This window comes from Lutjanus erythropterus, chromosome 21 (genome assembly GCF_056507025.1).
Source record: "Lutjanus erythropterus isolate fLutEry1 chromosome 21, fLutEry1.hap2, whole genome shotgun sequence".
NCBI lineage: Eukaryota > Metazoa > Chordata > Actinopteri > Lutjaniformes > Lutjanidae > Lutjanus > Lutjanus erythropterus.
The window spans coordinates 22,835,768-23,104,274 of NC_139337.1; the positions used below are offsets into that span (position 1 = coordinate 22,835,768).

Genomic DNA, 268,507 nt, shown 5'->3' on the forward strand with positions numbered 1-268,507 from the left:
ATCTAATTATGTCATATATTTGTTCAATGGCATCGTCAAGTGCCACAGTGACTTACAGAGACTCACAAAAGAGACGTTTTTTTAGACAGATGACCACATTGTAGAAGAGATAGTGGTGTAAGCGCTAAAACTGGCTTGTCTGATGTTGCCTGGAGAGTCCATCTTCTAATATATATAGTCCAATGTATTAAAAATAGAAATTAAGAAAGCAGCATAATAATGTAGCATTTGTTTCTACCAACCAGTCACTGGTTAGCATTAGCTAAGCAAAGTTAGCATTTAGTGAATGCCTTGAAGGGTACAGCCTTTTGGCAGCCATAGCTTATAGAGACTCAAGAAGACGAGCCACCATCACACTTTAGAGGAAAAGACACCAAGCCATAGACACAGTCTTTGATATTTTAGTTGATGAAATATTAACACTTTTTTGAAATTTGGTGTACAACATACTGCAATAGATTTTTGAGTTTTGTGCCCAACTCAAACTTTCTGCTGACCTTTTGTTGGGATTATTTACTATTCTTCCTTAGATAAATTTACAGTAAAAGTTAAAAGTTAGAGAAATTCAATAAAATTGTTTTTCAAAATTTGGTCACAGTTAATTGTGACCCTGATATGTTACTATTTTGTTGCCTTAAAATTAAATAGGCTAGGCACATAGGCTAATATATGTTGCTATTACAGGTCCCGCAGCGACATATTTTAACCATCTTCAAAATTTCTTCTTCTGTTCAACATAGATGAGTCTAGCACAGGGCACATCTCAGACAGGAAACAGAAAGGAGAAAGTTGACCAAGCTTGGTTAACTGTTATCGAAGCAAGAAGCAACAAGGGATGAGACTTAGGAAGGCCCAGTCTCTGTAGGAGCTTACACTGTCCTAGAATTTACTAAAGTGAATGTTGTTGGCATTAAACTTTTGGCTGAACTACAACGTGACAAATTGAATCCTACAACCAGTTCAGCGTGTCCGTTTTTATCCAGTCCAGTGTGAATGACGAGGCTGATAACATCTGCTCGGAATCACTATGGCAAATCGCAATTGCTCCTCTGAAAACACCTGACCATTAAATCTAATTTGTACATCAGATTTATCAACATGTCAGTTTGTGTAATGCACTCTGGCCTCATCTTCTCTCTCTCTCTTTTTTTTTTTCACATGCTGAGACATGTAGCATTCACTGAGAAATACACACTTTACATGTCAGTTTACCAAACTATCATTTATTTCTCACCAGTGACTCCTTTATATATTTCACCACAGCAGATATTGATATTGGTCACACAGCTGCTAAAATATGTTTCCAGTGGTGCCCACAGCTCATCACTACTTTATGACTTTACTCTGAATTCATACAAACATTAAACATGACTCAAACATTATTCACAGTGAAGTGAGTTGGAGACCCTTGAGACCTGATCCTCTGCGGCCTCACATTCAAGGATATTCCCCATGTTCTATACAGTATATACTCTATGCTGTATATATTTTCATGTGGATGCTTTACATGTTGGTGTTTCATACACTGAGCCTGCAAAACATTTAGATGCATCGACAAATTTCACCAGCAGTCGTCTTCTACATATTTGTTTGTCATCATACGGTGGACTTTCTTTGGCTCCCCTCCACCGTTACAGATTTGAATCCAATCCAGATAGCAGCATGGTTCTACGGACGGCAACTTTGGTCTGTGTGTTGGTCTGTCCATCACTTTGGTCCAGACTGAAATATCCCAACAACTACTGAGTGGATTGCATTTCTACAGACACTTATTGTTCCCTGAGGATGAATTCTGACTCTGCCAGAGGAGTGCTGACTGAGATCACAGCATGCATGGGAATAAATTATAATATAATAGATTTGTGCATATTTCTGGTCTGAATGCTTTGATAGATTTGTCACTTGTCACTTAATTCATGTATTAAACAGTGGCAGTCAAAAGTGACCTGTGGCGGTGGACCAAACCACTGTAGGGAATTTGAAAAACACGTTGTTTCGCATAATAATCACAGATACTTTGCCACAATATCGAATCTCACTAATATTGACAAGATGAAGGTCTATTCTGGCACAGAAAGAATTAAGCACATTTCATAAATTTCATATTTTCCACGTATAAATCCTTAAAGAAATTGAATTAAAGTGTAGTAAACCACCTCAAAAGTCTTATTTATAAGAGGGACATGAGACGATGTTAACTGACACCAAACGTCACTTCATTTCCAAATAGAAATTGACTCCATTTAACTGAAGCTGTGTTGTAATTTTCTACAAACAATTATCACGTACAGTCAAAGTTCATACCAGAATGTAACCCTGAGGTGAATTTCCATGATCCGAGGAGTGGATGTGTTATTAATAGTGTTCCTCATGTCCTGTGTGTTCTTGGGGAGACATTTTCATTTGTGCACAGTGATGCCCCTCTAATGACGGTGAGGGCACGGCGCCCTCACCTCACCCTGGATTTCATCAGCTCATACACCCTCGAGGGTATCCGGTCAAACAAAAATATACCTGAAGGATAAGAAAAGATTCCCCCACACAGCTTTATTTTATTTATTTTTTTACCACCAGCTGAAAAATACCACTGAAAGGCTATAAGAAACGTCTGTGAGCTTGGTGTAATAATGACAAAAATCTTTCTTCATGTTTAATTGAGAGGATGCATCACCAGGATGAGTGTTTTTCCTCTTTTCTCTCCTCTCTGCTTTGTAGCGACGAGGACTTGCTCATTATTGGTCCATTCAATGCAAGGGTGTTATAGTGTCAAATGAGATTTGTCTCACCATTACAAGAAGTAATTGGTCAAGGCTCTCTCTGTAATTTACTCTCAGCCGGCGCTACGTTGCTTTATGGTGAATAATTGCTGCTGTCTGGCTCACTACTGTTATGGGCAACATGAGTGTGGAGCCCCTGCAGCTGAGGGGACGATGATCCACAATCCACACGGCTCCGACGCTCATCTGTTCTAATCTGGGCTGATGTCTTGTTGAGGCTAAATATCTTTTTAAAATTCTGTTATTTTGTTGATGTATGAGAAGACTGCGTGGAAATGAGTAAATATTTGATGAAGTTATGAAAGGATTTATGCTTCTTTCTAATGCTTTCTGCCAGGTTATTACCTCCCCATGAAAGTTTGGCAAGTTAGAAACTCTGTAAACCACATTGGTGATAAACAATGAAGGTGAATGATCCCGCAGTCTCATTTAATGGCCATAATGTGTTCATGAGACAAGCTCACAGCACTATGGGTAATGCATGCGCGCAGACGTTTTAATAATCTAGCACTGTGGTACTATTTCCCCCCACAGAGCCTACTTGAATCACCTCACTGTATACTGATGAGCTGATGGGAGTCTTTCCATTCATAGGAAGAATATTAAGGGCTGAAACCCTGAGTGCTTTACGCAGTTTTTCTTTGTCTGGTGGATCATCATTAATCACCGTTTGGGTTTATTACAGTCCATCATGAAGTCATATAATATCTGAACCCAAAAATAAAATGACATTTTTCCTCCTAATGTCTACAAAAACTGCCAAAGCTTCGAGTTTCTTAATGTGACTGGGTTAAATTATTACGTAATCTGATATATTTAACTTTTCATTTTTCTGTTCATTTGCTATATTTCAAGAAAACATTTACATATGCTGTATTATGTATAAATTCAAGTCAAGGTCCAAATAAAAGATAAGACGATTTGCAGAATAAATTACATACACAATATGCACAGTAAAGGATCATGTTTTAAAAAGTTTGGTTGGGTACCAAACTCTACTTTTAGCAGTACTGATCAAGTTAAGGTAACACCAAGTACCAATTCAGATTAAATCAAACTCTGCAAAATTTTGGTACCAGAGAGCGCACCTGAGTGAGAGAGCAGGTTAGAGTAGTGGTTCCCAAATAGTGCGTGAGGCAAGTCCAGTTGTGATTTTGTGACAACCATACATTATTAAGGCAATATACAACTAAATAAAAATTTCTGAGAGAATTTTGAATTTACTTTATCAGTACATGCTCAGTTTTCACTGTTTGCACAGTTGCAGGATAGTGGGGATTATTAGAGCGTGACATGTCAAAGGCCTTATATGTTACCCACCTGCACTCTGGGAACTCTACCTCTGATTGGCTAGTGTTTGTTGCTACCATTGATTAGGTTGGTTACAGATGCTGTTTTGCACAGATATGAATGCAGGCGTGCCTTGAGGTTCTGGCTCGTCCTTTGGTGTGCCTTGGGCAGAAAAAGTTTGAAAGCCACTGACGTAGAGTGTAGAGAGAAAGACAGATAGTGAGAGACTCAGGGTGAGCTAAAAGCAGTCGCAAGGGTGGTTACAATTGTCAGAACGACATGCAGACAACACTCTGAGGAAAACATAAAATATATGAAAGCCAAGTCTCCAAAAGCAGCCACAGCTGACATTTGGACGCTTGCAGGTAGCTCTGGAGTTTAACCCTCCATGGACAACAAAAACTGAGTGAGGTATCAACAGCTTCACAGCATAATTCTGAAAAAGGCTAAAAAGTGTGCAATGAGCTGAGAGAGTGAGGCCGGCTGTTGGCTATTCCACCACTCAATGCAGCCATTCATATGGAAACATGTTTAAGTGTCCAGTATCCTTTTAATTAGCTACTGGGATTTAGCATAAGGGTACCTAATTCCAGGTACTGGTACTAGTACCAAATGCGAACGGCTTCCAACCCTAGTAATACCTGTAAAGCAATGATTTCCTCCTTTATTTTCTCTCAGTGTTCAGGCAAATATATACAGCTAGTGTGCCAACACTTGCCTTTTAGTTAAGCAATTTTGGGACCAGCCTTCTGTTTCTGGTGCCTAATTATACATGCAGACAAATCCCATTTAATACAATCCATCTGAGACATTCAAAAAGGCCAAGAGATTTGTTAATTATTTGTGCACCAGCATGCTACAGGTGTTTATTATAAACAAATTGTATACTTACAGATAGAAATGGTTGCAAAATAAGATATAATTTGCGACACAGCACTTTTCTTTATCACCAGTTAATGTTAGAGGCTACAAATGAACTTGGAGTAAAAGTGGCTAATGTTTCCTCAGGGATAGTTTCCTCCAACAGACTGTTGTTAGACTTAATTGGACTTTAGCATAAATAGACAGGATATGCTCTATATGCAGTGTAGTCCACTTGCTGCAAAATACTTTCTTGATATTTAGAAAGCTCCTTTGTTCCGAGTAGAGGAGCAGAATTTTCTGACCAAGTTCCTTAAAAATGTCAGTCCTGTCCAGATGGCGATTTCACTCATCTGACAATCAGTGGGTCTGCAGAACTGAGGGAGTTAAATAGTGAAACTGAGGGTGTGATCACACTGTTTTATTATTTTCTTAAAACCACTGTCAGTTGTTGTTTTTTGGACACTTAGTTGTTGTTTTGGACAGTTATGTAAGCCTCTCAGATGAGAGATTTTGAAATTTGTTGATTTCACAAATCTTTCCAAGCACTTTCACACAATGTTCGTCTCCTTATACTGACAATTCTGGTGGTTTAGAATTATTCCAACAAAATCCCCCCAAATTAACAAAATATGTTGTTTGTCCATGACCTCTGAAATGACCCAAAAAAAAGCATTTTCTGATTTGTGCAGGTCAAAATTGTTTGTCTGTGCCTTCTAAATTAAATCTGTTTAATGATGTGTGGGGAAGACTGGCAGTTGGGGTTAAAATTTCTACGATCTAAGATCCTGCCTCTCATTGGACAGATAGCCTTCACACCTGTCGTTTTTCTTGGACGGTCTCAATCATTTCCAGTTGGGATCGTCCTCTCATTAGTAATAAATTAAATTGCAGACTGCTTGCCAGAGAACGTACACCTACATTTCAGGGTAATGTAAACAGTAAGGTGCTCAGATTTGAACAAACAACTCCAAACACTTCAAGTATTCAGCCTAATATCACTGACTCATTAAAATCACTTCTGTAGGTATTATTGCAGGAGCTTCTATAAAGCAGGACAGGAAACTGTAGCTCACCTGGCTACGGTCCACAGAGGAAACAGGCCCTCATGGTATATTGATGGACTTGGCTCAGAACAGAGTCCTTCACTGTCTGCTAGCGGTGTCCTGGTTATACATGCCTCACAAATTTTTAGCTTAGGGCTAGGATTTGAATAAAAATGTCATAAATGATTTAGCGATAAAAATGTTCCTGTCCTTATGACGTGCGCCCTTCTCTGTGTGAAATAATTTGGCAGGCTTTTCACAACAGCTTCACCTTTGATATGACCTTGCTGCATCTCAGAAAACAGCACAGTAAAGCTTCATCTGGAGACGTCAGTGTTGGAGCTGACTTATTTTTATTTAGACTCAAAAACACGTAAAAGGTGACAATAACTTGCTAAACGGAACTGACATATTAATCATGGATTCTGTACCACCGGCCGAGTGATATTCATGACTTTTTTTTTTCCTGTCCTGCAAATTTTAAGGCACTGGATTTAATTCCACTTTCAATGGAAGTAAACTACAAGCATCCATGCCATTTTACAGGCTTCCAATCAGTTCCTGTGGCTGTATTACAGAAATTTCCGAACCTCTTAACTGTTTGGTAACCATGAAAATTAGTGTTATGATCTGATTTAGGAAAAAAAAAACTAACTAACTAACTAACTAACAGTAGTAATGTATGTTTACTACAGTTACAAAGTTGTTTAGCTTATATAGGATGAAGAAAGATAAGTTAGGTTTCCCACTGTTACATATGATTTGCTTCTGGAATACCATGGTGGGAAAAATCCTAACTTAGACTTCCTATCTTAACTTAAGACTTGAGAGAGGACGTTTCTATAATACAACTTTGTCAAATCAGAAGGTTAAATGTGAAGGCCACAAACGGTTTGCATGGCGAGAGTTCATTTCTTTGTTTGACAGCTTTGACGGACAGTTTTGGCAGGCTCCGTAGTGCCGAAAAAGTTATTTTTGCAATGCAAACCACAGGCAGCAGGCACACGCCTGAGACATGGCATTCAGTGTCAAGAGGAAGCACTGATCCTGCCCCTCAGCTCATTAGTTTGTGTCTCATTGTTAAATGTCCGAAACCTCGCTTAAAATGTTTGAATCTGAAGAGGTCAAAGAATTTGCAAATAGCAGATTTGCTAATTGTCTAAATGTGACATCAAATTATGCTGCAGTGTTGTTCTCAGGGGTAATTAGCTGAAATTATGCAAATAGAGGCCTTCCTCTGATTTTCAAGAGATTTAATTAAAGATACAGCTAATTGGGCAAAGATTGAGGCTTATTAGTGTTGGACAATTCCTGTAACTGTGGAAGAGTAACAGGTTAAACATATTCTTCTTCTTCCTATGATTAGAAATTAAAATATAATAACATATAAGATGCTTAAACGAGCAGCTTTTTGAGATTGTGGGCTATCTGTAGCAAAAACAGAAGTGGTGTTTTTAAATAAACAATGTGAGAATCATGTATATTGCATGTTGAAAATGTAAATCCTGAAAGGCAGAGCTGTACATCTCCGCATGTATGTTAATCTCTGTGACACCTTGACGCTTTTATGGGCAACATATCTGTTCACACGCTCGATGCGTTCATGGTTGCCCGTGGCGATGCCTTGATATCACTTACTGTGCGGATCAGGTGCTCGCGGAGCCGGACGAGCTACGGTGAATTTCCCTGATGGAGATGGAGGAGGGCGGCGGGAGGAGGCAGGGCGGTGAGTGTGTGAGGAGGGCCATGACAGCGAGAGAGGCAGGGTAATTTGCTCATGTCCATTCATTACCTTCATTAAAGTTTGAGGAGAAGACACATGCTCACTGTCTGATTTATTCTGTCAATCACGGCAATGATAGGACAGTCAGTCACTCTCCCTCCTCCAATCAGATTCTTGTGTGAACATCAAAATGCAGAGGAGATGCAGCGTGAACGGCATGCCGCACTGTAGATGATGTATACATGACTCATCTGTATTTCATTTCTGCTATGTAAAATTTGAAGAACGTTAATATTGCCATCCAAAAAGGTACTTTAATCAGGTACTTAGGGCCAGTATCTAACTTTATCAGTGTCTGCAGTGTCTGCAGTATCTGGATTAACGTGTTACTGTACTGTAGTAAATTAGCCATTACTTTTGGAGTACAAGAATAGTCTTTTTACTAATTACTATTGTCTCACCTAAAAACAGTGGACAACTGTATGTTGATGATGATGTATGATGTATGATGTATGATGTATGATCCAATGTCACCCGACTTTATGGTGGGAAAAAAACAGTTAAGGTAATGTGAGCTTGCTTTTCATTAGAATAATATAAATTGCACACTGTAATAATTTACTGTAACGGTTAACATTCAGCTGTTTAAACCATAGGCTTATAAAAGCCCTGCCATCTAGTGGATAACGCAACAAAAAATCACTAAAAATAATGCAGCTGCACTAAAAAATATAGCTATGCGTGCATTAATAAGAGAAACAGATGATGAAAAGGAATAGAAAAGTTACTTTGCATAACTAATTACTTTTATGTGCAATAAGTGGTCCTTATTATACTGATTTTATAAAGTGTGGTGGTGATTTTTCATTTGCACTCTGTGTGCCTTTGTCCAGTTGTAAGGGGTATGTGGTCATTGTTTGGGGTGGTGGGACGACCGAGGCAGGGGAGAATTTCCCCTATTGTTAAATCCCATTGTTGACAGGACTGCAGATACCAAAAGCTGCTTAATAAGACCAAGCATACATGTACAGGTCCAACTAATAGCACTGATTTGAATGTATGTAAATATTGCCTTCTCTCATGCTGTTCTCTGCTCTTTTCATGCAAACCTGTGAGTCAAAACACATGGGGAAATGTGTCCACTCACGTCGAAGGACAATGTGCTAAATGACAAAGACCATTTAGCCTCCTGTGGCCGTCACTGCGGGGGCTTCCACCAACAGGGCCTTAATTCCAATCAAGCACCTCGGCCTGACATCCAGCTCAGCCTCAAGGCCAGCAGACCTCAGCGGCACTATTGTTTATTAATGTTGGATGATATAACATTAATAAAACATTTTTCCTTGTGTTGTGTTGCTGTGTATTCTTGTGTGACATTGGTGGAAGCAACATTAGGCAAACAGACACACAACCATCCATTACCAAACCTAAACTGACCCCTTCATCATGTTTTTGGACCGATCACGGTTGAAATTGCACCGTGACTTCTAATTAGCTGGTTTCCGTTTGACACTGAGCAAAACTGAGAACTCTTTCATTGCCTATGAATATCCATCAAACAGGAGGAGGACAAAATGAGACTCAGACAGTCACAGAGGTGTTGATTCACTGTGGTGCTAAATTTTGAGCTGGTAGTTTGTGTCCTCTTGCGTTGATTTGCAACTATTAAATCACTTTTCTGTTGAGAATCTTGCACTGTATTCTTTATTGAGCTTTTAGATTTACAGTTAGATATGATTTTGCTTCCTCAGTTTGATGCATTTGTTTCCAAAACAGTGGGATGAAGCAGAATATAACCCCAGGATTGTATTATTAAAAAGCTTAAAGCAGTGTCTGTTTGGCAGAAGAGGTCTGTGATATTTTATGTTGGGATGGAATTAATTAACCATCACGGAAGGAGTACTGGATTTAAAGTGGAACAATACCGCCAATTAAAAAAAATAAGAAAGAAAAATGTATTTGTTGCGTCCATTGTTTGGTTATTGGCATGTTCTCTATTAGTTATTCACTCTATCAATGTTTTCTGGGGAGGAAAAGGCCCGCTGGTTGGTCCAAACCTAAAATATCTCGACAATTACTGGATGTATCATCATGAAATTTAGTACATACAACCAGTCTCTTCTGCAATCTGCTCTTGCACCATCATGAGGTTGACATTTGTAATTTTGCCCTGAAACTCGGTACAGACGTCATGCTCCCCTCAGGATGATTCGTGGGGGGGTGGAGGTTGAAATGGTATTTTGTCCAATTCTTTGTTACCAAATAGCCTCAAAACTAATAGCATTGCCATCATCTGTAGGCCAGCTTTGTGTTTAGTGCTAATTAGCAAATAATAGCACACTAATACCCTAAACTAAGATGCACATGATAAACAATGTACTTGCTAAATATCAGCACCACTGTATTTAAGTATAGTGGCACAGAGCCTTTGATTTTCACGTGATCCAGTATTTTAAGACGTATCCTCTGGTGTTGAACACTGCTTTGTTTTTTCATTGTTTCGTTTCAACTCTTTTCCCAATAAACTAAATTAGAATCCATCATCTTTTTCTCACCAAACAACCAGTGTCCACTGCGTATTACTGCAGTTTGTACTAATCTCTGTGTTGTCACTACAAGTACAATGTACATTCTTTCACATTGCACATACAACACATGAGATTTCAGAGCTGTTCGGCTTTGACCTGCTGGCATTTCTGGAGGCAAAGCAGAGAACAGATCAACTCGCCGTGCATCTTCCCTGCTGGGCAACAAGGATCTCACTGAGTGTGTGTGTGTGTGTGTGTGTGTGTGTGTGTGTGTGTGTGTGTGTGTGTGTGTGTGTGTGTTCTTTAGTTTCCCTCATTGTCACCAGCTTCCACAGAGCCTGTCATCCTCCATCAGCTCACTGTGACTGAGATCATTAAATGCTTAGTAACTGCGAGAAACCAAAGATCAGGAAACAAACTGTCTGTAAAGACGTTACTGCACATGTCAAATTATTAAGGGAAAATATCACATATTACCTTTGGCAATGAATAGGTTGTCTATGCAAGCAGTTTATTATGACACATATTTAAGTTTATTGTTATTGCACAACCTCTAGTGACAGAAATAGTTATGAGGGAGCAGAATAAAGAGGGAGAAAGTCTGCATGGAGAGGAGGACAGGATGGATAAATGGGACAAACACAGGGCTTTCATCCAGGAGACTGGGATTCGTGTCCTGTGCAAAACCAAAAGGCAAAGCTAACTTTAAGTTTTTAGTTAATTCAGTTATGTACGTCACTTATGCAACACAGTGCAACGCAATGCACCTGGATGGTCGCTAAAGTTGACTTTAAGTTTTAAGTTAAATAAATTACATTATGTGCATCTCTTACGCCACGCGTCACGCAACACAAGGCAACACAATGCAACGCAACGCAACATAATACACTTTCATCCAGGAGATCTGGATTTGTGTCCCGTGTGAAGTTGGCATTAAGTTTTAAGTTATTTAAGTGGCATCAGGTACTTACATCATGTACTTACATAAGGCAACATAAAATAACTTATTTGAACTCAAACCAGGATATTTTCTTAAACCTAACAAAGTAGTTTTGGTGCTTTGACTGGTTCATGTTAACCACGTGTTTAATTATAGCGTAAACTTGTGTCATGTGACTGACATAATGTATTTATATTTACCCAAACACGAACGTTTCTTAAACATAAGTAGTTTATGTGCCTTTAAATCTAACTCTGTTTATTGGTGGCAGGTAGCTCAGTAAATTAAAGGTATAACAGCCCAAAAAATATATTTTAAAAAATCACATCACATACGTCTGGTGCTGCCTATCGCTGGTCCGTATAAGTTGTTTTGGGAATCATTGGCCATTGACCTATTTAGATATCAGGACGTTCAATAAGAAATGTAATATATGAAACAAAACCAGTATGATAACATTATTATGTCTTCTGCACATGTGCAATTGTTATGCCGTGCATAGCTTCTCACACTGTAGGAAGACAACCATGGATGTGTTATTCTCAAGTCTTGCATCACGTATGCACTGTTACCCCGTATGGAGAGTGTGGGGTTGTAATGTGTTATTCTTTAATGCGTCATACATTTTCCATGAAATAAGCTCGGTTTTCTTTTGCTGTTTAAACCCGAGTCAATGCAGCAAAGAAGTACTGATTCTTGAATATTAATATATGATGTTACTTCAATCTTCGGACAGTATTTCAGCTACTGTCGGCTTATTTCATCACAGAACGTGCCGATAAATGAGTTAAAGCTGTTTCTTTTCATCATTTTCATCATTTTCTCCCAACACATTCAATCACTAAGAGACAGGATTGCTAGTTTAGACTCTAAATTCAATGATGCCAGTACATTTTATTTGCAGCTTTTTCATGCAGTGATATAATTATTAACGAAGAAGGATTGAAGAAGGACTGCAAAATTATCTTTGTTCTATTTTTATATGACAAAAGGCAAATATCACAAAGAATAAAACCACTTTCTATATGAAAAGTACTTACTGTGTGATGCTGACATAAATCTTGATGATAAAACATATCTTTTCTTGAGGTACAAATGATTTAATTTGTTTGTTTTTTTTAAAAGGCTGTATTGAAAGATGCATCTCATTATGTGCGAGGAGGAAAAGTTGTTGGATGTCAGCCTGTTCTCTCAAGAGACAGAAGTTCAAACGTCACTATTTTTAATTAATGAATCATGGTTTTTTGGATTCTAACACTAAAATTAGGAGATAAATGCTTGTTTACAAAAACTGCCATGCATCACACAACCACAGCTAAAAAAAAAAAAAGGTAGTGAAAAAAATCATTCAGCCTCCTATAAACAGATAAATACCAGATATAAACAAGAGATGATTTTAGACTGAAACTTTAGGATTCATTGTGGTATTGTAGCACCTGTCTACTTTGGATTAGTGTTACATTAACAGTAATAGAGTTTATAGATAGATCATAGATCATATATAGATCATAGATCACACAGAAGTGGTTCAAACATTTGATACTAAATGAGTTTCTATCCCTTTAATATATATTTTAACTTCAGTCAGTTTTCTGAAAAGCTACACATTAAAGTGAGTGGTAACACTTTCTCTTAAGGTCATGTCTATGATGCATTATAAGCACATACATAAGTATTATAATGTATTTGTAAGGCTTCAAAAAGCTGTGTATAAATCATGCATGACAACGTATAACAACGGTTATAAGTGGTGAATATAATGTATTGTAAGTTCTGCATTCATAATGCTTTATATCTCCATGTCAAACAAAGTTATGAAGACTTATGAGCAGTATTTGATGACTGCAAGTAAGATATTTAAGTGTAGGACCAAAAAAACTTCACAATGATTACCAAAGCCATGTCATGTCTTTATTTTCCGGGACATACAACTTCACATTTTAATTTGAACAGACAAGACCCAGATTCTTCTTTCAACACTTTATAAGTTCGTTAAAATGTCTTTTTCCCCCACAAAATTATGTTACCTCGATTTATTTACTTTATTTTATTTATTTATATTGCACTTTTTTTTAGAAAGTGCTTCACAGATACAATAAAAAACAGCAAATAAAGAGGGACCAAATAGAAAGGATCACAAAGATTTTAGGGATAGAAACAGTTAACAATATAAAAAGGCCAGGAGCAGAACGATAAAACCCAACGCCTTCCTATAAAAGAAGTTTTGAAGGATTTATAAGATGCTGGTGATGTAGCCTATCTGATCTCAAACTTTCAATAAAGCCAAACACTGATATCAATCAAAAATGTACTTTTATTGGAATATTTTAAATATAAACTGACAGAACCACACTCATTAGCAGTTATATTAAAATGTATCGAGAACATTTCCCGTCTGATCATTAATGCTTTCCTTGGTAAAGCATTTTGTTTCATTAAGCCGTGTCCACCTGCCACATTTTCCAGCTCATTAGCAGCTCGCTCCTTCAACCTGCTACTTAAGTTTGCAGCGAGCGTAGCACAATGGCCTCATGGGAGAATAGGTGACCAGTCCGACTCTGCAAAGGAGGTGTTGTTGCTTACAGATGAATACCAATTAGTATATAGGCACATTCTTTCCACTGTAAACCTATAAACATGGTAATGAACCACAAAACACACTATGAAAAGACACATGCTGTTAAATAACTGGAGTATAAATATTAATTTAACTAATTAATTTGTGTTAAAGAGCAGTTCTCCAGAGTTTAGAAGTAAACCTACCTCCATGCATATTTAATATTCATAATTACTATTCCTGCCTTCTTCAAGGCTGGCTAACCTCCTCACAGCCATCAGATTCAACACGTCACACCTCGCAGAGAAAACATTAGAAGCAAGCAATTAGTAAAGACTGCAATGATTTCCATCAAGACTGGGCTTTAAAAGAAAAGGAGGCACGGCACAGTCAATTAACGTTCATTTACTGATGTAATGACAGCATCATCCCACTAAACCCACACACGCTCATCCATTCAGTCAAGGCCGACCGCTCTGTATTGATCTGACCGCTGAAGAATGTTGTGCATTATAGGACTGCGCTTTCACTATTATTCATCTCAGCTGAATGGATGTATTGCAGCAACAAACTACAGAAACACACTGTGGGGAAATAAGTGAAAAGGAGTGTGTAGGAGGTGAGGCGGAGGTCTGTCTATTCAAGTCCGCACAGGAATAAAGAAACTTACACCAAAAGTGTAGAAACTATTTGGACAAATGGACGAAAATGTAACGCTGGAATCGTGTTTGGTTTGTTTTTGTTTGTTTTACCATATGAAAAATGAGTATGCCAAAAAACTGTAATGATGCAGTGTGTGAAATGTCCTGTAACTACAAAACAGAGCAAGAAACTAAGCCGGACAACATTAACTGAAGTTAAGAGAGCTAACTTAAAGCTAGCTAGTGAGACAGCCACACTTTGCTTTAGCTAATGCACATGCTTTAGCTGTAATATATAAAAGAATAATATCCATTAGTTTGTGACTCCATATGAAAAGGAAGTTAACTAATTCCATGCAAAAAAAAAAATTTAAAAAAAATCCAGCTGTACTGCAGAGGTGCGGGGGTTCACAAACTTTTCAAACTCGAGACCCAAAAGAGAGATTTCTTTTTTTCTTTGTAATCTCTACATTGAGTGATATACAAAATAATACATTACAGAAAAATATTAAAACATACATAAATTAAAAGTTTTCATAGCCTTTTTGCTCACAGAAAAGAAAAGAAGGTTCATATTGTTTCCTTCAAGAAAACAAAAAAAGGTTTCTTATTTCTGAATGAAATATTTTACATTTAATAGATTTATTAAGGAGAAAAAAAAGTCATTTTGGGGGGTGTTTAAAGAAACCAAACACAACATTCTCCCATAATAAAACAATGTCTTTGAAAATATGATCAGTGACAAATATGCCAGAGTTTCTTTGTGTGAGAAGAATGTCAAAGTAAGAGTAACACACTTTCTGGATGTTCATCACAGAAAGAACAGTTCGAGTTCACGCTTCTCTTAAATTTCTGCAGGTAGTGATTGACAGATTAATATTCATGAATTATATTTAAAGGACCCAATGCTTAATCTTATTTGTAATTATCTTTATTTCCTGGGTCTAACAGACCATTGAAGAGACCACTCTAACCCTTGGCAAAAGATTGATTAATATGATTGAGATGATCAATTCTGTAAAATTTCCCATTTTTTTCAAAAATAATTGACTTTTTTCTTTCTCCAAGTGTTTCATTAGATCCCTCGAAAGATTTAAATGTGTTGGTGCTTAACAGAGACATTTCTTCATGAATTAACAGAACAAATGTCGACAGCCTGATAAAAATGTAAAAATGAAACAGCTTAAGTCAACTTTACACCTGCCAAACCATGCAGGAGAAAATTAGATGGCAGAAAACGATGTGAGGAGACGTTGGAGTGGAAGTAATTAAAGTGAGCAGGAGGGACTGATTATAAACAAACTGGTGGCACCCAGAGCCTTTAAATTAAGTTGGGCGATCAGCGAGATGGAGCTCAGGTTTGTTCAGCGATGATTAAAAAGCAACAGCTGAGCTCTCTGATCAAGGCTGGAGCTGCAGTGAATTCCCACGTCGTTCTGTTCCCAATCTGATCAACAACAACACAGAGTGCATCTGCCTGCCAGGTTAATAACACCTGATATTTCCACAGGAGAGGATTCATAATTAAATAACAAGGAAAAAGTACAAGCTTGACTGCTGATATCACACCCTAGACTTATTGGGAAAAGTCTGAACTTCTGGTTTCTATGGCTACTACTATTCATCCTCCTGATAATAAAACATTGATTGTTAAACGATGGGTCTGAATACCAACAGTCGGCACCGAAAGAATCAAGAAGAACTGCATGGAAATCATATAAAGGTGGGTAAACATGATTCAGCCCGAATCAATAGAAGCTCAAGGTCAGCCTTTTGTTCAGTATTGTTCTGAATGAAAAAAAAAACCAGTCGATGTGCACAGACCGTGGTATTCAGAAACAAGCCCCCCCAGCAGGTTTGAATGGATCATTGAAGTACATCACACAGTGACAGACCTGCGGGTCGAACTGAGCAGGATGTTCCAGGTGTTACTGCGGCGAGATGGACGGGAGGACCTCAGATGTGGACAGGTGGCTCCAAAGCGGCGTCTCTCCGAGGGGGCTTTGATGCTTCCTGCACCATAGCTGACGTCACTGCATTTTAGTGACAAAATAACGGCTCCGGATCAAAAGGCTGAGATGTAGCGCAGCACGGACGGGATGCAGTTTGTGAGTGGTGTATCCCCTCTGGAAATGACAACAAAAAATCTAAACCTAAAGACATCTACAGATTTTGGGACAGAGTTATTAGCATGTTCTGAGACACAGAAGTAGTGTAGTTCATGGGGAGTTGGAGGATGATTTACTGGAAAGGCAATACTTTAGTTCTTCATTTCATCTAAAGAAAAATGATGTAACTTTTACACTTAACCATCTGATGGCAAGAGAAAGAGGCAAATTTAATGTTATTATCATTTTGGTTTAGCTTGATCCTTATTAGATTTACTAATAAGTCAGCTAACCTTCAAAAGATACTAGAGCACCAAAAAGTTGTTGTAAAGTTGACAAAACAAAAATTTGCAGGTCATAATTGCACACCATAACACTGCATGAACAGTGTTGAAACAATGTTGACGTTAGAAACAGGGTCCATTAGTGAGTAAGCTCCAGAAAAGTAATATTGACCTTGCGGCGAAGTTGTTTAATGGTTCAGTCTAAAGTTTTAAGCCAGCATGGATGTGAAGTACTTAAACAAATCGGATCATATTTTATGGGGAAAATTATTTTCCGATTGTCTTTCTGATGTCGTCTGGCTGCTCTGCCTCTGACAGATTTCCTTGTTGCTAAAGTAAATGCCAGCCATTGCTACTTCCAGCTGCCATTAGCGAGTTAACTCAGTTAGCCTTGCAGCAAGTTGGCTCAATTCAACCGGACGTGGAGCTCGGAGCACCGGGGGAGTGTTGGAGTTTACACCACTGGGAGGAGGAGGTTTTCAGGCCCGGGGCAGTGGGAGTCCTGCAGTGAATGCTGGTGGGGAGCAACACTGAAACTGGTACCAATGTATTGAGGAACTGGGATCAGCAGCTTCTACTGACATGGCAGAGGCGAAGACACCATAGATGACATCGGTGGAGGCAGCAAAGAAGAGACAAAGAGAGCGACTGAGCAAGAGATGAGTAAATGTCAGACTCAACGGTCAAGGTGCTTTTTAGTTCCCATATTGTTGTCGGTTTTGTTGCAGATGTCTGAAAGGAGGCTGAATTTTTAAGGGAAAAATGGAGCAGATTCTGTGATAACTACGCAATTAAGCGGTCAGTTCATCCGAATGGCAAAAATGTCAACCGAAATACAGTGAAGGTAAATAGAATTTTATTTCTGCTTGGAGGATATCCAGAAACAACAACACAAATTGCAAATTGCTAGATTTTCCCCTCTCCGTACCTATAATTATTGATAATTTAAAAAAAGAGGATTTCTCATTTCATATCTGAGCTCTTTTAATCAGAATAGGTGATAATGAAGAGGCTGCTTGTTAGTTCTTGTCACAAGAAACCTGTTGTGTACTGAGAGGAATGTCTCCAAGAATCACACAGCCTCCCTCAGCATCATCTGGAAGTATTGACGTGTTTCCATAGAAACTCTGAGCTACTTTCCATTGAAATGAAAAAAAATTCTGAGACCAGACACACAACATTAACGCGTCTTTATAGATTTAGCACAAAGACAATTATTATAGTGCTCACAAAGGTTCAAGGACTCTTCCTCTTGTGCTTGACTGTGGAGATGAATTCAGACAGGCTGGTCAGCATCATCGCTGCTGCTGCCATCATCACCATCATCATCATCAAGACTAAGACTAATCACCTGGATTTCTCCCACATACTTAAAACAAAATATGCCTGTCAAACTTATCACTTAATCACATGCTGTTAATGAAAACATAACACACTTTATTTTTTTCACCTCACCTTTTTATTGCCTCAGTTGGATTTTCATTTTCATCTTGGCTCAAAAAACAGGAGCGGTGCCTGCAGGAAGTGGTTTAACTCCAGACTCATAGACTCGTTACTGCTAGCTTAGTTATAGTTTTGCTTTGATATAAAGTTTTGATGAGAATAAGAAAAAGTGGCAACAAAGAGCTATTTATTTATTTATTTTGCTAGAATCAAAGGGTGAATGCACCTCACTGGAGGCTCATTGGTTCAAGTTCCTTGGATAAAGTGGGAGATGATCCAGTGGTCTCTCTTTTGAATGGCCAGTGTTTTTTTTCTCCAGCATATCAATAAGCGTTAATGCACCAGGAGCTCTCTTCTTATTCTGCAGGACAATCATTCTGAAACAAAAATGCCAGCCTGTGCTAGAAGAAAAACACGTCCAAACTAATATTATCCAGTGAGAAAATACAAAGATGCAAATGTTGTTACTATGACAACTTTAAATGGAAAGGATCTGTAAAAAAAAAAAAAACAACAACAACAAAACATCGCTTTTCTTTCAAATTCAAAGCACAGTCCTCAAGTTGACCCCAGCAATTTAAACCCACAGAAAATTATAATAAATGGGAATCACTGGGGCCCCTGATTTTAAGAAAATTGTGAAAACTCGTTGCATGTTTACAAAATCTGCATTATAACATCTGACAAAATGACAGATGCTGCATTTACCTCCAAATTATTATTTTAAATGTTAGGAACAAATTTGTGATAAATAATACTGGATAGTAATTACATGATATATGGCAAAAATATATCCCAGCTAGCTGCTCGCATTCTTGCAAACTGTGTTCATGTGAGTGACGTACAGTCCAAAAATCACAAGATGTTTTTATCGAATGACATATTCAGCTTCAGTCTGTATCTGTTGGCGTTTAGCCTTTGAAAAAAAACATTTTCACTGAGGTTAAAAGAAAGTTTGCTCTCAGCTTTCGCACATACTGTAAATGGATGCACACACTTAGCAGGGTGGTCTAACAGCTACCTAACAGCACCATAAATAACATTTATATAGCCACAATACTTATAATTAATCTCGGTACCACTGCAGATAAACTGCTCAGACGAGTGTATTCTTTTGAATAACAAAAGGAAGGATAATATTTATGATATGGTAGCCTGATAATCATTAAATATGCTCTGTTTGGGAGGCACACTCCCTCATCAAATATGCCTATGATTACAGTAATAACAGGCACAGTAAACAGCTTCAGCTTCCACACTCGCTGCTCCTCCTGGTGGATAGACAGACCACTGCAACCGGTTTCTTTAAATTGAACCGATCCCTGACCAGGTCACAGCCGGGACCTGTCAGGGATTTTCCGGGGCACTACCAGGGAGGAACGGGAAATCTGAGGTGGCTGCATCTGCAGTGACGTGGCGTGTGTTTTGTGATACAACCACTGGCAGCACCAAAGTCAGAAATGCTGAATGTGAATAAGGGGGTGGGGGTGATGTTGAAGATGTCCCCCACCATTTTTAGACCCCACTTTGTCTGATGTACTGATTATATCTTCAGCCCAGTGATGGAGGGAGAGACACCTGGTCATTCACTACTGAAGGTCTTAACAGCTCAGGTAACACTCTTAACTGGGATCAAGAACATATTTGATCTTATTGTCATCACAGACATGCAATGCATGTATCCTCACTCACACACGTCCAGCCAAGTTAGTCATACCATTAAAAAAGGAAGAAAAATATGGTAGAGTTGGAGGCGTACTTCATAATTTTGCCTTGAACCGAACAGAAAGAAGAAAATGTCCTTATTCAGTTAAATTGTGTTATTTTTTCAGTTTGTGCTGCCTTGAAGTGATGAGTGCCCACATCACGATCACCTACAGCATGTAAATCTTGATGTCCTTGTACCAATCGCTTCTCTGATTCATACACGTGATCAAAGGCCAATAATATGACCTCCACCTGCATATTTTACACTTGTTTGTGCTTCCTCTGCGAGGGCTTTGAAGGGAGTTGTTGGGAGAACGCCCCTCATAAATTATTCATGAGGCCAGCTCCCCATTGATTCAGCTGCTGTTTAATCTCAGCGGTGGCACGATATTTTCCCACGTCAAAGTCACCGTCACTACTCCCTCAGCCTCCACTGTCACACAGAATTACCTGCTCCACCCTCCGCCATCTGAGGTGAGTTCAGGGGTACGGTGGGAAGATTAGACACTTTTCTGAGCCGGCGACGACTGGGACTTTCAGGGCCTCGAGCGACTTGAGCATCTATGGAATTAGTTTGAGAAGGACGTTGTTACTTCTTATAGCGACGTCTGGGCATGTGAGTCCTCACTGTGAGGGCAGGGAGGCATAAAAACCTGTGGCTTCACACACCTTTTCTGTTTGGGAAATATTGTGTGTATTATATCATTTTGTATTTGGTTTTATGAAACCCCAATGTCCGTTATATTCTTTGCATAAATTTACCTAAAACCTTGATATTTCTGGACTCAAGGCTAACAGGGCAAAATGGGAAACTGCCCAGGGGCCTCAGACCCTCAGGGCAGAAAGCTTGTCTGTGTGTTGCAGTAATTGCTGTAATTAATTACATTTGCTTTTTTAATATGCACCACTAAAACACAATAAAACCTCAAATGGTAACAGCCCTGAGGTGGTTGTTGTACTTTAAGCTATTCTTGAAGGACTATCAATAGTATGTGCACATTACCACAATACCACAGCCATGGTTGTTTTTTTGTTTTTTTTGTTGGGTCAATCTCACGTTATTCCATTGTGTGTTTGAGATCAGAGCTGTCACACACATAACTGTTTTCAACATGGAAAAATGGATAACTGGATAACTTACAGCTCAACCAGTGCCACATAATATAAGATGCTTTTTCACCGTGGAAAGAAAAGAAAAAATCCATACCATCCCAACCCTAATCAATATCTAAATTTAATCTCTTTAATATCTTGGCTGATATATGATGCTTACATGGTGCGCAATGTTCCACATTTCCACACAAAGTACCTGAAACATCCCTGGAAAACACTTTTCAAGGAACTAAAAAGCTCCTTGAGCCTGTTGTTGTTGTTGTGTATGAAAAAGCAACATCATCTATAAAGCAACGATGACGCCACATAAAGCGACAGACGGCATCATCGAAGGCCGCTGTTTCCATTGCAAGTTTGAAAGTCCTGCCCTCTCAGCAGGGCCTATATGGGGGTAAAATTATATTTCTGGAAGCTTATTTAGACCCTGGTCAGTGCTGTGGGGATGGACTGGGTCCCTCCAAAGGTTCCTAGTCCATAGGGAAAGTTCCTGCAATGGAAACGTGGCTACAGTGAGGTGTTCAGCTGCTCAAGAACCAGATATTTCCCTTTGGAGGTGGTGGAGACCAAAAACAGCTAAAGAGAGTGAATATTGGACTTACTTTCAGCTCTTTTGTCCCTTATTATTATTGTTTATTTATAGTATTGTAAGCCTAAAACAATTCTTATATTTTTTTTTTGTCATATCATTCACAAAAGTGATATGAAAGTGTTGTGTTCAGAGCTTGTTTCCTGCCCCCAAAAGATCAAATAATCAGTTTATGCATGTTTTGACTGTTTTATTTTATTTAACAAAACTAAAATCTCTGAGGTGAGATAGTTTTCTCAGCTGCTAAGGTCTTCTTTTGGCAGCATATCATACTGGACTGTGTCTAGAAGAAAATAAAAATGTTATTTTATGACCCTAAAACCTTGTTAGATCCTGCAGTTCCATGCAACTAAATTGAACCATTGTGTTGTGGAGTGAAGTGAATCAAAGCACCTTTGAGAAATGTACTTTTTGTCTGCTCCCTCCCACCCAGACACTGACAACAGCCCTGCAAGTTGGCCATGACAGTACGGTGGTCAGACCTCCAGTCACAGTGAATGCAGTCAGAGCAGCATCATCGACCGCCTACAGCTCAGCTAATTGGCAAAGGCTCGGGTCCTTGAATATTTCATATCAGACATTAGTTATAAGATCAAAATGAGTCTCTATTTGCCTATAATGACCCCCAAAAGGTTAAGGATGGGCTCACTACTGAGGCACTCTCTGTGCAGCAAGGGAGTGCTCACACAGCTAATGACATTCACAGGTCCATCAGCGGCTCGGTGCAGTGGTCACTGTCAGACCACGGCGGTTAGAAGAAGAAACTCAGAGGAGAATATCGATTCTTTTCAGACTAAATCAGCCAAGTGAGTGAAACATGTTCGCTGTAATTTATCTTATTTAAGATTCAGCGTCACATTATTTATGCAGTCAGATGATGGACAGAAGATACTCAGAGTCATTAAGCAATACCACAATGTAAATATATTCTATTGTAAGTAAAATTCTGCATTTAAAATTTACCACAGTAATAAAACTTGAAAACACTTGTAAGATAGAACGTCTTTTGTCTGAGTGTTATATTATTGGGTACAGTGTTGGGTAATGATTGGGTAATTAATATTGATTACTGTATATGGAGCATTTGATGCTAGTTCAAATGGAGCTAAATTTAATATTTATGTACCACTGGGTGGTTTAATCTATAAAATTGATCATATCTTATAAGCTTGTCATATGTTTTCTTCAATCTGCAAGCTAGCTGTCAGATAAATGTTGTGGACTGAACAGCAGAATATTTTAATGTAATGTAGTCAAGTTTTAAAACTATTTCTTAATATTTTTTGGGCACTTGGGCATTATTGTCACTTTATATAACAGGTGCTTTTTCAGAAGTAAGAAAACCGTGTTCAAAATTACATTAATGATTGTATTAACACAAATAACAAAGAAATTTGGCCTTGGAATGTATAATTTTCCAATAGTGTGTTGTTTGGTTCACTTCATTTGTCTATGGGTGAGTGGAACGTTTGTGTCTAGGTCAGACAGGACAGGATGGTGGGGTATGTTTCAAACAGCAGAGGTTACAGATAAAAAGTTTAAAATTTTATTTTGCATTGGTGAATTTCATTGATACGGATGACACAATGTTATGATGACATAAGTACCTGTGCTGCTGTGCTGGTAAATTTTATATAAAGATGACATTGTGGATTTTTAAATTGCTTTTCCCAGCTCAAGGAAAGGGTTTCAATCATAAAAAGCCCATGGATGCAAATTCATAATAGAAAGAGTCATAATTGACCTTGTTTGCAGTGTGAGGTGTCCTATCAGCAGTTTTGCAGACATCTCTTTTATAATGGTGGCTTATGGGGAAAATCCTTTATGGGCTGCAGGGGAATTTTATGCCGTGATACAGTGAGTGACCACTGGAAAAAATTAAAAGCACAGCTGAAAAACAATGGCCTATCTAAGTTTTCCTAATACACCTACAGGGCCTGTCCTACAAAGCAAGTCCATAATGCTGAGGTTATCTTTTCATGATCTGGCTCACCTAAGCTTAACTAACTAAATATCAACTCTGGCCTTTGCATAGAGCTCCAGGGAATCTTCTGTAAATGGCAATGCCATTTTCCAAGAGTATTGATTGGACTGTTGTGCTGGACCACCGTCACAACCCCAAAAACCCAGGGTTAAACTTGAAGTTACCTTGCAAACCCCAAATCCTGCTTCCCGCTCTATAAAGCTGTTTATATCCGCTGCTTATTTACACATCCACTATGCTCTGTACTGGAACCAGAGAGTCGCTGCTATGATCCCTCTGACATTACACAGTCATTACATCCATTAAACTTACTTTCCACGACCGATAAAGTCGGATGCTCATCCAGGTGATCAAATAAGCAAACATATGCTCAAAGTTTTATTGGGTTTTCAACGACTCTCAAACAAGCCACACATGCTGCATGTTGTTCATTTATTACAAACAGGAAATTTGAAGTGTTATCATGTTCGCTTAATATTCTGTTGAACTTAATTAGGCAAACAATTGCTCTGTAATATAAATGTAATTGCTGCAATGAGTGTCACAATGAAATATAAACGCAGGTCATGCTGAGGGCTTCAACATCGGAAATCGTGGCGGGCACAGGTGAAATTTATTTCTCTTTGTTGTCGGGCTTTGTCTGACATTTCTGACCGGAAGCCACACTCATCCTCACGTCTCTTCTTTCAAGATTCAGACACCGTCTCTGATCCACAAGTTTAAGACAAGTCCAAACTCTTCATGCGTCATTCATATCCAAATATAGTTTAGACAAATACTCAGTAATATAAAAAGAGTATCCTGTCAGTGTTGCCTCTGGTGTTTCAAAGGGAGATGAAAGAGTTTCTGGACAGAAATGTCAATGTTTACTAAATATTTCATCTATTCGACGTGACCACTGAATAGTCATGTACTAGCGGGTATAATCTCTCAGGAGCAAAATGTACGCCCAAATTAGCAGTTCGATTTCCATATCAAAAGCCGTCATCGTTTCTCTGCTCAGGACGTGGGTGGGGTTGGAAACAGTAGAAAACAGTGCAGGGAAACGGGGGGAATCGCAAGTCCTTGTGTTGATTCTGATATGTTATAATATGCAGTGTGATGACATGAACTGAAACCCTGTTGTTGTCACTTCACCTGCAACATGTGACATCCTGTCAAAATGTGCTGTGAAGCACTGAAACAGGTTTTATATTAAACTTAATGCATTAGGGATAACACCTGTCTCTGTGTCTACATCAGCACAAATCTCTTTACTCGCTTTTTTATGACATCTGAAGTACGACCCCAGTGTAGACAGTCAGCGGGAGGTGACCGGTGTGAGAAGCTGAGAAATGTACCGCTGTGCACAGGGTCAGCAGCATCACATTCAATATCAGTTTAAGGATCCTAGTGACCCCCTGAAAGTTGGAAAGACTCGAATCATCAGTTGGAAGCCCCTCAGATTGCAGCTTGTTCTGTTCCCTGCTGATTATGATCTTCAAGAAGTCGTCCAACAGATAGTAACTGTTGCCATTAGATACCCATTCAATAGAGAATTTAATATCTGTCACTGGAAATGGTTATCAACCGAGCTCAGCTCAATATAATGGCCTGCGGTCAGTCAGCGAAAGCTTTATAAATGCTTAATAAGTGGGGTGAGTGACTTATTTACCGCGGGTCATGAAACGTCAGCGTCACAGCATCGATTTCTTCTGGTCCTGTTGGCTGAGTGATGTTCAGACGCTGTCAAAATAGTAATTGTTTTATTCGACACTTCTTGCTAAAAGTCACTGGGAATCCAATAAGTATTGACTCATATTAAAGTGTATAATAAGTTCCAAATGTGTCATTGAGAGTGGATGCTAACTTACACACTGTCAGTCCATAAAAGCACAGCTTTAGTCGTTTTTTTATCTGTCTTTATTAAAGTAATTCTCTCTGTAAAACCTTTATTGGATTTCCTCTCAGATTTATTTGGAATAGGTGAAACATTAAATATATAAAACACTTTTATTGATTAAAATATCCAAGATGTCTTTCTTTGGTTTAGTGTTCTAATGAAATCATATAGTTGTGTCTCAGTCAATGCAGTTCCATTCATTCATTTTCTTTGTGTCAATGCTTGTGCTTTTCTCTCCTTTTGTCTTTTGTGTTCCTTCTTTTCTTCTTTAGACTTTGCTTTTTTGGTCTTAATGTTAAAAGTAATTGATGGGTGGCTAGCATACGGTGGACGAAGTTTTTCACTTAGGGGCACGACACCGATGAAAGTGGTGAAAGTGAATCAGTGAAGTTCCCAGAGCCAGAAAATCTAAAAAATAAGCTAAAAGATGTTAAAATGCTCTGTAGCGCTGAGAGAAACTGCAGAGAACTGCAGAGAAACTGCAGATGATTGGTCGGTCTGTTACTGTAAGCAAGAGCAGCTTTAATAAAATGGTAAATACACTTTTATTTTTATCGCCCACTGTCTCCCAGTCTCTTCTGCTACATGCCAGATGACGTTTCCATCAGATCCGTAACACTCCTGCAACATCACTTCTCACCTTTCAGCTAAACACATCGTAATCAGTTCATGGATTTTTCAAATATTGCCGTTGGTGTTTTGTAACAAGGGAGAAAGGTTTCGATTCTCTGGGCACGCTGCAGCCATAATGAGAGTGTGAATGTGTGCAGAGTATCAGAGCTGTCATTGATTGCTGACACATTGTGGAAGCAGAGGACAGAGTCGGGCCAAAGGATAAGAAGCTGAGCTATAGTCTGAGCACAGGCTGTCAGCGAACACAGCTGACCTTATAGCAGAGAGACCTGCAGAGAAAGTGAAGCAGCCTCGCTTTGTTCAACAACTTGAAAGTAGCTGGGAGGCTGGGGGAGTTTGTTTTTGTTTGTTACTCATGTCAGGAACCACCCAGGGACGCGACTGAGCCTGGTTGTTGTTAACTGCTCTAACCACCTTGGTTAAGCTTTAATTACTTTACCGTGAAGCTCATTCTGCAGGTTTGCTCCTTCATTTTTTAGCAAGTTGTTGGATTCAAAGATATGCTAATGCTTTCGTGTTGTTCAAGGCCTAGTTATCCCTATGACTTAAGTCAACAGTGATGCATTTTAAGGCAGCGTGTTCAAGTTCAAGTTACAGCCTCCCTAACAGCGTTAATTTTGTCCATGGAAATTTTGACGATGATGCCTTTTTATTTTATTAATGACGTAAATAACAGGAATATCGACAACGGAAATTACAACAAAATTAACCTAACACACCAGATGGTTTGTTACACAGAACCATCTGGGAAGCCGTCCATTAGAAACTGTTTTTGAAAAGGGGAGGCGCTTTCAAAAAAAAAAAAAAAACACTTGGCAGGTGATTAATTCGATTAATCAATCAGATCAACTCACTGGCTGGAAGACGAGAGAGAACATTTTTTCCATTGATAAAAGCCGTTCTTTTCTCTTCCTTCAATACTCTCCAGTTCTGATATAACTGATGCTATCACAGCATCTACACTGACCTCTTCAGGAGCCGCTGTTGTTTGTTTGAGACGATGGATGCTTCTTGCTGTCATCGCACCTAAAACCACGCCCGCAGCTGCCAGTAGTCCCGCCTAAGATGCTGATTTGGTTGCACCACCTCTGGTGAGGAGACAAACGGATAGCTTGGAGCCTGGCAAGATGGATTCTTGCATGATCTTGTGATCTTGCGAATCCAGCTGCCTCACAAGTTAAGTTCATTATGTCCTGACAAGTAAAAACGAGACAAAATAGTTGGCTATGTTCCACCTACATTAGAACTAATCAGCCGTCTCAAAACGCTAATAAACTTAGCTTGTTTAAAAATTGTGTGCCTTATTTTCACCAGTGAAAAAAAAGAGGAGACACTCTCTGGACACTTGTCTAAGAAAGGCTTGTATTGCAGGGTTGTCAAGATAACAACATTTTAAACTTTGGTATAATACCAGTATAAAAAAGTCTTATATATACTTTATAGAAAAAGTAACTAAACACTGTCTGGTTTTGCTGCAAACCAAATTTCAGGCAGGACAATAAAGACTGAACTGGGGTCTTGAAGGAGTTCTTACAGCAGATAACTTCTTTTAAATAGCTTTGATTCTTTGAATAAACTCAGGACTCTGACTCACATACATCGATACTGAGACATACGTGGCGGCCTGCGCATATGTGTGTGAGTATCCCTCTTAGCAACCTCTCCACTTCGTTCTCCAAAGACGGACCATCTCAAATTTCATAATCCCGCTGTTTGCATGTATGAGCATGATCCCCGCCGGTCAAGCATGAGAGAGCCGGTGCTCGCCAGGCCTCGTTGATTGTCCACGGGTCTCTCAGAGAAAAAGCAATTTAGCTTTTTGATACTATGGAACATGATGACTGGAGTGTTTTGAAAAATAAGAAATACGAGGCTTTGATTAAAAGAGGTGGAATTATGATTCATGAACGAGTGTCGGTTGGTATTAAAAAAAATTGTAGATAATTGCAGTTCAGTGAGATTTCCATCACATCCTGTTATTATTCATTCATCTCAACTTGGTTTCATTCTGAACCAAAGTTGGCATATATCTTTTCTTTTTTGCTTTTTAAAACATTTTAATGTCATCTTTTTAAATGCAGCTACAAGTTGCAGAAGAAGAAAAAGCTGCTGATGTCATTATGCAACACTTTACTATCAGAGTTTTGTAGATACAAAGATTCTCATTCCACCATCTGCAATTAGTGGCAGATAACAACTTTGTTGTTGTTGTCTTCTTGTCGGCCTGAACAAGGAGAGGAGTTCATGCAGATTGACCTCAACACGTGTTGCATCCGTCCAGTCAGACATAAAAATCTGAAGCTAAATTAGTCTGATGTGCAGGTCTATTTTCCATTACAGGTTTTTCTAGGACATTTCTAAAATGTCTTTATTATTAAAAAAAAATGTGTGTGGGGGACAATAGAGCACAACGGCAGGTATCTGGTTATTCTTATCATTTCATATAGATTATTATGAAATGTAGGTGATGTGATTTGAGTCTTTGAAAACCTCAGGCTCTTTGTAATGAAGTTCTGTAGGTGATTTTTATATTTACTGTAAGTGATTTCAGATCTGAAGAATCTGCTGTATATTTCCCCTCCATATGGGTGGAATTATACACATTTACCTTTTCAAATAACTCAGTTTGCCTACTGATCCTGTTCAAATATCTACTCGAACTTTACAGTCCCGAATCTCCAGACAGAGAATCCATTCATATTTACAATTTAATTCCCATTCATACTGTTTGATGAAGCTGTTCAGCACTTTAGCTTAACATGGTTTAATTGCTCATATCACATTCACACTCCTGCATGCATTTGTTTGCTCTCTCTCCATGTGGTGGTGAGTAGGTGGAAAATGCAAATGTCACAACCAATATGGTGTGGCTGATATAGCACTACACACACGCACACACACACACACACACACACACACAGGCTTATACATGTGCTGTGGTATAAGGCTGTTTCCACTGGATGGTACAGCACAGCTGAACTCGACTTCCTTACCTTTTCTTGATTTCGTTTTTCACTGCAGCCTGCACCTCCTCGATGTAGATGGGATTCTTTAGCTGATCGTCATAGCGACAGCGGGTCATTTCATCAGCAGCCAAACAGAGAAATTGTCTGGACTTCATCAATTGACCACACACTGGTGAAATTTGCAGTCAGCGAGCAGGATATCTGTATTGCGCAAGTGATGATCCTACTGATAAATCTCTCTGACCAATCAGTGCCCTAAAGACTTTCAGTTGGTTCTGCCATGCAGGTTTTTTCAAACTTTCCAGGTGTTTCCACCCAGTTTTAGCAACAAAAACTAGAAGATTGTCATCAGTCTATGCTGAGTGACACTGATTTGTGAGTCTAAGTATGTAGAAGAAACTACGCTGGCCACAAAACTCAAGGAAAATGCAGTAGGTTGTATCTAGAGTCAGTGTTTTGTTTGTTTGTCTGTAGAAACATGGTGGTACAACATGTCAGCCTGCATGGAAGAGGACCCAGTCCCTCTGCAGATATGTACATATGTATGTATGTATGTAAAAATGCAAATTATTTTCTTTAGGTAATTATAAACCAATGAAAATATTCATATGAATATTATATTCCATTTCTGCCATACTCTGCTGAAACCCCTTAACTCTTACGCGCTGAAACTTTTACATGCTGCTCTTTGTATCGTAGTGTGATTGAAAAAAAAAGAACCAGAATGATGTATTTTTGTGCAGCTCCACACACCTTTTCACCTGCCAATTTCTTTTCTGGTTTTCTGGTGTTGGGCTGTTAACACACACAGGAGCAGGGATGCACCTGAGGGAGCAGAGAGGAGATGGGATTAATAAGGCTTCGAGCCCGGCGTTGACCTCAAAGCGAGGGATTCAGAACATGTGAAATGAGAAAGGAAGCCCGATCACTCGTGGGTGAAAGCAGGGGTGCAAGAGCGAAAAATGAGGAAACATTACTCAGACAAAATGCATCTTTTTCTCTTTGGCCTTCTGTTTTTACTAAAGGTGTCGGGCATGTTTGAGACTAACTAGTTCCGACAACATGCCGTCCTACACAAAGGTGGGGTGAAAAGCCTGCTGAGGTATTATCATCATTAAAATGGGGATAATGGCACACGCATTCAGACAGTTTCTCAAATGCATCCACTGTGATGGATTCAGTTATATATACACAACTGTGCAAGAAGACGTTATGAAAGTAATTGCGTAAGAAGAAAAACGAGATTGAGAAAAGTTCAAGCCCTGAATACTTTCTCACCTTTGCACACCTAGCCAATTGCCGCGTGCAGAGGGTGCGAAAGTTGGATTGCCGGTTTTGAAAAGTTCCAGAAAAGTTCAGACGCAGCCCCTGTGACACTCACACTGGAAAGATGAAGTGAGGAGGGTTTCAGATGCTGTCTGACAACCATTTTCACTGATGCACACTGAACCCTTATATCAGCTTTTTTTTTTTGCACACAAAAATTGAACTTTTTAGATATCATCCTCAGATTCAACCCAGAAAATTAAATTTGCCTTAATATTTGCCTTATTATTACTTTGCCTACAAAGTTAATACAGCTTTTACGATTTATGTGAATAGCATGTAGAGAAAAGATAGGGGATAACGTGCAACAAAGGTCAAAGGTTCTTATTTTCAGGTGATTAAACACTAAAGAAAACATACTTATGAATATAATATTCCATTTCTACCATATTCTTCCAATAGATCCCTCTAAATCTTACACACTGGACAAGTGTGATAGGACAACAGCTGGCTCTGTCTGTCTCCCTCCTGACCAGATGTTTCTTGTGATGCACGATGATGCTGTTTTTAAACTAAACGCAAAAAAATAGTGTACAAACTGAAATAATTCAGTGTGGACAGAGATCTTGCTGGTGTAAACATCTTGAATTATCCATCCGTGGAGAGCATCTCTCTCTTTGTAGTGGCTCAGTCACCAGGCTGCGTCTCTCCTCTCTCTTGGGCATGATGACTGTTTTCTCTGTCTCTCCACCTAATCCTCCAGATGCCACAACAGGACACGGACAGCTGTCCTTGTCCGTACAATGATGGAAAAAAGGTTAACGTGCCGTGAATCAACGCCGTTTTGTCGAAGTAGCGCTGTTTTTGATGCACACGTTCTTTTTGTTCACTTCTTCATTGAGCTTACGGTTCATTGACATCATTTGAGCATTCATAATGTTGCTGACAATTGCATTGTGTGAGCTGAAGCTAAATTTAGAGTGTTAATTAGCCAAGCTCTCACTCCTACTCTGGTTGTTCTTGCAGTTTGATTTGTTTATGTCACCCAGCGTAGACGCCTCCCTCGTGCTCTGCCTCGATGTTGTGCATTTAAATATCTGAATATCTGTAATGCAGATTTATCAAGTTCAGTATAGATCTTTCAAGTCTTGCTTTTATTATCTTCTACTGATTAAATGTAAGACTCTTGCACATTGTCATACCTTTTAATTGAATAACTGACGATAAACTCACCATTACGGTTTTTTTTCCTGTTCTGTAGGAAATTCTATCAGTTTTTAAGGTTTTAAAGGTTTTAAAAAAGCTCTTAAAGCCCACTGTGCACTACCTGCTCAACTCCACAGAACAGACAGACAAGTTAGCTTATAGCTGGTGAACACAGTGGAGCATTTAGCGGCTAAAGAGCCAGATATTTCGCTCAGGAGTTGGTGGAGACCAAAGCAGAGCTAAAAATAGAGCGAATGTCAGGAAACATGACTCCAAATGAATCTTAATGTTGCGCCATGCCTGCTGGATGAACTTAATAAAGTGTGTTTATGTTGACCCCCTGTGAAAATATAGCAGGTTAAACTGTTATTTCACTTGTTTCTTCAAGTTAGAATCCGTCTCAGAGAATGGTACTGTGTTTTGTATTGTATCATTGTATAGTGAAAAGTTGTACTGCTGCAGTTCAACACTAGACAGATGCAGTTTGGATGCTTTGTTAAATTAATACTGTCACACCTTTGCCCCGTGCTCTCTAATTATTTTTCAGTAAAACTCCCTCACAGTGGGTCTCCCTCCATTTCTTTCCCTTTTTTTTTTATAACTTCCACGAAGTTGCAAGATGTGCTTTGTCACCACTTGATCCCTTTTTCCTCCCAGGATACGCCGAGCAGATCAAGTAATGTCTGTCTCCATCTCTGTGTGCATGTTAGCAGCATCTGTTCCATCTCTGCCGGTTTATTGGTTGATGAATAAACAAACAGTCACCAGATTTGTCTTGGCTGTGCGGTATCGATGACAAATCTGCCAACCCCCCCGAGATGCTTATCAACTGTCAACAGTGAATTGTTATCGAGACCATTCGTCCAAACCCCCCGTCCTTACTGTAACGTTTTTAGGTTAACCACAGCGTTCATAAAAGGAGCTCGTCATGAAAACTCTGCAGAGGCCTGATAACAACCTGATCATTTGAATCAGGTGTGTCGGAGCAGGGAAACATCTGCAACGTGCAGGGCAGGGGTCCCTGAGGACCAGGGTTGGGAAACACTGATTTAAAGCATTGAGTGACAAAATCAGAGTAACAGCCAATTTTAAAATAATACTGAAATAATAGCTTGATGCAGACTGAAATATCGTAATTTACTTGACATCTAGTGGCGGTGATACACAACAGGAGGTAATTTGGGTCAAAATTCTCCAGGATTATTCTTTTCTGTCAACAAAATGGTAGTAATTGAAATTTTTACCAGATTTTCTTTACAAATAGTCTTATATTATAGGACATATAATCATATGTACATCAATAAAACAGGGTGATATCATGGGACCCAAAATCCCTGGTGGCTCCCCTATTCTTAATGCTAATGATGCCGATATCTCTAAAATAAACAAGATTCAAATTCCAAAAATATCAGAAAAAGCTTTGAAATATCTGCCTCAATCTATGTTTCTGCTCAGGGTCATTACATCAACTATTTAGCACAGGTACAGTGCGCAGGTAGTGGGTGTCAATTTAGGATGTTTTGTAACAAAGGTCTCAAAGGAGTTTTACTGTCATCCAAGTCAAGTAAACATCTATTCCCCTCCCAGCCTACACGCACACACACACACACATACACACACACACACACGTACTGGTGTTATTGATGGACAAAGCAGACACACTTCCACTCGCCTCTTCGTCCTCCTTTGGATCCTCTGGAGACCGGGGGTGTTTCACTGTTCTGGCAGTTTTGTCCTGTTAATAGATGTTCATTAAAATCCAATTGCTATGTTTTGATGTGTTTTTGTTTCTTGCATTTAACGAGCACAATTAAAATGGATTCCGTGATTCAATGCTATTGTCTCTGTGGACCTTTAAAGTGTTTTGGCCAAAAATACTAATTAGTGTCAGATTTCCACTGTAGATTAATTTACTCCTTTTTTTCCCCACACACAGACAGGCTCTGGTCTCTCTAATGAGGCCTGTCTGAGCTGGAGGAGGAGAGAGGAGAGGAAGTACAGGTGGCAGCTCTCTAATTATGTCCCCAGTGCATGACTACATTACCCAGGTACCCCAGGCCTCTGACAGGTGGGTGGGTGGATTGGAGATGGACCATCAGTGGGATAAATGACAATATTAATTAATCATTTCCTCACTTATACCATTAGGGAAGGGTGTGGACCAGTGTTTTTTCCACTGTTAATGAAAGTTGAATTTTCATCAGCACAGTATCAGATTCACTGGCGTCCAGGAAAACTTTTTTGTCCCTCTTTTGTTTCTGTATGACCTGGCTAAAGTTGCCTGCCATGATAACACCTCCTACATTAGTTGTGAAGTTTTGGTTCTACCTGACACTGATTGGTCCACTATCCATGTGGGCAATCACTGTAATGGTTAATATCAGTTCCAGCGCAGACATTGTTAGCTGTGATTTCAGCACTCCTTACATTACTTTGTGAATCACAGAGTAACATACCAAGTACTGAGGTAAAATGACTTCCCGTTGCTCTGAGTTTTTACTGTCTGGTAATTTGCTGTCGCCACAAAGCACTGGTGGAGAGAAGCGTTATTTTTTTCCTCAAACTTGTTGCTCCTAATCCTGCTTTTCTGTGCTGCTAGCACACTGTGCATCCATAACGGAATTAAAGCAAACATTTTAAAGTAACCCAGAAGTTACTTTTCATAGTAACTATATACTTTTATGTGCAGTAATTGGTAAACCAATTTAATTACTTTTGAGAGAAGCAACAAGCTGTAACTAATTAGTGAATTTTAGTAACTTGCCCAACACTGGTCTTTACACGGTTTGGCTACCATATGGCTTTTCATGTTACATATTCTTAGCCCAAGGCTAAGCTAAGCTACGCCCAGGGCTATGTGACTCACACTGCCCTTCTTCTAGCTCTGGATTTAAATGCAGTGTGAAAAGCCCATATGACAAAGTTGTTTCAAAGCACAGCGTACCTGTGGGCTTGTTTGAAAATCATTAGAGTTTTTACAGTCATTGAAAGTGAAGAGAAAACTATTTTCATTCAGAATGGGAACAACTGTGATTAATATTTTGTTGGCTGTGTCAGCTTTATATTTCTCCACTCCTGGTTTGCGATCTCTCAATATTCCCTTCACCCCCACCATCCCTGGACTCTCCTCTTTTTTGAGTCAACAGTCGCTGTCATTTCGAAACGGTCACAGGAGCAGGCCAAAGCTTCTTTGGCAGTGATTTGTGTGGAGGGAGTCTGGTCCCATCTGTTCCCTGTCCACGGGGGATGTTGGGTTAGCCAGCCAGTCTCCACCATCACCACCTTCCCTCCTCCCATCTCCACTCCTCCTTAACACCCAGAGAGAGGATAATGAGAACAGGGAGCGGGTGCACCGCACATCACCGGGCAGCATGCGTTGTCTGAACTCCAGCCTCGTCACGTCTCGCCCCCTCACCCCATCGTATAGACTCACAGCTGGTTGTATGCGAGCAGAGAAGAGGTATTCTTCAAATGCAGATGAGCTGTTTGACATAATGTCCCACTAACTGTTGCTGATACTGGTGCTCTTCCATCACATAATGTAGCATTTAAAGGGTCTGTGCACCTGAATTACAAAAAAATCTTTGCTGTGCCTAGACCTAACCAAACCTCAAGTTGGCACCCAATTTTATACATAAAGGTCAGTTATCTTGTGACTGAACGTACTAATAAATCTAGAAAACGTATCTTGAGGTAGGTTTGCCTCTTCTAATATCTGACAGAAACCTTTACGTTATAAACGGGGCATAAGCTCAACAAAACCTGACGAGTGTGTGTTGCTTTTTTTTTTTTTTAATGTTTGAGCCTTACTGTCAGCGCCAGCACGTCAAAAACACTTTGGTGAGCGTGTAGTTGATTGTGAAAACTGCCAGTTTCAGAGCAAACAGATTGAGTACAGTGTTGAGGTAACTGAGAAGATACACCATTTAGGAAATTGGGTGTACTGACCTTTTAATCAGCCTGTTTAGAAATGCGAAGCAGCAACCTCCGAGGCTGAAAAATTAACATGCAAGTGCCAAAAACTGCAGTTCTTCAAATAGCCACCTGATGACTGTAAAGCAGAAATAAACATTTGTACAGTCTGCAGTTTTGGTCTCTTTGGCTTGTTTTCCCGTTAATTCAAAATAATAATTCCCCTGCTTAAATAATAGTAAAGCTTAAAGTTATGCATAATTAAAGGTGAGCCCACTTTGAGTGACACATGACTACCATCACAGATGGCTAGCTGCTAGGTAACTGCTCCATTCGAGTGCCTCAGCTCACCCACGCTCCACCTCTGCCCATTTTTGGATCAGCTGGGATTCAGCCAAGTCGGGCACTGCCAGGATGGCGATGGCCAGAGCCACCGCCCTCTCCGTCCACTCTTTATTATACAGTCTACACAGATGGTATAATTCATTCTGCTGCAACACTGTTTTTCTTTGTTCATGCTGCACCCCTTAGCTATTATTAAGTAGGGTGGTCACAAAAATTATTTTAGTTTAAGAGACAGTTTGCAAAGAGTGAACCTAAATATCTTGCAGCTTACTTGTGTACTTACTTGCTTACTAGTATATGCATTATGGATTGCTTCCTCCTTTCACTGTAAAACATTCAGTGTACAAATACATGCAGGTCAAAACACAGCTTGAAATACTTAAATATTTAATTAAAAGGGAATCTGGCAAAGGATGCAGCTATTAAATTTAGTATATTGTTATTTTCATCCACTTCATCAGAAGCAGTGACTCGGAGCAAGATGTCAAACTCACTTTTCTGTAAGTGTTATCATTTTTCTCTGTAATAGAGAATCAATCAATTGTTTCTCCCCTGACAGCAGCCTGGACGAGCCTATCTGTAAACACTGTCTGAGCTGTGACTAAGAGGCCACCAGGATTTGTGTTTGGCCCCTCCCAGATGACGTATTTCATTACCTCCCTGCTCCTCTCGGCCCGTGGAGCTCTGACAAATGTTCGGTCTTTGTTCTTTAGTTAGACGGAGCATTAAGTCATTTATTTCAGCGTGTTCAAACCAACACGCTCTCATTGTCTGGCACGGCCGCAGCACGCAGCGGTGCAGCAAGAGACCGGCGGCTCAAAACTTCACGACTTAACAGTGTGACCAGATGTTCCGGTCACTGTCTCACGTTTGCAGTGTAACAGATGAGCTCTGGCATCACACTCTCTGCCGGCCGGAAGACGCCGGGACACACTCGGGGACACACCCACACATAGCAGAGGAAAGCTCCTGATGGGCTCTCACTGCCTTGAAAATGAAATTCCCTTCACTACCGCCTGCAGAACACAATGTGCACAGATTTGCATGTGTCAATGAAAATGTGTTTCCTTCCTCGTATGCCATCTGAATGCGCAATAATATTTCTATTCTCATTCTTTTCACCCTCTGTGAGATTAGTGTGAGTTTTCAATATCTCGTCCTAGTGTGCTCCATGTTCATGTTTGCAGTGTTTGGTTGATTACTCACCCTCCCATAATCACATTAAACAAAAGGCAAAATATCCTGAAAACACCTCGGCTTGTTCCTTGACAGCAGACTGAAATTAGAGAGGGTGAAAATGGTCCTTTTGGGACCCGGGTCAGACTATCATTAGAATATTGATTCAGATAGAAAATGGACTGGCCTGGCACCAAGACTTTCTGCAGGATATTATTTCAGTGTGTGAGAGTTTTATGGAAGATTTTCGTTTATTATTCTAGTCTAAAACTTTTTGCTTTGAAAAAAACTCAACAGAGATGGTGGAGACATGGGTTCCGCTTCCTCTTAATTTTCACATTTTCTGCACATTATTCATGACGGTACAAACACCTCCTCTTCAGCAGTGGTGCTCAGCCCTCCCTCATGTTCCCCAGTGACCTGACATCACCTGTCTTCACACCTGTCCCTCTTTACCTCTAATTAATCACTTTATATATGCCAGTCCACCAGCTCACACTCTGTCCTATGTGAAATCCAGTGAAATCTTTGCCTGTTTCTGGCTTTTGTCCACCTACCTGCTCTTTTTTCTGTATTTGCTTGCTTTTGCTTCCTGCAACAGTTACCAAGCCTGATTGCACAAAGACCAAACTGAGTGTTTTTACCTTTTGTACTGTGCTTCTGCGTCCTGTTTTTGGGTTCACACCATGACTTAAAACAGAACTGACACATTAATGGACTCACGATGAACAGTCTTTTTTCTTATATCAGGAAGATAAAAATTGATGCAGCAGAATCAGAGAGGTCATCTTTTTTATTCCATGCATTCTTCTTCCTTGTTCAAATTTGGTGCTTACATTACCCACAATGTAATCTCAATAAACATATGTCTGCATATGAATGCATAATCTATAGAAAAAAGGACAAGACCTCGACACTGGAAATGTTCTGGTTTCCATTTCTACAGTCTGGTCAGTGCTACTTGGACTACAAACAGTAACATTTGAGTGGGCTCTGGTGCATGCAGGCAAATACTCTATGTGGAAAGCAAAAAAAGGTGGAGAGCGTTGGCTAAAATGCAATCTCTGAACCCATCGGTAATCATCTGATGATGAGTTTGCCTTTTTTATTTTTATACTGATATCTTTTTTTAAATAGATATTTGCCTCCTGGCTACACCAGAAGACGTTTGCCTTGAATCATTGGCCACTGCCCCTCAGGCTAAATCATCATCTGGCGATAACTGTTCGGTTCCAAGATTGCCCACGGTGCAACTTGACCGCTGACAGTTTGGTTGGAGGAACTGAAAAAGACAATATTCCTACTAAGCTGTTTACATGGCTAACAAAAATAAATAGTCCACATGCAGCCGTGCATATTCCGATTAATGTAGTGATGTAAATCTACAGCTTATATGTCATATCCAAAGCACGCCAAAGCATATCCAAAAACCTGTCGATATTCAAGTTTTTCATAACGTTTTGAAAGTAGGTGTGTTTCTCCTTTTTGACGAAAGATGCAGGCTTTTATTTTGTGCGTGCATCTCTCGTTTTACAACAAAGGCTGTGCGCGCAAACTCCAAGAAAACCGCAAATTGATTTATTCTAAATGTGCTGTAAACATATTCAAAGAATATCGTGAATAATGTTGCCATGCCTTAATTGGACTTTGGTACATTTATAACAAGGAAATAGGAGTACTAGTCGACACTGCTTCCCTTACTAAGTAGTTTGTTTTAGACGAGCCCTATGTCTTCACACACAGATGCAATTGTATTAGTATAGACACCATCTTTTATGTTAGGTTTAATACCGTCACTGGAATATCCTTTTTAGCATATTCATGTCCACAGCTGATTGCAAGTTCCTACATGATTTTCTCTAATGACTTTGTATTTGCTGAAAACTCAACATTAAGTGGTGTGTTGCTGTTTTTGAATGAGATTCTTTTCATTGTGTAACAGTGTGTTCTTTACAGTATTTAATAAGACACGTAAAAGCCTTCTGTGCTCAGTTTAATTATGCTTCATGAGTCTCGCCTGTGTTATTAATAGTACGTTCTGTAGAAAGTGTCTGGAGGTATGTAAATTGCAGCATTAACAGTGCTGTTAAAGTCTCGTACGTTCACCATCCCTTTGCTTTTCTTTTACGTGAGAAGTTCATGAATTATGGAAGCGGGTCAGTGTGAAAGAGGTGTAAATTTGTTTTTTGTGTTAGTGTGAGAGCTGCTCAGGGTTAATTCATTTTTCACCACCACCTCCCTCTGGTTGTCACACACACCTGCATCTGCCTACACGCCTACTCACCTACACACACACAGAGTATAGGACGTAAACAAGCCCAGAGGTCAGAGGGGCAAAGAAGACACAGGAGAAATGGAGGAGTGAAGCTTTGAGTCACTCTCCACCTCCAGTCTCACTGCGTCCTGCTGCTCCTTCGTACCTGATGGAGACACCTGACTGTTTGATGTGTGTGACAGCGGTACAGAGAACACCACACCCTGCAGCTCTGATCTGGTCTAATCATGGACCCACCGCCGCGCTCTCCCACCGATCCGCATCCTGTCACCTGCGGGGGAAAAGGTCAATCCAGGTAACATCACGGCTCGCAAGGCAGGTAAACTCACGATTATTTGTACCTTCCCAAGCAAACATGGCTGCAGCGACACTCCGCCCACTTCAAATCCACGCCTGCACACGAAGCAGACTGCCGCGGGCTTGAAGCCAAGAGGCAGCCACAGCAGTTGAGTGCAGCACCTCAGATACAGTCCCAGTAATGACATAGGAAAGCCTATGTAGCTCAGCACTGGCTAGGAAAGGGTGTTAAAAGGGGAGTTGATGCAAGGAGGGACTGTTTGATAATAGAGCATCACATGGTAAGAGAGAAACTGCACTCAGTAGAAAACTAAGCCAATTCAAAATGCCTTCTTTTTTTGCAGAAATATATTAAACCATTAAAAAGTACAAATTCTCCCAAATAAAAAAAACTTAACTGATCTTTTGCAACAACAATATATATATACATACATTTTTTTTTTAATCAATGCTCACATTAAGTACATTAGTAAGCAACTATTTCGCAGAAGGCAAATATATTTTGAGGCAAAGTGTGCTTGTGAGAATCGTCATATGGGGCTGTCCTCTACTAAAGATTTCACTTGTTGATTTGGTCTTTGCAATATTTATTTAATTCTATATTTCTGGGGCATGAAGTCAGCCAACTGTTAAACAAAAGTAGTAGTGATCCTCTGTCTGAACAACCAGCAAGAAGACTGAACATTTTGTTAATTTATTCCCTGAAGCCGCCATGTCCTCGTCATCTCCAGGGTGAAAGTCCTGGCCGCAGCCACTGTAAATCACCTCAGTGCTGTATTCCCTGTCATCAACCTGTCCTAAGAGGACCACAAACTGAGCTAACTAGCCCAGGTTGTGTCTAGAAGGGAACTTTTTATTTGCACAAAAAAAATCATAAGATTTGTTCATGTTCTTTTGCACCTTGTATGAACTAACTATGTTTTATAATGTGATAATGTTGTGGTTAAGATCTGGGACAAATAACACTTGGTTAGGGTTGGAGGAAGATCATGGTTTGGGTTAAAATGATTGCTTTTGCAAGATCTTTCTTGGGTCTGGGGTCACTTGCCCTTTCAACTGGCTCCAGTTCTAGTGTTCATTCCAGTAAGGTTCCCCACCAGCATTCCCTGCTGGCTTCCACCACTCAGTGGTCCAAAGCTCCTGTAAGATAATGGTACCATCAGCCACCCTGGCCTCTATATTCCTCCTTTTCTGTACTTAACTTATGCATTGAGAACAAATTACTATTGCAGAACAGTCACATAAGAATTCTGTCCATCTATCCATCCACCCTTTAGCCAGTCAGTGAAAACAGATACTGCATAGGTCCCTTTTCTCTGCAGCTCCACTCAGCTCTTATTGGTGATGTCTTGGGGACATGTGCTGAGTCTGGTCACAGTGTGTCATTGAGTTCCTTTCAAACTGCTGAACCTTGTCATGCAGACTTGGGTAAACAGTTGAGGGCTGGCACGAACATCTCCCCGTACACTGAGACGAACTCTTACAGCATCACTGTCTGAAAATCCAGCTGCACCTAACCAGCACTCAGTGTCATCCTTATTTCAGTAAGAAGAAAGCAGCTTTGATATCAAAGAATAAATATGTGATATCTGATATCTTTATATTCAGTTGACCAGCCAGGTGCTTCTCAACATAAAATGACCACATGAAGTGCTTTATTCACACCATATCACCAATACACAAATACACTCACACTGCTTTTATCTTCCTCTCTGACACACTGTAATCATTTGCTATTCTACTCCATTGTCATTATAAATGTCCTCATAATCAGAGTTAATAGCACAATTGTGGCTCTGATCAAGGAGGTGCTTGTGTTTTTAATCCACTTTTTAATGAAGGTACTATTATTAAATGAATGAAATGTCTTATTCTTCCTTTTGCCCTCTTTTATGACAAAAGAAATCCAAGTTAAGCCTTCTGATGCCATATAATCACTCTAAAATGTTTGCTTTCTCCAGTAGCATCTTTTCTTTGTATTTGTTCGAGTGAAAAGAGTTTTAAATCACACTCATCTCAGAAGTTTTTATTCAATCAAATTGCGAAAAAAAACAAACCTCTTGTAAGAGTACTTCTGTATCTTGAAGTAGCAGGGTGTAAGGTTGCTGCCGGCTACCTCAGATCCCACCGACCCGTACACCACAGGCTCGGTTTAATGAGAAAGTACTAATACGTAACTGGACCCAAACAATCTCTCAAATAAACCCATAATGAGGGTTCAATGCAACACCTAACGTTGCTAATATTTGGATGAAATGTCACAAGGTTGTATGAAAGGCAATATACCTCTCCTTCAACCAGGTGAGAGGTGACCAAATGAAAAAAAGTGAGAAAATAATGTAGCGAGAAACATTTTTTAGATTTTAGGCTATTGAAAAAGGGAGAAGGTGTTTTTAATGATAAAAGGACAATCATGGCTAAATCCCTGAGCTCTCAAAGAGGGGAGTGTGAAGACATCCAGATGAGACTGAGGTGGTAAAATGGTCTACGGACAGATGGGGCAGCCGGGTTGAGGCTATTGATACCATGGCTCTCCCCGAGGAAATGGTATGAGGGGTTTAATTCACAGAGGCTTCTCACGATAGAGATGGGGATCAGAGTTATAAGAGCCAGAGAAAATGAGACACCTCGAATAAATGGCCTGCGCTCAGAGGAACAGTTTTACACAGAGATACGGTTCTCTGCTGTTACATAGTGTTAATTTGTATTGATTGTGACGTTGTTTCTGTTTGAATAACTATAATACATTTTTTCTGATTAGTCTAAAGAGATTGAACACCTCTTAACAAAACAGTCGATAACAATAAGCTTTGTCTTGTCTTTTTCTCCCTCAAGAAAAATCTTGAAATACGACTCGAAACCACATCTGAGTCATAAAAGTCTGTTGCTGGATGACTTTATAATGAACACAACACATGAGCAAACATATTTGCTGTATAATAAAGTCATATAATGTGTTTTATTGCCATCCAACAGCCAAGCTTATCAATGTTTGTCTGATGATCTCCACTGAGGTCTGTTTAATGATCTCCACCGCTCTCCTATTGCTATGAGCCGTCTGTCAAAATTCAATTAATTTGTCAGAGGTTATTCAGCTGTCAGCGCACTGCATTTTAATAAAGCTGGAGGGCTTTGATAAGACCTCGCTTTAATTGACAGCGAACAGGCGATAAAGCCGGCATTATTTATTTCCTCCTTTTATTTTGTCTCCTACAGTCGAGGATTCTCCCGTGCAGATTGATCAGTGAATTAAAGATGTGTCATTCAAGCCCCACTTAAATTGAAAGTTTCCACCAACTGCTCTTATGTGAACTTCCCTCCGGGTTTCGTAAAAGGACAGCGGCATCCCAACACTGGGGCTGGTCTTCCCTCGGATGTGCCGTCTCTGTCACGCTGGTATTCTGAGCTGACACGTCTCTTTTCCATCAAAGCGGCGCATCTGGCCCTCCTGGAGCTGCGCTCAAATGTCACCCAGAGCCCCCAACAGAGCTATGCCAGCCCTGTGTCGGGTTACACCACCAGATATTGAAGCATTTCAGTGTCAGTCTTGTGTCGCTGCCCACGGGTTACTCCCTCGTCGTCCCCTTTTAGGGATTGTTATATAACGGTTAAACAGGTTGTCATGATTCAAACAGGTTTCCTCCAGTGATTATCATCTCTTTTGTGAATACGTGTCAGTTCTGAGGTGTAATATTTTCTGCATTAAGATTGTGTGTTTGTGAGGTACGTGAGCATGAAGTGCACACATATTACTGCTGAAACATCACTGTGCACGATCATCCTGATAGCTAATTAGAAGGTAGCACATCTCACACGATTTCATTGGCTTTCAAGTAGATGTTACACAACACTAAACCTGTCGCCACCCTCCCCATACACCGGTTGAGGCTGCACACAATCAATTATCAGAATTTATAGATTTATGACCGTGCACTGCTGAATATATCAATGCAGACCCCAATGAAAACATTGTGAGAAAAGGTGAAACACTGAACCGAAACAAAACCAAACTTGTGACCAGTAATTACTCATTTCTGTTGGTATACCACTGTTTATTATGTACTTAATTCTACTAATGAGTTCTTGTCTTTTTATGTCATGATCTTTTAAGCAGAAAAGCCTAACCAGGGACAGGAGTTGCAAATTAGCCTTGCTAGAAACCCTACATGCAACACATCTGAATCTTGTTCTTGTAACCTGCTATGATGTTTCAAGTGTTAATTTTTCCAATAACTTTGATTTTAATTAGTTATCTGATGTTATAAAAAGGGGTTTTCATGTCTTGATTGACAGCTGAGCCTTGTTCCCGACTGAGTCGTCGGGTGTGTGGGCGAGAACACGAAAGCATGGCTCCAACCCCAATGAAGTCACAAGTGCAAGATTACATTTTGGCTTTATTTTTGTATAGTAAGAACAGAAACTAACTGAACTATTGTTAAGTTTGATCAAGTCCACCTCTTTTGGTCGGACAAAGGTTTGGCCGTTTGGTGCAGACTGTCGTTATGTGAAAGTCCTGAAAAAAAACAGAAGCAGGTGTGAATGCATAGATCAAATGTTTTGTTTTCTTGTGTTAATTTCCTTCCTCAATGTTTTAGAGAGAAGAAATGAGCTGTATTCAGCTCCATCAAATGTTATTAGAGTTGCATGTTGCAGGTCGGTGTTGCTGTTTTCCAGGGATTCTTGTCATCAAAGGGATACCCCTCAAACATATGAAAAGCTTTCCATAAATAAGCACTTAGCAGTCAAGCACAAACATCACCCACACAGTTTCCCATGGGTGCAGCTATTCTGAGAAGCCTTTCTTCCTTTTTTTTTTTTTTAACATCTTCTCATCCGCCACAACCGTCATTTCTGCTGGTCTCCAGGTAGCTAATTCCTCTGAAGCTCTGAAGAAATGGTCCACATGAAGAGCTTTTACACCCAGATGGATAGAGAGCTACGTGCTCTCAAGCAGGACTGGTGAATGCCTCGGGATAAAAATACACACAAACCCCTTGATCTCCTCAGTGTTTCATTCACCTTTGCACTCTGTCTTTTTTTCTCGCCCATAGAGACTTGATCGAGTAGTTTACAGACCGGCCTTGACAGGTTAAGTAGGGCACGAGACGCGGCTCTCTGCAGGTCTCGGCCCGCTGCTAGCTCACATTACCAGATACATCTGTTTGAAGACTTTTCTTTAAAGGCCGATAAGTCAAGTTGACACGGGCGCTTTTCCCCAGGTAGAGTCTCATTTTGTACACGAAAGATCAAGGAGGACTTCCGGTCCGGCTGCGGCGTCTGCAAATGGTTTTTCAGCTAGAAACAGCTTGTTCTTCCTTGTCCAAATCGAATTTGGCATATTTGCTTTTTAACCGCCACATTTTTAGATTCATGATAATCTAACATATTATGAAGTCCCACGCAGGGCTGTGGTGTTTCCTCTGGGCTAATCATCTCATTATTTGATGCAGGAAGCTCTTGTCTGGTTCAGACATCTACTGAATAAAACACTGTAATGTGCTATATTTTGAAAGAACTAAAGAATATACAGTAATGCTGCATAAACTGTGTATAACCTGTGTGATTATGTAATTTAGAACATGATATTTTTTAGACTTTCTGTGACTAGAAGCAAACACTTTTATTAGCAACATTAATTTTGTACAATAAAGAGGTCTTATTCAACAACTCGCTCAAGATAATGAGAGGGATAATTCAGATCTCCACTAACATTTTAGTTGATTAAAGTGGTCTAATCAGGAGAAAGAAACCAAGAAGAACTGGCATTATTATCCCAGAAAATGAGAATATCTACTGTAGTACACAATTACTTTAAATGCATTTACTCCAAAAATACACCAATGTACATTAATTCCCTGCAAAATGCAATGAAATAGTGCACTGTGTCATCTGTGATCCAGACCTGCCACATCTCTGATTTCTTGAGCAATTTCTTTGAGGTAACACAAACAGTAAATATTGAAGTATATTACCTCAGAATTGTACTTGAGCACAGTACTTCAGCAAGTATGCATTTATTTTTCACCCCTGCCAAACAGACACACACAAAATGCATTCATTAGTGCTTACAAGATTCCTGCTGAGGAAATTAAAATCATCACCGAGGTGCAGTGAGGCCAGAAATTTCTGTTATAAATTTGCAAATTAAAATAAAATACCCACGACTGATCCCAAACTAGTCTCGAGGTCATTAGTGATCTCCCTACCGTAGCCATGGCGGTAATAATAATAACTTGCTCAGGGTCACAGGCAGCGAGCACAAAGTCACTGACTGATGGAGGAATTAGTTAAGCATTAATGCGGGGACACTACACCCAGATCCCTTACTGGTCTGAGGGGAGAGGAAGAGCTCCTTCCCATCAGCTTGCATAATCAAGGCGGAGTGAGTCTGAACCTGGCTGTCTGGAGGATAAAAAACAGACAGGTGTTGGAGATGTGTGTCTGTGTGTGTGTAGGGGTTTAGCGGCAGTTGTTCCTGCTGGACAAGACTTTATTTAAGGTGAGAGTAAATGCCAAAGTGGCCCAAAAGGTGCCTAATTAAGCCGTTTCCTGTCTGTGAAGACAAACCATTATGTCTTCACTCTTCACTTCATCTCCTCCTCAGCGAGGGAGCAGGCCTGTAATCATTAACGAAACATTATGGATGAGTCCTTGAGGGAATCCTTTGCATGAGCATCAATCATGTATTGACTGAGTTTGTCCAGAGAGGGGAAGCTCCGGCATGTGAGCTGAATATCAGAAGTTTGGGGCCACACCGGCTGCCCCTGTCCTCTAACTTTATAACAAGCTGTCCATGTGTCTGCGCCATTAAAGGCTTTCCGTTTGAGGCTGTACCTGTCACTTTTCTCTACGTATCAAACTGAACCAATGACATAAAAAAATAAAGGCTCACCTTGTAAAAACTGACAGCAGACATACCTTTAGTGCAACATCTCCACATGAAGCTCATTTATTACTTATGTGAATGACAGATGTCAGAATTACCTCTTGTCTCCCTCTAGCTTTCAGGGACGTGGATGTAAGTTGATACAGTTTGAATCCCTCGTTTATGTCTCAGTTATGCCTCCTTTATGGACTCTTAAGCCAAGTGAAATACAAGTGGACAAATTCATTTGTAGCTCAGTTGATTGTTGAAGACAATGACCTGTTTTTTTTGGGGGGGTTTTTTTTTGGTTTGTTTTGTTAACTTTTAATTTTGCTGCATTTCAGGGATATTCTTACAAAAAAGAAATCTTGCAAAATCTGTTATCATCTACTTATAATGGCTATAATAATATAATTTGAAACTGAAAAACTGAACTTTTAGGAAAAAGTTGATACTGCAGCTACAGTGACTTTGTTCAGAACTCCTACTTTAAAGTTACTTTAAAAATGTATTCGGATACAGTTACTAATTTCCTGTTAAAATGTAATATTTTATGTTCTTATTAATTGCTTGTCTAACTATTCTGTCCTTGTCATATATGAATGCATGTTTAGATTAATAACTGTAATCATTCACACTCTAATTATGTAATCCTGTTAGTCTGACTATGAGTCAGCGTGCGCAGCTCTTTATGTACGTGTTTGTTTGAAAGTATAATCCAGGTGCCACTCCTGCCTGCACCCATCGCAGACTTCTTCACTGAGCGGATAGGACGACTTGACGTGGTAAAAAGACCCCAGAGAGCAGCATGAAAGTGAAGAGCGCTTAGTCTGCGCCTGCATCTGGGGACTGACAAAAAGTTTCTGGCAGTTATATTGTGTCTAATGTGCTTCCAGGATGTCAGGTTTTTAGCACTGGATTTAGACACTTACTGATGAAATCCTCATATTCTTCTGTTTGATGTGGTTTCATGCAACAGGTTCTGGCCCTCCAACCTTCGCTCGCACCTTTAGAGTCACTCCTGGCGATGTGAATCACCACATCAAAGGAAATATAATAAGCTCTCCAAAAATGATGGCAAGCAATTAATCCTCAGTGGGAAAGTCAGATCGCAAAATAGGAGCTGAATACGAAATGAAAATAGTTCATACAAGAGACTGAACTTGTTACCTGTTTTCAAAATCAGACAAGGACCCACGAAGAGGAGGCGATACGTAAGGTCAGGCTCGCCTCAGTGGGCTGGAGTGTGTGTCTTATGAATGTGTGTGTCTGCCTGTGTGTGCATGCCATTGTTCAACTAGTACTCTACAGATACACAGGACACACATAGAAAATGTATATTACATTTAGTAATTAGAATATAGTGTAGAAAAGAGCGAGAGTAAGAGAATAACACTTTATTTGAAGGTGTAGTATCATGCAGTAAGTAATGTCACTTTTAATGCAAAGTTGTCATCATTTAATCTCTTTGTTATGACAACTGAACACTAACCAAGACAATTTACTTGAAGTCAAGGAAAATATTCATGACACACTTATAAAACTTAGAAATAGTATTCATGACACACTTATAATGGTCTCATGAAGGCCAGCCAACAGTTTGATAATGTCAAGTTGTAATGACATTTCAGACAATGTCAACTTTGCTTTGACAGCAGTCAAGCATTCATAAAGACCGCTCATGACAGATTTCTATGTGCTTTCACAGTGAATTTAAACGGCTATTAAACTACCTTGGAGTTATCACGAGCTCAAATGGTCTCGTCTCTTTACGCAGACGGGACTTGTAAGCTTCACAGAATGAAACTGAACTCGATTAGGTGATACCAAACATGTCCCGGTGTAATGAGGAGTTCTGCCACTGAGCAAATTCAGTTCCTGTTTATTCACACAAGCCTGGCTCCGAGCCGACTCCTGTCTGACTCATCTAATTATTTCTGTAAACTAGTTAGCACAAACCAAGTCATTCATTAATGTGAGATCGCCACCTGCTTTGATTGTTCAGAACTCCTGTTGATAGATTTGTTTCATGTAAATTAGTTCTTGTGTTATTCAAGTTGCCTGTAACCATCTGGTGTAATGTCATTACATTTTCAGAATTAATTGCTTCTGGCAATTTATAAACCGATGTGTTGCTCTGTTGTAGAGAAGTGAAGAGGCCAAAAGAGAAAAGGCAGTCTACATGACAACTACAGTACCTTCATAACTGATTTATTTTTAATTTAATTTTCAAATTCCCAATGACTAACTAAGACTGAGAATGGAGTTGATGGTGTGTATTCTAACATACACTCACATGCTTTGGTGCAACAATTAAAGAAAATATGAGACGCATGCATTTGCTTTTTTCATAGTAATAATATGATCAGTATTTCAGACGAGGTCTGAGTTGGACGTGGAAACAACTTCACCATCTGGCCACAGTTTTTAGCGAGGGACACGTCATCGCCGTCTGACCGGTGTTTGCTGGGTGGTTTACAGAATCCGGCATTGACTGCCTGTCAGTAAGAAACACGACATGAACCGTGGTTAAAATCTCATGTCTTGTTGACCTGTTCGTCCACCCTGACCTCCCTCTGTGGACACTGAGGCTCCAAAATAACATCACACTACTTCCTCCATTGCTCCCAATGTAGTCATAAAGACTACAGTAGCTGCAGCGACGATTTTCAGCTCAACGACTGATATAATTTTTCTTCGGGGTGGGGACGGTCTTCTCTTGCCTGACCTTGATGACGCTCAACTGCGTCAATTTCACTTTACATCATCTTTTTTTTTGAAGCTCACTGTTTTGAAGAATTTTTTAACAAAGGGGTTGGTATTTTTCTACATCATTTTGCCCTCCCTTTTCTCTCTCGCGCACATAGACCTCCAGAGCCCAGGAGAACGGATGCTGAAGTGACGGCGTGTCATCGCTGTCCCATATCGGTGACTCACCGAGGCCTGTGTGCCCCGGCCTGTCAGCGGCCTGTCGCTCTCTCTTGCTGGGCCAGTTGGCAGCACGACGCCTCACTACCTCGGCGTTGTTACCACCAGCTCAGAAAAATCCTCACCCGATGAAAAGTCACACAAGTGGAAGCACCTCTAAGATACCCGTCACTCTGCAGTATCGAAATGCCAAATACACTGTAAAAATGTGCAACCTAAAACTACTACGATGAGTTTTTACCTGATTTTTAAACAGTCTCAGTTTAATCCTGATGACTCTGCATAAACAAACAGGGCCATCTGCAAGAAGATTGGATATTTCTGTATTGTCATTTTTAATGCCTGTGTTTACATTATGCTAACTAGTTACAGTGAGGAAGAGGAGATTTTTATTTAGATAATTTTATTTTTGATGTTATATTTTGTGGTTATGGTGAAGGAAACACAGGGGTCTCCAAAATCAACACAACATCAAAGTAGCTTTAAAGTTCCCATGAAACGGCTAGCTTCTTCTACTGAGAACGTTACAAAGGTTTTATCTAGAACACGCCCAGGGGGTTCTGTTGAGAACAGTTGTTATTATTCTAAAGGCTTTATCTAAAAAACATTCAATATTCCAAGGGTTTTTATCTTGAGCACATCCAGGGGTTCTATTGAGAACCTTCTGTATTCCAAGGGTTTTATCTAAAACGCATCCAGGAGGTTCTATTGAGAACCTTTTTTATTCCAAGGGTTTTAACTAGAGTACATCAAAGGGGTTGTATGGAGAACCTTTTTTATTACAAGGGTTTCATCTACAACCCACCTAGCGGGTTCTACCAAGAACACTTTTATATTATAGCACAAAAACCCTTAATGAAAGAGTTCTTTAAGGATTTCAACAACTTTTTCTTCCAAAAACAGTTCTTTGGATGAAAAGGGTTCCCACTTGACAAACCCCTGACAAACACTTTCTTCAAAAAAGGGTTCCTCAAAAGCAAATGGTTCTGCGTAGAACCCCAGAGTAGGTGATGTACAGCACAATGCACGTGTGATAAAAACAGTTAAACACTGATTTTGACTCATGAAAACTTAGAGGAAGTGTGTTCACGCTCGTCTGATCTGCAGGCCTGAGTGATTTCGACTGCTGGTTAATTTAGTTTACAGCCACAGTCTCCCCCTGTGCCAGAGGGTACAGTAATTACAAACGTCCAAGAAATGGATTTCCCTAAACTGCCAGAAACACTATGTTATGTCATTAAAGGAGACGTACTTAGTGCCAGATTTGCGAGCCGTCAGGAACGAGGGGAATAAGGAGGGAAGTGATATAGCGTGCACTTGGAAATGTAACTTCAACCGAATAGGGAAAAGCTTTATGAGGCATGACAGGTGCTGCAGGGCATCCGGTCCCCAATACTGAGCGAAATATCTGAAATTGTAATTTGTGGGTTAATAAAAACCACAAGTGTGGGTGTTGGAAGTTGTATTTCTTTGTTGCTGATCTATTATGATGGAATTTTTCAAAACACAGGGGGATGATATTTTATAGAGCGTGCCCCAGGGCTTGTTCTAAAAAATATAAGAAGTAGAATTAAGTCCTTTGTATGTTTAGTTTCCAGTATAACTAAACTTTAAGACTTTTATCTGCTTCTTTAGTTTTTGGGTGCAGACTAGTGGCTGTTACCACCGTGAAGTCATGAGGGGCTCAGCTTACAAACACATATATCAGGAGATCCAGATTAGTGAGAATTTGACTTGTCATGAGCAATTAAATCCCTGTTATGAATTAACATTTAGAAAAGAACTCAGTCTGCCACTGCAGGTTACCTTTATTTGACCTGAGATTCATTACAGATGGGTCAGTTTCTATCACAACCACTCAGCAGTAAAGGTGAAACTCATTAATCTTTTGCGAGAACCTTCCCACCGTGTTGGAGAAGGGTCTCGGGCAGGACTGTTCACGCAATGCGATAGACCTGGATCCGTTAAAAAACAAAAGAAAGAAACAGAAAACTTTCAAGCTTTACTGTTTATGATACTGACACGCTTTGCTGAGCGAGATAATCTTCACAGACAGGACTCAATTTTGTATTCCTTGTGGTTATTTTTGTATCTTCATTTCTAAGAAATTTCAAATATGTCACTTGGTTATTACCACCTATTTACCAAAAAATTATGGGGCCAAAGAGTAGTTTTTACAAATACATGTTTTCACTTTTATCTCTACAAGAGGAAGGGCCTTGATGATCAGGACTAACTGATGTACTTTGGAAACGTAAAACTGTCTTACGTAAAGTAGGTTTTATCGTTGAAACTCTAGAAATGAGTTTGTTCATCGGTTTTTCATCCTGAAACCAACACAACATGTATAAAATAAGATCTTAACACTGAATGTTGATATTCAAATCACAGACTACAGTGGATCTCTCTGAATTCTCTGTGAATGATTCATCATCCCTCTGCATTAATGTCAATAGACACAGTTCTTCGTGTCTTTGAAGTCTGTCTTCAGTCTGTTCTCCTGGACGGAGACATTTCTATTGGTGATACATTTAATGCAACTCAGAGTGATGTTTCGAAAGTGACAACCGTTTTCATTTTGTAAAATGCAACTTTAAAATTAGTTCATGTGCCACTGTCCACTGACAAAAGACAGAAGAAAGAAGTTGCAGGGCGTTGATGCAATAACAGGAATTAAATGAAGCCCTGCAGCATTTGATGATTCAACTATAAGCAGAGTTTTGGTGCTTTGGGCTTAAATTTAAGCATGTTAAGTGTTGCATTGGATTTCATAATATCAAATTGTATTTTCCTTTTTTCCAGCGGTTTGACAGAATAAAATTAACTTCTTGAAACATTTGGCTGTGTTTAATACCACAAATACATCCACAAATAGTACATTTTAAGCAAAAAGTATGCTAAAAACTTAAAACTTTTTTGGTGCAGTACTTTGATCAAGTGAACTTTGGCCTAAAATAACTAGAAAAGGAGTGTTGAAGAGCCTTCAATGGTTTGTTTATTATTAATACAAAGGATCTTACAGCTTACAATTTGATTTAAAACCCTCTTTGAACAAATAAAATTCACAGGGCTCGACATTACTTCCACTTTATCACTTCTCCTGCAGTCTGCTCAATATCAGAATACTAACCCAGAGAGTCTGAGTCAATACCTAACAAAGGTTATCCATCGGACTCTTTCCATAAAGCTCCGATCCATACTGGCGAATGAGCAGGCTGTTTAAACAGCCGCCCTACTGCTGGCTTTGTTTACGCAGGGAATTATTGAATTGAAGCTATTTTTATTAGTCTAAAATTTATTCTTTTGGCTGCTGATACAAAAGCTGTCAGTGACAGCTCCCCATGTGTCTGGAGGTTATAAAAGATGCGCATTTGTACATTTTTATATTTGTGAAAAATTATATTGTCATATTTTAACTACAAATTACCACTCTAATAAAGCTTATAGGTCATTTATCCTGTCTATATTCCCGAATCCACGTACTCTTTAAAGGTCAAGGCAAGAAAAAATAGAGGTTGTTGCTGTCGGTCTGCAGAGGTGGGAGTTTAGGGAGGCGTAGACACACCACTGGGACCATGATTGATGGAAACCCCTCTGCATAACCGGGTAGCTGGCTCTTACCAGCAGCAATCTGCCAGCACCGCAGCCTCATCAACACAAACCCACATCCTGCACTCACAAATTTACCCACTTTCACGTATTCCCAGTGCCACAGGCCATTGCTCTGATACAGTTGATACAGCTGAGACAAATTTCAAGACTTCCACTCTATTTTTAACACTCAAGAAAGATTCCAGGTGTGGATTCATCTGCCTTTTTCCCCAAGCTGCATGCACGGGCATCCGCTTCTTGCATGTTTAGACCAATGACTGTAAATAAAGATGGACGCCTCCCTCTGCACAGAAATGAAGCCAAAACCTCCCAGCTACGAGTGCTGCCATATTGCCTCATATTGACATCGTTTGGAGCAAGAGACTGTGCAGTAGTGAGAGTCGGAGCTGTGGGATTGAGGTTCTGCCTGTGCAGCTCGCCAACTCCTCGTCATAATGTTATTATAGCTTCAATTAACTAATTAAAACCAAACTGATCAGAAACGTGAACACTTGAACACACATCAGCATAATAAAAACTACTTAAATTGACACAAACCATCTTTGGGGGGAAAAAATTTGTTTGATCTTTTAGTGTGGCTCATCTGCTAACATGGAAGCGGCGGGATTATGACCTATACTGCAGCCAGCCACCAGGGGGCGATCAAGATGTTTTGGGTTCACTTGTGGGGAGCTTTCATGTTGTCCATCTTCATATGAGTCAATGGTCAAGACATAGGCAGGGTCAAAAGATAGCGTAACAGTCAGAGACATTGATTTAACAACATGTTTATTTTTGAGGTTGTAGTTTACAGGTTGAGAGGTGTTTCTTATGTTTTTCCCACCACATTTACAAAAATGAGGAGGGAAGAATATCAGAAACACATTTGAATATAATTATTTTATTAGATTTATTCAACTTGATAATGTTTTTATTCTTTTTTTTATGTAAAGCAAATAGAAATGCCTCAGTGTATGAAAAATCCAAAAGACAAAAAGAACAACAACATTGCCTTGAAATTTTCCACTACATGTTTTTATGGCTGCACATCAGCATAAAATTGAGATATTCTAGATGTCTTGTGCATCATGCTAAACACATTTACCCCAAAATAACCCTGACATGTTTGGTATTTTCAAAAAATGTTGAAGTCTAAACCAGAATACAAAATCACCCTCTGTTTAGCTGCACAGCATGAGTTTGTAGTCATTGCAAATTCAGTTCAGCACCATTATCAACTGGAGTTGTGCATCAATCCGTCTCTGAATTGCTGTGGATCATCAGTTTGCCCGCTGATTTAAAAACAATCCTACAAACACCTACAAAAGTACAAGAGTCTAAAATGTGTCTGTTTCAGAGGAGAAAGACCCGCTGTCATATTATCACCGGTGTCATACTGAGCTTTGTCTGGGCACCGCTGACCTTTGCTCAGCAGAGATGGGGGGATTGGTATTCTCCAGCTGAACCTGACAACATGTTTCTCTTCCAGAGACCCGTGATGATTCACAAACCAAGCAGGCACGGAGATCTAGCTGGACAAATCCTGGCCCGTTGCAGAGTATGAAACCATTCTGCTACGTTTTCTGTAGCCAATTTAACAAAACAGATTGTACCGTGGGAAGGGAGGACGATTCAGTGCGACTATATTTCCTGTGTAATGGCACAGCAGAAGTCTGGTAAATACAATAAACCTAATGAGGCAAGGAGAAGGAGCAGATGACTGAAAGGAGCTCAGTGTCACAACGGGACATGGACAAAAAAAAAAAAAAAAAAACATAATGTCAGGAAATAACAAGCAATACTGTTACAACAGTCTTTTTTGCACAAGGACAAATAATATAAACACATTATCACAAGGATCGCTGTTTTCGCACATTTCACCGAACTCTGTCTTACATGATTAAAGGGGGAAAAAGAGAGATGACACGCCGGTGCAGCCAGAGAGAGACTTATTTTTAAAATGTGAAAGATATTGATAAAGCATTCAGGTCTTAAGCCTCAGTAACTGCCCCCTAAAACCACCTCCGTTGGAAAGCACTGTTTGCGAATAAAATATGTTAACAATTGTTGTACAGTATTTAAAAGATATTTCCAAGTTATTTACAGCTATTTACATATCATTTGTATGTGGTTTTGTACATTATTTTGCAGGTGTCATTTACACCATTTTATGTCAGTTTATGTATAATGTTGTTTAAATAGCATCCTGTTATTGGCGCCATCTTTACACATCATTCCGCTTTCTCCAACCTCCGACTTTCTCTCGATGCATGTCAGCTATCTGCTGATTTGCGTACAGACACACACACTGAAGACAGAATAGTGTGGCTTTCTGGCCACAGATACAGCAGCTAAAGGGTACCTTGTTTTGGGTACCAAATAGTCAGTATGTGATGAGTCGGGATGAGATCGTGTTGAAATATCATGGTATGCTACAACATGAGGATGCTTCACAACATCAACACAACAAAACCAGCCTTTGGCTAACTCTGGTTAATTTACATTTGTTTGAATGCTGATTAAGGTAAATTGTCCCATTTCAAATAATTAAATAGATTAAATCAAAAAACATTAAGATTTCCTTCCAGTGTAACTAAGGGACCTTGTCCAAAGCATGAAAGTCAGCCCCTGAAAGTGAATGGGGACATACTTTTTTTTTATTTTCTGTATCTGTTGATCAATGGAGTAAATCACACAAGTCTATAAACGTACTGTCATCTTTAATCAACTCACCTCCTCTCCAAAGTATTCACTCACCTGTTAAAGTACCACCTCAGCGTTTAATGACATCATTATATTTGTACCGACAGTCTCCGTGGAGGAATTTAGGCTTGACGATCAAACATGAATAAAATCTTTTCATTTAGTTTTTTTTAGCAATCTGTCTTAAACAGCAGCCTGTGGCATTTTAGTCATTTGCACAGATTAATTTTCCTCCCACAGAATCAAAAACTTCCACAATGTTGTTTGCTCCTCTCACAGTGGAGTATCCTGCAGCGATGCATCTATTGTGATGCAACATGACCCATCGCTGACTCAGAAATAACACTGAAGAAAAGCTTCCTGAGCAAAATAATTTGGTGTCTCCTATGCAAAGTCTAGAAATAGCAGAGTTCTTCCTTTTAAAAGCTGCCCATTCACAAATTCACCTTACAAAAGTAAACACATCATTACTCCAGTAGAAGTACAGATATCTGTGTAAAAAAAAGACTCAGGGAAGACTGCTGATTCAACTTTTTTACTCAAGAACAGGTAAAAAAAAAAAATACAGGCTCTGAAATGTACTCAAAGAGTAAAAAGTCGCCCTCATTTTTTGTCTTGTTACATCGTTTTCGTCTTGTTAAGTTGTTTTGTCACGTCTTTGACATACTTTTCACTCTGTTACATCTTGTTATGTTGTTTTTTCGTCTTGTTGTCTTTTACATGGTTTTGGTCTTCTTATGTCTCATTACTGTTTGTTAACGTTGTTTTTGTTTTGTTACGTCACTTTCATCGATACATCTTTTACATACTTTTTGCCTTTTTATGTCTCAAATGCATTAAAACTACAATGTCAAGCCTGTTTTGAAAATGTAAGGAGCAGATATTTGTGTTCAAACATAGGGACTAAAGATAAAAATTAAAAAAATAAAAATAAAATAAATACTATAACTTAACTTTATACATAATGAAGTTCAGATACCTACAAAAAAATCTACTTAAGTACAGTAACAAAGTATTTGTACATTGTTACTTCCCACGTCCGGTTAGGACAGACAGAAAGAGAGCTGTCATGAATCTTTTTGTTTAACAAAGCCAAAAGATTTGTAACGTTGGCACAGACTGATTTCCTGCCTGCTGCCATCCACCTGTCAGCCATTTTGACACCTAAGCTTCTAATATCCCTCAATTTATCTCCTTCAGTGACTATTTTGGACTGTTTGGATGTTCAAACAGTCCTTTTTCCTTCCGTCTGACGCCTCTTCATTGACTCACCGACACGTGCTGCATGCTGACAGACAGATCTTTACATGAGAGACACGAGGTATCCTGTGAATGAATATGGATGGAGCCGTCCATCTGTCCATCTGCCATTAGGCCTCGCTGACACTGAATGCTGACAGCACTCAGCGAGAAGCTGAAAAGAATCTGAAAATGAGCTTGATGGGAATGAGGTGCTAACGTTTTCCCAGGGGAAAAGCAGTCAGGGAATAGTTACAGTCACATTTACACTCCTTGTACAGTAGTCGGGTGTGACATTTGAAAAATTAGCTTTGAGCTTTCTGTCAATGTGCAGAGTGACTGTCAGAATTATCAGATGAAGAGAAAGAGGTGAGGATGAGAAGGAAGACAGGTTCACAAATAAGCATATTCATACATTTCTACTGAGCTGGAGCCTTTCCCAGCATGCACTGGGCAGAGAGCAGGAAAATTCCCTGGACAGCAGGGTTGCCAGTTAGAAGACAAAATGTACCGAGGCTCACATTCAGACCAGTGGGCAATTAGGAGTCTCCGGTCCACCTGACATGCATGTCTTTGGATGTGTGGCGCGAGGAGAGCAGCGTGAAGCAAAACCCACACAGTGACAGCGAGGACTAATTAACGCAAATCAAATTAAAACTGAAGTCACAAGATGTAAATAAAAAATTGCAGTGCAACACCCGTTATTCAGGGGAATAAAATGAGTGTCACTGTGGACATGTACAATCTTTTATTGGACCCATCCATATTATCAACACGACAAATTGTTGTGTACATAGTCCTATGGTATTGTTCTAATAGAAGCCACACAGAGGGTCAGTGTAATACCAGATAAATCCACAGATTCTTTTGCAAAATGCTGATCATTTTGTGAAGTTTAAAGCCACATTATGTAAGGTCTGTATGCGATTTAGCTGCCAGTTTTAGACTGCAGTTCACTTATACAAAATTGATGATTACAATACTTATGATCAAAAACTAGCACATCTAGCAAGTGAAACAACACATACATAAATTATTAGCCCAACAGGCCAGAAAACTCAGAATCTGTCTTGCACTCTTTTATTTCACAAAAGCCAACGACTCAGCCACTCCTCTTCTTTTCTTAGCTTCCTCCATCAGCGTCCTCTTTGGTCTCTTTGTCTCTGCCACGATGTCTGTTGAGGTCATACCCAGCTGTGCACAACGCCAGCGCCACTCCCACTGGCTTCCACTGCTTGGCTATGCGTCTGAGGCGTAGGATCCCTACATTTACCTTTACCCACTTGAATTTATATATAACTTTATGAAGAAATTTAATATAATCAAACTTTGATCTAAGTGTTACTTTATGACATAACAAACCATTCACTTTGCTGGAGCTGCTGGTGGTGTTCCCATTGTGTAGCCTGTTATACATTAAGTCCTGCTCTTCAGCGATGTGAAACATGTGAGCTGCAGTGTGTTCCTATAAAACGATGAGCTCTACAGCACGTCTTGATTTAGCTCTGAAACGCGCTCATCGCTCTTTCTCGTCTCTTCAAATGTATAATTAATGACAACCAGATATATCTTGTCCCTCGGGTGACTTTGAAACATTTAATAAAGCACATGGCACTACGTTAAATCAGATTATGTTACCAGAGTCTACGTCCTCCTAAATACATTTAAGATATTCTGCAAAGCGTTTGCTTTGATTCCTCTCATCTCAAATTTGGAGGTAAATGAATCCTTTGAGGAGGAGATGAAATTATCATTTGAATGCGTATCAGAGAGGAAATCAAAGCTCACCACATGGCCTGTTCATTATTTGAAAAAATATAATGATATCTAGAGATGAATGATGAAGGCAGAGAGCAAGAGGTGTCTGAAATTAACTAAATAACAATAAGAAAATGTGAGGAAATCAGAAACTTTTTAAAAAAAATTGCTGCTTATTTTGCTGTTGTAGAAGTGAAAAAAGTTATAAATGAGTTGGTGTGCAGGTGGTGTTTCTTTTCACCACAAAACTCTTCATTAGAAATGTAAGAACATACTACAGCAGCTACCATGAAGACCACAGTTGGTGGTAATAAATGTACACCTTGGGAATAGTTTTCTACGTCTGCACACTCAACTTCAGATTTCACATTCTCTCTGATGATGCTGCTGACTGACGAAACTACTAAGTGTTGCTGCTCCGTTCATTGTAGTTTGTTGCAGAGCTGCGGGTGTGTCTAGCGAAGATGGCACAGAGGACGGGGCCGAGGGATCGAGACAGACGAGGAGAAGCAGCACCTCTTAGGAAATAATTACCTCTCTCATCCCCCCGCAGCCTCCTGTGGGAGATCTAGCCGTGATGGCTGCCAGTTTGCTGTGTCTAAACCAAAGGCTTTGTTTTTCCCTCTGTGAGCCGAGTTGTTGACAGAGCTTCTCACTATTTACAGCAACATTTTCTCTCTTATACCCAGGACTACAAGCGAAATATGTCTAGCAAGTTTACCATTGGCAATATGGGATATTCTCTGGTGATGGCTCACACACAGGAGGGACCGCACAAAATCAGTCATTACTGCACTTAAGAACAACAAGAAAAGTGTCTGATCTGATCAAAGGGTGTCAAAACAACTTTTGAAGATTTGACAGGTCATCTGGAAACATTTGATTTAGAAGTATTACTTACACTCCTCCCAAAAAATTAGAACTACATGTGAAATTAAAAGGAACACCAGTTTTCAGTCAGCTACCCGATCTGCATACCTGGCTGTCTCCCTCCTCGGCCTCCTCCATCCCATCTTCCCCGGGGACAGAAACCCATTTTGCTTTAGCAACATCACTTGTTTGGTTGTCATGGACATCAGGACCACATCTGGCCTGGACATGGTAGCTGCTATGGTCTCCTTAGTTGTCTCCGTGGGTCGACCAGGAAATTCCCGTCTCTTGCTGTTGCAAACAGCCCACACTGGACCTTTGGCTGGGGCTGAGACTTTTGTCGAGTGTTGCTGCTTGCTGTCGCTGACAATAGTGCAGATGGTGTCCCAGTATGGATCTTTAACTGGAATCTGTGTGGTTCCGTCTTCCTGAGTTCTGCGCAGATGATCTTTCGTCACCATGTTTCTGTTGGATCCCTGCACTTATTTGCTGACTTCAGCAAATCATGAGAAACGGTACTGTGATTTATTGATTAATGATTAACCTCAGCTGACTGACACTTTGACGTGAAGCTCTTGCTCTGGTGTGAGATGCTAAATTGATGAATTAATTGAACTGATTTAAAGCAGACGACTCTCACACCATGGCTTTATCAGAGTAGGAGGGGGAGCTGGAGGAAGGAGGGATGACTGGGTCTTCACTGTGGTGCTTCATCTTCAGCCTGACAGGACACTCTCCATCCACTGGCGCCTGCAAGAGAGATGATGACTGTGGTGACATCACTCTGCTGCAGAGCATTGTGGGCTTTTATGGAGTGATTGTGTAGTCAGAGATGACGACCACTGAGCAGAAACAACTTGGACAGAGAGCGACAGGAAGGCAGCCATCGTCACAACATATAGTAGCTGTTGGGAGTTAAAAATTACGAAACAAAAAGCAGTGGAGTTTCTAATCTTTGCAGATTAAGTCTTGCGGAGGTTGCGATTTTTGACCAATGAGCTTGCTGGATGATAAATAAAGTTTGCAAAAGCAAAAGCCAGGAGAACGTCAATGAAACGCCAGCGCAAACCAAATGCATCACGCAAGCAACTTTGTATGCGTCAGATGCTCGTGTTAATTAATTTGTGGAACGCCTCGTGAATGGACTGTTTCTGAGAAACTCAAGGATGAGTGGTGAGCCTTTCGTTTCCATGGCAACACAGACAATAACGAGAAATCCTTGGTGACCTGATTGGCACCGTCGAGTACCTCTTCACAGAAGACATTTCATCACGACATTTGACTCTGATCAGTTATATTATTTCTCAATTGTTTGTAGTAACCTTTAAGCATACATACGTATATTAAACCTGTCATTCTGTTTAAACTTTGAGAGGTTTGAGGGATATGTCCTTCATTATATCAAATGAAATCAAATGAAAGCTCTGAAATTGATGATTTGCCGCAGCAGTATACATATCAATGCAAACTCAAATCTGTGAATTATTATTGATGTTTTAGATTTGTTCAAAGCATCATATTCCACATACTACCTGTAGCACTTTCATACGAGCTTAACTTTATCAAGAGATTATCATTAAATGTATTAGGTTGAGATTTTGACCACCACTTGAGCAGAAGTTTTCAAACTGCAAGGGAAATTTGAAGCAGAGAAATAATTAACTTATAATTTTTAATTAACATGAATTTTAATGAACATGAAATAAAGTGTTTTTATGCTTAAAATGGTTCAGTTCTGTTGACTCATTGCAATGAGAGGAGGGAATGAAAATTCTGAAATGCAATGACTGAAAATATTTCAGTCGGCATTATCAATCATTTTGATTTAACTGTAATGAATTAGCAGTGTGTAACAACAACTCCAAAACTTTAGGCTCTGATAACCTCCAACATTTGGGTTAAAGAACAAAAAAAATTGTGGCAACTGATCGCCCTAATTATTTTGAGTATCGTGAACTAATTTGGGTTTACAGTGAGGAAGTAAAAAGCAATTAAGTTTGCAAACTTTGTCTTTAACTTCCAGAAATTATTTCCAAAGTTCATAGTAAACATCCATAAACCTTAGAAAAAATTTGCTCCTTATAACTCCAGCAATTTCCTGAGAATAATCACATTTTTAATTTTCTTTGATACCAAAGTAATTCAATGATGGCTGTCTGTCCACACATGATGTTGTCCAGTCAATATAAATAAAGACGACATCATGTAATGTCAACATAAATAAACACAGATACATGGAATAAAATAATAAAAAGATTAAAAAAGATTAACTTCTTCAGGGCAAATGAGGATAAGTAGATGTGTGTGTGTGTGTGTGTGTGTGTGTGTGTGTGTGTGTGTGTGTGTGTGTGAGAGAGACAGAGAGCATGACAAGGTAATGTGTAAATGACCCTGCTGGAGTCACTCTGGCTTCATTAGCTGTGATGTGTACTCTGCTGCACTGGTCATAACTCATTCTCCACTCTGCCTTAAAGACAGGCCTGCACATCAACACAACACCACCGACACACCACCTCTCTCCTCGCTCTCTGGAGACCACAGACTCATTAGAGAGGCCCCACCCGACGGGAGAAGGCAGGTCAGTGGCTACGCTGACGGTTAGGAGTGTGACACGAGGAAGGGAACGTCTTTCTGTGGAAATGAGGAAAATTCAAATTACACATTATGTAAGGGTAGAGCTGGATGTCCTTGACAGTACAAAGGCAGAGTGGAGGATACAGTCTTAGAAATAAAGACGCTAAAGATGCTCCTCATAGAAACTTTTATAAAGGTTCCAGTTGGAAACCCTCTATGGTGTAACTGTTCTACCCAGAACCCTCTCTGGGCTTTCTGTCCAGAACCTTTCCACCTTCTAAGGGTGCTAACAAGACCTCACCTAGGGGGTTCTCTGAAGAACCTTTTTATATTGGAAAGGTTTCATATAGCACACTTCTACCAAGAACTTTTTTATATTCCAGTTGTTTTATCTAGAACAGAATCAGGTGGTTCTAACCAGAACTTTTTTTATGCTTAGCAAGAACACACTCAGGGGGCTCTACAAAAAAACCTTATAAACCCCACTAGTTTTATCTAGAGCCTAACCAGGAGATTCTACTGAGAACCTTTTTATATTCCAAGGGTTTCATCTAGAACCTTCTCAGGGGGTTCTACAGAGAGAGAGAGAGAGCATTTTTATATGCTAAAGGTTCTATCCAGAAGCCATCATAGGGGTTTTACCAAGAACCTTTTTGTATTGCAAAGGTTTCATGTAGAACATACTCAGGGGACTCTACCGGGAACCTTTTTATATTCCAAGGGTTTATCAAGAACCTACTTTGGGGGTTTGAAAGGTTTCATATAAAACACACTCAGGGGGTTCTACTGGGAACTTCTTTTTATATTCTAGTGGTTTTATGTAGAGAAGAACAGAGAACCTTTTTACAATTCAAGATTTTTATCTAGAACTCACCCAGGAAAGAACAGCTGAAGAAAGAGTTCTTCAAGGATTTCAACAATCCTTAAAGGACTCTTTCTTCCAGAAAGGGTTGTTTGGATGAAAAGGGTTTTTAATGGAACCTTTGGTTTTACAAAGATCCCTTGCCAGACCCTTTCTTAAAAAAAAAAGGGTTATTCAGCAGCAAATCGCTCTAGGTAGAACCTCAGTCCTTCAGGAAGAACCCTTTTGAAACCCTTATTGTGTGCACCAGTGAGATGCTCAAGCAGAAACTTTAAACCAATGCTCTGCTTAAGGAAAGTTACCAAATGCATTCTGTCTTTCATTAGGATCTGGAACCATTTTGAAATTCAGTTCAAAAAATGAGTAAAAATAGAAATACTTTGATCATCCTTAAGACACATATTGTGCCAAAGATTGCTCAAAAGGTGAAAAAATAAAAGCTTGAGTGTTGTTTATCTGATTGCGATGTGGAAAGTTAAAAACATAGCTGCACAGAAATGCACTTTCATCTCTCCAAATGCATCATCAGCCCTCTTGATTCACTACCTTAAAAATGTACCCTCACCCAAAAAAAGAAATCAAAGGTCCCACACGCAGGAGGAGTGCAGATCAAAAGGAGCTGGTATCGAAGTATTTTGGTGTTGAATCTTTATTTATCTTTATTAAAAACACACTGAAATACTGATACGACAAGTGTTGCTGGTCAGTCATTTATTAGTCCACAGAGGGGGGGCAGTGACGAGGAGGAGAGGGTTCTCCAGGTGAGCTTGACACCGGTGTGACTGTGGGTTTGTCACCTGTGGCCTCATCCTCAGGAACGTTTCCTCGATCATCTGCAGGTGTCAGAGTGAAATAGCTCGTGTGCTGAAATTTGAGCACTTCATTGCCCCAGCTGGTCCATCCAGGTTGAAGACTTCGGGCAAACAGCTCCAAGCACTTCGCTTCAGCTCCGACGTAGGGCTTCAACACCTCTGTAGAGAGGAAGAAATGAGGAAGAGGGATTAATGTGGTTATTCTTTCTATTGGCCAGCAGGGGGCGACTCCACTGGTTCTACTGACCCTACTCTAATCTCACTTCTATTCATTACCTCAGTAGAGCGTTTCCTAATATGTTTATGGTCTCGACTGCTTGTTTGAAGTCTTCTTCAATACAGCATGATGTTCGTTTAGTAAATTATGGTCCTATTCAGAGTAAAATAGATGATAAAGCAGGGCATATTTTAGGTCGTGGCTACAGTATGATTGACAGGTCACGAAACTCAGATCAAACTGTCAAACAAGGGCGATAAAACTTTTAAACGACAGTGTTGCTCAGAAATGGATGAATATTCAATAAATAAGTTGATTAAATGTATTATAATGTTTTCAGAAACATATTTTAATGCACTGTTTAGCTGTAACATGAGAAAGATTGTGATCAGCCAGGCTGCAATTATTTCCTGCTGAACTGACGAGCCAAAACCAAGCACCGCCCACTTCACCCACTAGCAACATGCTCTCATTGCTACTGCTCATGCTCTGGCTGCAAAAAACCAAGATGGTGACCACTGCAATGCCAAACTCGAGGCTTCAACATGGTAGTCCAACATTTTCACCTGTAACAGCGATGTTATGATGTACGGACACACCCTGGAGCAAACAAACAAACAAAAAAAGACTACTGGTGTTAAAAAATACTTGATTAAGTACATGTACTTTTCAACTGTTGATCAATACCAGGTATTCAATCTAAAGGGGCTTCTGTTTCTCCAAATCTTCGGTCTAAATTAGAGCTGCAACTATTAGATAACTAATCAATTAAGATGACTGAAAAAAAATGAGTTTCCATTTTGATAACAGATTAATTTTGGATTGAAAAACGTCAAATGTCTGCTGGTCTCAGCTTCTTACGTCATGATTTTCTTCTTCTTTCTTTGTCATTTCTGGCAGTAAATGAAGAGTCTTTGGGTTTTTGACCATTGGTTGGACAAAAGAAGACATTTGAAATCGTCAGTTGGGGAAATGACATGTTATGGACTAATTGATGAATCAAGAAAATAACTGATTAACTCATAATGAAAATAAATGTTATTTACAGCCCTAGTTTGTTGGCTACAAAAAGTGCAGGTGAAAGGTTTGGATATTCATTCACATTTTACTCAGTACTCCATTATTATTTTAAGAGTAACTAAGTAGATTACAGTTTGTACAGTCTAATGAAGTACAAGTAACATTATAGACTTGAAAAAATACTCCTTTTACTACTAAAAGTACAAATACCCCCACACATCACTTTATTTATACTGTATGTCAATCAATTGCATTAATTCAGTGTCATTCTGTCTGAAAAACTAATAAAAAGTTAGTCACAAAAATACACTGAAAGCCAGATTGTAAGATAAGTGCACCGCATCCATTTCTTATGGGGATACTTTGCTTGTCACTCCGTAATAGGCTGAAGACAGCACTGGCAACTGTCCACCTCCTTCACACCACAGCAGATATTTCTATGTGGAGACTGGCAGTGACCTTGAGTCTATAAGTGATGATATTCCAGGAGCGGCACACCTGACAGATACGTTTCACTTCCTCTGCCCCTGCGCTGCTCTGTCTGCTCTTGTGCGTGCTCAAGCCGCCCCGACACTCACCTCAGCCAACACTCGGGGAGTTAATGAGCACAAAAGCCTGATCCCCAAACCGATCCGACCTGCACAATGTGGTGTCCTGCTTTCCGTTTTCTCTTTCTTTGCACGTCAGAGAGTCACAGAGTGGAAAGGCCAAACATGCAGCTCTCCGACTAATTCAACCCCGACCGGTGACTCAGCTCTCAAAGTTGAACAGAGAATAAAAGATCTAATTATCCCTCTTAACTCTGAAATGGGACAATGTATGAAACTTCCGAGAGAGAGGCCTGAGGCAAAGGAAGGTGTTACTTAACTACTCTCTAGACAAGGAACATATTCAGTCTGAAATATTCTGCCCTGAAGGCTCCTCATATTCTCTCTAGGGTTGATCGCAAACTAATTATATTGTACAGGACCACTCTATTAGTTCAATTATAGTGCAGTAACTAATTTTTGGTCCTATGTTTCCAATACAATGTTTTCAAACAATATAATCAATGACTTTTGTTTCTCTGCATGTGGTGTCCCAGAGGGTTTTGCATGTACATACTTTTACACTGGACTGACAACCCACTAACCCGAACAGTTGGCAGTCATTCTCAGGTCAAATGACTCTGTGTTAGGAAGACAGACTGAACTAAAAGATATAAAAAAGTAACTGTAACAGTAGTGAAAGCTTTCTCTGGTGTTTAAAGAGACATGTTTGCAAATGAAAATGAAAAAATGTGCAGCTGCGAATAAGTTTGTTTTTTTCATTGTGCTTCAATAGATGGACCAACGGTGAAGTCCAGGCCTTATTGAGCATGAAAACAAAATGCATAAATAAATAAGTCTGTCCATCAGCTACAAAAACAAAGCAAAGGGCAAACAGACCTTTGAAATCAGGGTTTTGAAAGTCTGGAACAACCACTATGAATAGCTTGATATAAATCTGAAAAAGTATTATTTCTAAATAGCCTGCAAAAGTGATAAAGTAAAAGACAGATAGTTGGTAAAGAAAGCTAATTACTGTAGGTGCCAATTAAACACACTGGTGCATAGATCACTGTGACAGATCCAGTCCCCAATCAACAGTAATGCAACCCACACAATTGGCACTGTGTCTCTTCCTGAGATGAATATTAGGAACAGCCATTTAACCGCTAATTATAATACCAAGTTGGGAGGACACTTCATTTTTCACAATTTCTTAAGCTGTAGGGGGCCCCTAATTAATAAAAACCACACGTCTTGTCATTCAGACAAGTGCAAACACTTTTTTTTTTCTGTGGCTTGACCATCTGGCAAAGATGTGTTGTATCTGTAACGCAGTAATGGTGTCCCTTATCTCACCATAGCAACCAAGAATGTCAGTGATAGGAGCCCCATCTGAGAGGGGAGGAGAAGTGGGTCAGGGTTTCTCGACGCTGCAGGCTCGAGGGTTATGGCTTTTGCACCACTGAGGCTGCCCACTGGCTCTAGCAGACCGGACATACTCGACATGAGCGCAAAGAGCAGCAGAATTACAGGGATGATGGCTTGAGATTGGAGTAAGAAACCTCAAAACGGTTAATGCCAAAGGTCCTGGGACATATTTGAAATTTCTAGCAGTTGCATAATCTGTTGCAGGAGTGAACAAAAGAAAAAGTAATTCATTCTTCAAGTCCTGAGGTGTTAAACTGTCATCTCAAAAAGGATATATTGGCATCAGTGCAAACCCTTCTCATAGTTCATAACATGCTGCATTTTATAATTATTACACTCATAGATTTGAGCCACACCCACTGCATTCAGAGCTTTCTCACCTCTTGCAGAAAAATGGGAGCTGAAACAGATGCAACTGAGGTACAGCACTGGCCCTTTAGTCATACACATATTTATTTAAAATTCTAAGAAAAAACTGCAACAAATTAAGCTGTGTTTTCTATAATTTCCTCCTTAATTAGTAGTGCAATTTAGTCTCTACATGCAGCCGCGTGTATCTAATCGAGATGGTGTTGCATTGCAAGCTATGAGAAAGTAAAGTAACTGTAACAAACAAACCAGTTCTGTTTACACCTGCTGAGGGGCTTTGAATCACCCAAGGATAGTGAACACAATCTGTGCCCTAATCTACTTAATCTCTATGGTATCACAGCTCCACAATGCCATTATTATGATTTAAATCAATGTATTTCAACAGTATCCAGCCAATTCCGTGAGGTGGAGGCGTTTCTGTGCTTCTGAAAGGGCACCGGCAAACACTGGCTGTGTTTAGCTCCCTCCATACTGCACAATAAATCGCATTCCCCCGAGAGGGAGGGAGATGACGTCAAGCCTCTCTTATTCATAGACCTGCATATTCATGGTCAAGGTTTTACACTCATTCTGAGTAGCAGAGTTTATGTTGGAGTCAAGTCTTTTTGCCACACCACAATCTGTACATGTAGGGTGAATAATTTGATCAAACCTGAGCAGCAGAAGCCCCCCCACCCCCTCTGACAAATCAAACCTGTCATGGGTTCAGGATTCAAGTCCTCCAGTTATTGTGAAGACAATAGAGGACCTTCATATTTTGTTTGAGCTGTTTTCTCTCCTCCAACATCTGCAAACATTGGTAGTGTTCTCAAACGAAAATGCCAACTTTCTGCAGTGGGAAAGCAAGTTACACATTCAAAAGTGTAATATTTCTACTTTATAATGTAAAAAAAATCTAAAAGATATTACTTTGTGTGCTTATTTCTTATACAAAAACATACTACAGGCATAATGTGTGGAGTAGTAAGTGTCCTCTAACATAGAATATCTATGTTAATAATCTTTATTTAAATTCATTTTATTTTTGTTTAGAAATATATTATAAATGTCAGTCATGCAAAGTTCAATAACGGACTGACACCTTTGCTTTTGTGTATTCTACAGCAGGCTGTAATAGGATTTAGAGCTTATCACTGAAGTTGTATTGCAAGATAACAATCACTGATGTTGCAGCATTGCCCTCTGGTGGCACAGTAAGACACATAACAACACTGTACTGTACGTTTTAGATATACAAGGTGGTTTGACATTCAGAAAAATGTTGGTTTTATTTGAAAGAATGTGCATAAGACTGGCATGACAGCATATCCAGTCATTAACATGCCATAGCAGTCCTAATTATCAAACCTATCCTATATTTAGCTGTTTTTGTGAACATTACACTTGTCATGAACACAACAAAGAGCCTTTATGGTTTTGACGCTGGCTGTCATGTCATATCAACTATAATTGTGTCATAAATATTTTTCCTTGATCTCAACCACAGTGGCATTTTGAACTTGTCATAAAGATTTTATTACGTGTTATTACATTGCCAAATGTGGTACCATTTGGACTTGTCACAAACATAATTAGACCTGCTATGACATGTTTATGACAGATTATGTTATCTTAGTTACGTTGTCATAACAAAGAAATCTCAAACAGTGTTGACTGCATACATATGACATGACTGACCGACTGACACTTAATGACAACAGTCATAAATAAAAGCTCCTTCATGTTCATGACAACCTTTTATATCATGGTTATGACAGTGTCACGTCAGTCCCGTGCACAACCTTTCAAATAAAGTTTTACCAAAATGTTTACCTGAGAGGGAAGGCTTCTGGGAGTGGAGAGCTGATGGGACGCTGACGATCAAACGCTGATCCTCCACATGAACCTCGGACGTCTCTGAAGAGCTGAAAGTGGTTTTAAACAAGTCTTAGAATAAATGTGACTTTGGTGGATTCCATTAAAGGGTTATAACATAAAGAGCATGAAAAGTGACACACAGAGAGGTCAGTTGTTTCACACCACACACCTCGTGGAGTGACCCGCAGAGGAACGATACCGGCCCAACACCAGCACCTCATATGGCTTCTTATGATGTGAATCCAGTGGAAACACAAACTGTCCAGACGTGGTGACCTGAGGGGAATGAGCAAGCCCTTAGAACATCTGGAATCACACCAACAGGTCGGACTACCATGACTGGTCTGTACCTTGACCCAGAACCATTCGGCCACAACATCTACGCCCCAGTGTGGATACAGCTCATCACGGACGAAACGCAGGTGGCTCAGCCGGTTTGTGACCCAGGTGACCACTAAACAGTTCGAAGATGCCAGCAAAGGAACGGGGAGCCGCTTCAGCTGGGTTGAGGGCAAAAAACTGTATCTTCATAGAAAAAATAGAGAAAAGATATGATATGTAACTGCAACAACTATACCCTTCTGTTTTTCAGTCCTGTGTGTAGAATGTAGTGGCATCTAGTGGTGAGCTTGTAGGTTGCAACCTGTTTGTCAAATATAAGTATTCTGATAATTGTTTCTGTCATCTTTCAGGCAAAAATGTCAAACATTTGCTGGATCTATGCATCTTCTTTCTTTGCCATTTATGATGCCAAATGAAGAGTCAACAGCAGATTAATTGGTAATGAAATATAGGGCTACAACTAACTAACGATTATTTTATTTTGTCGATTAGTCTGTCAATTATTTTCTCAATTAATCGATTTGTTGTTTGGTCTATAAAATGTTAGAAAATGGTGATAAACGTTGATCACAGTTTCCCAAAGTTCAACATGACATCCTCAAATATCTTGTTTTGCACACAGCTCAAATATATTCAATTTGTTGCCATGCTTAAGTAAAGAAAATTAGGTGTGAGAACCGGAACGGTTCAGTGCTGGTACAAAAGGCCTAATAGTGACTTTGATAATCCCCTTACTTTTACTCTAGTGCCACCTTTAGGTTGACATTTGTGAAATATCTTGTCCATTATTGGATGGATTGCCATGACATTTGGTAAAGATGTCAATGACCCTGTCAGTATGTTTTTTTTTATTTGTCCAGTACTTTGGTTTATGGCCAAATAGTGTAAAACTCTGGATACTTTCACATAGCTTTATTTTAAGGGGTTAAAAGGTTGGAGGCCACTGATGTGAGGTATTATAGACTTGCTATTCTAATGCATGTAGCTTTTGAATATAATTACCTTTATCTGATTTCTTTTTTCAACCTTTTTCGCTTGTCTCTCATGCTGGTGTAGCATGTAAATGTCTTCCCTGAAGATAAATGAAGTCTTATCACATCTTCCTACCTGCGACTCCTTTTCACAGACTTGTTTTCCCACGGTGGATCCATAACTATTAAGTCAAACCTCCTTCCATCTGCGTGACAAACAAACAGTTTTAGCAAAAAGACAATGTCAGGCTGGGAAACAACTACTGTGCCATTCTCTCACTTGAGAAACATGCTGAGTCACACTATAAGCATTTACGATAATAAACTCCCAGAGGGGCGGTCAAATTTACGCCACAATGTCCAACAATCTTACAGCTTTTTATCTTCATGCAAAAGAAGTTACCACAATCATGCAGTGGCCACAATTATAAGGCATTTTGTCAAATCTGTTCCAGATGGCCTGAAAATAAAATATTTACACATTTTTTTCAGATAGCTGCAGTACTCACAGTGTACTAACGGTTGTATTCTTGTGAAATCAGAGAGCAGGAAGCCTGTGTGTGGTGGTATTACATATTCCTCCCCCATCAGTGTAACCACCGTAGCCAAGTTCGCCCTGTTCTCTGTGACCCGAGAGAACAAGTCCACACGCGATGTGCAGCCATCCTCAGCAACAAGTATCTGAGCACACTCCTCCTTCTCCTCCTCGTCCACGAGAGGGAGCTCTTTAGCCATTTCACACAGAGCAGCCAGGCCGCACTCCTGAGGGGGAAGAGGCTCCTTCACCGTGTCTGTCACACCATTCAGATATCCGAGGGATCGTGCAGAACCCACCAAGGACTTGGTTCCCTCCAGGATCACAGACCTAATCTGCATCAGTGCACAACAAAGAGATTATTTAGTCTGGATGGTGCTCAAAACTAAAAATATGAGGATCTGAGGTTTGTGCTGGCAGAGATCTGTTACACAATGTTTATGTGTGTATATTCAAATAGCATATATACATGTACACTGGTATGTGTCTGCACTGCCTACTACCACCTTAAAAGCATAGCAAGAATTAAAGGATTTCTGTCTTTACGGCATACAGAAAAACTTGTTCATGTTTTCATTTTCAGCAGGCTGGACTTTTGTTAACGGTGCCTTCACAGGTCTGAGTAATTAATCAATCAGAGAGCTGCAGCTCGTCCAGAACGCTGCCGCCAGAGTCCTCACCAACACCAAGAGAGTGGAGCACATCACACCAGCGCTTAAACCCCTCAGATCACGTGGAGCTTCCAGGATCAGAACCAAGCAAGGTGGAGCAGCCTTTAGTTTCTTATAAAGCACTTTAAATTGTCCTGTGTGTAAACTTGCCTTGTCTTGCCTGTAGTAAAACATTTTATTGTATGATCCTGCACTATAATGTACCACTTTGTCTTTTAATTCTGCAGTGGCATTTTACTGGACGAGTCTGCACTTTCATGTAGCACTCTACTGGATGAGTCTGCACTTCAGCACAGCACATCAGTGGATGACTCTGCACTTTAGTGTTGCACCCTATTGTATGGTCCTGCACTTTAGCACTTTATTTTAAAATGTTCTGTCATATCCAGAACTCGTCATATTTTTGAACCAGCATCTGTTGTGGGATATTTTTTCACTCAAACTGATAGTTCTCATGTATGTTTTCAGCCAGATACCGACTCTCCTTGAGCAATAACCAAGGAGCCCAGCTGCACCAATACAAATGACACTAATGAACATTAGGTCATTGTTATGCACAGGAATGCTGACACGGCCAAGACGCTGGATTATAGTCATATGCATGTGTGCGTATGAAATCACATGACAGCATGTTTATGAGTATACAAGTTGTTTTGAAAAACACTCACTGACTGGGCACAAAACATAAGGGTGGCAGGCATAACCATTTATGGCCTGTGTGGAAACATAGGACGCCAGCTGGCCGTACGCCAGTATGTTCAGATGTAAGCAGAAAAGTCAAAAGAAGGTTGAGACTCTCCAGAGTGTCCAAACAGTATCTGAGGAGGAGAAATGAGTGTTTCTCTTCAGTCTGATCCCGGGATCGACTCGGGTTTGCTGGTGTTGCAAACAATAAACTCTCTGCAGCTGACTTTGTTCCTCTCCATTGAGCTTTATTCTTGTCATCATTTCTGACTCTACAAGACCTTCAAAGACAGAGTTTTTTCAGAGGTTTTTTTTTTTAAAGTGTTGTGGCCTTGACAACTTTGGCTCTTTTTTCAAGGTTTTTATTCCACAGCAGATCATATTCTTTGTGTTGTGCGAATGTGCGACGTGTCAGTTTATCAGCTTGTTGTATAGTATGAGTGTCCAGTGTCTTGGAGTGTCAGTGTCTATGCGCATATTATGATTGTGTTTGTGTATTGATTATTTCTACAGTGTAAAACCTGTGGGGTGACAATTATGTTAAGCTGTTTAAGTCACACATGCAGATTTAATGTGATGTTTTAATGTATTGTAGTGTAGCTGTCTTTTTTTCCTGCTACCTGCAGACCTAAATTAGCATTCATTGCCAACTCCAGCATACTTATATCATGCATTCCACACTGATGTTCATTAATGTGCTCCGTCTCTTTTAAATAAACAAATACTCAACCTACCTTCTCGTGGAAGGCCTGCAAATCAACTTCCCCCTGGTTGAGTTCACTGTGTTTTCGTTTTCTTTTCTGAAAGTCAGATCATACACAAGAAAGAAACAAAAATAAATTTAGGTACCAAACACAACCAAAATCATTATAAGACTGATTAACAGTTTTCCTCATTTCGCTTTGCCTGAAGTCTCCAGTGAGAATTATGCTTTTGTATGTATGTTGTTCACAGTAGACTGGAATTTCTCATTCATTCAAGCAATCTGCACACAATTTAACATGTGGTAAAAACAGTAAATACAATTTGCACAACAACCACTTGCAGATAGGTTGCTGTGATTCTCAGTGAAAGCATAAAAACCTCTAAACATTCGGACTAAACATTCTTTCATCATTTGAGCTCTCACATGCAAAATTATCCATTCAATTATCAAAATTTCCAGACATACATGTGTACTCCATAAATATCTATGACATTTTGATGGCAAATGAGCTGCCAGGTGACACTAATGAACAAGGGACCACATGGACGTCGCTCTGTGGCAAAGTTTCTATATATGACTTTACGCGAAAAGATCAAAGGTGAATTTTCAGTTCACGGTAAATGAAACCAGGGATGTAGTGGAGGGTAAACACAAGTAAACTCAGAGCGTCACCTCTCTGAAAAGAGGCTGAGAGTTTATACTTCTATTTTCAGATCAATTGTATCAATCAATAAAGAAAAAAGGTGTAAACTACAGTTTACCCACCTCTGCATTTACCACTACACACCTCTACGTAACACATTGCTACAAAAATAAATTTACTGTATACATAAATGTGCATATCCTTTTTCTGGGGTACTACAGAACAGTACATTATTGACCTTTACCAGTAAACTTTACCTGTTGTTGATATCTGAATCTAAAGCCTGGTGCAACATGCAACAGCATTCAGCTAAACAAAACTGACTTTCTTGCATAGTACAGAAATAATCAGCATCAACAAAAAGAGATTTGTGTTGAAGAAACATTTGCAGGGTTGCAGCTAAACATTGAGCCACACAATGTATAATGGAGATGTTTTATATGAACTAGTGGTCAAGTAGCTTTAGTTAACCAAACTAGATTTTTCTCCAAGCTAGCTCTGCTGTTCTTCAAAGCTATCCTCTTAAGACCTGGCAATTCATTATTTGTCCTCTGTGGGGGACATGACACTGAGGCCTTTATGTCAGACATCATCCATGTAGTTTATTTGAGTCCTGAGTAAACAAATTTCTAAAGATATATTGTTTGTCTTCATCAGACTGTTGTTTTCTTGTTATTCATTAGAGTCTTAAGTATATTATAATAAGATTTTAGAAGTGTATCTTAGTTTTAAGCCTTTCAAAATACAAATTATAGTCAATGTGCATTGTGGGGGACAGTGGGACTTGCAAATTGTAGGCAAAAAAAATGGACTTTCTGCATCATCCTGCATTTATCTGATCTGGTTGCCACAAACAGCTGGACCTTGTGCAAGTTCCACTGCCAGGCCTCTAGGTGACCTGCAGAGGAGAGGCCGCGGCATGTGCTTCAATTCAAAAATGGTGCAGGAGAGAAGGATGTGGTGGGGAGACGTGCATATGTCTCAAAGACCAAGACCTGCTTCCTGATGCAGCATAAGTGACACGTCAGCATGCTCATGTCAGGTGTTTTGACTCATCTCCACTGTCAAGATTCACCCACTACGCAGCGTTTTGAATGAATTTAACATGACCTTATTGTTGAAAATATTTGGTTAACTGGCAAATGATACAATTTGTTCTAATATTCATCAAATGAGAACATATGAAACAGAAATTAAGAGCAAAAGAAAATGTATCACTACCAGCTTGATACTTTGTAATGTGCTTTTTGAGGAAAATATTGACATGATGTCCACTAAAAGGGGCATGTACATAAGTAATACACATTTTTGAGAAAAAAAAACTTTCCAATATGTTTCATACATTATATCACATATACTTAAATTATGCAAAATAAAAAAATTAAATGTTAAAACCTTTTTAGAAGCTATGAGTAGTTTGTTCATGTTGCATTAAACAGGTATACTACATATGTCATTATACAGACTGCAGTGAATTTGAATGGCTGCTAAATAAAAGTAACTTTTGTGAGCCTCTGGCAGCAGGCTTTAGTGCAGGATTTACCTTTAATGGTTTGTCTGTTTTCTGCAACATATCCGTGTTTCCTCCACACCCAGCAGCACTGGCACTCTCACTATAGTGGCTTTTTAAAATCTGAAAGCACTGCCTTTTGAAGCGACACTTTACAAGAGACTTCTGCTCATCTTTGAACCGGATGCACCGCGAGTAACCCCGATCGATGAGCGAGCACGCGTCTACAACCCAGCCCTCAGTGCTCTCAACCACCACGGACATGGTGAAACTGGTAGCTTTAGCTGGTATTAAAGCGAGTAAATGTTTAATCTAGCTGGGTGTTGTTTCACTGAAGCAGACCATGTCCCGCCCGGCAGCATAAATCTGCCAAAGCAACTGGATTTCATGAGAAACGATACCGAAACTCGGAGCCTTTACAGAGAGACTTCCGCTCCTTTCCTTGTTGTCATTCTGCGGAAGTGGGTGGGTCTTGCCTTGATCAGAGAGGAACCCTAGATTTGCGAAACTCTCGCGAGATTTGTACGCGTTGTTTCTATATTGTGCATGTTGCACAAATTAAATGTCTTATAAACTGAGAACGCTTTTTAAAATATCTACTTGAGTTTAAACAAAGGGTTGGATACAGATCATGGTTTGTTTAAATACATTTAATGTTCTAATATCATAATTTATATATTTTTAAGAAAAAACACAAAGCAAAACAAGTGAATCCTGTATCCTTACTGTAACTATAAGCAACTTGAAACTTTTAATGTTGAACAATCATTATTATGTAGAGTCTGTAATCAGGAAGAATAGCTGCTTTTATTTTTCTCTTATTCATATGTTGCAGCTGTCTGAAGCAACACCCACAACTGTTCATTTTTTAATCTTTATGTTCTGGATGAGAACTCTTACCATAAATACTTACATTTATATTTACAGCTTAATTAAGAGCTTATATGAATCTAAAAGGTTCCAAAACGTACATTGCTCCAAAGCCACAAACAGACTCACACATTTCTTCTGTTTTGTCTGATTGTCTTTTATTTATTTATTTAGTTTTTATTATTTTTTAAGTTAGATCGTAATGGCTTCTCATTGCCGTGAGTGTTGTGTGTATTATTTGCCCGTATAAATCATATAACCTAAAAAAAAAAAAAAAAAAAAAAAAAAAAAAAAGTAAATATTGTTGGTTTACTCTCGCGAGCTCTTTCGCGTTTTCGGGGTTCCCGTTTACTCGCGACGCTTTTTTCCCTAATTAACCCCCGTAGAACCAAAAGCGCGTGCATAAACCAGTTCGAGGAGACCTGGGAACGGTCAGTATCTGCCAGGTCGCACTAACGGTGAACACGGACGGACACGACTGTGACCGTTAACGTCCGTGTAGCTTAGCGGAGGAGTGGAGAAGATGTCTGTTTATCGTCTCCCTGCGTCCCACCAGCAGGAGAGAAGAGTCCAGAGGACGGTCTGTGTTCACGACCGCCGCTTCGGAAGCAGGAGGGATGTCAGTCCGAGATGGCTGGAGACAAAAAATCTGGACTTCGACGGCTTTTGTCAAGCTCTGCGCAAGGTAATGTTAGCTAGCGCGACTGAACTGTGGTGCGGTGGACTGACAGGTTGTCTACGAGGGTGGTAACGCTAAATAGTTAAGTCTCTAAAAGTTTATCTTGAATCCAGTTTTGCAAATATTAGTCTTCAATTTGACTTATGGGCTTAATTACAGCTTTTTAAAATTTACGTTTTGGTCAGAGACAGGTTAGGCAGGGGTCTGCAACCTTTAATAACAAGAGTCATTTTTGGCCAAATACACCTTTGCAAGTAAAATTATGACTATATATTTTTAATTATATGTGTTTTATTAAAATTCATAGCATCTGTGGTCTTTGTGGTCACACAGAAACACACAAATGAACTCTGACACACACACACTTGTGCACACAAACAAACATTCAAAGCTACTGATTTGTAAACTTAAATTCATGACAACTGTGGATGTGCCTCTACCTACATGTTGACACACACATGCACACACACACACACACAGAGACACACGCACTCACACACGCAGACACACACAGGCACGCACACACACAAATGCGTGCACACGCACACAAACATTCAAAGCTAGTGATTTGTAAACCTAATTTCATGACAACTGTGGATGTGGCTCTACCTACATGTTGACACACACACACACACACACACACACACACACACAGTTAGTATACATAGTTTGGTTGGTGAGGTTGGGGCAGTATAAAGGGGGTGCTTTCTTTCCCTGCCAGAAGTTATTATGTTCAGTAATGATATTTTGTCTGTCCTTATTGATATACTGTAAATAAAACTTAACAAGCAGAAACATATACTTTACTATTTACTTGGACTCTGTAACCTGTAGTAAAGTAGGATTCATCTAGAGCCTGACTGATAATGATTTTTTTAACCGTAAAATTTCATTTACTGCTTATGTTAAACTCAAATTAAGAAAAAGGCTCAAATATAGGTAAAATGCTGCCTGTTCTGTAAACAAAAAGAAAGTTTTCATGTGACAGGCCAATACTGCGCTCTAGATTTATGGCAAGGATGTTCTGTTGGTGTACCTAATAAACTGGCAAGTGGGTAGAGATTTGTTACACCTCTTTGTCTTAAGGAAACGAAACTGGCAAAATGAAGGGAACATGGATCTACATGTCTGGATCTGTCACATTGCCCTAAAGTCACGCTTAAGTTATTGATGTACCACTCCCTGCATTCTTCCAGCCTTATAAGCTCTTCCTGATAAGATGCCGTTCCGAAGAATTTCGGCATTGAAGTACCTTTAAAAATTGTTCTTTACAGATATTCCTAATGAAGTAATTAGAAAAAAAAACCCTGTTACGCTTCATTCTGACGCTACTGTGACAACTCCCGTACTCCTAGAAAGAACAGATCGCATTACACAGATTTTTAAATGCAGACTTCAGCCAGTACTCACACTGTGCCAATACACAGGTGCAATGGTCCCTTGAGTGAGTGTAACTATGCAGATAGTCCTGCACACCTCTCCCTACAGAGGTGGCATGCTAGGACAGTTCCAGTTAGCACATCATAACAACCATTTAAATAGCAGGTACAACATTTTATGGTACTGATATAATGATAATATAGACTAATAGCATAATAATGCAAGTATACCCTTTCCAGACCAGTGCACTTTTAATTACTGAGAATATTCAGATATTGGAATTTGATTGTTAAAAAATATTGAAATATCGTAAATAAACAAAACCTAAATAAAATAAAACCACAGAACCAAAATAATAAACACAATGTTTATTATTTTGGAGGCTCTGTTAAAAATGTACTTGCACCCTGCACCCTAGTCTGATAAAGGTAAGAAAACCCTGCTGTTTCTTCTGACATCTTGTTATCTGAAAAGTTAGTGTGCGGCAAGATACAGTTAAGGTCAGGAGAATTATTGAGGTCATGTCCGTATATCACACAATAAGTCAATGATGTAATTTTTGTGACAGGCAAGGGCGTAATGGGGGTGTAAACTGAAGTAAACTCAGTTTATCCACCTCTTTGAAATGAAGCAGAGAGTTTGCTCATCTGTTTTCAATCAACGAGGGGAAACAAGGTGGGTAAACTGCAGTTTACGCACAGATTACCAGCCTCCACTACACTGTGGTGACAGCAGACTGCACACAGTTTGGGTTGTAAATCTGGAAGCTATTTGAATGCAGATTTTCTTAAATTTGGGTACGATATTCTAAATTCATGCAAATATATTATGGTGTTTTTAGAGGGACATTGAGAACATCTGACGTGAACCTTGTCAGATGTCTCCAACATGACTCTGGCTAAAGCCCCTCATTTGCCTGTCGCTTTTCACTTCCTGCTCTTTCAGAGTGCTCCCCCGTATTTCCTCTTTTGCTGCAGCTGTTGTTGGTGTTTACAAAAGCAGCCCTGGTCGTGTCTGTGATTAAATTTGATGATCATTTTGTCAATTGATCAGTCATTTTGTTTATAAAATGTTAGAAAATAGTGAAAAGTAATCAGAGCTTCCTAAAGCCTCAGGGAATGTTAAATAAATTATCAGACAAACAAATCAGAACCCAAAACCCAAATAAAATCAATCTACAAAAACAAAATAAGCAAACATTCACACTGGAGCAACTAAGAGTTGATTCCATTTTACTTGACAAATAACTGAAAAAAATTACTTGTTAATCAAAATTATTGCCAATCACTTTTATGTTGATCCACTTATCAATTAATCGACTGATTGTTTTAGCTCTAGTATAGAAGTGAGACAAAAACAGTAATAACTGACACTCAAAGTCAATCAATTCTTTTTACAGGAATTTGCAATCCGGTCAAATGAACATTTTTTGGTGGTCACGACGGACAGGACAGTCCTGGATTTTGGCAAATTTGGTGAGTGAATCCATCCTTGTTGGGAAAAAAGTGAACAATGATATACTGTCATAAATTATTTACAGGAATATTTAACAAATACATTTTAAACTACTTAATTTATTTTGTGAATGTCACCATCTGTATCCAGTTTTCCTGAATTTATTCTGAATTTGCTGCACTATGTCTATTTTAAAAGTTGATACTTCTGTCAGATTATGCTATAAGTTGACATTTACATCCCTTTACACAAAATAGTTGAAAAAAGTCTGTGCGCACCTGAATATGTGACAGGTGTATTTGGAGCCATAAGAAACCTCAAAAAACCTGCTCCTGCAAACAGAAATTATTGTTATGGGAGTTGCATTCATAACACAAAACACATAAACAACACATTTTTATCAAATGTGGCCTTGCATATAAAAAAAACATACCATCAGGATTTCTAAATATCTCTCTTCATATAACACCCTTCTGATGAAAGATGGATGGACTGAAACATCGTCATAAAATCAATATGTCAGCAGTAAGCAAGAGATTTTCACATTGTCTACAAGTTAAAATGGTCCTTCTGTCTGTTTTTGTTGTTGCAGAGGAGCTTCAGGATGGCAGCACCCTGTACCTAGTGCAACAGGAGAACCAAGCTCTGTCAGTGACAACAACGGAGCGCATCGAGTTTGAGCCTCATCATAATACGATAACTGGATGTGGCATGTACGCGTACTATGCCAGTGAGGGCAAGAATCCACTGCGTAAGTCCTGACATGGTCAAAGTGGTATACTCTAGATAGCTGCATATCATCACTCATAACTTCCTACCTTTTTGTTTTCTTTTTTTTCCAGCGTACACGTTTGCTGAGTTGATTGACAACGCTCTTTCAGCCACAGCTAAAAACACAGGAAAGAGGACAATAGAGATACGGATGGTTGGTTCTGCAGCTGCATGTCATTCATAACCAAATATTTGTTTATCTTTACCTTTTGCATTAGTGTCATGTCCACAGAGAATTCAAACAGTCTGTGCCTTTTGTTTATCTAAATATGTAGTAGTAACTCCTTTCTCTCTGTCTTCCAGCTGTTTGATGAAACTCGTGGGAAACCGGCAGTGATTGTTTTAGATAACGGGTGCGGGATGACCTCTAAGCAGCTCAATAACTGGGCAGTGTACAGACTCTCTAAATTTAACAGGGAAGACAGCAGATCTGTAAGGTTGGTTCCTTACTTTCTAGCTTCAGATTAGCCATGTCCAAGGTACACTTCTGATATTTTATCTTTTAATTGTAAATGCCAAAAAGTGATTATATGCCTGTTTTTTTCTTAATTACAGTCAGCAAGAAGCCTATGTCCGGCCTGATCCTGTCCCTCGTAGTCTCAACAGTGATATATCCTTCTTTGGAGTTGGAGGAAAACAGGCTGCTTTCTACATCGGAGAATCAACCATGGCAAGTCTCAGATGAAAATTTTGAAGGATCTCATTATTTTGAGAAAGCTTCTTAAGACTTATGACTTGCACTGTCTAAATACATACGTTTAATATAAGCATATGTAATGTGGAATGTGGAAACACTGACATAGATTTGTTTCCTTTGTTTAATAGGTGATCACTAAACCAGTTGGCTCCCCAGATGTCCATGAGCTGGTTCTGTCAAAAGAAGACTTTGAGAGAAAAGTAAGGGAAAAAGAACGTGTTTATGGAGGTAACATCAGACACAGAAAGGTAAGTGCTCTGTTTGATTAAATCTTTTTATGACTGCAGGCAAATTAGACAGAATTTGTTTCTCAAATCAGATCTTTAAAGATAGACTGTAAATACTCGTATTTACATGTGATAAGATATGATGGCGTGTTTAGACATCACAAACCCAACAATGTAGGTGTAACTACATACGCTGTTGACACGACTTTCCAACACGAAAACATATGAAACTGAGAGAGCCTGTATAGTGTGCCAGCAGACAATTCATTTCAGCATCTGTCCACGGACTGTTGTTGTCAGTGCATGATTCTATGTGCTTGCTGTGATGCACTTCTGTTACTGTAGATTTGACATCATTATTCATCATATTGCAAGTGATATAATAGTTATGCACACTTCTAACTTCAAAATACCATGATTATGATCTGTAACAGGCCATCTGAAGCTCTCTGTGTCAACATCTCTGCTGTATATACACGGTGTGATGTTTTCTCTACCTCCTGTAGCCCGGTGACTCTTCACATGTGAAAAAAGATGATGAGCGCTTCCTCCATGACCTCATCAGAGAGGAATATGAGAAAGAAAGCTTCACAGCCGTGGTGATCACAGTAGTTAATCCTGAGCATATCACCTTTCTGAAAGACAACTTTAAAGTGTGGACCAGAGAGCTAGCGTAAGTTCATTCATCCAAACCATCCCCTATATACTCAAAAGACTTTTTGTTGTCTGCTTTGATTGAGTTGATGTAAAATGGGTTGTTTTGTCCATATTTCAGTCACACCTATCACTATTACATTCATGGAGTCAATGGAAATGACAAAACAGGCAGCTCTACAAAACCAGATCATCTCCCTAAAATCGAGGTGAGGCTGCTGGTCTTACAAAGTTTAACTGTTGATAAGAGTGACTTTCTACCAAATGAACTATTTCAGCTGATATCATCGTTTTACTCCTCTCTTTTGATCAGATCACTTTGCGGAAAAAGCCCCCCGCATGTCCTTGTGTGATGAATCTTACTGAGGTTGACGATGACATGCAGACTCTGTACATAAGAGCTGCTGCAGACACGTTTGAGTTCAGGGCCTCTGAAAAAGATGGTGGCAGAGTGGAGGGAATCATTCGATATCACCCCTTCCTCTATGACAGGGAGACTTACCCTGAAGACCCCAGCGCCGAGGAAGGTATTCAAACTCTGAAATATTTTACTTTATGATGTATAACAGCTTTGGATTAAATTGTGGATTTTATTTTTGTTCTTTATTTATTAGCCTCCTCTGAAGACAACAATGATGACGATGATGTGTCTGGAGACCAGACTCAGAAAAGAAAGGAAAAGTCGATATTCGAATGTTTCTGGAATGGACGGTTCATACCTTACACCAAAGTGTCTGAGTAAATACACATTTTTTCCACTTTGACTTTAAAAGAACAGGAGGTAACAATAGGAGGTTTCTTGGCTGTAAAAGTTTTGGCTGCTGTTTTGTAAGAGGTAGAAGAGAAAAAGTGCAATAAATTTTAATATCAAAACTTGTAATTCGCAATATTTAAGAAGCACAGTACATATCAAATGGGCACACAAGTATCATGATAGTATTGAATCAGGAAGTAAGTGTATTGTCCCAGCCCACAGGTCAGATTTGGAGGGCCAAATAATAGGACTTCAGATTTAGACTCTTTAAGATGAAGGAAATTTTGTGATGTTCGGCCCATTAAATCTGACAAACTATAACTATAATTTATACATTTGCATATCATCCACATAACGCATGGGAAACGCTGCAAGTTAATTTACTTTGTTTTGTTAAAGCTTTGGTCAGAGCCTGATTCTAGCTTTATATTTAGTGGACATATATGTGAATGGCACCAATCCTCTCATCTAACCTTTGGCAAGAAAGCATTAATAAATATATGTATTAAAGAATTAGCACACTATCTTGATCTTCTTACATTTTTGCTGTCCATTTGTTACAGGTTTGACTGGTGCTCTTCGAAAGGCTCAAAGGTGCCCGCAGAGTGTTACAGTCGGGTTTCAGGGGTGCTGTTCACTGATGACAAATTTGCGGTCACCACAAACAAACTCACCTACACGGACCTGGCAGAAAAACTGAGGGACAAGGAGACTATCTTCACACGTGTTGTTAGAGGACAGGTGATCATTTACAAACTTTTTTTGATTAGTAGAACAAATTGCAGCCCCACATGCAAAAACTCTTATTCAAGAGTTGTGTAGCACCTGTATTAAATGTGAATATTCAGTATATTTTCAGGATTGATAGTACATAAAATGCTTGCATACTGATTGTTTCATTTATATTGTCAATATTTGCTTTTTTGAAGTGTCGCCAGGAAAAGAACAGTTCTGCAGAACACAGTCCCTGATGACGGTGCCACACTCAATGTTCACTAACTGTTTGTGGTACACTATAGAGTTCATAAGTAACCCATGAGTGATGTTCTTTGTATGTCAAATTCCCCTATAGTGAACAAGAGCGTAGGGTGAAAAGTTCAAAGAGTGCCGGTCGGCTACAACATCCTGCCAATCAAGGTGTAAAAACAAACTAAGAAAAAGTTCAGCAGCATATGTTCCTTGACTATTGACTGATTAAAGCTGCATTAAGCAACATTTTTTATATTAACATTGAATCAAATGACTTGGCAGTGTGGAAAAGGATCACCTGTTGGACAGAAAGAGAATTAACACAAAACTCTAAATGAACTTTTAGCTCATTATCTTGGCTCGTCCATCCATACATAGATTAATGCAGCTTTAGTCCTTTATTTTTATTTTTAATTTAAAAACTATTAACTTAAAATTACAAATCCCAATTCCAGAAAAGTAGGAACACTTAGTAAAATGTAAATAACAACATGATGCAATGATTTACAAATACTTTTTTATTTTTATTTAGTTGAATGAAGTACAAAGAAAATATATTTAACATTTAAACTGATTAATTTTATAGTTTTTTTCTAAATATACTCTCATTCTGAATTTGACGCCTGCAACATGTTCCAGAAGTTTGGACAGAGGCATATTTGTCAGTGTGTTACATGACCTTTTCTTCTAATAACACCGAGTAAGCATATGTAAACTGAGGACATACTTCTTAAAGTTTTGAAAGTGAAATTCTTTTCATTCTTGCCTGATGTACAACTTCAGGTGCTCACAATCTGAGGACTCTGTTGTTGTGCATTTTGTGCTTTATAATCCATCACACACATTTCAATGGGAGACGGGTCTGGACTGCATGCTGGTGAGTCTAGTACCTGAGGTCTTTTACTACAGAGCCACACTGTTGGAACATGTGCAGAATGTGTTCCTAAAATAAGCAGGGACGTCTGTAGAAAAGACTACAGAATTTACTGTATTCAGTTGGATAGAGGTCGAGAAAGATTTGATTTAAGGATTGAAATCATTCCATTATCTTTTTATTTACATTTTACCTAGCATCCCCACTTTCTTAGACTTGGGGTTTGTTAGAACCACCACATGTTCCTGAACTTTTTTTTTATTTCTGTGTCCACAGAATCAAAGAAGAAACATTAAGAAGGATTTTACAGACTGGCTTCAAAACTGTCATGAGAAGTATGACAAGCAAATTCTGTTCTGCGGCCACAAGGAGACCATCGAACGAATAGACGTGTTGACTAAGGCGAGGCAGCATCCTTGGGGGACGTTTACCTCCATCAAATGGGGCGGAGAAATTTACAAAACAGGCCAATATGTAAGCATGTTTTTTCTGCACTCATATGTGTATATTCCTAATATTTTGTATTTCATATTGATTCTTATATGCTTCTTCATACAGGTAAAGTCACAGAGAACGCAGCCCATTCTGTATGGTACTGTGAGTCAGTTTTTGCTGTATGGAAAGTACAGCGGAGATGTGTATGCCACAGGAGGACAGGTTGAAATTGCTTTGGTAAGGAGGAAATTATGGAATTTGTATCTGAAAAAGTGATTCATATTGTTGTGTCTCATTCCCAGGATGTCAAATATCACTGTTTTTGGGTTGGTAAAATGTCCTGAGCACAGCAAAATAATACAGGCACAGGGAAGGGTCATTTTAGGGAAGTGTTGCCTTTAAGGAAAAGTTAAGTGACTTTTTTTTTTTTTTTAGAAGTGACACAACATAACATATTTGAATACAAATCTAGTCTGTTGCAGTTACATCATTGTTTTTAGGTTGATAAAAAAATCTGTTTCCTAGGAACCCAAAGCACTTCATGACAAGAACAAGATAATACCCATTTCCAAGATCGACAGGACCGCCACTGAGGAAGCCATCAAGAGAAACATCGAGAACGACAAAGCCAAGTGAGTAAGCAGTTAGGAGAATTAATCTCATGTTGCTAGCATCTAATCTGGTCTTTTGTGCTGTGTGAAGGTGCATATGGTGCTCTTGCTTTGTGTTAATAAATGTATCATAATTATCTCCAGTATCCCAGTTTTTAAGATATGAGTCTGTGGTAATGAATGTGTTTTCAATTGGAAGTTTTATTTCCCTTCACCTGATCTCCATGTCCTATAGCATCAGTTATATCATACGTGGAGAGTATTTCTTAATTGAAAAAAGACCATTTATTTAAAGTTGGCCCATGTTAGATGTGATAGACAGATGGTTCATCCAGCCACCTGCAAAGTGTTTTACCCTTTTGGCTGGGACAGCTGACATGGATTGGTTAATTGGTTTGAAGAATTAACTGTGTAATTTTTGTAATAAATGTGTTTGAGTGTGCCTGAAAATTTTGGCTTGGCTTTTGGTGTGCCTTGGGTAGTAAAAATTTGAAAGTCACTATTATGTATATAAGACCCTAAATTACATAGATAGAAGGTTGTGATGGTTTCCAGTAGTGCTGCAACAATAAATGGATTATTCATCAATTATTAAATTAATTGCCAACTATTTTGATAATTGATTAATTGGTTTGCGTAATTCTTTTCAAAGAAAAAACGTCAAAGTTCTCTGATTTCTTTAAATGTGAATATTTTCTGTGTTTTTTCACTCCTCTCTGACAATGAACTGAATATGTTTTGGTTGTGAGTAAAACAAGATGTGAGGATGTCATGTTAGGCTTTGGGAAATACTGCCTGACATTTTTCGGTATTTTCTGACATTTTAAAACAAAGTCCTAGTTTCTAGTGGCTTTAAGCCTGATGAGTCTTTATCAGCTTAAGTGAATTTTGTGTTTGTTCCAGACTTCCAGACATCCTGAAAGTGGACTGGCCAGAGGGTAACCCCTGGCCACAGAACGCTGTCCGTTCAGCCGGGACTCCGCTGGGTAAAATTTTGTGTTGTTTGCACACCACATCGGTTCATGTAATGATTTTAAAAAGGTCCAAGCGTCATGCTGTATGTTCTGTGTTGTCACTTTCACATCCTTGCAGGGCCAATCCAAGTTGAAATTCTAAACAAGACAGGAGTACCGACACCAAGGATGCCATCAGTCGCCAAGGGCCCAGGGAAAAACCTGGCTGTTGTGCTCAAAGTCATCCAGAATGGTAAAAAAAAATATGCACACACACTTCTAAACTTCTGAAAAGTTAAATCAGACAATTTGATTTCTAAAAGTACAGTGCTGAAATGTTCCTTTTTTCCATTTAAAAGTTATGGTCAATAATAAGCCAACTAATTAGCAAAGAAAACGATTCACTGTGACCAATGGGTAAACTAAATTTCTGCCATTTCCAGCAAATGGTCTGTAAGAATTATGTAGAAGAGCTACAAAAACCGCTCATATTATCATGTAACAGCAAATTAAATGTAGCAAATGAAGCAAACTTGTTTTTTTGAGAACTGAGAACTATATTATGAAAGTGGTGCACAACAGAGAATATTTTAGTTGTTTTGTTATTAAATAAAATTATTATCAAATTAAACATATTTTTTAAGGGTGTAACGATTCAGTCATGCATCCGATGCATCTGACTTTAATGTGTTAGATACGAGTGTATTGGTTCCGACGGCCTGTTGAATGCTAAAAAACGAAAACTATTCAGTTGAATGTAGACAAAAAAAAAGCAACTTGTCATGGTTTGGGATTCTGTTTGTTATTTCCTGTTATATTTTGGTAGTTTCTGGTCCTCCCTCATGTGCTCTGTTTTTACTTCCTGTCTTTGTCTGTTTTCCCGCCCTTTGTGATCACTAATTATTTTCACCTGTCTCTGACTGCCCTCACCTGTGTCTTGTTTTCCTTCCCCTTCCTAGTGTATTTAATCCTGTGTCTTGTCCTCTTTAGTTTGTTGGTTCATGCACTCGTCTCGTCTCAGTGCTTGTTAGTGTTTCCTAGTGTTCTCCTGTGTATGGATTTTTGTTTTTTTCTCCCTGCTTGGTTTTTTGGTTTTACCTGCACCATTCATGTAAGCTTTTGTTTGATCTTTTGTTGATTAAATTTCTTTTGAATTCTCCCCTCTGCTTCCGGTTGTCTGCATTTGGGTCCTCCTCCTAGTTAAACTGTAACACAACTAACCCTCACATTTGAAAACTGGAGAACTTGGGTCATTTTCACTGGTAAAATGAGTTGCTGCCACTTCATTTTCTTTCTATTACCATTTTTTTCAGATACAGAATGGTACAGAACATGTGACAGTTTTTTCCTCCCTGAATGTTATTAAATGTTATTAAATTATAATTCCTTCATACTTAGGTCAAGATGTTGTCTCTTATGTTGCCCACCATTCACCAAACTGGGGATACCACTTCAAAAAAATTGGTACATTTCTTTTGTTTGTCAACTTTCTCATTATTTGATACTTTGTGGATGCCTCAATTTTGCATGCCAAAGATCATGTATCAATTTTGGGAACATCTCATCACTGACAGTGAATCTGAACAATCTGGGGAAGTACACTCTGACTCTGACCGCTGTAATACAGGAGAATAATGCTACTGTCATTGGCAACAGACCGCTTCCAAGCTACAAACTCAATTTCACCATCAAAGGTAAGGAAAGCCACAGAGCTTTCTTTTTTTTTTTTTATCTATGATCCTTTCTAAAATTCCTAATCACCCACTTGTACTGGTTTTATTTCTCTCAGAGGGTGATGCCGAGAATTTCATTGTCTGTCCAGTGAGCTCCTCTCTTCGTGTAGGAGTGCCATTCGACATTCCTATGCGGATAAAAGACGCTTACGACCACCCAGCGCCACCTCCGCCCAATCTCAAACCTGTTCTTGAATGCAGGTGTGTGTGACAACACTAAATCTGTAAAACATCTACCCTCTTTTGTTATTGCTTGACATGCTCATGTGTTTTTTTTCTAACCGCAGCTTTTTGTAGCTGTTTTGAAAGCTTAAATATATCAGTCACAACGAGAGGGTTTATCATGAATATTAACATGTTTTGCATTTGCCCAGTTAGCTCTGGCTCCATTAACATAATCATTATCATTCTTATAATTTAGTGGCCTGGATGTGACTTACGAGAAAGTGGACATCAGTGGGACGACGCTCACCATCAGAAGTGTCAAAGCACGAGGAAAACTGCCGAATTACCAACAGTCAAAGGTTAAAAAAATCTGTTTCTCTCAGAAGAGCTTATCTATAACTCTGTCATCATTATTTGTTCTTACTAAACTGTAAAAACTGTAGAAAAACTCTGTCTTGCAAAGTCTTAAGTCAGTAATGATGACAACACTGAAGCTCGCTGGAGAGGAACAAAGTCAGCTGCATTGAGTTTATTGTGCTCTCCGAGTCTGCAACATAACAAACACATGTTGAACCAGGATCCGACTGAAGTGAGACACTCATCACACCTCCTTATATACTGTTTGGAGACTCTGGAGAGTCTCCTCCTTCTTTTAAGTTTTTAACTTGCATTCAGTCATACTTGTGTATAGTTTCCACATAGACCATAGCTGGTTATGTCTACCACCCTTTGATTTGAGCCCATTCAGTGAGTGTTTTTTTTAAACAGCACAAACAAAATGTCGTACAAGTTCATGCGCACACACACGAGATCATAGTCCAGTGTCTTGGTTGTGTTTGGCTGTGTCTGGATTCCTGTGCATAACAATGACCTGCTTGTTCATCTGTATCGTTTCTTATCAGGACAGTTAGCCTGCTTGGCTGTAGCTCAAGGAGAGAATTGATTTCAAGTTATTACTGATTACTTAAAAGCCCTGAGAGGCGTTGCCACAAGTTATTAACAAATAGGATTTTTTAGACGTTTTTGTGAAAGGACCCACATTTCCCTAAAACAGTAAAATCACAGTATACGTTTGACTTATAAGAAAGGAAATATCAGCCCTATCAGAACTTGTCATGTTTTTTTTTCTGCTTTTAGACCAGCAGATTAAAAGACTGTAATATCTGATACAACAGCTGAGTATCCTTCATTATTATGCATTTATTATGCTGGCTATTTATTTCCATCTTATATATTTTTTTGCAGCCATATGACCTGAAAGTGACCCTGCCTGGCATGAAAAAAGACACACAGAGTGTCAGCATCGTTCTTCTTCCTGGTGAGGCTGCATTTATTTCTTAAATTCAAACAATTATTGAGCTTGTATCAGAAGTGCATAATGTCCATTTTAATTTTGCACAAAACTCAAGAGAAAAAACTTGAGTGAAAAAAGTGAAAAAATGTTTAATGCTGAAATTACTCACATGATCAATAGTCAGTTGAAAATGGATCCATTAATGGTTAAAATAACTTATTTATAGATGGTTTCAGTTTCTCAAATGTGATGATTTACTGCCTTAACTGTCTTATGTCATTGTAAATTAAATATTTGGGTTTTTTGACTGTTTGTCAAACAAAAGGAGCAATTTGAAATTTCGAAAATGCTTTTCTGGCAAATTGTGACATTTTTCCAGCATCTTTGAGAATAAAAAAAGTCAAGAATTGTCATAATGTCTTGTGTCAGTCAGCTGCTGGCTCAAAGATCATACCCATCCATCCTTCTTAACAGCTGTGTTTCATTAGCGCCTTAACCTATTTGTATATCGTCCTAACAAAATAATGATATGAATAATGTTTTTCAGGTAAGCCACATTCCCTCCATGTGAAGCCAGAAGAAAACCCTATCACAGCAGAGAATGGAAACCCTGCCAAGTTTGAGGTTGAAGTTCACGATGAGGCTGGAAACGTCACTGCTCAACCCAAACAGATAGTTCGCTGCCAGGTACGAGTGAGCAGTGTATGAAAACTCACCCAACTAACTATTTAAAAGGAGCCTAAGCAAAACATGTTGGACGCAGGAGTATCTGCAGCATCTGTCCACTTTTCAGACAGATCTCCTCATGAGAAACCTGACAAAGCAGACTCACTGAAAATGTGGTGCTTGTAATTACAGTAAAAGTATTTCAATTAATCTGTTTCAGCAAGAAGACGTTTGTCTCGTGAGAATCAAAGTGCTCTTGCATAACAGCTTGTCCTGTTTACCAGTTAAAGAAAACCTCCCAGCGGCAGCTATTAAAATTAGTCATAGTCATCATCTGACTGGAAGAAAAGGAAAACAACAGGGCTTGTCACTCTCAGAGACAAAACACACATTTGGTCATAATTATTATGATTTAAATCTCACAACTTAAAAAAATGATCCACAACTTAAGACACTTTGTGCTGTCGTGTTTTTGTAACATATTGTGTTTTAATTTGCTAAATTATTGCCATTTTTGCAGAACCTCAAAACTTCTCTCTGCCTTTGATTAATATTTTTTTGCCTTGAGTTCATTTCAAGGATGTAATAAAATATGTTAAACATAGTTTAACTCTCCTTTCTTTTAATACTTAAATACTAATAATACTTACTTACTAATACTTACTTAATAATATAACCTGAATGACCATGCATTGACTAGTTTGTGTTGTTGTCTTATCTTCTATTTTCCTTTGTTTTGTTTTGGGGTTTTTTGTGAATTTCAGGTTCAGGGGCTTAAACTGGCAGATGCTGACTGCAGCAGGACAGGAGTTGGACAGGTTGTGACAGAGCCTATTAACCTGAAAATAATCAAGGGAGAACCACAAATACTCAAAGTTCAGTTTGCCATGCCTGTAAGTATAAAACAAACACTGAAGCTTTCTGCTTAGTAGAACATTCTCCAATTAAAAACCCTTATGTGTCCATTCCTTCTTTGTTCCCCCTCAAGAGTCAGAGGAATGTGACGTCGGTTGTGAGGGAGCTGAAGGTGCTGCCAAGCACAAGAGTCGCCTTGATGGAGCTCTACAGGCGGGATGATGAGAACCTGGTGCTGAGGAACAACGAGAAGATAGAATGGCAGGCCGGCGGCTTGCTGGAGAACCTGTGCTACAGGCTGTTTGATGAGGCTGGTAGAGAGGTTCCTCTCACAGCTGAAATAGCCTCCAAGATCAAGGTGTGGCTGGCATATAGTATAATGCGTTGTCTTCTTTTTGTCTTCACTGTATCGTATCCTGTTGTTCAGATGATGGATTTGTAAATGTCTGCTAGTTTTTTTTTTTATTTATCTGGGAAGATTTTGATTTGGGTGTGTGATGGTTAGGCATGGGTGGTATGTTAAAACTTTCCAACTAGCCAACGTCAGCCCATCGACCAGCAATTGGCGACACATTCGATACATTAAATCCTTAATTCACCTTGTGAAAAGAGGCTGGTATTGCTGGGTTTACCTTTATCCTCACCCAGCTCAGGGAACTCAGTGGGTGTGCGCTGTGCCACTGAATGGGAGCACATTGTGGAGCAGCTGTCACTCTGCAGACCACTACGTTATAATGCAATTAAAAAAGAACATGAGAGTAAAGAGAAATAGGGTACGTGACAGCGAGCATTTATGGCAGCCAACGATGTGCCAGAAAACCGAGCACAACTGTCTTGATGAAAACAATAAAAATGGGCTTGCCTCAGGACCTACAGTCATGTTTCAGTGTGCCACTAATGAACCAATAAAGTCCAAAGTTTAGACTTAAATCCAAACTCTAAACATGCACACGCTTTTCAAATTACTTAGACTCACCAAACCAGTGCTCCCTCCAGGTGACCCAGGAAAGGTTTGTCAAAATGTTTGTCAGATTGTTGATTCCACTTGTAGTAGTAAGGGTGAGATTTCCAAGGCTGCTGCTGGAATGAGTCCTAAAACCCAGAAATGAGTTAGCATATTATCACCTCATCTCAAAGTCAGTGTTTTTTCTATTTTTTCTTTTTTTATCTCAAATGCAAAAAAATCGTCCTTGGAGCCTCCTACAGTGACAAATTTTAAATGATTATTTGAAAATGTAACCAAATAACTTATTTGACTTGCAAAACTAACACCTTACGTTATTCATCACACTAAAAAAGTAATCTTAGTACTCTTAAGCATTAATCAGAGTACTCTGTAGTGCTCTTTGTTGCACATTCCCCCCAGCACTGCGTATGTGTCACTGCATTTGAAGGCTCCCAGCTTATTGCTGACTTTTCATGGTTCTCTCTGACTTTGTTAAAGGTTAGCTGGGCAGCAGTTGTAAATCTAATAGATTTGGCCCAGGGGATGCTGCCTGATGTACAGGTGCCCAAGCAGGTACAGGAAGAACCCCTCTACCAGGTGTCCTACCAAGACGTGTCTGCCTCCTTTAACATCATGTAAGTCACATAACCAACCAATAGCTGTGATTCACTGTTTGCATATTGTCTATATAGATGATTAAGCTTTTTTTTTTGCTAATTATGCTATGCTACAAATTGCCCAACATGTGCAAGTTGGCATCTGGCAGTTTCATAATGCTGGGGACCCATACTTTACATTTCTGACATAAAACATTGGGGCACTCAGCATTGTTCAGATTCAGATTGCTGCCAAGTTGGCTTAATAAGATTTTTCAAATGTTCCCAGAAAATATTAAACTTTTGCTCTAATATCAAAACTTGTATCTTTAAAAGTTTATACCCTTGCTTGTTTTGTTGGTAGGCCTCGTCCGGATGAACCTACACGGCTGAAAGCAACTCTGCCTCAAAACTCAGTGAAGCTGGGTGAAATTCTACCTGGGAACATCAGTGAGTACAAAACCAAATTAGGGTTTGACTGATATTATTAGTAATCAAGAAAAACAATAACTGATATTTGGAATGCATATACATTTGCAGAAAATAATTAATTTTAGTGTCAAAATTTAGAATAACACAAACCCAACCAGTAACAATAAAAAAAATACAGATTCCAGTGACGGTGAAAATGTTGAATGTTGGATCATTTAATCTGCCAGGTTGATAATCGGTCGACTGCGAAACCTTGGCGCCTGAAAATCTTATTTTTGAGAATATGAGTTGCACACTAGATGACTCAACTCTTTTTTTCTTACACAGCCTTGGAGCTTGTGGACCAGTACGGCAACATAACCAACACACTTACCCCCACCTGTGTGAACCACATGAGAGTGGAAGCTGAGGGCCTGGACAAATCAGCCATCAACTTTGTGTGGCAGGTGAGAAAAGAGACACACAACTTCAACTTAAACTTGACCTAAAATTCAGATGTTGAAGAAATCAGAAAATTTAAAAATGTGATTGTTCACTTAATGCTTTCATCGTTCTATCTTGGCTAGTTCCAAACATTATGAAGTTCTCTTTATTTAGTTTCTCTACTAAATCAAAGGTTATTTCAAGTGTTTTGTTGCCAGTTGTGGGTCCAAATGTTGCTTGTATTTTCCTGTATAAAAAAGTATTGCATAAGGCGTAGTACCCCTGCATATTATCCTTGATCTCTTGACCTATCCTATCCTATCACTCCGCCTCCATACTATAAAAATGCCAAGCACAGGATGTATGTGTGAGGGAGTTTGGCAAGCACGGTAATAAAACTTGCTATACACTGATAAGGAGCATCGCCTGAGATTAAAAAAGACTTTCTCTGAACAGAAAGTGAACCTCCCTTCTCTGCATGAGTATTATCAGAATCATTCCAGACCAAGCGACGTGTCTTTGTAGCACTAAGAACTGAAAGATCTTTGATTCATTACCTCGAAATTTCCATCCTGTTGAAATTTACGGGCACTACAAAAGCTTTGTTGTAGAATACCAGCGATATCAGGACAAGACCGTGGGCATGAAACTAAACAGTGAGCTATACAATTTCGAGATTATATTTACATTTTATGCTGCTTTTTTGCAAATATTTTACTATTTAATCCTCTACATTTATTGGAAATCAACATATAAAATACTAAGGCTCCAACAACAATTAATCATAAATGCAATGATCTGTTGATCGAAAATCAAAAATCTGAATCTTAAAATTTTGGATAGTTGTGACACCCCTACTAAATCCTTTTAAATGTCACTTGAAATTGTTTTATTTATTGTGGAGCACATGTCTTGAAAAATACATTTTGATCTCATTGAAACTAAATTATAAAATTATAAAATAAATTATATAAATGTTGTATAATGTTAAAATATTAACAAGGATCATTTTGGTTTTAATGAGTACTTTACTTTTTATACCTTTAAGTACATCTTGCTGCTCATACTTCTGTACTTTTAGTAAAATTTTGAATGCATGACTTTACTAGTAACAAGTATTTTTAGATTGTGTTACTAGAAAATTTAGTCAGTCAGTCAGTGGTTCTCAAACTGTGGGGCGGGCCCACTGGTGGGGCATAGAGCCACTACTGCTGGGGTGCAGATGACCAGGGGAGAAATATAAAGTGAAACTAAGTTGAATAAATATGATTTATGTAGAGAAAGTAAAGAAAGAATGATTGATGATTGATTAAAAAGAACTGGAAGGTGGGGAGTGAACTTTTTTCAGTCTCTGAAGTGGGGCACCAGACAAAGTTTGAAAACCTCTGACTTGAGTAAACGATCTGAATACTTCTTCTGTAACTGATGTATTGATGAATTGATCCTCACTCTGTTTGTTGGCATCAGGAGAAAAGCAGTTCTGTTCTGGTAATGGGGGTTCGCTTCCAGTCTGGGACACCAGGTGCTAGAGAGATGTGCTTCACATACATGAACTATGAGGACCAAGTTGTACTTAAACTGACTCCTGGAGTCCCTGCACAGCTGAAACTAGTCAGTAAGCCAGAGGAGGTAAGGATTTTTACTGGGGCCTACTAGAATGCTCAGACCTCCTCTCTGTCCCTTCACTTCCTGTCTCCTTTCTGCTATACATTGTCAAAATAAGAGCATAAATGCTGAAAAGGGATCATTTGGATTATGGTCATGTTCTTAGTTCACAATTGTGTTATATTTCTATTCTTCAGTTGGGCAAAGTAACTGTCAGGGCACTTTTTTTTATCTATAAGCCTTTGCAGGTGTTGAATGACGACGGCATCTCCACACCGTTCGTCGTCCAGCTGTGTGACAAGTGGGGAAACCCTTCTCCAGACAAGAGGGTTGTGGTAGAGTTGAGTTCTTCACCCCCGACACTGAAGGTTTGACGTCTGACACTCACCCTGCTCCATGTACACTCTTGAGAAGTTCAGTAATGTCCAGGAACTTACGGATTGCACAGAATAATTTAACAGTAGAAATGTAACGAGATCTTGTTATTTTAGATGACGACAAATGTGGCGTCACAACCTGTGAACTCAGAAGGGAAAGCCTCCTTCATTGTCCGTAGTGTGAGCGGAAAGTGAGTATCACTTTATAACACAACATAATTATAATGCAATGTTAGTCCCAAAGTCAGGGATTATATAATGAGACATACACACTTTCAACACTGTCTACATGTCCCAGCAGTCACAAGTGTTATCAGTGAGTGTTGTTGCGCTGTTGTTCCACTAGGGGATACTATCAGCTGAACTTTAAGGTCTCCTTCAACATGAAACCCCTGCCTGGTCCATCAGTGAATCTCACTGTCATCCCTAATCCCAACAAACCTGTCAGCCTGTCAGTGCAGTTTGACAGCACTGCCAAGTTTCCTGCCAGGGGCAAATTCCCAGGTTTGTGTCTCTATTATCTTTTTTTTTTTTTTTCTGTTTGTGGAGCCCTCGTTTCACCGAATGCAGCCGGTTTAGTGTCTGTGTTGGCAAACTAAGGTCGGCTGTGTGTCTGTTCAGTGTTCTCAGTGACCGTGGTGTCTGACGAAGGAAGCCTGATGACGAATTTTAACCCTGCTGATGTGTCCATGTTTCTGTGGAGTGGAGCAGCAGCAGGAAATGAGCCTCCAGAGACAGTGAGTGACAGACTAACAACACAATTTACACCTGCTATTAAAGTTGTAGTAATAATAAATGATCTGATGTTGCCTTTTTGTTTCCACCTGGTGTTTTTTAATGTGTTCTTGTTATCCTTATCAGTGATGTTGATAGGTTTTGAGTGTAGTGAGTCTCCAGGACCCATAGGTGGGCATATTAATGGATCTCAGGCATAAAATCACTAGAAGGTCCTTTCTTTTAGCCTTCACGCTTGCTCGCTTCCTAAATTTGAGAAAAAACATACTTTATGTTAGCTAAAAACAAATATCTGTCTATGCTGTGTACAGCATGTTGTGCAGATTGCATTTACATCTACCTAAGATCCTAACACTACATTACACTACTATCATTATTCACATTTTCCTTATCTGGATAAAGAGTCCTGGATACAGATCACATCTTAATATCAGGTGTAAATGGAGTGAAACAGACAGAGTGACTGTCAGATTTTTATTTGCTTTTATTTTAAACTTCTTTGTTGAACTATATTCTTCTGCTTGTCTTGTTTAGGCCACTGAGCTGAGGTGTAGTCAAAAGACTGACTGTTTTCTCTTCAGGTAAAATGCTTTTACATCCTCTTAATTTGTGTTCTATCTTGAGTTGTTGCAGGGTGGGAAGTACCCTGATTTGCTTTCTTACCAAGAGTCTAAAATCCAAAGACACTTCATTTATTCTCATAGATGACAAAGAAAAGCAGCAAATCCTCACATTTAGGAAGCTGCAGTTTCAAATTTTCAAATTTTGAATCAAATAATTGATTAATCATTGCAGATGTAAAGTTATTGCTCCCAGGCAAGAAATAGTACGGCACATATCCCTCCATAAAACAGGGAATTGTCCTTTACAGACTTTTTTTTCCCCTAACAAATAAAGGTAATAATATGTAACTTTAAATACTAAGCTTTAGATACGTTTGAAGATTCACAGGGGGTAGTGAGGCTCTCTATATTTCAAGGGGTGTAACAATACCGCATCTCACTAGATCATTCATTTACTATTGCTTATACTATTTTGATTAATTGCACAGTTTATCACTTATTCTGTACTGTTATTTTCATGCATTGAATCAATAAAAAAAAAATAAAGAAATACGTCACTTAATCAGGAGTTGTCAGTGATAGAAAAGGAGTCCCATCAGGAAAAAGGTGGAGAAGCACTTTTCTAATCTACCTCTTGGTGGGAAGGCAAATACGTAGATTTTCTAACATGTTAGACTATTCCTCGAAGGAAATGTAAATATTATTTTTGTTTTCTTTGACTGCAGAGATAAAGACATCCCCGAACAAGCTGGAAAACACACCATCCAGTTCTCTCTACGTATAGGCCCAATGAAATCCCTGCTCAGTAATCAGGTTGGTTGAACATAAAGTCCGGAAACTTCACAGCGCCTTAATTATAAAAGTAGGTGTATGGAGTCTCCACATGACAGAAAAGTGTTACAGGGGTCATAATCTGGACTTCTGAGAGAAATGATGAACCTCAGCACTGTTTGTTGTCCCTTAGATTCCTATAGACGTGGTGGCCAATCAACCTGTCAAACTGGGACCCGACTCTCAGCCACCACCCCCAGTTGTGTCCTACAGTAAAGACATTGCCAACCGAACTTTGGTGGAGAATATGACTCTGAAGATAATGGTGAGCACGTATCTTCAGAAGACATCAATGAGCAGGAAGAGCTTTTCTTCTTCTTCTCTTCCAGTTTGTTATGTGACTTTTAAAGGTGTAGTTGGGGTTAATCAGCTGATATTCAGCTTGACTGTTTTGACTGATTCCAGGATTTCTTGGGAAACCCTGCGGGGGAGGACCTGGACGGGAAGGTGACGGTCTCTATAATGAACTCACGTGAAGACAGCAGCAACAACAAAATCCTCCCTCTGTTTGAAGGCAGTGTCAACAGCGTTCAGTTTAGCTTGGTAGAAGGAAAGGCTGAGATCACTGTGAGTAACCATTTGTCATAGGACTCGCCAGAATCTTTATTTTGACATGTATGAGCAACATGATGCACATATGATGATCATATATTTATTCTATAGAGGCTGGCTGTGATGGAGAACAGCCCTGGTGAGAACGGAAGTTCATACATCCTCCTCTTCAAACCTGAAGTGTCGATGGTTTCCCTGACTCCTTTTGAGCTAATCTTCCATTTTGTCAACGGTATGATTTTAAAAAACAAAACACTTGATTCATTAATAGAGTCCTGCTTTTGGGATCTGATGCTAACTCACATTTGGCATGTGATTAGATGGTTTCATGTTTGAGTGTAAATGTTTGATTTAATGAAACGATGTAATTCAGTGATAAGGTGGGTAAAGGCAAATAATATAACAGCTAAAACAGTCTGGTAATTTTTACTGAAATACAGCCTTTAAAACCAGCAAAAAACGTCATTGCCATGTCAAGAAATAACAATAACATTTAAGATGCTATCTAGTCTCATATCATAATATCAGTGTAGTATCGATATATTGTCTAGCTCTAATGTAAACTAAGGAGAACCAGCACTAAACAGGTGGAGAACTTAACTCCACCTGGTGTGATCCTTCAGTGGAAAAATGTCCTGAGAGTTGTCACTATTCATGTCATCTCCCACACATCTGCATAGCCCATAGAACCCACTCACCTCATCAAGTTCTTTAAATACTCTGCAACCTTTCTTTAAAAATGTCCCTGTTATTTTGGATGATGCAAAAACTACTGTTGGAAGTTTTTTTGTTTTGTTTTTTTCATGTGGACTAGTAGTTGTAATGAGCATGTGTGTATGAAAGGTGAATCGGGTTCAGGGATTTTACAGTGTTCCGATGGCCCATTACTGTGAAATCTCAATACTCTAAAAACTGTCCTGAACACCATTTATCAAGGGAAAAAAAAATCCATGGATTCAGCACCATGGACAGAGCCAGCAGTCACTGAATTATCCTCTGCAGGGAGTGTGTATTTTTGGAGCAATTGGGGTTTGTTGTCAGGATAATGGGCTGTCAGAAAAATGGGCTTGCACTTTTTGGACTGTGTGAACATGGCACTGTTGTTTCTGGATAAACATAATGTAGTAGAAATGTCTGACTGTTGTATTTAAATGCTTTGAAGACCAGAAACTGAATTCTGACAGTGATGTCAGAGATGGATATCTAAAAAAAAACCCTGATGTTTTATTTCTTGAACCAATCTTTTTAAGTGTGTCTCTTGTTTTTCCCTTTTCTGTTTGTAGATGTGGACAACCAGCGCAAAATGTTTCAACTATGCAAGAATAAAGAGGCGCTCACTAATACTGTTGTTACATATAAAGAAATACTTGGTTGTCATAATGAACTCCTCAAAGCGCTGACCAGTAAGTTTGTTTTTGTTTTGTTTTTTAACGGGTTTCAATATGCATACCAAAACAATATATATTTTTAAAAACCTTACACTGCAAAATCATGTTTTGTTCTACAAACTCTTTTATCTCAAAGAAGTTCTTGTTAATCCCAAACAACCAAACAATATTTTTATGTAAACTAAAGGTGTTTGATTTAAATGAGGAACTGTCTCATCAAAGAATAAGTACACAAAACCAGACATTTAATACCCAATTCAACCAGTTCAACCAGTCCTGCAGTACTTGTGTCTGTGCTATATTTTTGTGTCTGCTGATATGTGTTTGAAATGGTCTTTTTTCATACTAGGTGAATACCTGGATACAAAAAGAAAAGAGACTGAGCAGAGAAGTGAGCTGAACAGGAGGAACATTGGAGTGGCAGAAAATGTATCTGTAAGATGTTAAATTTATCCACACTTTCCTTTGTTACATGTTGAAATTATGATCTAGTAGATTATATACATGTATCGGAAGATTCCATGTGCATATTTATTATTCTTTGTAGATCCCAGATGTTGACAAACTTATCGCTGAGAAGAGAGCTGAAGTCGACAGGATCGAGAGAACGCCCAGAAGAGCCTTCTCCATCCATGACCACATCACGAGGGAGCAGCCGGATGTTTTGGGAATGGTAATGTCAAAGGAAAGAGGGGCTTTCTTGTTGATGTTGCACCTTAAAAACCTTGGCTGTACTCACCTGCTATATTAGCAGTGTGTATGTGGGATTAATATTTTTACCAACAGTTAATCATTTTCTGTCTCGGGAGAAGAAGCATATTTTCACAGGAAACACTGGTTGTATTTCAGGCAAAACCATATGTCACAAAGAGAATTGTGGGTTGCAAACCTCACCACTTTAGTGTATTTGATGCTATTAATAATTATCGAGGCATAAGATTTTATTCTCATATTATAATATTCCTCATATTATAAACTAATTCGTTGAAGCAAGTCATTTGGTATTTTCACAATCATGACACTGAGCTGAGACAGATCCCACATTCTGTTCATGTTGAGGCTTCTGCATGACTCCAGCAGGGAGAAAACACCGCAGTGTTAGCCTGATAAAGTCAGCCATCCCTCAAAGTTAAAAAGCAAAGCTCTATAAAAGCTCTTACTCACTTCGTGTGAGATTTCAGATGGATTCTTCAGATTTTGGCGTCTTTCTTTAGTGAGACACATATTTCACCACAGCCAACCGTTGAAGGTAAATCATTTGCTGCCATCTCTGACACTATCCAAAACACTTCTACATGAAATAAAGTGTGAATCCAGTGATTTTGCACGACTTGAGCTTCGATTTGGAGTTTTGTCTGAGGGGAAACTGCTCATTGAATCATCAGACATTGTAATGCACATTTTGAATCCTCATTGTTTAACATTTTGAAGTATTTCCACGCCAAAACTGGTGGCAGACATTATGTTGTGTTAGCCTAATTCAGATGATTGAGCCACAAGTTAATGAACTAACTGCATTTACAGTCAAAGTGTTTGAATTCATGCTGCTTTTCTGTTAATGAATCAATTGAAGCATTTGGTGTGTTCCACCTACACGCACACAGCTCTGATGAATATGTTTAAAGATTTATTTCTAAATATATTCCCATATCTTCTGAATATTTATATTTTTATATCTTGGGAAACAGGAAATGGTTTGGAAGCGAATTCACAGAAATCTTGTTTCAAATTCAAATTTGAAATAGTTCCAGAGCTCTTTGTGTTTTATCTTTTACGTTTTGAATGCAGGTCGGCCACCTGGCCTTTGTGGAGGATGATGATGCTGCAAGGGTGATCTCTTGGCATATCAGGAGTGACATGGATTGTATCATCACCAGAACGACAGAAGCAGCCATGAGGATCTATAGGAACACCCGTGGCGCGCAGCAGGTCATGGCCCTTGACAGCATTTTCATATCAGGCAACAGGTACACGTCAGTGAGGATCTTCTGACATGAAGAAGTTCATTTTGACAGTCATGTTCCTGCAGTTGAAAGCTGCATTTGTGTGCATTCATTATTCTTAAAACCTTGTTTATACCATGCCTTCATTTCTGCACCATTATTCATTTCGGTATTGCTGTTGGTATTTGAGAAGCTTTCCTGATAAGATTCCTTTGCTCCTTGATTATAGTCTTTGATTTGTAAGCCTTCTCCTACCCCAAGCCTCCCAACAACAGTAATTTAAAGATCTAGTGGCAGCTCCTTCTTGCACAGACTGTTAGAAAACTAAGGAAAACCTGTAGGAGATCCTCAGTGAAGTCCTGCTTTCATTGATCAAATTATATAAATTTAAATTTTCATTAATTTATCATGCAAATGAATGCATGCTTTGATACTTCAGCTATAAGAAGTGGAAAATCTCAGTGCACTTTCCTCCATGAGGACCACAACTTATTAAATATAAATATAAGTTCTGATTGTATGATAAAGGACTTCATAAACACAGTTGTTCTCTTTTGTTGTGGCTAAATATAATGCTAACTGTCATCATATATAAGGAGATGTGATGTGAAATTTTTGTACCATTTCATCTAGTGTGGTGTAACATGTCAATCCCAACTGAAGGAACCTGAAAGAGTGAGGTGGCCTCATGTGTCTCGTTTTTGTCTCACCAACCGTCCCAAATCCACAGACATTCAATTAATTATCACGTGAGGAAGAAAAGCAGGAAATAATCACATCTTTAGGTCTAGTGAGTGTTTGAAATTTTTGCTCGAAAAATTACTTCAACAAGCTCTGATGGAGCTAAGACAAAAAATGAGGCAGGCTTGATGTTCGCTGTAATTATTCTCTCATCTGTGGTTGTCAATGACTGCGTGGAATGGTAACTAAAACACACCTAAAAATCAAACGGCTTTATGGATGAATCTGGAAATTTTAAAGAAAAAAGAGAAAAAGTATGCTGTACTTGATTTTTTGCCATAGATCTAAACATTTCAGAAAGCCTAGTATGGTCTTCTTAACTGTCAGATTATCTCTACTAAGACTTGAATTGCTTACAGACCGCTGCCACACATAAGAAATGGCCGCAACCTCTTTCAGCCCCCTGGGAACCCAGTTTACGCCAGAGAGCTCCTGATTTACCGCCAAGACCCGGAGAGCTGCAACACTGGTGAGCTCCCCTCCTCTGCCCAGTGAAGTACTACCTAGTTATTGCTTTTTTCATTGCAGATTTAGTCCAGGATTTCTGTGGTTTTCTAGAAGCTTCCCGGATCTCTTTTTGTTTGCTGTTGTTGGGGTATTTCCTCCATGCCTCTGCTACTCCTGTTGAGTCTTGGGTAAATGGTTCCACCTGGGATAAAACAACACAGACGTGGAGGGGTTCCTCTCCGGGGGCCCCGTCACTGGGGGGGAAATTGGGCCTCTTTCACCATGTTAAAATGACTGTTAATTGCAGGATTTTACATAGTTTGGGGAAATTTAAGGCATGGGAAAAGTTACGACCATCTCATCTCACTGATTGTTTCTGTTCTATAAGTAGTAAGAAAGTTCTGAATTCTTAGATTTATCACAACAAGTCTGAAGGTCTCATGCTTTGTGCTTCCTTTTGTAGTGTTTAAAAACATTCTCGGAGATACAATCCTGATTGATGACCTGGACTCTGCAAACAGCTACAGAAGGGCGGTGAGTGATGCTGGCTGCTGGAGCCGTGCCATAAATTCACAAACTGGTGGTTATTTGTCGTGTAAATGTGCCGTTGTTCACAGGTGGTGCAGAATAAGATGCCGTGTCCCACCATCCTGACCAGGCAGGGGGACAGGATCAGTGGAAAGGGGAAGTTCGGAGGCGCACAGAACAAAGCTCCACCGATGAACACGTTGTCGGTGTTTGGAGCCCCCTACCCACAGCAGTTCAACGATCTCAAGAAAGAAATAGGTGACATGTCTCACCATCATATTTCAAAGTTACTTTTTGTCGTCCTGTTCTACAGAAGAGAATTAGGGCCCTGCATAAAGTGAGGAGAAATGAGAGGAGACAGATTTCGCATTTTGAGAATAAAGTCGAAATCTCAGGAAATCTTAGGAAGATTATTTTTTTCTCATAATTAAAAATAATAAAAAGACATTTTGACTATATTCTAGACATGTCAATATTTTGACCATGTTTTAAATATTTTGATTTTATTAAGATTTTAACTACATTATGACTTTATTCTAGACGGTGCGACTTTATTCTTGATATGGTATTTCAACTATATTTTCAACATTTGAACCTTATTCTCAACATTGTGACTCTATTCTTAACATTTCAACTTTGTTGTCAACATTTTGACTTTATTCTCTTGACTTTCCAACTACATTTTTGACATTTTGACTTTATTATTGACATTTAGACTATTTTTTGACATTTCAGCCTTATTCTGAACATTTCAACTTGATTTGCAACATTTTGACTGTATAATAATGCAATTCCTCATACTGTTCAGAAAGATTATGCTTCAGTTGTTCTCATTTTGTTGGACAGACCTGCTCATTCAGTACCGCTCAGCTCTAGAGAAGAGGGATAACGCAGCAAAGGAGCGTGAGGATCATTTAAATAAAATGAAGTCTCCTGAAACGCGGCGAATGGAGCAGGATATGAAGGAGAAAGAAAGACAGCTGAAGGAGATTGAGAGACAGTGTGGTACGTATTTCAAGCTTTTTGTTTTTTATTATTTTAGTGTTGTTGATTTCAGCCTGGCTATGGGTCCTTAACAAATAATATTATTTAATAGGTTTACAGTCTGTTTGGGAAGGTATTAAATATTTACTTACTTAATGCTGTAAGCTTGGTCTAAAATTTACTGAGTGCAGAGAGCCACAATAATAATGCAGAGCTCCAAATTGGCATTCTACCTTGATATGTTATATCTCCACTTGTTACTGTAATTTTACTTTTATTTATTTACACAGAAGACTATGCCAACATTTTCACATGATATATAAATATAATTACCGGCACACAGTTGGAATGACTCAGCCAACCAGTTTACGTCCATGTCTGTGTAATATATGTAGTGAAGGAATTTAATAAAAGGTATTAAGTGTGTTTTTATCACCACATACTGTGTGTATGAAACATATTGCCTTCACTCAGATTATTTCCTGAGATATTGCGTTCATGAGAATGGGACGAACTTTGACCACCAAAATCTAATCAGTTCATCCTTGAGACCAAGTGGACGTTTGTACCATGTTGGAAGAAATTCCATCACAGTGTGGTTAAGATATTACAGTCATGAGAATGGGACAGACGGAGGCATAGAAAATTACCCTGAAATGGTTTCTGTGTCCTGGAGGATACAGGCAATTGACAGGCTGTGGGAGGTGGTGGAGGTATTAAGTTGGTGCACTTTACATCATGAGAAACACTGAAGGATGAGGTCAAGTACTCTGGTCATGTGACTTCATGCCAACATTCAAAAATAAGCTCGGTATAAAAAGAACAAAATATATTTTTAAACAAATCATGATATTTTGTTATTTTAACCTGGATACATTAGAGAATAGCAGTTGATTAATTTTCCGAAATATTTTTATGTACCTGCCCATTTAAGGGTAAAATTTTAATTAAATAGTGGCATTAAAATGCATTTTAAAAGTCGTACATTTAACCTACTGATACATGCAGGTCTGTTTTCTATTTCTAGTGTCCACACCAGTAAGACCAGTGAAACGAGGTCCAGGGGATGCTGGTGAGCCATCGGGCGTCAATACAAAAAGGGCAAGGCAGTGATCCATATAAGAAGCGGACCAGAGTCGTTTCATCACGGACCTTTTTGGACATTATTTTTTATGTTTCCGTTAACATTACATTTCATTTTATAGATTTGTTTTCATATGTTTTAAACACTTTTATAATTCTGGAAACTGGTGCTCATGATCGTTATACTGTATGCAAAGCATGATGTACTGTATGTCAGATTGTCTGGGAAAAAATACATATTTACTAAGATATCTTTGTCTGTGTCCTTATTTCTGTTCAAACATACAAGAAGGCGCATTTAAAAAAAACTTTCTTTGAGGGATCTGGACAGGACAGAGGCGCACATTTTACGCACGGGATGATTACAGTGCCTTTGCGAAAGAAAGACAATCATTATCCAAATTTAGGCCCCCGGAAATTATGTAGGCCTATGACATTGTGTTTTTGGATGCAGAGAGAGGGCTAGATGTTAGCTTTAGTGTGTGTGTGTGTGTGTGTGTGTGTGTGTGTGTGTGTGTGTGTGTGTGTGTGTGTGTGTGTGTGTGTGTGTATGTGTGTGTGTGTATGTATGTGTGTGATCTGAGAGACGGGGAAAAAAAGCATCTGTCAGTATTGGAGGGGGTCCCAAAACGTCATCTCCAATCTCCCATCTGGAAGGAGCTTGTTGAGGTCTGCGCTCCGCAGAGAGGGAACAACCCGCGGTGCCTTCACTGATCACTGGACCACAGAGCTTCACTGCTGACTGGATACTTTAGGATTTGGTATACAGTTCAACCATGACGCGCGGACTTTGCGGACTGCCACTTTTTCACTTTTTAGTTACTTTTCCGCTCATTAGTGGATCACCTTTCCAATATAACATGTTTCAGGGCAGCGCGTATTCTGGCCCCGACGCACGACAGAGAAACAAGTGAGTAATGGATGTCTAAACTTTATCATGTTCGCATGTTTGTGAAAAGCTCATTGATTTGATGATTGATGTAGCCTGCTCTGTGCGTAAAAAGTGGGAAAGTAATCACTGCAGTGAATACGCACCGCAGCTGTCTGCATCAGGAGTGATTAACCGGTGATATTCTGCAGAAACTGGTGCGCCTACGTCGTGCACAAGAACGTGAGCTGTGCCGTCGTGGGAGGCACGGAGAGTTTTGTGCAGCCGGAGGTTTTGCCATGTCCACCGGAGCTGCCAAACTGTGCGCAACAAGTGATGTAAGTTCCCAGAAGTCCAAGAAAATGGGTGGAGGGCTGACATTATTTACTTTTGTTAGTATTTTTAACAATATGAGGCAATGCTGTTGCTATTAAGATACAGTGTGCATTTGTGTGTATTGGCAAGCATTGGCTGACTGGTCAGCTGTGCGCCAGAGTTTTTGAGATGGAGCTGTTATCTGTGTTTTTATAATCTTGTTGTGTAAGTTCATATAGTATTCCCTGTGTTCTAGTATATGCTCTTTGCAGATGTGTGGACATATACTATAGTTACATATATATTTGTATTACATTTTTAAGTTTCTTTTTTTCCAGCGAAAATGAACATTGTGATGCAAAAATGACCATTTTCACTAACTCTAATTGCAATTGCAGTTTCAGTCAAACTAATTGCAAAATTACCATATCATGCAACTCTAATTTGTATTTACAAAATATTTTTTTTCCTTAAGAAGCTAGCAAAGCTTTCAGGATAAAAACCTCTATCGAGTTGTTAACACTTTATAATAAAGGTAGAAAACATGCTGTCCTTAAGGTTTGGCTTATTTAGTGGTTCTTTAATTCTCATGTCAAGGACCCTCACAATAGGTGTAGATTAAAACACGGACCCCCAGTTTCAGAAGATTTTGTCTTATGGAATCCCCTCTGAGTACTGACTTTTTTAGTTTTGGGTTTGAAGATAATAAAGTATTCATAATCAATAATGATAAGACTAGGATAATTATCAGTTGCAATCAATCAATCCTTCCTTTGCTGTTCCAAATTTCCTTCCTTTTGCTGCAAACCCCCTACAATCCATTCAAGAACCCCAGCTGGTCCCCAGTTTGAAAACCTCTGACCATGACTCATGATGATTTTATGCATGAATTAATGCAGGATTTATAATGAATTCCTGTTGCTCAACACTAACAGATGATTAAGCCACTATAACAATGTGATTTGTTTGATCAGTTAAGGAATGTTAAGGCTGTTGATATGTGATCAAATTAGCTGGAAAGCAGGACAGTATCTGTTATCATAGAATGAAGCTGGTTCTGTTAATCAAACTTGTCATCAGAGATAAACATTTACATAATAAACATGATTAGTAACATGAAATAAACTTTTAAGTCATTAAAATTCTAGCTTGATGCATGTCAAGTCATGTTACACCCCTTAATTGGTGAACCAATCACATAAACTCATAGAGACTTGATCATTTGTTAAAGATGAGCAACAAGAATTCATGCATTAATTCATGTTAAATCATCATGAGTCGTGCATTACTTAAGTATATGATTTTACTGATTATTGTATATGTAAGAAAGTAGTGCTGGTAGATTCTGCTGCAGAAAGAAGGTAGTTCCTACATGAAAATGCTCACAGCAAGGGTCATGATTTTTGGAAAGAGAGCGCCATTTAGTCCCATTATACTGGAGAGAAGGCCGGCATCTCCACAGCCCATATCTCCAAAACTCTTCAACTCACAACCAAAAATCTAAACTGATAAATAGCACGACAGGCCAGGGCAAAAAATATCTATTTTGAAGTGGGGTGAATTGCCCCTTTAATTCCCTTTGGTGTTTCTTTTTTTTAACACGAATAGCTCTTAATAGGGATTCATCCAAATGAGATTAAGTCTTCGAGGAATCTGAAAAACATGACTTAAAAATCAAAAAGGCCTATTCAGGCAGCTGTGTTGAATCTTCGTAAATGCCAAACATGTACTGACATTACTTTGATTTGTTTTTCTTTGTTTTGCTTCAGTGTTTATTGAGCAACAAACACGTGAGACATGTAGTTAATCATCAAGTGGCAAGGCCATGTGTCATGACTGGAAGTGCTGTAAAGTCTAAAAACTGCTTCCTGCCAACTGAGTGATTAAGTATTAACAAATGTGGCTGGTGATTATCTAGTGTTACTGTCAACAAACAGATTTTATTGTCCAAGTTTACATTGTATTCCTCAGAGAGTCTTATATTTAGCATCTAATGATAACTATTTGTGTTATACTATCACACTAAACCATGGCTTTCTATCGCATTTGTAAATTTTTAGAAAGCGGAATGTATTCATGTTTATGTGTTCAATGCTTCCAGATATCGGACCCACTTCAGGCCCACATATAAGATTGCCTACAAGACTGTAACAGAGCTGGAGTGGAAGTGCTGTCCAGGATACCAGGGCTACGACTGCATGGAGGTGAAAGACATGAAACTACTCCAAGTAGAGCGTTTGCCTCATGCGCCCTCTGCCACTCGACATATTCCAGTTCAACAAGGTAAAAGACATGATTATAACTAAGGGAAACTTGCACACTGGAAAAAAGGGGAAATAAAAGCATTCATGTTCTCTGTTCTTGCTATAGCTCCAAAACAGCGACCAGAAGACCAAAGGAACCATCCATGGGGAGGGGAGGGACAGTTTGGAGGTCAGACAGGTCACAGGCCACAAGGAGGTCATGGAGGACATCAAAATGCACACCTGGAGGAGGAGGTGCAGCGACTGTCCCAGATGGTCCTTGACATGCAGGCAAGAATGACAGACATGTCCTCCAATCTGAGACTGGACTTCCAGGAGGATGCCAGTAAAATGCTGGTTACGCTGCTGAATAACTACAGACAGCCAGCCAGTGTGAGGGGCGCAGGGACCCAGACCATTCAGGTAGAGGACTTCTCTTTTGAGCGTGAGACTACGCAGATGGACGAGGTCATGAACAAGATCAGCCAGGTCACAAACGATCTGGAGTCCAAGAGCAACGCCCTGGATGACCTGCTGGGTCGTGTGAACCGTCATGACGGACAAATTCATCTGTTAATGGAGGCTGCCCAGAACCAGCTGTCCACACTCCCCCCTGCTCCGCCAGCTGGGGACGCAGACCTGCGTGGCTACGTGGATGAGAAGATCCGCGCTCTGAGAGACGAATTAATGGAGGGCATGGAAATCAAACTTGCAGACTTGAAGAACTCTTGTGATTATAAAATCCTGTCAGTTCGGGAGCAGTGTGATGGACAAGAAGCCAACTACCTCAGCCTGGCCGAGCTCATGGACTCAAAGGAAAGTGACCTCCGCAGCGAGATCCAGGACCTAAAGAACAAGCTGGTTGATCCCGGAAAGGAATGTGACTCTGTTCTGGCTTGTGTGGAGAATCTTGAGAGACATCTGAACTCATCTGAGAAGACTGTAGCAGCCCAGTGCCTCTCTGTTGAAGAGAAGTTAAAGACTGAACAGGAAGAGGCCATAAAAGACCTGAGGGAGACTCTGGAGGACAAGCTGGCCTCCATGGAGGACAGACTCACCACCCTGTTGGTAGATACAAGCACCAACTCCCCATCTAGTGGTCAGCCTGTGAGTCAGGATGCTCTGCAGAGGGACATTAATACTCTAAAAGGCTCTGTTCAAACTCTGGAGGATCGATTCAGTGTCTTGGACCAGAACTGCAAGGCTAATTTGACTGCTGTAGAAAACATTCAACAAGACTTCCAGAGCTGCAGAACAGGTGTAGATGCAATGGAAACTCGTCTTAAAGCCCAGATAAATGACCTTCAAGCCATGCAGGGGCAACTCCTCAACTACAGCACTAGCATTGAGGGCGTACATGGCGAGTTGAGCCATCTGACAGGGCGTGTGAGCAGGATGGAGGACTCACTATCAGATGTCGTCGACCAGCAGTCTCAGACATTGCAGAGTCTCAACTCTACCTGGGGTCAAGTTAAAACAGGAGCTGAGCAGGAGGCCAAGGAGCTTCTGGAGCTCCACAGGACTCAGCATCATGAGCTGAGAGACAGGCTGGATGAGCTGGGCAGGGAGGTGAAATCCGAGTCCGACCGCTGCAGGGAACAAACGGAAGACGTCGGGAAGGAGATTGCCCACATGGACAGTCGCATCGTGAGTGTGGAGAGTTTATGTGGCAAGCTGGACCCTATCTCTAGTAGCCTTCAGAGGATCAAAGAGGGTCTGAATAAACATGTCACCGCCTTGTGGACTTGTGTCAACCAGCTGAATGGTACAGTTGGAGCTCATGCCCGAGATATTGGGGGACTAAGGGGAACTTGTCAGAGCGTCCAGAGCCAGATCTCTAATGTAGCCAGAGACCTCCAGTTGCTAACGAACAGCAATCCTGGGAACACAGGTAAGCTAACGGTACTTTCTATAGCCTTGGCGTGTGTATAGTTACTTTGTTCTAACTCTCACAATGCCAGCCATTATTGTTTCCACCCATTTTTAACAACAAAAACTGAGAGATTGTCCTCAGTTTCTGTTGAGCTAAGCATTTAGAAACAGACTTGCGAGTCTGCTGTTCCCCTGATGCAGCATTTTAATGTGACTGTATTCAACTTTTGAAAAAACAAAATACTGCATTCTTATTACAAGTTAAAAGTTGAAACATTCAGCAATTAAAAATACTTTTGCTTAAGTCAATACACTCAAGGGTGTTGGTACTATAGCCTTATGGTGTAGACACACAGGGTCCGTTAACATATATCAAGTTAAAGGATCCTATTTCTTTTCGATGCAGCACAGCGAGTTAACAGACCAGTCAATGAATACTAATTGGCATAATCACGATAAAGATAGGCAACATGACAGCTCCACAAAAATTAAGCCAAAACACCTTAATCACCCCCTGGTGGCTGGCTGCGCTGTAGATCATCGCCACCTCTGTGTTAGCAGATAGGACATGGCTCAAACTAAAAACATCAAAGTACACATAATTAAATGAGATGGTTTCTGCCATTTTAGGTAGTTCATATCATGCTGGTTAATGTTCAAGAGTTAAGTTTTTGGATGAGTTTGGTTTGGTTTAGCTTTTTTGTTTTCCCTATTTGATGCTATAACAAGCAGGTTTACATGATGACAGACGAGTGAGCCCTGCTTGTGAATGAGTTAGCCAGGTGTCTCCACGGGGTTTCACTAGTGTGGCTCCAACACTGCTCACTATTAGGCAGACTGGCTTCAAAGGTCGTCACCAGCACAAGATGACTGATTGGCTTCATTTTTGTACAGTGGGAGGAGGTGGAGACGGGTCGTCTATCTTTATATACAGTCACTGGTCTGCACCATGAGTTGGTCTGGTATGACAACTAGCTTATGATGGCTAATGTTATTACTGTATAACAGACATTACTGACCCAGTTCACTTTACTTTCAATTATCCTGTAAATGTCACTTGTGGCCACTAATCAGTAAAAGTTGTTTAGTCTCGCTTTAAACCTTTTTTTTCCCAGGTTATTATGTACAGATGTTTCAATAGTAGAATCTTGAGATGGCAATCAAATGGCGGTAACATTTCCCAACCTTATGAATCACTGTTTGGACTGGGGTCCACTTGTGTATCACAGGTTGGCTGCGTTATTAGAGAGACTACAATATTGGAGTGTGTTTGAGTGTGTGATTGAGAGGAAGTTGGACTTTCATTTAACCACGTTCTCAGTTAAAGGAGGCCGGGTTGATTGAAGACACATGCTTGATTTAATAGACCCCACTTGTGTTGAGCAATGCCTTGGCATCAAGGAATACTGCTCACTTGGCTTTTTTGTGTATCCAAGTTTGAATTTATGTCTGTTTGTGCACAAATTTCACACGTGCAAGTATATTTCTTTGGGTATAAAACGTGAGAATGTCAGATCTTGTTCACCCACTGTAGTTTAATATCATATGGATCTGTAACTGTTTGTTATTGTGAGATTTAGCTTTGTTGCTGAAGGCATATTTGAGAATATAGATGTTCATATCAGTGCATATGTTGCATATTTCTTGTATGAGTCTTCTCATTAATGTTGCCTATGAGACCGAGCTGGACTTGTCCGACTCTCCCAGTTGTAAATATGAGCTAGAGGCACGCCCATAATGTTTACGAGCCAAGAGTTTTTCCTCTGGGACTGGTTAGTTTTCAGTCACTGGTTTATGGGGCAGGTGATGCAGCATATGATCCAGTCCAGAATCTCATGGGAGGGGTACTGGAATAACATAGTCCTGGTTCTTGTTCTGGTTCCACTCCAAGTCAGACCAATGGCTTTGCATCAAGATATTTTTCACTTTTTGCTTCTGGTTCATCTCTGTAACACTGAGATTCTCATTTTTGCCAAATATTGAATCAGTGATGACTGGGACACGTTGCCACTCCACCCCATGACTGTTGTCATACAAGTAATATGGCATTTAATTCATCATTCTGTCAGTGGGAATTTGTGCAAGTGGGAGCAGCATTATTCATGTTTTCTACTCATGTCACGAGACTTGGACTTCAGTCAGAATCAAGTCACAAATTTAATTACTTTAGACTCAACAAAGTCAAAAAAGACTTTCAAGTTGACTTGGACTTAAACACAGATGATTCCTGACTTTACTTGGACTTGTGACTCGAAATGACATTTCAGTAACATTTTGTTTTTACCAATCCAACAGCAACCATGAGGAGCTAAGGATACGTTATTCAGTGGCAGTTGAAAAAAAACTAATTTAGGACTTGGGGCTTGTCAGTCTTGACTTGGTGCTTGACTTGAGACTTGCATGCAAAGACTTGAGGCTTCTGCTGCATTTCATTTATCTTGGCCGTTGGAGGTTGAACCTGAGTTGATCACAATCTAATTCAAAAAGTCAGAAAACAAACATGAACACCCCATGAAAACCTTGATAATGAGGCATTATGTATTATGAGACACAAAACACAGAAGTGCTAATGAACAATTCATTACTAAAGTTTTCATTTCTGTTGGTGTGCAGAGCAGCCGTCATAGGTTTTGAGTTTTGGGTTGGTGAAGTTCTTCCGACTTTCCAAGTCGCAAATCTGACTTCAGGGGGTGTTCCAGTTGAAATTTCCAACTGGCAACTCGGAAATTCCAACTTCCCAGTTTAACTGGAACACAGCTTTACTTGTGACTTACAAAACGAAGACATGATCCCACTTCTGGTTAGCAGGGGCCATTTTTACCACTCGCTCTGTGAAAACTGTGGCTCCTTGTTTGTCTTTGCCCTGCCAGCTGCCTCATCCCATTGTCTCCCTCCATGCTTATCTGAAGAGACTGGAAACTGCTGCTTGGAAGAGTCCATTACAAACAGATCTCCACAGAGCTTATCAGAGATCCACTCATGGGCGTCTTTATTTCAGTCAGTGTGTTTGGATTGGGTGCTACTGGATCGACATTTATATCATTCCTCCTCCTCACACCCTCTTCAGTACTTTTACTCCCGTCTCTGCTGTTCCATCTGCAGTTTTCTCACATCTTAACTTCCACGGCTCAGTTCCTTTTCTGTTGAAATAAACAGTGCAGACACTCAAAGCTGCACCACGGTCCCACAGGCCATTTGTCAAAGTGTTTACCATGATGTCATACCAGTTGTTAACCTTAAAAGGGGGTCAGGAAAGGGACCAGGAGAGATGCAATATGTCATTCTTGATGATTTTGCTTCTTTCAGTACATACAAATCATGACGTATTCAATTTAACTTATTACAGCCTGTTGACACAACATGAAAGAAAGACATAAGCCTCCAAGATTTTGTTTAAAAAACAATTTCTTCATTCAACAGTGGATATATGTTACAGCTACAGCTGCTCAAAGCTGAGAAAACACTGATCATGAAGTCAGGTCTTGACTTCGGAAAAAGTTGTTTGAAACAACAAATGTCACTACTTTCTAACAAGGCAACATTTGTAAAAGGTTTAAGCCATTTGTTAATGCTTTATAGGTCAGTTATAACCTATTAAAGATCGTTTGGGCCAGTGTTTATCATTTTTGTTTGGTAAGAATGCAGTTATAAAGCTTGGTAATCTTCATTATAAATGATCAAATCTATTAGTAAGTTGTTTATAAATCCTGCTGGAGGAGATTAAACACCAAAGGGAACCTGGCAATCCCAAAACCTTCTTATTAATGGTTTATAACTGATGTACAAAGCAATATTAGTGGGGATGTAACAATAGAACTGAAGATACAATAATGCCCTAATACAAAGTCAACAATACAATATTTTTCATGATATTAAAAACAAAGAAAATTACTTAAAAAAAATGCCTTTTGCAAATGTGTACAGCATTTTTGACTGTATAAAAGTTGTTTTTCCTTTTAACTTAAAGCACTCTTATAGTATTTACATTTTTTATCATGATTTTATTATCTTATTTTTACCTCCCTAATAATTAAAAAAGTATTGGAGCCACTTCCTCAGTTTGTTAGTGTGTATTTGTGAAATGTATACATTTACTGATCTCTTTACTTGCGTTAAAGCACATCCTTCTTGTTGTGTTTGACAAGGTGGCCTCTGTAGAGCTCTATTATGGGCACATTCTGAGATAAGAAATCATGCTTTCCTGCCTCTGACAGGACTCAGTGGTGAAGCTGGTAGGTCAGCGACCTGTGAGAGATAAGTTGACTTGTAGGGTGACACGCTGTGGTCAGCGGTCAAACATGATAACCCCATGAACCAAAAACAAGACCGGACCTGACAGAAAGCCCTCAGGAACAATAAAACCTGCAGCGTTCGGTGGCTGGCAGCTCATTTTATAACTTGTTACACTGACAGAGTAGGTGTTACATTATCTGACGTAACTTATTGAGCACTCTCCTAAATTCTACAGCTGGATTTATTGATTCTTAAATCAAAGTCTTAAGCGGGCAGTTTTGGTTAACAGTGACTCATAAAGTCAACACACACCAAATTGCTGTGTGGTCATTATTATGTGGTATGTAATGCAGAAAGTGGCCTTTTTTGTTACTCAGGGGGATTTTCTCTCCTGGAACTGGAGCAACAACCCCAGTATCAAAAATGTTGGGACGCTGTGGAAAATGTAAATAAAAACAGAATGCAACAATCGTCAAATCCTTTTTGACCTATATTCAACTGAAAACAGCTTAAAGACAAGATAGTTAATGTTCAAACTGATAAACTTTTTTGTGCTTTGTAAATACACACTCATTCTGAATTTAATGCCTGCAACATGTTCCAGAAAAGTTGGGGCTTTCGCATGTTTACGTCACATTTTTCTTTTAACAACACTCGGCAAAGCGTTTGGGAACTGAGGACAGTAATTTTAAATTTTTGCATGCTATATGACTTCAACAATAGTCTGAGGTTTTCATTGTCGTATTTTTTCACTTCATAATACACCACACATTTTCAGTGGGAGACAGGTCTGGACTGCAGGCAGGTTGTTGATGCATTGTTGAAACATGGCTTTCACTTTGCATGGTTGAGTCCTAACTTGCATTTGAAGATGGAGCGACAAACTGTGTTTATCAACAACAGTTTTCAGAAGTGTTTCCAAACCCATGTTGTTTTCAGCGTTGCCCCTTACATGCAGAGATTTCTCTGGAACCTCTGAATCTTTTAATGATATTATGGACTTGCAGACGGTGAAATCTCTTAATTCCTTGCAGTTTTTTTTGTTGAGAAACGTTGTTCTTAAGCTGCTTCACTATTTAGTTTCCCATGCTGCTTTGGTGGAAGGATGCAAATCTGTGGCTGACGACAGATCCAGCTGCATTTGTTTAAAACTCACCTCTTTCATCATGACAAACACTCGCGCACACTTACAGTACATCCTGTGTTTGCCTCTTTTACCCTTGTGGCACTGCATCTGAAATCAAAGTCTACTCACGGGGGCACATACCTCGCTTTATATGAGGAGCGACCAGTGAAACACATGCACATGTGCGTAGACGCGGACTTTACCCCCTGTGCTGTTTTACGGTCACACACTGGCTCCCCTCCACATGTTGTGTTTAACAGGCAGACTTTTCTTGCCTGCATACTAAATCACCCTTTTCCCCGGGGTGAGGGGACAAGCTGTGTGCTGATTGAACATGTGGCCGTGTCTCGGTATGCTGCTGGTATGCCTTTTATGTGCTGGTTTTTGGGACAGCAGAGTTTGGGCCTGTTGTGCACCAGAGGGTAACGGCGACTTTGTGCCCCCAGCCAGCCAGGAGGGTTGATTTGTTGATAAACTCCAGGGTTTCATCTCAGGAATGCAGCGGTACATGCAGTTCAGAGCTGATCACCTTATGATGGGAGATGAGCCAGTGGTCTGTCATCTTCTCTGTTTATGTCCTTTAATAACAGGTTCAGGTAATGAGAGTCAACAGGAGCCCCACTATAAACATAAACACAACTTCTCATTTGTTGTAGTGAAAATTAAAGTGAAAAAGGGGAAATACAACATAACATATAATTGCACGTTATTCCTGCGACACTTGTGTTGTCCACTTTTTCCATGAATTGTGATGTGGCGTTTTGTTTTTTCATAGTCCTCCTTTTGTTTTTTTTGGTTCTTCTGTAAGGATCACGTCAGTTTGAGTTGGCTCAGTGGGCCCGTATTTAAGTAGCGCAGGCGTATCAGTAGCTCGCTGGTGACGAGCGCTGTTCACTGGTCACAATCACTTTTTGTGTCCACGAGCCAGCAGACCAGGGTTGATGCTGAACCCTGGGTGGGATCGTATGACAGTGTGCTGTCAAATTACAGAAGAGCTGGTTGCACTTGGCCAGTGGCCCCTGGGAAAACAAAAAAAATGTGCAAACTTAAAGAAAGAAGCAAGAAACTGCCCTAAAATTTCTGGAAATTTTGGACACAGAACACACAAATATCTATTATAAGAAATTCTCTGTTATTTTCACAGTGCAGCTGTGATGCTTCATATCTTCAGACTTACTCTTTTAAAAGGTTTGATCCCCCCCCCCAAAAAAAAAAATGCACTCTGATCAGTGCATCATCTACAGCAGATGGCAGTCAACATTGCTCAGCTTCTGTGCTGATACTCCTCTCTGCTTCTCCAACCTGTCAGCATGCCGACTGCCATCTACTGTAGATAATACACAGACTATGGTCCCTCATACAGTCACACCTCAAATCCAAATTATCCCTTTAATATATTTGATATCAATGAGGGAAGCCTGTAGTGTCCATGAATGTCCTTTAGTGAGCCTGTGAGGTGTGGGACATCCAGTGGAAATCAAATGAACTGGGTCACAATATGAGACTGTTTGTCTGATCGTTCTGCAACAGACTCAAGTCATCACATCTGCACTGTTGCATTTTGCCAAATGTTTTAGTGCTGTGGTCACCTTCATGTCTGGTGTCGTAGTGTTAGTGCGTTGGGTGGGAGATGTGAGTGCATCTCTAATGACGCTGACTTCAAACATCCCTGCATGATCCAATCTGTAGCGTTTCATTAACTCACCATTAGTCAGTGTTTGGGGAATATTTCTCCTACCTTTTTGTCTTTCTGCCATTTTCTCTTCTGCTTAAGAAACTATTAGAAGTCCTCCACCCAAGCAGTTTTCACCTTAGAAGCTCTCGTAAGGGCCAAGATGATTTGTGAATAACTTTTATCTTTACCAGGATCTACTGTTGTCTTAACTGTGAGGGGAAATTATTACAAAACGTTGTTGGTCTAAGAATTTTCAAGGGTAACCTTTTCATGCTCAGAAGCTTTATGAACACGGCCCCTGACCTCCAAACATCTGGCTCTGCATCTGTCTCCCTCTGACCTGCAGCCCCGGCCCCATCGCTCACCACCTTATCTGTCTGTTTCAGGTGTTCAGGTCGCTGTGGAGGACTCGGGACTTCCCCAGGGTTCAGGTAAGAGCCTCGCCGTGCTGGCTGATCCCCTCGATTCCTCCCTCCCACAGCCGCCTGTGATGGAGACCGGAGAGGCCGGACCCCCCGGCAGGATGACCTCGTCCAAGTTGCCCGAGGGGACGGGCGGCACCATGATGCCCATTCAGGGTTTTGCTGGAGCTCCAGGTGAGACGCACTAACATCCACATGAACGCAGGTCTGCATGCTTCCCAGTGCTGTTTCACATCTCATCTGTTTGTTTTATTCTACAGCGTCCCCCAGCGTTAAATCTACAGACTCATTAAAGTCCAGCACGCCACTCATCCCAGGTAAATACATCTTTAACGTTTTTATTCTGCATCACGACTGAGCCTGTCAAGAGTGGATGAAACTGTCTGTCCTCTGATCAGCAGATGTGAACCTGCCCCACAGGCCACAGAAACCTGCCCCGGCTTCAGGTCAGGGTTCATTCATCATGCAGGCTCCTGCCTCTGTTAATGTCATGTTTGTTAGTTAGTGTTTGATGTTTTCTCTCCTGTGTTCAGGTGAGAAGGTGTCGTTCTCGGCTGGTCTGACTCTGCCGCCGTTCCAGGGAGAGATGGGAATCATTCGATTCGACAAAGTGCTGGTCAACGATGGAGAACACTACAATGCTCAGACAGGTAACTGTCTCACTGACTCAGACAATGAAGCATAAAGTTGTTTTACTCAAAACTTTTGTCAATGAATTGATTCATTTTTTAGGAAATGAAATGTATGAAAAAAGAGGCATCCTTCTTTTGTTTGTTTTGATACTGCATGAAGGAGAGAAAAGCAGCAAATCTTCACATCTAAGACACTGAAGCCAGTAAATGTTCAACAGATTTGTTTCACAAATTGCTTAAAGAATTAATAGAATAATTTGTACCAAAACAGTTACTGCACTGGTTCTTGCAGTCTGTTTTCTCATAGTATAAATGATTATGAGATATAAGATTGTCAAAAAAGTAGAAAAGTAATCAGAACATTTTACTAAAAGACTAATATGTAATTAGTCAGGATTGCATCCAAATGTAGAAGAAATTTTAACCAAATTTTCAGAAAATCTACAAAAGAAAATGCTTATTTATGCATGTTTCTATCCTCTACTCTTATGTGAATATTAGGAGTTGGTGCCATTAAACCACTGAAGAAGAGTGTGACCAAAACTCAAATGGTGGGAAAAGAAATGTAGAAAACATGAAATACAGCATTTATGTTTGTTTCAAGTATTAATCTGAGGATTATTACCGTTTCCTCATTGCGTCACACATCTGAGTTTTTCCCTTCAGTGGACATTTAAGTTGTATTTCAGATACATCAACTTTTCCACCTCCCCTACGTGTAAAATGCTTTCAGCTTCCTCTTGTGAATTCTTCCATCTTGCTGTGTTTTCAGGCATCTTCACAGCTCCCACAGACGGACGATACCTGGTGACTGCTGTGCTCGCGGCCCAGCGAGGTGAGAGGGTTGAGGCGGTCCTGTCCGTGTCCAGTCGCAGCATCCAGAAGTTGGACTCATCAGGCTTCCCGTCTGGAGCGCCATCGCTGTCACACGGTCAGTGTAACTGCAGCAGCTCCACCTCACTGAGCCTGGTCCTGTCTCTGAAGAGAGGCGATCGAGCGGGACTGGTCCTGACCGCTGGAAAACTCGCCATCTCGGCCTCCTCTGAGATCCTGTCGTCGTTCAGCGCCGCGCTTCTTTACCCGAGCCCATCAAAACGGTAGCCCTGACATTTTTAAAGACTCCTGTTGTAGGCAATAAGTAGAGGATGAGGACACGCTGAGGCGAATAATAATATTTTATTGTCAGAGGAGCAAAAGACAATCTATTTACCAGGAGAGAAAAAGCAACAAAAAGAGGAAAAATACATTCTCCAAATGAGTACTAATATATAATGTTTATTATGCAACTATTTTGTATTTCTTATTGTGAAGTTTTGTTTATGAACTTGATCACACAAGTACTTATTTTGCTTCAACATTTAAAAGCTGTCCACTGCAGTAATCTGAGTTTCTTAAAATTAAAGAACACATAGTGCTTTGTACCAATACCACCCAGTATTTACTGATATTAATGAATTGTTAGTGCTAAAATTTGAATTCCAGTTGATTCGATTTGTTAATCACGATGTTTTATGAGTGTTGTATTAAGAGCTTTTGTATTGTTGTATAGCTCATACCAGTTTACACACACAGGCTCCTTCTTATTGGTGCTAAAATTGTCAATAATGTCCAAAACAAGCTTTGATTGTTTGTTCAAATACAGTTTTTTTTTTATTAAAGCATCATCCAACAGGAGATTTGATTCACCAGATTCTTAACACCAAACTTATAGTAAATATACTGCGTTTACACAGTTTACTGTACAGTAGATCTACAGTTCTGACACACTATAAAATAAAATGACTTTAAATAATCTCACCTCTCACACTGTCTAACAAACAGAAAGCAGATCACACACTTTAATGCATTTATCAAAAGTATCATCCAAAACAAACTTTGTGCTTCCATTTTTACATCATAATGTAAACTGGATTGATAATCAGAATAATCTACAGAAAACACTTGAAGCAGCAAAACTAGGGAATTACTGTGTGTTCTTGTCACACAAAGTTTATCACTTTCATAGAAAGAATACGTTAAATTTTACTAAGTGTGAAAAGAATAAAAACAAAAAGAGGCGTCGACACTGATATATACTGTAGTTTTCACGATGGCAAAATCAAACAAATCTGGCAAAAACATCAGCAAAGATTAGTTTGAAAATTCATCCAAAAATAGTTTTCAACTCTTACGTCTACAGGTAACCGACTAAACCTCGACTTTGAAAAAATACTTATTACCAAATAGCAGCAGTATCTACAGTTCAGAAAGTGCTTTTTTAATAGCAGTGATGCAGTTATCAACTATGAGCCAAATGATTTCACATTTGTTTCTTCCAAGCGTGAGTGCAAATTCCTAAAAGGGATATTTTAGATTGTTTGACGTGGGATTGTCAGTGGATTACCTACAGTAGAGGAGAAGCAGAGAGGAGCGCCAGCACAGAACCTACGCAATGTAATGACGTGGACAGGATCGGCAGCAAAACTTAGTTTAGTTTATATTCTAAATATAATGTACACTTAAACTTATATTTATTTTTTTGGGCTAAAACACATTTTGTTGCTGACCCTGTCCCCAGCAGTTTAGCTTACTTGGCGTGCCGACTGCCATCTACTGCAGGTGGTGATACACTGACTATGGAAACATGCGTCATACAACCCCACTTCAAAAAATCCAAACTACCTCTTTAAGCTTTGGAGCAAAGATGTAAGATTTCTACACATGAAGCAAGACCATTATATTGTGAATAAGGCCTTAAAAGGATGAAAACAAAGCTGCTATAAATATTACCCTGTATGTTTTTTTTTTTATGGTCGCCCTCCAGTCAGGGAGAGAAAGCAAAACAATATTTTGTTTCATACTGAACAGTGGCCAGTTTAAGGGCAGTTACTGCACCTCCACTGCCTAAATAAGTGCTTAGGCAAGATCTTCTCAAGAGAATCGTTATTAAATGGTAAGACAAAAACATAATATGTCATACTTTTGGCTTCTGCGTGAGCCAAAAGCCGACAGAGCTCTCAGACCCACCTCTTAACCGTGTCAGCACAAAGAATACTCTGCAAAGTGCATGAAGCCCTACATGAGAGGACATGGAATACATGAATATTCCAAACTGTTTCACTAAAGTGGAATGTGTCTAAGACGTTTTCAAACAACTCCAGTGACCTACAAAAGACTTATCAGTATTAAGCCATACAGCCATGAAAGACACGACTTCTGTTGATTTCAAGTAATTAAACATTCATGTGAGTCAAAGCAGCTCCTCAAAGCACACCTCAGCGATGGGTTGTCTCCAGAAACAGAAGGAGCTGAACTCCGGGCAGCTGAAGGTGGCGTTGTGTTGTGAACTCCGTAAAGGAAAAACGTGCTCCACCAGCTCGCTGAGCCGGCTGTATCTGTAAAATAAAAACCAGCGGTGGGAACAATAAACATTTGTCTGAGAGACGCAGCTGACAGACGAAAACAATGGCTCCAGTGACGGTTAAATACTCACGATGTTTTATTGCCTTTGGCCTGCTCGAGGATTAACTCCCCTTTGGGATTCACTGTGAATATCCGGCACACAGGCACACCCACTTGCTTGTAGGCAAACACATCCTTTAACACAAGAGAAAACACAATGAGGATCATTTTCAGGATACTTACCTCTTTGTGCTCATTAAGTCCTAGATTATTCAGTCAAAGATGAAATCCGTTGTGTAAACTTACGACAATACGGCAACAAAAATGTTCCACTCACACTTTCTCTGTTCCCAAAGGCTGCATAGAAGGGATGTTTGTTGGGGAAAAACAGGTTCTTGATGTCTGTGAGGCATTCGATCTTGAACTTCTCAGGCTTTTTTTCAATGATTTCTCTGACAAGCGAAAGAACAGAAGACAGACTAAATATCCGACCTGAGACCTTTGTTAAATTTTTATAACCATCTATAGACTTCATGAGTTTCCAAAATGCAGAAAATGACAATAAAACAGGTTAGTTAAGTTTCCGACAGGGTTTGTGCAGTAAAATATTTAAGATACCTAAATCAAAAAAATCCCAGACTCTCAAAGCCTTTATCATTACATCCAAAGTGTTACTCTAAATGCAAATGCAAGAAATAAGTTGACAGAATTCCTTGTCACTTTGTCTGCCAGCTGTTCATATTAACTTTGATATGTTTTGATTCATGGTGATGTTATATGTGATCATTTCCAGACTACAGGGCTATGAATGCCAAACATGACTCTGCAAATGTATTATTACAAAAGGTTTTTCGTTCAGATGAGTGATTGCGTTGCTGAAACACCAGATTATGTTGAAAATCAAGACATTTTTTAAAGAGTATATTCAAATTCAAGCATTTTTCTCAGCTTAAACAGTTCAAAACTTGCAAAACTATGCACCCTGAACTAAACAATGTAAATAACATTAAAAAAAATCAAATTTTAAAGATTTTAGGTTTTAAAAAACAGTTCTGAACCAACCAACTTCAGTGATACAGTCCTACTTTTACATTAATGTGTGGTAAAGGATCTGAAAACTTTCTCCACCACTGAGAATAATGTGACCAGTGTTCAAACTTTCAATTCCAGCAAAGCAAACAAAAGACAAAGTAGGATAACCTCTGAAAATAGACATTTCTGCTTCTCCTCACTGTAATTTGCTGGCAGACGTTAATGTCAGTGCTCAGGATGAATGCTTGGAGAGGATTTCTCACCTGTGGAAGGCAGAGAAGAGGCTGCTGGGAGACAGCATGAGGGGTCCTTGAGGCAGCAGGGTCCCTCTGTCGTTCACCCAGTGCAGGTATCCTCGGGTCATGTCGGCCATGCCGATCGCTCGGGCCGAACAGTACAGGAACTTATAACCATTCCTGGAGAAGTCACATATTCAGTAATGGGTTAAAATGTTCACTGTTTGATATCTTTTATCCTGACAGAATATTGATCTCTTACTCGTGCACTGAGTGGTAAAGCTTAGCGATTCCTTGATGAGTCCAGTCTTTCCCGAGCTGAGGCAGAATCTGACCAAACACGTCTGATCTGTGGGGAGAAAATCGATTATCAGGCTTCTCATTTAAAATATTGTGAATGAGACTGAAAGATTTTCTGTCTCCGGTCTTTCTGTCTTTGGTTGTTGTGCGTTTTGCAGGTGATCAACAAAGAATAATTGCATGAATGACAACAGGGACAAACACTGTGGAGACAGCAGGATGTAAATGAGGGCTTTGACTGGAGTTTGGAAGGACAGCAGTACGACCGCAAGAGCAAAATGAAATTCAATCCCGTGGAATTAGAGGTGTTAGTGGAAGAACCAAAAAACACAGTGTTGAGCTATGGCAAAAAAAACAATCTGAATATTACAAAAAGAAATGCTGTAAGGGAGAGAATCTGTGAGAAAGTCAAGAACAACAGATGAAATTAAGAGAAGGTGGCAAGATACAAGGCAAAGACCAAAAGAAAAATTGGCTCTTGAAACTTCAACTATATAATAACGTTGGCAAACAGAAGGAAACAGGACGACATAATAAATGTTGGTGGTAATTTTTCTTACTGCTGCCTGAAAATAAAGACCGTATACTGAAGATTTTTCTCGTACTTGGTGATGGTGCCGTCGATATCAGAGATGATGACCTTGTCGTCCCAGTTCCACAGGTAGATGGTGCCCTCGCAGCGACATGTCCCCTGGTACTGAGTGGTTATGCTGAAGGTGACATCATTAGGCCCCTCCCTGAGCTTCAGGCTGGCCTGGAAGAGACACGAAACGAGTCCAGTTTACAAGAATCAGGATGGACAGAACCAGAGACATCATCTTTTTTATTCCACGTTTGTCATCTTTGCCAAAGCCTACTGCATACATTACCCATGATGCAACCAGACCACTGACAGCTTAGTCAGAGAATCAGGTGTGTCGTGCTAATCACAGCCAATGTAGCTTCAAGCAGAGATGAGGAGCAGACAACAGAGGTCTGGTAAACTGACTTTTTTTTTTTTTCATTTTCAAACTTGAAACTCTCCTCTGGAGACAAAAGGCTTTAGCAGCATTTTTTCACATATTCTGTCATACTCCCCAACATCTGTAAACAGACTTTGATGTGTGAAACAGATGGAATTCCCCTTTAACTCAAACAAGCATTTCCTGGAGGAACACACACAGTATACTCTCAGTGGTTGAGTGAAACCACAGAGTCTCAGGACCATCAACAATCAGAGGATAGGTTAACAAACAGGCACGTTTTGGGGTTGTGGGGTTGGATCTGGCTGTTCAGCATGAAGATTTGAGGATTCATTCTTTTCTTTTTTTTTTAAATTTCTCAGTTCAGTGGCTGACGTGACTGAAAGTATATCACCCGCCTTGTGTTTCTATCACTCTTCTCCACCTCCGTCACACTTAGTTTTGTGGTGAACTTGATTCGGTTTGAGAAGTTTACAGTCTCCCACGCTGTTGCATTGCTCTGTGTACAATGACGCAGCTAACCACTAATTTTTCATAAGTTAAGCACCAAAACACATCGTCACAAAAGTTTTTTTTTTTTTTTAAATAAGTGCAGCAGCTAATATAGAAATAAGCTTTTTATAAGCAAACACACCTGCTTGCCTGTCCATGTTTTTGCAGGTATTTCTCTGTGCCTTATCTTTATGTAATTAATCTAGATAAGATTTCACTATTATGTGGAGAAAAAAGAAAAATCCAGTTCCTTTTTCTGGCAGCAGGAAGTAAATGATGTTGTCTTACTGCACAAAATAAACATAAAAATATGTCAAAGCTCTCCTCTTGCTGCTTAGGCCCACCTTCTTCCCTGAGCTTCAGCGCACATATTCAGAAAAACAGCTTCTTTGCCTAATTTTAGCCACAATCAGACACGACTCGTCTTACTATCTGGTCAGACGACAGGCGGAGGGACTTCTTGTAGGAGTGACAAGGCGCCGGGGCCGGCCCCTCTGTCTGCACGTGCTCGGTGGGTGTCAGAGCAGGTGCCACAGCATTCAGCTCTTTGGTCTCATCGTCACTGGACCACTCTGCTGCTTTCTGCCTGCAGGAGAGGATACAGTCAGAAGAACTACCAACAAACAACATAAAAATGAAAGAAAACTGCATCTACCACAGAAAAAAAAAAAAGTCAACCTGAAATTATGGTTCCAACTAACAATTAATTTCATTATTGATTCATCTGTCAATTATTTTCTAAGTCTTCTCTTGATGGTATGGATTAGAGGACTAAAAGAAACCTGAAAATATTCATATCTGAGAATATGAAATGAGATCATTTGGTAATTTTTCTTCAGTTATCAAAATAGTTGACAATTAATTGACTAATTGTTACAACTCAACCAGCAATGGCAACAGCATTTTAGACAAATCTATGTTAAAATAAGGACAATAAGGAGGCAAAGCACTCCAAAAAGCCACAGCTACACTACATGATATGATTCAGGGTCAACAAAAAATCCCTGCAGAGTCATTTGGAGCCACTGGAGGGCAGCAGAGCTCCTCATCTGCCTGTACAGTAACTGTACTGCTTTGTTCAACACTAAATATGCTTTTGTTTTCTTATTTTACACAAAACTGGATACATCCGCAATTAATAATAACCTTGAAAATCAGCCTGGTTTGAACTATATTTAAAGTCTTTCTCCTGATTTCTTAATGATGAGTTTATGAGTCATAAAATAACAGCTCTGCCGCTGACTAACATGCTAATCCAGCCTCTGTGGGACATGTTTACTCAACACTGCTTGTGTTGCTGTGTGTGACTGTCGTGTTGTGAGGAAGCCAGAGCTTTGTTGCTGACTCACTGTGTTTCTGGGGCCTGGTGAAGGGCAGGGCTGTCTCTGGTCAGAGACTCCTGCCTCTCTAACTTGGTCTCTGATGACGACTGAGGAGAAGAAGAGGAGATAAACGTGAAGAAAAACCAATGAACAAGAACCGGTACGATGTAAAGGTTCTTTCATGACTAAAAAGTCCTTATATAATGATGCAAAACAAGGGTAAATGGTGTCCGACGCATTTAGACAACATGTTCCTCATTCGACTAGACTCATTTACAATGCAAAGCACTACAGACAGTTTGGGATTCCCATCGTCATTCCCTTTCCTGTAAAAACACAGATGGAAATGTGACTTTCCCTAAAGACTTTTGAATGAGTCACACATTCAGTACCTGTTTGACGCTGCTCTTCCTCCAGAACCACCAGCGTCCGGACTTTTTTGGCATTTTCTCCTTCACCCATGCCTCCTCTGTAGCCTGCCGTTCACATAAAAGATTCATGTGTAAATAGATACAACGTGAGATCAATAAGTTCACCATAAAACACATTAGACTGAGAGGATACCTTTGGTAAGTTCTTCTGAAAAGCCTGCATACTGAGAATCAACGGGGCTGCCAGCGTCCAGTTATAATACCTGCAGACAAGGTTATTGTTGTTGTTGTTTTGTTTTTTTTTGCTGCAATGTACACATCATGCAAGTACATGTGTGGTCAATGTCCACACATGTTAGTGACAGTAAGAATACTCACCTGTTTGCAATTCTAACCACCAAATTGGGATTGTCAATTATTGCTGGATTCTCTGCAAATTCATTGTAGGTGATGATGTGCTCCATGAATTTATCTGGAATAAACAGCACAAAAAAACTTGATAAATCATCATATTTCTATATTAATAACATCATCATCAGTATGGAGGAGCAGTACAGCAGAACAGGCAAAATATTGAACGCATCCTGCTTATTTAATCCTTATAAACAAGGATTTTAAAGATTCAAAGGTTTATTTTCAGACATTCACAAGTAGATTCTGGTTCACTGGCACAAACAAGTAATTTGAATCTGTTTTTTCTGGCTAAGAACAAAGACAACAAAACTGAACAAATCAATAAATACTGAATGAATATACATACATTGAGTGGATGATTGTGTACAGTATGTGCATGTATACATGTCTAAATAAACATTATGTGTAGTGTGGATTTATATTGACAATGACGGTGCATGATGATGAGTACAAGTTAAAAACTGTGCATTTTAAACTGTAAAATATAGTAAGAGTATTGGTGAAATGCAATGTGGTGCACTCCTAACTTGTAAAAAGACTAATGTGAGCTACTTAGATTATAAAAACATATGAAAGGAAAAATATTCACATTATAAATTTGTAACAATAGATAAAAACGTGCATACGTCACAGCAGCAAGTATGCAATGTGCAGGGCAAGACAGGCAATATATCTTTTTCATTAATAATCAATAACATCCTGTATGAGTACGGAAGAGTATTATGGCCAGGCAAATTGATCGTATTGACTCAGTCTCCATCAAGAGGCTGGAGATGGAAAGTAGCTTCAGCTATATAGAGGGTATGCATGTGATGTCACAGTAGGCGGATTTTATTCTCAAAATGCAAAATTTAAAAAAAATATCCTGCTCCTCCCATTGTTCCTTATGCCTGACCCATAGGAATAGAAATTTCTGCGCACCTTTAGAGATTTCCGAGTTTTCTCCGACACCTCCACACAGCGACAGCGTGACGTCAGGGAGGTCACCAGCAGAGTCGGACAGACACTCGGTGCCGCTGTCTGCTGCCGCGCTGCCGACAGACTGGGGAGACTGGGATCCAGAGCGCCTCCCCATCTCAACCCAGTGTTTAGGAACCTGCTCAGACTCACTGACAACACACACACACAGACGGCGATCCAGTTTCACGCAAACAAGAAGCACTGAGTTGTGCAAAAAGCTGCAGCCATTTTTATTTGTTCCAAAAGTGAATGATGTTATCAAGCCTCCATATTTTTTAGCACAACCCCAGCAGTGGCTACAAAACACCAAAAGTTGTACTTGTATATAAATAAATGATCCTAAATGACGTGACATCCTGAGAAAGGATTCCCAGGTTTGTACCTTTTTGGGAAGTATCGAGCAACAACATCAGGTTCAAGTGCATTCAGGTCGTCCAGGTAGATATCTTCAGGCCCCTGATGTTGGCTCCTCTTCCTCACACCTTGACGAAAGGAAGACAACAGATCTGCGTAAAGTTTTCTCAGAAATCTATCTATTCATTTCCTTTTCTTTGAACTTCTGCATGTGAATGCAGGGCAGGCCCAGACATCGACTATCAACTCAGGCTCAAATAGAAACCACATCCTTTCTGTCACAGCTGCAGAAAACTATCTGATGACTTTCCCACATTATTTACAGTAAGGTGAACTACTAAAATTGTCATAAGCTTAAATGTGGTTATTTACATTTTCATGACAACTAAATAGAATTATAGGTTATATCTATTTTTATTTTTTGTTGAAGGGCAGGTAGTCTAAAATTTTTGCGAGAGTCTTAACTTTTTCTCATCCTACATTTCTCTTTGTCTGAGTCTTCCCTTGATTGATTCATTGTATTCATTCAGTGACTGTATTTACAGATTATTTTTAGTAAAAACAGGAAGAAGCTGGAGCATTTTTCTAGGACCATTTTCTTATGCCTGCCATAAACATTATCTTGAGATATCAGCTAGAGGGCAAGGCAGTTTTTTTTCCAAATAAGGAAGAACCTTTCTTTGTAGGATCAAAAACAAGATTCAGCCTTCCTCCTTAAAAACTTTCATACAGTTCCTAAGAACATCTAGAGAACCAAACCAACAACTACTGCATCTACATCAGAGATTGCTCCTGTTCTTCAGTCATTATAAAATATTCTCACATTCATATCCATGCTACACAATGAAAAAAACACTGCAAATCCCTGTCAGTTAAAGGGATAGTTTGGATTATTTGAGGTGGGGTTGCTGACAGCCTTTTCTGAGGGGAAACCCACCGTTAGGAGTCAAATGTCAAAATTGGTTTGTTTGCATTATCGTGTGACTTACCCCTTTAAAACATAGAAGTCACACCATGACGCAAACTAACCGATCGAAGCATCACTACACCAGCAAGTCCTGCTTTCTGCAGAGCAAAATGACTCTGGTTGGCTTGGAGAGAGGGATATTTACCTTATATAACGGTTTCCCCTCTGAAAAGGTTGTCTGACAGCAAGGTAAAACCGTGAAAATTACAGCGTACTCCTCTCTGCCTCTTCAAACTAGGGGCCTGCCAGCCACCATCTATTTTAGTTAATACACCGACTATCGATAAGTAATTCATACAAACACACTTCAAACAATCCAAACTATCTTTTTAAGAACACAAGGTACAAAAACTACAACACACATTATCAGATTGAGTTATAAAAGTAGTTGTCTTACTTCTCCTCTTGATGGGGGAGTCTGTGGGTTTGGAGGAGGCTCTTGCATCAGGACAAACTGCCACTGAGTCACCTGCCACATTTCTGCCTCCACAGGCAGCGGAGCCGCTGTCCCTGCGGCTGGGTGGTGTAGACGTCCACCTGGTCTTGTGCACGGTTTTTGTGCAGAGCGCAGAGTTAGTGGGACACGGCTCAGAGATAAAAGTGCTGGACATTAAATTTGAGAGGTCTGGCTCGTGCTTGGTAATGTTTGTCTCTTGTGACGAAGCTTCAGGGGGCTGCGGTGGTTTGTAGCTGCGCTGATCAACTTTGACGGTCCGAGGCTCTGGTTTTACAATACTGCAGATGGAGTCTGTGGTTCTCTTTCCTTCTCTCGACTCTTCCTCCATGGCTTCTGTGCTCAAGATGACCCTGAAATGTGTGTTCTCAGAGGGAGTGATGGTCAGTGTCTTTGGCTCCGATTTGTCCTTTTTATTGACCTGGATACAAAAAAGAACAGCACAAGATAAAGCCTAAATATACATGCATTCCCAAAGCTTCTCACTAACTCTCACTCCACACATGTATAAATGAGGACTAGGGGTTAATATTTTTCTCCTCTGGAATCCTGGGAAATGCACTAGTTTTGCTGGTATAACTTCAGCGGCGTTATTTGGGTTCCCAATCTTAAAACTTTAGCCTATTGTTTGGTGGTATTAATAATAATTAAGACAAAAGAATGCCATTTATAGAAATCAACATTAAAATAAACAGTACTAACTGCACATGAAGCTTGAACTTCACTGCAAGGACGAAATGCCAAGTGATGTGTCACTGTCTGACTGAACAGCCTTTACAATTCTTCATATTATAAACTAATAAAATTTGTTAAAACAAGACATTTGGTGTTTTCAAAGTCACTCTAAGAAGCTGAGATGGATTCCATATTCTGTTAGCATTCAAAGGCAGAGCTGAGGCATCACACTGTGCATCCCACAAAGTTAGACATCTTCGACCTAATAAAGTCAGAAAGCTCTCACTCGGAGTGAGATTTTGGATTCTTCAGGAGATTTTAGCTGTGCTGCTCTGGGTGAGGTGCATTTCTGCCAGTATTTCGCTCAGGGGTGTTTTGGAAAAAGAATGGATCCAGGGTTCTTCCACCTTTGGGCTTTCACTTGAAAGTTTATCTAATGTTGAAACCCAGCTTAAAAAAAAGCAACCTCTGACGTGGAAAAGCAATGGAACGGTCACTAAAGTTGGAATTCCAGGTCGGAAACTCCTGCAAGATCCACCTCGAGGTCTCTATATTAACAAACCTGACATCACATCAATATGGCAGTGCGCACACATGCAGCAGACAGAATTACCTTTCAGTTTTTACTATTTCCACTAGTGTTTGTGTTGTGAAATATGCTGTAACAACTCTGTACTTGACATCCCCATTTTTATTCAGTGGATCTGTGCTTGACTGAAGTATTTGCAATTATTTCTTGCCTCTTTTAAAGTGTGAGATCAGCTGCAGTAGTTGGAGCTAGGCCTGCATATTTTCTAAATGTATTCTCATATGTTTTAAATATGTTTTATAAAGTTTTCCTGGCTTCCCATTATTATATTTCCTGGTTAACAGCAAATGTTTGTTTTGGTTGAGCATTTCCGGGAATCCCATTTCCTGAAATTAATCCCTGATGAGGACATGAATTAGACCTGCAACCCCACAAATCTCTCGTTTCGTTTGTGTCAAAGACCAAAGTTCAGACCAGATTCTACAAGTCTGAAGTCTGAATCTCACCCTGGTGGATTCTGGAAACTCTCCCCAGCTCCACTGCATGTGTGACTCGGCTCTGAGCATGCTCTCTGTCGGCTTCACCATCAGCTCAGAGTCGCTCTTGGGCGACATGGGCTCGGATATCTCCCTCCTGTAAACAAACACCACATTTCCACTGAGTCAGCTGTAACCATCCCCTGGGAGTGATTTGTTTTACCCAGCTCTGTTTTGATGAATCAGATTAGAAACGTGTCATTGTTTCTCTGTGTTTGTAACAATGTAAACATAAAATGGGACCGTACGTAGTGCAAGGGGACCAGTCTCCGTCAGAGAAAGGGTAGCTGTCCCATTCGAGGGTGGTGAGGGGGGAATGTTGCCTGTGGTCCATGTTGTCCTTCATCACTGAGAGCGAAGATGTCCTGAAGACAGGAAAGAATAAAATAAACAAAAGTTTTACAAACAACAAACACATAAAAATCAACTGTTAAACAGTGTTTACTGACCGTCCATTGTGCGTGTTGTGCTCCTCGTCTGAACTGAGCTCACACAGCTCGAGCTCCCCGCCTGCGGGTGTGGTTTGCTCTTCCTTGCGTGGCTCGGTCTTGTGCTTCCTCCTGCGTCTCTTCCTCTTCTTGCCGGCTGTGTTGGAGCAGGTCTGGAGGTTTCCAGAGGCCGGGTCTTCTGCACCAACATGCTGACCGTTCTCCGCCGCCGATCCCCCACATCTGGCCTCTCTGCTCCTGAACAGAGCCTCCTCTGTAGGGATGGGCGAGGTCACCAGGTGGGCCGGGATAATCTCCTGTGTTGAGGTCAAGGTTATGATGTTGTGCAGATATAATATAAAGTCAGTAAGATTCATCCACTGAGGACCATGAATGTGAGATATTTCAGTCTGACTTTAAGTGGTGGATGGACCACGCAACAGACCACATTGGAGGTACGCTGCTAGCATGGCTAACAAAAGACGCTAAGGAGGGCAGGTCCTAGAAATGCTGCACTGATTTCTGCTAGTAAACAAGATCAAAAACTCACACTGTGTGGCTCCGTCTCCTGGACGAAAAAGGCCTCTCCATTATCTCCAAGCTTCATGTGCAGCTCCACAGGTTCCCCGTTGATTTCTATGTCAATCTGCAGAGTCAAAAAACACATTTCTGTAAGAAACACAAAGCTTGACTGTGTAGTTCACCTTGTTGTTGGCCTCAGGTTTTAGCAGCATTAATGAGTTCTGTCTGCACCAAAAGAGCAGCATGTGCACTTCTACACCACAGCTCACGGATAAAAAAAAAACTGTGCCACAGATTTACTTGAAGAATTAGAGTTAAGCCAGAGGAAAAAAAAACAATGAACAGCTTGTATGAAGGCTTGCAGTTTACAGCATATGCCACAAGTTTCTGTCCACGTATTAAAACAGAGTCAGGACTGGGCTGCTCGGGTAAAATTAGGTTGTTAAAAAAAGGACAACAACATAAGAAAACATGCTTTCATCTTTAAATGATCAGAAAGGCTAAGAAATAAACCAAAGTCTGCTCAAACTGTCTGCAAGATGCTGGCATTTGATATGAGGTCAAGATCTGGTTTTATTCTGTTTTGTCCTGCTTATTTTCTTAGCAGTGACAAAGATGCTTTTAACCCACATGATTTACATAATCACTGTGAACAGCCGAGTATTTCTGGTGCTGTCTGGCTCTCCTGTAAGCTCGTAAAGATAAGGCTTTTCTCTAAGACCCTTTTTTTTGGACGGGATGAATCTTTAGGAGTTGGGAATGAGAGGCTAAACTGAGCTTTAGTCCGTGCATCCCACCTTAGTCGTCAGCTGACAACTACACCGAGTCTATAAATAGAGAGGAAGGGCAATCTGCTCTTGTGAGGAACAGAGAGTGGATTGGATGGAAATGTTCAGAGAGCTTCAGAGGGAGAGGAGAGGAGAGGAGGACAGAGGAACAGAAAATCTATTGTGCAACTCCATCATCACAACACACTGAAATAGGCTGCTTCAATATGCACATTCATCCCACATTTTACTGCATGTTTTTAAAGCTCTGGTAGGCAGTTCCATGATAACCTTTCTGTATATTCTAAACCAAGTGTTCTGAGAGAAAACTTGACTTCTACGCCTCCTCTTGGCTCCTGTTTTCAGGCTTTAGAAAATCTAGCCTGTGACGGGACACTTTAGCCAATCAGAGGTCGGTGCAGTAAGCGATTCTGGCAAAATTATCACCCTGCAGAACCAGAAAGCCCCGGCAGTTTGCTGAATAATGTTGGCGCCTTGGGAACCAGCTATAACTTGGGTGGTAATGATACTGCGGTAAAGATTTCATTCATTTAGTGGCATCTAGCAGTGAGCTTTTAGATTGTGAACACCTTGTCTCACTCTCCCCTTCCGAGCATAAACCAAAACTCTGGGTTACTGCAGAAACATAGCAGTACACCAGTGACAACATACAAATGAATACTATATTCCATTTCTGCCATTTTCTGACAATAGATCCCTATAAATCTTACACAGTGGGCCTTTAATTGCATATTCTGACATTTTTAAGACATAAAATTGTACCTTTTGCCTTTCATGTGTGCAGTGTGTCTTTGCAATTTTAAAAAAAGTGCTGTGACTGATTCATTTTTTTTCTTTGTACACCCTGCATTGCAGCCACTACAGCCTATACCTGTATACACAAACTTTATGTAATAAAACTAGAAAAGTGGGCTATTATTTTAGTAAAGTTAGCGGCCTCGAGAGAGTTCAGCAACCTCCAAAAACTGGTGTGTACGTGTTGTGTTAAAGTGTATCTTTGCCTCAAAAAAAGGCAGACATAATTTTTCAAAAGTCTGATTATCTGTTTCCTTTGAGCAATGTTGGCACTCACCACTTTCTCTCTGGAACGCAGCACTCCCAGTTTTCCGAAGCGGACGTGGAAAGGGGAGCACTGGAACGTCCCATCAGGCTGTCGCACCACAATCACGTCTATGCAGCCTGACAGAGTGGCCTGATTGATCCCCTTATACAGCTCCTTTACTGTCACCAGCACCTGGCCCGCCAGCTGCCCCACGTAGTTCATGGTGTCCACCTGTCAGCAAAAAACACCCAGCATTCATTAGCATATTATGCAACAGCAATATTCTGCTTTTATTACCCGCTAAGTTCAACACACCTGAATTCCTATCAGAACGAAACCGCACGCTACTTTCTTTTACTAGGACAGTGTCCTGGCAGTGAGGCTCCTGTTGTTCAGAATAGTCTGCAGAGGAGATGCAAGCCGGTCCCTAAACACAGCGGCTCTGTCCCATTTTCCTCAAAAGAGTCCTGAGCCGATCAAGACTTAATCAGGCCCTCGAATGCAGCAACAAGGCTGCTGCAGACCAGAGCAGAAGGGACAGTGTGTGTTTCCATCTCACCAAGGAACACACTTTAAAATCCCTGGGTCAAATTGACCCAATTTGAGTAAATAGAGACAGCTTCTCCTGCTCTGCTTTAACTGACATGTCACTGAGTGTTAATAATATGTCATTTGCAGGTTTAATTATCATATGCAGGTTTTTAATATTAACCATCTGTCAAACTATGCCTCAAATAACCATAGTTTTAGTTCAGAAATATAAATAAATAACACTGGCTAAAGGAGCTCCTTAACTTTGGTTTGATTGGTAAACAAAAGGTTTTCTCTCCAAGGTTTCTGGGTAAATTTAATCCAGTACTGCGTCAGCGCCACATCGGCCCAAACTGACCCTGTGACTGCCAGGTTAAGTTCTGCACATGGCTTTTTTGTTATGTGAATATGGTGCTGATCTACACATGATGTGAAAAGACAATGACAAAGTTTGCCTTTAAAGGAGCTGAAGTCATCTTCATCTGGTCTGTAACCTGGCAAGAATCCTGCAGTATATGAAACGGTGTCATGCATCAACAATAACGGCAGAAACACTGCAGATCTTAAGTTTTAACTAGAGATCAAAGTTCAGAGTATTAGCCTGTATTATACACAATGCTTCTCAAGCATTACTTCAATCCATAATGTACTAGGACTCTGTGCTCTCCTCTTAACAATAAACTCAAAAATAATCAATCAAACTCAACTCAATAAAAGCCACTCAATAGTAAAACATTATTTTGTTGTCTGAAATCTACCAGCCACATTTCATATTTCATGAGCATTTGGCCGGTGTTAATTTCCCACTCTGCCTTAACTATGAAAAACACCTTTGTCAAAAAAACTTTAGCTACCAGAAGGGAGAAAAAATATGGCTGATGATACAAAGTCTTAAGTCTGTTCACTTAAAACCAGTTGACAGATGCTCAGTTGATGCATCAACAAACGTGGAGGCACCAAGCACGTCACATATACCAAGAGATGAAAGCAAGACCTCATTCTGTCATGAAGCTGAACTAATATTCTTCCTTTATTATCACTTCCTTTCAAGAAACTCCCTCACTCAAAACAGACAATCTAGAAAGATGACCAAACTACATAAAGGTCAAAAGATAAGAATCTGAAGTACTCATGCTCACCACTGTGTCAGCTACACAACACGCCACGCTGAGCTCACTGATAAAAACAACAGTGAGTTTCAGTATTCAGGACAGTAGTTTACACTGACTAAATCAGAGCTGGATGGACTTTAAAACCATTCAGACCATTAAGACTAGCAGCCACTGCACCAACTGACCTGAAATGCACTTAGCTGGCAGTAGAGGGAATAACTGAATAACTGAAATAAATCTGCACCAAATTAAGATGTGTGTTTAATCTGATTTGCAGGCATCTCTGCCTCATGACATTCATTATTAATTCAATAATGAACCAGCTATTTTGATAATCAATTACTCTGTTTGAGTAAAAAAAAAGAAAAAAATAATCAGCAAAATGAATACGGACATACGTGGTGATAAAATAACATGAGATGATTTAGATTTGTCTACCTATGAAATTAAAACAGACATCTTGTTATTCTGTTAAGGCATAGAAATTGATCAAATTTAATTTAGATAACATTTCCATTATTGGTTCCTAATCAATCTGAGTCTGAACACAGCACAGAAACAGTATTTAATTAGCCTATGTATTTAATTCACTTTATTAGCCTAAAAAACATAATTTCCACCCTGTCAATCAAATTTAACATAACAAAACATGTATTTTCTGTGATTTATCCATGTGATTATCCATTCTATTATTTAATTCATTATCAGCCACCAAGAGTAGAGAGGATTGGAGGTAGATTTGTGTCAGGGCACCGCAGTAGTTCACTTCATTTACTGAGGCTGAGTCCTCAGCAGGATTATGGTTTCAATTCTAACATGTGGTCCTTTGCTGCATATCATCCCTTAGCTTAGGCTGTTTGATCCTAATGAAAGCAAAAACAACCCAAAATTACAAAAGCAAACAAAGAAAAACTAAATAGACTTGGGATTAAAAATCAGGTCAAGATTAAATTTAGAGGAACTGAGGTCTGGATGAAGTCAAGTTTACCAGAGTAGAGAGATTCACAGCAGAGTTGTTACAGACCAGCACTGCACTTTCCAAATAAAATGCTATTATTCTGCATATTCAAATTGAAGATTAACCAGCACCCCAACTCACCAGAGTCCACGGGGACTTCAGGTGCAACCGCCGGTCATGCTGCTCTACAGGAAACCTGCCTGAGAGCTCCATGTCACTCCGACAGGACTGAGCTGAGCCAAGGCCTCCTCAGCCAACCTGCTCCTGGTCTGTGCCATGCACCACAGCTCCTGAGACCTGCCTAACCCCTCTGAATGAGCACAAACTCTGAGGGAAAATAACCCCCCAGCCTGAACCATAAAACGCTTATGTAACCTCTCTCTGCGCCGGTCCCACGTCACCACCAACCTGAGCTCGAAAAGTCTCAACAGTGAGACAATTATTTGTTTGACTAATAGATGAATCAATTAGTCTGCAGTGTGGAAAACAATGATAAAGGTGCATCAAGAGCTGAATCACAAGCCAACCATACTGGCACGCTAATGCCTTTAAGCATGGTATAGTATGCTAGCATTAACCTTAGCTGAAGCCGACAGGAATTTGGGCAGCATTAGCAACAGTTGCTAATTAGCATTAAACAAAGTACAGCTGAGGCTGCCAAAGCTAGAGCTGACTCAAATGCTTCAAAGCTACCACCATTAGATAATAAGATAGGAAAGAGACGCTGCATCAGCTGCACCAAAAGAGGCGAAAGACTGATAAAGAACGAGGAGGTGAACCCCTCTACTGCATTTTATCAGTCTCAAAACCCATGCGCACAAAAACCAGGTACATGCATGTGATATGAGTGCACAAAACAGCACAAAAGCATCCTTATGTTGCGGTCCCTCCACCATGGGGCTGTGATGAGTCCAAGTTTGACCCTGTATGTGTTTGCCTCTGCTCAAAATACACTCGCTTGTTAAGCTGACTTTTGAGGTATCATTATGTTTTTTTGATTGAGAAACATGTTATAATGACTGCAGTATATTTTTTTGGAGGCATCTGTACCAAATGAAGGTGATATTTTTAATTTTTGTCATCTTTTGGGGACCTTGAATGTCAGAGCTACATGTCAATCCATCCAACAGTGGCTGAGATGTTTTAATCTCAACCAAAGTAGTGGACCGACAGATCAACATCACCATCCCCACAGCCAAGTTGTTCGTCACAAACTGATATCTAATATAACCGACGGTATAAACAGCACTCATGCAGGCATCCAGTGTACCGTGACACCAGTTGATAGTAGTATCACTCTGTGTACACTGTGTTCCTGTAATGTGGCTCTCCTCCCAGTGAACCACAGAACACTGTAGAGAGAAAGTGCAAAGCTCGTTTAATGGACAAAGCAGAAGTGTCTAGATGAGAGCCATCAGTCATGATAGCTACGCTGCACACCCAGAACCCTCTGGTGAGCTGACTGCACGCTGTCTGCATGAACTACACACCACACCAAATTTAGCAAGAGCCTCAACTCCCACAGTACTTCGTATAGACCCTCTGCCACAGCACTTCAAGCCTGAATAAAGATGTAGAGGTGTGATGATGTTCTGCAGTTTTGCAACATGTGTGGACTTGAAATATGCTGAAGTTAAATCAGAGTTTATTCCCTGATGAATGACAGTATTCATGTATACAAACAAAAAATCTAAACTGAGAGTCCACTTATTGTTCTGGAGGTTTTGACTGTATACTTTCTCATCAGATCAACAGATACGTTTTTTTGTTTGTTTTTTGGAGTAATTTTGCAGTAAAAACTAAAATCTTAGTGTCAAAATTTAGAATAACCCTTTTCTGCTTCTGTATACTTCTCTTCCACTACATTTTGGAGGCAAATGTTGTACTTTTCACTCCATTAGACATTCCCTCCAGAGAGCTGCGATGCTGTAATCATAACAAATCAAGCAAAGTCAACCGATCCCTGTGAATTCTGCACGGCCTTGCAAATTTGTTCAAACCCCACAACTTTGATCATACATGTACATCTTAGTGGCATACATACTCATGATACAATCATGTATTTGGTAACTTTAGTTAGTTCCTTTTCAGATTGTAATACAAAGTATACATTAACAGTTAGCATGTATCATTATTGATTAAGCTACCCTGCAGTATATAAAGTAGCCTGATTAACAGTCATACAACGCTGTAGGCAGGACATTGAGTGAGACTACAGAGTAGAGAGTTTATATTAGCAAGAATCTGGCGATAAGATATGCACCAGGATACAGGGGTTACGATTCATTATATTGCAATATTGCATTACTTAAAGGAAGGTGATATATTGCTTATTTTAGGGACACAGTATAAACAACACCCCACAATTTGCATGAGCTACATAAAGTTTGCTTTTTTGTTCAATCAGAACGGTAAAGATGGATAACAGCACTGCAATCTGGGAGTTGGCAGTTTAACACAAAATGAACCACTGCCATGAATCTTTGCACGTATCACAATACAGATTTTTGAGAAGTGATGCAGTAACACAAAGCATAATGTTGCAATATTGAAGTGTATTAATATATTCTTACAGACTGGAGTCTGGAGACTGCAATTGGATAAAGAATCAGATAACTGTAAAAATGCTACCATTTTAAATTAAATATTGTGGTGCAGAAATGTCCTGGCCTACATATCATAGTTTTACAGACTTAAGAAAACGTCTTTGTTTGGTGCAGATCTTTGCAAAAAGCACACCATAATGATATGTTTTCAATGAAAATGAGAATAATGATGTAAAAATTAGCGTTCCCTCTAATATTGCAAATCATACAACTGCAATATCAGTCAAAATATTTGGAATTGGATATTTTTTCAAAATCATTAATTCAAAATCACTCTACAGTTCTCAGGTGCGCTGCAACTGACAATAATTTTCATGATTAGTTAATCTCACGATTCATTTTTTGATTACTAGATTAGTCCTGATCATTTAGTCTAATCATTTGCTGCTCACTTGCTACTAATGTGACCAATCAGTGGTTTGCAGTGCTTTCACGTCACCTTTTAGTATCAGCTCAGCTCGCTTGGAAACTTGACCAAGGTGACACCAAATTAAGTACCAGGTACACGCTACTATCTCACAGTAGAACACCAAAAAAGAGGGAGTAGAGTTGAGTCGAGTTGAGGCGTAACATGCATGGAAAATGCAGCTTATGCAAAGTCCAGCTGTAGACTGGTGGTGAGGAAGCAGATCTTGGGCTGAGATTGTTTTGTCAGCTACTGTTTTCAAGGTCAAGATGCATCAAAAGGAAGAAACAAAGACAATTTGGAAACTGAAAGTGTTCTTCTATTTCTAAACAACATGTGGCTGCACTTCCTCCTCATTTACAGGAATCAAACTGACTGTAAAGCTTCACAGCCTCATATTAAGACAATAATCTGGCCATCTCCATGGATACAATATATGATTAGAATAAAGCCGACCAAACTCCTACAGCTTTGATTTTTTAGGTCCTTTTTGTGCTGCATAACTGAATGTCCCCAGTACTTAATGATGCAAATCCAGCACAACCAGTTCTCATCCACAGCACTCTGATGAGAAGGGATCTTAAGAGGTGTTAATCCTGTTTACAAGATTAGTACCAATCTAGCTTTCCCTGTCTCTGCACGTTTGTCCCGCTCACTACGTCCAACGTGATTCTGCGTCAGCCAGTGGTTGCTTTAGCCAAGGCTGTGTCACTGAGTCTGCAGGTTTTCACTTCAGCCACCAAAACACCACAATGTTTTTGACTCAGCTAACTGTGTGTTCATTATGCAACCTTACAATTATTTAACATTTCCTTCATCAGTCTGCTACCTCACAATTTATGAATTAATCAGTCCAAAACCCAACATAATAGAACACACAGTTATATAAAACAGAGAAGAGTAGCAAACCCTTACATTTGAAGAGCTGGAACCAGATTTATTCTGTATTTTAGCTTTAAAAAATCACATGTGAATTCATCAACTAACTATTTCGCCACTAAATGCAACAATATTTTGGTTCTTTCAAAAATCTACTATGTGTGGGTGATGTGATTTCTGGCAAAAAATATGTTTTTCATTTGAATATCTCCACATTCACTTGGATTTCTGCTACATTGCAGACTTAAAGGAGAAAAGGACAGCAAGAAATGCAGTGTCACAACGGATTGAATCTCAGTCAACATTAACTCTCATATCACAGTTAATATATAACAGGGGAGACTGGGGGCAACATTTTTAATGACAAGACAGAAATATTGAAGTCCCACCCCATTTTGCTCTTTGCTCCAATGACAGTTGGACAAGCTTGGTACCTCAGTCAATTTTATCCTTTCCTGTTCTTAGATATGCTATGTGCTAAGCTATATGAAAATACATTTTGTTAGGGGACCTATAAAAGCGACATATATTCACATTTCAAGTTAGCTAATGTGAGCAAAACACTACCTAACTAGCTTGCTATCTAAGTCAATCATTACTTAGCTGTTTACCTACTGCTTTGCTAACATAAGCTAGCTAGTTAGCTAGCATTTTGCTAATATTAGCTCACTTAAGATGTGACCCTGTATTTAGCTTTTACCAGAAAATGGGAAAACTAGCTGAGGCACCAAGTTTGCTCAAATGTTATTGGAGCACAGAGCTATAAAGGGTGGTACTTAAGAAGGGTCAATTACGCCCTTGGTGGGGCTGAAAAATAAAAGTAATATTAAGTATCTGAAATAAAGGGACACCTCAAAGTAATTATTGCTGCTCCAGTATCTAACAATGTTACTTCCAACGTTTTTGTATATGGTAGATTTCAATTATGTGAATTGAGTAAAAAGTAATTCTACATTTAAGTTTAGTGAAAAATGTTCATTTATATGTTTATTCAACAGAAACTTACATAAAACTTTCATAAAATATTTTTTTTGTTTAAGACAGAATCCTACTGAGCATGTGCATGAGTGTCATCATTCTTGGTTGTTTCTGATTGGAGGGATTGAGTGTGTTACCATGTGTCCACTGTTACAGTTACCCCTGGTCTCCCCTACATACACTCATATAGGCTATATCAAATCAAGATCCTTGTGTCTATTTTAACACAATTAGATAATGAAACCAGCCACTGAATGTTGAAACCATGTGATCAAAAACTTATCTACCTCATACCTGTAGATGATGTCAAAGTATTTTCGCCATAAAACCTACAGTATGAGGCGTTCAGGGACACCGCTGGAAGGTTTAATTTGAGATAACAGACATTTAGGAGAATGACTAGAGATTTATAACAAGGAACAACGTGTCGTGCTGTAGGCTTATGTACATATATTTATGTTACAACCCTTCGAAAGCGATGTTTCACTATCAAACAGGACTTAACGTTAAGTTGCGAGCCGATAAATGACTCCTCAGGCAGGTTTCAAGGACTCCGCTACCGGTGTTTTTACAGCCGAGAGGAGCGATATTAACCCGCTTTAATAAACACCGCGTCTCGTTTTGTTTTTCTACAGTCTTAAATGGGCTTACAGAGGAAAACGTGTGTAGAAATCATCCTACCTGCTGGAGTAGAGGCTCACCGCAGGAAGTCTCACCTACAGTCCCTGTGGCAGTTTGTCGACTCTCTGCTGCTGCTGCTGCTGCTGCTGCCGTATGGAGCCGAACACACCACGTGACCCTGCAGCGCTGATCGACGCCGCACGTGATTTACAACGCAGGAGGACATATGATGAGCTTAATTATTAAAGTTAATTATTACAGATTTATCAGGATCAGGAATGTCGGGATTTTCTTGCACTATCAGCCTCTCAAATGTAGACCTCCATTAATTAATTAGAAGGAAAGAAAAAAAAACAACATTACTAAAAATGAAACATATCTCTCAAAATTATTTTATTTATTTTAGGCAACTGAACAACTTCTCCACTACAATAATTTAATGCCTTTGTTTACATGTTACTTTGCAAAATCATATATGAACACAAAGTAGGCAAATACTCAACAAATAAACAGTGGTGGAAAGTACTGAAAATCTGTGCTCAAGTACAAGTAGTGTTCCTAAAATAATACTCGATCACAAGTAAAATTACTGGTGTTAGAAATACACTTAAGTAAAAGTATTTTTCTGCAAAATATACTCGGAGTTTTAGTTACTTTGTTGATGCCAGTCATGTCTCCAAACTAGGGATGCAAGTTTTTGAATAGTTTTTTGTGATTTAAGTCTAAGTTTAATGTTCCCCCATTCAACAAATGGTTACTGCCATGTCTGCTGATTAAGTATCCATGAATACATTTAATCAATGAATGAATGAATGAACATTTAAGACAACTTAATCAAAATGTGTGCTCCCGCAGCATTTTGTTTTGTTTTTTAGTTTTTAATGCTCCTATAAGTATGAGTAAAAGTGCAGACTTGAAAATCTACTCATAAAAATACAAATACCCCAAAGCTACTTAATTACAGTCATTTGAGTATTTGTTATTAGTTACTTCCCTAAATCATGCTGTATTATTATGGTTGAAGGGACATATTTTTCCTTTGGCCTATAGTGCTAGTCTGCAACATTTACAATAAAAAGAGCCATTTTTGAAAAAGAAAAAAAAAAAGAAAAACTAAAAATTATCTCAAGCCAAAACTGTTACTTTCTTTGGATATGAAGCTTGGTGAGACTCAGGGCTACCAGCAAAATTAGCCTGAGACACACATTTTAGTTGATGAAATATTAAAAGAATTCATATATAGTTATATTTCTACTATTGCACTGCATTTAAATGATGAATTAATGTGATAACTAACTAATAACTGACCTGACTGGTGCAGATGAAGTTCAATCTCCATAAAGCACAATCATAACATTTCATATTATTATACCATCAAGAATATATTTAACTAGTTTTAACCGGTAAAATTTAATCCAAATTGGATTTGATACAATTTGTCCGTTGTTTCATCAAATTAATGTCACAGCGAGGAAATTCATTTCCCAGTCTCCAGGTGGAGGTCAAAGGTCACAGACAGTCACAGAGCAGCAGCCCTGCAGGTGGTGTGGGATTTTCAGGGATTTGCTCTTGGACAGTTCGGCTGGGCAGATATTTGACAACATGGTTTAGGCTGAACCTGAATCCCGTGTGTGTGCCGTCCAGCTGTCTGATAAATGAATGCTGGGACGGACAAATGAATTTTACCATCCACGTGTTCTGGAGGGGAAGTAGAAAGTTTCAGTTCCCCATGAACACAGCTGAGTCAGACTGTTACTGTCACACAGGGATTTCACCCTTTAGATGTGAACCTGGAATTTCTATATTTTCAAAGTATATACAGCTTCAAAACATATTTATTTTTTAGTTAATTATATTTCATTAACTTTTGCTTTGTCCCTAAAATGCAAACACTTAAATAAAAATACAGAATACTTTGAATATCAAAACGTTGTATGTAAGGAGCTGTGGCCAGATCTCCTCGCTGCACTTGAACATGTCCAACTTTAGCACTTGTTGATTTGAATTAATTCTGCCCTGTTTCACCCCAAGAATTCCTCATGTTCGCTTTGTTCTTCCCTCCAACAAGCGCCTCACCTCTGTAAGCCTCTATATCCCCAAATCCTCTGGCACTATACAGTATAATAAGAAGTTTGACCATTTAAATATGCCAACAGATCCTTTATTCAAGCAAATATGATGAAAAAGTTTCACACAGTAGTCATTTTAATCAGTTAGTATCTAAAACAATTACTTAGTGTCTTAAAACAGTTACTGAGTATAATAATTAAAATAATAACTTAAAACAGTGACTTAGCATCTCAAATAATGACCTATTTTCACAAAACAATGAAAAAGTTATCAAAAATTATGATTTAGAGATCGTCTTTATCTTTGAGGTCCTTTGTCGAGATGTTCTGAAACCTATAAAATAATAAACATTTTGAAATGCTAACTCATTATTTTGAGATACTGAGTCATTGTTTTTAGAAAATTGCTTATTATGACTTACAGGATGTTTTTTTTTTCATCACACTGAAATGGGCTTGTATAATTATGAGTACATGATATAAAACAAACGATAATGCGCCATAATATACTTAATGTGGAATATTATTATCATTAATATTTAACGAGCAAATGCAACGTCTATGAATCACATCAATCAAATTTCGCACAAAAGGCACATCAAACTTAAAGCATATGAGAGTGTACTCTGTTACTCAGTTTCTTGCTGATTTTCAGGCGGTGCTTCAGCCTCCACTGTGTCTGCAGGCTGCTCAGGGGCGTCTGATTGGTCAGAAGTCACAGGCTGGTCAGCCACCTTTTCTTTTGCGTCTGCTGTTTGCTCTGAATCTGAAGTTTTGGGTTCTGCTGCAGCATCAGCTGCAACCTTCCCCTCACCTTTCTGCGCTTCCAACTTGTCTTCAAGCTTTTCCATAGGAAGAGTCTTAGAGACAGATTCTGCAAGAGAACAAACCTTTCGTAAACCTTCAGTCTCACTCATGACAAAATTACGCCATACTGTTGTAATGTCTCAGACGTCATTTCATTTCAGCCCTCTCACCCTTTCGCTTCTGCTTTTTGCTTCCAGTGACGGGGGTGTTCATCTTTTCCTTCGGGGTGTTTGGGCCAAACACCACATTTCCCTCTGCGTCGGTCCAATATGAAGTTATCCCCAAGTCAGGCGTTCCCTCTGTGACCTCCAGCTGAGAGGAGTAAATCTGGAGTTAGATGCCAACATTAAAAAAAAAAATCCCCGCTCTAATCAGAATTAACCTTCACACCATCCAAAGACTGATGTCCACTACTTACCGAGGACGTTCAGTGCGGTCAAATATCACTGATTGCCAAAGTGATCCAGACACACTTGACTACAAACAATGAAAACTTACATTCTTGTATTCACATGGTATTTCACATTTTGTTTCCCAATTCTTGGATTGCATCATATCCAATATTTAAAACTGATTTATCTCTGAAACTCTAGGAAGGATATTGCTTTACATTTATTATTGTTTTAAAACCAGTGATTCCCACGTGAACAAAGTAAGGCAAATGCATATGTTACTTTTTTAACATTTTTCATCTATTCTGTTCAAAATTATATGTAACTAAGCCACAGAGGCGATCAGAAATAGAGGAGTCCTGGAGATACGCAGCAGGATCTTAGCTTAGCACAAATACTGGACACAGCTAGATAACAAAATCTGCCTACCAGCACTTTCAAAGCTCACTAATTAACACATTATATCTTGTTTGTTTAATCCGGACAACAACTTGGTTTTACTGTGGGTCCATGCCATTGTTCCGACTGCCCATCACTCCGATACCCTTGTGGTCAGAAAAATGCCCAATTGAACTGAGAGCCCATTTGTTTGACAGCCTGTTATCCCAAAATCAAACACCCACTGCTCCAAAAATACATTCATACATAACCCTAACCTTAACCCACCAAGTGAGGCAAATCTCTCATGATTTTATTCTGACATCGGAAATTTCATTTTCAAAACAATGGTGGTTTGTTTTGTGGTCCAGTGGGACATTTTTTTGGACCATAGAGTAACTGCATGAGTTCATCCAAGAAGTTAGCATCGCGCTGGTTCCCTCATCAAAAAGCCAAAAAAGATTTTTCTATAGGAATTTGGATTAGGACAGAAAATGAGCTCTGTGGTGATCAAAAGTTTGATAGTCGCACATTTTGCTCAGCAAGATAATCTTGACAAATGAACACCATTTTATGATTTTTGAAGCAAAAATGCAATCAGCAGAAATTAAGAATGAACTACACCACGGTCACATGACTCAGTGTCACCACCACTACATGACTTCAGTGTGATAATGTTTATCATTCATGGGTTTTTATGTCATAGAGCAAAACATGAAAATCTTTCATTTCATTTCAGGCAAATAACCAAAAAACAATTTTAAAAAACCCAGTGACATCAAGGCAATGAAGGGGCAACACTGCATGCTCATTTCCGTATTTTAGGGCTAATTCCTGCACCACCGTATTGTCCAAAATATTTCCCACTGGACCAAAAGTCCATTTGTCAAACGGCCCATTGTCCCAAAAACAAATGCACATTGCTCTGAAAAGTAAAACTCTCAATTTAAAATAGCTTAAAATGTTGTTTGCCAGCTGTATGATAGTACCGTTGGTGACCAGACAACAAGGGGAAACAGCATTAGTTTTCTCTCAGTTACATTCAGGTGAGCTTGATTTTGTTTGCTCTGTTTGTGCTCATTTAACTGTGAGTTTTTTTAGTTCATATTTTCCAGAGCGTCATCAATCAAGCCCACCGTGGTTACTACAGAAGAGAGAGGGGCGGTCTCCATGCTGGTGGCTGATCTTCGGACGGTCCGAGTCTACAGAAATCGTGACTGGGAGTGGAAAAGGGAAAAACTGAAACAGCAGAGTGAGACGAAAAAGTGAAAGGGTGGAAAGTGAGACAACTCAAAGAGGAAGAGGAGGAGGAGGAAGTGGGGAAGTACATGCTTGTTTTTATTAGTCTCATCAAGAAACAGGGGAACAGGAAGTGACGCAATAATAACGAAGTGATCTAACAGTCTCCATTACAGTGTCATCGTTATCATCATAATCACAAATAAAGGAGGCATCATAATCATTAATGATGGACTGTGCAGGGGGTGTCATAACAATGGTGAATAACATAAATAATAATGAAAGGGGGCAAACATACAGTGTTCACTACAACAGGGAGACAATGGAAGTGATGGCGTGATCACAACATTCAAATGACTGTGAATAACAATAAAACAGGACTGAATGTAGAATCTGATGAAATGGCACTTTACAATAAAGGACATGTTTTAGCCCATTTGCAACATTTTGTTATATTCTTCAAATCATACTATGAATATTTAAAATCAACGTTTATACTGCAAAAGATCTTTAAGGTTGGTGTTTTTTTAATTTAGCCGTCCCAAAAACCAAAAACACAAGAACATCATGTTTCATCATCATCATGTTTAGCCAGCTAGCATAATACCTACAGTAGGTGGCTAGCCAAAGCTAACATATAATGGAGTGCTGCAGAATCTAAAAATGATGATGTTCTAGATTCCAACCAGCACTTGAACGCACCGACTTCCAAGATTTACTACACGGAACATTGACTGAACAAAATGACGACCTATCACTGTTAATCATGACTTTCTGTGTCTCGAGTATGGGTCAGGGTCAGCGAAATGCTTTCCATGTTTTAATGGTCTGGTCTAAAATAAACTGCTGCCTGAAATACAAGAAAAATACTGAAATCAGTGCAAAGTTATTATTTTTCTAACTGTTTTGCAGTAAAGTAAACATAATTTGCAGCAAATGGGATAAAACACGTAAAGACATTCATAATTCTTTTTTCCACATGAACCTCATGAGCTTTCCAGGACTCAGCTACACAACATGTCTTTTACCTTTGGCTTTCTTTTGTCAAGTAATATTAAATTAAGTAAGGTAAAATATTTTTTTTGTTTCCGCATGCCACAACTTTACACAAACAAAAACTAAGATTGCACCAGTTACATTTTTGAGTGGACATGATGTCACACAGGTATTTTGTTTTGTTTTTTTTTACGATCAGTTAGATTTGTGATTATTGGACCAAATGAGTACATATTTATCATTATGATTTTACAAGTCATAACCACACTTTGGATTTCTCCTCTGAACTGTTGGACATTTCATTTCAGATTCAGCACCTCAAGAGTTTATATTCTACACAAAACATCTAACACATCCTCAAGCCTTTTTTCTTCTTCCTTTAAGTGTTTCCAGTTTTTTTTTTTTCATTTATACATATTTACGACAAGATTTGGACCGCTTTTATTTTTTCTTGCCGCCCGCCTCTTCAGGGATGAAGACACTTACGGTGAAGTCCCCGCTCTCTGTGCCGTACTTGTTCTTCACCAGGATGCTGTACTTGCCAGAGTCCGACGTGTTCACGCCGGTGATGGTGAAGCTGGCGAACTTGCCCGACTCGAACTTGAGGATGCAGTGCTCGTCGGACGTGATCTCCCTGTCGTTCTTCAGCCAGGTGACCTCGGGCACGGGGTCGCCCGAAATGTTGCAGGTGAGATTGAGGGCCTGGGAAGAGGACAAACATGCAACACACACCATGAATATTATACATAAGAACAATTATATTTAGGCATGTGGAGTCACTATAAATAAATAACAAATATTAAATAATAATTATAATCATTTTTCATTTATTTGTTCATATATATCTGTATATATGTTATTTATTTATTTTTAAGAAAATATATGTACGCATTTTATCCATATAAATTACTATTTTTTGTATATATATATATATATATATATATATATATATATATATATATACACATTTTTCTATTTATTAGTATCCTTTTACTTTTAATGAACCCTAGCAGGACTCATGTGTGAGCATAGGGAAAAAAATAAGGAAAGATAAATGGATGAAAATAAATATAGCAAAAAAATTAGAAACATGCAGATTAAACAGAGCAATTCCTGTGCAAAGGATTAATAAAAATATATCTTAACAAATATATAAATGCATAAACATAGAAATAAAGGATTTACTCTTTTAATGGCGTTCCTGTGACTCCACATTAAAGTACACAATATCAGATGAGACAGTTTACCTTGCCCTCCTGTATAGTGACCACATCAGGCAGACCTCCTGCTACTCGAGCACGATCTGAAAGAAACAATGTTGACCTCAATAATTAATTACAACAGATACATTGCACCTTAAAAAAGTTTAAATTCTGTTAGAAAAGTTATCATAATTGCAACTATGATTGCAGTTAAAGCAAGACTGTTTTCTCTAAATTGTAGATGCTTGTATACATTATGACATTAAATGTTGTAAATATTTTTACTAGTACATAGTCTGCCTCATTTATTGCTTTATACGTAATCAGTGGAAGCAGAACTCTGTAAGAATTAAGTGAAAAGAACAAAGTTTATATGATCTGCCTTGTAGTTTTAGTCAAAATCCAAGTTGTGGCATTTGAAAGTCCATTATACAATATATCTAAACAATATATGAAGGACAGGTTCTTCTTCATAATTCAACAGCAGGCCTAAAATCTGTCAAACGTGAAGCCACTGTAAGCACAACGTCACTTACTTCTCTCTGCAACAGCAGCAGCTCTGTTGAGGGAAAAAAAAAAGAGGAAACAACAAATTAGGTCAAAGGTGCTGAGAATCAGAAGTGAAAGTAAAGGCTTAATCTTCATGCATAGTTCCTCATGTATTCATCATAAATACTGTAGGTTTAAATTTAGAAACAGCGTGTCTGTGAAAAACAGTAATGCAATGTTAGGTGAAGCGCTTAAGCATGTGTGTCAATAAGCTAATAATATTATAGTTACTGAGTAGTTAGTAACTTACTTGAGTCTCTGGAACTCTGCCATGGCGTCGTCAAATGCTGCAAAACAAAGAAAAGGTTGTGGGAGTCTGAATACGCTATTGTCTGAGTGATTTATACAACAAATTCAGCTTATTTAGGACACAAAAAATGGAAAATAAGAAAGATGAATTGCTATGCAAAGTCATCAAATGCCTAAAAACATAAAACCAGAGTGTCATTAAAATATGCAATCTTTGTAAGAGAGAAATTTCTAACGATGGTCTCACCTTGACCAGACAGCTCCACAGTCCTCCTCAGGCCACCTTTCCCATCGTTGAACTCGATGGCGTACTTGCCCATGTCTTTCTCTGTGGGCGCCGTGATCTGCAGCCACAGCTGCTCTCCCACCACGCCGCTCTTTATACGGTCAGAGAAGGCGATGGCCGAATCCCTGTCGGAGAGACGACACACACACAGCTCTGAGACAACACACACTGAAATATTTTCGAACAAAATTAGCTTAATTTCAGTCATTAGAGTGTCTGTAACTGATTCATCTCACGTACTTGTAGTGCCATGTCACTTGGAGTAAATCATTATAGTAACTGACGAAGGTGTAGAGTCGGATGCCCTCATCTGTGCTCGTGATCTTCAGAGGAGTGGAGGAATTGGCTGCAAATGAAATAAAAAATTATTTAGGGTAACTTAAAATGAATCAGGCACCATGTTGTTTGGAGACGAAATGTTTGTCTTCTTACCGATATAACTGAAAACTTCATTCATCAAGTCTTTGAAACCTAGAGGAGAAAAAGATTTGATCATCTCAACTCGTATATTTGCCACAGTCATCGGTTGTCTGAGAGCCTGTTTACACCTGATATTAACATGTGTCCTGTGGTTTTAAGTTTTAGCATACACTCAAACTGACAGTGATTATTTTTAGGTGGACCTTTTTCAAGTGGCTAAAATACATTTGGTTGCTGAACCTGTCCACAGCTGTTCAGTGTTTACCCTCTGTGCTGGCACATACAGCCCCACTTCAATAAATCCACACTCTCCCGAAGTGTCAGGTGTAAACAGGCTCTTATTGTGTGTCTCGGCAGGGGTCACCTTGATCTGTCAGATTCAGTTTGGAAGTGTCCTTTCCTCTGTCATCCTTCAGAACCACCTCATACACACCAGAATCCTTTTTGGAAATCTGACGGAGAGAGCAGGAGCGTCAGATTCGATCGTAAAAACAACACCGAACAACAAATATGATTTGTATTCATCTGAAAAGGCAAGCTTTTCTCTTCTGCTAAGGATGCTGCAGATAACACATATATGACGCAAAAGCAAAAAAGCAAACAGACAAACAAACATAAAAATCGATCATTAAAAAAACAATGCATTCTCAGGCGGAACGGCAAAACCAGAGGTGGCCGTCGGCCCATGATGACAAGAGATAACTGATCCCAACTTTTAGTCTTCTCCAGATTAGGCTGGCGGCATAATCCTGTGAGTCTGCGGGGGAGTCGCGCTGAAATGGGACACATGTGACATCATGTTTATATATGTTAGAGCACCTGGAAGGATGAATGCCATTCGGACAGACGTTTAGGGACAATACAATGGGATGGAACTGAACTTATGAGACGCAGAATGGAAAGGAGGGTTACATGAGATTTGAGAGAGAATTAAAACAGAGAAGAAGACAGAAAAGTTAGAGAAAGAAAATTGTATCAAAAAAATTTAGTGCGAATTAATTTAATGGCATTGTTAGCTTTTAAAAAATGAGATGTTAAATTTATTTTCAAGATGGATGTTGGTTATTTAGAAGGAAGCTTTGTAGGGGTTTCTGGGTTTAAAAAAAAAAGCTTAATTGGGTCGCTTTTGATGCTTCTCGACCCCAACTTCCTCCTCATCTTGTGGACCAACACTGAGGTGAAAGATGCCCAGAAAATGTGAAGAAAATCCACATATTTTTGGAGTATAGATATAAACAGAGCTGTGTGTTTACATTCATATATGCAAATGAATTCAGGGACAATTATACAGCACAGAAATATACACATATATGTACATAAACCACACTTCACACACTTCTCTCATGTTCTTACCTGAGCAATTTCCAGTTTCAGCACTCCCTCAGTGAAGCCGAGGTGCTCGTCTGCTTTGATCTCGCGTCCGTCTTTGTACCACACCGCCGAGGTCTCCTTCTTTATGTTGCCGACCTGAAATTCAACATGACATCAGGATGTGAAAAATGAACACACTTGCTGTGTTTTTTTTTTTTTGTTTTTTTTTTAAGTTGAGAGGTCATAAAAGTTCAGTCTCACCTTGCATTTCAGCACAACGCAGCACTCTGGTGTCACCTCATAACCCAAAAACTCGATGAAGTGAGGACCTGCAACAAACGTGGCAATTCCTTTGTAAATTTTGTATTTTGGGGGTTTGGACAGATGATCAAACAAAGCAAGACATTTAAAGACGTCGTCTTGGGCTCTGGGATGCTGCTTTTTGTTGTTTTCCAGGTGACACAACTAATCATTTAACCAGTAATGAAAGTTGTAAGTTGCAGCCTTAAACCCACGAGTACCACATGAATATTTGGGGATACCGGATTATAGCGAGTGTGCCATACCTTGCTTTCTGTGCCATTCTTTCCTCTGGAACTCTGATTCCTTCTGCAGCTCCTTAAACACTGTAAATATAAAAGTTGCAATTAAATTATATGATAACATCAGTGTTTGGAAACAATGTTGCCAGTTTGGACTGAAAAAGTAGCCCATTCATCATAAAAGTGGCTCAATTGAATACTTTCATTTAGGTTAGTGTTTTTCTGTATATTTGGGGTTTTTTATGCTTCAGGTGATTCTACAGTTCAGGGAGTTTGGGATCGACCGATTATCAGATCTAATATTCCACATTTTTACAATCAGAATCCATGTTTTGTTTTGTTTTTTGTTTTTAATTATCCAACTGGCAATATAATAAATGAATGCAGCCGCGTCTCTCTATCTGTAGTCATCACTCTGTGGTTTAACTCACTGTCTCACCCACAACATTATCTGATTGGTAAGAGCGTATATCAACACTGAAGGCTGCTGTGCAACAGAAGAACACAAGAGGAAGAGTTTTGTGTTGATATTTGTGTTCTTCTAAGGATTATCATATTTACTGTAAATGCACACTGGTTCCAAATATCAGTTATTGGTTTCCTTGATTACTAATAATCGGCCTTGTTTTATCACTGTAAATGAAAAAGTGAACAGAGGCGTTTTCAGGTCTTTTATCACAGAACTATGACAGAATGGTGACTGGAAGAAAATGTTAAACTGAGGCATCATTTTGGTTTTGGTGGTCAGGGCGTGAGAGTCATTCATGGAAAAACTGACAAATGATATTTTTTAAAAATCTATAAAATCTACCTAAAATCCGGTCATCTGTAACTTTGCAATTTTCTGGTCAGTGTGACTGAATCTTTTGTCAATAACGTGTCTAACATGACTGATGTGGACATGTGCAGGATGCTTTTATATATCGGCGTCTGCTTTGATCCTGCACAGGTACATTTACAAAAGCTTATTATTGTATTGCTGTATTCAAATACTGAAAAATAGCTTCACTTTTTGTTGGTGGTAACTACTCAATCTGGCAACATTGCCTGGGATGCTCTTTTACTTTGTGTTTTCTGAAACGTTTTACTGCCCTCCAGTGTCCAGAACATAAAGTTGCAGAGCTCTGCATTACAACTGTATGTACTGGAAAGGCCAATATATTTGTACTGAATAAGTAACAACTGATTACTTGAACGACTTTAAATAATTAATATTTCGACGCCAAAAACTAAGTCTTGATGCAAAACTCTCACTGGACTCCAGTTGAATAGAATTTCTGATTAGGAGCATCTTCAGGACTGTTTTGTTTTGACTGAACATACCGTCTCCTATCAGGACCAAACTGGACTGGTTGGTGGCTTTCCCATCCTGCAACTGGAAGGTGAAGGTGCCCTCATCTGCCGGGGTCAGAGACTCCATGATCATCTCAATCACACCAGTGTTCTTGTCAAAGTTCATCTTGTATTTCTGCAAAACAAAGACGACTTTTTAAACATATCTATATGTATATATATAAAAAAAAACATAATTTCCAGATATATGATGAACAGAAATGACTGAGGGTTCATTTCCTTTTTTGTTCACTGACCTCCCCCTGAGAGAGAACATTATCATTGAAGACGTAATCAACTTTGGCGTTTGCCGAGATCTTCTCTGCCTGCAGCCAAAAGCGAACTCTTCCCTTCTCCAGCAGCTCCACAGCCAGCTCTGACTTCAGGGGAATAACTAGTGTGAAAGGGACGGATGAAGAAAGAGAGCTCAAAGAAACAGTCCGGTCCATGACACACTTACAAACAGCTGTGATGGCACGCGATGCTGATAAACTCACTGGGAAATTTGTGGTCATGACTGATCCCCAGCAGCCTCTTTAACTCTGACAAAGACGGGGGAAAGAAATTCATAAACAAAGACGGGGGAAAGAAATTCATAAACAAACTGAAGTCATTTTATTACGATTACCTCTTTAAAAACATTATTTTCTTCTGGATGTTGCAACCTACCTTCCTCAGAGAGGGTGTAGCTGGCTGAAGCGCCGTCAGTGTGGGTGACCAGACAAGAGTAAATGCCGATGTCCTCCTCCCCGGGAGCGTTGAAAACGGCTTTGGACCTGCAGGGAAAACACAGTATAACTAGAGGAGTGCAGTCAGCAGGGTGCAGTTCTGCACCAGGCAAGAGATGGTGAAGTACCTACTGCAATGTCACCGCAACCGCCAGATGGAGTTTTACAAAGTTTTTAGTGTAGTATGGTCTAAGTTTTCTTTAAGAGTCATATGATACTAGTAATGATCCTGGGTTAATCTACCCAGGTAGTGACAAAACCAGCGTCATCTCACTTGTTTCCCTTGGTCTCTAAGGTCATGCGGGAGGTTTCTGTCATTTCCTCGTAGTTCTTGGACCAAACAAATTTGGAGTCGGGGGTTATGTCGGCGCACTCGAAGTTCAGGGAGATGACACCGTCGTCATCAACGTCCACAACTATCTCTTTGGTGCCTGAAACCCCACAGGAAATAGTGTTAACAGCTTGAGACAATGAACTCACAAGCTATTTGTCATCAGCAGTTTGCCTTTGTTCTCACCTGGTTTCGTCAGAGCTGGCACCGGCTCTGTTACGTCTGAGACTTTTCCAACACCAGCTTTGTTCTGAGCGCGCACGCGGAACACATAGGTCTCTGCTTCCTTCAGATTCTTAATCTGAAAATTTAAAAAAAAAAAGAATAATAACCAGATTACACACCGACTGCTGCTGCATGTGAAAATTGATCTCTCAGCCGGATGATGGCGACCTTGATGTACGTCTTCTCCGTAGCCTTAGTGTTGACTCCCCTCCAGGCCTCCTCTGGTGCGTCCGCCTCCTTGATGTCGATGTAGAACCCGTTGACTGGATCACGGCCCTGGTACACAGGTGGTTTCCATAGCAACGCCAGAGAGTCGCTTCGCACCTCTCTTATCTGCAGGTCATGAGGAGGTCCTGTGGTCCAGAACAGACTCGTTACACACGCAGGCTAAATCAGTGGTTTTCAAACTGGGGTCCGGGGACCAGCAGGGGTCCTAGAGTGGGTTGCAGGGTCTCTCCAGTGAAAGGAAGACAAGAATAGTTTAACTTTTAAGTACTCAGATGGGACTCATAAAGACAAACTTGGAATAACTAGATCTCCTCCTCAGGCCCAAAGATTACACATCATGTCTATAAAATATGTCACAAAATCAGCTTTTCATTTTACTGATCAGTCATGTCTCATCAGTCAATCCAACAGCAGCAAATCACAATGTGAGCAGGAGGAAAAGTTATGTTCAGGACTTGAAACACAGGTGTAGGAGCCTGACTTTGAATTTTTATGTTTTTTTTTGCTGCTGACTTTATGTTTCTTTTAATAATTGGTGGTTTCTTGTTATGGGAATAAACTAAGACTGTCAATATGGAAAAGAAATTAACTTGTAAGAATTTTCCATTGCCTTTAATAGTAAAGGTTTACGTTGTATATGCATTGCGTTTCTTATACTATTATTTACTAATGAAAGTGGACACTGTTGCATTTCTCTCATTCGACATAATTATAAGAATCTGGTCTGAATCAAAAGGCAGGGGGGTGGTGGACATGCAGCAAAGGCCCAGGGCTGGAATTGAACCCAGGCGACTGCAGTAAGAACTCTGCCTTGATACGATATATATTATATAAATGTTTTGTTTTTTTGTTTCTTATATGTGACATCTTTCGTCTTATAAGGTTTTTATGCAACTTGCAAGATTTCAGATTCACTAATTATTCCTCTAAGTTTCATTTTGCATATATCTACGAAGGATTTGACTTTCATATATAACTTATAACTTTCAGATAAAAGATCTGTTCATGAGAACATACTCTCAGTAAGTTAAACTTGAAGTCTAACCAACCTGGCACAGCAATGGTCCACTCCTCACACAGGAAGGTGTCACTGTGCAGCGACGGGATGCCGACACCTGCCATGTTGCAGGCTCGCACCTGGAACTGATACTTCTTGTTCTCCTTCAGGTCAGACACCTGGAGACAGACGGACATGAAGACAAACACTTGTTTATGAAACTGTCCTGTAGGTCTTTAAAATCAATTGTATTTGAATTTACCATCAGCTCACCCTGTAGGCCCTCTCACTGATAGACTTGATGTTGGCCTCATGCCACTTCCCCGGCACGCCATCGATGACCTCACGGTAATCCACAAAGTAGCCGGTGATGTCAGCACCGCCGATGAAGGTGGGCTGCTTCCAGGCCAGCACCATGGAGTCGCGCACACACTCCAGGACAGTGATGCCATAGGGTGGAGCAGGAGAGGCTGAGATGACAGAAGACTCAAATTAACACCAGAATGGCTCAGTAGGGGAACAGGATGAAGTAATGGGAAACTGAAGCAACACAACGAGGTGATACTTTTAAATCCAAAACCTTTTTTTTTACACCTTCGACCGGCTGGTTTAATTTTTCTGTAATCTTTGAATATCTCATAAAATTGCCTTTCATGAGTTTGTAGATGCTGTGGAGCTTCAGCATCCCATTACTGAGAACCTTTCTGTTTACAGCAGGTATTGGCCGCATTACAACTCACGTTCTTCCATGGCCAAAAAAGACGTCACTAGATTCTGTATAAGTTTAAAAACAATAGTGGGTGAATACCTGCTGCAAACTTTTTATATCAGGCATTTGTATTCTGACTTTTTTTTCAACAAACAGTTTAAGATTTTGGGAAACTGACTCTCAGCAAGAAAGTGGATTATTTCCCAAAATGTCAAACTCTTCCTATTAATTAATATGGTTAAAATAGTTAAATATTACATAAAATCTGTGGCAAGAAATTTTTCAGTAAAGGACACTGTGATTTCTGGGACTTGGATGAAGGAGTGGCTGTGAGCAAAAGGCCTCTCGAAAAGCAGGATCATGTAACATGGTGATAATAAATTGGCCTGTCTTACACAAATAGTCACGTGAACTTGATACCCTCCCCTATTTAGGGGTGAGAAGTTGGTCAAAGTGCCCGAGAGGTGGACATCTGAAGATTTACACAGCGAGCTACCAAAAAGGGCTCAGGCCACAAGTGTCCTGATCTTGTGTTGGTTGGATGACCCACTTTTCAAGTACAGGGTGTGATTAGCTGGCTCCTGCCATGACATACTTATGTGTGTTTGTGTGTTAAAGTGCTGTGGGTACTTCAGGTCCTGAGGTGCCAGGTCACTGACACTGAGCCACCAAGTGAGGAGGTTGTGGGAAAGTGGCGAGCAAAATGTTGACAAGCGTGACTTTGCTGAGTTAAAGTTTGGTGGTGTTTTACAACGACTTACCTTTAATAGGAGAAAACCAGTAGAGCACTTCAACAACTGATAATTATATGACAGAAACAGTAGTAACAGTAGAACCTCACAGAAAGACTGACACCATGACATACAACTGTCATGAACATGTCTTTATGAATGTCTATTACTGTTGTCTAAGTGTCATTCGGTCCATTGTTTCTTTTTAATGCAAAGTTGAGATTGCTTGAGATGTCTTTGCTATGGCAACTTGACATTAATCAAGACAACATAATCTGTCATAACATTTAAAGACATCTTAATAACAGGTCCGAAATGTACCACTGCCACTGAGGTCAAGGACATTATTCATGACACTGTTTGAAAAGCATTTGGCAGTGTAATAAGACTTAATGACATTTTAATGACCAGTCCAAAATTTATTACTGTAGTTAAGGTTAAGGAAAATATTCACAGCCAAAAATCAAAACCAACCACATATGACAGTTTAATGCAATGTCAAAACATAAAGCTAAATAGTTTCTTTAAATCTGATAATTAAAGTAAGTCTGCTATGGCATGTTTATGACAGGTTATGTTGTCTTGATTAATGTCAAGTTGTCATGATAAAGACATCTCTAACAACTTTGCAATAAAAGAAAACATAATTAACTGAATAATAACAGCAGTCAAGCATCATGTCATGTTATGATAGTGTAATGACAGTCCTATGACAGTGTAATGGCAGTCTTATGCATACCCCTTCAAACAAAGTGCTACCCATCCTTCTTTTATTCCTCAGTAAAGCCAGGTCAGAATATAAGTGTGGGGAGAGACATTGATGGAGAGTTGATGAAAAGATTTCCACCTCTGACTGGTGCTCACCTGACGACTCTCTCCTGGGCCTCGCTGTCTCCCGATTAGCTGAAGAACCCACAGAGAACTTACGTGCCTGTTTGGTCTCAGGCGCTTTGACTGTCTCTACAGCCTGATCGTGAGGGACTGGGGCTAAATGTGCATCTATGTCAGTAAGTGAGTCAGAAACTGAGTCTGACACAGACTCTGAGACCAGCTCTTTTGCCAGGTCAGGGGCCCAGGACACGCTGCCTCTCTTGCCCCCCTTGCCCGTACTCTCCATGGGGTCGGGCCGTGCGAGGCCCGAGCCAGCAGCCCCGGCCCCCTGCCTGGCTTCAGTGTCAGCCTGAGCTCTACTGCGCTTTTGCTTAGTGTCAGGGGGGGACTGGACAGTTTCATGCGTGCCCGTCCAGCGTGGCCTGTGCTCGGTTAGTTGGCCCACGTTACCCCCCGGCCCCATCTCCGGCAACACACCATGAGGGATGCCGCCCCCTACAGGAGTTAGCAGAGAAAAGCAGAAGAGGCTTTTTTAAAAAAAAACAGGCCGTTCACAAGATCCTCTCAACCACACAACATTCAGAGAGCAAAGAGAAAACAAGCAGAAACAGAAAGCAAAATTCAGTACATCAGATCATCAAATACAATAAGATGTCTTCATCTGACTGGGAGGGAAAAATGAAGACAAGATGACCAACATGTGACATCCGTGTGAGAAGGTGAGTATGTTTCATTTAGGATTATGAGAGCATGCAGGCGAGTGAAGCAGAACTGCAAATGAGTGTGGATGTGCAGGCTTTGCACCAACCCTTTATGAAAAAACACTGAGCTTTAGTAACACTGCCAATGGATTTCATAATCTCTTAGATTTTCACTCAAAAGATGAAATAATTGGTGATATAATTCATATGAAGTAGTTTTATTGTTTGCAGCTGTTACTTTTTGCCCTTCATATTAACAACTCTCAGTAAGAACTGTGACTTTTCTTAGATGAAATGTACTGCAAAGGAACATTACTAACCCTGTTGCATTCTTGTAACCAAACATAACAGAAAACATTGTTTCCTGACAGCATTATCAATATTTCTGCCTGCATGACTGTGCAGAGAAATACATCGGCATTTTTACTATGAGTGTGTTTCATAAGGGAAAACAGAGCATGCCGCTCAGCACAAAGCTGGCCAGTGAATGAGTGGCATCCAAAGGCTGAGAGTTATGTTAGTTATCATAATAATGCAGAGAGACTTTAGGGAACACATGCAGGAGATCAGAAAGAGCGTCGGATTGGTCTGTTTTGCACAGCATATGTTAGGGCTGGACTCCAAATTAATGTTACAACTTTCTGACTTTTAGTGGAATCATATCTTGATAATATAAAGATAAGGTGGAGCTTCTCAGGAAACTAATTTACTACTTATAGATCTTATTTTTGTGCAAAAAGGATGAATGATAACAGCTGAAAAAAACAGCTTGATCGTTATTTTGTGATAAATCATTACGGGAAAATTACCATGATTTCATTCATATCGTCCAGCCTTAGTATGTTATTTATACAATGTTGCCAGATCTGACTGAAACAAAATTTTTGTCCATGCGATCAGTTTTCATTATTATTAGGTGACGGTTACAGATATTGTTACATTCAACATATAAAAAGTTTTACTTTATGTGAACAGATAAAAGCTTTTACCAGTGATGGTATGTAACTAAGTACTTTAGTTGCACTTAATATTTTTACTGTGATAATGATCATTATTTGCCTTTTGGTAAGGATGAGTGTGCATAAGCCTATTCTATTTGATTATTAAAAGAAAAAAAAATAGAAAGGACACATGTACCAACGGTAAAAGTTATAGGTACTTAACTCAAGCAAAGTTTCTGAGTACTTCTTCCACCGCTGGCTTTCACAAGTCTTAAACTTATTGTGTTTTCTCACCATGTGTCTACTGAACTCAGTGCCCTTTCAGTCTCAATAATACTACCAGGCACTGGAACACAGCATCATTTTCTGTCAGGAGAAAACACCCAGATGATACAAAAAAAGGCCCCAATTATCTCACACCGCCCAAACACAATTTTTATCCACCCAATCCTTCTCATAAAAAGTAGGTCAGTCTGGCAGCACTGTATGTGCATGATGTAAATGTGTATTTTGAACTAAACTCAGAATTCTTCATATCTTAGTAGTACAGTAATTAAAAGCCTTTAGTAAATACTCGATTCTGATTGGTCAATTACAGTTTGTTATTTCTGTGTATCAGACCATTGTTATACAGAACAGATTGATGCTATGGACAGCTCTGGAGAACAATACAATCATTGCTAAATCACTAACATCATTTTAAGGTTAATATTTTGTGTCAAATTATGTATATTTTTTGGTACATAACCCTGTAACAAGCAGGATGATGTAACTGAGCAGATCACTACTGTGAAATAAAGCCATAATTCATTTTAAAATGAATATTCTGTAGCACGAAAGTTTAATTCACAATAATGACCTGCTCACTGTACATTATCCCTTACATATGGAACAGAACAATACCACTGCCAGGTTAGCTGTTAAAAGGTCAAGACAGAATTCAGTGCAGTTTGAGGGTACCGGTGGGGTGGGGAGGTGTGCGTGTTGGTACCTTCAGCACCATGTGGGGGGTTGCCGACACATTTTGTGCCCAGGGTAGGTGGGGGAAATAGGGGGTGGTGGTGGTGGTGTGATACCGGGCTGGTTTGTAACCACCGCTGAATTGGATCACGCTGACCCAAATTAGAGGAAGTCTACAAGTCCTGACCCTGACCCTGCCTCAGGCTGTGCAGGGAGGAGGAGGTGGAGGAGGAAGAAGGGAGGAGGTGTGTGGAGAGGGGTGGATGTGGCTGGACGGGGGTGGGTGGGTAGGTGGAGCACAGAACAGTGCAGAATAACGTGACAGGGTGACAGAGTGGAACCACGGTGAAGAAAGTGTGGAAGTACAGACAAAGAAGTGAAGACAACAGCTATAATATTTTAACTAATCATCAGTCTGTGGTGTGGCACATTTCAGGAGTCATTTTGTGCTGAAATTTTATCTTTTTAGTCACCTCACATTACACACAGTAACAGCAAAATGAATTCAGAAATGCAAGCTTCAGCACCAACAGCTGATTCTTACACATTATTAAATTGATATTTTTTTTACATATACAAACAACGGGATAAAGTATTTCCTGCATTATCTTCTCGTGTTGAGAGATGAACCCTCAGTTTTACTCACCAATAGCAGCCTTCACCTCCACAGGCTCAGACTCCTGGGAGAACTGGCTGATCCCTGCTGCGTTCACTGCCCTCACCCTGAATATGTATTTCTCCCCTGTCATCAGACCGTGGCAGATGAACCTGCAAATTAACCAGCAAACACATTTCTATAAAATGGCCTTCATAAACCTTGGTTAGAAGAGAGAGAGAGAGAGAGAGGAGTAATTTTACCTGGTTGCATTCACAGGCTTGTTGTTGCATGGCTCCCACTCATTGCTGCCCACAATGCTTGCCTCGATGTAGTATCCCACCAACTCTTTGGCTTCACGGGACGCTTCCCAAGACACAACGACTGATGTGTCTGTGTTCCTGGTCGGGACAACTTTGCCTGGGGCAGATGGGATATCTGTGGACCAGAATATTTGACCTTTAATTGACTGATAGCTGAGCTCTTATGATGCATGTGTGTATTAGCATGAAAATCCTGTCACTGCTTATATTTTTCCCATAATCACCTCTTAGATTTTATACATAAACTATATACTATGTTGAAATATGATCTTATCTTCCTGTCTATTTATTCTTTGTTAATATGTGTGAGTCTTGCAGAGATAATTAAACCAAAGTATGTTATATATGTTTATAGTATGTTAGTGCGTGTGTTTTCTGACCAAGCTTGTCTCCAACAGTGGTGGCCTCAGTCGGGTCAGATGGCTCGCCGACGCCGGCTGAGTTGCAGCAGCGGACGCGGAAGCTGTAGGATTTCCCCTCGGCAAGATCAAACAGCGCAAAGCGAGGAGACTTGACCGGGATCTCTGTGTTCACCCTCTGCCAGCTGTCTGTGCCCGACACACACTGACAAACGAGGATACAAGGACAAGATTTTAATCAACAGGTAACATGTAGGAATATCATTCAATCAAAAAAAGTAGGATCGAATAAAATTATACAATATAAATGCAGTAAAACAAGTAAATATAATAAAGATAATAATGTTAGGTAGGTTTTAAGTTTGCGTTAAAAGAAAATGTTGTTGAATAGGTTTAACTGACCTTTTCCACATAATACATGACACCCTCAAGGCCTTTCTCTCCAGGTGGCTTCCAGCTCAGCACCACATAGTTCTTGGTTGCCTCCGTCACCTGCAGGTCAAGAGGTCTGCCAGGAACGACGCCCTCTGATGGTCACCAGATAAACAATCAGATTCCTACACGCATCTGGATGTCGTGGTGTTAAAAATGATATTTCATACCTGCAGGCTCCTCCTCTGTGACAATGATTTGTCCAGTCCAAGGAGCAGAGGTACCTGACAGCAAGTAGACAATGATCATCATCAGTTTCTATCTGTTTCTAACCAGAATTTTGTTTCTTTACGTATGAGGAGACAGATTAATGGCTGCAGCAGTACCTCTCATGCGGGCGCGATCAGCCGGGTCCATGGCAGCCACTGGCTCGGACACTCTGGACGGGTGACTCATGCCACTCTTGTTCACAGCACGCACGCGGAAGATGTAGGAGCGGCCCTCCACCAGGCCAGTGACGGGGAAACGGGCGAACTTGACCGGAGTGTCGTTGCACTGGATCCAGTGGGTGGTTCCAACCTCACATCTGGAGACACAGTGCAATACTTTGGTTTTTGTAGGAATATCTTTAGTTTGCATTTTACTGGTGTAGATTTCAACTACTTTATATACTGTTTGGTAATTTAATCTATGGCAATGCATCATGGTCATTATATGTTTGTAGCATCGCTGTCTTGTTTTCAGCTTTGGGACATTGCATTTTTCAGCTAATCCAAGATGGTTTTTAAATAGATTATTTATCTTAAAGAATCCTTAAAGAATCATTCAGTTTATCAGAAAAATTGTAAAATTTGTGGATACATGGTTTTCACTGGACAGGAAGGGTAAGAAAATCAGGAGCTACCAAGAGAAAAAAGAGCCATGTGCAAAAATGCTTTTTTTTGGCACTGAAAATGTTTTGAAATGTACGTTGAAATGTTTTAGTATAAGGTGAAATATTTTCAGTGTTTGATTTTGAAGGAATGCAAAAGTAATCCAATAGTATTCAGATTAAATTAATCAAAAAGAATCCAATGGATTATTACTACTAATGCTACTTATTAATTATAAAAATTGCCATAGCCATTCAGTAACCGACTACATTTTAAAGTAATCTGTCCCAGCTCTTGTGTTAGAGTCATAACAGGCAGCAACATATTGAAGGACCTGTCCACAAAGTAGCCCAAGATGGAGTTGCCACGATCGACAGCTGGCTGCTTCCAGGTGACGATGATGTAATCTTTATTGGCATCCAGACAGCGGACATCAAGAGGGGCACCAGGAGCTCCTTCAATCTCAGCATCGGTGTCTAACGCAAACAGTAACAACACAGTCTGGGTTGTCAATATGAATACACATACACACTATAAAGAAGTTTGTTCCATTTATTTATTTATTTTTAACATTTATTCACTTTTTTGGTGTATGTGGTTGTGTTAAAGTGAGCCGTGGCCTGTGCTGAACTGTGTGGCTGCGGGGGCTCGATGCCAGGAATGTTTCTGGTCCTCAAGTCAAACACAAGCCGAGAGCGATCAGCGGCAGGAGGACAGAATTAGCAGTAGCCGTCCCCGGAGTGAAAGAGGATAAGAGAGGTGACTCTTAAAGAAACATGAGGGTAAAGCCAGGGCACCTACTGTAGTGACACACTACATACAAGAGCTGCATCATGAAGTGTAAACAGCATGTATTAACTGGGTACATGTGTACATACAGTCTGTAGCCTGTATTTTATCATCTGGCACCTTTTCACATCATTTTTCTGAGAGTTTCTGTGACACCAATGTCTATAATGCATCATAAACAGGCTTATGATGTGTTATAAGCACATTTTAAATTACTTATGAGGTCAAGTATCTTAACATTTAATAATTGCTGGTCACTCACTGACAAGTCTCATAGTGTAGTATAATTCTTATAGTTGTTATTAATTATAAACATGTTATAATGCATTATAGTCACACTTATGAGTAATTAATTAATTAGTTATTTGGGTGCTTTAAGTGAAGTAATGAAATTCCCTATAATGAGATAACCTTGCCATAACCTTGTTTCTGGTGTTTCTAACTGAAGGAAAAAGCCATTGTGAAATCAAATAGGCTGTATGTTTGATTATAATAAAATTAATTAACATTACTTTCATAAATGCACTCCTGCTATTCTTGACATCTTTGAGGGTTATGATAGTGTAATATAGCCTTCTAACAAATGTCAAAGATAGGAGTTTCAATGATTAATCATTAATCAATTAATCATCATTAGGAATGTAACCAATTAAGACCAGCAATAGACCAGCAATTTAGTATTATGATATTTGACCTTATAAGTCATTATAAAAGTTTTATAATGTGTTGTAACTATAATTATACAGTGTTATAAGCAGATTATAACGCATTCTAAGTATGTTTCTAATGCACTGGCTTCATAGAAAGTGTTACCAATACATTTTAAAGTTGTAACAGATAAAATTCTTAAAGCAGCAACTGTTGAATGACCACTGTGAGATAAGGAGACAAAACAGGAGGAGGAGATAATTATAACCAAAGAGTGTGGTCACTCAAAGAGCAGGAAGGAAACTGGGCAGCCTATTGTTTCTCCTTGAGGCAGATATTTACAGAATTTCTCTGCGCTCACAGCCAGACTCATTCCATAGCTGAGCTCTCTGAGAATAGCCCGAGTGCAGCCAGGATCATATAGCGTTTTTGTTATGGAGACTCTACCTGGCCCTTTCTTTACTGGGCGTCCCTGAGTCTATTTTCTGGCACGTACACGCTCAACGTGAAGAAGCTGGGGCTTTAAAGGTCAGATTGTCTCCGAAGGCAGCAAACATAAGCTTCGCTGACCACTTTTTCCATGGTATTCAAACAGATGCCAGAGGGAGTTGCCACTCGGTGGTGTCTCTATTAGAGATATCCTATTTAAAACCCCTCACTCACAGTTGAACGCTTTGACTATTAAACGTGGTATTGTCATCAGGTGCCAGAGGACGTGCTGTTGTGACTTTAACCTTGATCTGATGACATACTTGATAAAAACAAAGCTGAGGGAATCAGGCTGCATTAAACTTGTGTTGACAGCGAACATGTGGGGAAATATCTTAGATGCGTAACATTTAATAGAATTAAAGGCTTGAGGACTTCTTCTATGTATGCATAAAGTGAGATTAAAACAACTGTTAGTGTGGCCACAGATGAGTCAGAGATCAAAGTCCTCTGAAAGAGTCTCAGGTTTGGTGACAACCTTGGAGCAAGATTCAGTTATCTTTATTTTTTGCTAGTCACAGTAAATTTGGGGCACGTTCATAGTGAGCTGCTCCAAAACACCTAATTCACAAAAATGCACTCGGCTAAAGGTGTAATATGTAGGAATTGGGCGCTTGTTTCATTCAAACGCCAAACCATTGACATATTAGAAATGGACAACGTGACAGCTCCCCAGAAGTGATGCCACAGCATCCGGATCACCTCCTGGTGGCGAGCTGCGGTATAGATCATGAATCCTGCCTCCTCAATGTTATGAGGTGGGAAACACATGAAGTACACATCAACTAAATTTTGCTAACTGTAGCTGCCGTGAACTAGCTACTCCAGTTAGCCATTCAGCTAGTGGTCCAATAAGCTCACTGGAGAAGGAGTTTTTCAGACCTGAGACAAGGGGGACCTATAAGGGAATGCTAACAGGAACTGGAATGGGCACCAGGTCCAGAACTTGGTGAGTGGGTGATAGAGCCGGGCTCAGCAGGAGCTGGACCAGGACCAAACACAGAAATTTAACTTGTCTTAGATTAAAAAAGAGAGAAAAAATCAAATTCAAAAGAGGAATGATTGTATTTTTCTGTTAAATAATGTTTAATGTTTTAATACCACTTTCTACCTCTTGGGGTACGAAGTGATACATGACCAAACAGACTGCGGCTAGTGGGTTAGCATGCTAACTTAAGTGAATATGTCTGCAACACATAGACAACATAGACTTCTCGATGCGTGTATGTTTATGTCTGTGAATGGTCAAAACTATACACACTACACAGCATAAAGAATATTTTATGTATGTATCAACCATCTTTAGACAGGTTAGAGACTCAGATAACTTTATAATGACAAGATAACTCTCAAGGAAGTCGTACCCACCTCTGACAAAGATGTAGGCTGAGTAGGTTTCGTATCCAGACTTGGTGGTGACACGCAGGGTGTAGAGCCCCTCGTCTTCTTTGTTGAGGTGTGTGAGCGTCAGCGTGGCTCGATCTCCGCTCCAGTGCATGTTGTACCATTTAGAAGGAGACAGCAGAACATCTGGAAAAAAAAAATGGAGGGTGGCTCAGTAATATGCACTACTAATATAATCTGTCAATACCAAGCGGAGACGTGCTTTGAGTCATCTGCTTACCGTCTCTGTACCACTGGACCTCTGGCTGGTAGCGGTGCAGGGCAGGATAAATGATGACCGTGCATCCCAGACTCATGGTCTCGCCCTCTCTTCCAAACGATACACCAAACTTCTCAACAATATGGGTCTGGAAGTTGATGCCGTACTCCGACACTGGGCCATCTACAGAAAAACCATGAGACACTAGAGTCAGAGGTCGGACTGGCGTTACTATAAAGTGTATGTGGCAGACAAAGTGGAAAGACGACTGTATCCAAATCAAGTGGAAAGACAAAACACTGCACTGTGAAAGAAAAAAAGTCACAACAATCATCATATCCACAGAGAAAAAAAACATACAGAAACATGACATATAAGTTAGATCACAACTGTTCAGCCAGGCAGAAGGTGGAGAAGAGAAATGTGCAAGAATGAAAGACAACAAACAAATACAGACCAACAGAGTGACTCTGAAACTGCAGCACAGTGCTCACATAAAGAACTGGGGGGAACCTTGTTGTCATGCATTGAACAGAGAAGCACAACAGACACATGGAAATATTCAATATTCAGTGATTTCAGTTGTTGAATTAGTTGAAAATGTGATTAGGATCCGAAGACTTTTTCACATTAACTACTTGTGGAGAATACTGTCTACACAGAGGAGAGTGGCCATGCATGGACACCATGGTGAGTGGCAACATCAAGTTCACCAACACATTTTCAAACCAGATTCTTGTGGCCCTGTTACCTTCAGTATTGGCCCCTGCATTGTCGCCGTAGCATCAAGGAAACAAAAACGTTGTTAGTGCAGCAGCACCCACTGTCTTTCCCAGCCTCCAACCCACCACATCCCACCCGTCCCTGCAGGTCAGTCATGAGCAGCTAACCCAGCATGAATAATGTTAATACTATTGAATTATTATTATTATTATTATTTTTAGAAAGACCAATAAATGCATAAAAAACAACATTCGCCATATTCACACAGCAGCCATTTTTCTCTGATGGCACCCTAGGGATGAGAGGGTCAAATGCAAATGTTAATGTCACAATGCTGCATTTCAGGTTTCAGGTTTTAAGTCATATATACGTACGAAATCTGACAAATTGTGATCATATCACTGCTTCCTGATTGATCAGCAACTGAAAAGACAATGGACAGTTCAAATCTGAAGTGACATCAGGCCATACTTCAAGCTGAAACAGCATAATTCCCGTCTTAGTTGAGATCATTATGGTTTGATAGCATTACACGATACAGTGAAAGATGTAAATGTTGATATCTCAGAATTAATGTACTCCTTTCTGATCGTATTATGTAACATTACCAAACAGTAACGTTAGCTAGGATGTGGCTGAATGCTAATGTTAGCTATTGCGTTGTCAAATTTGTTGTTTTAGCTTGAAATATGGTCTGATGTCCTTCCAGATTTTCACTCTCTATTGTCTTTTTAGTTGCTGATCAATCAGGAAGTGGCGACTTGATAATGATTTGTGAGATTTCGTACCTTTATAAGACTTACACTGGAACAGCATTTCAGCTTTCCACCCTGAGCGTGACGTCAAAGGAAAATGGCTGCCGTGCGAATATGGTGAATTAAAGCTGCATTATTTGACACTGAACACTGAATCAGATGACTCAATGTAATATGAAATCAGTCACACTTCATTATTAGACAATTGTTTGGCTTTGTGGAGTTTGTGGGGTTTGTTGTGGTTTTACAGACAGAAAACCTGCTGTTCTGTCTCCTTAATCTTGCCTTTAGCAGAAAACCTGATGCTTTCATCAAATAAGCTCAAAGCAGAAAGAACCTAGCTGCAGACATAATTGTGAACCTCTGCCTCAGTAAGAGCATGCATAAGAGGCACCTCCAGAGTGGAGTGTTTCTGGGCTGGGAATCACTAATTACTGCACAAAAACACAACTGTATAACTTCACTGATTTTGGTGAAACTTGATCATACTTCATGGAGAAACTGTTTTCTGGTTTTCCCACCGATGTTGGAGTTTCTTGATGGATAAATAGCTTTACCTGTTGGTAAAGTAGCTAACCTCTGATTGCTGCTAAGTGTAACCATTAGCTGCTATTAGCTAGTTAGATAAGTTAGCTGTGCAGCTAAGGTTAGCGATCCTATCCGATCCTAACAGTTGAGGCAAAGCAGCCAGAGGACATAAGAGGGGAGACCAGAAATAATTTCTCCATTAAATATGATCCACATATATTCTTCTTCTATTCAGTTTGATCAAAGAACCGTCTGTCTGGATTGATGGTGGTTGGCATCAGACTTTCTGTCAACTGTGGAGGTGCTTCTTAGGTTAATGTTGCTAATGTTGCTCAGCATCTGCTGGATGTTAAAATAAGCAAGTGTTTGCTGCAAAATCTTAATAAGATGAAAATATATCATGGCTGTGTCTTTCAGCTTGTTCCTCAGCCTGCTAGTGAACATAAATTAATTAATGCAGCTTTAAATCCACAATGCAGCATAGTAAAAAACAAAAACAATTCAGTTTTAAAAATCATACTTACGTCTGGGTGCTGGCAGGGACTCATCAATTTCACCTTTGAACCCTATGGGGAATAGATATAGTTGCTATTAATATACAACACATACATTGTGATGAACTGCTATTATGGTACCTACAACTTAAATTACATTTGGTTCCAAATTTGTAGACCTGTTCACCATCAACTTGTTTGTCTTAAGTGAAATCTTAAATTTGCCTCTGGTCAAATTAATGTCTTGTTGCTCCATATGGTCATCAAGAAGAAACCTCTGAGACAGCTGTGAGCTCAGCAAAAGTTTTTCTTAAATTTTAGGGGAAGTTTTAGGAGAAACAGATGAGACTTCAGCGAGCTCAAAATATAAAAGAAAATTGTGAGAAACTACAGTTTTCTCTGTGCATTGTGCTGTGATAGTTTTCAGACTTGGTGAAACCTACTCTTAACAACGACGGAGGCAAATGCAGACAGCTCTCCCTTGGAGTTCATGGCAGAGACGCGATACTGCGCCGTGTCATCGAAATCACATCTGAAAGAGGAGAGCATCAGGTGATCAATCTCCACGATACGTACATTCTATCTCTTGAGGATTCACGTGTACAGCGCCCTTCCCCCACCTCAACCTCAGCCCTCTCAACCATGTAAATAATACCAACTATGTGGGCCCACGACTGTAAAGCGTTCCATGACTCCTGACCAGGAATACTCTGGCAATAAATAGACACCACTGGTGATGTCATCTGCACCTGGTGGTGTGGGAGTCTCTGTACATTAAAGTATCTGTTGTGTGAAGTACAACGGAAACCAACAGTCAGACTACAACAGGCATATTCTAATAAAATGTGATATAGATCATTAGTTCCTCCTTGTGATTTAAGGCTGCTTGTTGAAAAGGTGTTAACTATCTTTAGACATGCCCTTTGTTATCAGTGTCAGTCTTGGTGGCTCTCCTCTGGCTCACAGTCCCAGTGTCAGCACCAATTCAACAGTGTAAAATTACCTAATTACAAGTGCTGTATTCAATTCCTTAGTAAAATTTAAAGGGATACTTTACCCCAAAATGAAAATTCGGTCCTTATCTACTCATCCTTATGCCAGTTGAAGGTCAGGTTTAGTTTTCAGTCCTAAATCCCCAACATACAGTTCGGATACCGTCTCACCACACACAAAAACATGGTGTAAATTACGTCTTTCAAGTCAACTTAGCTTGTCGGGGCTTTAGGAGTCTTTTTACATTTGAAAACTGGTCACCAATTAATTTCTGTTGTTTCTGCAACTGTTGTCTTGTGAAAGTCCAGCAGTGTTTTGCAGACTAACAAACTAAACCTGGCCTCCAGCTGGCATGAAGTTGAGCAGATACAGACCAAATTTTCATTTTTGGGTTAACTACCCCTTTAATCAAAAGAAATAACAATTTTACTAGTCCTTTGTTGCCTCTTAGCCTGATCAAATATTTAAATGAAAATATGTGAGCAGTTTAAAGGGAACATCTTTCTGTGGTGAAAGTTTGGTTTATTTTTTTACATTGTGTTCAACTGTATAAGCATATCAAATGTTTATTAATGGAAAAGTGTACAGAACTAGTAACTCCAGCTGTAAAATAATTGTAGTGGAGCAAAAAGTTCAATGCAATGTTTCCTCTGGAGCTACAAAATCCATTGGTGGTGTAATCATAATAAACTGTGGCAGTGGATGTTTCAGTGGCTTTTTGAGGAGACTTTATTTTGAGAACTGTGGATGGGAGAAGCTACACCTACCTGTTAATCTCCAGTGAGTGCACGCTGTATCTGCTCTCAAGTTTATACTTGCCAGGGCTGGCAAGAGGGTCAATTGCCACATTGTTTTTGTACCTTGTAGTGGGAGGTGGAAAACATGAAAGAAGACAGACCAGTGGAAACAGAAAGAACTTAAAGATGAAACAGAATCGAGTAGAAAATAATTAAGGCACAGAAACAAGATGGAGCTCAAAGGGATAAGCAGGAAGTTGAAGGGACAGAAAGCACAGACATGAGGTTGTGCTACAGGTGATGTACGTGACCTACCAGACGACCCGTGGGTCGGGCCAGCCGCTGACAGTGCAATGCAGACGCACACACTGCTTCTCCCACACGGTGTGGGAGCGTGGTTTAATCACAAACTCCGGGGGGTGCATCAGGCTGTCTTCGTTCATGCGCTTAAAGTGTTCCTCGTGTTCATGGATCTACAAACAGAACGTGACTTAAGCATTACATCACTCAGGACGACTGCACCTCTGCCAACTACAAAACATTAAAAAATCTCAAGAATTTCAGCACAATGCATGGTTGAAGCCCAAAACAAAGCTTTTACATACACAAATCCAGCAAGATCCCAGCATTTCTTTATTTTACACATGCAAGATGTCTGCATGTCTTCACGTGACATGTGTTATGACTCAGTGTGAGTGTTTGTTGTTCATTATGTCCTATGAATAACCAGGGGGTGTTGAGGCCCCATCTAGTTGTGCATCAAGTCAACGCATAATATGATAACACCACTGGGACACTGCTTCCCTGTGTCTCAAGAAACTCGATCTCCTGAGGAATCTGTCGCCCAGGAGCAGGACTATCTGGCAGAGTGAAGACAGTGAGGGGGGTCACTGTGGCTTTTATGATGCTCAATGAATGGTCGGGTACTACTTCACATAATCACCCAGGGACATAAATAACTCCCTTGTGTAAGGAGTAGTAGTAACCACTTAGCCACAGGCACTTGGTGTTCTTAAGAAGTACTGCATTTAATTGTGCTCAGTTACACAACTTGTGTTACGAAGCCAATATTAAGTTTGAATTAATTTTTTACTGTAAGCACAAAAGTAAAACACAACAGTTTGTGATGCCATGGAAGAGAACTGTCTACTGTTATAAGTAGATTCTTCAAGTAGGGCTGCAACTAACGATTATTTTCATCATTGATTAAATATAAAAAGATATTCGGTTTACTATCATAAGAGGACACCAGATAATATTCACACCTGAGAGGGAGAAATTTAGAGAATTGGGACATTTTCTATTAAATAACAGGATACAGCAGAGAGGTCACAAAAATGATAATATTTCAATAATATTTCAATGAGTAATTAAAAATAAGGGGAATCATAAATATATTTATATTAGCTGGCACCAGCAGATGATTTTTTAATTTTTAACTGCAGGGATGACCCAATAGGAAGATACTACTACTTTAAAGTAACCCTCTATAGATACAACAAGTATATAGTTTAGAGCCTAGTTTTTGAAATTGTACTACAAGTACCACTGATACTGGTTAATACAAGTTTTGTCCTCTAATATTTTTGTTTTAATATCAGCCTGCTAAATAGTCATGTTCATGCACACGCATATGTCATCCATGATTAGTTATGAGTGAAACTGTGTGGCTGTGGCAACAGTCAACAATAAATTAACAAGAAATTAGAAATAAATTAAAAAGAATTCTGCCTGTGTGTGTGAAATGTCCGTAGCTGAATACGCGAGGCCTGTGCTAATGTGTTTTCCCGTCCTGGAGAGACTAAAATTTTCTGAGGTGGTACCTGGTGTAAAACATTTGAGACACACTGGTTTAGAAAATATTATAAATCCATCTCCTACTTCAACACCATATCATAGACAGCACCATGCACAGCAGAGATGGTCTACTGATGTTTCAGAGCCATGGTTCTGACTTGCACAAAACTCAGTCAGATAAAGAATCTATAAGTCAGGCAGACTGGACTAACATTCATTCAACTGCCCTGTTACTAGAGGATAGAGAGGGGTGATGGCAGGTGCGCTTATTAAAAAAAATCCACATGGCAACATGCACTGGTGGTAAACTGATGGCCGGCTGTAAACTTTACAAAGTGAGTCTCTAAATCACCACAAACCATAAAACTAACTGATGGAAGTAGAGAATAGAGATAGAAACAGAGCACAGGTGATGTGAGAATATTTACACATCAGTACAAGCACTAAGGTCTAGACTGGACACCGATGTGACACTGGACAGTCATGTTCTGTGATGTAAACATAATAAATTATTTTGCTATGGCGTCCTGTATGACTTCATAATAGCTAGATTGTAGAATTCCCCCACTGACCCTTTTGCTCAGAGAGATGCGTTCGGCCGACTCGCGCATGGCCTCCCTCCTGGAGATCAGCTCTGACCTCTCCATCTCCATGCCACTGGTGAACAAATCCCTGCGAGCCATGTACGCAGCGGTGTCCCTCACCCTGGCTTCCTCTGTACCCGATAATCCTGCAGCAAAGTCTTGACTAGGAGTATGAAGAGCAGAGCCAGGGATGGGTGGATGGGTGTGGGGAGTAAGGCATATCATTAAAACTGAAATAACTTTAAAGTGTTGCAAAACATTCCTGGAGTTTCAGAGTTTGTTACCTGCCCCTGAAGATCGGCACTACATAGCCGATGATTTGGTTCTCTTTATCCACAGCCAAGTAAGTTGGCTTGGCTCTCTTTGGTGCAGGGCTCAGTCTGCTCTCCTCCAGCCCAGAATGTGAAGACACTTTAAGTCTGGGACATATACAGTACCATCAGCCTGGCAGGCAGCCAGACAGAGCAGCTAACAACATAACATCAACATGTGAGGATTATGCCAAGGTGAGGGTGGATGAGTGGTAGATTAAGGTTCAGTAGGAGAGTAGTGTGGATGGTTTAGTTTTGAATATTAAGGCATTTTTACACCATCACAGTAAAAACTAATACAAGCGCCAATGAAACCAGTAACTGGGTTGACTGACTGACAGACTGGGTTGCACCAACGAAGATTACATTAATCCAAAATTAGTACTAATCATAGTTATACAAGAGATTGCAAGCAGAACTCTGCTGCACAATTAAAAACTTATCTCAGTTTGGTAAATCCAAGTTTAGTGATTTGAAATTAATAAAGAAATAAAAATTGAATTTAAGTGCTGTTGAGACCAAGTAAGCATAAAAGGGGGGGGGGGGTATATATAAGTATATAAGGTAAAAACATCATATTATTTGCTAGTTATCAACAAAGTTAGTTGGCCTTCACATTAGGCTACACAGTATATTGTTTGCTTGCTAGCTAAAAAGTGAACAAAATGCTCAAAAGTTTTAAGTATCCTTCCTGGTGCAAGTCAGCCTAAGTATTTAAGATACCCAAACAATACTTTCACTACAATCTATTATGATAGTAACACATATCAGAGCACAAATCTGAGAGTACACCTGATATTAAAGCCCAAACATTTCACATACAACTTGCAAATCCTCACAGACTATATACAACAATTCAGAGTCATAGTGTAGGTTTTCGGTCTGATGTCATACAGTTTGTCCATGGCAACACTATCTGCAGCACTTGAACAGTTGGGGGTGGGAGCTCAGGGTATGAGATAACAAGAACCTGATAAGGAGGCGGGGGCAAGAAGTGTGACAGGGCAACTGCCCTCATTTTTCCTGTATCTTTCTGGGTCAGTGTCCCGTCGGCTCTGGCCACTCACATTCTCTTGACTGACGGATCAGGGCTGCAACAACTCCCATTAAAACGGATTATAATATGGGGAGCTTTGGTTTCATTACCACCGTCCAGCAGAGGTTATCTTTGAAATAATGACAATATCATAACCACCCTGTTAAATCACATCATACTCCTGCTTTCCTCACTTAAGCACAGATTCGGTGGCTGGTGGGCTGCCCAGCAGTGAGTGTGAAGGCAAAGATCAGATGGTGTTAGTAAAACCTAAGCCCTCTGACCTGTTCACACTGTCCAGGCCAGTGCACTTAAAGATCTGCCAGGCACTGTAAAAGACAGTGCCATCATTACGCCGGGTGGTTTGTTATTCCTCCTGACAAATGGTAGAAAAGCACTTTTCTAATGACAAATCCTTGCACAGTTGAAACAACTTTTAAACAACCATCATTTTTCTTTTTACTGCAGACAAATACACTGACAAAACCTCATCTCACTCATATATATTCCCATATTAAAACACTTCACAGCTGACTAATGCATTCAACAGAGACTGCACAAACCACCACTAATGAACAAAAACTCTCCCCATGTCTACTGAACATAAACAGAAGTTACTAATATTCCAACACACATTATAAAGAATGTAAATGACATCAGCTTTTAAAGATTTTAAATTCACAACACAGAGATTCAGATTTCAAAAGTGAGACTGACAAGCTGTCACTTGTTACTTTCCCTGCAGCCTGGTATGCACAGGTCAAGACTCTATTTCAGTCTATGCCATATACCCCAACTCAGCCATTACATAAGAGTGCATTTCCTTACAGATTATCTAACAAAGCCTGGGTTGCACCGACAAGGATTATTCTTTAAAACAGATTAATTTATAGCTTAATTTTGCCAGTTAGTAGTTAGCTTTTACTCCAAATATTCTAGATCAAATCTAATTCTGTTGCAACAAGTGACTAACTTAAAATGTAGTCTCTTTGATCTTTATGTTGTTGTCAGTTTTTTAATGTTCTACTATTTGGCCATACTGCTCCTTTAATTTGGCAGACAAGTTTCACTCAAAAAAGAATAACCTGGTCTAACTAAACTAACTAACTTTTTAGCCAGTTATCAAACAATTGAACATTTTGTCAACTTTTTAAGCTTCCTAGCAAACAGCGGATCATTTTGTTAACTTTATAACTCATGTTGAGGAATACAGAGCAGCCCAGGATAAATGTTTCCACCCCTCTTTTACTTCAGTCTGAGTAAGCAAATATCTAATTGTGCAACAGAGCTCTGCTTAATTTAACTCTGATGAGCACTAATCTCAGATTAAATTAATCTTTGTTGGTGCAACCCACTCAAAGCGTCTAGCTCAAAAACAGAATAAAAGCTAGACCAAAAGTGAAAAATTATTTCCCATAATCTTTTTAGTTGTTTAGGAATAGGTGTGGTAAAGAAAGAGTTTGTCTGCATGCAAAAAAAGCACAAAGAGCATCTCTGAGCTGACATGCAAAGAGCTTCATGCAGGATTCAAAGCTGTTTTCAACCAGTATAAAGAGCAGCGGTCCTCAGGTGTGTGTGAGGGTTGATCAAAGTGAAAGAGAACTCTGAGCAGGGAAGGATGGAATGGTTAGCAGGAAAGCTGATCCCAAAGCTGTGGCAGGGAAGTGATCCAGTAAGGGTGATGGAGATGAACTTGATCAGTTGGGTTTGGTGTTAAAGGGGAGCAGCAGGGCTTTTCCTTTGATTGATGAGGGTATGATCCTCGTCCTCCTCCTTACCCCCTGCTCCTGCTGCTGGTGGAAGTGCGGCTGGCAGCAGCATAACTGCTGCTGGACTGGTACTGGCTCAGTTTAGAGCCTGTCTCCTTGCTGCGGTAGCCACGGTCATAGTGGAGATGGTGCTTCTGGTAGAAAGGTATAGATCCAGACATGGTGCAGGTCGCTCCTGGCTCGAGACCTCGTTTTTCCTGAGTTTCTTGCTGCCTATCTGTTTTTCTGTGTGGTTAGTTGGTATTCAAGAGCAGGTGGATCAACTGTTATGACATACTGTAGGTTCATTTTGACTTTCACTGGATTTTAAAAATGTTTAAGTCAGTAATTGGCTGCATTAACAAACTGGCCATGCTTTCATTTACTTCAACATGTTCTTTATAGTGGAACATGGATAGTTAAATCTAGCACTCAAGACAGAAAAAATCAAGTGTACAAGAGAAAAAATAACATTGTGGAAAAATTATGTTATCCTCTTGATGCCAATATAAGTATATTTACTCTTCTAGCCAAAAATGGCATAAAATTTCCTTGATCGAAAAAGAAAAGAACAAGGAAAAGTCTTTTAACAATTGAGAAATCTGCAAATTCAAACCTGCAACATCAGCTAGCAAGACATGATAAAAGATTCAGGCAATCAGGCACAATGTCAGCATGCTTAGACAGACATTTATAACAGCTACAACACGGATCATCACATCTTACCCCTGCACCACAGTTGCAACTTATCCTGGACAAAAAGCCCCAAACTCCAAGCTTTAAAGGAAAAGATGGTCCAACCCCAAACTTTAAAGCTTGATATCCCAGCAAACCTACAGGTAGGTGCGTACAGGGCTGCGGTCTACACAACAAAAATAATATTGGCCCTTGCCAGAGTGTCCAAGCAGCAGTCACAGCCTTTTATGGTGAGGGTGGAGATAAATATAGCTAAGAGCAGAATGTGGGGGCAAGTCAACTCCTGTAGTGCTACACATTTATGGGTGCAGGTCTCTGCCGATAAGCATTACTGCCTGATATACAGGTAAACACAGGCTTACTTTTGTTTTGCTCTGTTCCAGATTTTGTCCATATGATTTAATCTCTTAGACTGGCTTGCACCAATAAAGATTAATTTATTCTAAGATTTGTTTTAATCAGAGTTTAGCAAAACTGTGTTGTAACAGGGTAAATCCGTATTTAAAATTAAGCAGGCCGCTGTTGCACATTTAAAAATTACTATGTTTAGTAAATCCAAGTTTATTGATGTAAACCTAAATTAAATTGGTTAATCATAGAGATGCTTGCTTATCCAAATTAAAATATATATTAAAGTAAATATTAAAAAAAAATGTGAGAGCTGTTGGGACAAGTAACATTATAAAAGTGAGGAAAAAACTGAACTTTCAGCTGCTCTGTATTCCTGAATAAAACCCAATAATGTTTGCTATTCAAAAAGCAAAAACAAACAAACCAAAAAGAAACAGGGTTCACTGTTTGCCAGCTAGCTGAAAAGTTTTTTTAAAAAATCTTATATTACTTGCTAGCTAGCTAAAAGGTTAACATGTTACACTGTTTGCAAGCTAGCAAAAACAAAATACTACGTTGTTTGCTAGCTAGCTAAAAAGTTAACAACTTGCTAGTAACTAAAAAGATTATTTCTGCACTCAACTGGAACTTGTAATTACCTTACAGAAGTCGTATTCAGAACGTTGTGAACTCAGAGCTGAGCGAAAACTTGACATCATATTGACTCATCATAAACACTGTAAATACGATCCCATTTGAACGCACCATGCTCAGCCTAGTAAACCTAACATTACTCACCATGGCATCATGGCGGAGAGGCTCTAATCTCACTTCCTTATCCGAATTAATGGAGCGCTATGGGAAAATACTAGAACGCATAGACATGTATACATAGACGCCGCATTGAGCGCTGAATCATACGTCGACGTCGCCGCCATATTGGATGTGGCAAGAGCGAACTGAGAAGATGCCTCATTCATTCATGCAGAGCGGCAACACACGGAAAAAGTATGTACTATGTATATATGTCTATGCTAGAACATTAAAGACGGTAAGGAAGTAAGGAAAAGTAAGTTGCCTGGAAGCAACTGGCAGACTGCTTTACACGTCATAAAACTCAATAGGTTGAGTCTGTCCCCTAACTTTCTTTGAGGAACTTGATTATTGTTTTCAATCCATCTCAAAAAGCAGCTATTCTAAAGATTAAACCTGCGCAATTCCAAATTGAAATTTAATACTAGATCACATTTTCTAACTAACGCTGGTGTAAAGAGAGGTTTAAATTGAACTTTTCTTAATTTCAAGATCGTTTAAAAGTTTGGTGCAACAAAATATAATGTTATAATTTAAACTATGTTTTAATCTGGTTTAAAAATTAACCTTTGTTGGTGCAACCCAGCCATTCATAAAATGCAAGCCTCTGTAAATCCACGACTTTCTGTTTTTGCTTTTGCTTGTTTATTATTTTGTTACTGCAGAAATAGGAAGTCACAGAGTTTACATGTATATGACAAAGTCTACATATGTTAAATTAATGTTACAGTATAAAAGCACCTCATAGTCCAACTTTTCCCAAGGCTCTATGATCCCCAAATTTCTTAAGTGGCTATTTTAATTTCAAAACCTTCTATTTATTTCAGTATCTGTTATTTTTAAGTCCATTACACAGACACAAAGGTCTTGCTGGCTTTCAGCCTACAGTATGTCATAGCTGGTTAATCTCCAGAAGCTTTTGTCTTGACTTTTTTATCGCAGCAGTCTCAGCTGTGACTGTTACTAACTTTAGCTATGCTATTGTTACTTGCTTCACACACAACAAATACCAGTTACTGTCTCTCCATCACTCTCACTCTCAGTTGTGGAAGTACACGAATGTCCCCACTCGTCCCCTCTGGGCATCAGGTTTAATGAATCAAACACTGAATCCAGCGACCGATTTTTAATTCCCTCTTTAGTCCTTCCTGAGACAGTATTGATAAAAAACACACTCCTCATGCCAGAGTGACTCATGAACATGATTTTACAAAAGTTATCATGCAAAGGAAGGACTTCCTGTTTGAATAAAGTTTATTAGAGGCCGTTTGGCAGGTAGATTTAATGATGTTTGGACATTTGCTCTGGAAATTGACTGCAACATTAACACCTGGTAAGTTTCCGTGGCAAAAATATGTTATGAACACCTCTGGACCTGTGTGCTGAACATTCTTCCTTTTTGGCCCTCACCCACCACCGTCCCACATGACATAACGGTCATCATGGCAACATACCTAAAATGTTATGGCAGCAATCAAACCCATTAAAAGAGATCAACACCGATGAGAACAATACAAGACATTAAGCAGGGTCACAACACTACATGCTGTCTAATGAATATGGGATGTATTTCACAAGTATAATATGATACGTCCAAGCTGCTAAAAGATTTGCCAACAGGACAGCTTTGAAGCGCTACGATTAACGGAGAGGCAGGACACTTAATGAACCAATCATCAGAGAAGCAGCAGATATGGACAGCCTGTTAGAGTTGCTGGAGTGTCCGGTTAACTCTCAAGCTTTTAGTTCAGTCAAATAATTTTAAATCTGTTTAACTTGTTGGAGAAACGTGTAAGACACTAGTGTTAAAGTTGAAAAAGGTTGCAATAGATTTTTGAGTTTTGAGCCCAACTCAAATTCTCAAATTTTGAAAATGTTGATCTTTCGTCGAGATAATTTACTTTTCTTCTGTAGATAAAGTGAAAAGTAAAGGTTTGCAGCTCACTGTGACCAAGTTCTGAAAATCTTTTGTTTTAGTTTCTAAAACTCAAAGACTCAAGTTTATAAATTATCTAACCTACAGACCAGCAAAACTTTTTTTTTTTTAAGTTTATTTCCAAAGAGTTTGGGTTGGGCTCAAAACTCAAAAATCTATTGCAGTGCATTGCCTTGAAAATTCATCTGATTTGTCAATTTGTGTAAATAGCAGGGCAGTTTAGTAGGGGGGGAGCAGCCTTCATTTTGGTGAACCTGTTTTCTCCTGTTTATGTTTTTGTTAGGAGATCAGGTTAGTATTTTGTCATTCTTTTCCCTTTTGTTTTTCTTCGTTAGGTAAGTTTAGGGTTTTCCTTAGATTGTTTTGTTTATTGTTTTGGCCTGTGTTTCCCCCTGAAGCAAAATAAAAACTGCTCCTTTTTTTGAACCTGTAAGCGTGGTTGCTGGCCTTCTTTGGTGTGGGAAGACGGAGGGAGCGCATTATCTGTTGTGTCCAGGGTTCCCCTAGACCGGGACATAACAACTACTATCGAACATGTGAAGTTTCAGGCAGAATCAACCATGTAAACAGGAGTTACACAAGTTCCTGTGTTTTGGCGAAACACTGACCTTTGCTGTGCCATCATCGCAATGCTGTTTGACAAGACGTCAAGAATCACCTACGTCTTGAGGTCTTTCTGACCAGGTTTGAGTTGGTTATGGTCAACCTGCTTGTAGGTGCAGGTCAGAGTCTAAAATATGTAATTTCCTGATGTCAGCAGGTGGCGCTGTGACTGTTGCGGAATATTGTCACATAGATGTTTTCAGGATATGACTGTTATCAAACATGGGAAGTTTGGATCAGTAATACTGAAGTTATAGCAAACTTGGCAAGATTACAGAATTCCACACCATGGCCACGGCAATCAAACTCACATCGCAGCGAGGTTGTCAGACGCCAGCCAGACACAGGAGGCGCCGGCTGAGCCATCTCATGTTTCATGGCGAGGCATAAAATATGCACGCCCTGGCAGGGCACGCCCGCCCAAAAACTTGTCGTGGTGAAGGCCCTAATTAACAATTAGTCAATAACAATAACAAGTCAAAGTGGCACATTGTCCACTGACAGAGCATGTCATATTGTGTAACAATATACATTTATACAATAAAGTCTGTGTATTAGCACCCTGTCAGACACCTAAAGGTAAAGTGACCTCCAGGATTAGAGAATATGACTGAACGTCAAAGAATAGCATACAATCACTCTGTAGCTTTTATCACAAACATCTTGGGCTTTATTTTAATTTGACTATAAGCCTCCAATTATCAAACAGCTGCCAGTCACAGATCATATATAGAAGAGTCTTTATCTTGAAACGCTCCATACAAAAACTCGAGTACATATCTTCCAGGGGACACGCTAACACAGTCGCGTAAAGACTTCATCCCATTGTACCATGTGGCATTTAAAGAGCATCATAGACCACATAAATCTATTTTAGCGTCGGTGCTTGACCCTTGTCAGCAGTGAATTCATCACTGTATAACTGGGATGGGGAAACCTATAGTCAGTTATTGGTTTATTACAATAAATACATCTATATAATCTAATGCAACTCAGAACAATCACCCTGCTGCTGCTGAAACTTTGCCAGAAAGGTGTCGATTCAACTTTTTGTCATTTTGAGGCCACAGATCGTGGTGAAGTTGTATTATACTGCATTACACTGAAAGGTGTTTCTAATATCTAGTCCATTTCCTGGTTACATACATGAGTGGTTTGATTGCCTAAGTGAAGACGGCTGTAGTGAATCATATTCATGTTAGCAGCATGTCTCTGTGTTCAGCTGTCCAGGAAATTCCAGCTGCAGCCTATGGACGTCTCATGGGATCTATCAGGACTATTTTTGTGTTGGGCTCTGTATGGCTCCCACACACTGAAGCTGAATGTTTTAAGTTAACAGTTCAAGACATGAACAAATTAAATGAGCTGTCACACGGGACTGGGTTACAAGCACAGACAAACTATTAATGATCTAAGATCATCACTGAGCAAAATAAAGGTTTTCTATGAAACTAGCACCCTCTAGTGGCTCAAAGTGACACTACAATACACTACAAGAAAACTAATCATTAGGAGTAAATTTCACTCAGTAGGACTTTCTATGAATAAATACAAGAGATCAACTGGAAAAGTTTGTATTCACTGGGAAAGAAATTGCTTCACTTGAGAAGGGAAATTAATTGTACCTAGACATGCAACGCTTAATGTCTAAATATACAGTATGCAAACTGTTGAAAGTGACTGGTGAGATCTCCACTAATGTTCCTTGACAGTTTAAAATCCTGGGTTTAACTAATCACACACTTTTGTCTTTCTCAAGCTAGAAGGGAAGGCCATTTCCTGTAAGCCATCAGGTACTTTTCAAAATTATGACTTAGACATCCAAATCTCAAAATAATGAGTTAGTATTTCAAAATAAGTAAGGTTTTCATTATTTTGAGATTTTAACTAATTGTTTTGTGAAGGTTTCTAGTTTATTTTGTTACAAAGTCATTATTTTGAAAAAGGTTCCCATTATTTTGAGAAGATTTCTCATTATGATGACTGCCATACATTTTGCTTTACAAGTTTGGAGCACATTGGACTATTTACACCACAGTTAGAGCAATTCCCTGTTGCAGGGCGAAACATCAAAACTTGATGCCATGCCAAGCCACGCCATGACCACAACCGCAACCACGCCCCTCACACAGCAGTTAATGAACAAAAATTAATAATAGCGTTATTTATCGCATGAAATTACTAATATCAAAAAGGTCAGTAACTCATCTGTCTCTGAAGTCATTTATTTTCAAATAAATGGTTAGGTGTGGAGCTAGATACCTAATTGTGAAGACAATATCTCGTGAATGCCTTGAGAGAATTTCTCGAGGCCAATGTCACTAAACACATTTTTGGCTACAACTCAAGATTTAATTTGCTAATTATGACAAAATTACATACAAATATCTAATAGGATAAAGGATGATGAGGTGATGACACTATGTATCTAGAAGGTCAAAGGTCAAATTACGGTGTCCCAGTGCTGCATCAAAGGGGGGCTCACAACCGGCTGCCTCAGGAGGCACTGTCGAGGGCCACACCTGTCCCAACTGGCCACAGATGTGGCTTGTTTTAACCTGTGAGTCAACAGTTCCACATTTTGTTTTTGAAGCCCTGCAGCAGTAAGCCTCCCTTTACAGCACTGACCAGGGTACCAACTGTTGTCTGACTTAAACGCTGGACAGTCAGTTGCTATAATTATCCATCCTATCAACATATTTCCCTTTGTTTGTTTGTCTTTTCTTTCACTTAATTTAACTGGGACAAAGTCTCGTTGGAGTTAAAATTAGACTTTCACAATTCTACCATTATTATTAATTATGTTTTTTTGTGTTTATTGTGTCTGTTTTCATATGAAGATGTATTCATTACACTTTATTGTCATCTTTATCTAATTTTTGTTCTCTGTTGTTATCAAGTGGGTTTTATTTTCCATTTTTAAAATTTGGCATAGTTTTATTGTTTTTATTTGTCTTTTATTTATTTATTTATTTAGTAGTAGTAGTAATAGTAATAGAAGTATTAATTGTTTTGTTTTTTGTTTTTTGAAGATTGAAGAAATACCTGCCAAAGAAGGCTGCATAAAAACATTTTTACAGTAATAAATACAATACAAACAACACAAACAGGCTAAGACAACCGCCACATGCTGTAAGAGATCATAATAACGCCCAGTCGAGATGCATATGAAGGAATTTGAGTCATCAAAAAGTATAAGCAATATAATTTTCTTTGACAAACAGTATCAACTTAATTGACTAATTATATGCATCTTATTTGCACAATTTATTATCACATAAACATTTAATAGGACACTAGATACTTGTCTCATGATATGTTTGGTAAGTCCCATTTTTCCCACGGACACCATTTAAGCTTAATTGCTCAATGCAAAGGACGTTGAATGGTTTCTTCCCTTAAAAGGGCATATCCAGGAATGTCAACGCAGGCAAGACAAGGGAGTGTTTGTGGAAGTTACATATACTCCAATGGGGGTGTCAAGGTACATTATATATTTTATTACTGCTACTTATTAACCGTTACAACTGTTTTCGAATGTAGTTTAATAACGTTAAATATTAAATGTAATATTCCGGCCGAAACGGGGTATGAATTGTTTTTCAAGCGTGTAATAATGGCTTCACACTTGTCGACACCCCTTTTTTCCTCAGTTGGTTTGTTCTCAATGTTCTGTACGGAACCCAACATTATTATCAGGAAGTGAAGGGCGGTGGTTGAGAGAAGAGCAGCACCAGGCTAGCTGACAAGTATCGGGTTGTTGTCAGGTAAGACTGTGTTTTAACTCTATTATTCTGTCTACCACAGTTAACTACATTATGAATGCTTTGCTAAAAGGATACCGCACAATTGTTGGCAATACTGAAGGCGAATATCCGAATTACAGTGTTTATTAGTGACATTTTGAGTGTTCGGTTGACTGATTTGAAAACACGGCTAACTGTTAGCTGCGCAGCTAATAACTCGATCCAACGTAATAATATCAAATCTGTTGCAAATAAGCGAGTTTTCCAGATTGGAAAATTATTTATTAGCTTTATAAATCCACGATATCCTTATATACATGGGTAACTCAGGCGTCTGCGCGGCGTTTGTAGTGAGCTAACATTCAAGGCTGTATTCATACCATTTATTTAATATGGCTCAAGCTAGGCCGCAAACCAATAAGACTGTGCGTACTTAACAGTGCGCCAAGAGCTGAGATGAAATCAGCTCCTTTTAACAAATTAACATGGAGATAAGTTGGTTTTGTGCTGGCTTTTATGGTTTGCAAAGGGTAGAAACAGAAGCAGATGCAAATGTCGACGATAACGTTGGCTGCCTTTTTATATCCATATTTGGCTGGCATTTTTTAATCTGATAAATGGTGCTCTCAAACTACCCATCAATCATAATGTGCATTTACATTTTGAATATTGTTCGTTTCTCGAAATAGTTTTTTCTTTTAATATTTCTCAAGAGAGTAATAATTGTTCTTACTTTTTGTTGTCAGTGTCTCAGAAGTGAGAGTTTGCAGCTTTTCTTTTCATTTTAAATGTCATTGAGCTTTAGGAACTTGTGATGACACATTATACACCAAGCAACTGATTATTAACACAACTTTAAATTCAGCATTTGTTAAGAAGATGATAAAACAACATAAACAGAAGCAGCAAAGAACACAGTTTGAAGCAAATTATATACTTAGAGAAATGTTTGTGCAGTATAAGTGGGATAAGTAAATAAGTAGAGTAAATAGTCTGTTGGACTGTAGATATTTACATAACATAGCGTGGCTGTATCTTACAAAGATGCAGTGTTTAAGTATTGTGGATTGTAGGGGATATGTAACGTTTCGATTTATAATTACAACAGTAGTCTAATTAGTAGAGGTGAAGCAATTTTAAAAAACATTAAATCTTGCAACATGTCTTGTCTGAGATAGGCCTGGGAATTAGAAACATTCACAAGAACACCGTTGGCAAACAAAACAATACAACAAATGATTAGCTGATAAACTGATTGAATGAAAATTAGTTACCAGTTACTTTGATGATTGATTAATGGTTTGCACTTTACACTTTTCAAGCAAAAATGTCAAACATTTGGTGGTTGCAGCTTATTAAATGTAAGAATTTGCTGTTTTTCTTTGTCATTTATGATAGTAAATGTGTTTTGGAGTGTTAGTTGGACAAAAGAAGCTTTTTGTATCACTGCCTGTTGCTGGAGCGTTTATAATTACCAGTATCCTTAATAATATCCAGCCATGTCACCATGTTAACAGTGTCTCACTTTGGTACTGTCTCTGTCTAAACAGTCCTTGCTGCCCAAAGTATTTGAGTCCATTTTCCATCAACAACCAGTGGCAGAAACATCAGTATGTGTCAACATACAGATGTGAATGTAGCACGGCTGTAGTCTACATTCAGACATTGCCTGATAAGGGCATCTGTCCTCACATCGGTAGTTTTCCTGCCCTTAGTGCAGGCAGCGAGCTGATCAACCTAGTAAGATGAGGAACATTTCCATTTATAGCTCAGTGAGGGACGCCACACTGGGGAATCACTGCCAGAGAATTAAAATAACAAGCTACTGACTTCTGGGCACGAATGACGAAATTGTATTTTGAGTAATGGTGTGATCCACTTAACCTCTGATTAGATTGTCTCCCTATCTGTCAGGGGTCCTCTGTCTGTCTTATCAAGCCTATTGTTCTTTTTCCTTTTCTTCTGCACTATTGTTGTTCAACTGCAACTACTGCAACTGTTGCAACTAAGAATTATTTCCATTGTTGATTAATCTGCTGCTTACTTTCATGACTATTGTATGAAGAAAAAAAAGGAATGTGAAAAATGCTCATCAGTTTCTCATACCCCGAAGTGATGTCTTCAAATTGCGTTGTCCAACCCGCAGTCCAAAACTCAAATGAAATTCATAAATGACAGGAAATCAGCAAATCCTGACATTTAGGAAGCTGAAACAAGCAAATATTTGACATTTTTGCTTCCAAAATGTCTGAAATGATTAATCGATTATCAGAAAAGTTGGTGATTAATTTTCTTTTGATTGACTAAAGGGAGGAAGGAGTGTCTGAAGAGTGCTCATTTCCTGCAATGGGAAGGATGTACATTTTCAGTCACCCACTCCCACAGAGCTGTTCTGAGACAAAGAAATGTAATTTACACTGACATTTCATTATGTCTGTGTGTTATTTGTTTCTATAGAATAACACTTGATTCCATCTATGTATTAGATGTGCAGTTATCCATATATCTGCACAAGTGAACAGTGTATGTGGCTTTTTATGTATTTGTATATTTCTTTATCACCATTTTTGCTTCTATGTCTGACTCTTAAACTGCTGTAACAACATGTAAATTTCCCTGGTGTGGGATCAATAACATTTATCTTAACTGTACAATTTGTTTGGTTTCAACAGGTATAAAACAGTCAAAATGTCGAGCAAAAAGGCCAAGGGAAAGACCACCAAGAAGCGCCCTCAGCGCGCCACCTCCAATGTCTTCGCCATGTTTGACCAGTCTCAGATCCAGGAGTTCAAGGAGGCCTTCAACATGATCGACCAGAACCGTGATGGGTTTGTGGACAAAGAAGACCTTCACGACATGCTCGCCTCCCTGGGTGAGTTTTTACTTCAGGCTGAGCTGAACCAACATGTCAGTAAGAAGCTGTAAGCAGCTCTGCACTTTACTTATTTGGGTGTGGACGTACACTGAAAACAAGTTCTCCAAGCAAACACATTTAAATGTTAATCGGTTGTTAATGTCACTTGCACTTGCTGTCAGAATAATTATGTTTTTGCAGGTTTTCAGCAGGTTTTCCCTTAATATTACTAGACTTAAAAGCCCAGTTAACAGAAATAAACCTGGTTGTGCTGCATCTGCCCGTTGTCTGCTCTTTGTCTGAGTTTCACTGTGGGTGGAGCTGGAGCAGCTCCTCCACATATTTACATACATAGTGACAATAAACCAGGTGAAGTGAAGATAACTTGTTAATGAAGGCCTATACTCCTGTGCCAAATGTTTAATATTTTAAGTGCATTTGGGACAATATGCAACAGAAGTAGTCTTCATGACAGGCCTACTCATACTTAAAACCACTGATGAAGTTGAAACCCTTACAGTGTATTTTAAGTGCACTATAACTGTCATTATACAGGTAAAAATCCCACTGATGACTACCTGGAGGCCATGATGAATGAAGCCCCCGGCCCCATTAACTTCACCATGTTCCTCACCATGTTTGGAGAGAAGCTCAATGGCACAGACCCTGAGGATGTGATCAGAAACGCATTTGCTTGCTTCGATGAGGAGGGGACAGGTAAAGTCTGACTGTTGAGAGGAACAAAAAATGTTCCTTGTAGATTAATCTCTCGGTTATTTTCTCTATCGATTAGTTGTTTGGTTTATAAAATGGAGGAAAATGTTGATCCAACAATCTGTTTCCCAAAGCCCAAGATGACATCCTCAAATATTCTGTTTTGTCCACAATCTGAAGATATTCAGTTTACTGTAAAAAAAAAGAGTGAAGAAACCAGGAAATATTCACATTTAAGAAGCTGGAATCAGAATTCGTATTTGTTGTTCTTTAAAAAATTACTTAAATCAATTATCAAAATAGTTGGCGATTATAATAATCAGTTAGTTCATAATTGATTAGTCATTGCACTTCCTGTCTATAAATTGTCAAAACTGTAAAAATGCTCATCACAATTTCTAAAGTGAAGTGTCCAAATTGCTTCTTTTGTCCAACTAACCGCCCATTATATTATGTTATGTTATTATAAATAACAAAGAAAAGCAGCAAGTTCACATTTACAAAGTTGGAACAAGCAAATGCTTGACATATTTTGCTTGAAAAATGACAACGATCAATCAGTTATCAAAATATTTGGCAAGTCATTTGCTTTTGATCAATTAATCGGCTAATCTTTTGTCATTTTTTTTAGACAACAGTGTCAAATATTTGCTGGTTCCAGCTTCTGTAATTTAGCTTCCCAAAGCACAAAACAATGTCCTCAAATGTTGTGTTTTGCCCACAACCAAAAGATATTCAGTTTACTGTTGTAGAGGAGTAACGAAAATACAAAATATTCACATTGAAGAAGCTGGCATCTGAATCGATTATCATGATAGTTGTCGATTAATTTAATAATTGATTAATTGTTACAGCACTTCTAATTATATTTGGGTTGTGAGGGAAAGTTTTTCACCATTTTCTGACATTTTATGGACCAAATAACTAATTGATTAATCAAGAATGAAAATAATTAGTTGCAGCCCTAAATTATTTTCTCTACCTTTTATTTATATATATATAACGCTCTTTAAATTGGAGCTGTATTTTATAAATAAAGTTTCCTTTCCTAAAATGGTAATTGCGTCATTGCAAGCGAGAGGAAATTCTTCAGGAGATTCTCGTGTTGATTCAGGCGGTCTTTTAGCCTTCTTATCTGATCTGACTGCTTCGTCCCCCTCAGGTTTCATCCAGGAAGATTACCTCAGAGAGCTGCTCACAACAATGGGCGACCGGTTTACAGACGAGGAGGTGGACGAGCTCTTCAGGGAGGCCCCCATCGACAAGAAAAGCAACTTCAACTATGTGGAGTTCACACGCATCCTAAAGCACGGTGCCAAGGATAAGGACGATTAAAGAGCCATGGCAGCATATCGCTCTCCACCCTCTTTCCATCAGCTAGATCACCGTGCTGCATGTCTCAACTCTCAAGTTTGAAACCCCATTTTAAACAAACCAAAGCAATAAATATCCAACTCCTGTTTGCTGTGAACTTCCAGTATTGCCAAATGTACACATCTCTAATGAGAAGAAAAATCTCTAAAAGGTTGTAAAATGTTTTTTTCTGTCATGTAAAGATGTGATGTGGCAGCACCATGGAAGCTCAAAGGGATAAAGTCTTTACAATCATGTGATCGGGTTCAGCTGAATTTTTACATTTTATAATATAAACTTTTTAAATAAAGCCCTCTATCAAGTTGTACTCTGCTGACTGTTTCCCTTCCATAAATGACAACTGAAATAAGTGTTGCATTATTCTGTCTTTATTTTCTCCTGTGACGTAACTAAAACACTTAGCCGACATTTTACCTTCCTCAGACGTTTGTCGAGTCTTGACAAGTCCGCTCTCCTTCCTCAGCAAATTCATTTGACGTGTGCTGACTAGCAGCTGAATTCTTCTGTAAAAGGGCAAATGCACAGAGTTCATGTGAACATAAACAAGGGAAAGTGTCAGAGTACCACAACTGCATGCATGTGAGGGTATATCTCTGTTATAAAGGGTGTGGCTTTATGTCATGACCATCATCTAACAGACATGTGAAGACACTGAACTGTAACACATGTTGGATGAATTAAGCCCAGCTTATAACTGCATCAGGTGGAAATACATAATACATACATCCCACATTTACTTAAATATAGTTTTGAGGTAAGTTTATACTTCTACTCCACCACATTTCAGAGAGGAATACTGTACTTTTTATAATAAACTTTATTTGTGAAGCACCTTTTACACAAGAAATGCAGCCTGAAGTCGTGAAACAAAGAAATTAAATGTAAGTGCTTCATTTAAAAAACAAAATAAACATCAAAACATTAATAGAAATCTGTAATTAATGTAAAAGCAATTTGTAAAAATGAGATACATGAGAATAACTGCTATAGTTCATTTGATTTTACATTAAAAAACATTATTAGCTTACTAAATATCACCCACCGGTATCAATTAAAGGTTTCTTGTACCCTCACCATTTTCTTTCACTTATGCTGATAAGAGCAACTTAATTTGGAGTTGTGCAGCACTATGAGGTCAACATGTACATAATTTTATGATAAAGTTGTAAATTTCACTGCAACTAAACATTCAGGAAAGCCCATGAAGTGCAGAATTTGATTTTTGTCTCGTGGTATATGAAAAATAATTTCTATACAAATTCTTATCTTGTGAACATTTAAAAATCATCTTTTGGGAGCTTGAAGGCCCCATAATTTAACACTCAAGCAAGGAAGGTCCAAGTTCACTGAATAAAGAGAATATTTGCAACATGTAAGATGGAGTCAGGTGACTGGACCGATGAATGGTTAATGTAATGTGTTGAGGGCAATATGAATAAAGGATCTGAGTACTTCCACTTCAAGTCCATTAAATGTGTTAACGGTGTCCTGTAGTGGACAAATGCATTGTGCTCTCTTTTGAAATGACAGTCAAAGTGCAGTCTAAATAGCTGGGATATTTTTTTCTTACTGATTTTTGTTGGAGATTTGCAATCAGAGAGATTTATTGTAATAAGAGAACTGATAAATCTTTTCGGTGTACTAATAATTAAAATTAACCAAAATTAAACATGGCCAATTTTAACTGAGGGAATCCATAGTACATTTGGAGTTATATTTATGGATTAAGTCGCCCTCCAGTGTATGAATGAAAATATTAAACTGCATGGTGCTGCCTTCATATACCGTCGGAAATGATAGTAGTTAGGGTCCCTCACAAGTCAAGAGGTTATTAAAATGACTTGGATTTTAGATAAATGGATATGGAGATATGGATTTTTGAATTTTGCATGTTAATAAACTTAATTTATATAGCACATTTCATTAAATACATGCAGCTCAAAGTGCATTACATTCAAAATAATAAAAACAGGAAAAACAATAATTAAAAATCAGATAAATAAATTAAAATCAGATAAGCTGATAGGTCGCCTAAAAATACAGTTCAAAGTATACTACTGAAGAAAAATAAATTACATGAAACATTGGTTTGTGAAATCATACCTCAATTATCGAAATACGGACTTCCGAGTTGCCTTAAACGCCTCACGCTCCTTACGGAACCACGTTAGGATAGCAGCATCCTCCTCTTCAGCGGTTGTATGACCGTTTGACCGTCGTCGGAAGGTCCAGGTATGAATTTTGCCGGTTTCAGCGTTTCAGCTGTTGTTTCTTTGTCCCTTTGAAGGTTGAGTGTTCAGCTTTAAAACACGTTAATCGGAACAGTGCGACTCTTCTAAGCTAACCATGAAGCTAGCAGCTAAGTAGCTAACCTTAGATAACCTAGCTAACAGCAGGTTGTATCTAGAGGGGAACCCCAGACCCACGAAAGATCTCGCGATAGTGAAAAAAAAACTTGATATCTTCCTAACCCAAACTAAGTGTTTGTTACCCAACACCAATCAAATTTTAACCACAACACTGACACATTTTTAAACATTATTAGATTGTACAAGGTCAGCGGGGAAGAGAAATGCTTACAAGTCTCGCGAGAGTTGCGCAAGTCATGGGTTCCCAACAACGGCAACTTCAAGGTTGGTTAGTTAATAGGAGAGTAATGGAGGAGATGTATGAGTAGTCTCTTTGCTAGTAGTTCTGTGGTTTTTGTAATGTGAATTTGTTTTCAAGAAAACCCCTTATTTGATTGACTTAGTAGCAAAACATAAACAACATAATATGCAGGGGAAGCCAAAAGCCTACAATGCCTATTATTATTATTAAGATTTTGAGTTAGTGTACTAGTAAATGTACAAGTAAATGTGAGTATATTCTTTTTACTTTACTCTTCTCCAATAGTAAACTGAATATCCTTTTGTTGTGAACAAAACAAGACATTTGAGAATGTCCCTTTGGGCTTAGGGAAACACTGATCAATATTTTTCACCATTTTCAAACTACTAATCCATTAATCCAGAAAATGATTCACAGCTTAATATACATTGAAAATGATTAGTTGCAGTGCTAGAAGAATTCCAGAAAACTGTAGGCATACTTTCACTACTATAAGCAAATTCATATTTTGAAAGCTATTGATGTCAAATAATGACACATTTTTCATATTCTTAATTCTTATTAATAATAAAATATTCTCATTTTTAAAGTTTCTCTTTAAATTGTTTCAGGTTGGTCTGAGGGGTCCTGTTCTCGAGTCATGGCTCTGAAGCTGATCCAGAGATTCCCGCTGCTCGGGCAGTTTGGACGTTACCCCCCTGTTGGGCCTGTCTGCTCCTCCAGGCTTCTGAACGCCAGCAGTGCAGGTCAGCCTGTATGTGTTGCCTGCCTGTGCACTTCCGCTGGCGGCTGCATCCGCAGACAGGGCTGCAAGAAGCTGCAGCAGGACTGCGGGAGCAGGAGCCTGACCACCACCATCATCAGGGAGCCATCCTTTGTTGCCAGCAGCTCTGTTGGACTCCACAGAGACTCGGGGCTCCGGTTTCGTCTTACCCAGCTGCACCGACCCACATCTTCAGAGGAGGAGGCGTTCCAGCGGCGTCTGGGCAGCTGCTCCTCCACCCGGCAGGTGTTCACGCTGCTGCGCTCAGTGGAGATCATGTCTGACACCATGGCTGCAGCAGCTCTTCACCGCGTGGCTGACCTGGAGCAGGCAGAGAACGCTTTGAAGGATCCAACGGTGCTGGAGAAGGACACCATCAGAGCTCTGTGCTTCCAACTGGAGCAGGACTCCAGGCGGCTGACGGATGCTGGGCTGGTGTCGGCTCTCCTGGCCTGCACACGCCTCTTCTTGGATCCTTGGAGCACACTGATGGTACGGCTGGTGTCTGAGAGTCAGGAAAGGTTGGACAGAGAGGGGATGACTGTAGGGCAGCTGTGCATGCTGGGTCACGCCATGTTGGCGATGGAGGGTCCCGGTTGTGTGATGCTGGAACAGGTGATGGAGCAAATCCAGAAGCAGGAGCCCGCCCAGTGGAGCCTCACAGATCTAATCGCTGTTTATAGATTTCTGCAAGGTGGTGTGGTGCAAGATGGGAAATACAAGGACCTGCTGAACGCCATGCACACCCACGCTGTGACTGTCACCTCCCGCATGGATCCTGCCGCCGTCAGCGGGCTGCTCAGCGCCCTTATGACACTGAATCAGACACAGGCAATGCCACTCGTGATCAATCTGTGTAAGCAGGCCGTGCGGCACGTACCTCGCTTCACTGATGATGAGCTCAGAGTTGTACTTGGTGCCCTCATGCACTTTGGTCACAGTGATCATTACTTTGTGGAGGCGATGGAGAGATACGTACCCACAATGGCCTTCACCTCCCACCCAGAGACGGTTACCAAGGTGATTCAGTTCTTCGGCCGGAGGAATATCCTGTCACCGACTGTGTTTGACGCCATTGCGGAGAGCTTCGTGTACCGAGCGGACGACTACAGCACCAGCCAGGTGGCCAGGCAGATCATGGCTCTGGGGAAGCTCGGCTACGTTCCTCCCAACGCCGGCGAAGTGTTCAGGAAAGTTGAATCTATCCTGCGCTCACGCTTCTCACACTTCCAGCCTCGAACGCTGCTCAACCTGCTGCACTCCTGCACCCTGGTGGAGAGGTTCCCCGTAAACTTTGTCTCCAAAGTTTTCAGCAGCTACTTCCTCCAGCAACTGCAAGGTAAAACATCCTGTAGTGTGCACAACATCTACGTTAAGCTCGACTAGATTATGCAGACATTTTTTCTTGCATTGTGTTGCGTGTCATCCTGATTGTCCATTGCTGCTCTGTTCCTCTTTCTGAAATTTAATCAATTTATTTCCTTGTTTAAGGTTTTGGGGGAGTCATTCCCTTTGAGGCAAATGCGATATCAGGCTATACAGATATAACATACTCAGATAATAACACTATTTATAATTTATAACAGTATTATTTACTTTGTTCTAGATCAGGGCACCGGGATGGACCGGATCGTCCTGGCACAGCTGACCCAACTCTACATGACTCTGAAGCTTGAATGTCCTTTCTATGAGGTAAAATATAGACTAAATCAGGTCTGCGACTAACAGGTAAAATATCAAAAAATGCTGAAAAATGTTGATCAGTGGATGTGTGGAGACTACTTAACATTTTCATAAACATAATTCCTTTCAATCATTGCTTAAGATCCACTAGAATTGTGTGGTTTGTCTTTCTGGTGCATTTATGAACAGCTCAGACAAATCCTGCTGGTTCTACCTTTAAGACAGCAGCCATATCGTGCTTTGACGCAGAGTGTGAATGTATTTGTGTTTCTTCACACCTCTTGTCGTCTCCTCAGGGTCCCAAGCTTCTTCCTAAATATCGCGTCAAGTCTTTCCTCATGCCCGGACGCTCTCTGGAGACGCCGGTGGACCCACATCTGTACAACTCTGTGAAAAATGGCCTGGTGGATTTGCTCGGGGCTCGTTCATACTTTGGATCTAAAGTACTGACACCGTACTGCTACACACTCGGTAAGTAAAACACATCAACAGGTGGTTATTTCCTAAATGTCTCCTACAGACCACCTGCCAAGGGTTTAACATTTGTGTCTGCTCCTGTAGATGTGGAGATAAAACTTGATGAGAAGGGATACGTGCTGCCTGCCAGCCATAATGATGATGTACACAAAAGGTAAGAGTGTATTATAAAAGGTTATTACACTAAACATTTTTGAATATGATAAATGTGAAGTTCTTGTTTGAGAGGTGGAGCAGAGTGGTTGAACAGGTTGAAACACACTGCTGTTTGATTTGTGTGTTACAGGATCGCTCTGTGTATTGACGGACAAAAGAGGTTCACTACAAACAAGAGGCAGCTACTTGGAAAAGAGGCCATCAAGCAGCGACACCTGAGGCTTCTGGGATATGAAGTTGTTCAGGTGAGACCCTCACCTTCACTCTTATGCTTCAGAGTCAGCAATATGCTTTGCAGCTTTTTTGTATTTTGCATTTCAGGAATAGTTTATCAACTTAATTCTCAAAATTTGAAAATATCCTCTAACTTATTTTTTCTTATGCCTGGGGCTAAAACTGAAAGTTTGATTTTCATTCTGGACATTTTGACTCCTTATGTCTGGCCTTATTACTTCTCCTCCTTACCGATCTGATTGTTTCTTCTTCTTTTAGATTCCTTTCTTTGAATTTGAGAAACTGCGAAAGAGGAGCAGCGTGGTGGAGTATCTGCACCAGAAAATCTTCCCTCACACTTTCAGACTGAGCTGGTGATGATACACACAGACATGCCGTGGATGTGCCATCAGGGCTCTTTATTTGTCTTACTCAAAGAAATCACTATTTATTTTTCTAAGAACCCTCATTACCAAATCAGTGTGTTAAGTTATTGATTCCTCACTTTCAACTTGACAATAAAGTAACTTTTGTATAAATAATGACTTCTGAATGACTTCATTGCATCACACACAGTTAAGTATTGTTTGAAAAATATAATTTATTTGATCCTTGGCAACTCAAAGCTGCAGAAAATGTACAAAATTAAGAGAATCCCAACAATCACCTCAGATATATATGACATGAGTTCCCTCATACAGAAGAGTAATAAGAAGTTTTAATTAAAGATGCCTGATTCTGAGTAATAGTTTCCATCATTCCTCAGACAGAAGATGATTTGATTATCAATGCTGCACTCTTAAGGCTGGGAGTGTCAGTTGGATAAATAGAAAAAGGGCTATGATACATGTAAAACCAGCCTGAGCCTTCTGATCGTTCCTTTATGTAGCAGGAATCTGAGGAAGGCCGAACTCGTCCACGAGAACACCATCCTGAAAAACACAAAGAAGAAGGATGGGACATTAGTGAAAGCTACACCAGCCTTTCCAAAACCTGTTTATATTGGGTTGCAAATTAGCAGAGTAAACTGCACAGAAATACTGTGATATGTAAATTTGTTTTCCTAATTGAAATAGAAGAAAACAGGGCTATGCACATACCCACAGAACTGGAACCACATCCAGTAACCAGACTACTATTCCTACTGAGTGTCACTTCTATGATTCCTTTACTCTGGTTTGTGTGCATAAGGACAGTGAATATTCAAAGAAGACTTTATATTTTAAATGCCGGCTTCACCAAAGCAATTCAAAATAGGCACAGGAGAGGCATCAGTTGTTTCAGTTAATAAAGATGTCAGATTTCTCTTTTGGGTCACACGCTGAAAAGGTTTGGGAACCCCTGCATTAATGATAAAACTGTGCAGTACCCTGTTGGACTTCTCTCCAGGCACGCCCTCTGGGATGGAAGGAGCCGACGAAGCCTCATCCAGGTAGGAGCTGTCGTCATCCAGTAGGAACTCGTCGCCCAGAGCGTTCAGCTCTGTGGACACATCGACAGATGACATCCAACGTCAGCACAATCACCTCGTGTAAAATCTCAGTGACAATAAATTTGGTTTTTTTTTTATAAATCACCAAGTTCCTGCACATACCAGAATGAAAGGATTGACATTAAACTACTGTATGATTATGTTCAATGATCAATCAATCAATCAGACTTTATTTATACAGGACTTGAACAGGAAACACCAGAGGCAAGATGAAAACTCAAAATAGAAAACGCGTAGTTTACTTCATCCATGTCTTTAATGTAATATTATAATAAAATAGTATCAATCTTAGTATCCTGATGTTCGCTGGAACTGATGTCTTTAATTTACTGTGGTTTCCTCTGTGCAACGAGGCGCACAAGAGAGAAGCACACCGCTGGTCTCTGGCAACAAAGTGAAAAATATTGGCATTGAAGTATTTAACTGACCTGCTTCCAAGTCGTCCTCATCAATGTCAGGGGTGCCATAACTTCTGCCCATCGCCTCCTGGATCTCATTGGCGTCCTCCATCATGTCCTCCAGCTGATCCTGAATATCCTGGATATTAAAGCACATAAACAGCGTTCAAGTGTTTGCTTTTCATACCAAAGTTTAATGAAGACTGAACACAGTGTCTTAAACTCACAGCTAAAACTTTACTTTTTATCTACTACAGTAACTTAAAGGGACAGTTCACCCCTAAATCAAAAATACATATTTCCCCCCCTGTCCTATAGTGCTATTTATCCATCAAGATTTTTTTCTGGTGTGAGTTGCAGAGTTTTGGGGATATCAGCCATAGAGATGTCTGCCTTCTCTCCAATATAATGGAACTACATGCCACTTGCACATACTCCTAGTGATGCTCAAAGCACCAAAAAAAAAAAAAAAAAAAAATACATTTGAACTACCATCTTTCTGCAAGAAGTAGCTCCTACATGAAACTGCTCACTGCTGTGAATTATCTTGAGTAACAGGGCCATGATTTTTGGAAAGAGACACTGGTTTTGAATCTTTCAAATGTATTTCTTTGGTGATTTGAGCACCACAATCCAGGTGCCATTTAGTCCCTTTATACTGGAGAGAAGGCTGACATCTCCACAGCTGATACCTCCAAAGCTCAGCAACTTTAGAATGGATGGAAGTAGATGGATAAATAGCACTACAAGCCAGGGGAAAAATATATGTGCTTTTTGATTTTGGGGTGAACTGTTCCTTTAATGCACTTCTTAACCCTCAACACATCTATATAAGAGCCCATAATATTTTTGCAGCGTGAATGCCTCATTAGAAGGGATAAATGGTGTACAAAAAAGGTGTACAATATTTGAATATTTATACACATTTATTAACTGTGACACCATCTTATCTGCATAAATCATAAATGATTTTTGTTATTGCCAACATTAGATGACTAATGTCCCCTCACTTATTGAAGTAAACCTGTTGTCAAGAAGCAAAATACCTCAATCTTATCAATGTTCACGTTCTTGTAAGCTTTCTTCATGTCTTTGAGGCCGACTTTCATGGCATCAACCTAAAAAGAAAAAGCAGATGTTAGCAGAGAGACACATTTTTTTCAGCCATCATCACATCTGGTTGATAATTTTCTTTCTTACTGTGGTTTTAGTGTCTTTAAGGGACTGGATTGTGTAGTTTGTTTGTTCCATGTTGAACGACTGCTGCATGAGGTTATCTCTCTGGGTCTCATACCTGGAAGATATTATTATTAAATACAGTTAGACTTCCATAGCAGTCGATGTACAGAATATCTGTGATTGATGAAGAAAACATTTGAGGCTTATGAGGCTCATTCAACACTTTTTGGGAAATAAAATAACTTACATTCTTTTCTGCTTCAGAACTCTCATAGCCTTCTGCTTGACCATGTTCTAGTAAGTGGAAAAAAAAGACTGATACTTAACAAATGACACCAACTGATGATCAACACGAACAGGACACAAGTATATGATAAATAAGGCAGGATACTGGATGAAAATAACCAACTGAAATGTTTCAGAAATTCTTAGATTTGTAGTTTTGTTTACTTTGATCACATATTATGAGTAGGTTTTGTAGAAACTGGCTTATTCTTTTTAAATCAATTGTTTTCAATTGCAATTGAGGGGAATTACTGATTATTTTCACATGGCATCACTGCACGTTGACATCTCAACATCAAGGCCGATTTCATCCTAAATGGATGGGACAATAAGAGAGAAGAGACAATTCTTTGGTGTTTCAATAAGTGCACGTAAGACAAAAAAAGACAACAAGATGAAGATGTAACAAGACAAAAACAACACAGGACAAAAAATATGAAAAATGACATAAAACAAAAAGAACATAAAACTAAACGAAACAAGACAAAAACAAAGTCAAAGATGTAAAAAGACGTAAAAAAAAACAGACAGAGCAGGAGACTTGACTGAGGGGAAAATGTGAGGTTTAGTTTGCTTTGCATACACAAAGCCAGTAAAAATGTCTTTTTACTGTTATACTTTTGAGTACATTTCAGAAACTGTACCTTTTCACTTTTATTTGAGGAAAGAAGTTGAATCGGTCCTTTACTTTTACCAGTCTTACCAAAGTATCAGTACTTCTACTTAAGTAAAGAATGTGCACTTTTGTCACCTCTGCTGAAGAGAAGAGCAAATTCCCTTTGTTTTAGAGCAGCACTGGACGATAAATCTCACCTTCGAGGGCCCGTCTCTCATCTTTTTCATCTGATCCTTGTATTTTGCAAGTTCAGCATCTAGTCTGGCGATCTTCTTGTCAATGGATTCTGCCCGAGAATCAACCTTAAAGTAAAAAACAGAGAACGGGTCATCAACTTCTGAGTGACTAATGATCAATAACAGTTCTAATTAGCTGATGAGTTGCATACTCTTCCTTTAGGTACACATGTACAGAAGCAGAAGAAGAGTGCCATTAAACATCCATATGACCTGTCAGTGAGCTAATAATAGCTCCTCTGCCCAGACAAGTAACCTGTATAACTGGTTGAAGTCAGCCATTTCACTGAGAGACTGACATGGTTTCTGTTATGTGCCAGTTAAATAGTTCAAATTCTCGCTCAGCATTACATAATGCTGATTCATTATCTTAACAGACAAACATATTGTTTTGTTTAAATTCCTCACTTATGGACTGATATCTAACACAGCATTGTGTTGGGTAGAAAACGCCCAACTGATTACTCCTGTCTGCCATCAATAATGCCACAGATGATTAATCTGTTAACTCTTCAGTTTGTTTATTAGGACAACGAGGCCGTTAAATATATGACACCGGTCCGTTTTCTGCTCATAAAAGTTTGCTAACAGTTAGCTAGCTGGTGGAGCCGAGCTGGGCTCCATCTTTGTTTACTTTGTTGAAGGCAGCGTTCAAAAAGTTATTTCAGGATCATACTCACATTTCCTATACAGTCCGTCAGGTTCGGTGGAGGAGCTTTGGGCTTTGAGCTGCCAAATATGCGGTTCATTTCGGCTAAATTACGACTTTAATTACTTAAAAAAAGCTGCGTTACTTCGCTGTCACCGACACCGTCCAGCCGAAGGAAACTCCCGGAAGACAGACTTTAACATGACGTCAAAGGAGTCACATGATTATTACTCACTTAGCCGCGCCCCCCAAAGTGCAAGGTTGATATTTATTTATTCATTTATTTATTTATTTTATTATTTTAAAATTTAAAGTATTTGTCGTGTTTGTGTCTTTGAAACACATAGATTTTTAAATTTATTATTTTTTTTATTATTATTATTTTCGCAAGCAGGAGGCAGGACTCTTGAAACCAACCTGACACATGAGGGCCAAACGGTGAAATCAAAAATATATCTATAAATGGCTCAATAAATATATTAATATTCCATTAAATGCAATAAAAAAAAAGTATTACAATTAAATACAGACATATGGGCATATTGGGGGGGGGGGCTCTCCATTTAATTTGTTTTATTGTCAGAAATGTAAATGTAATAAGACATTGTTAACAGTCAATAATACACACACTAATGGTGATGGCTGTGGTGAACCTTCTGCTTATGTCAACTTGTGCACATGCAGCTATCAATCATTGTAGGGGTTTTTTTTAATCAGATTACTTATATTTTAGTAATTGCATATTACTTCCACTGGAGGGAGCTGTTGGCATACAATTAAACACAATCCCCTGCAACCTCCTGTTAAAACTCATTTCTGTGCAGAAAAATTAAAGACTAAAACGGCTCTTCTTCTGTCAAAAGGTCCACTGCGAGGGCTCCTTTTGAAATGAAATATTCAGAAGCAACGATGCCGAGATAGAAAGATATTTCTGGCAGCATCTGAGGAGCTATCACACGCTTCGCTTTCAAAATTAAAACTGACAACAAGTTGAGCCTGAGAGAGAAGAGAAGGGACGTGCATTCGTTAAACTTGCTTTAATATTTAGCACTTCACACACAGGGTGATCAATACATGTCCGGTTCTGTTGACAGCAGACAAAGCCAATATACAGCAGCAGCAGCATATTGAAAAACAAATAAACAAATGTCTTGGTCACAGTGTAGTTTCTTAAAGTAATGTCTCTTATTTTTGTCAAATAACAGAACTTCGGTGCTATAAATATTTTACGCCAGTATACATGATGTGGTTAGAGAAGAAAGTTTCCCCAAGCCCACAAAGCTCTGGTTCAGGAAATGGATTTTATTACTGAACTACTTAAATATTAGCTGAAGTTCTCTTGTGAGATAGATGAGTTTATACCATGGATATGTATATAGAGTCTATTTGCAGTACATTCAAAATAACAGCACAGTCCATCAAGCATATAAGCTGCCGATGTTGCATTATACTATCATAGCAATGATCATTGACATGCAACAAATACAGTATATTCTAATGATGTCTGTGCATTTCTTTTTATACAAAATTATGTATTATACAATTACTATAATACTGTACAGCTGCCAGAATAAACTGTGCACAACTTGTTTTAACAGCTATTCATGTTTTTAGATTGCACTGATAGAACATTTCTCTACTATAGTAGCATGAGTATTTCAATAGGACTATGTGTATCATGGTAAAAGCCATAAACAGCACATGTGATGGAACTGTACACCAAGAATTGAACAACTTATCGAACTGGACACAACTCCAGAGTCAAAGCTGATACAGAGCCCTCTGTCAAATTTTAAAAGCACATTCAAGTCCAGGATTTTCCCCATTGACGCCTCTCGGCCGTAAACTTTGCATCGATGTTCGTTAACCTCCAGGCGGCTTCAGTCAGCACGCTTCAAACTCCTCACGCAGGTGAAAAGGATTTTGGCACATTTCTGCTGTCAATGATTAATGCAACCGCCACTGACACATTAACTGCATACAAAAGCTCGATGCATGAAGTGCTGTTGGAACTCATTCAGCTGTCATCACTGACATCCTTCTGCGCCGCTGCAAACATGTCATCCTGGACTGTTAAAGGCACATTTGGCAATAGAAAAAAATATATAGGAGGAAATGACAGGAATAAAAAAAAAAAGTAGAAAAAACATAAAGAAAATGTAGTTAAATTAGCAGGTAACTGAAGGGGTGTGCATAAGACTGTCATGACACCGTCATAACCATGACATGACACATCACATCAACTTAAAGGCATCACGAGCGCCTTGACCAGGATGTTCTTGTCATTAAGTGCCATTCAGTCAATTGTGTCATTTTAACACAAAGTAGACATAGTTTGGGATGTCTTTGTTACGACAACTTCACATTAATAAGGACAACATGACAATGTCTTTGTTATGACAACTGAACATTAACCAACACAGCAAAATCAGTCAATGTCTTTGTTGTGACAACCTGACATTAACCAAGATGTTATGACAACTTGACATCAACCAAGACAACATGACCTGTCATAAACATGCAATGGCAGTCCTAATTATCAAACCTAAAAAAAATGCTTACATTACATTAAACTGTCTAAACTGGAGTGATAAACTTTGGACTTGTCATAAACATGTCTTAACACTGCAAAATGCTTTTGTAACGGTGTCACAAGTAATTTCCTTGACTTAAACCAAAGTGGTACCCTTTGGATTTGTTATAAAGACATTGCGGCTCGATTTATGTCAAGTTGTCATAACAAAGACATCTCCAACAATGTCAACTTTGCATAAAAAAATGACTGAATGACACTTACTGACAGTATAGCATTCATAAAGACTTCATGTTCATGTCAGGAGCCATGTCATGGTTCTGACAGTGTTATGTCAGTCTTATGCACATCCCTTCAAATAAAGTGTTTCCAACTAGTATAAAAACACTGATGTAACAAGTGTACTGTATGAAAAATTATGGGAGCCTATCATGTCACAATTTTACAATCAGTCTCTTTCTATTTTTTTCCATTAAATAATCAACAGTTTACCTGAGAAATGTTGACATTATATTCCTGTATTGTCTGTAATTACTGGGAAGTTATTTGTTATTAATATATCCTCTAGTAATGCAGAGGATGGTTTGACAATAAATACTGTAAAACACAAACTTTAATCACATTTGGCCTTTCTTACCGCTTACAGGTCCAGTGTGTTTAGCTTTACTTGGCTTTATTAGTAGAAAAGGTTTTCGTTACTGTATAATTACCTGAAAATAAGAATCATTGTGTTTTTGTTACTTTAGAATAAGTTGTTTATTTCTACAGAAGGCGCAGGTCCTCTTCAGTGGAGGCCAGACAGCCCCAGTAGTTTCTCCCTCATGTTTGGAAGGGGAGGGTGAGGGAAGGTGTTTGCAATCTGCAAAATCACTACTAGATTCCTCAAAATCCAACACACTGGTCCTTTAAAGAAAAACTACTCATTTTCACATGCATCCAAATGTTCAAATAATAAATGCACAACTTTTATTACAACTACTATGAGGAAAAAAAAAAAAATCAAATAATCAAAGTGACAAAAGTCACAGCAAAGGGATGAGGATGAAGTTACTTGGTGTTTTTGATTCTACGATTATTTATGGAAAAGATAGAATGTAATTTATAATGTGTAACTTTCATTTGATCTCTGAAATGAAATCATATCGATGTTGGCACTGGTTAAATTCTAGGTGATACTGAAATAAAATCGAGTCAACTTCTGTACATTGAGTTAAAAGTCGTCTACATTGCCGATGTGACATGGGTTAGGCCCAGGTCATGTGAGTCTTCTTTGCCAATGTGGGAAATTGAAGACAGCTCCACTGCTAGTCATGTGGGCTTACTAGTCCCGTCAGGGTTCTCCAGGGGAAGGGCGTTCTCCCGCACAGAGCAAGGGTTCTTCTTGCTCCCTGACACCTTCTCTCCCTTCAGTCTGGCCGAGAGGCAGAAGTCTTTGAAGCAACGTTTGAAGTTCTCATCCAGAAAGGCATACAGGACGGGGTTGAGGCTACTGTTTGTGTAGCCCAGAGCCACGCAGAAGAAGTAGGCGGCCATGATGGCGGTGGTTTCGGGCACGCTCACGAGCGCCTTGACCAGGATGAAAATGTGAATGGGCGTCCAGCAGACCACGAACACGGCCACCACGACCACCACCAGCCGCGTGATCCTGCGCAGGTTGCGGTCCTTTTCCCGCGAGCCGGACAACATTCGGACGCTCTTCAGCCTCAGGACCATGAGGGAGTAGCACACGGTGATGATGAGCACAGGCACGACGAAGGCGCAGACGAACACGCATATCTTCATCAGCGTGTCCCAGTACACGTACGGCTCGGGGAACTGTAAGGCACACTCAGTTATATCTGCAGGAGCAAAGGAGAGAGGGAGGGACAGGATGTGAATTAAAGGGATAGTTCGGATTATTTGAGCACAAGAGTCACCTAAAAAAATCAATATCAGTTTAAGTGTACACTATATTTAGAAGATTTTCGCGGCTTTAGCTTGTCATCAGACAACCAACCAAACTCCATGGGCGAAATCAGTCATTTTACCTTCCGAACACGGGAGTTACTGGTCTCTTGCAGGATCGATCTGTTTGTTTGTGTTATTGTGTGACTTTGGAGTTTTTAAAGGTCAAATCAAATTCATTAAAGTCACACAATAACACAAACAAACCAACACATCACAAATGACTATAAATATCATTTTAGAATAAGTATAAATAAAATGCAATTAAATTAACGGGTAACACTTCATTTGTGCCGTTCTGTCATCATTTTTAATGCAAAGTTGACATTGTTTGAGATCTCTTTGTTACAACAACTTGACATTAACTGGCCACTGGACATTAAAGGCCACATAACCTGCCAATGTCTCTGTTATGACAACTTGACAAGAACCAAGACAGCACGACTTGTCAGTGTCTTTGTTCTGACAATTTGACATTAACAAAGTCAGAAATGTTGTCTTTGTTATGACGATTTCCCATCGAACAGGCTGTCTGACAGCAAAGTAAGGCCGTAAAAACACACTAAATATAGCATACACTTAAAATGTTGGTCTTTCTTAAAATTTGCTTCCTTGCCCGTTCTCCTCTCTGCTTCTCCAAACTTGGGGCGCGTCGATCAGGATCTACAGTAGGTAATACACTGACTATCAAGAAGTACCTCACCCAACCCCGCTTCAAATATTCCCTTTAAGTGATGAAGTGCACTCGTGCTTTACCATAAATAAAAATCCACTCTGTGCCTTTCTGCTATCAATTTAGGGAGCTGTTATGGAACAACTAATCTGCACTCAAAGGGGAATATTTTGCTTTAAACGCTGCTTTTTTTCCCTCCATCATCTATATTCAGGAAGGACGTGCATGATGTGGGGCTAATAGAAAACTCTGCACTGATGGACTTGATAGAATACATTTCTGCTCTTAAAATATTATTTGAAGTGACTCATCAGCAGTTAAAGAATTGATTGTAACTTTTCAACTTGGAAAGGAAGCACTTCCTCACCGCTCTTTGTCTGCGTGCCACCCAGGACAAAAGCAGGTATCCCTGCGGCCGACGACAGGATCCAGATGCACACATTGATCATCTTGGCTTTGATCGGAGTGCGGAAGTCCAGGGCTTTCACCGGGTGGCACACGGCCACGTACCGATCCACACTCATCATGGTGAGCGTGAAGATACTGGTGAACATGTTGTAGTAGTCGATGGAGATGAACACCTTGCACACCACCTCGCCGAAGGGCCAGGTATTCAACAGGTAGTCCGTGCTCTGGAAGGGCATGGTGGTGGTGACGAGGGCGTCGGCGAGAGCTAGGTTGAAAATGTAGATGTTGGTGGCTGTCTTCATCTTTGTGTACCTGTTAGACACGCAGAAGACAAGGCTGTCCTTTAACAGCGAGGATGATGAGGTGACCAGAGCTAACCGTTTATCCAGACCGCCATGGCTGCCGTATACCGCTTGACTGAAGACCCTCTTGACTCACTATGAATTAAACATTGACCATAAGTCCACACTCCTTCCCTGAATCCGTAATGTAATTTTTCTGAGTCACACTTCATTGTTATGTATAGTATGCTGCTGATTGCAGGCCATGCATAATCAACTTGTTTCACACCATTAAATTATAATAGCATTAAATAATGATTTTCTCAAAATTTAATTTAAAGTGGTAATTTCGTTTTCACCAGTGGAAACGCCCACAGGATGTAATGAGGCATTGAGATTAAAATAACATCCCTCAGAATTGCCCATTCTGATTAATGGAGACTGGTCAGCATTGTCATTGCTCACAGGAAGTGGTGCACTTTTTTATTCCTAATAAAAATGCATAAAATTCATAAAAACAAAATTAAATTCTAAACATCAATGAAGTTGTTGCCACACACCTTTCTTTATCCGTTGCTGTTGTCATTAAAATTGCACTTGTGATTCTGATTTACATCCTAGGTGCAGCTATTATAGCATAGATAATTTGCCCTACCACTGAAAGAAACTACATGCTATTTACCTAATTACAATGCATTCTTTTCATTGCTGTTTAAAACTTTTGACTGTCTTGAGACAGCGCTAGTTTCTGTCCTCTCCTCTCTGTCTTTGTATTTAATTTAATCTGTCTAAAGGTGGACAGATATTAACCCTGAGCCAAAGCTAGCCAGCTAGTGAGCTAACCTAGCTCCTAAACATGTATTCTACTGCTGTTACGTTAGCAGTTAGCATGCTAGCCAACACTGATATCTCTTTCTGTAGGTCTGTGGTTCGATATCCATTCATATGTAGCAGGTTTATAGTCACTGAGTTAATGTATGGTTGCCAAATGATTAACAGTCATAAGAAAAAAGCATTTTTAAATGCTGAAAGCCTGAAAAAATGGTTTATCATTTTGGGAAATATGCTTTTTCACTTTTTTGCCAAACGTTTTTGCCACTCACATGGCTGCATGCCAAATATGAAGCTACTGCCAATTAGCTTAGCTTAGCATAAAGATTGGAAACAGTCAGGGGCAACAGATATCCTGACTCTGTCCAAAGTCAACAGAATCCTTCCAGTACCTATAAAGCTCATTAATTTACATCTTACATCCTTTTTTTCCTTTTTTTATTGTACAAAACTGCGGTATAAAAACAACAGATTCTGGTTTCATGCTAACAGGCTGGTAGCTGTAGCTTCAATTTGAATGGACAGATATGAGAGTGATATAAAAATGATCATCTCTCTTCAAAAAAGCAAAGGGTTTTTCCCAAGGGTTTTTTGTGTTAGCAAACACTTGCCTTGCATTTTGAGCAACATTAACTTTTAATTGGAGTTGTGTTCACTGTCCTTTTTTGCTCTGTTTTGCTCTCTGCCAACTCCTGAGGGAAATATTTAGCTGCCAGTCCTCCACTATGCTCACCAGCTAGTTGCTAACTTTGCTAACTTGCTCACAAAATAGAGTATATGCCACAGCAAGTAGCTGAAAGCTGCAAAAAATCATTGCTACGAGCGACATCTTTGACATTATGTAGTCATTTAATCCACTGTTAATATTGATTAGAGCAGCTTTAACATTACAAACCATGCAGTTTGAAAGGGTGCACTGCCATGTCAGGTGACATAAAGGCAGCTCAGCATCTAATGTGTGGCCTATTGACTTTGCATTTGTATGAGTGTAATTTCAGATATCTGTTCACACTAAATCAACGCAAAAACCTAATTTTACTTCAGCTGAATTGTCCTCCTCAGAGCAATTACACAGTAAAACGTACAGTATTTTCTGCATCTGAAGCAATAAAATTGAATTCTACCGACAGGCGATACGATCAATCTGATTTGAGGTGATTGTTGTCTATGGGCCGAAGCATTCTGGATGGCACTGCTGCATTTCACATTACATCAGAGGAGATTTGTTGCTCTCCAGCACCATAAATAACGCCCAATGAGGTGCAAGCAGGCTATCAGCTTGATAAAGCACCACTGGTTTCAACTGTGATTAATATCATGCCCCTCCAGACTATAGGAGAGATTTATACAATATTGTTATTATATTTTGGAGCTCTTGAGGCTTATTAGAGTCATAAATGAGCCAATTTTAAGGTTTCAGCCACTTCTGAACCACTGAAAGAGGCAGAATCGATTCTCCGTTGCCATACTTTACGCATTTAACGTTGAGTTAGGAATGTCAGCATTAATACTGCAACTTCAGCTTCATCTCTTGTGACTTAATAGGTGCAAAATTCATGCATATATAGATATGTTTAGACGCTGTCCTGTCCATTTACATGCAAATTGCATGCTAACTCTACATGTGAGCTGCATAAGTGGACTTTATTCCTCTCTTTCTGTGTAGGAATTGTCTCTAGAGAACATCAAAGAACAAAATAAGGAGAATATGACAGAGACCAGATGGCCTTGAGGTCACTGCTGGTGCCAGTGTCTCCTCCAGAGGCAACAACATTTACAGTGAGTGGAGAAACACATTCCTCAGCCTGGACCTCTGTCGTTTTCTGCATTTACAAAAACATATGGCATAATTAGGCTTCTCTGCATGTGCCAAAAGAGATTAGATCCCCCTAATTAGTGTCTTCTTTTGCTTTAAGTTCAAACTTCCTTTTCTATTTTAAATCATTCATATTATATGAGCTTACAATGTAGAAAATCACATATAATTATGTATTGCATGTATTTTTATGGTAATATATAATTTTATTTTAGCTCGTAAATGTCCTTACCTGATGATTACATACATGACGAGGCAGTTGCCCAGCAAGCCGACCACAAACACCACAGAGTAGACTGCAGTGATGATGGGGATGATGGGAGACATGCCCTCCTGCTCCCAGCTTTCATCATCGTGGGTCCCATTGCGGCTGTCAGAGTATCCGGACACCCAGGCTGAGGAATTCATTGGACAGTCATCCAGCAGCGTGGACAGGCACTTGCTGTCTTCTTTGAAAATTTCAACCGGGGTGCTCTCCATGCTGACACCTGTTTGTTCAGGGGTGAACAAAAAGCAGATTTTTAAAGCGGATAAATGAGCAAATAAAAGCTTATAGTGAAGAAGACGGGCAAGTAAGCTGACATCCAGCTAGAAGAAAAAAAAAACGCACGACTTAAATCCTGATTAAAATTAAAAATTAAAATGGTATCAGCCATGCAAACTTCATTTCGCTTCCAGAGCCACTTGTAGATCATTCAAAACACAGTCGGATATAAACACACATGACAGGAGCTCCAGCCTCTCAGCAAGAAAAACGCGCACTGTAAACACATCATCTGAAGCTCGCAGGTTACTCACCTTAATCGACCCGAATCAGCGGACCCAACCTGTAAAATAAAAAAAAATGTTAAAACCTGTAATCTCCCTGTTATAAATTCGGGATGTTGTGTCGCCTTGGTGAAGGTTACAGCTCATCAAAGTTTGGGGATGGATCTGCGCGCCTGGAGAGGAGCAGCAGCGGCTTTGCGGACACTCGTGCACGCGCGCTGATGGAGAGGTGGCGCGCAATCAGACACACACACACACACACACACACGAACACAAAAACAGAGCCAACCTTCACCCAAAATATGAGACGACAGAGCGATGACAGTAACCTGCAGGCAGGCACAGCTTCATGTCACAGTGCTGCAGAAAACCGCTGAGCATCATTAACCAGGACATCCCTGAGCTGCTTCTGGAAAACCACAGTAAAATATTATCGATATAATGTATTTGTCCTCCTACATAAATATAAAACATAATGAGGTTCATGTTCTCTGGAAGCACCAAGAACATAACCCAAATAATGAATTAGTAGCTCAAAATAAAGATTGAAAATATGAAAATAATAAGTGACATCTCAAAATAATGAACCATTGCCCAAGAAATGATGAGTTAGTATCTCAAAATTAAGATTTAAAATATCAAAATAACTTTTAACTAACTCAAAAAAATTAGTTACTGTCCCAAAAAAAAATGAGTTAGTATCTTAAAATAATGAGTTACATCTCAAAAAAATAATGAGTTATTTCTCAAAATAATGAGTTAGTATCTAAAAAAATGAGTTATATCTAAAAATAATAATGGGTTTTATGTAAAAGTAATGAGTGAGTATTCTGAGATAATGATTTTGATCTCAAAACAATGAGTTAGTATCTAGAAATGAGTTATTTCCTAAAAAAAAAATAAAATAACGAGTTGTGTTTCAAACTAATGAGTTAGCATCTCAGAAAAATAAGTCAGTATCTTAAAATAATGAGAAACTTTATCAATATAATGACTTAAACATTAAGAATAATGACGTCATATCTCTAAAATAATGACTTAGTATTTCAAAATAATGAGAAAATTTCTCAAAACGAGAGCTTAGTATCTACCTTATTTTAAGATTCATTCATTTTGAGGTTCTAATCCATTGTTTTGGGATACTAACTCATTCATTTGAAATATGAAGAACATTATAAGAACATTTCTTTTGATAATGACTTTTTTTTCATCACATTGGACTTCCATAGGCGAGAGACTCAGACAGAGGGGAGGAAAATGCAGGAGAGATGAATGTGTTGGTATTCAGCCCCGGGTGACGGGGTCATAGCCACTCTCACTGGACACAGCGCTGAACATTTCACAGCATTTCTGCTTTAATGGACAGAGTCGCAGTCCAGAGGGACAGTAGAGGGAGATGATATATAGCCGATGTCCAGAGCAGGCAGGATTCAAACCGTCCAACCAGCAAGCAGGACGACCCATCATTTCACCTTTTAGGAAGTAAAAGTTGATTCACTTCAGCTTTGGATAGTTAATTCTATTATTTTAAGCTTTTTAAAACCTGTTCAAACATGCTGATTGAACCGTCGAGACCTGAGGAGCAACACCCACCTTCTGTTCAACAGTACATTTTTCCTCTCATAAAAGCAGAGACACATCATACCTACTGTACTGTACGATGCTTTAAACTCTGAAGCCCCTCCAGCCTGATGTATTGAGCTGGCTTCTCTTTCCCTGGAGTGCCAAGAAACAGCTCTCCTTTATCCTGCAACACTGGCACCACAGGCTGTTAGTGGACTAAGTATTATTATGATAGCCAGTGAAGTGTGTTAGATGGCAGAGTTGCACAAACGTGTGAAGAGCATCTGTCACCGGCTCGGGTTGTGTTTGGAGTCTCTCCATAACAGCTCAGAAATACACTGTTTTCTCTGCTTGATGCATCGGGGTTTTGTCTAATTTTCGAAGAATTGTTCGTAAATGTGATTTTGATCTGGTGACATTTTTCAGAAATCAACTTGTCTGCTGTATACATAATTTTAACAGGCTATTTATATGCAGGTGGTGTCAACAGTGCTTTGTGCACAGCTCTACCCCTCCGAGATCCCCCCAACACTCTGTTTATATTTCTGTTATCGTGGTTTTGTTACAGTATTCTCGTAATTCATTGATCATTCGCTTCTTTTTTGAGTTGTGGACAAAGCGAGACATTTGAGGACATCATCTTGAGCTTTGATCTTCGATTTTTCATCATTTTTTTGACATTTCGTGGAGAAAATGGTAGACAGCAATAATCATTACAGGAAAGTCTTGAAAATGTTTGGACGTATAGGATTGTGACAGGATTAATTAATCAATTAATCATTTTGAGTCATTTTTTAATTTAAAAAATTCCCAGAATTCCCAGATTTCAGCCTGTTAAATGTGAATAATTTGTGGTTTTACTCCTCTCCGACAGTAAACTGAGTGTTTTTGAATTGTGGACAAAGCAAGACATTTGAGGACGTCATCTTGAGTTTTTCACCATTTCATGAACCAAACAACTAATCAATTGATTGAGAAAATAATCCACTTATTAATTGATGGTAAAAATAACTGCTTGTTGCACCTCTAAGATCTCTTTAGCAAACATACAAGAATATACTGTGATGGAAAATGACCTGACCTGTCAATAACCTGTAATCTCTGTATGACCTTATGCAAACTTTGCAGCAGGAAACCAGTCTCAACCAGTTCTCAGATTTATCGTATACTTGTTTCTGACCAGAGACTGACCTGACATTTATCTCGCGAGTGCAACTGCCAGAGAATAAGAAGTGAAACTGTCTTTAACCGCAGAACATCCTGCCTACGCGACAAGCCGTGTTCAAAGACTGATCCCTTTGCAAAGGCTTCTTAAAGAAACACAAAGTCGTTCAGTCTCCTTATTTCAGATCTCTTACAACAATATATTTATTCATGCATAGCCCAAATATTTCTGTATTTGGTATAATAACAATTCTTTAAACGTACAGTATGCACTCTCTGCCACTAGGGGTCACTCTCACATCAAAACAATAACAACACGTAGTCTGATGAAGTCGTCGTTGGAGTTGTTATCGTCATTGTTAGACACCTGCCTTTGCTGATGAAAATCAATCTGACGAGGCAGAGATCATGTTCACAGATGAGGTGAGGCATTTAAGTTTCATTCATGTTACGTTTAGTTATGTTTCTGACATAGCTTTTTTTCCCCGTAAGTTTTAGCATCTAGAGGCGAGCGCAATAATCATGACCGCAACTCAACAAAATGAATAGCAGGCCTAGAATTTTTCGATATTTTAAGATGGAAATGTTAGATATTATCCCTTTAATTTCTGTATTTTGTCATCTTTATCAAATGTGCGAGGCCACTTTGTGTGCAAAGGAAGAGTTATCACTTTAATACGTTTCCTCATTCTGGGTTTAATAAGTCAGAAGAAAGGAGAAAAAATGGTTATTTTTGCAATTGTCGTGATTGTTTGTAGACATACAGCAGCAGTGGGTCTGCGGCACCAAATGTTCGAGTTGTTGTCACCTTTGTTTGTTAACATTTATTTAGACAGGTAATCTCACGGAGACACTGGGCCTCATTTTAAAGAGAGACGTCAGCAACACAACACAAAAGCTGCAGACAGACAGGACGAAGACAAAAAAGTACAAGAAATCATAAAAGTGATGAGTACAAAAGTGTCAGTTTGTATTCAGATTTGTTGTTGGATTGTTTTTCTGTCTGTGTCTAATTTACAGTTTTATGTCTTGTTCATCATTTCATCTTCTCCGCTTTTAGAAGCCGACATTATATTTCATTACATTATACCATCTTTTTCAAATGTATTAAAGACAGAAAACATTAAGGCTGCATTGACTCTCAGGTTAAACAATCAGACTGAAAATAAGAGACGCACAAATATTTACATTTGATGCATTAGGGCGATGCTGTGTGTGAATATTAAGCAGCAGATATTTACAGCGGACCATAACGTGACTCATCCTCAACATGTCCTCGGTGTGCGGAGTAACCGATCTGCTACAGTGAAGCTAAAGTCAGAAGTTATAAAAAGGTCTCATTTGCTGATTCTTCGGGGCCCTGAGGAAGCCGCGGATCTGTGAGCTTCTGTCAGTAATTATGGAAAAAAAAAACTCAATGAAAAGTCAAAAGTCATTACCGCGGCAAGAAAATAATTTGAACAGTTTTGCTGCCGACTCAAACGAGGTAATGAACGAGCTCATTTCTGCTCCGAGTATCTGCTTCTATTGCATTTTGTTACGGCGGGACATCTCTGTGGAGCAATCGGGACGATCACTCGGAGCTCAAGTTAATGTTATGGAAAGTATCCACAGATTTTTCATTACTCTGGCTTTTGTTAATTCTGTGAATTGTCTCTTTTTTTAAATTTTCCTAAAGCCAAAAACAGGAGCGCTCATCTTCGAATGTGTTAATTAGACAATTTCATTTTAGCACGACAGCTCAGAATTCACATCTTCTGGCTCCACAACATCATTACTTCATTTTTTCTTCCACGGAGCAGCTGATATTTATGTCCCTGCTGGTCGACAGCACACATTCAGTGACCTTCTCCTTTATATTAGTGGTAGGTGACACTGCTGCAGGTTCACAAACACTGACTGAACTGTGCCGGAGCTCTGGACACAAAGGTGATGCAGCAGCCCCAGTGTCCCTTTGAGGACACAGCTTCTCACCCGGTGCATTGCCACACACACAGGCTACAGAATGGGAATAAAAATCAGCTGGTATGAAAAATTGATTGCATGAAAGATGACACATACAGACAGGCTCTGGAAGTGTCCCTAGAGTCTGAGCGCAAATGAATGCGAGCTGTCATAAAAAGTTTACAGTTTTCTGCTTTAACATTTACTTTTTATGCAACGTTACTTTAGACAACAGCGGGCCTCGTGCAAGAACATTTTCATACTCTTGTCTTAAATTTCTCTTTTTCGTATGAAGGGCCCGAATAAACACGTCACTTCGGATTCAACAAACGCTTGTCACTTCAGAAGAGAAAAAAGGCGAAGTTTAGTTTGGAGTTTGATGTTCTGCCTTCAGAGAACCATAAAGGAAAATCTGTCATTTTAACAGCGTCAGCAGTGGAATTAAAAGACCTGCTAGAGCAAAGAAATGGGAAAAGCGAAGTTAATTTGGTCGGACCATCACTGAAATAAAGAGGAAACATCTGACATGACTGCAGCGGGAGGAGAGGGTTAACGGGAAGTTTCCATCATGAAGAAAGAGAACAGAATAAGTGAGGATGTTCGCCTGGACAGAGACTTCATGAACCTGCATGTGAAGATATACGCCCAATATACCCGCTGGCCGATAACCCACTGCCCGGAAGGAATTTCTTCAGATTCTCACAAACGGTCCCTTTTCCATTGCATGTACAAGGTAGCGAGCTTTGTTACTGTAAGAGTCATATAACGGTTAGTAGAAAACCTGCAAAGCGGAGGGATGCATGTAGTTAAACAACCCAGTGCTGTTATACTCAGTATCAGCACTCATGGGATGCCTCCTGTCCAATCAAACTACTTGGTCAGGACACTTGTTGTGTAAAGTTTTTTAAGGCTTTTGTAGAGTCTGTTATTGGGTATGAACATCATCACCTGAGTTTTATGAATGCAAACTAATGCTAGAAGTTCTTGAATCAAAATGAACTCACTGAGAAATTTGTTTTTAAATTGCAGGACTTCATATAAAGCGGCAGCTGTTTTGCAACATGCATCTCTCCGTCTCACACTCATTGACTGTCCCTTCAATTCTTTGTCATTTCCACTCTGTCTGTGGGTTGTTATAATCCAGGGAAAATTGAATTAGGGCTGAAAGCTCTGTTTAAGCCACGAAAAGCAATCAGGAACCAAATTAAGTTGCTTGTTCTGTCTGTCAGTCTATCAATCTCCTCTGCTCTGTGTCAGAGCCACGGACAGCACAGCTGCACACACAACAAACAGAGCGCACAATATTATGTTAATTAGTGAAGATAAAGGTTTGGAAATTATAACGTAATAACTGAAAATATTACAGCTATTATTTATTTCATGAACATCATGTTTTAGAGCAGTGTTTTCCAAACTTTTTTCCTGAGGACCCGCTTTTTAAAAATGACAAACCATCACGACCCAAATCACAATTAGCCTTATCAATACATTTCTACAAGAGTTCATCCATGCACAAAATGAATATTTCTAGCCATTTATAGTGTCATTTCTGCATCACTTTATACTACCTTGACAGTTAGTGTTAACATATACACGCTGAAAAAAAAAGAAAAACAGAAAACTTTCCAAATGAGAAATAAATACATTTAGACTGAGTTCACAGGCCATCTCATTGTTTTTACTTCCTCCTATCAGGAAAACAACAGAGGACATTTTAGCCTAAATGAGACGAAATCAGTGCATTTAGGCAAAATTAACAGGCTTGTTTTTTTTACCTCTCATCAGTAAAACAATATACATATTTTAAATGTTTTATAAAAGGTTTGCTGCAGATATAAATCTTAGAATTTGCTGAATTTCTTCCATAATCTTTTATTTCTTTGTGGACCCAAATAAAATATCCTGCGACCCACCTGTGGGTCCCGCCCCAGTGTTTGGGAATGACTATTTTAGAGGCCCCCCCAGATGTCCCAAAGTAGCTGAGCTGAGCTCCACTTTGCTCCCGTGTAATTCAAATCATGGTTGCATGCCATAAAGCAGGACACTTTAATTTTAAATGTTAAGACAACGCAGAACTATATATTTGCTTTAATCTACTGTAGACCTCTGCTGTAATCATCTGTACACATCTGTCCAGGCGTGAGTTGCAGAGCAGCGGTTCAGTAAAGAGACCTTTGTTCATCCAAACAAATCCATTTCCAGCTGCGTGTTGGCAAACATCCTGCTGAGGAGTCACTGAATCCGTAGCACCTCCGACATCTTGGATCTCCAACTGGCCCTGACCTTTGACCCCACCCCCCCCTCACCCACACTGTAGAGGAGCAAGCTCAAGAGGATTCACTTCAGGAATCAATTCAACATCACATCAACATTCAAATTCAATCCCAACCTGTCCTCCACACAGACTAATAATCTCCTGAGCTTAAAGAAAATACATGTCTGTACGTGAACAGACACTTGTCTATTAGTGTCTGTAAGTATTTCAAGTGTATGTCCACAACGAGGGATTAAATAGATTTAGAGGAAGATTACTTTGAAAGTCTGTGGCTGTGCTCAACAACAAACAGCATCAGGCGTGATTCGTGCTTTGTGCTATTTTGAGAGCGAATATATAAACCTGGGATTTGTAGCACAAATGTTTGCTTTGGAAAGCAACAGCTCCAAAAGACAAAACAAAAAAAAAACTAATAAACAAGCAAATTCCACCATCCTACAATATTTCCACTCCACACACTCTGAAAGTAAACACACACACCATCCTAACAGCTACTTTCAGCACGACAGCTCCAATTTATTGATATTTCTAACACGGGTATGGAGATTCTGACAGGAGGGATAATTGATCTTGATTATATTACATTACTGACGGGACCCTCATGACACCTCGACGGCTTTTATTTGCAGTTACAACAATAGTTTTTTCTTTCTTTCAGTTTTTTTCTTTGTTTTTTGTTTCACTCCCTCATATGTGAAGGGAGGGCTGGGAAAGGACATCTTCACTGTCACAAAGGATAAAAATTAATATAATTAGCACTGTCATAATTTAAAATGTAGTAAATGATTAAACATTTCTTTAGGGACCTGCTGTTAAAAATACAGCTTCATTATTAGTTGTTTTTTTTAACATATTATTTTTGAAACTCTCAAATCTCAAAATTGTAGTGTGGTGCGTGTCTCAAGCATGTAATTATAAAGACAACTCAGTAAAATACAGACATAATTTCTGGGAGACCGAAGTCACACAATAACAGAAACAAACAAACCGACTGAGGCGGCGTTAGACGAGCAGCTCCTGTTCTGTGTTCTGTTTGGTAAAATTACTGTTTTTGGCAATGAGGTCTGGTTGAACGAGAGAGAGCGATGTTTGGCTTATAAAATGGCACTTTCCCATCTGAAACAGCTTTCTGACAGCAAGGTAAAGCAGTGAAAATATTCTAAATAAACATATGTTTAACCCTATTTTTATTTTTTTTAATGATGGCCTTTTCTTAAAGTGGCTAAAATCCGTTTTGCCGCCTGCTGCTGCTGTCCACAGCTGTACACTCCAGCTCTCCTGCTGCTTCTTCAAACCACAGGTGTGTCAGCTGCCATGTACTGTAGGTCATACACTGACTATAGATAGGTGCTTTATACAAATCCACTTCAAAAAAATCAAAACTATCCCCTTCAGGTTTGGTCCTTGAAATTATGTAAGCAGAGTGATGAATTTACATTCTGCAGCCCTGATATTCACTCGGGTTCTTTATTTATTTTTTTGTCTAAAAGGATTTCTGAGATGGACCAATTAAATACGGGAGCTCTCTCCCAAAAAAGACTCAAATTCACCTTGATGGAAAATAAAAAATGCACAAAGCAAAACAAAGAAAAAAATGCAATTACAGTTGTCTGCAAAAAGTCAAAGTCACTCAAAGTCTGTCAAAAGTTCATCGCTCCGCCTGTTTATGTCCTGCGTGCTCGCACCCACAAAACATCTTCATTTCGGTTTAATCAAAACCTCACCCTGCTTGTGTTTCTCATGCATAATCTACATATTCATCAAAATTAAAAACAGGAGTGACTCAACAATTAAGAAAAAGTAGATATTATAAATTGCACGCGAATCATTCTTCTTCATTTTTCCAGCCGACTGTGTTCTGTTCTTGATTTCTTTTTTCTGTATCACCAGTATCACAGTAATAGAGGTGATCACCTTGATGCATGGTAACACATCAGCTCCGTTTTGCATGTGCATTATGTGGTATGTATAAGTATCTATGTACAGAGCTTCACTTGGTTACACAAGGCAGAGATGAAAAATGTGTAGGTTTAGAGGAGAGGGTGGCTATTTCAGGCTGGAGGTTTTCCCTGCAGGATTCATATGGCAAATGTGGGAAATTGAGTGTGTTGTTCTGCTGTTGTGGGTTATAGAGTTCCACCACGGAGGAGGTAGTAATGCATTTTTATTGTAGGATCCCCAAAGTCAAAATTAAACAAAGAGGAGAATCTCCATGGTGTAAATTTTGTCGAGCGGTGCATTCTTACCACTGATGAAAGTAGCTGCCTTTTTTTGTAAAAGTCAGCATGACTTTCAAATAAATAAGCAGGTGGTGCGTCATTGCTGCAAATTAGTAGTATGTCATCTCATAATCTCTTGTACGTTGCCTTATATGATGGTCTGTCTACTATAATTGTGGTTCAAAGCCTTCTCAAGTTGGGGAAAAAAACATAAAATATCTTTCAATGTTGTTGTTTTATTTAAATTTAAAGTCCTGCTGAAGAAACTTGTGCAGCTTTAAAAAAATATTCAGTAGAATTTGTTTGTATCTATAGGGTGTAAACTTCAAAAAATAATTGACAAATATTCGCTTCAGTGATTTTTGATTGTTACTTGCAATGTTTAGTCTACTCTAAACCTCAAATCCTGAGAAAAACAATACTGAAGACATGACCTTGGTGTCTTTTGTGAAAGTTACAGTCTTGTATATTGAATGGATCATAGACACTCCTCGTTAAAAAAATCAAACTGATGTAACAAGAAGAAAAGTTGGTTATGTTGTTGTACATAAATATAGAATAAGATGTACAAGTTTAGCTTGAGACAGAAATCAGAAAGATAGTTTTAAGACATCAGTAGCGTGAAAAAACATTCAAATTTATTTATTTTGAATCACATACAGACATGTGGAAGCAGCAAAACTCCTCTTCAAAAAGCACATCCACGCTATACTGCATGTTTATGTGATCCACCTTGAGGTGTGGAGCCACCGGGGCACATTGTTTTTGATCGATGACCCGCAGAAACAGCCGATCATCTTCAAAAATGCTGAATGTGCACTGAGCGAGCGGGACGTTTACAATCAATGGCCGAGGGATTGGACTGCACACAGGCGGTCCTCTACATCAAAGGGAGAAGATGAAAGTTGGAGAATTTAGGGGTTGATGCAGTGAAAAAGTTGGAGGAGGAAGGAAGAAGTGATTGAAGGTGGTAAAAAGGGGCCAGAAACGACAGGGTGGGTGAGGATAAGAGCGAAAAATCATTGCTGATAATCTACATTATGAGACCTGATATGAACTATAGATTAATGTCACAGTTCATATAAAATGAGTCTCGAAAATTTAACATGCTGTAACATTAGCTTATACTCAACCAAGAACTTGCTTCTGGGTCTTATTTCTGTAATTCTACACTAATTATCATAATATATTGTAATTAGGAAGCTATTTCTGACTTGTGGAGACGTGCTGACATCGTTAAAGGTTGGGGAACTCACAAAAAAACAAATTAAAAAGATGCTGGAGGCAGCAGTGGCTGAGATACGACACCTGCCCAACACAAGTTGTTTTCAGATGGGCCTCACCAGAAAAACAAGGCAGAGGTTGTCTGTGCTAGCAGCTTATTACGACCCTTATTTACGGTTATTGTTAGGCGACCTCTAGTGGCCGTGGTAATTATGACGGGAGCAAAAGAGAAAGTCAGGTGATGGATGGGCCAAACACACCCAGACCTTCACCCTGTTGTGTTCACACCAAAAATGAACCAAATATTTGCCTTGCGTCAATTGTACAAGTTTGATTGGTGTAGCATTTTGGGAACATTTGCAGTTATTCGCATTAGTCGTGCGAGTGTGTTTATTCACGCTGTAAGCTCCAGCTACACACACCGGCTGTCTGTGTGTTTGTGTGTCAGCCTCTGGCAGCACTCACCAAGATTTTATTCACGTTCTGTTCGAACACACAATTAGGGTCCTGTGTGAAAACAAAAGTCAACATTGATTTATTTTAACTGTAACTGGTGCAGGTAAGACTCACTAGCAGCACACGGGGCACAGTCAGACCTTTATTTACACCACAGCCAAAGAGGATCTCGAACAGCAGACAAAACACAGGTAACAGTTTGTTCTTCTAAGAGCCCAAACATAGTCTCTGGGGTTCGAACTTGAGAGACGAGCCAAGCCGAGCCCTGAAGTGGGACCGTGAGCGGTGACGTGAGCACGGGGACCCAAACGGTTCGGTTCGGCTGTGGGCGGCAGTACCCGGGAGGGGCAGGCAGCGGACGAGGTCGATGAGGCAGATGATCCGGAACCAGAGGAGGCAGAGGAGCCGACGAGGGACGGGCTGGAGGAAGGTCGGGACCAGGTGGACGAGTCGGAAACAGGTAGGTAACCTGTGGCGCCAGGTGAGAGGAGTGGAGTGATCAGGTGGGAGTGGCCAGCATATACAGCCACTCAACTTAACTTAGATAACTAGTTGTTAAGCAAAAAACATGCTCTTTTCCTGAACCTAACGGAGTATTTTTGGTGCTAAATCTAAATCTAAGAGTGTCTTGGCTAAAGATTTAGCTTGTGTACAACCAGTCTGATCATTTGAATGCTTATGTTTAGTGGTATATTAAGCTGGAACTCTTATTTAAACCCACAAAAGCAACGCAAAAAATGATTATTGCTATTGGTGTCATGCCAATATATAGCAGTCACTTAATGAAGACACTAATCCGACACACAAAATGTTATTAAAATTATAGGTCTGTAATTTATTCTTTGAGGAGGTAAAGTTTTGGGGATTAAAAACATAATATATTCTTAGTCTTTGCTTTGAGTTCAGAAGCGCTGTTCTCATGTGAATATAATACTACATTCAAATAATCATATCAAGAGATGGATCCACTGGAGCCTGATATTGTGCACCAACACTGAGTAGAAATCTTCCTGTCTCACAGCAGACGTGCTCTCTGTACTGAATGATTTGCCCCTGGGTGGTAAAACTTGTTTAGCATCAGCGGCCAGTATGGAAGCTCCCTGCTCCCTGAGTGTTTCATAAACACACACACACATTCACAAAACCTTTATTCATTCTCTCAGATATAACCCTGTAGCGAGGACTGTGTTTCCCACAGTGCGAGGTGTCCCGGCCCCCCTCTCCGCACGTCCTCCACGGTACATTGAAGCTGCTCGCTGTGATCTTCCACCAACTGGCAGCAGGGGGACCGCCGGCTTTTTGATGGATGCGTGCGACTTAATGAGAAGTGAGAGCTGTCAATAGGCAGGATCAATAGGCACGCTGATGCATATCTCAGCAGCTTCACTTCACAGACCTTACACCCTCGATTCAGAGCCATATAGCACTACCCCTCCCTCCCTCCCCGTGCACACATAAATGCACACACTGTGCATTCATACACATACAGGGGTCTCAGCAGACTTGCTCTTGATTGCTGTGAAGCTGAATACATCAATCGACGCACAGGCGCCTCACAATGCAGCCAACATACCACAGTGAAAGCTAAAACTCGCAGCTGATATTCACAGTTACTACTGTACAATGAAAATCAGGAGTTTCTGCACGAATGGAATGAACTTTGTACCAGTTTAATGATACCCACCAAACACTTATTCAGCCCAAAACAAGGTGTTGACAATTGGGTCGTGTTTAGTCCAAATGTAGCCTAAAATTCTCAAAACTGTTCAGACGATGGGAGGAAAAGTAGGACGACTGCCAGAGGTGACTGTGCAGTACAGCTCACATCTGCTGAGTCCTCTCTGTTAGAGCTACTAACTATTGGAACTCAGTAACAAGTGAGATAAGAGAGCGAAACAGCTTTGCTGGTTTTAAATTCAAAATGAAATCATGGCTAAAATCAACCCAGTCATGTACCCATCACACATAAACACTTCATCCAATATTATGAAATCTTGTTGTGTCTTAATGGTGTAGTTTTATTTCTTATTTTGTCTTAATGCAGTGAAACTGTAATGTTGTTGCTGTTCTTGTTGTTGCTGCAGTGTCTTGATGCTTTGTGGTCTTGCTGTTGTTATTGCTGAAACCGTTATGTTCTGTCTTGTAACTGTGTTTTTATATAATAGTGTCTTTTAGCAGAGAAATGAACTTCTCTGCTAAATTCTCTGCAACTACAGATGAAAATTGCTAACTCTTGCTAACTGTCCCTGTTAATTAAGTAAATAATCTGTTCAATTTGGTGCAAATGTAGCCCAAAAACAGATACTGAAATTTGGACCATGTTAATTTTGTCTGTCTTTTCAACGACATAAAAAAGGCATATTTTCATCTTTCACCTTTGAACCAAAATCAAACGGACAACCAGATTTTGCTGGGAGGTATAAGCACGATACTCTGCACTTAAAATTTTAATAGTGGGTATTTTTTCAGTAAAATATGGCAAAAATTGGTAAAATGTGAAGCTTATGGACATTTTACAGATGAAATACCATAAAACCACATGCTACTTACATGTCACCTGAATAATATCTGACAGTCACATCTGAAATTGTGTTCCACATGTGATCAGCATGTAAAATTTGCTGTTGTTTGTATAAAAGTTTCATGTTATTTTGTCTGTTTTGTATCCCACTGGGAAAGCAGAACCTAGCTGGATGTGTTTACGCAAATTCCCAGCAGACATTACTTGTTATTCATGCCTTTTCAGTAGCTGAAGAGTGACATTGGCAAGTTCCTGCACATTCTCTGCTGGGAATATGTCTTGTTAGTTATATCTCTCTATTGTGGCTCCAGATGTGGTGATGGAAAAAAAAAAAAGTCAAAATTCAGAGCAATAGCAGAAAGCCAGCCAGTTAGTGTTGAAAATACACATCCACTGGAGAACAGCAACACAGGGAGGTGCTGTGACTGCGGAAAAATAAAATCTGAATTTCCTCTTTCTTGCAATGATAATTTTGACCAAACACACAGAGAAATCAATCATTTCAGGGAATATGCAGTATGTGCCATGTGACATACTGTAACACATGGTGTGTTTTGGCGTTTGGCATCAGGTGTGTATCTGTGCTATGTTTGGGCTTTGATGAAGACGTCAGTGGGAACAGATGGTTTAAGCTATCAGTCACTTATTATGTACAGATGCATCCTCCTCACTACAGAGAAATAACCTTAGTATTTTAGCATTAATCACATTTATTGGTTTATCTTTTCAATAAACAAAGTGAAAATATGATTGTAATTACCAGCAGTCCAACACAGACATTAATATATGCAGCAAGAAATCAAAAGCAGTATTTCCAAGAAGGATGATGCTAATCACAAGTAGCTCTCTGTGACCTGTAGACTTTTTTAAATTACCTGTTTACAGGTTTCTTAATGGTTTAATACCCTCAGCTGACTGTTTCTCCTTTTGTACACCAACAGCTGCCTTATCGATCATCAGGTACTGAAGTATTGACTGAACAGTTAAGAAAAAGAAGCATGGAGGTGCAGACATTGTTTGTGTGCAGCCTGCCCTTTGAATTTATCAATAAAAATGGTGCATGCCTTTCTTTACATGCATACATTCTTTACCGCTCAAATCTGCTGCTGACCGCCACGCTTAAAGATCAAATTATTTGAACTTTGAGTTAGCTTAGCTGTTTGTATACCCGCCTGACAGGACATAGAGGTTGTGGCGCTGTGCTTTGCCTCTCAGCGCCCAAACTCGCGGTGAGTCTGGGACAAATTTCTTATCATGTGAAGGCCCCTTCAGTCTTATTAAAGAAAATAAAAATCATTAAGATCACACATGTTGACTGGGGTCCTCTGGTAGGCAACTGCTTAATTCTGATTTTAGGCTAGGTCCATTATTACTCATTTATTTGTTCATTATGGGGAGTGAGGTGGGGTTGTCATTAGACATGACAGCTTAAGACTGACAGGAAAGCGGGGAGAGAGAGAGAGAGAGAGAGAGAGAGAGAGAGAGAGAGAGAGAGAGAGAGAGAGAGAGAGAGAGAGAGATTAGGGACGACCTGCAGGAAAGGGCCAGGGGCTAGAATTGAACGTGGGCCCCTGCTGCAAGGTCTCAGCCTTTTGCACACGGAGCGTCTACCATGGTTCCCCAGGAGAGCTTCCGTTTGAAAAACCCTGAAAAGAATGGATGCCCTTTAATAACCATTGACTGTGGATTGTTGTGGGGTTTCCTCATTGATCTTCATCAATGTCAGCCTACAGACAGACCCCCTTTCCTCTACTGTGACAGAAATGCATAACAGGCACATAGTTATGAAAAATGAACAGCATATCCTTGCCTCTGTCAGCTTATTTTCCATTGTTATTACACTCAGATAGTTATTACACAGATCATGTAGCGCCGTTTGAACCAACTTCAGTCATGTGTTTGTATTAAATACACATTTTAATATTTATTTTCAGTCATAACCTTTATTTAAGCAGGTGGATCCCATTGAGATAGAATCTCATTTTAAAGAGGAACCTGAATGTAAATAAAATAAAATCATAATAATAAAACATTTCTGCGCAGGTATTCTAAAGCACACCCTGGCAAACTGTGGTCCGGGGACCAGATGCAGCCCACTAGATGGTTCCATGTGGTCTTTAAAAAGCAAATCACAATAAATAATGCAAAATTGCGATAAAACAGTCTATAAAAACATAAAACCTCTTCACTTAAAACAATTATTTCATGTCTCAGGAGCACTGGATTCAAATGGATTTGGATTTAACTAAGTAAGTAGGTAAGAGTCTTCCACTGGATAATTACTGCAGTGATTAATATGTTTCAGATTTCAGATTATTTAACCCTAACTGATGCAGTGAGGAGCTTCTCACTTCTTAAACAACCATGTCAGAAGACATATCCCGTGGTCGTGGAAAAGATGTTACTCTGCATCAAGAAAAGAAAACAACTAAGGAGACTGATGGAACTAAAATTGGGTTAAGAAGTGTCCAATGCATTATTAAAACCTGTAAGGATGTTGGTGAATCATCATCTTCCAGGAAGAAATGTGGTCGGAGAAAATCTTGAATGATCGTGATCAGAGATCACTTAAATGTTTGGTGAAATCAAATCATAAAAAATCAACAGTAGAACTCACAGCTGTGTTTAATAGTGAAAGTAAGAGCGTTTCCACACACACAGTTTGAAGAGAACTGAAGGGATTGGGACTAAACAACTGTGTAGCCTTAAGAAAACCACTTGTCAGTGAAAAAAGGCTTCAGCTTGCCAGGGAGCATAAAGATTGGACTCTGGAGCAAGAGCAAGAGTGATGGGGGCATCAGGGTAAGAAGAGAGGTGGACAAAGTGATGCTCCCATCATGCCTAGTGCCTACCGTACAAGCCTGTGGGGGCAGTGTTATGACCTGGGGTTTCTTCGGTTGCTCAGGTCGAGGTTCAGCATGAGCAGGTTTTTCCATCAATGGATTAGATCAATGGATTTTTTTTTCTTCCCTGATCGCACGAGCATATTCCAAGATGACAATGCCAGGATTCATAGGGCTCAAATTGTAAATGAGTGGTTCAGGGAGCGTGAGACATCATTTTCACACATGCGTTAAACACCACAGAGTCCAGACCTTAACCTCATTGAGAATCTTTGGGATGTGATGGAGAAGACTTTACGCAGCGGTCCGACTCTCCCATCATCAATACACGATCTTGATGAAAAATTAATGCAACTCTGAGCAGAAATACATATTGTGACATTGGATAAGCTTATCGTAATGATGCCATGGCGAATGTATCCCGTAATTAAAGTTAAAGGCAGCTGAACAAAATATTAGCGTGACTTTTGTTTTTTTTTTTTTTGGCAGTGTAATTGTTTGCAAAAGTCGCTTGTAAGTCCCTGCAATAAGACTGAACAATATGAAGTAGAACCACTGGGACAGAAGCAATATTAGAATTATATGCATGTCAAGTACAAAGAGATAACTCTGCACAATTGTCTTCTTACCTCTTAGAGAAATGAAATCATTATAATAAAACAAACTTGCTTCTCTTATTCACAAGTTAATATAGGGAATGGATGGCTCTCCTCAGCGATATCACATTTTTTAATTTAAGTGCAAAACAAATAAGCTACTTCATTTCAATGTGTGAGCAGATACAATCTGTACATTTCATTGAAATGTGTTTTATTAGTCTGCAGTCAAAAAGCCAGAAGTTCCTGTCCTCATTGTTTGATACTGTTCTCTGTATTAAACCAGTTCAACATGACAAGTTCTACATAAAAATGATGCCCAGATGACTGCAGAATAACGACGTCTGGCTGAACAGAACAAGTCTCTGAGAAGAACAAGTCTCTCGAACAAGTTCTATATGGGCAGTGAAGTGTCATGCGAGGGCAGAATATGAGCTTGTACACAGCGTCAACACTACTTGTGTTTGTTGTGGTGTCTTTTTGTGACATTTTCAGCTTTAAAAACTGCAACTTCATTATTTTGCTCATGCTGGAGATGAAGAGAGGCTGTCCACATCCGTCCCAAAGCTTCGTGTCACAGCAGATCCGCGCTGACACTTGTCTCTGCAGATATTACACAAAATAGGCTTAACACAGCTTCGCATAGTTCACTCAGTTTAATTTTACAGTACTGTCTAAAAGGGTCGGGATACTTAAAATGAAGTGCATGTCGGATTTTGAACAGCATTTTAAGCCCCCTGCCCCAACGCATTTCTGACACTGAAATTGGGAAAGCTGCATCTGATTATTTCTGTAACTTTCCAAAACCGACACTCCAACATTCACCCACACTTCACACAATAATTGGCGAGGCGTTTGAAGGTAGGAGGGCACGCTGAATCTGCAGCTACTTTTGCGACTTTTCATGTGTATGAATGAGCATAAAAGACCTGAGTGGAAACACAAAAAGTATGGGAAAACAAACCCCTCAAATTATAGTACAAAAGTTTTTATGCTTGGCTGAGGTGGAAGAATTGATGTTGGGAACAGACGTAATAAATAATGAAGAAATAAAGAATGAATAAATCATGATACATCGTGTACGTGACTGAAGCTTTTTCTCCACTGAAGGGAAGGAAAATAGCAGCAGATAAAAACTGCCAAATTTCCATCATGTTTTCCACGATGTTATCCACTGTTTAATTACACTTTTAATTACATCATTTCATTGCTCTCTCTTCTTCTGCAGGGGATATGACACCATAGACAGGAGACCAAAAGAAACTCACCGTTACCTTGAACAAATGATGTATTTCTCTGGGTTTGAACATTGTTTGAAATATTTGGGATGATGTAAGGACACAACAAAATGTATAATATGGGTATAGTAAATTTTTTAATAGATTTTTAATATGATAATGTTACATATCATAGTTTTAACTCAGATTTTCTTTTGCAGATTTTCTGGAAATTCTTTTAAAGGGATAGTTAAATTAAAGGCCGGGTTTATTTTGTTAGTCTGCAAAACACTGCTGGAGTTTCACAGGAAAACAGCATTGCAGAATCTCTGAATGGTGACCAGTTTTCAAATGGAAAAAAAAAAAAAAATAGAAAAAAAAAAAAATGCCTCCAGCCTGCTCCTCTGGTGTAATTGAAGTCTCCCAAAGCCTCGACTAGTTCAGGAAATAAAATCAACAAAAATGTTTTAAAAATAATATTGCACTGGGCTCAGTATGGGCGGGAGGACACTTGATGAGGACATGCTTCTTCTGAATGAGCTATTTGACTTTCATCAACCGATATTAATAACAGTCAGTTCGTGCAGAGGCTGACCAACTGTTTTGGTTAAATTACCACAGTTCCACAGTGTTTCATAATTGCCAATCTCCTGCCTCAGTCTGATCTCCTCGCTTTTCAAACAAATGACTTGTAGGTCAGACGCCGTGCAACTGGTTGAGCGTGCTCTATATTTTAATATTTTTCAGGGTGCATGTGTGCATCAGAGCAGCTCCCTCCCTCGTCTACAGATGGGTGCTCATAGTCATCGACGAAGCCGACAGATGGAGGCGGTGATGTGGTCTGTAGGGTGCGTAGTGAATCACTTGCTGCTCAGTTGCGTCCACGTTTCCATGGCATCCATAGGCAGCGGTCGCACCGGAGTGAGTGGTGACCTTTAGAGAGGGTTTGTATATGACTTGATTTAAATAAAAACACTTTTTGGGAGGCTTGTGAGGAAAGCATGAAAAGAAAAACAACTAACAAAGAAATAATCCACCAGCTGAAGTGTGTCTGGGCTTAACAAGCCTCATAAATCAGAAACAAACTTGAACAAATGAAACTCAAATATGAAAATTAGATTAGCACAGTTTATCATGGCTGCAGCATAATTATTGCTTCATAATGTGGCTGCTTAATAATTAATGCTCTATTACACATGCTTTAAGTGTAAATGTGTGTTTGTTTGAGGTGGTTTGAAGTTCATCACGAAATGAATCGCCCCGTCAGAGGAATTAACGTGATAAATCACCCCGACGCGGGGCTGTGAGGCTGCAGGCTGTTTTTCCAATCTGCACTTAATAACATGCGGCTGGAGTAGCACTGATTTGACTTTACATTTCATAATAGAAGCAACCGAGGCTAATGCTGCTGTGCATTAGGCCAAGAGAATAAGTGAACAGCCTGAGAAGCTTTTGTGTTGCCACATTATTAATGTGGTTTCATCAACATCTCAGTTGATGCACTGTTGAAGCGTTGGGGGCATCATCAGGGACACTGAAACATATTACCAGTCTCTGACATTGTGCCGCTGAGGGTGTTAATGGCCTCATTTCATTAGATCAGTTACCTAGGAGAAAATGAATACAATTTTAATATTTGTCTTGAAATGTCCTCAAACCTGAAAGAGGGAGATATCTCATCAGAATATTTAAAAAAAAGAAAACAACTTGATCATCTTTTGGATGTTTTTACCATCTTAGTCATCAGGACCGCACCGCCAGCAACGAGCTATTCCTTTAATGAGGCTCTTATTTTGTAAATGATGTGCTGGTGCTGAGTGGGGTTTGGCGATATGTTAAAATTTTCCAACCGGCCGCGGTCAGCCCATCAACTGACAATTTCTGATATATTCATCGCCGTCTCCCACCTCGATCTGTTCACCCGAGTCTCATCTGGAAGATGAGTGAATCTAAGTTTCTCCCCTTCAGAGAACTGAGACGCAGGATTGAGGAGTAACTGATTACATCCATTACAGTTACAGATAAAAAAAAAAGACATAATCAGGTTAAAGATACATTTAATAAAATTGGGATTATTAGTAGGATCTCAAATCTAAAATAAAGAGTGATATACTGCCATGCACAGTCAACACACAGTTTGCATTTCATTATCATGGCCTCTATTGGAAAAATGCTTCACAGGATGGAAATATCATTAATATATTTGTCTTTAAATCAGTTGATCAACAGCTGGACAAACTGTGAAATTTCCCAACAATGTCACTGACATTTTTTTTTATTACCTCACCCAAGGAGGTTATGATTTTGGTGGTTCGTCTGATTGTCAGCAGGATTATGGAAAAACTACTGGGCCAATTTTCATGACACATGGAGAAAATGTGCAGCATGGGCTGAAGAAGAACCTGGGCTGAAGAATTTTTGGTAACATTGTGAGATAGGTCAGTTGTGACACTGGTGTCTTTAAGAAAATTAACTTAATGTGCACATACAGCTGAGATGATGAGGCTTCGGAACAATCAACTTTGACATAATCTTAATAGTTTAGGAAATATATCCAAGTACAGTGGTTGCAATTGCAAGGGGCATGAAATTCTCCCAGCTGAATCATCGGCACAAAAAGGTGAACAACTGCTTTGGAAAGATATCAGATTTTTTCAGAAATAAGCTGAAGGTACAAACTCTACTTGAGAAGTTAACTGCATCTCCCAAGGTGCATTTCAGAAAGAAACACTCTATCACCAAGCTTTGAATTTTGCAGGAGATAAAGTTTACACTGCTGAAAAACATATCTCAGGTCTGGCAACAGCTAAATCTGGGGAATAATGGATTAGATTACACAGGATCATGTACTTAGGACACACAAAAAAGGTAATGGCATTGTACCATTTGTACCATTACAACTGCTAATGTAAGCTAAACAGATCACTAAAGACCTTGCATTTCAGGGTAATAATTCTTTCTTGTCCTATAGTGTAAATGTTGCACTGATGCAAAATTGCTTCCAACTTGTCAAATTGCATTACAAATACAGAACAGAGTACTGTAGCTGTAATATAAAGCTTTTTCAGACACAATCTCACATCATCTGGCTACCATCAATACTTACATACAATATAATAAAGAAAATCTAGTGTTCCATCCCCCATATGGATCATTAAAATTTGAATTCAGGAACATATCGCAGGAAACTGTCATTTCCAACTGTGTCTTCACTCATTTCCTCTCATTCATTAGACAGTTGCTTCTGGGAAACCGCGGGGAACTGGTCAGGCTAATATTAATAAATATATCAGGCAGAGAGGGATGTTAAAGGGGCTGGAAGTGCATTTCTATTAAGTCCTGCCAGCAGCACCTAAATTATCAGACCATAAAGACAGGCAGCAGAGCTCTGTGAGGGCCGGTCTGGCATGTAGCTATAGATTCATACTCAGCTTTATAACCACTAAAATCAGAGCAGAGTGATAGAAGCTCATTGATTGCCATATGGAAAGAGAAAGTGTACTACATTTGGTTTAAATAGTGCATCACAAGTTAATAATTCTAGCTGGTCTCAGTCAGTGCTTACCTTACTCGTAGCAATTAAAATGTACCTCCAGCTACAAGTTAATGAAGAAGCTAGTGGAGTACAAACAGCCTGTATAGAGTGGAGATGTCATATGACGTTTGACCATGAACGAGCCTTTTCTCCCCTGCACCCAAATGCTTTGATGCTAAAAGCTCTGCAAATGTCTGGCTCATTAAATGCACCACACACTTTAAAATGGAGCCGTTCAACCAGAACAACATGTGAAGCAAAACTACCCAGTAGACACGGGTTAAAGGCTGCTTTGTACTCATCGCTAGCCCTAAAAATATTTTCTTTAATATAACACAATGCTTTTATGATGTTGTTGTTTTCTGCTTTTTTTTAGGATCTCTGCAACAACCATCTAATGAACATTTCAAAAAGGTTTCTACTGGGGTTTACTGATACCAAAATCGAAAATGCTGGACCAGGTGTAGACGAGTACGGAGTCTGTGCACTGACCTGCCCCGACTACATTTCACTAGCAAGTTTTTTGATATAACTTAAATTATTTAAATTATATTTTTGGGGCAAAAAGCGAGCTGTTTGTTAAATGCTAACAGCAAAACCAGTAATGATTCTGAATGTGTCAGAACAACAAGCATTTTTTTCCTCTGTGACTAACAGACAAATGAAAACTTGGTCCGCTACGACTCTTCATACCAAATAACGATTTAGTCGACTACTGGGGTGGAAGTAATTGATTACAAGTAGTTTTTTGGGTACTTGTACTTTTATGAGTACATTTTCAAGTGTGTACTTTTACTTGTTACTGTTAAAATCATAGTTGAGTACCGAGTACAATTTGAAGTACCCAAACCTTTCCCGATAAGATGATCTGATCACAAACGAGGCGATGAAACCCAGGAGATACAAGCGGAAAACAGGACAAAATGCTGCAGCAGCACACAGCAGGGATGTTAATGATTAATCATCATTAAGAATTTAACCAGTTCAGAATGTATTCATCAATATCTAATCAATAATCATGGCTGTAATTGCAACTCATTAATATTGTTTTGTCTGGCAGAGCCATTGGCTGAACAAGGAAACTTAAACCTAGACTTAAAATGAGAAGAAATCAGAAAAAAGAGAGAAAAAGAGAAAAAATGTTTCATATCTTATAAATTATTAATGATTAATCAATTGTTTGCATTTGCAACTATAGTTTAAAGAAAATACACTAAATTTGCAACCCTTTAGTCATAATGCATTAAACATCAACACTTAAAAAGTAATTAATACTCTGAGCAGTTTTTGAGATTAATACTTTGTACTTTCACAAGCAGCAGTACTTTTACTTGTGCTTGAGTACAGATTTTCAGTACTCTTTCCAGCTCTGATTCTCATTCATGCTAAATGTTAGATATGCATATGGATACAGACAGAGTCTTCAGCCCTACATTAATTTCGTCTGTATTTCTGAATGTTTTCTGAAAGCTTTTGGATACGGACCAAATGGTGCAGTAACTCTAGTAGTCATGGGGGTCAGTGCAGCAGTTCAAGTCAGACATGACCATGAAACACGACAAGGTTAGGGTGTTTTCACATTAGGAAAGATTGATTTGTCCCATGCTGGAATACAATTTCCCCAACTCCCCACTCCCCCGCTGGTCAGTAAGATACTACTATGCAAAGTTCAGGTATCGGAATCGGTATTAGGAAGGAAAATATTGAAACTGAACCATATCAAGTTTCTACATCTGTTTTCTGAAACGTCGCCTGAAGCCAAACTTCTCTCCATTAGCCTCAGTACACAAAGAAGCTTTTAGGTGTTCGATGTCTTTACTTCGGTGTCAGCAGGGTTTGAACCAGAGCTGTACACGCCATTCAAGACCCAACCTGATGCCTTTGTAACTCTGCCCACAGGGCTGTCAGACCGAAACCCAATTTGAGCCCCATTTCTGTCGTTTGTAACCCTCCTAGATCCTCATAATCCTCTGTCTGAGCTCTGTGTGTGACAGTGATAAATCAATGCTTCAGCCACACCGAGACAAATTAAGGTGAAGGTATTATGAAATGTACATTGTCGAGATGACTTCCTCCTGACCTCAGGTTTGTCCGTCCAGCTGAGCCACAAGTCAGGCGAGGACTGAGGAATAAATGGCACCAGCGCTCAAAGGTCACATATGTGGAGCTTGAGCACAACTGAATTTAATTAAAAAGGCGAATTAAGGACATATAACGTCTATTTTTTTGCCTCTTGTCTGGCTGCTTGGTGCAGTCTGGTAAATATTTTATATTCTCTGAGCTGTTTTGAGAGCAAACTGGTGGATGATGGATGCATTCAAATTAGCAGGAGATTACGAGAAAGATATTAGACGGAGAATAGAAATGCTGTGTTCGAAATGGATTTTAGGACTGTGATGGTTTTGAGGTAATCAGGACAAGCAGGATATTTGCTAGAAAAGGAATGACAGTGTTTACCTGTTGAATTATTCATACCATATACTGTGTGTATGTATAGGTTATGTATGTATGCTCAATCACACACGGCATATAGAAGCAAAGAATTACAGCAATGTCAGAATGAAGAGATTCAATATTTACCTGCCATAATTATTCAAAAGAGGAGTGACAAGATTTCAATATGAAGGGATTTCAGACTTGAATTTGCTTCTATTCTTGAAGTGCAGCTCTAAACACATTCAACACAATACAGTGCATTACAGGAACATGCAGTTTAAACACTGGAACACTCAACTAATCTGAGTTGTTGCATCAAAAGGGGGCAGAACTTTGGCTTTTTGCTCAAACTATGGACACATGATCCTACGATACCAACTGTGGCCACAGCACCGCCACTGCTGTTCCAAGGATTGGCTCCAAAAGTGGTGGAATGTGGTCCATGTTGGAGGTCTTCAAGGGGCCACCCGAACTCTAGAGACCTGCTCTATAACCACAAGTCCCAGGACTGCTGAACATTATCTGAGCTGATCAGAGAAACCCAGACAGCACTGATCATGATAGAACTGCTGTGTGTGAAATAACAGAAAACCTGGATGTATTTTACGAACTTTCTTGGTGAGGTGGATGGAATATATGCGCCGCAGCCAGACACAGGGGAAGCGGCTAATGTTACATGAGGCAAGACTCAGTTCGGGCACAAATTTTTACCCCTTTCTGAAGACCTCTAGTCCATGTACCCTCAGTCCAAAGCTCTGTTTAACTTGTCTTATAACAGGATAAACAAATTATCGGCACCTCCTGCATCTCTGTGGTGGAATCAAACCAGAGATGTTTCATTTATGTGGCATGAGCTGCACTACCAAGAAAAGTTTTAAATGCAGAACCAGCTAACTTGTAGTGAAATGGTACTTTTTCTGAAATAAAGGTTCTGAATACTGTACTGATTTATTACTTTTTGCAGACCAAAATAAAGTCTAAATTCTAAATCTGACAAAAATATTAATATGAAGTATTAGAGCTAAGGTTTAGGCAACAAAAACTACTCGATTAAAGTTAGGGAAACATTGTGGTCATGGTTAAAAGAACTTGCATTCAGGGTAGGAGGCAGGATGCAAACTGCTGGTGGTCTCTGTAGCACAGTCAATCACTTTGTATTCACAACTATCCGCCACAACCGCCTGCCTAAGTGATTTTTTGGCATTATAACGACAGCACTAATGACAGATCACTCCTCTGGAGAGGAGTGGAGTGGTGCAACAACTGTGCTGAACACAGGCCCTGCACAAGAGACTGAATGAAGACCGGATCAGCTGTCAGTGAAGATAAAAATCAAAACCGCTCACAGCAATGACAAGGACGTGACCCAAGTACCGTAGGTCACATGATGACCTGATCTGTCTCCATGAATACTGAACAAAGGCCATCTGCTGAGGGAGACAGCAGAATGTGGTCAGAATCAGGCTTACTGCCAAGTATATTTTCGAATACAGTAAATTTGTCTGGATATATTTCATTTCATTTCACTTATTTATTTATTTAAAAGGGCAACACATTTTAATCAGCATTTCTGGTAATGTGCCTGAGTCAGCCAGCTGGCTAATTTTCAACTGCAGCCCTTTGTTAAGAAGTTTTGATTCCTATTTTGGCGTATAACAATAAACACAGGAAGCATTGATATCAAATAAAATAAAAAAAAAAAAGAGAAAATATAAAAATACATAAGTGACCAAGAAACGTGCAAAAGCTGACAGTATGAAATATAAAGAATATGTGCAATGTATAGAGAAAGAGATGTCGGGACGAAGATGTGTGTTAATATAATGCATTACGTCAGATGAGGAGACTTTTAACAGAAGATTTAGCATCTATTGGAGGAGTGTGTCAGTTGGTTTAAATATTTGTACATTTTAAGTAAAGCTGGGCAATACATCAATAAACAGCATATCAATATCATGACGTGATATTAGCAGCATTGGTATTAACACATTACACTTTTATTATCCCATTATTATTGGGTTTATTATTGTGTTAATATTTTGTGAAAGCACCAATAGTCATCTCTTCAATACTGTCACGGCATGGATAAATATCAACATCGAGATATTTGGTCCAAAAATATTGTGATAATTGGTATTTGTCCTTGTCACCCAGCCCTAATTTGAAGGTTTTATTTAGTAGTTAATTTACTGTGGATTATTTGTGTAATTAAATGATTTAATTACCATCATGGATGAATAGTCACAATTCTAAAACATGAGCAAAATAAATGATTTCATGCAAGTTACCAGAGTAATTTACAAGATTTTTCAGTCTGTGCAAAGTACGAAACATATTCTTTTTCATTTCAAAATCATGTCTTTAATGCTCACACTTTCTAAGAGACTAACTAAGTGATCACCTGTCTCGTTATCTACGGTCTGTTTTCCATCTGCAGTCAAGCAGCAGAACAATGTGACTGCTACAGAGCATAATAGCAGCCCAACAAACCGACTGATCTCAGGAGGGGAGGAGGAGGAGGAGGAGGAGAGAGAAAAGATCATTCCCCTGTGAAATATTCTTTGAAGTTACAACAAAAGCATGAAGCAGAGGCCTCGCGGGAATTCCCACTGCAGTGTCCTGCACATTATTTCACTTTTCATCTGAGAATATAGGGAGGGCGAGAGTGAGACATTACGTGTTTTCACCGAGTGATACCCTGCTCATTTTTTTTAACTCCATATCCCCTCTGGGCTCAGTTAAATTGTTATTTTTGCTGCTGACAGGAAGCCTTAAATCGGGTCATAATGGACAGACACAACGTGATAAATCACGCTGAGAGCTAATCGAGGGATGGTCACCTCTCCCTCTGTGCCACGGAAAAAAAAAATTCCAGGCATGACAGGTTCTTGATAAGGCTTCAAAAGTGTTTCATTTTGATTTGGTTTGGAATATTTGTAGTTATTTTCTGCACAATATTCTTTTCTAAAAGCCCAGCTGCTCTGACAATTAAATCTAAACATGGTTTTGACACATCAGCTGCATCTGCTGCTGGGCGGTGAGGAGTTTTTGGCTCTCATCTGGTCATTTCCAGCTCCCAGCAGCGCTGCAGAGAGTTCTTCAGGGGTAGAAATGACAGCGTAGTGTGACGCTGTAAACAGAGCGGCTGAATGAGAATCTGAATACAGCGGACAAGGATGAAAAGATTTGAAAATGCTACATGAAATTGAGATATTTTCACCGGCCTTGAATCAATATGAAGTCTCTCTCTAGCTTTTGCTCTCTCACTCAGATTTATTCACCTCATGTATCCGCATGTGTGCTCATAAATGACAAATGTCATATGTGCATGTGTAAAACCATTTAAACAATGCTGAGACTGTGAGTTATAAACATATCCCAGACACACTTGTTGAGGAGAGATCTGGGTGGCTTTTTATCTGACATCCTGACTGATTAACTGCCTTGCTCTGGTCTGTCGCTGAATTGGAGAGAGCACTTCAGAGCCACCGAACTGTGTCACAGGATCGACTTCCGCTAAGACATTTTGGGTAATTAGAAACCTGAAATAATCAAGAACCTGGCTGGTCTGCACGCAGATGGTCTGTTTACACCATGTGCCGAGTCAGATGAGGATAAACTCTATTTTTAACCCCTCTGTTGGTCACATTTCACAAGTAACGGTTGAAATCATCATCAAGCGGCAGCCTGTAAACCCACGGAGAGTCTGATTACAAAACCTATAATCTGTATTTTTCCTTTTAAATGTAGTGCTATTTATCCATCTAGATTGTTTTGCTGTGAGTTGCAGAGTTGTGGAGATAAAAGCTGCAGAGATGTCCACCTTCTCTCCTATATAATCGAACTAGATAGCGCTAGTTAACTTCACATTAACCAAGTATTTATAGTTACGTCTCATGACTCATGTAGCCTACTTAAGGTCCGGTACACACTGGCAATCAGTGATTTCCTTGTGACAGTTTCAACAACTGAGCACCACAATTAAGATAGTTTTAATTCTTCCATGTGCTACCTTTAGAGCTTGTTCCCATTTGCTTCTGAACAGCAAACTAAGTAGAGGCGTCTAAAACTTTGTTGTAGTTAATCCGTCACAGTGAACAAACCACAGATCACCTTTTGCAAAGCAGCAATGAAATGGCGTGATTAATTTGTTTTTAAAGAAGCTGACCATGCTGAGATCCATGACAAGACACTCTTTAATTCTGCTGTCTGAGTTCTTCGCTGATTTTCATAGTTTCCCTTCCGAAAATGACTCTAACAGCAAATAGTATAAATATAATCACTTGAAAATGATGAACAGATGTCTACAACAGAGAGGGAATGCAGGGAAAAAGCAAAACAATCATGCTGGAACTACTTCAGGAAGAGTGAGAGTCAAAGAGTCCTCTGCAGAGAAGCTGAAAAAAAAGTCCATGAACAGAGATAGAGAAGGTGTGGGTGATATAATAAAGTGTTTCCATCCACCTTTTCATGCACATTTTCAATTCAAGCATAAAAAACCTGAGTGAAAATGAAATATTGCATAAAGTTTTAATGCTTGGCTGAAGTAGGGAGGTTAATGTATCAATAAAAGCAAAGTACGACAAAGTGGAATGGAAACAATGCATAAACTGCACATGAGAGGTTAGCCCTCAAGGCTTTCTTCCAGAAAGCCCTTCCAACACCTAACCAAGTATTTTTGAACAACAGATCTTAACTTCGCTGCAAGATTACCCATCAGCAGCACTGGGTGTAACTCATGAAATGGCTTTCTGCCAGAAAGTTGTGAAGACTACCTTGCCCCAGTAATGATGTACATGAAGTATATAAAGTTTTATACAATGAAGAAATGTCAAACAGCAGCAGACATCACATCTGTGATGGGGAGACTGTAATATTCCTGAAATAAACAGAAACACCATATTTCCATCATATTGTCTACATGGTTTTCCATAATTTGAGACATATTTGGTGTTCAAATTTGTTATCTTGATGCACCCTCTTGTTCTACAATGGTTTAATGGCACCCAACTGGAGAATTAGAGCCACCTCTGCTTATCTTGATGAACCAACTCATAATATTTGCATAAAACTACTGGAAGGAAATGCTCATTCATTTGCATTTTCTTCAGCTGATTTTCTGGGAAATTGATTAAGATTCACACGACAGGATGGAAAACTGACTACAGTTAACAGCATGACTCAGGAATATTCTGAATACAATTTGACATAAAAAGTAGGAAATCAGTGATAGAAACCTGCTTCTTGGAGCAGAATAGCTGAAAAATCAGGATGGAGAACATGTGAATGAGTCAATAACAAACTTACATGATAAATGACGATACCCATTCTGTGAAAGAAAAGTGGGACAGAAAGCTACAACAGGAAATAATAATGGAGGTTTGGCTGGAGATCTGTGCTCAGGCTCACAACCACTAATGCTAATGCATGGAGAGAATTTCAATGGAAGATAATTAACATATTTTTCAGAACATCCCTCATGGTGGCAAAGATGATTCCAAACCAGTCAAGCAGATGCTGGCAGGGATGTGGAGAGGCCACAGAGATCCATTTACATATATTTTGGCAATGCCCATTATTAAATAACTTTTGGAAATTACTTTTTACCACTCTGAACAAAGTATTAAATGTTGAATTGGCAGGAGACCCTGTGATAGCAAATCTTGGGATGAAAACTCATGTCATTTACAATAGGAAAGGGATATATATTTATATTTCAAATATTAGTAACGGTGGCAAAGGAAACTGCTGACCCTTTGCTAAGCCCTGTCCTCCTTAGTTACTGTACACCTGTAGCACAAATGCAGTAATGGTGAAAGATTTAACATTAAAATTGGCAGTGATTTTTGAAACAACGGGTCTTTGATTCCACAGAGGGGTGAACAAAAACAGCTTCTCATTTGACCATGAATTTTATTGGCTAAAATGATGACTCTCGCTAGCAGTGTAGCTAGCTGATGTGGGCTAATGCGGATGGCGTGGGTGATGCAAGTTGCATTGCTATCTTACACCGGGGCATTTTCCCCATGTTTGCAAGATAGCGAATTAATCTTCACGTCTGTGCACCCATGAGTAGGAGGTCTAAAAATGAAGGTGTGGCAAGATGCGTTTGATACTTTGTGCATGGCTCATTGTAGCCAAAACCACCTGCGCCACAGACCTGCTAAACCTGGTCGAAGTGTAAAGTCTGTGGTGCAGTAGGTCAGGCTGTACAAGATAGCAAATTACATGTTTGGCTGAGGTGTATACACACATCTCCATGATCACAAAACATCTTTTAAGTCCATCCCAAGCTGACTTTTTAATGTTTCCATCTGACACAGTTTAAACCAAGAACCCTTAAAGAGAGTCAGAAATATACAAACATCTGCACACATGATATAACACTAATGCTAAAAGACTGAGGCTAAAGCTACATCTCAGTAAAGACTGGTTAGATGATGAAATATGACATGTATATGTATATGATAGATGACAAAAATGCACTCAGGAAGTGCAGGGATTAGATTAAGTGCAGTGGACCTTGAGAAGGTTGCCTAGCCAGACCAGCTGGACCACGATTGCTCCAGGAAGAAAGCCAGTGTAAGACCTAAGCTAACGCGGCAATTAGAGCAGATAAAAAAGAAAGCTTAATGCATTCCTCACGTTTTCTCTTGTGTTTTAGGTTTGTGAAAGACTAGAAAAAAGACGCCGCTGTACAAACTCATGAGACGCCAAGTATCGCTCATCTCTTCCACATTACTTCAGCATGTAGTGAAATGCGAAGCTTGGCAGGCATGTGGTGTCTGGTTGGTAATGATTGGAAAGTTGTTGTTCTTCCCACACTAAGTGATTAACAATTCTGAGAAAAATATACACAGTGGAAAAAATTACATTTCTTCACAATTACACTCAAATTATAAACAGATGGACACCACTAATGAAGGTAATGTAGGGAGTTGAGGTTTGTATTATTAACATTGCTTATTTTCAGTATTATTATTATTACTATTATTTATTTACTTTTGATGTAGTTTATGTATATTTTCAAGCAGATTTTTTGGATATATAAGAGATTATAAATATTGCAATACCTTGAAATAACCAAATAAACAATACATTTTTATAAAAGGAAATCAGCAGATGGCACTTCCTCATTTCACTTACAACATAATGACCATGACAGCAGGCGACTGTTAGCAATTAGCAGAGTTAAGAGGGCAGAGTGACGTGAGGATGAGATGCTTATTTTGTCATTAGCAATCAACAAAGTAAACCAACAGGTGACTTCTTCTCTTTCTCATTGCGGATCGATTAACATTTCATTTTTCCAGAGCCCAAAAAATATCAGATTATTCACACTGAAACAGCCAATATTTCATTGGTCTTTATGCTACTTTCTTGAACTTTTTCTCAAAGAAACATATCTTAAGATATTTTATTGTATTCTTGACTAAAAAGTATCCCTAAAGAAATTCAAGCTATGTCATATTTATTCAGCTCCATGTGAAATATATTCTGCCAGGTTTAAAGATACACACTTAACGCTATGAGGAGGGGAGTTACATAAAATATTAATACCAATCATTGTCAGATAGTGCCACCATCACAGGTCCTCTGAACTTACTGTATGTACACTGGTGAGTACAACATCAATCATAAACTGAGCCATGAATATTGCAAAAACTAGAACACTATAGATTTCATTATAGATGCATGTTTCATAGGACATTCAGGAGACATTTCTGCAGAATATGGCAGCTCTTATTAAGTCTGTATGCGAGCAGTGGGGGCAGATGTAAAGTGAGCGGGGTGGAGACCGAGCAGAGTGCCAGGTGCAGCCTGTTAGGATAACAAGCCACACCTGTTGCTCATTAAGCTTTTTGTGTATTTGTTGTTGGAGGAGGCCGAGCGCTGATGGTGGGAAGACATATAATCACACACCTGAAAGCATTTCACGTGGCTGCACTGTCGACGACAGTGTTGCAGTGACAGCGCAGATCTGATTTCGTTCTGTTGCTAAATATGTGTCGAGTAAAGAGCCACATGTGCAAACCAGGATGTCTTTTTCTCCCGATTTTCCTGTTATGCATATCCCACTGAATGGATTTCCGTCTAAAAGGTTTTTCTGGCAATTAATCTTTATTTAACTTGGACAGAATCACACGACCTGTCAAGTGAATTATGGCTTTGGCTTGATGTTGCCGACCTGACAAATGCTTCACTGCATAAATGAGCATTTGAGCAATATCAAGTGTCAAACTGAGTAATTTATGTAAATTATTTTTCTACCACATGACCATGACCTCACATAAATGTCATACGCTGTGCTGTGGCATGTGGTCACTTATATTTGCGGTGCTTTTCTTTCTCCTCAATACAGCATGAAATATAGTGCACGACAATGTGAGCTTGAATTAAACTTGTAAACACATTCCTAAAATGTCTTTGCAAGGAACTATAAATTCACACATTTTCCTAAAAAAAAAAAACAGAACAGTATCTTATATAAAAATAATCATTCTTATCATCACTTATGACTCACTATAAATGTGTGGTGGTGGGTTTATCTGCTCAGACCCTGCCCTCTCAATGTATTTTCTTATTTTCTCATGATGTTGCTGTGTTCAGGATGTTTCTGGGCTTCAACCTTTGAGCACTGCAGCAGACAGTGGACAGGATGACTGCTGTAGTCACACAAACTTCGGCATTGTGCGAAGGAGTGGGTGTGTTTATTTGAGTTTTATAATGTGTTGGAAATGAAAATAATCTTTTATTTCTCTGATTCACCGCTTTGTTCTTGCCAACGGGACTCCCTCACGTCATTCACTCTCTAGCATGCTCTACCATGGATGCTGTTTCTCTCCCTCTCACACTTGTTGAGCTGGGGAGGAAGGGCCAACTTGCATTGTTTGTTTATAGACAGCATGGGACAAATCCTACATATTATACTATTATAATATTGGACCTGGAATATTAAAAATGCATTTTTAACCATTTTAGTGGGCTTGAGCGAACCGACTTCAACTAATAATCTCATGAAATCCATGAGCTAAGATTCATTAGTTAACTAGCTAGCCACAGCATGCAAACCTGCATGCACATGTGCACCAATTTAGCATATTTGCATACTAACATTTACCAACACAAAGTACAACTGAAGCTGATGGACATGTCATTAGTTTTATGAGCAGATAATTAAAACTTTGAACTGATGATGGCACTGGATGAAAAGTCGGATCATTAGGATTCATTCTGGGTACCATGAATGTCTGTATGCAATTTTTATTTAATTAGTTGTTGAGATATTTCAGTCTAGATCAAAATGTTGGATTGATCATCTGACTGATAGGCTGGACCCAGAGCCACACATCATGGCTATATATGACAATTATGTCCATAGGCATAACTTTTTCTTCTTCTTTTTTTAAAATTAAGTTTCCAATAATAAATGAATAATGAATAAATATTTACTTTGGCTTAAGTTGAGCTTTTCATCTTTCCTCTGGAAATGAACAAATGCTTATAACCTAAAACAGCTAAATAAACTAAAAAAAACTTGCTCTATTCTTTGTTTGTATTTTTCCATAGTTAATACCAAACTGCACGATCCTTTCCTGGAAATCTCCTTGAAAATCACTGAGAATTAAAAAAAAAAATTACTAAAAAGAGCACCAGATGTTCTGGCCTTAATCATAAAGCAGGGCTGCATTTTAAAACCCAGTTATCTGATTCAGTTTAATTATATATGAATTAATATAACATTTTTATTCACTTAAATGTCAATTGATTTTGACACAAGTCAATTTTTGTGGCATTTTAAAAGCTTCCTTTAAAAATAATTGGCTCTATCTATTCAGATTTAGTTGAATGTCAAGGTCACATCATTTTGGCTGCATCCTGACTCCATAATTGTGACATATGTAATTAATTCAGTTTGAAACAGAAGGTTGAAGTCGAACATCTTACAGGGAGGAATCAAATGTAAATCACAGATTTCCATTAGGGAGAGAAGGCCAGATGGGGTGGCTTATTCAAAGATCTGTGACGTTTTTATCTGGTTTTATGTGGTCTAAAAGAGACTGCATCACCGGTTTCCAGGACATAAAGTTAATGGGATTTTGAGATTGAAATATAAAGATTAAAGGATTTTCACTTTAATTTAAAGGATCAGTCTCTGCTGTTGCCATTTCCTTCTTGGACTATATGGTCCCATGTTCACGTTGTGTCTTAGTAATATTTGTAAAATAATAATAATTCTAATATTTTCTTTCTCTCTTAAATGTTTCCTTGTCATTTCAGATGTACTTCAGCCTAATGGAGGCAACAGATGTGCCTATTTTTTTTATTTATTTTTTTTTGCTGAGGTGTTCACACTTCTACCAGCAGGCATAACACTCTCGCCCTTATTCTTAACTATGACGAACAAACCCAAACAGTACATCCCACACAGCAACACATGCAATCAGCCGGAGGCCAGAGGCGGCTTCCAGACAGCAGACATTACTCTTACTAATAAGCCCTGTCAAAGTGGAACACATCACACATCCATCAGCCAATAACAAACCTGCCTGGCTCGAATGTTTAAAACACGCCGTACGATGCCTGTTAATCGCCGCACGGGGCAAAATAAATGGTCTTTCAAGGGATAGAGTTTCTCTGAGTCACTGCTGGTTTGAGTCTCCTGGGATAACCTCTGATTATTTCAACATTTGTACACTTGGGGAAGGTTGAGTTGATCCATCTTTACAGGATTCAACTCCAAATCCTCAAAATGGACTCATCTGTCATATATGAACAAAGTAAATCGTCTGAATAAGATGACATAAACCCTTCAGGGAAAATATCATTACAGTGGGTCCCTCATTCTGTCATGAAAAGTCTTTTAGGATTAATTGATCTCTGTTTGGATCAGTGTCTTAAAACTCAATATTTCATCATTTATTGTATAACATGAAGAACTTGAAAAGTCGTATCTAGAGCCGGTGTTTGTTTGTCCCTTCTGAGCTACTGTAAAAACGTGGTGGTACGACATGTAAACTTCCACAGAAGAGGACCTGTGCCTAACGGCTCATTCTAAGGTAATGAAAACCCACAGAGCCAATAAATCAATAAATCCCCATAAATCTCACACACACCGGACCTTTAAAACTGAAGTGATTAGAGTTAATGATCCGAGGGAACGTCACATGTTAAAACAGCACAAGAAATGGGCCAAAGAGACGAGGATGAAGGAATGAAGAAGAATGTGAAATGAAAAAATAAAAGAAGAACAAAATAGTAAGTTATAGTCAAAAACAATATGATGTACAATGTATGTGCAATGCTTTTGGCCACACATGCTTTCTGATTTATGCAAATATCTAGATTTACATGTGAATCATCCAACATCCCTTTCATCAACTCTTTAATATTTTAAATTTACATTTTAAAGATGAAACCACATCACCATATTATATCCATAGTCAAAAAACAAAGACAACGTAGTGCTGTTGAGCATCACAGGAAATGTCAGCAATTGTTTTCTATTAATATAGAGATGTCAGCTGATAGACATGACAGTTTGTTTGATACTTTAACTATAGTGTTTTTTTTTTTTTTAATTTTTATCATCATGGTGACTTTTCCAACACACCTGTTCCTCAAAAACTCGAAACCAAACCACAGAGAGACACTTTCCATGTGCTAAATGTTATCTGAATCGTGTTTATATATTGAGCATCAATAATGAGCATCAACAAACACTCAAAATGCTGCATGCCGTGCATGATGTGGACGGCTGACATTTTGAAAGATATTGAGCTGCAGGCATCAATTTCTGGCGGTGTTTAGATGGGAATTTCTGCGGATCGCCTGCTGTCAGAAAACAACAATAATTGTGCAAATAATTCATCCCGTCAGGACACAGAGTGAACATATATTGTCTTGTCAGGAAAAAGTCAATAATGATGTTAATATCCTTCTTGTGCATGCATGCTCCAGAGAGTGGATCTATAGATGCATTCATCTGTATTCAAACCACCAGTGGAAACTGCTGAGTGTCACATCCACAGACCATAGGTCGTTTATCTTGAACTCTTGAGAATCATGTCCAACTTTAAAAACTATTACTTCTAACACTTTTTTTTTTTTTTTGGTGAAATTTGGAGACTTATATATTTGAGATACAGTACCAGTCAAAAGTTTGGACACGCTTCTTTTTTTTTAAAGAAATGGTTCAGATTATACCAACAGTGTGCGAAGCTGTCATCAGAGCAAAACTTTGAAGAATTTAAAATATCAAAGAGTCTAAAATCTTTTGAACTGTCTTCTGCACTCGCAGTCAAAGATTTAACATCAACAATGTTATTACATCTTTGACTGCAAGTGCAGAAGACAGTGTGCGAGACTCTTTTATATTTATAAAAGCAAAAATATATTTCGGCTTATTTTCACATTTTTTGCTGACTACATGATTTTATCCACCCACTACGACTGTCGTGAAATTAAAAGATTTTGTTATGATGTCAACTCCATTTGTTATTCCATTATTTGATAAAGGTGATAAATAAAAAAAATAAATAAAAAAAATGAGTGAGTGCCCCACTTGGTCCACCCAGTCAAAACAGTGTCAGAGAAGATTTTCTCTGTTATATTCATTAAATATTTGTTCATAAGGATTTATTAAAAAAAAAAAATAGTAAGACAAATTAAGACACATTAGACATAAGACAAATTAAAATATCAACTGAAATTGTTAGTGGGCAACATTATGATGGTATTTATTTCTTTAATAAAAATCTATTGGACTTTTTGATTATACAGCTAATTAAATTATCTTGTATTTAATGCAACAAAAACAATTCAACATTTCACAAGTGTTTTATATTGTAATATTGTGACCTTTTGTGTGTCTTAAGCCACAAAATGACTCTTTACTATTAAATAAAAAAAAATAAATCATTGGGAGACTGGCATGTTGCAAGATTTAATAGCCAAAAATTTGATCTTTTAAAATATATTTTCTCAGCACAACTGAAGAGTTCAAGAATCAAGTAGTTGTCCCAGTCCTCCAGAATAAGTGCTTTTTATTTTATTATTTCATGGTCAGATTTTTATTCTTCTTCATGGTCAAACCCGTGGAGATTCTCACATACCATACGATGGCTCAAACTATGAATAATGTATGAAAATCAGAGCCATTCTTCATCGTCAACCAGCTTCATATTCCTGAAGACCTTTTGGGGCTAAAAGCTCTCCAGACTGCTCTTTAGGCTAATGGCGGAGACGACCAGCAGGTACCACCGTGCTAATGGTCATCAGCCTGACAGGCAGCCGGCTAATGGGGGCTGTAACCCTCGTCCAGATACCTGGCTGACCTTACATGCTCTGAACTACACGCCTGAGGCAATTACAGGACTGTTATCTTTTCATCCAAAGTATCTGGAAAACATTTATCACCCAGAAATACGCGTCAGCGCCTCGAGGGGACACATTATAGTCACATATGGTTTTAGATCAGCGTGAGTCATCATTTCTTATTGCCAAGAAAGAGACAAGAAGTTCAGGACAGCAATATGATCACTTTAATAAACTTTATTGTGTTAATGTGTTTCAGAGAGGTGTGTCAGTCCTCGGGGCACAATATATATATATACATATATATATACATATATATATATATATATATATATATATATATATATATACATATATATATATATATATATAAGCCAGCTCTGTGTGATTGAAGCATCAACTTCTCCATGATCTTTATTAACCTTTTGGATCAGCTTGAATAATAGAATATGTCTTGGAGTGAGAAAATGCCAGATCAGATTAAGAGATTATAGTACAAATTAAATTTTCAGGTTGGGCTGGTAAACATGATGCAGCATTTTAAAAAAGAAAAGAAACAAATTCAGTCCAGTGTAAAACGTGGATATACAGAAACACAAATTATATATTTACTAAAATACCAAATACATCCACACATCTCTCATCTTTCCATTTCATCAAAATGGAAATAGACTTTGTGTTCATTTATCATTATGAAGTAAATGTTGATTGCTCAGTAGTCTCACTCACAGGATGTAAACTCGCTGTATGGACGCATGTTTCATTCGCCGTATCCGCTATCTGTGTTTTCAAAGTTGCCGGGAAACAACGACGACCTCTGAACTAGCAACTCATGCGCTAAATATGGCAAGTTACCCCAAAGTAGCTGCCAGCTGTTACCTTTCCTGCTGCAGTGACTTTTCATGCCTGGGTTCACTGTCTGACGTTCAAATGTTCAAGGGCACCATCTCTTTGTACTGGGCTTAGCGCCGCCCAGTTGGTTTGGATAAATACAAACAAGCCAGAGTGTTTTGTTCCCCTACACCAGAGTGATAATGCATGGAGCCAGACCTTCCTCAAACGCTGTGCAGAGAGGTCTGGCTATGTGAGACTAATTGCACAGTGTAATGGCTGTAGAATAATGACACCATCCACTTTTAGATTGGTTCCCTATAAGCCTCGCTTTCACTATGCAGATCTGTTTCCCTGGAAATTATTTCTCCATTATAGACTGATTTAATGAGTAAATTCATTTTTTTCCTCCTAATGTTTCCCTCTGTTGCTCCCCACTCCACCCTGACGCCAGCCTTACTCAAACTATCTTACGACTACACCACACACATCCAACTGATAATGTACCTCTTCAGTAAACATGCTTCCCCTCTGTTATTTCCAAAGTATTGATCATTTCTCGGAGTTAGGGCCTGAACTAGGGAACAGGTTTCACGCATCCAGGGTATCTTTTGGTGATCTGGGTTTACTAAACCTGACAAAGGTAATCAGGTATAAGCGGTCACATGAAACTGCGAGGTAAGTCAGTCCAGGGTTTCCAAATCTAGACGAGTGTGTTCACATGAACGGGGCAGTGTGTGAGGAATCTGACCGATCAAAACCTGGTTGCAGACCTGTTCTCGCAGACCGCAGACCACACTCCTGCTTCTCATCCTGTCTTTAAAAGTGACCCATTTACCAGTGACAGAAGAGCTCAAGGTTTGTTTTTTCAATGTTCACCATGGATAAGACTACTGGCAGCAGAGGAGGACAGCTCAGAGTTTGTTATTTTAAACTTTTGGGACTAGAAAGTGGATTTATCATCACTCTCGCTTCTCAACCTGTCTGCAGCAGTGGCCAACAGAGGAGCCGGCCGCACTCATAATGTATTTTAAAGTTACTTTGTGGACATACAGAGAGGAGGGGGGTAAAGAAGAGAGACAGGAAGGACGAAACAGAAAGAACCGGCTGCTCTGATGAGTGCTGTCAGAGGCTCAGACACAAACTAACTCACACAGACAAACAGCTGGTGTCTGCCGGCCGGCGCTCACTAGCTGTTAGCTCACAGCTGCCTGTTTGGAATAAATAAACAAACTTGTGTGAGGAATCCAAATAACTACCAATTTCCCAAAATGATCCAGCGATCAAACTCGTGAGTAACACAAGATGAATATTCGCTTCGCTTTTGGTGTGAACAAACACGCCATTAGAGTCAATCTCGTTGACTCTAATGGCACAATCTGTCCTGAAACTGGGAGATAAACAGTTAGATTTTGCGAGGATATTTGGTTTGTTTTGATGTATTTGTATTAATTTGTATTCATTTTCTAAAGCATGGATATCTCCCATTTATACAACATATTTGCAGCCATTTTCAACTCAGCGCTACAGTGGAAATGAGGTGTTACTGCTTGTATTTGTCCAGAGTTAAATGCATTTTGTCTTACAGCTTGTCTGCTAGGAAAATTAAGACATAACAAAGAGCACCAGGAGAGCTTTAGCAGCAAATGAGATACTGATAACTCACTGTTATGGTCTTTTATTCAGCGGATGATCACCGACTGCAGCCTGATTCAAGTACTGTCTGCCCCACAGAATCAGCACCACTCGGGGATATCGCTGCTTTAATGCAGAGGAGGATTTGTTTGTTTGTATCTCCACCTACAACAACTACTGTAAGTGGAGGGTTAATGGCTGCTCTGAATCGCACTAACCCGTGCAGAGCATATATATCAAGTCCCGAGGGCGTACGCTTAAACTCAATTTCAGACAGCATTTACATGTGTTTACCCTTTTCTATACCCCATAATGTGTCACCCACCACATGTTCGACCCTGTGTTATAACTGTCTCGTAATTTCACCACCAACTGATCATTTTATGTTCCTTACACAGGCGTAATGAGAACAATCATGTTAGTGTTTCTTCTTGTTTTGTGTCACTATCTGTTTATCTTTAACATAGTCAGAGGAAGTTATACGAGACAAAACCTAACCTGAAAAAGGCTGAAACACTTCTTCACAGCTTCTCGTGTTTATCTTTAATTATGTTTACATGGTGATCATGGAAACAAGATGGTATTTTCCATAAGCAGAATTAAAATGTCAGGATCCCAAATGAATAGGTGAGAGCCCGCTAGTGTCACTGCCACAGTTTGTTGATGGTAGAGGGCGAGAAGCTCTTGCTGTAGCAGACGTTTTTACAGATCATAGATCTGTATCTGCAGATGGGAAAAGACTGAAGCATGAGCTCAGGGGGTGGCTGGGGTCGTGTGCTATCGTGAGTGCTTTGCGTGTGATGGTAGTGTCAGTGAGGGCTGGGAGGTTGGGAGTAGGAAGGCGATTTTTAGAGGCGATGTTGTTTGATCTTGAGAAACTTGTCCCTGTTGGTGATGGTGAGCATGAAGTAGCATTAGCAGTAGCACTGACTGAGACGATTCAAGATGGTACGATGCAGTTTAGAAATTTTGATGTACCTAAGGATTTGGCACGATATGATTCAGCCCTGTCATGATGCAATGTGTGAATCTTTACGTTTTGATTCTGTTAATGCTATATTTACCATTAGTACCATTAGTTGCAAGTAACAGGAGAGACGGATGGTGAAGAAGTTTGTCCCAGTTGTATGCATAATGACGCAGTGGGTACTTTGTAAGTGCGGCTGCAGAACGTATTAAAAGTAAAAAGAAAAAGCAGAATGCAGGATCCATTCTCCTTAATACATCCATGTCATGTCGAGAAGGGAACCCCGGACCTGCAAAAGATCTCGCAAGTGTGAAATCCATGATCTTTCCCTCATCATAACCAAGTTTTTTTGTCTTTATGCCTAACCAGATTTTAACCACAGGTGTTGTCACATTATAAAACATGAGTAACAATGAGTACAAATACTGTGAGAGTTCTTAAGGAAAGTTTTAAAAGAAAGGTGCACATTTTTTCCAAGAGCAGTCTGACTAACATACCCTCAGGGGGGAGAAAATATTAATTTTCTATTTAACTGTAAAATTTCAAATTGCACTAGGTAAGGCTAGGTTTGAAGGCCAGGTAAGGAAAAGTTTTCCTGCAAATAACTGGCTTACCTGCAGGCATCTGTTTGACAAAAAATGTCATCTTCTTTTTTTGTGGTATTTTTCCAGAGTGCAGAAAAAAAGCTTATGAAAACCTAAGTCCTTGCTTTCGTTTTGAAATTCTCCCTATTTATGAGGTCTTAAGGTTGCTAAGTATGAGTTCCTTAGCCTTCAGGAGTAGGTGACTCTCTGTGCACAACTGTGTGTCTGTCTAGTCTAGAAAAAACTCAGAAAAGTAGAATATTCCACCAACCAAACCGCATCTATTTGTACATGTTCAGGGTTCTTCTCAGGTCTGCACCCCTTCACTGCTTTTAATCAAGTTGTCAATGTCAGATTGATTTTCTGTCTTTTGAGTATGGCCAGTGCGAAAGATGGAAGTTTAATTATTCAAATATACAAAAAAAAATCTGAATTATTAAAAGGCTGACTGATTCACTCACTGCTGTACTGATTGTAAATGGATTCACCCGACAAATCAATCAACAGCGGATTATTTATTGACGAGAAACTCATCAAGTGTTGAAAGAGACGCATGAACTGCCTAAAAACTGCATTTTTTCTGCACTGTGTGATGATACTGTGCTTTTTATCTTTGCTGCCCCAGAAGCTATCAGCAGTATACAGAAAAACCCTATTTACTGTTTACCTCTTCCTACTGACCGTTTTGTCCCTGAAGGCCGTGAAGAGTGTGCTCTGGAAGACCAACCAGCTCCTCACTGGGTAATTGGTTACCCCTCCCAGGACACGACGAGGTACAACCATCCAAAATCTGTGGGTAAACCCCTTTGCAAAGTGAAAGCAATTGTTCCGGAGCACCAACAGCAAAGACGGTTTATATCCGATCAATAAACCGTGTTCTGGCTTTCTCTTTCCCTCCTTTTAATTGCACAGTCTCTGTCCTGGCCTGCCTCGGGCTCCAGTGGGATCACACTCAGCTGCTGTCAGTCACGTTATGTCAGCTCATTTGGAAGTGATTGAAGCTGACATCCTAGGTGTGCCGAGCCAATTGCCCTTTCCCTTCCACAGGAGAAAAATATCAAACGGCAGCCAGCCACAGTGCAGCGGGTTTTAAACAGATTAGATAACTACACTTGCAGGCTGAGGTCCCATCAACAGACCTTATCTCCCAGGGACATCAGGAGCGACTTGACAAAGGTTAATTGGAAGCTTTTTTGTCTTAATTGTCTTTTAAAGAGGATGCTTTGACAATTATCACTTTATTCATCATATAATCCTGCAACCGTCTATGGACGTTCCTTTTAAAATAAATGGGCTCATTTCAAATCAGCCACAAGATAAACCATAAACATTTGTCAAATACAATATACAGTCTTTGCTGATGATATCTGTTTGAATAATAGCTGCAAAACAGTCCGGGAAACTTAAAATGTAGTCAAATCGTGAGCGCAAAGTCAAGAAGTTCACCGTTCTCTCAGGGTTTTTTTCACACAAAGGAGTTTAGCCAGATAACTTTGGTCTCACAAAGTTTGCTTTCCTCTCTGTAGGATTGATCACTGTGGTAGTCTGTGCTGCTCGCTGAACCTGCCAGAGGGCAAATAAGTTCAGAGGATGAAAATATATAAAAGGGCTGTCTACTCACAATCAACTCTTTGAAGAAATGAGTTCACTTTTTCTGTCCTTAAACCTGCAGTGCAGAACTATTGTGTCCCTCTCCTAGCAGTGAGGGTAATTACTCTGTGATAATTTAGTAATTACACTGTCGATACCGTTGACAGTATAGTTAGTGTTGTAACCATCACCGAATCAATTTTCTTATCATCATTAAAACTACCTGATGGATAATCATCTGTTGGTGCAGATTCGAGTGATGTGTGCTCAAACACTCTGAACCATCCAGACATGTCCTGAGGTAAAGCTTTACGTTTGCTGAGCTGTCATTCACGTTTAACTGTGACTGGCACAGCTGTTTCAGAGTAATGAAACCAGTGATGTGACTTGCTGAGAGAGTATTTATTAATTACTGCACCCATTGATCAATATTCACCTTCACCCAGCCCACTGCACTGCTGCACATATATGAACAAAAGAAGGCAGCGAGCATGGGCATGTGCAGACACCACAGACGCATGACTTACCACCTTGCACTTGGCATTTATTATTTACACTTCAACTAAGGCTGCAAAGTATTAAACTGAGAATGCAGTGCGTACTGTTGCAACCTTGCAGAACCAGGCCTGGTGTTTATTTGCTCCAAACAGCCATAAGCTAGCGAGCAACTCTCCAAGAATGGCACTGATGATATACTATAAATCTGTGGAATTTTACGTTACAGGGTTGAAGGAAAAGCCTGTAAACTTACTGGAAAATTTACTGTTAGTTTTCTACCAGAACATTTTCGCATTTCTACGGAAACAGACATATGAGAATCATTTGAGAAATTTTAACATATATCCAAAATTTCAAGTGCCCATAGTTGAAGGAACGCCCACTTATTGTAACCCCAAAACATGGTCTTATCCTAAACCTACCCAAGTAATTTCTGTGGCTAAACCTACTCAAACTGCCACTATTTCACTCCCTTAACTACATATTAAAAAGGCTTTCGGGCAGCGTCTCATACAGCCACGTGAGGGTATCTGGTGCTTCAGTACCGAACTGATCAGTGCATCAGAAATCGCTTTGTTTTTCTGTTTGTTTGAGATAACTTTCAGATCAGCCCTCGTCATTTAAGGAGAAGACTGGTCTGACTGCAGCTTCTCAGGTGAGTGCACTTCAGTGATCACCTTCTCATGATAAATTATCTCATTATCTAGAGAAATAGGCTTTTTGTTTCCATTAGATAACAGGATAAATTACCCTGTAACTATGACAAGACCAGCTCTTGTTTATCTTGAGACAACTAAATAATTAACTTGTGATCTAAAGATAATTGAAAAGACATTAAAAAAATAATTTAAAGCACATTCATCCTCCACTTAATTTTTTCCCTGTAATGCAGGTCCACCAAACAGAAAGCAAACAGAAAGCAACCAGGAAGCATCAGTGTTTTTGTTATGTGCACTGGGTGAGAAGCTGCTGTCACTGGAATTAATGGTCCAGAAAGTTTGCATTTATCATCCAGCGTTCAAAAAATCAGTGGGGAAAAAAGCTCCATCACACACACTATAGGTAACGCAGAGTTAACAGTTAATAAACTTGTTTCATGAAACTGGTCACCTAGCTGAAAAATAATAAAAAGTTCCAAAGACTTTGCTGTGTGATCACGAACCTAATTAATTACAAACAGATTAGACTTCAGGCTAAATAAATTAGGTGATTGTTTTTCAAGCTGATAAATATTTTAGAAGGTTCTCCCCCTCACAGCTCACACTCTTCCTCCGCTCTGCCCCCCCACACCCCTCCATCGTTTCAGCAAGGCAAATATGTGTGAATTCCTCTCTGTGCCTGGGCCGTCTCTCCCACGTAACCACCACGGATCAGATGTTTGGGAGCTCCGACTGAAGGGACACATCCACAGTGGTCTGCTCACAAACTATAAATAGAAACAAATGAAATTAAATTAGACCTCTGCTGTTACTAAAAGGTTTGTAAGTATAATCAGGAAAATGTGTCAGTGGAGTCTGTGGATTATCTTGAGTAACTGGTTTACAGCTTTTTAAATGTATTTTTTGGTGCCTGGAGGACCACAGGACTTGTGCCATTTAGTCCCATTATATTTGAGAAAGGGCAGACATCTCTACAGCTGATATCTCCAAAACTCTGCAGCTCAAACCAAAATAGCACAGAAGGATAAATAGCACTACAGGCTGGAAGAAAAATATATATTTATGATTTTGGGGTGAACTGTCCCTAAATCTTCACTGTAGATCCTTAGCCTGGAGCTAAGTGTGCATGTACACACAGAGTGAACTGGGTGTGTGCGGTGTGACGGTGTGCACACACTATCGAACGGCATGTTGAGGCTTTAGGAGACTTGCATTACACAGATGAGCAGTATGACTTCCTGTTTTTTTTTTGTTTGAAAATTGTCATTTTTGCATGAACTATCCCTTTAAGGTGATGATTTATTTTGCCAACTTGACATAACCAAGACAACCTGTCATAAACGTGCCATAGCAGGCCTGTTTATCAAACTTAAAAGAGCTGTGTTAATGTGACAGTAAATTGTCATATGTGGTTGGTTTTGACACTGGCTGTCATGAAACTATTAAACGTGTATCATGAATAATTGACTTGACATACGACCACTGTCCCTGCTGACCCATATGTCTTTCTGTGAGGAATCATTTGCATAGTGTCCACTGAAGGCACATCTTTATATCTTACATTTGAACTTTAACTGATTTTATCCAGGAGGGTTGAAAATTTAATTACAACTGCAGGAATGACAGAGGTCTCTGAGCCCAATTAATCTTAATATTACATAACACAACATTAACATTATCAGACTAGGGGGTATAAGGTTGTCATAAAGCAATGGTGATATGGTCTTTCGCACTGAGTCGCATGTATCTTGCAGTTTCCATCTCTCTCTATTACCACTTTCAAAGATGTAGCAATTATTTTTCTGCTTTGAAGTAAATTGTATGTTTGACCAGATTGAAAGTAACAGTGATTTAAATGGCAAACAGAGCAGACACAGGTAGAGAGTGAAGAGGAAAATGGATCATTTCGATGTGACTCACCGCCTGGAAATGATGTGGGACAAAACTCAACCCATCACAGTCAAGAGAGATGCCTGATTTAGCTCATCAAAGCAGGGCTCATCAAACGGATTCAACTGACAGAAAGGACTCGGAATCACAAAGACAACAGGAGATCAAAGACACCCTGATTACAGGTTTAAGATATCAAAGATTGGAATTAGAGCGCCACTGCCGATATTTCTGTGTTGAATAACAGACTAAAAATGGATCAAATGTAAACTTTGCTCAGGCAAGTAAAGTTTGCTTGAGTTTGTCACTTCATGGGACTTCAGCGTAGTTTCAAGTACTCGTTTACATTAAAACTACCACAACTACTACAATTCTGCAATAAATCTATGTGTCTAATGTTAGCAGTTGTTCTGTACAGCTAATGTTAGCTTTTAGTCTGTGTAACTGACATTAGAGGCTGTCTGTGTAGCTAACGATAGCAGTGGGTGCTGCTAATGTGCATGTTTGCTCACTTGAAAGGCTCCCCTACACTGAATGGAACAAAAATGAGTAAATTCGTATCATCGGTGACACCTGGGTTCACCCTGCTATTACATGTCAATATGTCTGCTGTGAAAAAGGTCTATTCATCCTGAGAGGGAACTTGAATTGTGCACCAAATTTCATGGTAATCCATTCAGTATCTGTTGAGGTAAGTGGTGGGCCGACTGACAGACACACATTACCATCCCTGAAAACTCTCATCAGTCCACAGTCTCCTCTCTCTCTAAGCCTGTGTGAGGGCGAGTGAGGACAGGTTTATCAAATTTGCAACACACCTCCAAACTCTAATTATATTTCACCTGGAACAAACTTAACTTCTCTGTTATTATGTTTGTTTTACATTTTGTGTTTTGCGCTTCTCTTGCCTTGTTTTTATTGATGTTTTCATATTGCATCTTGGCTCGTATTTAATATTTAGTGCAAACATGGAGGTTGTCTCAATGGGATTTTGCCTGATAAATTATTAAATCACATATTATTTCGTCTCTGCTCTTGTGGGATGTCTAGACTGAGACTCACATGAAATGGCTGTTTTAATTGACACTTTGTCAATACGAATGATGAATGCTGCTTTATTACGCTGCCTTTCCTCTTTCACCTTTGTCGCATATTTTGTATTTTTTTTTAAAGTTCATAACTTAAGAGTGAAAAATGCATCTCATCGATTTTCGCTCTGGTAAATCTCTTGAGGTTTCAAATTCAACTTTCAAGACAATACGCACACAGAAGCAGATTTGATAACAGTCCTACGATTTCTCCTATAAAACCAGTTTGGTGCCTTATAGCTGTGAGAATCTCATTAAATTAGATTATTCTCCTCGTCTTTTTTTTAATAGCTCACACTAAACCAAGAGCAGTAAAATCAGTGAGTGGATATAACAGTTTGAACAGTCCAACACTAACCTGTCCCTGGCTCCTGCAGTATTTTTAGACCGTGTGCACCGTGTCCTCACAGGCGGGTAAAACAGATTTGACAGTCATCGGATCAGATCTGCTCTGACAGCTGCTCGGACTTTCCCAGGTGTGCTGAGTTTATTACAGGGAGATCTGGCTCATCACTCACACGTGTTTCTGTGTTTAAGGGACTGCTGATGATAACGATGGTACATCAGTAGAGACGGCCTCATTTTTAAGAAACAGAATTTTTTATTAACTTAATTTAAAGCTAAAGCGATTAAATGTAAGCAGAAAATCGAGGACGGCCTTAGCGGATATTCTTCGCAGGTAAACTGAAACTGGGTGGAGCTTTACTGCCACACTCAACACATCTACCAGTTTGTTTATTCATTTGTGTTCAATTTCACTTCATTCGATATGAACGTCCTTTTAATTTTATCTGCTTTTGTTCATTTGTTTGTTTAAATTAATTAATTATCTCTGTCCCTCCTCTTAACAGCTGAAAACACCAATATATTGATTTATATTTGAATCATGGTACCAAATCTTCATAAACTTTAACAAAAAAATGCATTGGTTGCTTCAATCTGACAACAGTATAGTGGTTTTCATTAATAAAAATACATGCATCACTTAAATCTGTATAATTAAGTGTTCATCCTTGGCTGCCTTGGCTGCCATGTTCACAAGTTTGGTAGCCTCGCCTCTTCCACTATGTAAACAAGATGGCAACGGTTGAGGACGAGACGTGTCCAGCGTTCCACACTCAACTGTTTGACCATTTTGAGTACAACATTTGGGTACTTGCAATCCACTTTGTTTTGCTGTAGTGTCAATGTGAACGCACTTATGCACTCAAAACAGGAAGTGTCAGTACAGAAGTATGTGAATTGAGAGACAGTAAGAGCCTACAGCCATGCTAACGGCTCTGTCAGACCTGCCTACCTAAGCACAATAATGTTTTGAGGTGCATGCTAACACTTGGAAAAAACACTAAATATAATACTTTATGTGGTGTGCATATTTCTTAACTGAAAAAGATTTTCAACATTGTCTCATGTAAAAAAAAAAAAGGGCTGTGGTCACTAATGGGAAACCAACACCTGACGTCCAGCATCTTAACCAGCAGAAGGGACAAAAGAAGGACTGGTTATGTGACTGCAGTCAGACTTGCAGGCTTTTTCTCTTTCAGTGCCCACTCTTCTCTTCCAGCAGCGACAGCCATGTGGGTGAAAGGGGGATACTGTGACCCCACAATTTACCAAGAGCTCTGCTGAAGCATGAAAAACCAACGGCCCGTGTCCACTCTCATATCGCCTTGAAAACCTTCAGCAAGAATTGCATTGGCATGGCCCTGGATGAGCAGCACAGGCTGCATATCAGCGTGCACAATGCAGAGGAAAGGGAAAACAGGGAAATGTTGATGCCTCACTGATCTGACCTGTTAAATTGCTAAACATAATAATTTACCACAACATTTCCTGTCGCAATGACTCTGTCTCCCTCTCTCTATTGGCATTTATTGTGTTGTTTAAGTGTGCAATGTCCAATGATTAGGTTTGACTGTGCGTTGCTTTGCTTTGCACAATGGCCTACAGGCATATTTTTTGATTTATAGCCTATCTAACGTCGATTATTTTGTCTATCCATGCATAATATGAACTGGGGCTGCTGCGTTAACTGAGTCTAGACATATGGCACAATGATAGGTCACTGCCTATTTCACTGCACATTACATACAAATATGTAAATGAGAATAGACTGGAATAAAGTAACATAAAACTATATATGTAAATATATATGCATATATATGTATACATGGCATATAATTCAGGAAATCATTATATATATATATATATATATATATATATATATATATATATATATATATATATATATGAAGTTTGAATACATGGAATGATTGAAACTTGAATATATTGAATGAAACTTGAATATAGGGAATGAAATCTGACGTCATCCCCACTGGCACCACCTTGTGTTTTCAATGTGTATCATTGCTTAGCTTGATGCTATCACATAATGGGAATTACCATTAACATGCTAACTGAATCTCCCGTGCCTTCACAATGGTTTTGTGTTGCACAGGACACAGTCTCTTGTTTGGAACTTGTTTTCAAGACTTGTTGAAATGTTTTTCTGACAGTTTTGTGTTGCTCTGCAAATTGTAAGACAAACTGTGATAACTGATAAGGCCCCCCTTTTCCCATATTAAGTATAAGTTTTACCAAATTACCAACCACCTGCTTGCTGCACTATAAAAGCCTACATTCTGATTGGATGACAGAACACTCCTTATAGATTTTCACACTTGGTTCCTTGCATTGGAAAGAAAAGGCCCAAACCGGCATCACAGGCGACACTTCATGTGCCTGCTATTTTCAATGTTTTGGGCTACAGCAGGCACATATTTTTGGACATGATTGTGGCGTTTCCCTGGGCAAAATATCTCAGCTTTAGTCACACTGCGCATATTGTAAACACAAGACAAGACTCTTAAGCAGGCACACTGTAGGCAGAAATCCTGGCTGCTTTGATATAAAAAAAAACTATCCACCTCCTCTGTTTCACTGTGAGCAAACTTTTAATTTATTTATGCCCTGTGTTGCTTCTGCTTAAAACTCCTGATAATTAAACACCAAGTAACGTGTTGGTTTGTTATGCAGCAGCAAGATCTTTGACTTCCACCATTTAATCTTCACAGCTGTGCTTTGTGTTTGAGCATGAAAAAACCATCATGTCTAATAGCAGAAATGTGTAATTATGCTTCCTTTTTAACATCTTTAATAATAGACAGGCGGACTCATGCAGCTGTTGCTGCATTGATGCACCTCATTAGATATAAAACAACGGGTCATAACACATTTCATTCTCATTTGACTGCTTTGAATGAAGGTAATTGGAAAGACCAAGACCAAGACAGGATTAGTAACCCTCTTAAGCTCCATTCAAACAAAAACAGTTTGAAGTGTCGTACTTGAACCAAAGCGTTTGACTCCCCTCTGCATTTATTTCTTGAGCTCATCTCCATCTCTGACTCATATCCAGGTCATTGACTCCCCTTAAGTTCGACTGAACAGAGACTGAGCAGCCAGAGGAGTAAATAAATCGAGGAGTCTCACCTCACTGCATGCATGCATATGAGATCAGTGTTAGCATCTGTAAATAATGTTAACAAAAGAGTTGTCCTGAGTCCTTTTTACCCAGCTTCTTAAAAAGATTGAACTTTTTTTATTATCAATCATATCCAGCTTTAACCAGAGGAGAAACCCTGTAGCTACACTTATCCAAATCAAGTGTCCATAAACATGTGAGACAAAGTTCCACTAACTGCATCAGTTTTATCTACCTGTTTTACAATTTGTGCATAAAAGCAACCCAAACGTAAGAAATAACTCAAAAAACTCCAACAAAGTGCACCGGTAACAGACTTAGTGAATAAATCATGAAACACATGAAGCTCGACTGAAGAATTCAGATCTGCGAGGCCGGATGTTCCTCAAATTAAGACATGAAACAAACGCCACACTTCTGTCATGTTTTCTGTTGTTTTCCACTGTTTGAGGTTTGACCAGCACCCTTTTAATTACATCCTCTTCCTCTGCTCTCGTCTTCACTGCACTAAGTAAAAGTTCTGTCTCATAGAATTGATTTTAAAGTTCTTTTCCGTGTTTCTAAACCCTTGAATGATATTGCTCCTCCCTGCATTAAAGATCTTCTTTCATTTTATGGTCCAAACAGATCACTAAGGTCCCCCCACTTTTCTTTTAAATGCTCCTCATGTGTCCCATAAAGGTACTAGTGAGACTGTCCTCTGTTTTAATGTCCCTTAACTGTGGAACTCACTGCCTTTGGATGTATTATTGTTTGGATATTTGGCAAACTATCTCTGTATTTTTAAAAGGCAAGTAGGAACTAGCTTTTTAATCTGGCATTTAATTTTTAATTGGGAGTTATGTTATAACATTTGTTTTTAACTTTTAATCTCTGTTTTTTAAGTTATATTTTACTGATTGATTTTTAAAATACATTTAATTCTTAAAATTGTTATTCATTGTTTTTATTTGTTCGTCGTCTGTGCTGTTTTAATTTTGTTATGTGAAGCACTTTGGGCTGCATGTGTGTTTGAAAAGTGCTAAATAAATTAAGTTGAGTTGAGTTAATGGTCCTGAAAACAGCCACCAGTTGTTTATATCGATGTGCCCAACTCCTAATATTCACATCACAGTAGTGAATGGAAATATGCATTGATTTGCATTTTATTTTGCAGATTTTCAGGAAATTTATTTTATTCTTTTTCCAAATTATATTTATTTTGATTTAGTTTAAAATGCAGCGATCATTAAACAACACAAAAACAGTGGGTACAAACCACAAATGCATCATCCTGTATCTTCCCACTCTTCCCAGCACCTCCTCCCCACCTTCATCCATCAGATAATGTTTAGAAATAATGAGCTTCACAGGTAACTAATGCATGATTTATGAAAGCAGGGCAGAAAGAGTCGTATCAAACAATGCAACAACAACAACAACAACAAAAACTGTAAAACAACAACAAAAAAAGAGTTTCATTCTTAATAAAGCACCCTATCATCTGTAAGTTTGTATGGGAACTTGGCTGCTGGTCAACCTACAAGTATGTACTTTTCTGGGAGATAATAATTTCTTTCAGGCATGGGAGTCTCACTTTAGACCTGGTCATAGTGCAGTAATTACTGCAACTGCTGTTGTGGATCACTTGTTAAAAACATCATTGTGCTGCACTCTTTGCGGATCAGTCCAAGGCCTCTGGTACCTTGAGTAAGTCTGGCAAGGAGCCTCCACCTGGATCAAATCATTCCTGTCTAGTGGAGCTCAAACTGCTGTTGACAGCTGTTTGAAATCAAGTTCTCAGATGATTGATAAAGGTGTCCCCCAAGGATCAATATTAGGCCCTCTGTGTAATATTTTCCAACTTTGCAGCATGTGTTTTTATGCTGACGATAATATCTTGTATGTCATCGTCTTTACTGTAATCCAATGTTAAAGTCTGCCTTTGATAACATTCAACTTTTTAATTAATCTGATCCACACTCTTAATGGAAATCTAATAGAGTACAGCATTACAACTAAAAATTTAAATTGGATTTGTATGAAAAAGATCAAATGAACAAACCATGACACCGATCACACAATATGAATACTTATTAAAATAATGAACCTCATTGATATTTGAAATAATACTGTTTTAATTAGTGTCTCTGTGAGTGTGATGACTGCTTGTGTCACTGTATTGCCTTGTTTTAATGTTGTAGTTCTGCCATTTTTTCTCAGGTACATTTCGTAAGAGAGGTCTGTAAAGCTTTCTGAATAAATAAAGTCGCTCAGTAAAAGCAACTTCTTCTCCACAACTTTCAGTAAATAAAAAATATGAAGATTTTAAAATAGTATTAGTAGCAAATGTCTTTTGAAGTCCTCAGGAGAGAGACAGTGGAATCATGCCTCAAGAAATAAGCAGCCTATTACTGCAATTAGAATAAAAAATCAAAAGAGGACCTTTTATACTGAATATGAATCACTATGACTCACCGTAGAGGATAAAAACCACAACAAACAACTAAAGAATCATGACATTAGATGCAAAAAAAAGAATTACTCAAGCAGATTTTGTGTCCATAAATAGAATGACTCTTCTTCTGAGCAGCTGTGAAGTTATCCATGAGGACACATCACTGACTCACATCACTGCTCCACCACCTTCACCTCGTCTGTACCTCTCTTCAGAATAATTAATTTACCTCTTCAACCTGTTGAGGAAAGATAATGAAGGAGAATTGATTCAAACAGCAAAGAGCAGATTCCTCTTTGGGGAGCCTTAAAGCTGGCAAATAATTTGTCCATTTGTGATATTACTGGAGCAAAACTATTAGCTGGGACTGGTAGAGCTAAAGAGGGAGGGGAAATAATACTTTTACCTAAATTTTATTTGTATGAAAACTGTCATTGAAGCTATTTGTTGTTGTTGTGAAGTAGAGGTGGTGTGTTGTCAAGGAGTAAATGACCCGTCGCCTGTGTGTGGGCATGTATCTGCCACCCAGGGGCCTCCTGCTCCTTTTGTCATAAACAAAGTGCTGAAAATAAAAGGAAAATGCCAAATGGTGTTAGCTGCGAATTACCCACTGTGCTGTGGGCGCTCATGATGATGCAACGAGGCAGCTCTCCAGACGGCAGAATAAAGGATCACAGAGTGCAGGAAGGACGGTCTTTGCTTCCAGGATTAAAGAAAGGTACACCGTATCGAGCTAAAACGTGTTTGGTAAAAACTGAGTCAGGAATGGAATCAAGAATTGGGTGGTTTTTGTGTAATGTGGCGCTCTATCTTTGTGCAATTCACTTATACATCGCCGTCGTAAATATAGACATAAACCATCAGCAAACTTTTTACAACCTGCTCTCAGTGCACCATCGTTTGATGTTAGCACACATCACTGGTGCTTCTTCAGAAGCTAATACCACACATCCACTTCATTTTTAACATGGCTGCTCGAAATATTATCCTCCTGATCCGGCCATAATTGCAGTGTTTTTGCAGCACGCCATCATAGTTTAGCTCATATGTACATATGTGTGTGCTACGTGCGTGATCGTGACAATGCAGCAGGCTGAATTGAAGCAAACAGCTGGAGGACATCAGAGGGGAAACCAGAAAACATTTTCTCCATAAAATATGACCCAGTGCAGCACGTCTTGCTGCTATCGTGAGTTTCCCAGCACAGAAACACTGTGACAGATCATCTGACAAACATCTGTCACTCGAAGAAGTTGCTCGCTGGAATTGAGCAGCAGAAGATGAAGGTGATCTTCATCTAGCATGAAATATGTCGGTGCTCAGCTGCAGATCATGGGACAGAGGGCACCGCCACCCGGGCACAGAGCGAGGCTTCTTGTTCTGGAGACCCTGGGAGTCACGCCGCAGCCGTGGCAGAGAGCACCGTGACCCGGGCCCAGAGCGAGGCTGCTCGTGCTGCAGTACCTGGACCTCCATCACAGCCAGGACGCAGTGATGCTGCTCACACCGCAGCTCCTGGGACTCGCGCCACAGCCGGGGCAGAGAGCGCTCCAGCCCCCGGGCCTCCCAGACAGTGTTTCAGGCAGGGGATGAGACACACACACACACACACACACCTAACATTGGCCGAACTGGTAACAGTGATACACACACTTTATATGAAAATAAATAAATAAATAAAAATAAAGTCAATATTCTGGTTGTCTGTATTCTGCTTGTATGTTTCTTGTCTGAAAAGTAGATTTTTTGATGCAACCAACTAACATTTCACTGCTTATAAAAAAGGAATGAATCAAACTAGAACAAAGCATATTTTGTGTCTGAAACTATCAGATCTGTTCTTTGTTTTGATATATTCCATGTTAACATGTTCATAGAAATGAATTTTCTGTGGGTTTCTGTGAATTTTGTCAAAAACATCGGTGCTGGCTGGCAACTGGCAAAAAAAATAAAATAACAATAACGCCTGCGGGGAAAGAGTTCACATAAATAGACAACCTTTCGACATGCGCCTCTGGCTGCCCAGCTCCTTTGGCACACATGGTCCACTCCACTCTTTTCAGTCCAGATCACCAAACAACGTTTTCCTGGCAGAATCCTTCCTTTTGTGACGAGCAGCAGTCAGCAGAGGTCCAACGCACTACTTCACAGAAAGGGGAGAGTGTAATCAGCAAACAAGCACCAGCTGCACTAATCAACTCACCTGGCACTGCTCTCATGAGCCGTCGCCACACCTCTCTCTCTCTCTCTCTCTCTCTCTCCTGCAGCTGACTGCCAACCACGCCCACCTCCACGTCCAGCTTCACCACAATCAGTGACAGCGGATGGTGAGTGCCATAAAGCTGTACGCACTGAGGTCATACTGGCCAACCAAAGCTACATAGTGCAAGAACAGAGTTTGGTGTGCAGAGAGAGAATAAAAGAGCTAAAATTGTCACTTAAGGTTATTTTAAACATATTGTGCCAAAGAAACTAACAATTTCCTTGAAGCAGAATGTTGAATTTGCATGAATTGAGCTAAAAACCAAACTACTGTAAGTAACCAAACCCTGGCTCGGTAAACTCCTGTAAAAAACTAACTAGCTTTAGCAAGTTTTTGATTTTTGGCTGCTTTATTTTAATAATTACAATATAAATATTAATTGCAAGTGGACAGGAAGACTCCTAGCAAAACACTGTGCACATAAATGGTCATGATAAAGTTAAATTTTTTTGCAAACAAATAGACAAGACCAGTAAAATAACATTTTTATTACATTTCTCTTCCATCCTGTGTAGATTATTCAAAAGTAGAGTGCAGTATCTGCATTTTTAATTATTATTCAGGTTGGGTTTTTTGGTGTAATAATCAGCCTAGAGGCATTTCTGTCTCTTGCACATTTGAAAACGTCTGCTTCCATGCTGCTGTCTGGTTTTGTAGGGCAGTATATGTCTTACTACCATATTGCTCCTGGGTAAATAAAAGTAATGCTTAAAGCGTGCAGCTTCTAATAATATAGGCGTCTGTTTTATATATTTATATCTCTCTCCACCCATGAATGCAGAAGATGGATCTCTGACATATCCTAAAATAAAAGACCAGCTGGCATTAAGTAGTTGGAAGGAGAGACACCGGTTTTATTTTTTTCCTGCCTCAGTGCAGCAGTTTATCAGCAGGCCATCACCATCTCGGTCCAATTATTTTGGAGGAACATGTTCCATTTCTCCCAACCTTCATTTTATTCCTGAGAGATCTCTAATTAGTTGCCGTATTTTCCGAGTCGCTGTCCGCGGAAGACGAGTTAAGCCTTGAAACAGAGTAATGGACGCCGGAGAACATTAAACCTTTACAGGCTCTGAGACAGAAAGACAGCCAGCACCCACCTGCCTGTCTGTGCTGAAAACACTGAGATGTGTGGTGTGTGCAGGATGTTTGAGCACACGGAGACAGAGAGGAGGTGGCTGTAGACCTTCAGTTTATCATGACAACTGGGTGACAGATCAGTTTTACAAGTGACAGTCCACCAGGAGCCAGAGGGCGACGCGCTAAATGATTTCAGTTTCTCAAGCGTACGAAGAAAAACAAAGAGTCAACACCGAGAAGTGCAGCTTTCTTTTTCCGATGTTGTCTTTTTGTGTTTGTCTTTAGACTTCCTGTTGACACCGTTGCTGTCTGGTAGTGAGTGAGGCGTGAATATGAAGTTACCTATTCCTCGTCACTCCATTACCTGCTCTCTGTGCTTCTCATTACTGCGTCCTCCCCTAGGGACTGCAGGAGCCGCTTGCGCTCTGCCTGCAGGCCTATTGTACTGGATTACATTATGCTAATGTCAGGTGTTGCTGTTGTTGTTCGTTCTCGGGTGTGTACATAAGAAAATGGGAGTTTCAAATCATTAGAGGACACAAACGCAGTGGACAGATCATTTAAAATCACATTATACACAGTAAATTTAGAAGTTATTGGATTTATGTCATTTGATGAAACATTGGACTGAATTATTGAACATTTGTAGATTAATTTTTTTACTTCCTGTGCTGAATCAACAGAAAGGTCTATGTAATTGATTGATTGTACTACATGTTGGAAGGTTTGATTCAAGCACTTTCGGTCTGAGGCCGATTGTCATAGTTTGCGCTTTATAAGCTTTAAGGCTCATTTATGCTAAACGCCAGATACTCGTACAGATACAGACGGAGCCTTCTGTCCATACTCTACGTTCATTTCATCATTCTGCGCATTTACTGAATGCTTACGGATACGGACCAAATGTTGCAGTACCGCTGGTAGTCGTAGGGGTCCGTAAATCCAATAGTATTGTGAATTACACTCATTGTGAAATAGGCAAAAAAAAAAATCTGCATCCACATGTCGTGATGTATTTAACGGTTGCACGGACCAACTTTTATTACATTATTACAGCCTCCTCCTGTAAAGCTGTATTTCCATCTATTTGTAAGGCAAATTTGAAGTGAAGTTTTAAAATGTTACAAAAAAGAAAAAGTGAAAATGCAAATTAGGCTTTCCATCAACTGGTTTGGAGTGAATAAACATAGTTTCATCATAAGTTGGTGTTTTAGACTTCATTAAAGTCTGTGTACAGGGAATCTAGAGTTTTTCTTTTAAACACGACAGGCAAACATGACAACACTGAGCAGCTATGTAGTACTGAACTATGAGGTCATGGTTTCTGTTTTTTTGAGCGGACCTGACCGCCCTCCCTTAGTGGTCAGTTAGAAACGCGTCTTCAGAGACTCTCTCAGTCCAGATCGGCCCAGCAGTTCACTTCGGCTCACTTCAGTTCCAACAACCTGACACAGAAGAAAATCCTGTCTCCGTCCTCTGGCTCTGGTGGCTTAAACATGTCCAATAATGCTT

The 268,507-nt window shown here is 39.4% G+C and overlaps 9 protein-coding genes across 11 annotated transcripts; 4 read left to right on the plus strand and 5 right to left on the minus strand.

Annotated features, from left to right (window-relative positions):
* Window positions 1-63,569: 63,569 nt before the first annotated feature.
* On the minus strand, window positions 63,570-75,533 carry mettl4 (methyltransferase 4, N6-adenosine). Its single transcript, XM_084710344.1, has 8 exons — window positions 75,268-75,533; window positions 73,110-73,175; window positions 70,995-71,355; window positions 70,622-70,691; window positions 69,523-69,697; window positions 69,342-69,448; window positions 69,128-69,219; window positions 63,570-63,907 (listed from the first exon to the last, which is right to left on the minus strand). Exons 1-8 carry the CDS (start codon window positions 75,496-75,498, stop codon window positions 63,651-63,653), a joined length of 1,359 nt encoding a protein of 452 aa, XP_084566470.1. The 5' UTR covers window positions 75,499-75,533; the 3' UTR covers window positions 63,570-63,650.
* Window positions 75,534-76,541: 1,008 nt separating this feature from the next.
* smchd1 (structural maintenance of chromosomes flexible hinge domain containing 1) lies at window positions 76,542-105,543 on the plus strand. Its single transcript, XM_084746948.1, has 47 exons — window positions 76,542-76,789; window positions 79,563-79,638; window positions 80,211-80,369; window positions 80,461-80,543; window positions 80,693-80,826; window positions 80,945-81,059; window positions 81,215-81,334; window positions 81,820-81,986; window positions 82,089-82,176; window positions 82,281-82,494; window positions 82,582-82,705; window positions 83,285-83,462; window positions 84,841-85,038; window positions 85,123-85,236; window positions 85,525-85,631; window positions 86,514-86,596; window positions 86,703-86,816; window positions 87,962-88,027; window positions 88,138-88,257; window positions 88,353-88,497; window positions 88,718-88,820; window positions 89,707-89,779; window positions 90,303-90,442; window positions 91,186-91,314; window positions 91,410-91,634; window positions 92,721-92,857; window positions 93,183-93,268; window positions 93,578-93,696; window positions 95,141-95,302; window positions 95,518-95,646; window positions 95,770-95,846; window positions 96,002-96,159; window positions 96,277-96,392; window positions 96,925-96,971; window positions 97,679-97,766; window positions 97,918-98,049; window positions 98,190-98,351; window positions 98,448-98,568; window positions 99,620-99,739; window positions 100,074-100,159; window positions 100,272-100,397; window positions 101,513-101,691; window positions 102,768-102,877; window positions 103,319-103,389; window positions 103,473-103,641; window positions 104,230-104,388; window positions 105,395-105,543. Exons 1-47 carry the CDS (start codon window positions 76,628-76,630, stop codon window positions 105,478-105,480), a joined length of 5,877 nt encoding a protein of 1,958 aa, XP_084603074.1. The 5' UTR covers window positions 76,542-76,627; the 3' UTR covers window positions 105,481-105,543.
* A 540-nt stretch (window positions 105,544-106,083) lies between these two features.
* On the plus strand, window positions 106,084-120,628 carry emilin2b (elastin microfibril interfacer 2b). Of its 3 annotated transcripts, none has more exons than XM_084746856.1 (9): window positions 106,084-106,360; window positions 106,531-106,656; window positions 108,735-108,916; window positions 109,004-110,767; window positions 118,169-118,378; window positions 118,465-118,521; window positions 118,603-118,650; window positions 118,738-118,854; window positions 119,609-120,628. In XM_084746856.1, exons 1-9 carry the CDS (start codon window positions 106,227-106,229, stop codon window positions 119,935-119,937), a joined length of 2,967 nt encoding a protein of 988 aa, XP_084602982.1. In that variant the 5' UTR covers window positions 106,084-106,226; the 3' UTR covers window positions 119,938-120,628. The 3 variants fall into 3 exon arrangements, with proteins under 3 accessions (XP_084602982.1, XP_084602984.1, XP_084602983.1); XM_084746857.1 differs by having other exon boundaries at window positions 106,085-106,360; window positions 118,606-118,650; XM_084746858.1 differs by lacking the exon at window positions 118,603-118,650.
* Window positions 120,629-121,341: 713 nt separating this feature from the next.
* Window positions 121,342-142,850, minus strand: LOC146307672 (phosphatidate phosphatase LPIN2-like). The gene is made up of 20 exons (XM_084746859.1): window positions 142,753-142,850; window positions 134,632-134,832; window positions 132,800-132,895; window positions 132,271-132,566; window positions 132,070-132,186; window positions 131,792-131,918; window positions 130,025-130,502; window positions 128,689-128,788; window positions 128,268-128,455; window positions 127,311-127,404; window positions 127,126-127,195; window positions 126,954-127,037; window positions 126,589-126,668; window positions 125,669-125,825; window positions 124,391-124,539; window positions 123,748-123,834; window positions 123,513-123,665; window positions 122,555-122,669; window positions 122,309-122,412; window positions 121,342-122,210 (listed from the first exon to the last, which is right to left on the minus strand). The coding sequence occupies exons 2-20, from the start codon at window positions 134,821-134,823 to the stop codon at window positions 122,066-122,068; spliced, it is 2,832 nt and encodes a 943-aa protein (XP_084602985.1). The 5' UTR covers window positions 134,824-134,832; window positions 142,753-142,850; the 3' UTR covers window positions 121,342-122,065.
* A 6,003-nt stretch (window positions 142,851-148,853) lies between these two features.
* Window positions 148,854-178,467, minus strand: myom1b (myomesin 1b). Its single transcript, XM_084746731.1, has 38 exons — window positions 178,329-178,467; window positions 177,633-177,848; window positions 174,792-174,926; window positions 174,496-174,670; window positions 172,442-172,599; window positions 172,157-172,249; window positions 170,840-170,928; window positions 170,427-170,468; window positions 167,918-168,079; window positions 167,662-167,823; window positions 164,702-164,843; window positions 163,882-164,081; window positions 163,726-163,779; window positions 163,526-163,650; window positions 163,145-163,328; window positions 162,705-162,879; window positions 162,493-162,614; window positions 159,341-159,739; window positions 157,247-157,443; window positions 157,026-157,152; window positions 155,917-156,101; window positions 155,710-155,824; window positions 155,467-155,623; window positions 155,134-155,240; window positions 154,962-155,006; window positions 154,722-154,858; window positions 154,456-154,600; window positions 153,157-153,216; window positions 152,852-152,919; window positions 152,633-152,746; window positions 151,644-151,731; window positions 151,292-151,330; window positions 151,100-151,205; window positions 150,821-150,984; window positions 150,575-150,611; window positions 150,312-150,334; window positions 149,821-149,876; window positions 148,854-149,275 (listed from the first exon to the last, which is right to left on the minus strand). The coding sequence occupies exons 2-38, from the start codon at window positions 177,782-177,784 to the stop codon at window positions 149,015-149,017; spliced, it is 4,800 nt and encodes a 1,599-aa protein (XP_084602857.1). The 5' UTR covers window positions 177,785-177,848; window positions 178,329-178,467; the 3' UTR covers window positions 148,854-149,014.
* Window positions 178,468-185,615: 7,148 nt separating this feature from the next.
* Window positions 185,616-190,975, plus strand: myl12.1 (myosin, light chain 12, genome duplicate 1). Its single transcript, XM_084746784.1, has 4 exons — window positions 185,616-185,747; window positions 188,399-188,598; window positions 189,136-189,297; window positions 190,457-190,975. Exons 2-4 carry the CDS (start codon window positions 188,415-188,417, stop codon window positions 190,627-190,629), a joined length of 519 nt encoding a protein of 172 aa, XP_084602910.1. The 5' UTR covers window positions 185,616-185,747; window positions 188,399-188,414; the 3' UTR covers window positions 190,630-190,975.
* A 1,769-nt stretch (window positions 190,976-192,744) lies between these two features.
* On the plus strand, window positions 192,745-197,115 carry fastkd3 (FAST kinase domains 3). Its single transcript, XM_084747007.1, has 7 exons — window positions 192,745-192,900; window positions 193,890-195,380; window positions 195,648-195,733; window positions 196,021-196,195; window positions 196,286-196,355; window positions 196,488-196,602; window positions 196,850-197,115. The coding sequence occupies exons 2-7, from the start codon at window positions 193,919-193,921 to the stop codon at window positions 196,946-196,948; spliced, it is 2,007 nt and encodes a 668-aa protein (XP_084603133.1). The 5' UTR covers window positions 192,745-192,900; window positions 193,890-193,918; the 3' UTR covers window positions 196,949-197,115.
* Window positions 197,116-197,151: 36 nt separating this feature from the next.
* On the minus strand, window positions 197,152-201,631 carry chmp5b (charged multivesicular body protein 5b). The gene is made up of 8 exons (XM_084747009.1): window positions 201,457-201,631; window positions 200,738-200,842; window positions 199,887-199,933; window positions 199,661-199,754; window positions 199,507-199,578; window positions 198,491-198,599; window positions 197,940-198,052; window positions 197,152-197,502 (listed from the first exon to the last, which is right to left on the minus strand). The coding sequence occupies exons 1-8, from the start codon at window positions 201,523-201,525 to the stop codon at window positions 197,452-197,454; spliced, it is 660 nt and encodes a 219-aa protein (XP_084603135.1). The 5' UTR covers window positions 201,526-201,631; the 3' UTR covers window positions 197,152-197,451.
* A 3,290-nt stretch (window positions 201,632-204,921) lies between these two features.
* Window positions 204,922-210,839, minus strand: LOC146307677 (delta-type opioid receptor-like). Its single transcript, XM_084746909.1, has 4 exons — window positions 210,710-210,839; window positions 210,144-210,399; window positions 206,943-207,295; window positions 204,922-205,796 (listed from the first exon to the last, which is right to left on the minus strand). The coding sequence occupies exons 2-4, from the start codon at window positions 210,389-210,391 to the stop codon at window positions 205,267-205,269; spliced, it is 1,131 nt and encodes a 376-aa protein (XP_084603035.1). The 5' UTR covers window positions 210,392-210,399; window positions 210,710-210,839; the 3' UTR covers window positions 204,922-205,266.
* Between the last annotated feature and the right edge of the window lie 57,668 nt (window positions 210,840-268,507).

Bases quoted from the DNA above. Each gene is read 5' to 3' on its own strand.
- mettl4 (XM_084710344.1), bottom strand. From the start codon at position 75,498: ATGTCCGTGGTGGTTGAGAGCACTGAGGGCTGGGTTGTAGACGCGTGC. The intron at 73,176-75,267 runs GTAAATCCTGCA...TCTGACTTTCAG, and splicing joins AAACAGACAAACCATTAAAG to AAAAGAAAACGAAAACACAG. The intron at 63,908-69,127 runs GTAAACATTTTG...TCCTCTCTACAG, and splicing joins CCAGAAGCCTTCCCTCTCAG to AGGTGTTGAAGCCCTACGTC.
- smchd1 (XM_084746948.1), top strand. From the start codon at position 76,628: ATGTCTGTTTATCGTCTCCCTGCGTCCCACCAGCAGGAGAGAAGAGTC. The intron at 91,635-92,720 runs GTGTGGCTGGCA...ACTTTGTTAAAG, and splicing joins AAATAGCCTCCAAGATCAAG to GTTAGCTGGGCAGCAGTTGT. The intron at 96,160-96,276 runs GTTTGTGTCTCT...GTGTCTGTTCAG, and splicing joins TGCCAGGGGCAAATTCCCAG to TGTTCTCAGTGACCGTGGTG.
- emilin2b (XM_084746856.1), top strand. From the start codon at position 106,227: ATGACGCGCGGACTTTGCGGACTGCCACTTTTTCACTTTTTAGTTACT. The intron at 108,917-109,003 runs GTAAAAGACATG...TTCTTGCTATAG, and splicing joins ACATATTCCAGTTCAACAAG to CTCCAAAACAGCGACCAGAA. The intron at 110,768-118,168 runs GTAAGCTAACGG...TGTCTGTTTCAG, and splicing joins CAGCAATCCTGGGAACACAG to GTGTTCAGGTCGCTGTGGAG.
- LOC146307672 (XM_084746859.1), bottom strand. From the start codon at position 134,823: ATGAACTACGTGGGGCAGCTGGCGGGCCAGGTGCTGGTGACAGTAAAG. The intron at 132,567-132,799 runs GTGAGTTTTTGA...ACCTCAACACAG, and splicing joins AGGAGACGGAGCCACACAGT to GAGATTATCCCGGCCCACCT. The intron at 128,789-130,024 runs GTAAGACAACTA...CCTTTCGTCAAG, and splicing joins CTCCCCCATCAAGAGGAGAA to GTGTGAGGAAGAGGAGCCAA.
- myom1b (XM_084746731.1), bottom strand. From the start codon at position 177,784: ATGTCTGGATCTATACCTTTCTACCAGAAGCACCATCTCCACTATGAC. The intron at 157,444-159,340 runs GTAAGTTCTCTG...CTGTCATCTCAG, and splicing joins GCCTGAGACCAAACAGGCAC to CCTCTCCTGCTCCACCCTAT. The intron at 151,732-152,632 runs GTAAGAACATGA...TCTCTCCGTCAG, and splicing joins TGAAACTGGAAATTGCTCAG to ATTTCCAAAAAGGATTCTGG.
- myl12.1 (XM_084746784.1), top strand. From the start codon at position 188,415: ATGTCGAGCAAAAAGGCCAAGGGAAAGACCACCAAGAAGCGCCCTCAG. The intron at 188,599-189,135 runs GTGAGTTTTTAC...GTCATTATACAG, and splicing joins CGACATGCTCGCCTCCCTGG to GTAAAAATCCCACTGATGAC. The intron at 189,298-190,456 runs GTAAAGTCTGAC...CGTCCCCCTCAG, and splicing joins CTTCGATGAGGAGGGGACAG to GTTTCATCCAGGAAGATTAC.
- fastkd3 (XM_084747007.1), top strand. From the start codon at position 193,919: ATGGCTCTGAAGCTGATCCAGAGATTCCCGCTGCTCGGGCAGTTTGGA. The intron at 195,734-196,020 runs GTAAAATATAGA...TCGTCTCCTCAG, and splicing joins TTGAATGTCCTTTCTATGAG to GGTCCCAAGCTTCTTCCTAA. The intron at 196,196-196,285 runs GTAAGTAAAACA...CTGCTCCTGTAG, and splicing joins ACCGTACTGCTACACACTCG to ATGTGGAGATAAAACTTGAT.
- chmp5b (XM_084747009.1), bottom strand. From the start codon at position 201,525: ATGAACCGCATATTTGGCAGCTCAAAGCCCAAAGCTCCTCCACCGAAC. The intron at 200,843-201,456 runs GTGAGTATGATC...TTTTACTTTAAG, and splicing joins TGACGGACTGTATAGGAAAT to GTTGATTCTCGGGCAGAATC. The intron at 197,503-197,939 runs GTACTGCACAGT...TGTGTTTTTCAG, and splicing joins CTGGAGAGAAGTCCAACAGG to GATGGTGTTCTCGTGGACGA.
- LOC146307677 (XM_084746909.1), bottom strand. From the start codon at position 210,391: ATGGAGAGCACCCCGGTTGAAATTTTCAAAGAAGACAGCAAGTGCCTG. The intron at 207,296-210,143 runs GTAAGGACATTT...CGTGTCTAACAG, and splicing joins GTCATGTATGTAATCATCAG to GTACACAAAGATGAAGACAG. The intron at 205,797-206,942 runs GTGAGGAAGTGC...TTGCTCCTGCAG, and splicing joins TGGCACGCAGACAAAGAGCG to ATATAACTGAGTGTGCCTTA.